The 288,358-nt window shown below is 24.1% G+C and overlaps 45 protein-coding genes across 47 annotated transcripts; 22 read left to right on the forward strand and 23 right to left on the reverse strand.

Moving 5' to 3' along the window:
* The first annotated feature begins 3,990 nt into the window (after positions 1–3,990).
* Positions 3,991–5,087, forward strand: LOC128963995 (lymphocyte antigen 75-like). The gene is made up of 2 exons (XM_054310549.1): positions 3,991–4,045; positions 4,117–5,087. The coding sequence occupies exons 1-2, from the start codon at positions 4,006–4,008 to the stop codon at positions 5,079–5,081; spliced, it is 1,005 nt and encodes a 334-aa protein (XP_054166524.1). The 5' UTR covers positions 3,991–4,005; the 3' UTR covers positions 5,082–5,087.
* Positions 5,088–13,215: 8,128 nt separating this feature from the next.
* LOC128964011 (uncharacterized) lies at positions 13,216–15,813 on the forward strand. Its single transcript, XM_054310569.1, has 4 exons — positions 13,216–14,408; positions 14,651–14,797; positions 14,881–15,463; positions 15,531–15,813. Exons 1-4 carry the CDS (start codon positions 13,295–13,297, stop codon positions 15,811–15,813), a joined length of 2,127 nt encoding a protein of 708 aa, XP_054166544.1. The 5' UTR covers positions 13,216–13,294.
* Positions 15,814–15,987: 174 nt separating this feature from the next.
* LOC128964187 (glutamine synthetase-like) lies at positions 15,988–17,326 on the reverse strand. The gene is made up of 2 exons (XM_054310744.1): positions 16,595–17,326; positions 15,988–16,536 (listed from the first exon to the last, which is right to left on the reverse strand). Exons 1-2 carry the CDS (start codon positions 17,240–17,242, stop codon positions 16,030–16,032), a joined length of 1,155 nt encoding a protein of 384 aa, XP_054166719.1. The 5' UTR covers positions 17,243–17,326; the 3' UTR covers positions 15,988–16,029.
* A 4,125-nt stretch (positions 17,327–21,451) lies between these two features.
* On the reverse strand, positions 21,452–22,650 carry LOC128964012 (glutamine synthetase-like). The gene is made up of 2 exons (XM_054310570.1): positions 22,003–22,650; positions 21,452–21,925 (listed from the first exon to the last, which is right to left on the reverse strand). Exons 1-2 carry the CDS (start codon positions 22,648–22,650, stop codon positions 21,452–21,454), a joined length of 1,122 nt encoding a protein of 373 aa, XP_054166545.1.
* Positions 22,651–23,306: 656 nt separating this feature from the next.
* On the reverse strand, positions 23,307–24,611 carry LOC128964303 (glutamine synthetase-like). Its single transcript, XM_054310887.1, has 2 exons — positions 23,904–24,611; positions 23,307–23,777 (listed from the first exon to the last, which is right to left on the reverse strand). Exons 1-2 carry the CDS (start codon positions 24,558–24,560, stop codon positions 23,307–23,309), a joined length of 1,128 nt encoding a protein of 375 aa, XP_054166862.1. The 5' UTR covers positions 24,561–24,611.
* Positions 24,612–26,652: 2,041 nt separating this feature from the next.
* Positions 26,653–27,832, reverse strand: LOC128964014 (glutamine synthetase-like). Its single transcript, XM_054310571.1, has 2 exons — positions 27,188–27,832; positions 26,653–27,126 (listed from the first exon to the last, which is right to left on the reverse strand). The coding sequence occupies exons 1-2, from the start codon at positions 27,830–27,832 to the stop codon at positions 26,653–26,655; spliced, it is 1,119 nt and encodes a 372-aa protein (XP_054166546.1).
* A 1,850-nt stretch (positions 27,833–29,682) lies between these two features.
* LOC128964290 (uncharacterized) lies at positions 29,683–32,508 on the forward strand. The gene has a single exon (XM_054310871.1). The coding sequence runs from the start codon at positions 29,852–29,854 to the stop codon at positions 32,393–32,395; it is 2,544 nt and encodes an 847-aa protein (XP_054166846.1). The 5' UTR covers positions 29,683–29,851; the 3' UTR covers positions 32,396–32,508.
* Positions 32,509–33,007: 499 nt separating this feature from the next.
* On the forward strand, positions 33,008–34,030 carry LOC128964015 (chymotrypsin-like elastase family member 2A). Its single transcript, XM_054310572.1, has 4 exons — positions 33,008–33,107; positions 33,247–33,374; positions 33,460–33,646; positions 33,714–34,030. Exons 1-4 carry the CDS (start codon positions 33,008–33,010, stop codon positions 34,028–34,030), a joined length of 732 nt encoding a protein of 243 aa, XP_054166547.1.
* A 1,176-nt stretch (positions 34,031–35,206) lies between these two features.
* Positions 35,207–37,242, forward strand: LOC128963967 (putative uncharacterized protein DDB_G0292556). Its single transcript, XM_054310520.1, has 5 exons — positions 35,207–35,322; positions 35,483–35,651; positions 36,209–36,481; positions 36,568–36,810; positions 36,898–37,242. The coding sequence occupies exons 1-5, from the start codon at positions 35,283–35,285 to the stop codon at positions 37,109–37,111; spliced, it is 939 nt and encodes a 312-aa protein (XP_054166495.1). The 5' UTR covers positions 35,207–35,282; the 3' UTR covers positions 37,112–37,242.
* Positions 37,243–38,755: 1,513 nt separating this feature from the next.
* Positions 38,756–39,974, reverse strand: LOC128964427 (ubiquinol-cytochrome c reductase iron-sulfur subunit-like). The gene is made up of 3 exons (XM_054311016.1): positions 39,594–39,974; positions 39,234–39,530; positions 38,756–39,173 (listed from the first exon to the last, which is right to left on the reverse strand). The coding sequence occupies exons 1-3, from the start codon at positions 39,868–39,870 to the stop codon at positions 38,833–38,835; spliced, it is 915 nt and encodes a 304-aa protein (XP_054166991.1). The 5' UTR covers positions 39,871–39,974; the 3' UTR covers positions 38,756–38,832.
* Positions 39,975–44,106: 4,132 nt separating this feature from the next.
* On the forward strand, positions 44,107–46,274 carry LOC128964016 (MFS-type transporter SLC18B1-like). Its single transcript, XM_054310573.1, has 9 exons — positions 44,107–44,238; positions 44,301–44,374; positions 44,440–44,530; positions 44,649–44,717; positions 45,217–45,410; positions 45,518–45,613; positions 45,736–45,810; positions 45,880–45,973; positions 46,269–46,274. The coding sequence occupies exons 1-9, from the start codon at positions 44,107–44,109 to the stop codon at positions 46,272–46,274; spliced, it is 831 nt and encodes a 276-aa protein (XP_054166548.1).
* Positions 46,275–50,442: 4,168 nt separating this feature from the next.
* Positions 50,443–54,705, reverse strand: LOC128964017 (uncharacterized). Its single transcript, XM_054310576.1, has 7 exons — positions 54,698–54,705; positions 54,648–54,655; positions 53,287–54,157; positions 52,248–53,182; positions 50,998–51,608; positions 50,628–50,694; positions 50,443–50,573 (listed from the first exon to the last, which is right to left on the reverse strand). The coding sequence occupies exons 1-7, from the start codon at positions 54,703–54,705 to the stop codon at positions 50,443–50,445; spliced, it is 2,631 nt and encodes an 876-aa protein (XP_054166551.1).
* Positions 54,706–61,110: 6,405 nt separating this feature from the next.
* On the forward strand, positions 61,111–66,920 carry LOC128963975 (uncharacterized). Of its 2 annotated transcripts, none has more exons than XM_054310527.1 (3): positions 61,111–61,608; positions 65,417–65,858; positions 66,616–66,920. In XM_054310527.1, the coding sequence occupies exons 1-3, from the start codon at positions 61,167–61,169 to the stop codon at positions 66,662–66,664; spliced, it is 933 nt and encodes a 310-aa protein (XP_054166502.1). In that variant the 5' UTR covers positions 61,111–61,166; the 3' UTR covers positions 66,665–66,920. The 2 variants fall into 2 exon arrangements, with proteins under 2 accessions (XP_054166502.1, XP_054166503.1); XM_054310528.1 differs by having other exon boundaries at positions 66,622–66,920.
* Positions 66,921–68,460: 1,540 nt separating this feature from the next.
* LOC128964018 (nicotinamidase-like) lies at positions 68,461–69,791 on the reverse strand. The gene is made up of 3 exons (XM_054310577.1): positions 69,787–69,791; positions 68,808–69,532; positions 68,461–68,726 (listed from the first exon to the last, which is right to left on the reverse strand). The coding sequence occupies exons 1-3, from the start codon at positions 69,789–69,791 to the stop codon at positions 68,461–68,463; spliced, it is 996 nt and encodes a 331-aa protein (XP_054166552.1).
* Positions 69,792–71,058: 1,267 nt separating this feature from the next.
* On the forward strand, positions 71,059–80,139 carry LOC128964019 (mitochondrial amidoxime reducing component 2-like). The gene is made up of 5 exons (XM_054310578.1): positions 71,059–71,282; positions 71,352–71,531; positions 71,594–72,040; positions 72,097–72,215; positions 80,059–80,139. Exons 1-5 carry the CDS (start codon positions 71,059–71,061, stop codon positions 80,133–80,135), a joined length of 1,047 nt encoding a protein of 348 aa, XP_054166553.1. The 3' UTR covers positions 80,136–80,139.
* Positions 80,140–82,942: 2,803 nt separating this feature from the next.
* Positions 82,943–84,820, forward strand: LOC128963993 (uncharacterized). The gene is made up of 3 exons (XM_054310547.1): positions 82,943–83,194; positions 84,183–84,458; positions 84,534–84,820. The coding sequence occupies exons 1-3, from the start codon at positions 83,007–83,009 to the stop codon at positions 84,796–84,798; spliced, it is 729 nt and encodes a 242-aa protein (XP_054166522.1). The 5' UTR covers positions 82,943–83,006; the 3' UTR covers positions 84,799–84,820.
* Positions 84,821–88,163: 3,343 nt separating this feature from the next.
* On the forward strand, positions 88,164–89,274 carry LOC128964020 (uncharacterized). The gene is made up of 3 exons (XM_054310579.1): positions 88,164–88,306; positions 88,541–88,816; positions 89,004–89,274. Exons 1-3 carry the CDS (start codon positions 88,164–88,166, stop codon positions 89,272–89,274), a joined length of 690 nt encoding a protein of 229 aa, XP_054166554.1.
* A 7,056-nt stretch (positions 89,275–96,330) lies between these two features.
* Positions 96,331–97,560, forward strand: LOC128964021 (plasma kallikrein-like). Its single transcript, XM_054310580.1, has 5 exons — positions 96,331–96,338; positions 96,434–96,471; positions 96,635–97,248; positions 97,327–97,417; positions 97,487–97,560. Exons 1-5 carry the CDS (start codon positions 96,331–96,333, stop codon positions 97,558–97,560), a joined length of 825 nt encoding a protein of 274 aa, XP_054166555.1.
* Positions 97,561–106,118: 8,558 nt separating this feature from the next.
* Positions 106,119–108,127, reverse strand: LOC128964022 (copine-8-like). The gene is made up of 4 exons (XM_054310581.1): positions 107,770–108,127; positions 107,135–107,640; positions 106,782–107,058; positions 106,119–106,708 (listed from the first exon to the last, which is right to left on the reverse strand). The coding sequence occupies exons 1-4, from the start codon at positions 108,050–108,052 to the stop codon at positions 106,119–106,121; spliced, it is 1,656 nt and encodes a 551-aa protein (XP_054166556.1). The 5' UTR covers positions 108,053–108,127.
* Positions 108,128–119,541: 11,414 nt separating this feature from the next.
* Positions 119,542–120,033, reverse strand: LOC128964166 (venom peptide SjAPI-2-like). The gene is made up of 2 exons (XM_054310724.1): positions 119,906–120,033; positions 119,542–119,841 (listed from the first exon to the last, which is right to left on the reverse strand). Exons 1-2 carry the CDS (start codon positions 119,970–119,972, stop codon positions 119,657–119,659), a joined length of 252 nt encoding a protein of 83 aa, XP_054166699.1. The 5' UTR covers positions 119,973–120,033; the 3' UTR covers positions 119,542–119,656.
* A 247-nt stretch (positions 120,034–120,280) lies between these two features.
* Positions 120,281–120,774, reverse strand: LOC128964004 (venom peptide SjAPI-2-like). The gene is made up of 2 exons (XM_054310561.1): positions 120,675–120,774; positions 120,281–120,591 (listed from the first exon to the last, which is right to left on the reverse strand). Exons 1-2 carry the CDS (start codon positions 120,739–120,741, stop codon positions 120,404–120,406), a joined length of 255 nt encoding a protein of 84 aa, XP_054166536.1. The 5' UTR covers positions 120,742–120,774; the 3' UTR covers positions 120,281–120,403.
* A 507-nt stretch (positions 120,775–121,281) lies between these two features.
* LOC128964172 (cysteine-rich venom protein 6-like) lies at positions 121,282–121,735 on the reverse strand. Its single transcript, XM_054310731.1, has 2 exons — positions 121,669–121,735; positions 121,282–121,561 (listed from the first exon to the last, which is right to left on the reverse strand). Exons 1-2 carry the CDS (start codon positions 121,733–121,735, stop codon positions 121,383–121,385), a joined length of 246 nt encoding a protein of 81 aa, XP_054166706.1. The 3' UTR covers positions 121,282–121,382.
* Positions 121,736–123,038: 1,303 nt separating this feature from the next.
* On the forward strand, positions 123,039–123,596 carry LOC128964077 (defensin BmKDfsin3-like). Its single transcript, XM_054310636.1, has 2 exons — positions 123,039–123,248; positions 123,330–123,596. Exons 1-2 carry the CDS (start codon positions 123,072–123,074, stop codon positions 123,381–123,383), a joined length of 231 nt encoding a protein of 76 aa, XP_054166611.1. The 5' UTR covers positions 123,039–123,071; the 3' UTR covers positions 123,384–123,596.
* Positions 123,597–123,755: 159 nt separating this feature from the next.
* LOC128963991 (uncharacterized) lies at positions 123,756–124,742 on the forward strand. Its single transcript, XM_054310545.1, has 2 exons — positions 123,756–123,888; positions 124,008–124,742. Exons 1-2 carry the CDS (start codon positions 123,798–123,800, stop codon positions 124,547–124,549), a joined length of 633 nt encoding a protein of 210 aa, XP_054166520.1. The 5' UTR covers positions 123,756–123,797; the 3' UTR covers positions 124,550–124,742.
* Positions 124,743–125,114: 372 nt separating this feature from the next.
* LOC128963984 (uncharacterized) lies at positions 125,115–126,300 on the reverse strand. Its single transcript, XM_054310537.1, has 3 exons — positions 126,016–126,300; positions 125,631–125,909; positions 125,115–125,561 (listed from the first exon to the last, which is right to left on the reverse strand). Exons 1-3 carry the CDS (start codon positions 126,213–126,215, stop codon positions 125,303–125,305), a joined length of 738 nt encoding a protein of 245 aa, XP_054166512.1. The 5' UTR covers positions 126,216–126,300; the 3' UTR covers positions 125,115–125,302.
* A 1,791-nt stretch (positions 126,301–128,091) lies between these two features.
* On the reverse strand, positions 128,092–128,507 carry LOC128964173 (cysteine-rich venom protein 6-like). Its single transcript, XM_054310732.1, has 2 exons — positions 128,438–128,507; positions 128,092–128,330 (listed from the first exon to the last, which is right to left on the reverse strand). The coding sequence occupies exons 1-2, from the start codon at positions 128,502–128,504 to the stop codon at positions 128,152–128,154; spliced, it is 246 nt and encodes an 81-aa protein (XP_054166707.1). The 5' UTR covers positions 128,505–128,507; the 3' UTR covers positions 128,092–128,151.
* Positions 128,508–131,736: 3,229 nt separating this feature from the next.
* Positions 131,737–133,743, forward strand: LOC128964023 (beta-1,3-galactosyltransferase 1-like). Its single transcript, XM_054310582.1, has 3 exons — positions 131,737–132,248; positions 132,345–132,717; positions 133,311–133,743. The coding sequence occupies exons 1-3, from the start codon at positions 131,765–131,767 to the stop codon at positions 133,741–133,743; spliced, it is 1,290 nt and encodes a 429-aa protein (XP_054166557.1). The 5' UTR covers positions 131,737–131,764.
* A 293-nt stretch (positions 133,744–134,036) lies between these two features.
* LOC128964025 (adenosine kinase-like) lies at positions 134,037–135,661 on the reverse strand. Its single transcript, XM_054310583.1, has 3 exons — positions 135,627–135,661; positions 134,482–135,175; positions 134,037–134,387 (listed from the first exon to the last, which is right to left on the reverse strand). Exons 1-3 carry the CDS (start codon positions 135,659–135,661, stop codon positions 134,055–134,057), a joined length of 1,062 nt encoding a protein of 353 aa, XP_054166558.1. The 3' UTR covers positions 134,037–134,054.
* Positions 135,662–141,771: 6,110 nt separating this feature from the next.
* LOC128964027 (uncharacterized) lies at positions 141,772–143,152 on the forward strand. Its single transcript, XM_054310585.1, has 4 exons — positions 141,772–141,901; positions 142,161–142,707; positions 142,779–142,938; positions 143,141–143,152. The coding sequence occupies exons 1-4, from the start codon at positions 141,772–141,774 to the stop codon at positions 143,150–143,152; spliced, it is 849 nt and encodes a 282-aa protein (XP_054166560.1).
* Positions 143,153–143,492: 340 nt separating this feature from the next.
* LOC128964028 (uncharacterized) lies at positions 143,493–149,849 on the reverse strand. The gene is made up of 7 exons (XM_054310587.1): positions 149,810–149,849; positions 147,104–147,163; positions 146,439–147,007; positions 145,823–146,367; positions 144,437–145,522; positions 143,830–144,376; positions 143,493–143,754 (listed from the first exon to the last, which is right to left on the reverse strand). Exons 3-7 carry the CDS (start codon positions 146,990–146,992, stop codon positions 143,493–143,495), a joined length of 2,994 nt encoding a protein of 997 aa, XP_054166562.1. The 5' UTR covers positions 146,993–147,007; positions 147,104–147,163; positions 149,810–149,849.
* A 749-nt stretch (positions 149,850–150,598) lies between these two features.
* LOC128964029 (venom carboxylesterase-6-like) lies at positions 150,599–153,689 on the reverse strand. Its single transcript, XM_054310588.1, has 7 exons — positions 153,423–153,689; positions 153,190–153,348; positions 152,933–153,098; positions 152,655–152,840; positions 151,855–152,537; positions 151,097–151,779; positions 150,599–150,626 (listed from the first exon to the last, which is right to left on the reverse strand). The coding sequence occupies exons 1-7, from the start codon at positions 153,675–153,677 to the stop codon at positions 150,599–150,601; spliced, it is 2,160 nt and encodes a 719-aa protein (XP_054166563.1). The 5' UTR covers positions 153,678–153,689.
* Positions 153,690–158,228: 4,539 nt separating this feature from the next.
* Positions 158,229–159,491, reverse strand: LOC128964030 (homeobox protein BarH-like 2). The gene is made up of 2 exons (XM_054310589.1): positions 158,952–159,491; positions 158,229–158,432 (listed from the first exon to the last, which is right to left on the reverse strand). The coding sequence occupies exons 1-2, from the start codon at positions 159,489–159,491 to the stop codon at positions 158,229–158,231; spliced, it is 744 nt and encodes a 247-aa protein (XP_054166564.1).
* Positions 159,492–162,279: 2,788 nt separating this feature from the next.
* LOC128964031 (uncharacterized) lies at positions 162,280–167,698 on the reverse strand. Its single transcript, XM_054310590.1, has 4 exons — positions 167,692–167,698; positions 163,481–164,318; positions 162,798–163,216; positions 162,280–162,680 (listed from the first exon to the last, which is right to left on the reverse strand). Exons 1-4 carry the CDS (start codon positions 167,696–167,698, stop codon positions 162,280–162,282), a joined length of 1,665 nt encoding a protein of 554 aa, XP_054166565.1.
* A 1,032-nt stretch (positions 167,699–168,730) lies between these two features.
* On the reverse strand, positions 168,731–200,125 carry LOC128964291 (alpha-catulin-like). The gene is made up of 9 exons (XM_054310872.1): positions 200,084–200,125; positions 183,984–184,364; positions 175,898–176,017; positions 175,446–175,805; positions 173,373–173,576; positions 173,219–173,305; positions 172,266–173,144; positions 169,962–170,168; positions 168,731–169,027 (listed from the first exon to the last, which is right to left on the reverse strand). The coding sequence occupies exons 1-9, from the start codon at positions 200,102–200,104 to the stop codon at positions 168,884–168,886; spliced, it is 2,403 nt and encodes an 800-aa protein (XP_054166847.1). The 5' UTR covers positions 200,105–200,125; the 3' UTR covers positions 168,731–168,883.
* Positions 200,126–217,223: 17,098 nt separating this feature from the next.
* On the reverse strand, positions 217,224–218,063 carry LOC128964032 (uncharacterized protein DDB_G0281025-like). The gene has a single exon (XM_054310591.1). It carries the CDS (start codon positions 218,061–218,063, stop codon positions 217,224–217,226), a length of 840 nt encoding a protein of 279 aa, XP_054166566.1.
* A 5,414-nt stretch (positions 218,064–223,477) lies between these two features.
* On the forward strand, positions 223,478–236,569 carry LOC128964033 (uncharacterized). Its single transcript, XM_054310592.1, has 5 exons — positions 223,478–223,575; positions 227,913–228,198; positions 234,960–235,079; positions 235,186–235,449; positions 235,967–236,569. The coding sequence occupies exons 1-5, from the start codon at positions 223,478–223,480 to the stop codon at positions 236,567–236,569; spliced, it is 1,371 nt and encodes a 456-aa protein (XP_054166567.1).
* Positions 236,570–250,163: 13,594 nt separating this feature from the next.
* LOC128964034 (procathepsin L-like) lies at positions 250,164–251,289 on the forward strand. Its single transcript, XM_054310593.1, has 3 exons — positions 250,164–250,259; positions 250,323–250,631; positions 250,699–251,289. The coding sequence occupies exons 1-3, from the start codon at positions 250,164–250,166 to the stop codon at positions 251,287–251,289; spliced, it is 996 nt and encodes a 331-aa protein (XP_054166568.1).
* A 1,531-nt stretch (positions 251,290–252,820) lies between these two features.
* Positions 252,821–253,973, reverse strand: LOC128964036 (procathepsin L-like). Its single transcript, XM_054310594.1, has 3 exons — positions 253,875–253,973; positions 253,450–253,810; positions 252,821–253,386 (listed from the first exon to the last, which is right to left on the reverse strand). Exons 1-3 carry the CDS (start codon positions 253,971–253,973, stop codon positions 252,821–252,823), a joined length of 1,026 nt encoding a protein of 341 aa, XP_054166569.1.
* A 3,273-nt stretch (positions 253,974–257,246) lies between these two features.
* Positions 257,247–258,456, forward strand: LOC128963996 (procathepsin L-like). Its single transcript, XM_054310550.1, has 3 exons — positions 257,247–257,349; positions 257,422–257,730; positions 257,803–258,456. Exons 1-3 carry the CDS (start codon positions 257,254–257,256, stop codon positions 258,403–258,405), a joined length of 1,008 nt encoding a protein of 335 aa, XP_054166525.1. The 5' UTR covers positions 257,247–257,253; the 3' UTR covers positions 258,406–258,456.
* A 283-nt stretch (positions 258,457–258,739) lies between these two features.
* LOC128963998 (chymotrypsinogen A-like) lies at positions 258,740–259,895 on the forward strand. 2 transcript variants are annotated; one of them, XM_054310552.1, is made up of 3 exons: positions 258,740–258,760; positions 258,906–259,167; positions 259,318–259,895. In XM_054310552.1, the coding sequence occupies exons 2-3, from the start codon at positions 258,907–258,909 to the stop codon at positions 259,825–259,827; spliced, it is 771 nt and encodes a 256-aa protein (XP_054166527.1). In that variant the 5' UTR covers positions 258,740–258,760; position 258,906; the 3' UTR covers positions 259,828–259,895. The 2 variants fall into 2 exon arrangements, with proteins under 2 accessions (XP_054166527.1, XP_054166526.1); XM_054310551.1 differs by having other exon boundaries at positions 258,749–259,167.
* Positions 259,896–260,137: 242 nt separating this feature from the next.
* Positions 260,138–261,382, reverse strand: LOC128963999 (uncharacterized). Its single transcript, XM_054310553.1, has 7 exons — positions 261,177–261,382; positions 260,984–261,097; positions 260,814–260,924; positions 260,604–260,714; positions 260,432–260,521; positions 260,277–260,351; positions 260,138–260,210 (listed from the first exon to the last, which is right to left on the reverse strand). Exons 1-7 carry the CDS (start codon positions 261,336–261,338, stop codon positions 260,184–260,186), a joined length of 690 nt encoding a protein of 229 aa, XP_054166528.1. The 5' UTR covers positions 261,339–261,382; the 3' UTR covers positions 260,138–260,183.
* Positions 261,383–265,750: 4,368 nt separating this feature from the next.
* LOC128963966 (endophilin-A-like) lies at positions 265,751–267,062 on the forward strand. Its single transcript, XM_054310519.1, has one exon. It carries the CDS (start codon positions 265,764–265,766, stop codon positions 266,976–266,978), a length of 1,215 nt encoding a protein of 404 aa, XP_054166494.1. The 5' UTR covers positions 265,751–265,763; the 3' UTR covers positions 266,979–267,062.
* A 3,496-nt stretch (positions 267,063–270,558) lies between these two features.
* LOC128963978 (endo-1,4-beta-xylanase A-like) lies at positions 270,559–271,668 on the forward strand. Its single transcript, XM_054310533.1, has 2 exons — positions 270,559–270,627; positions 270,709–271,668. The coding sequence occupies exons 1-2, from the start codon at positions 270,581–270,583 to the stop codon at positions 271,655–271,657; spliced, it is 996 nt and encodes a 331-aa protein (XP_054166508.1). The 5' UTR covers positions 270,559–270,580; the 3' UTR covers positions 271,658–271,668.
* Positions 271,669–273,498: 1,830 nt separating this feature from the next.
* On the forward strand, positions 273,499–275,296 carry LOC128964037 (uncharacterized). Its single transcript, XM_054310595.1, has 4 exons — positions 273,499–273,844; positions 273,909–274,490; positions 274,891–275,010; positions 275,217–275,296. Exons 1-4 carry the CDS (start codon positions 273,499–273,501, stop codon positions 275,294–275,296), a joined length of 1,128 nt encoding a protein of 375 aa, XP_054166570.1.
* A 1,541-nt stretch (positions 275,297–276,837) lies between these two features.
* Positions 276,838–278,555, reverse strand: LOC128963957 (lysosomal protective protein-like). The gene is made up of 4 exons (XM_054310508.1): positions 277,932–278,555; positions 277,659–277,848; positions 277,091–277,534; positions 276,838–277,015 (listed from the first exon to the last, which is right to left on the reverse strand). The coding sequence occupies exons 1-4, from the start codon at positions 278,506–278,508 to the stop codon at positions 276,844–276,846; spliced, it is 1,383 nt and encodes a 460-aa protein (XP_054166483.1). The 5' UTR covers positions 278,509–278,555; the 3' UTR covers positions 276,838–276,843.
* Positions 278,556–288,358: the final 9,803 nt, after the last annotated feature.

The following is a 288,358-nucleotide window of genomic DNA, read 5'->3' on the forward strand; positions in this document are numbered from 1 at the left end:
ATTATAAATTTTTTGTAAATATTTAAAATAAAAATATATTACGGTAAGTTAATTTGTTGTTAAAAAAAATATTTTAAGTTTGTTATAATGTTTTAATTGAAAGTTTTGTCATGATTATTATAATTATATGTTAAATTTGATACAATGTAATGATAATAATAGTAATTTAACGAATCATCACTAAACTTTTGTTTTTTCAATTTAGACATTTATTATAATAAATTAATTAATAAATTAATTATATATTCAATACAATTAAGTTATTTAATAATAATTATCAAACTTTTTGGAGATTTCATTAAACATAGCAATAAATCCATATATTGTTTCTGTTATGATYTATATGTCTGATCTGACTCTTGGGTTATATGAATCCATAATTATATTCATCTCTGAGCTCAAGTGTGTGTCAATATTTGACCCATAATTTACTGTAAAACCAGTCTATTAATATAATTGTCTTTATTATTGTTGAATTTTATAATTACATTAAATTAATAAATATTTATAGTCTAATCACATGAATCACTAGATCAGTGATTAAAATTATAAATAAAACAAATATATATTTTTGTTATAATTTATGTAAAAAAATTTGACAAACTTATATTTTACAGTTATATTTGTATAATTATATAAATTCACAAACAATAATGTTTAACTTTTAAACAAAAAAGTTATCATGATTACACTTAATTTTAATGACTGCACTATATGCTACAACAATTAAATAAAATATAATAGTAGAAAAAATAATCAATATAATTGTTGTAAATTTACAAATATACATAAATATTTGTAAATATATATCAATTTATATACAGTATTAAATTTATACAGTATTTACAGATTACATTAGCTACTGAACCCAATGTCATTGTTTTATTATATTTCCTACTAAAATCACTTACACCTATGGATCCGATACTATGTTTATTTGTTGATTTGAATGTTTATAGTTTAGAAAATATAGAAATTATTTTTTTTAATAAGTTTCTTCAATTATATATAAATTATACTATAATTACCAATTATTTCTGATTTTTGGGTAGACTTCTAGAGTCAGTATTACAAAATGTTTCAAATATTTAATTAATATAAATTAAAAATATTAGTTATAGTGTCATACAAATAGATATACAAATAGACCACAACTGTCCTAACAATGTAGTCATAGGTAGGACTTAATCCGTTGGTCTAAACTCATCAAATAATTGGACTTATTTTGACTCCAGTTCTCAAAAAAGCATGTCTTCCTCTATAGATCTCTGAACCTATTATATAAAATTTAAATATTTAGTGGAAAATAATCAGAATATTATAAATGCATTATTTGATAGTCCCTGTCCTCACCAAATATAAACATAATTTCTATTGCATTAGTTTCTAAAATATTTTATATGTATAAGTATTTTTAAAATTTATATTAAATCATATGTAATATAAATGAATATTAAATTATATTTTACAATATACTGTATAATACTGTATGTAGAGTACAATAYTACTAAAAATGATGAAATATTTAAATTAAACTAAGATTACATCTTTTGATTATTTTTTATAATTAAATTATGATTTTTCAAAAAGTGAAATAACACTAGAATTACATGAATTAAATAAATTGAAATCTAATGTTATTTAAAAATCTATTTAATTATAGGAACTGAACCGATCTTTTTTTAACCGATTTTATTTTTTAGCGGTTCCCGAATCCAAACTATTTAGGTTCCGATCTCTAATATACACAATATATCATATATACATCAATTTATATTATTAGATATTACATTATATAATTTGTTAGTTAAATACTTGTTTTATTTAATTTTAAATTAATGTATTATGTATGTACTATGTATTACATATTAAATAGCAATATTTTATATTAACTTTTCAAATAAATTGCAATTATCGGTGTAAACATAATTTGTAAATGTGTTCAAACAATACAATTAACTTATAAAATGATGTCATGTTCTGTCGTTTAATAATTAGTCTACTTTATAATAATAAAATAATAACATTAAAATACAACTTTAAATAAAATTTTAAAATATGACAATAATCATAATTATTTTATTTGTTACATTTGCATCTATTTTTAATAAAGGTTTAATTTAAAAATGCAAATAAAAGATTTAATAATTTTTTAATAAAATAAATACTTGATTTTATTTACTGTAGTTTATGGAAACGTTTTATGTGATAATAACTGGATATCATATGAGAACAAAAAGTGCATAAAAGTGGTCAAAGTTATGACCAGCCATTCCAGTGCTGAAGAGGTGTGCAGTCGATTGGATAGGTCTTCAATGTTATTGACAATACATTCACAAAAGGAAAACGATTTTATACTCAATTTACTGAAACCCTATGAAAGTCAAACAACTATTAGTGTTTGGTTAGGAACGGTATTCAAGGATCAAATTTATCATTGGGTTGATAGCAGTCCATTGAACTTTCAGAATTGGTTTCAGGGATATCCCATTTCTGGAGACATTACTAAACACTGTTCGCTTCTCTTATTATCCAACACTAACGCACCGGGATATTGGATTAATGAAGACTGTAATACAAATAGTCTAATTGTTTGTCAGTACATACCAGAGCATCCGAGTTATGATACTGAAAGTGAGTTACTATTTATTAGCGATAAAATTAAAAAATTGGACAATGATTTGAGTGAAAGGATAAAAATATATGACTTAAAAATCAAAGAAATGTCACTAACAATAAAAGCCGAAATAGATGCCACTCGTGAACTGCTTAAGTATCCGGTGCCCATCGGTTATATCCATATACAATACCCAAACAATGAGGAACCGTCAAAATTGTCCGAACAGTGGTCTAAACTCAAATGGACTGACGTTACTGAAGACTATGGCGGTGTGTTTTTTCGGGTATTGGGTGGCAATTCAGCCGCATTTGAAGAGATACAGGAGTCAAACTCGAGTAGTGTTGACTGGATCCGCACCCGTACTATGAATGGTATTAAATACAGAAATAGTCACAATAGCAAAGACCATATTTTACGAGAAGAGAATTGGATGGCAAGCAATCAACTCGTGAAGGGAGCCTTTGTTACCAATTTTTATCGCACAGACGGTTCCGACCATCCTATCAATACTGCCATTAAATTATGGAAACATACGGCTTAACTATTATTACAATATATTTTTATGTATTATTTTATCAATTATAATAAATTAAAATTTTATTATTTAYATTTTTGTCATTATTTATTAGTTTCATATTATTTTTGTTTGTTTTGAATAATTGGTTATTTTATTTAAATTATTCGGCTATTTATACATCTATCGGTTTATGATTAATAACAATAATTTATTTTATAATCTCTTATATTTCAAGATTTATTTTTATAGTTAACTATGCATTATGTTAATATGATTTTGTAGTAAAGAAAACATTTAAATACTGTATTACATTAAATGCATAAATATTTTTATATAATGATAATAAAGTAAATTAATTCAAAAATTAAAAGAATTTAGAATAACATTTTSAATATGATTGCAATAATTATAGTAATTTTATTTTTATTTTAATTATAGTAAATTATTGCAGAATTGCATAATAATTTTTAACTGATATAACAAAAGCTTTTATTTTTTGTAAATTATTTTTAATGATAAAAATATAAATATATAATAAAAGTTATATTATAAACAACTGTTTAAATTTTGATTTCAATTTTAATAATTAATTTTATGATATTTTTACTAATTGCAATAACCTTTTATTTGTTTAAATGTCTATTAATTAATTGTTGATTTAAATTTACTAGGATATTGTGCAATATCTTTGTTGTTTAATCATATTGTGTATATACTGTACATATACTTTCYAATAAACTGTATTAACTATTTAATTGACTTATATAAATCACATAAAAATAAACTAACTAATAGTAATTAATAAATTWACAAAATATTTATACTAAAAGTTTTATATTAAAAGTTTTAAACTAGCAAAATAAYTATTATGAATTACTTTATATTATTGAGTATTATTATACTAATAGGTTAGTATTGAATAAAAATTAAACGATTAATCTTTTAATCTTTTAATAAAATTATCTTAATATTATGTTAGATCAAAGTCTTACAATTAATGGCGATTGTGGGGATTGGATATCATATCACAACCAAAAATGTTTTAAAGTCATCCCAAAGGTTGGCACATATCAGGAAGCGTTTGACACATGCAGTCATTACGATAGGAGTTCCACATTGATTACAATACACTCGCAAACAGAAAATGATTTTCTATATAATTTGGTCAAACCGTACGCAGCAAACGTGGGAGGGGTGTGGTTGGGCACCATATATAAAAACAATGTGTTTCAGTGGGTCGACCATAAATTAATACATTTCAGTAAGTGGGCCTACGGTAATCCACACGCCAGTACTGCACATCGAGACTGTGCCCAAATGTCATTGATTAACCCGATTGCCGGTAATTGGGTGGACGAGCCATGCAGTCTCAAAGCACTGATTGTCTGCCAACGCTATGTCCAACAGGACTGTCCTAATTATAAACCTGCGATTACGGGACTCCATAACCACTTGGATGTCACTTACGCTAAGATGGAGGCGAACAATAAAAAGTACGATGCTGAAATCAAAATTTTAGTCAATGCTATTAATGAGGAATATCAAGAACTTCAAAAACTTGTCAAACAGTCGGTTCCCATCGGATTCATATATATTCAGTTACCTAAACAGTTGGAACCGACCAAACTGTGGCCTAATGTCAAATGGACGGACATCAGTGCTGAATATGCCGGTCTTTTTTTTAGGGTAGAGGGCGGCAATTCAGCACCGTTTGGGGACATACAGAATGCTAACTACTCGCGCATTGAATATTATCGGACCAGACATTTCATAGGACTTAACTTCAAAAAATTAATTGGACCCATAAATCGTCGCACAGTTGAGGGCAAGTGGTTGACACCCAAAGATTTACCAGAAGCCACATATTTGAGTAATATATATACCAGTAAAGGGGAAAACAGACCCATCAATACTGCCGTTAAAATATGGAAATGTGTTGAATAAAAATTAATGAGGGTAATTTTTTATTTGTTGTAATTTATTATAAAAATAGGTCTATTTACTTAAAAAATAATATTTATATTTATAGAGTATATATATAATAATAATAATTTAGTATTAAAAAATACTTGTATTAATTTATTGCAGTATAAAATTCACGACTCATTTCTGTGAAATAAACATTTATGAAAAATAGAAATTATTTATTTTTTTTGTGTTAAATAAATTCATATTTATTTTTAAAGTATATTATTTATATACTCGTTAATCTCAAATAATAATAATACAATAAAAACAAATTAATATTATTAATGATCAAAATATCACTAAACTCTATCTACCAAAATAATTGAATAAATACTAATATATTACTAAAAATTATTAAWATTAGTTTATTAATTAAAAACTTTATATACTCATAATTTTAAAACAAATATTTAACATTTTATTAGATTAAATAACTAATTACTTAGATATTATTGTTATTCATTAATGATATGTACTATAATAACAAAATAATAGTTGAAATCCTTGACACTGGTCTAACTTAACGATACAAAATGAATGTCACTTTAATTGATAAAATCATTGTTACCGAGTGATAGAAAGTGTTATCTTTAATAAAAAAAATAACAGTAATATACAATAAAAATATATTTTATTTAACATATTATAAGTTATTAATAATAAATATAATCTAATAAATATAAATATATCTCACAACCTATTACTAAAAATAATGAATTGACTATTTATATACTTTTTATTACAAAATTTCACAATTTTTGATAAATTTAACAAAATTGGTCATCTAAAAATTAACTCGCGTGCCATTAATTTTGATATCAATTTTAATTACTGTTACTGTACTGACATTACATTTTTATTATACAATTTTTATAAGTGTTAATAAATTTTATTATATTTATATAAAACATTATAGAGTTTTATTGAGTCAATAATATAAATATAAAAAATTATAATTTTGTTATACAGTATATATGATATTATTAAAACTATAAATATTTTATAAGTGATTAATATGGTTTTGGCCGACTATTTTCGTTACATATGGTGCTACCGTTCCCGACAACCCCTAACCACTGACAGAGGATCTTGTGCTGTGATATCATTGAATCTATCGATATATTTCTTAACATTTGGTATCATTGCAGTCATCGCCGGTATTATAGTACGTGAGGTGTCGGCACCAATCAATGGCTCCGGTAGTGATGATTCATCTGAAAATAGTCAATCGTATAATACGGGTACTATTATACTTATATTAGGCAGTGTCTGTGTTTGGCTTGGATTTATACTACTCGTCACTGCAATCATTAAATTTCAATGCAAACAGCGCTCAAATGCCAGAACCAATACTTTAGACACTGTTATCAGCAATCCTTATGCGGACAGTCAGCTAAATGACGGACAATATATTGATAACTTTGACTGGAATTTAGAAAGACCTCCACCTTATAGTCCAACTTAAATATTATTGATATTATATTAAATAATAATTAGTTTTTTAAAAATAGTTAAATTATATGTAYTTTATATCATTTTCTTAAAATTCATATTAATTAATTTGATGCAATTTTTATAGAAAAGCAAAATAATATTTTATTTCTTTGWTATATTTGTTTTTAATCTATTTAACAGTCAGTAATTTGTTATTTCTAATTAAGCAAAAGTCAATAAGGGTTTATCATATTGTAATGCAAATATTTCATTGAAAACAATATACTGTTACTTAGATAATTGAATTTATTTTTAGTACAAACTTCTAATTAATTAGAGAATATATTTTTAAATATAATAATTAGTAAAATAAATATAGATATATAAMAGCATGAATTTAGATATAACAATTATAATATTTTTTAATTAATAACACATTAATATACTCTATTTAATTTATAAATACMATATATAGAAATATTTATTATATTTGTTATAATATAGTGATTACAATACTTAATATAACAATTTAACTCAATTGATTAATTCAACCAAAGTATTTGACCTAAACTGTAAATATAATTAAATTATTGTAATTTTTTTTATTTATAAAATAATAAATTATTATTATTTATTATTAATATATCTTAATTAAATGATTTATGCATAATAAGCCAGARATAATTAGGTCAAATAATTTAGATAATATTAATTGAATCAAATGAGTAAAAATTTTAACTTAAAACCTTAAAAATTATTTAAACATCTTTTGAAATATGATTTTACAAAAAAAATATTACAAGTTTTATTTTTAAGTTTATAAATTATAATATTACATTTGTGCAAATAGTCTATAATTTATAACTAATTAATATTGTATTAATTAATATTATTAATACTATTTATACAATATTTTATTATTTAACATTAACATTTATTATACATATTTTAAAATAACGATTAACAGAGTAATTAAAATATTTGTGTTTTTATAAACATTAATCCAAAAAACAAATATCTATTATAATCATATATAAATATAATATATTTATAATAGAAATCAATTAAACAATAATACAGTATATTATAGTTTTTACAATATAAAAATATAATAGTATGATAATCAATAAATTTCTGTAAAATACTAATTGTTATTAATTTGATTGACCCATTTTATCATATGATCCAAAATTAATTTTTCAAATTTAGATTTATTTTTTAATTTATTTTCCATACAAACAAAAAATACTAACAAAAATGTTGCACTGATTGTCAATACAACAATTTCATTGACATTCATGTTTACATAACCTGCTATTATAACTAAAAATGATATTACAATTAGACATATAGTAAGACATAACATACAAACTCTAATCTTAAACAATATAATTTTGATTATATTATTGTCAAAATAATACAAACATTGTTTGATATCAAAAAGGTATTCTTTAACTGAAATTATATTAATTGACTTCAATTTGATTGCTTGTATTTCAATGATATTCAAGTATTTGCTGTATAATTCATAGTATGTAACGCTTAATAGTAGATACCAACCGCTGGTATAGAAATAAATGAGTTGTGAGTTATACATAAAGACCACATTTATGTATTGTATATCCAATATATTGTTAAGCAATTGACATCTCGATAATACATAACATCTTAATATATAAATTATAAAATGTATGAATAGATAGACAATCGACACTTTCTTATCAAACGGTTGGTTATATTTAACATAATATTCATTTAATTCATTATTTATATCGACAATTAATTTTGAATTACATTTTATGTAAAAATAAGATATCAGATAAATAATATAATATAATAAACTAATAGAAGTACAAAGGGATTCAATATATTTGTGATTAAAATTATTTAATGTGTTTATTAATTTGATAATCAATCCAATAAATACTGTCAATGATAAGCCAGTTGTCACTTGTTTTATTGTATTATATTTACAATTAATACCGTATATAATGAACAAGTATTCAAACATAATTTGAAATTTTTATTTACTATTAATATATAATTTAAAATATTTAATATAAGTATAATTTGTGTCATTTATTAATATGTTTAAACACTATATTCACATTTGTCTATTAAGTAAGTTAATAAAACTTTAAATAATAGAGTAATTAAATTTTCAATACTAAAATTGTCAAATTTAATAACTATATATAATTATTATTGTTATTTATAGATTATAATATTGATTTTTATTTATTATTTTCATTAAATAAAACTTTAATAAGAATATTAATCATATATTTGGTACACACAATAATTAAGTTTTGTTGATTTATTATACTTAATATAACACACAAACAAATTATAAAAATAATAATAAGTTATAATCTCTAAATCATGTTTAACGTCATATTTATTAAACTAATGTATAAAAATATACAGTTTGTATAAATTTTATAAATATAATTTTTAATTTAAATTTTAACAATTAAAAATTAATTTTATCATAAAAATAAGAGTATATGTATAAAAATATTTTCAATTAACAAAATATATTGAATAAAGAAAATATAACAAAAAGATTTTCTCTTGTGTTCATTGAATTTACTTTCTATAAACCGATTCTACAAAAATCATGTCTAGTACAGTGAACATTTTTGGAATCAACTCGGCATAAAAAATAATAATTCCTTTCAAATACAACGTTTTATAATATTTGTTGTTAAATAGAAATAAATATGATAACGTAGTTTAAGAGTGACCTAATAAGAATACACTATTAATGCTATGCACACACTTAGACCGTAAAGACCTATAATGAATGGAATGATTGTCTAATGCTATGCACACACTTAGACCGTAAAGACCTATAATGAATGAAATGATTGTCAAACTATTTGTATTTTGTTTAATAACATTTGTTGTCATAGTAACACAAAATATATATATAATTCATATTAAAAAGCCCCGAGTCTTCGCTAGATCATAAGGACTGTATTAAGCAATATAGAGGACATAGACTGACCAAATACTATGTCTGATAATATATGTTACAAACTTTAATTTAAACAATCAGACATATACTTTAAATTATATTTAATTAATAAAATTGATAATTTTTAAAAGTTTAAATATTAAATAATTATTAAGTTATATGTATTTATAATTTTATTTAATAAATATATACTTAAAGTTGTATATAGCAATTCTATTTTTGTTAAATAATGTAAATATATGTAACTTTTATACTCACACACACTCACTTGTACACACACACACACACACATATATATATATATATATATATATATATATATATATATATATATATATATATATATATATATATATACTTGTACAATTATTTTTTAAAATTTAAAACTTTTACAGTTTATTCTTTATCATGTTTTTTTATTTTGTAATATAATACTGGTCGGCATTATTATAATATTGTATATGTTATCGTAATTTAATTTTAAAAATCAATATTATTATATTAATATTATATGTATTAATATTATTTGTATTAATATTATTCAATATTAAACATTTTGACTTTAATTGTAATTATAATTTATTATATTTATAAATTTATAAATATTTTTTTTATTGATTTTAATTTTCTTAATATATTTTACAATAATAATGATATCAAATATTTACTGTATAATTAAAAAAATAAATCTACATGTTTTAACGCATAGTAAAACAATATTTATGCAATTACTTTATAAGATTATAAAATATACTAAATTATAAAATAATTAGTTAGTAATTTAAAACTTTATTTACGATATATAATATAATTATAGCAAATTATATATATCAGTATTACAAATGTGCTAAATTTTATTATATAATATCAAATATAACGGTGCTATTTATAAATAAAGTGCTTTTATATTCTATAATATAATATATTATAATATTCAAGATTACAAATATTTGCATTTTTAGTCAAAATTCTTACTTTTTATTTCAAATTATATTTTTTAATGATAAACAATATTATGAAATAGTAAACCAATAAAATATCTCTTATAAAACATTTTTAAATTATTAGTTTAATAGAGATAAGTGTATAGTAAAGATAGAGAGCAAATAAATATTTCTAAAAAAAATTTCATAAAAAATATCTTAAAAATAAATATCTATAGAAACTTTAATTTATTATAATTTTATGGGATTCCTATCGATAACTATTGTATTACTGATACATAATATAACTTACTTTACAAATACACTTTAAACTACTATACAAATGGTATAATTTCTTTAAAAATAAAATTGTTATAATTATGTAAAATTAAAAACACATTAAATAATAAAATTGATTAATTTAATTAATTTGAATATTAAAAAACTACTTAATTACTGTAGTTAATGTTAAAAATTATAATGTAATCTTACAATATAACAAATTTAGAAAAAATAATAATAATAATTGGATTTCCATAAACAACCAGTTGAGAATGCTTTAAAAGCATTTCCATACGAACTCCTTAACTTAAAAAAGAAAAAAAGAAAAAAAAATTTTTTTAGCAGAGCCTAGATTCGATCCAATGTCATCGTGGGACAGACAGACAGACAGACAGACAGACAGACAGACTTTTAGAATGCGTATACGTACTCCTTTCAGGAGTTCGTGAAAAGTTATTTTTGAAACTTTCAAGAGATTATTATTTTTTTGCCAACTCTGAGTAAAGTCATTGTCAAATAATTGCATTTTTAAAAAAGACAAAAAACATAACTTATATAATAAGTATCGATATCTAAAATCCTTATTAATAGTATTACAAGTTAAATAATATACTAAAAAGTGTAGTTAACATGTTTTTACTTTTTTATATAAATAATTATAAAATATAATAAATTATAAACCAGTTTATTTTATTTTAATACATTATTGCAATTTTTATTTCCGAAGTCTAGTTATTATTATAATATTAAAAAATTTGATATTCAATAAAATAACATATTATATAAACAAATTTTAATATCACAATTAAATATAATATAGACATCAAAAATATATGTTTTTTATATATCTCTTTCATTAGAAATATTATTATTGAATTTGATATTTACCGAAGCCATATAATTTTTTTAAAAATATTTTTTACAAAATATAATTTTACAAAAACACTTATTTTTATAAATAAACATATATTTCGACATAAAATCTTTTATTTTCATAAAACTATACTTCTATACAGTTTATACAAATAAATTTATAAAATTCTTTAAAAGCAGTCGAGAATAGTAAAGAAAATATATTTTATTAAATATTTACTAAAATGTCAAAAAAATACAAACTCTAAAAATTAAATTAAAACATTAAAATGTTTTTAAGTCTGAAGTGATTTTGTGTTGATTTAAAATATATTATATCAAACAAATCAAGTTAAACACATATTGTGTTTGTTTTTAGGGCAAATTTTTATTATTAAATTATTAAATATAAACATTTTAAAATAATATAATGATAAAATAAAAATAATGTTTAAAATACTTCATTAAATATCGATTTTGGTGTATAAAAATTATATGAATATTGCGTACAATATATTTTTTCAATATACATCATAAATGTATCATAAATTTATATACACTTTGAATCTATACTATCTCAGACTCTTTGAGGCTTAATATCTCTAAAACTATAATTTGCAAATTAAATGAAATTTGCCTAAAACATGGATAGACTCCCAAATATCATAAAATTTTCAATGCTTTATAATTATTAGTTTTTAAATAATATAAAAATATCAGAAAACTCACAATATATATAAATATATTGTCACTCAAATGGATTCCATTGGACTCGACATTAATTCAACTTAAATTATATTATAATTTCCTTGAATTAATGCCGATTTCAATGGAGTCCACTTGAGTGACAATATGTTGAACACAAAAGTTATTGCTTATAATTAAAATGTGAATTTCAAGTTATTTTTTTATATTATTTAAAAACTAATAATTATAAACAATTGAAAATTTTATGATAAATATTTGGGTAGTCTATTCATGTTTTAGGCAAATTTCATGTAATTTGCAAATTATAGTTTTTCATATATTAAACCTCAAAGAGTCTGATATACAGTAGAATAGATTCCGAGTGTATATATAATTATTTTCAAATATTTGTTAAATAAAATTTAATCAGTAATGTATGATTTTGATTCATATTTTTTTAGTTAATTTTATTAAAAACAAAATCATTTATTCATATAACTAATTTTAAGTTAAAATTTTTAACAAATATATTACTGTACAGTACTTTATATAATAGATAATTATATTAAAATAGACGTATTTTATGTTATATACGGTATATAAAAATAGACGTTTTATTACATGTAATATAATATTTAAATGTTTACGAAATGCTATTTGAATTTGTAGTCATATTTTGCATAATTATTGTTAAATTAATAATTAATAATTAGTTTTTAATAATTTTTAAGTTTAAAATAATTTTTGATTAAATAAATGATTGAAAAAAGTTTTATTCAAATATAAAAACATTTTGTATAAAAGTATATCAATTGTCAACAAAAATAAATATTTTTATTAAATAGTTTTGATTATGTTTTCAAAAATTTTGACAATTTGTTTGTTATTATTAATACTTATAATTAAATTTTAGATTTTATAAAATTAATTGAAAACATTAGTTAATAATAATAATAATGAAAACGTGTTATCATTTGTAACAAAATGGGTAAACAATGTGTTGATTGCCATCAATAATATCGGTGACCGAAATGTCCGTAAATATTGACGACTTTGACATCAGTAGCAAAATCAGCGACGACTTGAAGACACGGATCCAATTGTTTCATGTGTTTGACGACACTATTGGTACAAACATATTGTTTGTGACCTCCGAAGACTCGGTCTATGGGTTCGGGAGCAACGACTCGGGCACATGTGGTCAGGGATATGAAGAGCGACCGGTTTGGGAACCGTTGCCACTGCCAGAGCTCAGCCGACGTGGGATTCGCCAGTTTTTCTGTGGCCAAAACTTTGTGGTGGCGTTGAGTTACGCCGCAGACCATCAAGTGTACAGTTGGGGTCACAACTTTGACGGACAACTCGGTCGCGGATCAGTTGTTGAGGAGTGTCTGAAACCGGCGCGAATTGACTTCTTTACCGATGAAGGTGTCCGCGTAACTCAAATCAGTTGTGGTTTTGAGCACTGTATGGCACTGACCACTACTGGTCACGTGTATGCGTGGGGCGCCAATAGTGATGGACAAGTAGGCGCCGGTGACAGTGATGTACAGATATTTCCGACACCCATACGAATTCGTTTTAAAGATAATGAAACCAAAATCAAAGAGATTTACTCTTTTAAGAAGTCTTCATTTGCTCTGACCATTGATGGACAGGTATATAGTTGGGGAGAAAATGAAGATACTCTTCATTTGGGTCACAAGACTCTCGTTAATATTAATCGCCCGAAACTTATAAAACACTTGATAAACGTACGGTCTATCGGTACTTCCGGTGTCAACACATACTTCCTGACCAATGACGGCGAGCTATACTTTAGTGGTCGATTCAAGAAGGGATTTGTTAAACGGCCAAAACCGATGGAAAACTGTCCGCCGCATCGGTTTATAGCTCTACAGCACTGTTACTCTTATTGTAATCAAGAATCTCTTGTGATGGCACTGACCAGTGATGGTGTCTATAAGATAGTTGTTCCCAATGACATCACCAAAACCAATAGCACTAACCTAAGTTCATACTGTGCTCTCATTCATGATATAACTTATAAGACTGTTCTCATAAATCCTAATTTTAATGCTATTAGAGTAAGCATTGATAATGGTATCAACAATAACAGTGTTGTTAATCACTCATCACATCCACGTAAGACATGGTGTCTTTGGTTTATTTTGTATCTGATTTGGTGTCTCGCTATACATATTTGTTTATATTATTCTTTTGTTTAGATTAACTGCCATTTGTTGATAATAATAACAAAATAATTACCGCAAATATGTTTTCTGAGACAACAAATCAGATCGAAAGTAAACCGATATAATTGTTATGAGACTATTATATTATGTTTACTAAATCAAATATTATTATTATTTTTAATTATATTACAGTAGTGAACAACAATCAAAATGATAGTTACTATAGGAGTAATTTTAAAGAGTTGGTCCGATTAGGTTCGGGTGGTTTCGGCACTGTTTTCTTAGTAAAGAGATTGTTGGATAAAAAAGTATTTGCCATAAAACGGATTGACTTTCAAAGTAGAGTTTACTTTATTAGTTAAATATAATTTTATTGATAAATAATTAATTACAGTATTTTCATTAATTTTTATAATATTTAGACTCGAATAGTGAATCTGCGCCCGAATATCATAACTATACTAAAAATGTGTGCCAAGAGGTGTCTCAATTGTCCAAATTAAGATCACATTGTTTAGTCTATTATTTCAATCAATGGCAAGAAGAGAATTATCTATATATTCAGATGGAATTTGTGAGATATAATCTTCAGAATATTATACAGAAAAAAGGACAGGTATTTGATCGACAATTAGGCCAACCTCTGGAACCCATTGAATATTATATGTGTTGTGAACTGTTCAAAGAGATTGTTGAATGTGTTGAGTATTTGCATAAACTGAAACCCACACCTATTATTCATCGACATCTCAAACCGCAAAACGTATTGATCTCATTTCGACCAATAAACGACAGATTTGTCAAACTATGCGATTTTGGTATGTCATCCGTCCATAAGCTAATGCTATCGAATATGAACAAGGATTGTATGCCTACCGGTTGGGGTCCACTACAATATCAGGCACCGGAACTATTTCAGGACAGTGATTATAATCATAAAATCGATATTTTTAGTTTAGGACTCATTGGTCTCAAACTATTAAATATTGATCTCAATGTGACAATGTATGATATAATTAGTTGTAAATTAATTTTTTTAAATTTTTAATTAAATATATTCAATTATATTCAGAGAAAATATTTACCCCAAAAACAGTGGATATCTGGCCACTCCATTGCATCAATTATACCAATTATTAGCATCAATGACTTCCAGTCCTGTTTGGGATACACGACCCGAATGTAGTGATATATTGAATAAATATAACGAATGGTCACTCTCTAAGTCAACAATAGTTTCTCAAATATTTAGTGGTAATGATTTAAAAGCCAATATAACAAAATTACAATCAAACGACAACTCGTTTTTTTATGATTATTTAAATTATAAATTTATGCCTTATTTAACAACATAGTGATTGTATTATATATTTATACATAATATACTAATAACTTATTTGTTGATAATGTTATTTTGGTGTATATTTTTATTTATCTACAATTTCTCTATCTATTTGAGACTAACAATTATTGATCAAATAATCAATGAAATAAAATAATAATAAACATATCATAAATTTTATATTATTTATATTAATATTATATCAATAACTATATATTAAAATAAAATACTAAACATATCGATAAAGTTTTCCCTCCCATTCTTTGCCGTTGAGACAAACAGTTCGGACCAATGCTTCGGTCACTTGATAGGGATCACAGTTAGACGCGGGTCGCCGGTCCTCGAAATAGCCGCACCCGTCTTGAGCCACTTGTTTAGGTATTCGAGCACTGGCTGACCGATCGGCCACACCGTATCGGAACTCATCTAACTTTGGCGCAAAGTCGGCACCGATAAGTCGTCGCTGATTATCAGCGCCTCCGTGCGGGTCATACTTAGTCATATGTTTGGCGTGAGTTTTACTCAGTTTTTCTAACGCCCTCTCGATCTCTTTGATGCCACCTTCGGCCCGCATAGCGGCCGTACTAAAATTTGTATGAGCGCCGGCACCCAACCAACCGGGCACTGGTTTTGGATCAAACGTTACGCCAATGTGAAGATCTTCAGCCACTCTATACAGTATGAATCGAGACATCATTAAGTCATCACCGATACGTATGCCTTCACACGGACCGACCTATAATTATAAAGAGTTTTATTAATTGTAAAATCAAATGAAAATTTCATTTGTAAACCTGATATTCCCATTGAGAGGGCATTGCTTCGGCATTTTCACCGCTGATTTTAATACCCGCGTAAAGACATGCCCTGAAGTGAGCCTCAATGACATCGCGACCGTAGACATTGTTTGCACCGACTGCTGAATGATAAAGAACTTGATGGTCGTGAATATCTTTTGGATAACCAGTTTTAGGCCAACCCAATGGTCGACCATCTGTACCGTCCAATAGATAAAATTCTTGTTCGATTCCAAACCACGGATATTCATCTTTTGCTTCATTCATGGCTTCATTACAACTATACCTAAAATTGGTTATTAATGGTTTCATTTCATCCGTATATGTTTCACATAAAACAAGTTTATTGTTTCCACGTCTGAACGGGTCGTTATAGAGTCGGACGGGTTTTAAATAGATTTCAGTGGTCGACACGTCGGGTACACCGCTGTTCCAAATGGGCAGTTCAGACGCATCCCGGGGCACAAAGTCTACTACTTTTGTTTTGCCGCACCAATGGCTTTGATAGTTACCATTGCTGTCGGGAACACCCGGATGTTGGAAGACGTATGTTATCTGAACGGCATCTTTGGGCTGTTCGAGGGACAGGTATTTTGCCAAATATGTCTGATTTGACTTCAATGAAGTCGAAACACTTATATTCATACTTTTAAAATAATTAATGAATTTTAATAAAATTAGATTTATTTTTCAGGAAAATAAAAATTAAATTAATCGATAAAATGAACTGTTTTTAGTTCTTTAAGAATTTATATACTTTTTAAAACATATGTCTTATTAGACAGTGATTTATATATCAAATATAATTTATATTTATATTGAGACGGCGTTTAGGAATGAATGAGAGGACGTTAGGTAGTTATGATTGGAACACAAGGTTTAACAATCAAAACTAAATATTAATAATTTAATGAATTAGATATATGGGTACACGTGGTATAAGGTATGGTTTAATAGGTGTATAGTTTATGTGTAGTAGAAGTTCAACATTGATCAGGTAATAGGCAAAAGAGTGAGTGGACAGTAGTGCATGAGCTTATATAGGGATAGAGATAGGAGTGGTCTAATAGGTAATTAAGGTGATTAAGTATGCGGTGAGTAATGGTGTCATCTATGGATTGGTAAAATGTTTTATCACATCCCCGTCGTTGATGTCGACTGGAGGGGTGAAGAGCTTAAAATGAGTGGAATGTGCAGAATGTGTCGGATCGTGTGATCGCAGTCGAGTAGTCCTATTGAATATATCACGACTCAGACGTAAGATCTGCATTTGGAGTGATAGTGAGGACAAAGTATCGGTTAAGACCTTTGTGTTTGTGAAGAATGAATCTGTTATGGGATGACGTGATAGGCCGTCAACGACCTGATTTTGAACTCCATGTCTGTGATGTATTGTATAGCTGTAGATCTAGAGACACATTGACCATCAGAAAAGACAATTATTTGATGTACTATTAATGCTCAGAAGCCATTGTAGAGCCGAATGATATGATTGTATATATATACATATTAACCATCAACGTAAATATGCCATCGTTCCATAGATTCGATGACGGCTAAGCATTCAAGCTCCGAAGCTCTCATAGATGTTAAGTCGAAGGGAGTGGTATGAGACGACTTGCTTATGCCAATCAATGTCTTGTTGAATCAATATTCCGATATCGCCTTTATTCTAATTTTACAAACGTCTGTGTAGATAATGATTGGTCTGTTTTCGCGGTATATGGCTATAACTGGTGTGGATAATGCGTTTTTAGCTATTTAAAAGCGATGTCTAGAATTAAATCCCAAATAAATAGGTTATCTTTTCGGGTTAGTCTAGTGAGTGGTTAGGAACTATTATCGTCAACTTAATCCTCTTCTAGCCTTTTCTAAATTGATGTGTTGTGATGATTGATCGGATACGTGTATAACGATGTTGTCAATGTATGGTATGCCGCCATTGTTTATCATATCTCCAATTACTTGGCGTATAATTGATATGGTACACATGATATAATGTGTTTGAATATATGTATAGTTTATGTGTAGTTGAAGTGTACCATAGATCAGGTAATCGGTAAAAGAGTGGACAGCAGTGTATGAGATTATATTGGGATTGGGATACAAGTATTCAAACAGATAAACGTTTTTAAGTATGCGATGAGTAGTGTTAACATCTATGGATTGGTTATGGGTTTGTCTCAATATAAATTATAATATAATATATAATCTTATTATCAATAATACACAAAATTGAATAGATATTAATTTAGTAGAATATGATCAGTAATTTTATAAAATTTATTAATTATTTAAAAAATATTATTCATACCTTTAAATATTTATGTAATAAAATTATTATTTGTTATTAAACTAATTAATAATAAATATTAAGATATTTATAATTAATTTTCTTCTATTTTTCTTAATTATTAAACAATAAACTAAACTTGGTCATCTCAATGATCGTCATTAATATTTTTTAAATATTAATATTTACTTAAATTGACCTTCGTCATCAATGGTTGCAAAAAATAGGAAATATCAATTAAATGTAAATTTATCAATAAATATGTCAATTAAATAAATTAACATTTTATCTATAATTAAGTAATATATATATATATGTCATGTTTTAAGGACTTTATGTATATAAAAATTCATTTAAAATACTAATTATACACTAAATTTTAAAAATATTAATATAAGCATAAAATCATTTTCAAACAAATCATATAATAAATAGTATAAAAGCAATCGTATAATAAAATTTATTAATTTTTTATTTGTTTGTAAATGATTTTGTGCTTATTTTTATGATTTTGAAAAATATTTTTTATAGTTTTTATGCTCTCAAAGGTTTATTATTAATTGGTCCCTAAAACGTTAATTATACAAAAAATATTAATAATTAATAAATAAAACAAATATAACAACAAAATTTATTAGGGTAGAAAATTTTTTAATAAAAAATTGTCTCAGTACAAATAAAACCAAAACAATAGCAGACGCACCACAAACACATAGATTACACTTAATATATACATACAAAAATACATAATATGTTTTGTATAAACTCCGCCCCTAAGCATTATATCTAATAATATTACGCGAATATAAATAAACTACTGTATGATTGTGACGGCAATTATTGTTTTGGTTTTGCTTGTATTTAAATATAATGAGACAACAAATAATTTTGATAGTAATAGTTTATTTGTAAATGAGTAAGGTATATTATTAACATTAGCATAAAATACGTAATAAAGTTAAATTCAAAAATCTATCATGTAAGCAAAATTGATCATGCTGATCTATATAATCTATAAAATCTTTATAAGTTTGTCAAATTTATTACTTTTAATGTGTCGCGCGATTATTAATAATTTTAATTTATTAAATAAAAAATAAATCAATAAAATATACTGTTTATAAAACACATTAGTCTTTTAAACTAAGATTAACATTGATTTAGATTAAGAAAACTAAAAAATTAATATATTTTCTAAATTTTATAATATTTATAACTCATGTTTAGCTTAATTTCCAATAAGTTTTAAATGTTTATTGAATTTGTCTTTATGTTCATTAAAAGTGATAAGAATTATATATCTTTTAAAATATAAAGATTTATAAGTTATTCCACTTTTTCTATAATTTAATTTTAACACATGGCGCAGCCATTTTGTTTTTAAAAAATTAAACATTAAAATAATAAATGCCATTTTATACAGTATTATTATATTTTATTCAAACATTTTTCAAACAATTAGTAGTTTTTGAAATAATAGGGTATTTTGAATGGAGTAGGTGTTGGGCTAATATAATAATTATCTAATAATTAATTTTAATAAAAAAAAGTAATTACTTTAATTATTATTTAATAAAATAGTAATTACAGTATATACGGGTCGTTATATAAGTGGACTGGTTTTAAAAACAGTTCAATATTTGCTGAATATGGAACACCCTGTGTCCACACCGGTAGTTCTGAGGCATCGTTGGGTACAAAGTTGACAACTCTTGTTTTGCCGCTAAGTTGTGGGTGAAATTGACCACCTGTTCCCTTATTTCCCGGGCGTTCATAGACATAGGTCACCTGAATCTTGTCATTTGGTTGTTTTAATGATAAATATTTGTCAAAAAATGACTTATTTGATGTTAAAGGTGTTGAGTTTGAGAACATAACTAATTATTAATGATTTCAAACAGTTATTTCAAATATTTATTTTATAATATTAAATAATAATACTGTAGTAATTAAATAATTTAAAATAAAGATAACTATTACTGTATTTACACTTTTATATTGATAAATCAAATGTGATAAAACTAAATGTACTTTCTTTAAGGACAATAGTAGTAATTATTTAATCATATCTATAAATAAATTGACAGTTTTTATATCATAATTAGGCATTAAGTGATAAAAATATACTAAAATTGATAAATTATGGATTATATAAATTGATTGAATAGCAATTTTCAACTATAGTATACATGTTTTATTATGTTTGTTCTACAGTAGGATAATTGTATTTAAACAAAAAATAAAAATAAGTTATTTTGAACAATAGTAGTAAATTTAGTATTAATTAATTTGTTTACTTAAAGATAATATATTAAATTAAGACTTAATTTAAATATTATTACATTTTTAATTAATAAATAATATTTTGATTTTGTATATCAATAATATGCAATTGAAAAGTTATTTTAAATGTCAATAAAACCATTTTAATTTTGCATATAATTAGAAATTCAGATCTATCATATTGTAGTACAGTATATTATATTAATTAAATAAAAATATACAAATTATATTATTATTATTATATTAAAAAATTATTATTAAAATAATTGATTAAATAATCATTCATTTAGACAACACGTTCGCACCAACGCTTCTGACACTTGATAAGGATTACAGTTGGCTGCGGGACGTCTGTCCTCAAAATATCCATAACCATCAATGGCCACCTGTTTCGGTATGCGAATACTGGCCGATCTATCGCCAATACCATAAGTGAAACCATCAGATTTTGGCGCATAAAAAGCATCTCTTAGTCGGATCTCATTGTCCCGTCCATCGTAAGGAGCGTATTGTCTCATATGATAATCATGTCTTTTACCCAATCTTTCAATTGCCCGTTCAATATGTTTCAAACCGCCTTTACTTCTCATAGCATCTGTACTAAAGTTCATGTGTCCGCCCGAACCCAACCAACCGGCCACTGGCTTCGGATCAAAAGTTACGCCTACACGTAAATCTTCGGCCACTCTGTAAAGTATATATCGAGACATTATAATGTCATCAGCGATGGTAATACCTTCAGACGGGCCAATCTGATTCATAAATACAGTATTATAATTATTTGAATTTTAAAACAAGTAATAATTTATTAAAATGTCATATTCCTGACCTGATATTCCCATTGAGACAGAGCTCCCTCAGCGTTTTCACCACTAATATTAACGCCTGCATACAGACAGGCTCTGAAATGAGCTTCAACTATATCTCGACCACACACACGATACGGACCAATACCCGAATGATAATTCACTAATGGATCAAATGCTGGCGGAGGGTATCCTCTTACTGGCCAACCTAAAGGTTGACGGATATCCCAACCTTCCAATAAATAGTATTCCTGCTCAAAACCAAACCACGGTCTCTGATAGTTAGCCAACTTCATGGCCTCAACACAACTGTGCCTTTTATTAATGATATGTGGTTTCATATCATCGGATAATATCTCACACAATACAAGTTTATTGTTTCCCCCTCTAAACGGGTCGTTATATAAGTGGACTGGTTTTAAAAACAGTTCAATAGTTGCTGAATATGGAACACCCTGTGTCCACACCGGTAGCTCTGAGGCATCGTTGGGTACAAAGTTGACAACTCTTGTTTTGCCGCTAAGTTGTGGGTGAAATTGACCACCTGTTCCCTTATTTCCCGGGTGTTCATAGACATAGGTCACCTGAATCTTGTCATTTGGTTGTTTTAATGATAAATATTTGTCCAAAAATGACTTATTTGATGTTAAAGGTGTTGAGTTTGAGAACATAACTAATTATTAATGATTTCAAACAGTTATTTCAAATATTTATTTTATAATATTAAATAATAATACTGTAGTAATTAAATAATTTAAAAATAAAGGTAACAATTGTTGTATTTATACTTTTATATTGATAAATCAAATGTGATAAAACTAAATGTACTTTCTTTAAGGACAATATTAGTAATTATTTAATCATATCTATAAATAAATTGACAGTTTTTATAATTAGGCATTAAGTGATAAAAAAATATACTAAAATTGATAAATTATGGATTATATAAATTGATTGAATAGCAATTTTCAACTATATGTATACATGTTTTACAGTAGTATAATTGTATTTAAACAAAAAATAAAAATAAGTTATTTTGAACAATATTAGTAAATTTATTATTTATTAATTTGTTTACTTAAAGATAATATATTAAATTGAAACTTAATTTAAATATTATTACATTTTTAATTAATAAATGATAATTTGATTTTGAATATTAATGAATATTATCTGTCAATTTGCAAATAATTAAAAATTCAGATCTGATATATTGTATATCATATTATTTAAAAGTAAATCAATTTAAAATAAAAATAGTGAATAAAAATAACAACATTATATTATTAGAAATAACTAAAAAATTATTAGTTATATCATTAAATAATCATTCATTTAGACAACACGTTCGCACCAATGCTTCTGACACTTGATAAGGATCACAGTTGGCTGCGGGACGTCTGTCTTCAAAAAATCCGCATCCATTTCGGGCCACAAGTTTCGGTATGCGAACACTGGCAGTTCGGTTGCCCACACCATATGTGAACTCATTGCTTTTGGATGCATACAAACCACCCAAACGTCTATCATTATCCCGTCCCTCGTGTGGATCGTATACTTTAATATGATGTTCGTGTCTTTTACTTAGTTTTATCATCGCTTCTTCAATCTCTTGAATACCGCCCTTACCTCTCATGCCGACTGTACTGAAGTTCATGTGTCCACCCGATCCCAACCAACCGGGCACTGGTTTAGGGTCTAATGTGACTCCAATATATAAATCCTCTGCCACTCTAAACAATATATATCTAGACATCATTACATCATCACCAATACGTATGCCTTCACACGGACCTATCTAATGATATACACAATATAATTGAAATATAATTCATATTATTATTATTATTATTATTAAAGTATTAGAAATTTTATCAGAAATTATATAGTATTTACAATAAATTATATAATTTATAATATTTACCTGATATTCCCATTGACTGGGAACTGCTTCTGGATTTTGACCAGTAATCATAACTCCAGCATAAATACAGGCTCTGATATGAGCTTCATAGACATCTCGACCATAAACTCGGTTAGCGCCGACCCCATCATAATAGAGAACTTCTTTATCGGTAATTGGTTTCGGAAATCCTCCTTTAGGCCAACCCAAAGGTTGATTATCATTTGCATCTAATAACAAGTATTCCTGTTCAAAACCAAACCATGGTTTGTGATCGCGGGCCAACTCCATGGCTTTATTGCAACTGTATCTATGATTTATGACGTGTGGTTCCATCTCATCTGTATATGTCTCACATAATACTAACTTATTATTTCCTCCCTTAAACGGGTCCCGATATAATCGGACGGGTTTTAAATATATCTCTTTTTCCAATGAATCCAAACAACCACTGTTCCAATCGGGCAATTGATTGGCATCGGTGGGTATAAAATCTAGAACTCGGGTTTTGGCACACATTTGCGGCTTATATTTGCCATTACTGGTGTCCAAATGTGCCGGATGTTGATATACATATGTTACCAGTGTTTTATCGATAGGCTGTTCCAGAGACAGGTATTTGACTAAAAAATTTTGATTGGATACAAGTCCTACTTTGCTAATATTGTTTAATGCCATTATAATATTAATATACAAACAAATATTGTGTATTAATTTTTTTTAAAAAATAATCACTTTAACAAATAAAATTGAAATATAAAGTTTTTTAATCCACTTTTTATAGTTTAACAAATTTTCGTAATTTATTATGTATCACATAATTTGCATCACTTTGTTGTATATAAAATTTTATATCATAAATAATATTATAAGATAAAATAAAGCTAAAATTACTTTATTAATTTATATACTGTATATTATTTAAAAACATATGATAGTAATATCAAGGAACATAAGGAACAGTTTTTATCAGTTTAGTCAATATACCAATAGTTGTGCAGTAATTTATATTACAGGCTGGCTCATCAAGAGTTATTTTCAAAATACACCACTTATTTCAAAAACTACTAATTATATTTTATTTTAACAAAAAATATTATAAAATATGATAAATGGGATTACATATTTTTATAAAAAAATTTTTTAAAATGGCCGCCTTTAATTGCAATTAAATGGCAAAGTCAGGTGTAAAAATAGTCGAAATTGTCCTTATTTATTATATTTTGACTATCACGCGACCGCTACATCCAGAACCTGTCGCCATATGATGTGCTATTAGTGACAAAGAAATAATTGGGCCTATATTTTTAAGAGAAATTTGTGATATCAGAGATCTACAGGACTTAAATCATTGTGCAGGACATAGGGTCTGCTGAAGATAAAAAGATTGCTTGATTGTTACTGGTTTAAACAAGATGGTTCACGACCTTACAGAACACAAGATATCTTTGAACAACTTAGAGTGTTTTGGTGATCGGATTATAGGTTTGGATGCGCCGGGTTTTGGTTTCAAAGAAGACTGGCGGTGGAAATGATTTTATCCATATTTACCAGTGATTTCAACACCTGTGATTATTTTTTTGGGTTTATTTTAAGGATACAAGTTTACATATAATACCCTCAATCTATTAATAGAATTCACAAAAATGATTGAAAGTAAAAAATAATCACCATACAGCAATATATGAAATATAAAGTTTTTAACATCCACTTTTTTGTTTAACCGACTTTGCCATTTAATTGCAATAATGGCGGCCATTTTATAAAATTATATCTAATTAAAATATGTAATCCCATTTATCATATTTTATAATTTATTTTGTTAAAATAAAATATAATTAGTAGTTTTTGAAATAAGAACAGTTTGTATTTTGTCAAAATAACTCTTGATGAGCCATTTATGTAGTTAGATATTATCGATACAGTTATTATCAATACATATCATAATAAAACTAAAACAAACTTTTGCACAATTGAACTGACATTGAAAAGTATTTTTTGATAAATAAAAATTATTAATTACGATATATATTTTTAATTTGATAGTACATTATGAAGATATTGCAAACATGAAAGTATCAATTATTTAAAATATATTGTAGTTATAATTTATAAAATGTATAATAATTTTGAATATTCAATATAATTTATACTTTATGAATAATAATATTAAAGTAAGTACGATATTAATACATATTAATAAATACTAATTTTAAAAAACACTGGATGCCAAAATCTAATTTAAATATGACTTAAATATAAATTAATTATTAATAGTAAAAATATACTAAAATACAAAATCATACTATTAGTTTACAATATTAATCAAATAAATAAATTTATAATAAATATAATTTATCGCCCATATTATAGGTGTCAAGTTTTACATTTAGAGTTTATTTTTAAAACAAATTTGTTTTAATTTCTTATTTTATTTTACATTTAAAGTACTGTTATCATAACCATCTATTAGATGCAATCGCATCAATTACTTATTAAATTTTCTTTATTATAGTGATTATATGAATATAAAAATATATTTTTAAATATATAAATGTCTATCAATACAAATAATTCACAACACATTTTTAATATTTAATTACCATAAAGCAATTTTATTTTAATTTATTGTTTATACCGTATAAACTAAATTAAGTTATCTTTATGTATATTAAAAATAATTTATATATAATATTAAATACTATATACAGTAGAAGTTTATTAGAAAATTAAAATTAACTAAAAAATTATTAGTCATATCATTAAATAATCATTCATTTAGACAACACGTTCGGACCAACGCTTCGGTCACTTGATAGGGATCACAGTTAGAAGCGGGACGTCTGTCCTCAATGAATCCACAGCCTGCCTGAGCCACCTGTTTGGGGATTCGCACACTTGTTGATCTGTCGGCCACTCCTGAAGTAAAGTCATCTATTTTTGATGTGAAGGCTGCGCCCTGAAGTCGTCGTTGATTGTCAAGTCCTCCGCGGGGATCGTATACTTTAATATGATGTGCGTGTCTTTTGGACAGTTTATCAACGGCACTATCAATCTGAGTAATGCCACCCTTTGCCCGCATTCCAGCCGTACTGAAGTTCATGTGTCCGCCCGAACCAAACCAACCCGGAACCGGTTTCGGATCAAATGTTATGACAATATTTAACATTTCTGCCACTCTATGCAATATATATCGCGACATCATTACATCATCACCGAGAAGTATGCCTTCAGACGGACCGATCTGTTGATATTATTTTTATAATATAATTATAAAATACAATTAGTTATTATTATTACTAAACCTGATATTCCCATTGAGCCAGTAATCCCTCTGCATTCTCGCCTGTAATGTTAACGCCGGCGTAAAGACAGGCCCTGAAGTGAGCCTCGACTACATCTCGACCGACGACACGGTTGGCACCAATTCCTTGAAAATATATGACATCGAGTTCTGTGGGATGTTTAGGATAACCTCCTTTAGGCCAACCCAAAGGTCGGTTAGTGTTTCCATCCAATAATATGTATTCCTGTTCAAAGCCAAACCACGGTTTGTCATCGCTAGCCATCTTCATGGACTCATTACAACTGTGTCTATGGTTGACCGGGTGTGGTGTCATCTCATCAGTATAGGTCTCACACAACACTAGTTTATTATTACCACCTCTGAATGGATCGCTATATATGCGGACCGGTTTCATATATACTTCTTCTTTGAATGAATACATACTACCGCTGCACCAAACGGGTAAGTCATTGACATTATTGGGTACAAAATCAATAACTTTAGTTTTGGCACATAATTGTGGATAATAGTGACCATCGCTGTCTCGATTACCCGGATATTCATAGACATACGTCACTTGAATCTTGTCTTTTGGCTGATCCAGAGATAAAAATTTAGCTAAAAATGTCTGATTTGATATTAAAGATACACTTTTTGACGACATTTTTTTGGATAATTATTTAATTAATTTAGAGAATATTAAATTAATTTTATAATTAGTAAATTAACTTTTTTGATTTGATTATTAATTTTTGAGATTTATTTAAGTTTTTTTCATCTTTATTTATACATTTATTGTAATTGCAATAAATTTGTGGACTATTTTTAATTTTATATCATTCATTGCAATTATTGCTAAATAATTGTTATAAATGATAAAATTATAGCTCTTATCTATTATATGGTATATTTATATTTACCTAAATATTAATATAATTTAGTGATAATTTCTAAAATTTTTAGATTATAAATTGAGGCATTTTTTAAGTACATTACTGCCAAATACTAATTAGTATATTAATTAACTATAATTAAAAAACTATTATATATTATTATAATATTATTAAATATATATAATATTAATGTTTGTAATAATTATAACAATTCATATTATTAAATAGAATTATGATATTAATTTTTATAATACAAATATATAATGATATTATATTAAATAAAATACTCATAACTGTTAACAAAACTAAGTCAACATTGTTTTATCACTAATCGTAAAATGTTTACAATTTATAAAATTGTGTACAAATTTGGGTTAAATTAAAGCTGAGTTATCGGTGATAAAAATTTTGCTTTTTAACTGAAAACATTTCTTTAAGCCCTAAAATACGGAAACACATAAAACCTACTAAAATAAAATCTCTCATAACATTATATAATTAATTTTAATACAATTAACAAAAATCAATTGCTATAAGCGCGAAAATATTATTAATTTACAATTAAACATATTAATTATAAGTATATTATTGAATGAGATAAATAATCAAAATTATTATATAATTTTTAATCTAAATTTAAAAACTTATTTACAATACATTAATTAAATCAACTTTAAATTGTAATAATTTAATTGATTATTCTAAACTTTTAGTAATATTTTTTTTAATTTTATTATTTATTAGACATTTCAGTATTTTCTGTGTATTTGATAAGCATTTAAAACATTACTATCAGTGCATACAAATATAAAATATTACTTAACTTTTTTTGATAAATGAAAATTTATTGTATTGAAATAATTTTAAACTCAAAATAAATATAAATAAGATATTCTAAATAATTTAATAAATTACTTTAAAATTATATACTTGTTAAAAACCATTAGTAATTTAATACTATTAAATATTAAGATTTTTATAGAGTAAAGTACTGTAATTTATTAATATTTTATTTTAATCTAAAATTTAGATTCTAAACCAAATTTTTAACAATTATTACCTTAATTATAAATTTTACTAAATTTAATTAACTGGATATTTTTGAATAAAAGTAATAATAATAATTTTAATAATTAAAAAACATTAAAATTTTGTATAAAACTAAAAATTAATACTAAATTTTGATTTTATAAAAAAGTTGTTTAATGTGTAAAAATGTTATTATTGAGTATAATTCATATTGTATTTAGTCTTAGAGTTTGTTGTTTTGTAGAAAAAATATTATAGTTTTTTATTCCAAATTCACGGGTTTTTGATACACAAAAAACACATAATTTAAACGTTTAAAAAATAATTTAATTATAAGAATTTGTTTAATAGATTTAATTGCAAGTGATTTGCATTTAAAAAAAAACATATTTAATAATAAATTTACATTTTGTGTTTCTTTACTTTAGGTTCCATAGAGATATAGGATATAATATATGGCATATATTATATGCAAATAAGTTATAGCGAGACAACAATGTTGTACATAAAGTATATCCCATTTTCTAATAATAATTTAATATTCAAAACTTCACGCATCAAACAATTAACTTAAAATTAATTTAACACATTTGGCAAATATTTGAATTCAAATTTAATTTATCTCTCATTTAAATCAGTTCACAAAATTCAGTTAATTTTTTTTAAATCACTTTATTATCAATCATTAAATCAGATCCATTAGTTAGTTTTTAGACCATTGATTAAATCAAAGACATATCAGTAGTATTGATACAGTAGTGATGAATAGCGAGCCCACACAGTTTGTCAATCTTTGCGCTCAGTTATGCAAAGACCCGGTGTTTGCATCACTCGAAAGCCATGAGAAGCGAATCGCTCACATCTTTCAAACGATTAAATCGCTTCAAGAATTCCGCGAAGACATCACCCATAAAGTGGACAATTATGTCAAACTCTGTGACAAAAGTGAGACAAAGTCACAGATGTATCGCACAGAAGGTGACAATCATATGTCAGCCAAGAACTACTATATAGCTATTCAGTGCTATACCAATGCTTTACTATGGGCTCCCTTTCCCACTGAAGGCTCCGACTGTAAAGATTTGCAAAAGGCATACACTGCCAGAGCTCACGCTTTCTGTCGTATTGATGATTACTCCAATGCCCTCTTCGACGCCGAAATGTCTATGTTTTTGGGTTCATCTGTCGATATGACGTGTGTTAAAGGCATTAGTCTGAAGAGTTTGGGCCGTTATGGTGAGGCCATGCAATGCATCGATGGTATACTTGCCTGTAAGGAACAGTTCAAACTCAATGAAAAGCCACAACTCCTCAAAACACTAAAAGAAATGCATACATCTCTAACCAAAGAGCTGGTAGTGTACGGACCTAATTGGCCGCTTCCAGAACAGGAACACATCAGTGACTTTGATCTATGGATGGAACAAAAGATCGCATTGAAGGCAAACAAAGAAAAAGGTCGTCACTTTCTGGCTAAAGAAAAGATACCAAAGGGAGCGGTCGTCATATCAGAGAAGCCACAGAACGCTGTGATATCGGCCCAACACTTAAGATCTGTATGCAGTTGTTGCCAGAAAATGATTGGTTTCCAGTTCTGGCCGTGTGTTTGGTGTAATGAAGTTGTCTTTTGTGACCGAACCTGTCATGACAGAGGTATCAAAGATTCGCATCAATTTGAATGCAAAATGACAGGACTAGTGATCCAGAGTCCACTCTACCAGACATTCCGTGTGGTCACACGTATTGGAGCAGAATATGCCTTCAAAACGGCCACTGATTTCGATCTCCAGAAGTTTGATCTCCAGAAATGGTTGTGTCGTTTCTATGGTCGAGATTGTCATCTTATGTATCGACGTATTAGAGATGAGAAACGACATCACTTCGAGGCATTTCTGTCACTGACAGACAATGACAACAAATACACGACGGAAGACAATGCGAAGCACACACTTATGGCCATTGATTTGGCGCTTCTTATTGAATACAAGAAGGCTTTTGTGGCCGACAACGAACAGACGTTTGTTTCGTTTGTGGCATTTTTGGTAAAAACATTTCGCAGAACATTGACCAACAGTTTCGGGTGGACTGTTAAGGATCCGCAACAATCACAACAAAATCTAGCACTTGGCTCCTGTGTCTCCAATTATTCTTCGTATATCAACCATAGCTGCGACCCCACAATGTTTTGGCAGTTCTTCGGCGATAAGTTAATATTCAGAGCAATCAGAGACGTCGAGCCGGGAGAAGAAATGTCAATCAGTTACGGACCAAATCAATGGATGCCTTTAGAGAAGAGGCAACTCATTCTGAGAAACAATTATCACTTCAGTTGCGGTTGCAATCTATGTCTCAAACAAGTCAAAGGCTATCCGGCACTCAAATGTCTTGAATGTGAAGGACCAGTACTTTATGTGGCAAACATCCACAGACAAGACAGAGACTTATGTCTTCAGTGCGGAACTCTCTATCCCAACATCAGACAAGTACTTCAAAAAGTGGCTTTTGTTAGACTCGAGTTTGAAGAATCACTCAAAATTATAAATAGATTGCAACAAAATGATGGTAAAGAAGAAGCCAAAGATGAAGAGGAAAAAGAAGAAGAAGAAGAGTATGAAGACAATACATACGACAACTCTGTGGAAAATTCAAACAATGAAGACGTTATCGATGAGCACAAAGAAGAAGAATCAAATGAAAAGACTGATACTGAAAGCAATAGCATCTCTGAACTCGAGAGTGAACAACAAGAACAAGAAGTGAACAAAGATTCCAAAGAAAATGATGAAACCAAAGATCCGGAAGAAAAAGAAGCCGAAAGACAAACAATGATTGATTTGCACCTTAAGAGAGCCGAAGAAGCGGTGCAAACGATCATTGATTTGCATTACAATGAAGTTAGTGAACTGATTGGCCTTCAAGTGAGACTCACGAAGCAGTTCATTATTTGTGGTAAATATACCGAAGCCGGCAAACATGTCGACCGTTTCCTCAATGCAATTGATTGGTCCAAATGCGGTCAAAGTTGTCAACATTGGGAGGACTTATTGTTTGTCACAAATGCTTACTACGAATATCTCAAAGACCAGACTGTCGGCCAAAAGCAAGAGTGGAAACAATGCTTTCAGTCGTTTTCAGCACTCAAACAGTCGTACAAAAGTATTAAACAGGAAGACCAAGGATTCCGTTGTATTACCATTGATGGCAAACCTGTTCAGTCGGCTGATGAGGTCAAGCAAGTGATGCGCGAGAAAAAGTCCAACTTTTCGGCGCTCAAAGAGGTCTACAAGAATTTGTTCACTCATTGATACTACTGATTATGTCTTCAAAATTAGTCTCTATTTTCACTGATTTCTGTTAAAATTTTTTTTATTGTTTTTGAATTCATTAAAATTGTTTCATTCATTCATTTATTACTTTACTCACAATATTATATTATGCTTTCATTTGTTGTGTATTTCAAAAGTTTGTAATCAATTGTTTTACCACAAAAAAAATATCAGATAATGAAATATAAAAATGAAAATTATATCAAATGTTTTCAAACACATGTTATTGATTAACATGAACTTAAATTTGGACAAAATATCGACATATTTTACACAATTTAGGTTATATGAGCCCACATTTCATGTAAATAAATTATCAATATTTATATATAATATTTTAAATATAAATAAAAAATATATTTAGAGTTTAGATTTTCATTTTAAGGAAATTACCTGATAGGTAAAATATAAAATGTTATTAATATTGTTAATGATATTTGCAAACGCTTTAAACTTCATCTCAAGTAAATAATTGACTAATTTATAGAAATAAATTAAAAATATTTTAAATTGCTATTGTTTGATATCTATTTAGGTGACAAAAGTTTAAATCAATGTGAAATATCAACTGTCAATTTGGTACCAAAAATAATGGGCGGTCTAACTGTACGGCCACTTGAGTTCCCATGGATGGGCTCACTTCAGGTCAAATATTTTTCATCACATAATTGTGGCGCTACTCTAATCAATGGTATATATAATAAAAACTTTTTTATAGTTTAACACATTTTTTTCAATAAAATTATTACTAAATTTTACTAATAATTTATATATGAAGTGATAACTTACAAAAAAAAAATAGTTTTTAATACTTTATAAATTATTTATAGATGAGTGGGCACTGACTGCAGCACATTGTATGCGAAAATCTATATTTCCATTCACTTGGAAAATCAGATTTGGAGGACATATGCTTAATAAATACGGGGAAATGGACAGGGAGTTTGCCATTAGCAAAGTAATTACTAAAATACTTTGATAATAATATATTTATGATATATAAAATTTATACTCAAGTTATATTTAATATAAATTTTTTAAAGGTATTTATTCATAAGGACTACTCCAACATTACTAAAGTAAATGACATAACATTGTTAAAGTTGAGTACAAAAGTGGATTTTTCAAATAAAGATAAACATTTGAAACCTATTTGTTTGCCCCACAAAAATCTACAAATACCTGACGGCGCTGTATGTTTGGCTGTTGGTTGGGGTAAACGATATAAAAGTAATTTTCAATTAATTAATAACAAAGTATTTTTTATAATTAATATATTTAATGATATATCCCATAGACGAATCAATGTCACCGGTTCTCATGAAAGTATCCAAACAAATGGTTGACCGAAACACATGCATAAAGTCATGGCCAGGCATATCATTTCCTATAACTGACGGACATCTATGTTTTGATGGTATGACCGATGAAAGCGGTGTATGCAATGGTGATTCAGGTGGACCCATACAATGTCAAACAAGTGATGGTAAATGGATTCAATTAGGTGTGGCCTCGTGGACATCAAATCCCTGTGCGCTGAAAGGATATCCGGCTGTATTTACCAAACTATCTCATTATTTTGATTGGATTCAAGATATAATATCAAAAAACTAATGTTTACTACAAAATGTTTCAAATTTAATTCTAAAAAATGCTAAAAACACAAGTTTTACAAAATTATGATAAATAATAAAAACAATTACATTTATAATACTTGAATTACATTTCGAAAAATTTTTCTGCTAAATAATATGAATTATATTCAAACATTACAATCAACAGTATTTTAATATTTTTAAACAAATCTTAACTAATACTAACCTATACTATAAGTATATAAATAATAATAATTTTTAATTTTAATAATTACATTAGATATTAGCTATTTGTTTAATTAAAAAATATTTTGCCAAAGATTGAAATGGGATTCAATCAGTCACTAAAAGAAAAACATGATGTCATATATTAATACTTAATTAATTTTTTAATTTCTACAATATTTCTTAATATAATTCCATACTTTTATGAATTATACTGTATGTTATAAGTTTGGTTATATAGTTATTATAGAAAATCTAGATATTATTTTTATATCGAATTTTTGTGTGTAATAAATACTATTTTACTTTTACTATATAACGGATGTAATTTCAAAATAATATAATAGAGTGACCAAATTGTTTTTGACACAAAAAATGTAAACATTAGTATAACAAATTAGTAAATTATTTATGACAATTTAGCTTAAATATTAAACATATACTGCAGTTTATAAATTTGAGCAATCTTACTTTTTTTTTATTAAGTTATATATTTTTATAAAATATTCAATAAAAAATATATTTAAATTTAATTATTTAAAAATAAATAGATTAAGATATAAGTTTTTATGTATATAACAAACAAATTAGATTTTTGACAATTAAATTAGAATTAAAGTTTTAAAATAAATTTAGTCAACAAAATAGTTTAATAAACATTTTGTAATTAAAAAAATCTATAAATATTTAAACGTGAATTCAGATTTTAAAAGCAAAAAAAAATTATTCGTGTAATTTGTAAATTATATATACTTTAATTTATACAAATGTAGAAAACTTAAAAATAATAAAAAAAAATATTTTACATGATAATTGTAAGTATTTACATTGTACCATAATTTATACAATTTTTTTTTCTTAATTTAACTTACAAACAAATATTATCAATTAGTCATATTAGATATTTTAATAAAATAAATAATTAATTTTCCATTTTTAATTAATTTAATTAACCAAATATCACAATATGTTTTTATCAAGTTTTCATTTATTAGTTTAGTTTGATTGAGTGAACGAGTTATAAGCATAAAGAGTTAAATACTAAGATGTCGTTAAAATTACAATTTATCAGTTTTGGTATACTCTGTAAGTAATAATTGAGATTTAAAAACAAAAATTAAATCTATTTTTAATAATTAGATTTATGATAAGTTTTATTTAAATATAAAAAGTACCGATAATTAAGTTAGATATTAAAAAACAAATATATAAATATTATTTTAATATTAATTTTTTTATATTATAGTGTTGTCGTGTAGTTTGATTGACAAAAGTTTGTGCGATATTTATGACAATGAAGTGTTTGAAGACACTGAGGAAGACATCGACAATACTCTGGCAGATGTAGATCGTATGTCTTTACCGTATAGACGTTATCCGACATCATTTGAAACTTACGATTACGAAATATGCCGGTAATATAACATAAAGTTATGCATATATTATATGTAGGATTCAATCAACCTTTTAGTATTTAAAAGGTGTCTATTTTCCTGATCCCTAGGAATTCATAGGAAATTTATTTCTTTTTTCTATCACCTATTGATCCCTAAACAACACATTTTATTATAATATTTGAAAAACAAATGTTATAATAAATTGTATTTTAAGTGATATTGAGTAATAATATCACTAAATTTAATGAGATAAAATTTATTTTTAAATATATCAATGAAATTGTTTTTAGATATTTTAGTTTTATGCTATTTATTTTTATAATAAAAAATATTTTTCATTCTCCAACGATGAAGGAAGGTTAAAATAAAATATTTTCTTTAAAAACTGGAGGGAAAATTGGAGGGAATTTATTAGGGAACATTCTAAGGGAAGAAAACTGTCCGAACTCTAATTATATGTAACATTTCAATTAAATTAAATTCCTATATATTTACATCTATATTATAAATTCTATATTATATTCTAATCTATATTATATATTGCTATACAATATGTCTTATGTATGTATATATAGAGTGTATTTTTATAAAGAGCTAAAAATATCGAAATATTTTACACAAAAATACGAGAATAATATCCATATGAAAGTAATTGTGGCCAATATGTCAGTGACACGAATGCGAATGCAGGACGAGATCTGCAAAAACAATACACAGCTATACTTGGATTTTCTCAAGACTACCAACAGTTTGCTTCCACAGACAAGTCTTAGAGCCAGAAAAGGATCCGATTTGTTCACAATGATAGCACAGCCTAATTCAAGCTATACATTGGCGCAACTCATTTGGTATATGATATTAGTTTTGAAAAAAATGTTTTATTGTTTCTACAAATATATGAATACTAATAATTTAATAATTATTTCAAATTCAGTTTTTCTAATTATTATTATAAAGAGTTTATCAATTCATACACTGATCCGCGATTTAGAGCCATTGCAGAGCGTACTGTCAAACGAATGTCTGATTCTTGGATACCATATTTGAAGGAAGCCCTCAATGTTAACACCGATGACAACAGTTGTCAATCATTGAAAGTTTCCATCGATTACTCAATCAAACGGCGTCTCTCTAAAGCAATGGCATTGTTTGATGCTTTAGCAAGACTTCTTAATATGTAATTTCAATATAAATTGATTATAATTTATAAACTATTTTCAAATACGGTATATATTATTATAATAATTTTGTTTACTATTAATAGTGAAATCAAAAAGCGCCACTACATCAAACCTTCTTTAAAAGCACACATAAAATTACCCAACAAAACCACCCAAAAACCCACCCAACAGCCCACCCAACCACCCACACAACTACCCACACAACAACCTACACAACAACCTGAACAACAACCAGAACAACAACCAGAACAACAACCTGAACAACAAACTGAACAACAACAACAACAAAGCTCTTAATAACCCCTAATATAAGACACAAACATGAAGGGGACAAAATTTAAGGGGGGTTTAAATGATAATTCATTATTTATAATTAACTATTAATAAAATCTATGTAATGAAATTTAGTTATTAAATAAAACAGCAAATTAAGCAATTAAATGTACTGTAATACTATCTAATTAATTTGCTTATAATCTACTAAAATAAAATTTCAGGTAAATTATTGTTTTTTATATTTTATAGAATAGCATATTTGGTATAAAAATTAAAGTTTTTATTGCACTACCATAATGTCACTTTAAATTTATCGCTATTGTCGAGATTGAATATCATGAAAACTACTTGATAAATGTAGAATATATAATCTAGTTTATATATAATCAATAAATATTTTTTTAAATCAATAATTTAAAAGATATACAGTACTTAAATAAGTAAAAACGTAAAACGTTACCAGTATTAAGGATTGTTTGGTCGTGTGTTTAGTCATTGTTTACTTGAATTTATAAAATTACTTACGGTATATAATTTTTGAATAATTTTAGTAATTGTGTATAAACTAGAGTATATATATATATATATTGTACATTTACAAAAAAAAACGGTATCAAAATTAATTAAAAAAGTAGTTTTTAAGATATTGACTCTCAATCCTCTACCGTATACTTTTGACAATAGTTGTAAAACTATGAATAGCTATGAAAAACAATTTATTGTATAAATTTTGTTAAATTTATAGTAAATAACTATAATTTTTTTTAACTAAATAAGATATTTACCGTTAATTATACTTATAATTACCGTTTTTAACCACATAACTTGCCATATCAATTTTAAAAATTAATTAAAAGTGTCATAAAGGTATGGAACTAATTACCACTAAACCTGCCATACCCTGGCAGATAATGCGATAACTAAAATAACCGAATGGCAGTAAATGTGATAACTGGTATTTACACTACTATAAGTGTTTTAAATATCTAAATTTAGTTATAATTAATTAAATATATGATCAATCAATAAATAAATAAATAATTTAATATTCTAGGATCGATCTATAATTAATAAATGATCGATCAATACTATAAAATTAATAATCAAATATATAATAAATTTAATTCGCATTAATAATGCATAAATAATCGCATTAAATAATGATAAAAAATTATGAGTGGCATGAATTTGACACATAATAAAAACTTATAACATGGCTAGGATTTTGTGCCCCTAAATCTAGCAAATTCCAGGGGAACCAATTACCACGAAACCTGCCACTTATCGCATTACCTTCCATGCCAAATTATGTGCGCAACAACGGTAATACAATTTTACTACAGTATAAGCGACAAATCTGATATTAAAATGAGATAATTTAACTCTAATTTAAACAAATTTCATTATTTAATATATTGATTATTCATATAAATTATAAGTAAACTAACTGTTCAATTATTAATTTGAAAACAAACTTTAATTAAACATTTATTCTAATTTTTTGAATATTTAGTTAGTTTTAGTGCAGTAATTATTAATGATATGGCCATTATTAAAATACCATATATTAAAATGATTTACTAATTATTAATTGTATATTTAGGATAAATCTGAAACCATTTAGTAACTAAAATACTAATAATAAAATTTAGTTTAATTACAACAAAACAAATTAAATTTATTAATAATAATTCACTTAAATATTTAAACTACAGAAGCAATCCTCTAACAGTGATTTGTCTCTAAGCGGGAGCTTTAATGCCTAAAACTAATTTGTTTTCCTCTTCAACAATATGATGGTCGGGTACCTCAAGATTGAGAGGTGCGGGTCCTTTACGTATACGTCCAGATGCATCGTAGTGACTGCCATGACATGGACAGTAATAGCCGCCCCAATTGCCCTGATTGGCAATCGGTACGCATCCTAAATGAGTACAATTGGCCATAACTATTAACCATTTGCCTGATGTGTGAGCGTATGACCGGACTTCATCAGTCTGTGGATCTCTCAATTCTCCGATGTCTTGAGCTCTCTCTCGAGCTACTTCTTCGGCAGTCCTGTGTCTCACAAAAACAGGTTTATCTATGTATTTGATGAACAAATTTAATTACTTGATAACAATTAAGTCATAAATTTGCGTACTGTTCCACTTAATGGTAATATTAGTTCCTTCGGGTATCTTATTTAAATCAACTTCGATAACACCCATGGCTAGAGTGGACGCTGCGGGTGACAAATTGGCCACAATTGTGTGGACAATCTTCTTGGCAGCGATCAGACCGGTCACACCAACGCCAACCTTTACCACATCCAAAGGCAGTCGTCTCTCATCGCGCGACTCTTTGGCCAAACGACTTGGGTCTCGAGTACTGTCTTTGCGGACGTCATCGAAACTCGGGATTTTGATATCGTTGTGATAATAACGAAGTTGTGTCCCGACTTGGAAAAGACAAAAACAAAATCATATTAAGTCATGAAAAAACTGTCATTTATTTTGTATACCTCCGATACCGGTGCCTATTGATAACTGTCGCTTAAACATTGTTTGACTTAATCCATATGACGTATGTGGCCTCGGGAGGGGTTGAGTGGCCAAATCAATGGCTATGTCCTGATAATCGCAGGGTATCAACGATGGTAACGATTCTTCTCGTTCTTCCCATTGGCTCAACAATGGATGCGTTGGTGTCGGCGCTATTGTACGGCCACCGACCGCTTGAGTGACGGCACGCACGGCATTAGACAGACCAACACCACCTCTTGCACTGACCGATAGCATCACTGACCATACAATCGGGTAATTCAATGAACTAATGGTTTGTTTGTTTATAACCTTTAATTGAAATGCCTTTCAATGCTATAGATATTCAATGTATTAAAATTACTATTAGATTACAGTATGGACTCAATTAATAATTACTTAATTAATTACTTAAGATATATACAATTTTAAACCAATTTTCATTTGTGATAAATTTTTATTAATAATTTAACTAAATGTTTAATTTTATTATTTTATTTTCATTAATAATTTAAAAAATAACCAAAACGTTAATATAATTAAGTTTTAGTGAAAGTTATATATAAATGACATCACAATCACTAWTAGTGAAAATTATTGTAGACGTTCACAAATAATACATAACTGTTTTTTCCTACAAACTATAATCATATAACTGTACAGTACATCATATAAATTACTGTTACGTTTAATGCTATAAATTCGATACTTTCGATACTACAGTGCTATCGATGTATAGTTTGTTTTTGCAAAAACCAATTAACTGTATTCAATAAAAACGTTTGATTATAGCTATTAACATATGTTAACAATTATATACAGATAACAGGTATTATAAATACAATAATATTTAAACCAATAGTAATAGTGATAAAAGTTTTAGCGCTTATATTAAACACTATTTCAGTGATATTTTATTTAGTATTAATTAATTAAAAATAGTTGCAATTAATTTATTTACAATAAATAAATTATTATTCAATAATTTAGATTATTATTCAATAATTTAGATTATTATTCAATAATTTAGATTATTATTCAATAATTTAGATTATTATTCAATAATTTATATTTAATTATATTTAATAACTTTATTACCAATAAGTGTATGTAATATACATTTACATTGATATTAATTATTAGCGCCAATAATAACATATAGTTTTTAAATATAATGTACTTTAAGAGTGAATTCAAAACTATAGTATTGTTTATACGAATCAATTGTTTTGTAAACATATTGTCAGTAATTAAATGAATGATTGGATTCAATGATTTGATGATCACATCGATGGCTAACTACAAGAATTACAGCAACGACTCATTTGATCGTTTCGGTGATGACTTGTGTCAAGTATTGATCAATTATCTGCCATTCAGAGAGCGGTTCCGATTTGAATGTATTTGCAAACAATGGAAACGATTATTATTTACGACAATCACTGACATAGAGTTTGATAAACAACTCGATGAACGACTCGTACGGCTCAAGAGGTCACTAATTGTGGCCAAAGTAAAGACTATGATCGACAAGTGTAAGAATATGACCGGCGCTGTCATCACTCACACCAGTCCTGTCATGAATAAAGCCATTGAAGTGATGATTATAAATAGCAATCAATTGAATACATTGGTATTGAATGAATGGTCACAATCACCGATCAATGAAACACTTGTCAATCAATTACTTGAAAAGTTTGGCAAACAATTGACACGACTATCGATAAACACAACTCTGAAGAATAATGTTTGTGTGCTTAAGAATCTCAAACTGTGTCCAAATTTGATAACAATTTCATTACTCAGTTGTGATATTAATAATTGGTTTAAACAGAAGAAATTGTTGGACAATACTGTCAATGGTTTGGTAGTTAATAAACTCCAGTCACTGGTGTTTATGTTAAACAATCAAACAGACAATCGAGTATTACTGCAAATTATTGACAACTCTCGCAATAGTCTCAAGAAGATTACCATCAGATTTGACAGCTGGTACTTCTTCGAGTACTTCGGTAGTCACGGCAATACTTATGACAGTCTAATTGCATCGCTATCACAAATATCGGGACTAATTGATTTGGATTTAACGTATGAAATGATTAAAATAGTTATCGACCAACAAGTGGTAACCGAAAATCAAAGTCGACTCATTGAACCATTAAAACAAATTGGTCTCAATTGTCACCAATTGAAACATATTGGAATAAGTTATGATTCAATTGAAGATCAAAGAAACCTATTGAAAGTAATCAATGATTACTTTACACACATTAAACGTTTGACTATTCATACATATTATGCCGAAGAAGTTATTGTATTAAACATTGAATGTCTTAACAAATGTTTACAATTAACTCATTTAACTATCTTTTCCAATGGAAAACATAATTTCATTGCTATCACTACCGATGATATCAATCAAATGCATAAAGTGTTGCCTAATATACACACTTTGAATCTCATTTATGACTCCATCTATTCAGACAGTGTCCGCGATTTTCGTAATAATACAACTGTTTCTGTTATTAAAGTTAATGGCTATGAATTTTGGGCCAAAGATATTACCGGTGGACCAGACATTGATATTGATGACACAGATGACGATCAATGGGAGACAACAGATGATGAGGAGTACGATTGAAATAAGACATAAAAATTGATATTAATTTATCATTTATTGTTTATTTTTTGCAATTCATCTTTTAATTTATCAATGCTTATAAAATATGTCTCATTTTTTAAATGTTTTCATATCTACATCTATATGTATTACCAGTAATGTATAAATAATAAATAATTGTATTTAATTATCTATTTATGCAATTATATGAAAATTATTAAAATTTACAAGTTGTCTAATAATATATTTAAATATATTATTTTTTAATTATTTATTTAAGTTAACTGTTTTTACTTTATAATTAGTACATCATATTTACATAATATGATCTGTAAAAACAAAAGTTATTTATATATGAATAGTTAAATTTTTTGAATATTTTTCATAATTTAAACACACATTAGTTTCACTGTCAACCTGTTAGCTGTCCATCATTTGGATAATAAAACTTATTTAAACAATTTTTTGATTATAATAAAATATTAATTTTTAAAAAATATACAGTATATATACCAATTACTTTTGTATTTAAAAATAAGTAAAATATAAAGTTAGGAAAATTGGTATAAAATGTATAATTTTAAATATTCATATGACAAGTAAATACTGTATATAATAATGTAGTATAAATGACTATAAAACAACAGAAAACCAATGAAATTGATATAGCATTGCCAGAAACAAACTTTGATGGCATAAATTACCTCTTATACACTCATATTATAACCAAAATATTAATTTTATATAATCATTAGTCTATGAGTAATATTAAGCGCAAACTAATCATTGATAAAATAAGTTAGTATTCATGAGTTATATTTATTTTATATTATATATAATTATTTCTATTTTCATTCCTTTCAAAATTTTTAAAGATAACTGTCGGCCATTTTGACTGTATTAACGACAACATAAGATACCACTTCTTAAAACAATCCTATTTTAAATTTGAAATCTTTATATGAATTCGTTGACAAAATTTTTTAAGTTTGCACTTTTTTAATACTTTGGCCGCCATTTTGTTCATATTCCTGAAGAGATATTTGATTTTTGATGTCATCCTATAATTTACGTTATTTTCGATTTTCTAACCGAATCTGAAGTCAGAATTTCGAAATTTGCAAAAAAACACACGACAGACATATATATATATATATAAATACATTCCAGAAAACAAACTATTTTCAAAGTTTGTTTGAATATATACTGTACACTATATACACAATGTATATAATGATCAACTTTTGAATAGTTATTTTATCAACAAAAAAAATCTTATTATATTGTATTATATAATACATAACTACTGTGTACTTATAAAATCAATAATTTGATTAATTTTGAAAATAGCTTTACTTTTAGTTATACATTGTCCTCAATAGTGTTGATAACAGTTAACGAGTTAGTACTCGAAACTAATTATAACAATAGTCCTGTCAATAGTTATTCAATGAACTATTGCTGTTATGTTTAGTATAAGAACATCACATAAAATGTTAAATTTATTATTAAATTAATATTATTTTATGCAAACACTTTGAATTGTGATATTAATTGAAAAAAAAGTAAAATCTCATTTAAATATTACAAACATGTCATCAAATACATGCAAAAGTGAATCAAATTTAACGACAACTATTGATACAAATTTGTTGAATTGCATAAAAGTCGACACTAATGATGATAGTAATAGTAAAAATAAAAGCACAAAATTTTTTAAATGTTTTCACACATTTACCGGATCGGAGTATATAATTATAGGACTGTTATGTTTCGGAAATTTTTGTGTCGGCAGTGCTTTCTCATTGTTGGCTCCTTTCTTCCCGTCCCATGTATGCCATTATTTATGATTTATATTATATAAAATAAAATCAATGATTAGACTTTTATCTGATGTGTTTTGTTTTCAGGCCAAACAAATGGGAGCCAATGAGGCCTGGATTGGTATAATTATAGCAGAATATCAAATTTCATTGTTTTTGGGATCAATTATATTTGGAAAATTGGTAATATTATTTTATAATATAATTATTAATTATAATTTATAATAACTATTTTAAAAAAATAGATTCCTCCTTTAACTCCCAAATTTATGATAAGTTTAGGCTTATTAGTGGCCGGTATTTGCAGCACACTGTTTGGGTTTGTTTTGATAATTAAATTAAAAAATTTAAATTATATATATAATATTATTGATAAAAATAAAGTACTCTTCAATGGTCTCCGACGGGCACAACATTTGTGGCGTTGGCGATGACAAGTCGTACGATTGAGGGCTTAGGTGTGGCCTCTTTTTTCGTCAGTTGTTGGACTATAATTTGCTTACATTTTCCAAATCATATATCAAAACTGTTTGTAAGTATATTTATAAATCTTTATTTTTGAAAACAATATTTGATAACAAGTCTATTAAAAGGCTACAACTGAAATGTTTTACGGCATCGGTATGATATTTGGACCGGCAATCGGTGGACTACTCAATCAAGTATGTTGTCTATTAAATTGTTAATAATTAATATAATATTATTAAAACTAACTCCTTTATATACACTGGTATGTCATAAATAGTTTGGTAATAACTATAGCATTGGATTTTGTTTGCCATTCATTACCATCGGATCTCTAATAATCTTTTCCTCATTTCTTATGTTTTTACTTTTACCCTCAAAATGTAATTATTTAAAACAATTGTAAATTTTATAAATTATTTTTCTTATGAATTTTTCTCTTATAATTATTAATCCATAGCTCAATCCCAATCAATTGAGAGGACAAGTACTTTAGGAGTTTTGAGCAAATTTGATATTACATTGAATATAATAATAACTATTAACTGTTTTTTATCTATTGGTTTTAATGAGGCAACACTTGAATTGCATATTGAATCGGTATTTTGAAGTTTTACTTTAAATTGACTTTTCTTATAATTTTAATTAATCTTAAATTATTTTATCAATTTAAAAAATAATGAAAACTAATAATAGATCCAGAAGCTATCCCCATCACTAACAGGTGCCATATTTATCATAATGGGTTTAGTTTATGCTGTATTCAGTCAAGTTTGGGCCTATATTGTAGAGAAAGTGTCAAACTGTCATCCAATATGTATAATAGGCTGTCTGTTATCAATGACTGCATTCATAATTGCCGGTCCATTGCCTTTCTTTCCCATTGAATCGTTAGTAAAAAAATCAATTATTTAATTATTAGTTTGATTAAATAATTTGTCCTGGTATAATGCTTTAAAACTTTTATAGTTAATTTATTAATAATTTTTTATTGCAGTCAATTATGGATGCCTATTGTTGCACAAATATTTTTAGGACTGGGAACAGGAGCACAGTGTGTCGGCAGTTTTACTCAGGGAGTACGACAAACAATGTATGTATAAAATTATTACCGTAAGTAATAGACAAATGTCTTCTACTACTGTAATATATAATTGTATACATACTGTACTACTAATAATTTTATCTTATATTATGTATAATTTAATTTTTTAGGAAAAACGGTTATCCGGATAATGTATCGACATTTGCTGTGATTTCTTCAATTTATTCATCAGCAATAGCTTTAGGGTATATACAGTAAACATTTAAGTTTGAATTTATTTTAATTGTTATCTTATTTATTAAATATTTTAATAGATCTGCTATTGGACCTGAAATTGGTGGCAGTCTATTGGGTGCTATGGGTTATCGGTGGTCAACAGTACCGATTGTGGGCTTACAGATAGTTATCGTATGTTTTTACTACTCTAACAATTATAAAAACAAACTAATTTTTAAATTTTATTATTTTTTAGATCTTAATTATCATAGCATATGATTTGTATGTTTACATTAAAAAATAATTGTCTCTAATATGTATTATATGTGTAGTATATGTAAAATATTAATTATATATAACTTATTTATTTAGGATACAAATTGATTTTAAATGTTTATAATTAAGACTTTTTTTAATAGTTACAAATAAAATATATAGTTTAATTGTTATATCTTTTTTATTAAATTATATCATATTTTAATAATAGGATTAATTTTGTGATAATGATTGTTGGATAAATCAATAAAGTACCGGTATATTATCATTTACTGTATAGTCTATATTATAAGTGCAAATACTTTAGTTTAATAGCTATAATAATAATATAAACAATGTATACCATGAATACAATAACTTTTATATGTAATATTAAAATTATTTTTTATATACTTTTATAGAATTTACAATAAAAATATTCAATAGTATTGAGTGACTCATAGCGTACCTAATTAGAGGTATTAATACAAGACTATTATGCAAATATAAGTACAGTAATTGTATTAAACAATTAAAATATAATCAATTACAGCCATAATTTGTCCAAAAGTTTTCTTTAACTTTAGTTAAATATAAATTTCTAAACATATGGACAATTAAAAATAACATTGCAAAATTTTTACTATTAACTTAATACTTTTATTTTTTATTAATAATTATTATAAAAATAAACTGCATTAAAGTTTTACCGGTATTTAGTATTTAGATAACTTTTATTAAAAATAGAAAAATAAAAAATATGTTAAATAATAATATATCTATAAATTATAAATTATTAGATTTTTATGCATTAAGTTTTAGTTTAATTACAATAATAAAATTTAAAAAAGGAAACTATAATGATTAAGTTAAAAAATTAAATCGTGAAAATTATAATAATAAATGCATAAACTTTATAATAAAATTATGATTGTTTAATTGGAAGCTATTTTTATTTTATTAACTTCAAAAAGTTAGTAATACAACATTTCCACAAAAAAAGATACCAACCAATAAATATTTTACAAATTTTTATTAATTTAAGATATCATTTATACATTAATAGATATGATATAAATCAAGATTTCTTTCATTAACATTGTATTTACATATACTTTATTTAAGTCTCATTTGTGAATAATTAATTACTATTTTTTTAAATGAGACGATTTATATTCATTACAAGTTTTGCACAATTTCGACAAATAAATAAACATTATAATAAAATTAGCATATAAATTATCATGATAATTTTATTAACTTTACACTGAAATAAACTACAGGTATTGTTATTATATGCAAAAAGGATTCACATTTTAGTTTTTTAAAAAGATTTTATTTTTATCATTTATAAGACATGTGAAAATCAGTTAAATTTATGAAATCGTTGTAAACATTTACTTGATTATAGTACCGGTGCTCATCTCATGGTTGGTTTTTGACGTCGTTTGAGTGACATATTTAGTGGTTGTGCCCAATCACCACAACTTTGCGATGACATATCCAATATATTATTGTTATTGAAGTCCATTTGTTGTTTCATTGAATCTGTAATTTTTAATCTCATAAGTGAAATGTTGTTTTAAAAAAATCAATATATATTCAGATAGATATCCAATTTCTCTTTTTTCACTATAGTTTACTAATACATTTAGATATATGTATTACATTAATCATTAATGTAATAGTGTTTGTAATTAACTAATTTTAATGATTTTAAAGTGAATTAAGTAGACTAATGATTAAATAATAATTGTTGTGTTGTCTATAACATTAAGGTAAATGATTACATTGTTTGAGATTATGATCGTTGGTTTGCATGCGATCCGACATATAATAAGATCTGTGTTGAACCATAGGTGGTCTCTCAGGCAGTGTAATTGAGGGACGGGTGCTTTGAATGTTAGCCAGTGGTAAATGAGTGTTTAATTGTGAATCCGTCCAATTTTGAGACCCGTGTGAATCAGTATGAGATGATTGAACACCTGATATAAGAGTAGTCCCGGATTTCTTATAACTTTGCAATTGTTTTAATATCAATGACTTCAACTGCAAGACTTCCCGATGTCTTTCATTATTGTCTTTATTATCTATCAATTTTGGTGAGTCATTATAAAAATGTATTTAAATTTTAATATAGTTTTTAGTTGATTTATAATAATATTTATATTGTATTATATCTATAACTATACTAAATTATTACTTAATAAACTTAATACCTTTCAATTGGTGGACATTTAACTGATTTTCCTCAAGAGTACCGTTAGTTTGAAGATGTTGTCCATCAATGAGTTGATTGTGTTGACAGTTGATGTAACTCTTGAGTATAATATTTTGGTCTTTCATAAGTTTGATGTCGTTCTCCAGTTTGCGTATATAGTTAGCACTTGAATGTAGGACTGCGGCCTTACTTTGTTTTTCGTGTATAGATTGCGATCGCATTATTTGACGCAAACAATAAAATCCGTTATTAATTGATTGCATGCGTCGTCTTTCATTAGAGTTGGCCACTTCACGGCGGGCCCGCAACTCAATAGTTAACTGTTTCTTTGGTCGACCCATGCGTTTGGTGACCGATCTCTGTACTGTTGGATCACCGGTCTCATAGGCACTCATTGCGGGCTAAATATAAATGATTTTATTTATTATCTTTGAATTCAAACTTATAACTTATAAAATTGATATCATTTTTCTATTAGTAAACTTTAATACTGCATAACTGATATATTTTTTTTACTTAACATTTAGTTAATACAAACCTATTTTCTTTTTAAGAAAATTATCTTTAAAATTAAGTTTACTATAATTTTTATATGTTATGACTAATTCTGTGAAATAATATTTTGCACAAATAAAAGTTTATCCAATTAAGACATATAATTTAGATAATAATATAAGTATTATATATGCAAACAAATTATTTAAAATATTAGGTAAAAATAACAAATTAAATGTTAATTTTAATTTAAAAGCCACACAATTTATGCATAAAAAGCGTTAACTAAAATACAATTAGCATTGATATGTCAGCCAATTGTGTTTCAGTATTTGTCAAAATCATGTGTTTGTGTTTTTCAATTGTTTTAATTTTATACTTATATTTTCCTTATAAAAATTTCTGTAATTTATATGACAAAATTTAGATTCAATATTATAAGATTAATAATAAATCAAATATGCAATATTCGATATTTTAAATTTTATTATTTAATAATTTTACAAAAGTATTAATAGTTTTAAAAAATATCATACACACATCATTTAGCAAAATTTTATTTTATACCAATAAAATTAAAAAATATAATTATAAATATAATTAATAATTAACTGTATATTATATATTATGTATCTGTTATTTTTTTAAAATGTAGATGATTTTAGATGTAGATGTACTAATTAGATTAATAAATAAAAGAGAAATTGTAAAAAATGTATTTAAATACTGTATTAGTTTATACTATATAATTAAAAATGCTATTAACTGTATTTAATATAGTAAACATAGTAAACAAAATTATCTCATATATTTATAATTATTTTTTATAAAAAAAATTAATTTGATTATATGTTTATAATTATAATTTCTTGAAAATCCATTATCCACACAAAAATCTCACTCTCATATTATATCTTTTAAACTTTTAAAAAATAAAAATGATATTTTTATTATCTAATATGCGAAATATAGTTAACTTAGTTTTTTTGTGACTATTTTAAAAGCGCCGACGAAATTAAATGACAATAATAATAATAAAATAAAAATTAATAATCTAACTTAACGTGGGTTTAGTTATGCTTACAAAGATTAGTCATTAAATAAGGACAGGTAGCTTTTTGAAATAGTGTGTTTGCAGAAAAATTGTTGTGTATATTACTAAATAATATAATAAATTATGTTTAAAATGTGTAATAAAAATGAAGTCAATTGAGACAAATGTGTTGGTCTTCTGCTGAGGAAATGTTATTTATCAACAATTTCTCACACATTTTGCTCTCTCTCTCTCTCTCTCTCTCTCTCAAATCACTCACTTTTTTAGACACAATTACTCAGTGACTCCTATTATAAACTCATAAATATTATTTTGAAGGGAAAAAACAGCTCGTTTTTCTCTCTCTCTCTCTCTCTCTGCCTGAAAATCCACCTTTTATTTTCGCAAGCGACTCAAAATACTCTATTTTTCGAGTCATCTTCATCTTCAGACACAAATATCTTTGCTTCCCGTGACAGTATTGGCCCGTAATAATCATAGTCACTTCATCAACTTTTACTATCTTAGTGGTGGTATTATCTCTGAATTTCTCTTATTGACATTTTTCCAACCTATCCCCCTTTTGCTCTCCACTTAGAAGATGGGGTACAAAACCACAAAATTGCTTCTGTACCTTTAATTGGTCAGCACATATTCTTATATTTTGCCCCGAATGCCTGATTTGTACTTTTTACTTGGATCAGCTCTTATTATGTCTTCGACAATCGCTGCATTTTTATTCTCCGAAACAGGCCGTTCCTCAATAGGGTTGTTTTCAAGTGACTCACCTTTTGAATTCACGTATCAATTTGGTGATTGTACTAAAACTTAAATAATAATACTGTGTTGATGCGCTTCAATCACTTCCAACTCTTTAGTCTTCAATTGATAATAAATGATGGCCCGAATCTGGTTCGCTTTCAAATCATTTTGACTGTTAACTCTGACACCACTTATTTAAATGACTATAACTTCAAATGTATACAAATAAGAGATATTTTTATTCATATAATACCTTTATATGGCGCGAAGAGTATAATGCTTCTTAATGCTTAGTGATAATAATTAATAATATAATATAATATGCATATCTAATACAATTTGTACACTAAACCTATATTATATTGTATACAAGCAATGTTTAATATAATACTGTAATACATTATAATGCTGAATATAATAATTTTATTTAATTTCAAAATAATCAATTACAGCGTTTTCTCCTTTATCTGGACTTCCCTTAACAATAATATGATCTCCAGTTTTAATGTGAACATTAGATACCGTAATCCTAGTACTTGTATCACCAGATGGCTTATTAGCGGGCAGAGTGTCATTAGCTAACCATTGTTTTATAAGAGTGTCGCCGATATAAAGACTAAATTGAGATATACCATCACTTTCATCATAATATTGTACTGTTATCTCATAAGCACCGGTATGACCAGTCCATTTAGTTTGAGCACTACATTGTTTATTAGTTATTTTGCACTCAACCGCCAACCCTTGTGATGCTGTTTCCCAGGGATCAACTTTACGGTGTGTATAACCAATCAATTGCATACTTTCGGCTTCAATACGTCCGCTGTAATGACCGACTCTATTGTGTATATCATTAATATTTGAAGTGTTTTTAAACCACTGACATATAGAGTCTCTCCAAACAATTGAGTGTCCGCTTTGATAAAACAATTGGTGTTCAATATCTTGATATCTTTGTTCATCAATAAGTCCTTTAAGTTGTACCCAATTTTTATGAAACTGTTGTACTGTTTCGGCTCCGGCATAATGACTGTCATAAAAGTATTGTATAACTGTTTTGCCTAAGTATATACAAAATATTATATTATTATTATTAAACTTGTATTATAAGTGATATACAGTTAACTGATTTTAATTTCAGACACGTATACCTAAACATCAGTGCTATTATATTGTAAATTATAGTACTGTATAAACAAGCATACAGTATATTAAGTTAATTATGTAATAACTATAGGTTCAGTCTATTAACATTTTAGATAAGCATATATTACTGTAAGTAATAAAATATTATGATTTCTATATTTCAGATGTAAACTTAATTAATTAAAAAATTATTATAATTGACTCATTTGAAAGATATTAATGTATTTTTATAAGTTTCTAAAGAATTATAGGACAATCCTTGTAATGTTTATAACCTATTATTTTTATATTTACATCTTTTTGTTACATTAGATAAATAATCGACTTATTGTAAAATACAATATTTGAAAGTTAAAGAAACTTAATAAATAAATAACTTGGTACTTTTTTACAACCAATAATACACACAATTTTATATTTTAATACATGTATATTATTGAATTAAATTTTAAGTTATACTTTAACAATTGATTTATATATTAAATATTAATAGAATAGTATATAATATTCTGTTTTTAATTTATTAAATTAAAAATAATATAATTTATATTTACCTGAATGTAAAATATGTGTATAATTGATATGATGCATAAATAATACTAGATTATCGGGACAGGTGTTTAGATTTTCATACATTTTTGACACTTCATAGTTATACTGTCCAATAAAACCGGTGCCATATTTGCCTTTAAGTCCGGCAACAGTGCGGTCAATACCGATACCATACTGATCCGGTCTATGCCATTGTCCAAATCCATCGTTTTCCGAAGCCATTACATGGGGTCCATACTTACTAGTATGGATCTCAGTCATACTGCCGGCACCCAGAGGTCCGGAATAGTTTTCAAAAGCTTCGTGTGATTTCAATTGTATGTCCATAACAACATCCACTACTTTTTTGTTGTGTCCAAATGTAAGTCGTGTCCACTCGTCAGCAATTATCGCATCAGTCAAGTTTGAATCCCAACCTAACCGTCCTAAAGCATAAACATTGGCCATTGATAAATGATTGCCCATCCATGTAGTGGACAGGCCTACATTTACAACACCGACAAGTCCTCCATACGGTCTTTTAAAGAGATTTCCAGATGAGAGCTCTTTAACGGGTGATGTTTTATTATCCACACGAAGATCAAAGTCGAGCACCCATTTCCAAAGTGGTGCCAAATATACGGTATGTCTTTGTTGTCCTGTATATTCCTGTGTGACCTCCACTTCCAGCATAATATTGGTCTTTTTGAGTGCACCTAATAATGGACTTACGGCTTCACGTATCTGAAAATCTAACGGCCCAAATTTAATTTGAATGATAACATTGTCATCGAACTGTCCATCAAATTTAGCAAAGTTTTCATACGCTGCCTTAGCCCTGTCCACAGTTAGGTCAGTCCAATTCAATGGATACTTGTATACAAAACCTCTATAGCATAGTATACCGTTATGTGGTTTTAATGCATTTGCTAATGTATTTGCTGCCTGTGCTATAGTCCTACAGTAGAAGTTATAAAGTAGACAATAGTAAGTCTTATATTACTAAATCCTGAAATATATACTGTAGTAGTATTGTTAATATTGTTTTAAACATTATCAAACCTATTATATCTTGCAGGACCAGCCCGTCCCTCAGCATCGGCTTTTAATACATATCCGCCCAAATTAGGCACATGGCTGGCTATTTCACTGGTTTTAGTGGACCAAAATTTTTTAACACGACTATCCAATGGATCATAGGTGTCGAGGCCGCCGACGCTTTTGGGACTGGAAAAATCAATAGATATCAATACTTTAATTGCCCATCTATTGAATACTTGTGCCAAACGTTGCAATTGTGGCATAAATTCGCTTTTAATCATCCTTATGCTGGGATTAACATTATTAACGGCACACCCGTTTATCCCTACAGAAGCCAATAGTCTAGCGTAGGTCTCAGCTCGGCTTAAGTTGGCCACTACGTTATCGTTAGCAAAAAATATGGATTTACCGGCAAATCCCCTCTCAATAGTACCGTCCAAATTGTCCCATTCATTGGTGTATCTCAACCGGGAATCAGGGTTTTGGGTCTCATTTAAGCCATCTATAGGTCGGTGTAAAGATATCCTACGAAGCAAAGCAAACGTTCCGTACAGTACACCAGCATCTGATGGACTGGTAATCACTAAATGTCTTGTCTTATTAATTGTAAGCTCATGTAGATGATAACCATCCAATAGTAGACCACTGGAAACTGGTATTACATGTTTGTTAGTCTCATTAGTAGTCGTCAATATTATAGAGCTATCGCCGGTAATATTAGTCTTATGTTTCAATTGTACGGCTAATAAACCATTCAAACCACGAGTCAACTCTTCGACACTCGATGTGATCACTGGACTATCGGAAAGTGTGACCACTGTGTCGGGTAGGTTAGCGTAAAGATGCCGTTTACTTTGAGGCACTGATGGGTAACGAAGCCAAGCATCATATCCTGTTTCACACAACACACTTGTATAGGATATTAGAAAAACTAATATTATATATCTATTTACTTTATTATACATTTTTAAAAACAAAATACAATATATTTGAATAGCAATGATAATAATTATTATTATATGTCAAATTCTCTATTATTTAGTAAATTAATTATTACTAATCTAATAATTTTAAAAAACAAGCTATTTATATATTTTAGATTTGATACATTTATGATATTTTTTATATTGAATAGTTAAGTGGAAATTTATGTCCTATTTGTTAGACATATGTCATATATCTCATCAAACTTATTATTGATAAATACTTAATATAAAATCATTTTTGAGTACATTTAAATAATATGTTACTTATATCCCGTACATACGTATCGCAAAAATCAAGATATTACTATCTTTAATCTTAAATAATTTTTTAAATTGTTAATCAAAATAAAACATTTTAACAAACATTTAAGTCTTTTGATAATTACTGTTAATTACTCCAAATACTGTAGATTTTAGATAACATGAGATAATAGCAGTTATAATACTTGTACATCAAGAAAGTAAATGTGTTGAAAATTAATTAGTTAATTGTTTTTAATTACAGTAAATAAAATAAGTGAATTACTGTAGTTTTTAAATATTATTATTAATAAATTACTCTTAATCTTTATGAGCTAGCTCGTTTTTAATTCTTAAATTTTATAATAAATAATATAAAAACAAAAATAGATGTATTAATAACTTTTAGATGTAAGGTACTAGTATTAGTATTATATGTATTAGTATTATATGTATTAGTATTATATGTATTAGTATTATATGTATTAGTATTATATGTATTAGTATTATATGTATTAGTAACTTTAATTAATAAACTATAATAACATAAAATTAAAGCTTATAGTAGTTATTTATACTATTAAATTATTTAAAAATAACTAATTTTTAACAAAAAATATCAAAAATATAAATTAACATAAGTATGAAATCAAGTTTTCAATCACGGCAGTACTATTGTTTTTCTACAAATTTATTAATTAAAAAAATAAAAACGTGCTAGCTAATTTATCTTTACAGATAATAAATTTATATTGAGTAACAATAAATTAGATAAATTATTGTAAAAACTAATTATCTAATAATAAAAGATTTGACATATTTATTGATAAAAAAAATACCGGTAAGACATTTTTTATAGCTAGAAGTGTGAAATTATCAATATTTTTAGTTATCAATCGTATATTAATTAAATTATTATAAGTATTACATTATCTATAGAGTATATACTGTACATACTGTAATATATAACAAATTATTTATTAAAACTATATTATATACAGTGTATATAATATAGTTTTAATAAATAATTATATATATATATATATTTTAATCATATATTTACCGGTACTGTACAGTAAATTATATTGGGATACGAGAGTTAGTAAACAAATAATCTAATGTTTAAGTGTGAATAACTACAGTATTATCAAATGGTTTATAATTATATTAAATTTTAAAATACTGTAAATAACTTTATTTTTTTATCATTTGTTCATTTAATAAACAAATTACACATATATTTACAAAAACATTTATTTGTGTAATTAATTAATAACTATTTCTATTACAAACTATTAACAACTTTATATATAACTATATATTACTAAACCAATGGCAAGACTAATGTCACTACACTTTAGTCTTGTTTTGATCGGTTGTCGGGTCGGGTAGTCTCGGGTCAAACAGTCCCTCATCTCTGTAAGCAATATAAAGTATATACAGTCCGAGTGTTATCCAAAAGCCTCGCTATTATCGTAATAGTAATATAATAGTTAATAATAGTTAATAATAGTTATCATAAATTAATATAAAACTTTGAAACCTTCATCGCTTTATTGCCGGACGAATAGTCTGCCTGATAGTCGTCGGGCTTTCCCATCGGTACGAAACGTCGCGGATCATTGCTGGCCATAAATGTGGCCTAAAATATCACTCAATTAGCAAAATAATATATAAAATCATATTAACAACTAATATATGACTCACCCGTTGGCCAATGACCGGCCAAAACAATTTCGGTAAATTGCGGCCAACATTTGTACGGATTATCGACAACATGACCTCTCAGTTGACCACAAACTTGAAGTTTACYCACTGTTTTGAAAATAACTAAATATATGATTGTATTAAATATATGTTTAATACTTGTTATCAATAAATATATTATAAATTATAATACTTACGACTTTTATGACAATAGTAATCAAATTATATTAAAAAACAATAATTCAATTATTGATATTTTGGAGACAATGTTTGTAAACTGTATAATAAATAAATAAATTTTTACATTTAATCTAAAATGGACATGCTCAAATGTTATAAATGTCATGACAACCCATAATAGTTTTGTATAAAAGCGCAAAAATTAAAATATCTAAAAATCTATTGTATATTAAAATATAATATATTTAACTAAATAAATAAATTATAATAAATTTATAATTGACTATAATTCATAAGATTTTTTAAAAATTTGTTTAATTGTATAAATAATGTTTTATTAAAATTTTATCTATATTTTTTTGTAACTTTATATGTACATATATTAATTTATCTGTATAATAAATTATATAATATTTACAAAAATAATGTTATAAAATAATAAAAAAGACAATTTTTTATGATTTAATAAATCATTTATTTAATAATTTTAAAAAATTAATTATATTTAGTTATAATAACATTATAATTTTATATAATATAGATTTTATATTAAATATATTACATTTAATTAATAAAATTTTATAATTAGTAACAAATTTGATGATAAAATATATGAAACCAATGAGACAAATATGATATGTAATAAATAAATAACTGATTAAACAATAGTTTGATTTGATTGTAGATGTCATTGATTTCTATTATGTGATTTAGATTGATGATTGAACCAGGTCCATTTATGAGGAATGGGTCGATTAAATCCATATGCTTTAGCCCAATGCGGTGCACGTTTGCGACCAAAATGCGAGCCCCACTGACCATTGACTGACACAAACATTGACAGCACGGTTAGCAATGTTAGGATAATAACAGAAACTTTGAAAATTTTCATTATTTTAATGATAACTTAATTAATAAAAATATAACAATTTATAGAGCAGTTTGCTTTTCAAATGATAACTATTCGTATTATTGAATACTGTTTTGAAATAAATGGTCAGCACTTTCCTTATATAGGGCTTTCCTAGAGAGGGCTTCCTTATAAAGAAGGTTCTGATTATTTAAAGATAACCACTGTTTCAATACCTGACGAAATGTATGTCATGTGACTTCTCCAATGGTCAGTTCGTACTGGAAAATCCCAGTGCTCTCTACAATGAATACAATCTACTGTACAGTATCTATGTTTGTATGTCTGTCTAATAATAGATAAGCCCTTCGACATAGTTTTACCTGAAGGGTCACCTAATGTATACACTTTTCCGGTCAAAACTAACTCCAACTCAACAACACTTATTACATTTCATCATATATTTCAATATTGCCTGTTTATGTACCTTATATACAGTATACAGTACTACAAGTTATAAATAACACAATGACAGTATAGCTCCAGGTGTGTTATACAGTATAACTTATACTATTGTCTATGTCTATGTGGCTATATCTGGTTAAAACTGGACCCAACTGTCCCTTTTAGCAAAATTATGTGTTACACTATAAGTCTGGATCTTTAAACAAAACTGAAAGAAAGTGTTAACAAAATTGTTATTCACAGACAATATTGTAGTTATTTTTACAAATAATTATTTCATTTATTCAAATATTAACGTAAACTAATTTATTATTACACTATTAATTATTTTAAATTTTAATGTACAGTATATTAATAAAACTAATAATTTCTAACTTAATATATCAAAAGCTGAGTGTATTGTTTGTGACAAAACATAAATGTTAATGAATTATTTTATTAATCAAACAGTTATACCTGTATATCAATATATGAATTATTTGATAAAAATTTGTAACTTTATCTTAATACATGTATTATTATTTTGTTTAATTTACAGTATTATAATATTATAAAGTATATAATTTTCATTAAACTGTACTTATTTGTTATACAGTCGTTATAACAGTTATAACATGTATATAGTGATTGCAAATTTGGTTAATCCATTAACCATTAAAAATTGTTTTGTGTTAAAATTTATTTATAATTGTATAGAAAAGTGTGGGATTTGAAAGTACTATAATATTACATTCAATTTGTTTTATGTTTCACCATATTTTTCACATACCGTATAAAAAATAGATTAAATTTAGTAATAAATTTATTTTTTATATTTTATTCTTTAATATACAGTATAATAACATACATATATACATAACATTATAACACAATTTCTATAATAATTTAATTTTTGTTTTGTCATAAACCAGACGTTATATTATATTTTAACTCATTTTTATTGATTTCATATTAACGATTCATTTATTTTTTATATGAAATAAAATAATGAAACAAATTATGTTAATTGCTATTAGCAATAACTCTTAAATTTAATCATATTTGCCAATAATTTGCATTATTTATATTGAAATAAGTACTTAATATTTTGTAATTAACTAAATTAATACATTTTTATTATAATAAAGAATATTCTAACAAATATATAAAATTTATGTCAAGTGTTTATATGAGTAATAATGTAAATAAACTATTTTTAATAAGTATTTATTGCATTGAGCTATCAATTCAAATATTCTCTAATTTTTTTATATAGTTATTAAAACTATATTTATGTTACTTTTTATTTATATCTTTGATATATCTTTAAAATTATATTTCCGTTACATTCTATTCTTGAATTAATTTTAAAATATATTATATGTTTTTCAATAAGTTATAAGTATTTAACAGTATTTATAGAATAATATTTATTTGAATAACTTGTCACCACTGGCATTGACATGACAACCAATTTATATGACTCTCTCTCTCTCTCTCTCTCTCTCTCTCTCTCTCTCTCTCTCTCTCTCTCTCTCCTAATTATACCTGTATTTACAATTTTAATATATTGACTACAACAAATAGTTCATATTAAAATAAATAGTAAAAATAATTAAATGAAAATTATATTATTAATAGTTAAATTAGTAAATTTTATTAAATTAAATTTTAGTAAAGTTAAAAAAAATTATAAAAACAAATAAAAATGACCTAATTTGTTTAAAATCTTATTAAGTTTTAAATACTGTGTACACTATTTGCTATTAGTGCCATAAACAACAATATTGTATGTATTAAATTACAATTACTTTTGAAAATATAATGTGTAGAAAATAATTTATTTTTTTTCATTCAGTACTGTAAAGACTGTTAGTTATGTTGTTATGAATTTATATTTATGTTAATAATTATGTATTATGTTTATGATCTGTTGGTTTTTTGTGAGTGAAGACTAAAAAATTTTATCTCAAATTCATATCATATGGTTTAACATATAGTACTCTCTGTTTTTTCATACAAATGTGACGCCAACTACTTCTTTAACTCCGTTAGCCATAGCACAGGGAGTGAGTGCTGTTATGTCATACCAGATAAACGACTGTGCAATGGATTGAAGTACACACACATGCAAGTAATGATAATATGAATTTACAGTACGGATAGTGAGAGGGACTGTTAGATGTGTAGTTAGAGGAATGGGAGAAAGTTGATGTTGTCTTTGATGTTGTGGTTTACAATACATTAATACATTTAAACCAATGTTTTTTACACTAATAAAACACAACATAATGTCTATGTGTTATATACATTAGAATTGCAATAAAAATTATTTTTCTAATGTATGTCTATAATGTCATTGATGTTATATATAATTAATATAAATGAAATAGTGATAAGAGTTAAAAAAGTGAAAATTGAGGCCAAATATGTGTTCACTTGACTATTGACTTTCATCACTACTCTTAACAAAAATTATTACAAATAAGAGTAGAGACAACACATCACACAAATCGCTATTCACTATTCATTTCGTCAGTAATTTATTTGATCTTTTCATCCGATATATTATATATAAACAAAAGTAAAAATTAGTGATATTTAATATAAAAGAGTTTTTTATGTTTTAACTATTTTCTTGAAATTATTAATATTTATTAAACGATATTTTTACGGTGCCATATAATTTATATATACTGTATAATATAAACTACAGTATACTATTTAAACTATAACTTAAATATATATATATATATAATTGTCTGTCTCTTTTATGTATCGTATAAATCGATATAAATAAACATTCAAAGTGTGAGAACTTTTAATTTTTTATTTCAAATAAATATGTTGTTATTTTTTATCATTAAATATACATTTTCATGAATCAATGATAAAACTCTTTTCACTGATAAATGCAATTTATTAAACAAATAAAACTTTTTTATTATCATTATTTTGTGGACCAATGAATTAAAAATTAATAATAATAATATATGGTATGAAATAACAATAATAATAATGTATATTGTTTTCCAATCATATTGTCAATCAACAATAAAACAATTAATGTATTTAATAAAAATTATTACAACCAATTTATTTTAATAATTAATAAATTTTATTTATAAATTTTTAAACCGATATTCATACAGTGCTAAAAACTGCCAAATAATATTCAATTAAAATAATAGATAAGTATTTTAATTATAAAGAAGTGATAAATTTTGTTTTTTTATTAATGTATTTAAATGAACCATAAAGTTTAAAAAATTTTGTTGCAGTACTCAAACAAAAGTTATTTTTGTAAATAAAAAAAATCACATTAATTATTAAGTTAATTAAGATTTTTTCAATATTTTTGCCAAAAATATGCGATAGAAAAATTAGACAATTTATTCAACAATTTTTCGGTGAAATATTTTTGGGAAATGCGTGTAATTATAAAAACAAATAACTTATTTGATAAACAATTTCTATGGAAAAGAAGATATATAATGKTTGAGATGTTGGTGTTGTTGGCATTTATACTTATCCAACACCAGAGCACTGGTATGTTAATTCATATGAATGAAGTTCACCAGAAAGTGTTTAGCAACGCCAACATAACTGTGACGTGCAGTACGGAGGCGACCAACGCCACGGGTAATCTTACCCTTAGTGTGAGGGCCCGTATGTTTCTACTGCTATTGCAAATACCCCGCGGCGGACAAACCCATCAGATTCAGGGTGTACTTCATTGCGATCCCAAACGGACCAAATGTGAGAGTGAGTTCAACATTGCCGTCGACTGTATTACAGATCGCATCGAAATCAAACAACCAGTGGACACACTGGAGACGGCCTGTCAACTCAATGATGATGTCATATGTTCTAATCAATGGCTTAGTGAGCACCGGGAGGACTGTGTGGCACTCGGCAAAATCACTATCATTAAAGGTAATGCCCTTATTTGGCTTAAGTGCTTATAAATGTTAAGTTTTGTATATTGTATATGTATATGTTTTAAATTGGGTGTCTTGCATAAACATTACATAACTGTGCTGACATCAGCTGCTAGCCCTATGATTAGCCGGGTGTCCTAAAATAAGCATTTCAATTAGCTTTTATTTATACATTATTTGTTGAATATGCAAAATATTTATCAGATTAGCACAAGTATCAGATTATTGGATAAGTTTTTGTTTATTTGAAATATGTTTATTATATATCATAACATAACACAGTGTTTTGTACTGTATATACAATACTGTATGGTATTTCTATAAATTTCACTGTAATTTATAGATGTATAATTTATATATACAGCATCTTTAAATATATTATATATACAGTATGTATTTAAAACAATGAATTTTCATTGAATATTTAGGAAATTACTTCAATAATTCAATTGTAAACAAAAAAATAAAGTTAAGTTCAACGTATTATCAAACGACACTATTTTTTAAAACTTTAAAAAACAAATGAAATGTCTATATTTATCATAACATTTGAACAAATAGTCTGCATTTTAAAAAATATTTGTCTTTTTCTATAAAAGTGATTAATTGTTGAATAATTAAGTGGAGCTTAAAATTCCTCAAACACTTCACTATTTTAGTCTCTCTCTCTCTCTCTCTCTCTCTCTCTCTCTCTCTCTCTCTCTCTCTCTCCTTCTCTATCTGTTTGTCTGTCTGTCTCTCTCACTATAATCAATGAAAATATTTGTATTTCAAACTCTTTAATAAAAATAATAGACAAAATTTATATATTAATATTTATATATGTATTTTACTTTTTTGTTGTTAAAACAATAAATAAAATTTTATTAAACTTATATTATTTAGTATTAATAAATACTTAAATAAGTCTTAAAATTGAATACAAAACCATTGATTGTTGAATAAAGTAGTAATACTGTAGAAGTGTTTTAACTATTTTACATTATATTGAAAATGTCAGTTCATATGAATATAAAATCATAATTTATTTAAAAATACATAAATATTTTGAATGTATTTTCAAGTGATTTGGAAACTTAAGGACTCCGGAAATATAATGATTTATCAATATATGGACTTAGAGTTAATTGTGTTTATTATTTATTATTATCTTTATTATTAATTTAAATGTGATTTTGTAGCTATAAACATAAAAATTATAATTTTTATGTTTATATTTTTTTATAAATATTTAAACTATAATTTAATGTAAATGATGTTGATACAATAAATTTATCTATACATATACTGTATATATTTGATCAAAATTCAAATATTAATATAAAACATTTAATTGTTATTTTTAAAACTGTTATCTTAATAATCTAAATAAATTTTATTTAATGTTTACACAAACTGATATAGAATATATCAAATATAAAATTTATTAATCAGTATTACACATTTACAAACAATTTAAATATATAATAATTTATTTTAAAAAACAGTTTTTTAGTCTCTATATTATTAACAATAGTTACTACACTATTATTATCGTTATTTGATGTTTCAAATATGGAAATACAAAAAAAAATTATACAAAATAAAAATTCAATGTAAAACATTTCGTGAAATAAAATTTTATATGAATTGTAATGCAATACTCCCACAGATTTGGGACAGACATGTCAGTCAAATCAGAGTTTTTTTCTTACATAAGATGTTATCCTTAAAAATCCTATTGTTTTATAATAGAAGAGTTCAACAAAAAAAATTAGTTATCCTTTTAATAGATGTGTTATGTTTAGGGTTTTGCAAATAACAACAAAACAATCGCCCAAAAAAAACCTGATTTATAGCTTATTTTATTTTATTTATTTAGCATTACTTTCTATTATTGGCACTAAATTGGCATTTATTTACTATATTAAATAATGTATTTTAGTTGATTTTAATGATGATAATTATGCTCAATTAATAAAATATGCAAAAAACTGTTTTATTTTTTGTACTTTAAAATTATATTTAATTTTTTGTTTGTTTTTTTATAAATTTGTATTTTGACTACAATTTATGATCTGTTATTTTGAAAGTACAGTAAAAGCAATATTCATATTTGGTATAAAATAGTTATAAATTTGTTAATATAATAATTAAAATACATATTTGATAACTTAACCCAATTTTTAGTAAAACTAAATTTTATTTCAATGTTTCCTCAAATAAAGTTTAACCCAAAATAACATTCTTTGTAAATAACATTTGATATGATATTTAATATTTGATAAAAACATAATTTGTATTAAACTGATTAAAGTTTAGTATTTTAAAATTGCAATTTGTAATATATTTTTAAAAATATTATTTAGTTATTTGATATATTGAATAGAATGATATTATTAAAAAAACAATAATGTTTACCTTAATTAACCAAATAAAGTAATTTTGAAATTTAATTATTGTATAATGTTATCAACAAAATAACTTAGCTTGTTAAATTTAACACTTTTGTTGTACTGTATAATAGAGTGTATATAAATTTGTTTGCCAAATAACATAAACACTATTTATACAATATTATATTAATTGTACTGTATATTGTAATTAGTAAAAATGTGTTATATTTGTAGTAATGCCAGTTATTATCATAATATTAATACATACATACATACTGTATATACTGTAAATAAATCATAAATTGCTAACACATTTGTGTTATTGATTTAAGACTCAGATTAGACCAAAAATATATGGCAACCAAAATGTTTTTGTTATTTTTAAGTTATGTAACAAAATGTGTACAGTAATTATGCTAGATTTATTATTATAAGATTTATTAATTATATCTATAGATCTATAGATATTATAGATTATTAATTTTCTAGACTGATATATTTTACAAAAAAAATATTTATTATAATAGTAATAACTATTATGAATAGTTTAGTTATTATATTTTGAGTATTATATTTAAGTTGTTTAATTTTAACATAAACTTACATATATCTTATAAATAACAATAACAACAACAAAAACAATTAAATCTTCAATTAATATTCAATGTTAAATAAATTTAAAAAATTAATAAATAGTTTTGTTTTTTTTGTGTACAATATTGTCACAATATGTAATACTGTAAATTTATAGCATTACATTATGAAAAATATTGATATGGATGTCAAAAATTATTTATTTAATAAACTCATAAAATGGTAAATTAATTGTTAAAGTGATATTTTGTTTGACTTGACTTTTACATTAATATTGTATTAATACCGGTTTATATTTAGTAAAACTTTATAAAAACAGTCTAATATAAATAATTATAATAGGTATATAATGAAAATATGTTTTTCAGCAAAATAATTTAAATTTTATTACTGAAAGCTTTTATACATAATTGAAATTTTAACAAAAATTATACCTAATTTATAACAAATAAAAAAAAAATATTGTGTGACATAAAATTAGATTTGTTTGACTTTATTTTGAAGTCATTATTAGCTAAAACCTTATATTTTTGCAGATGAACTGAGAAAATGACATAAATTTCCTGAACGATGCCATAAATGCCATAAATGAGAGAATATTCTGTGTGTTTGTCTATACTTCCTGTTTGTGTGCTTTTAAAACACATATTAAATGTTTGTTTGAGTGCAATATATTCTTTGCTATTTATGTGCCATAAATTCCATATATTTTTGTTATTTGTTTGTATAATAATAAAATGGGTTAAACTTTTTTATTTTTATAGTAATAAATTTTATTTTAGATATTAGTTTTATTAGTTTTAAAACACATCATTTAAAATTTATTCAAATTAGGTCCAAAACTAGACGAGCCGTGCGTTCACCGCAACCAATCGGGTGACACACTGTTACCGTGCGGTGAGAATCAACAATGCAATACAATGTATGGTCGGTGTGAATGTCAACCGGAATTTGTGCCCCAAAAAGGAAAGTGTGAGCCCATGTATGTCGACGATGAAGATAAAAGAGCACAACAATTGGTCACTGATTTGTCGGGTCGGCCGGTGACCATCAGTTACGGTGCAGCACATAAACCCAATGCTATGAGACCAGTAACAACAACTGCCAGTGTTTTGAGACCATTACCAACTACTAGTGATGTGGACAGAGATGGTGCGGTTGAGCCAACACAGACCAAAACAGCCGACACTAAAAACACATCCAAAGCATTGGTTATATTTTTATTAGTTGTTGCTATACTTCTGTGTATTGCTTTAGCTGTTGTTGTCATCTGGAGGTATATTAATCATATACATCGATCATTTAGTTTATCAAGCTAAAATTATCAAATTATCAAATTAATTAATAATCATAATTAATTATTTACATAATTATTTAATACTCTTTCAATTTTCCAAATGAGAATAATAATAATACAATATTAATTATATTATATTTACTCATTTACTATACAATTCATATACAAAATAAAAATATATTTATTTGAATTTATTAATACAATTCTGATAATAAAGTTAATACATTTATTAAATGTATAAATAAAAAAGTGTGAATTTTGCATTTATAGATAATCCATAACAATGACTAGTTTGAAAAACAGGTATAGAATCAATAGTTGTTGTATCTTGGTGTTTTTTAATTAATTTTAACTAGATTACTATTAACAGTTAATTGATTTAGAGTAAATATAAATGTGTCACATTGAATTAATTAATCTAATGTCAATAAATTACAATTTTTATAGTATTTATGTTTATTATTAGCAATAATTGAAGTATTATACTATATATTATATGTGACACAAATTATATTTACTGAAATAGTTGTTATTTTACTAATAATGAATTTGAATGTTTCAAGATACAACTAACACATTTTAGTCACTAACACAAAAATAACTAAATAATTACTATTTTTTAATAATTTTGTTTTTAATTTTATTCATAATATTAAAAATTTATTAACAATTATACAGTTTATTAGTATATTTTTAATTATTATTTAAGAATTTGATATAAATTTTTATTTTTAAGTTACAGCCGTAATAGAAATCGTGAAGCGGTTCCGACAAACTCATCATAAGATATAATAACTGTGTCATCAATTATGAGTGTATTGTCACTAAAATATTATTGAGGTTAACAATGATGGACAGGGATGTCATTAAAAATGACAAACAAATATAATAACAACAAAAATGACAACAAAGATGACAACAACACTCTAACTAATAGATGCGATAAATGACTGAAAAGAGATGATGTGATGAATGAAGACATAATCCAATCAATAGTTTATATAAATAATACAAAACATAACTATAATATATAAGAGACACGAATAGCATACGATTATATAAATTAATTACTGACTCTAAATACATATATATTTTTAATTGAATTTATTGTTATTTATTTTATTAATATTTATTTTCACTGATTGTTACATTCAATTGAATTGAAATCTGTCTTTTGTTTTGTTTTTTGTGAACACAATTTACATTATTATATGTTTTGAAGTGAAGCCAAAAAAAATGATGCAGTTTTACGCTGACTTTAGATGCTATTTGTATTATTAGTGCTTATCTATCACTATATTATAAAGTTTATTATATATTTAAAAAATAATTATTAAAATATATGTCAATTATTTCTTTTATTTATATAAATTAATAAATATATTATATTTAATTAAATAAAAGCCTTAAAGTCAATAAGTAATTTTTTAATATTTATAAAATTGACTTGAATTTTTGAAGCCATAAATATAATAATTAATTAATTTATTAAAATGATTAAATATACTATTTTAGAAACTAATTATTTATTAAAATCATTTACAAGCTAATATATGTCAAATAAAAAAATATATCATATATTTTATAAATATAAATATTTATAAACAAATAAATTAACTTGGTTAATTATAAACTCTTTTAAATGTAATTAATATTATAAAAAATAAAGATTATATTTTGATTATTATCTTAAAAACTATATATATTTAGTACAGATAAGTTTTATAAAAGTATAAAACAAAATGTTTATCTATATAATAAAGATATTAGACTTAATATAAAGTATTTTTTTAGAAACAAAGTAAAAATTAATTATTATAATATTTATAATTGGATACAATTTACTTATTAAAATGACATGAAAATGTATTAAAATAAATTGGTTATAACAAGGTTTAATTAAAAATATTTCAAAATACATATATAATAGATATGATTTAATTATAAAAATACATATTTACATATTTATTATTAATAATAACTAAACACATAATTATCATTAATTCTCATCAACTCTAATATTATTTCACTTTTGACTCAACCATCTAAAGCTAGCAATGAGTTTGGGTTATAAATGTTTAGTCAATAAAATTAAACTATTTTTATTCATTTCTTATATAAGATTACATAAGAGTAATCTTAGTTTAAAAATATACAATTACCTAAAATTAGGTACATTTAATAATATTTTACAATCACTAATGTATTATATCATAATATTATTTTAATTGTACTTTATTTAGATTTTAAAATATCAATATAATAATTGCAATAATTATAAAGACATCAGTTTTGACTTTTTTTTAATGCTATGTATAGTATGATAACAATAAAGAATAATAACATTTAGATAATTAGTTCATATTTTGATATTTTAATCACAAGTTTTTATTAATAATAAACTAAATATAATTTGTTAAGTTTACTCTATATTGTTATACTTTAGATAATAAATGACTGTATTATAAATAACATAATTATCACTACATTTTTGGATTAATGTGAGCCAAACTAATAAACTTTATTATATTTAGTACTTTTTTTGTTGTATATTAATAAAAATAAGATAAATCTATTAAAATTATTTAAACACTTTTTCGGCTAACTTATAGCTCATCTCAGGTTTTCTGTCGGTGGCGTCGACTATATCTGACACCTGATAGGACTGAACCAAATTTGCATATTTTGTAATTAAAGTTTGTTTCATAGCATCGATTGTATTATTGTCTTTGCCTTTAATACAGTCTTCAATGAGAACCGTTCGGTAATTTTTTTCAAGTCCATCCAATGCTGTATAACCCACACAATAATCATACAATACTCCCGTTAAATAGATATCTGTGATATCTAAGTAAAACATTGATAAACATTAATATATAATATTATAATAAATAATTTTATGAATTTCTATTTATTAATATTATTTACTTCTATTTTGAAGATCATTATGTAGTGATGTTTGCTTTCTCGATGACTTATTGTGGCCATTATCGGCAAATGCTGAATAGCTATCGATATCAGGATCGGTACCTTTTGGTATAGTAAAGTTATTTTTAGTTTTAATAAGTTGACCATATAAGTCAGCACCGGTAGTATTTTGAACGCAGTGTTTGTACCACAAATGTTGCTTAATATCGGGATATTTTTCATAAACTACTTGATCGCCATACTTGAGCTCTTCTGGTGACTTACCGGGAGGAATGGTATACTTAATAGGTCTATGAATACTACGATTGTGTACACTCTCGACAAATGAGCAATGATTTGCCGGATGCCAGTCATAGGTATAGACTACGACATCAAACAAGACGTTTTGGATCAATTGGTTGATGACTTCCACCACTTGATATGCCTCCGGGTTATGCATTGTTCCGTTGATATCCACAAAATCATTTTGCATGTCTACTATAATTAATGCTGTTTTTGGTTTTAATATGACCTGTATCCATTTATCCCATATAAAATTAAATCTTGTTTTATCAACATAATCTTGTTTTGTTAACTTTAATAGTGAAGTAATTAATGATTCAATTTTATCATTTTTATAACTTGTTTTTGTTTTCACTGAATAAAACAATGATGGAAATAGTTGTCGAAATTCATCCAATGATAATTTACCATCATGGTCAATTGTGTCCAAATAGTCAAACAATCTATCACGTTGATTATTGTCAATATGATCTAGATCAAAATCAAATAATTCAAGTTTACATAATGTAGAATCTATTGAATAATTTATAATTATTGTAAATATGATCACACAAACAATGTATTTCATTTTTGTTGTTTTATTTTAATATTATTTAATYTCGAATTTATAATTAATTATAATTGAATTACAAATAAAAAACAATACTCTAATGACTTTAATATTAAAAATGCACTATTTTTTATAGCATTTGATTACTCCATTGGGTTTACAGTTATCTTTATTGTAAATGTTATAATATTATGATTATAATAGTTTATTTTAACAGTATTATAATCTAATTTACTAAAAAGATTTGTGTAACAAATATTACAAAAATAATACTGGAATTATTGATAAAGGATAAGTGTAAAAATTTATTAACTAATTAATTGATACGATATGTCGTAAAAGTATTTTCTCAAAACTATTGTCATATCATTAGTATTATAGTATTACAAATATCATGCTATAATAATATATCATATTTACTTATCATAATGTAAACAACTGTTAAAAAAATTTCTGTAAATATTGCATAGAATTTTTCGAATTGTACCAGTATAATTTATTATATATTGTTTATTTTAAACATTTTTGTATAAAATTATCAATCAATCAACTGGTTATATGTTTATATAATAATAGCAATTGAAAATAAATGGAGGAAAAAACAAATAGAAAAACAATTGAAACGTGTCTTAAATTAATATTATCTCTAAAATATTACAATATCTTCAATGAAATAAGCAAAATATAAGTTTACATTTTTGTACAATTTTTTGAAACTTTTCTACATTGTAGAGTCTACAATGTAGACCAATATACTGTATACTTATTTAGTAAAACTCAAAAATGACAAAATATACATAAAGTAGACTAACAAGTAGTCAATCTTATTAAAAATTGACTCATTATAGCAACAATAGTATCATTTATACAACATTTAACTGATCAGAAACTTTTTTCTAACGGATAAGTTTGAATCGGATATTTTTAATAAGTTTTTATTGTGTAATAAATTTAATAGACTCATTGATTAATAAATTAATTTTAATATTTTATAAAATATTTTCAATATTTATGTGAGTTATAAATATGCTAAAATAAACTACATAATACTGTTGTAAATAATATTTTTAAATAACACTTAAATTCAAAACATATTTAAAACGTTATATAATATATTTAGTTTATTTTTATTAATTAATGGGTTCATTATATAGATTGATGGAAAATAACTTAAAAGTTGCCTTCAAATAAATATTTATTACGTGAGATATTTATAAAATGATACATAAAAATAATCGCACACTAAATGTTTGTCATACAATATAAACGCTTTAATCAAGAAATTAATTTTGTAAATATTTCTATTAATTGCATAATAATTTAATGTCGAGTTATAACATATAACATAGAATTTATTGTTTTTATAACTTTCAATAATAAGTTATTAAATATTTTTATAACATTGTAATAATAATAATAATGTTAAATTCACAGCAGATATCATTGCCAATATTTGTGGGAATATCATTATTGACCACAACATCGTTATTATATTATTTATATGTAAAAAATCAGAAAAAATTTGTTAATGTCTGCAAAATAAACAAATTGTTTATATATCCGATTAAAGCAGCAAAAGGTGTTGAAGTCGATCACTTGGAGGTCACTAAATATGGTGTCAAATATAAAGAGCTTAGAGACAGGTCTGTCTGTTTTGAAATAGTTTTGAAAAATAAAAGCTAACATTATTATTGTAATTATTATTATTACAGATCGTGGATATTGTTAGACAAAAATAACTATTATCTTCAGCTAAAAGATGAGCCGAGATTAGCACTGACCCAATGCAGTATTGAGGGCCAAGAGTTATGGGTGAATGCACCCAATATGCCGACACTTAAACTTAGATATATTAAACATCTTAATAAAGATCATCAATTAGTAATGTTTAAGTAAGTTAATGATTATAAAGTTATTATTTTATTAATAAATATAATATCTTAAACATTATAAGAATGTATAACCAAGAGATGAAAGGTATTAATTGCGGTCCAGAAGTCAACCAATGGTTTGAATTATATTTTGGTAGACCCGGAGTACGTCTCATACAACATCACCCGGACTTAAACTATCGCACCAGTAATTCACATAAACGGAGTACAGAGGATCACAAATATCCGGTTATTTTTCAAAACAAATCAACATTACATTTGGTTAATGAGCGCTCAATTGACGATTTGAATACTTATATATCAACCGGTGCTGAGTCTCTTAAACAAGAAAATTTTAGACCAAATATTTTGATTAGTTATCCGGAGGCCTGGGCTGAGGATCAGTGGAAATGGATGCAAATTAACAGGGCTTTATTTAAGCGATATTTATTATGCAATCGATGCCCCAATATTACCGTCAATCAGGACACCGGAGTCAAAGATATGGAAAGTTTGATTGCTTTGAATAAGTCTGTATACAATTGATTAAAACAATTAAAACATTACTTAAAATGACTTTTAATAGGTTTAGACCTCCAACCGGTATCAACAAGAAGAAGGGTTGTGGACCTAATTTTGGTGTCATTTTTGGTTACATAAGCAGTGGTATCATTCATGTAGGAAACGATGTCGATGTGATGTATGGTAAGTATGAAATAGTTTAATAAAAAGTTAATAAAATACACAAATACTAAGATAAACGTTAATTTAATAAGTTTATAATGTATATGAAATAATTACATTATTATATCATTTTTGAAAATAAATAATTTTATTGTTAATGTTTTTAATATCAATATTAACATTAGATAAACCTTAATATGTACTTTACATCTATAATTAAGATAAAAAATAATTTTTAATAATTTTATTTGATTTTTATAACATAAATAGTTTAGTAGAAAATAATGTGAAATGAAAAAAAATTATGTAAACTAAGATTTTTAGAAGAAAAGACAAATGTTAATATATATATATATATATATATTATAATAATAAAAATAATTTAATAAATAAATTGTTTAAAAATACAAATTAATAATTTATTAATTTATATATGTAAAATAAATGATGGGTTGCAGTCGTTTTATAAGTTTTTTAAAAGTTATTTATTTAAAAAAACAAATTAATGTATAAGTTTTACACAAGTTTTATAAAAAGTAAGTTTAAAGTATTTATGTGCTGATCCAGTGATGATTTGACTTGAGTTGTATTATTGAAGGGCACACACTATCTTATTTAATGTCAATTTGTAACAATATTATTGCTGGATGTCTTGGGATCCGTTTGAGGTGATGTGGAGTTGGCTCCAGATGTGTGGCACATATGTGATGTGTTATGTTTGGCTCTCAGTCACTGAATGGCGGGTAAAGTGGAACACCAGCTTATATATGAACTAATGGTAATAAATGTTTTAATTGTGTTTAAGCGGTGTTCCCGGTCAAGGATTTTAATATAACTTTGTATGTGTATTAATGTTTGTATATATAATTGGCAACTAAAGTCAAATCTATGAGTTGACAATAGTTCAAAAGTTATTATCTAAAATGTTTTTAATTAACACATAGTGTTAAATATAAGGGAAAGTGGTTCCCATACTATGCATAGAGAGTATTGTCGGTGTATAACAAATACAGTAGATATTATGTGTATGTATATGTGTACTTACATGTTTAACATAAAGTTAAAGTAAGTGCTATAAAATATTAAATGTAATAAAAGGGTTGAATATTAATTGAAATAGATATTGAGTTTGTATTAGTTTTATTGTTTGCAAAATAAATGTATATCTAAATATAAAATATCAAATATATACTAAAACGAAATAATAATAAAATAAATGCATAAAATAAAAATATATTTTACATCCCCCCGTTTTAAAAACAATCGTTGGAGGGGTTTACAAGTCTTAATTTAGATATATGAAATGTGTCATTTAGTTTACCTTTTTTATCACATTCAACAATGTATGAGATATCAGATAATTTTTTAACCACTTTGAATGGACCAATCATTATAGGATCTAATTTTTTACGGGTTACGTCATTTTTATATTCAACATATACTAAATCACCTGATGATAAGGTTTGAGGTATATGCCGTTTATCATAATAAATTTTGTTCATATTATGGCTTTTAGTAGAATTATTTAATGCTTCTCTGCGAGCTATGTCTATACTAATATCAGATCCATAATAAGCGGATTCAAAGGGTTTTACACCATTAAGTAGATAATTAGGTGTGTGTTGTGTAACATCATGTATTGTGTTATTATATTCATTTGTACATTGCTCTAATAATTTAGGCCAACATATGTTATGATTATTATCATTAATTTTACATCTTAAGCGTGTACTTAGTGTTTGATTGACGCGTTCACACAATCCGTTAGATTGTGGACAGTTAACAGTAGTAAACATAATTTTAATTTTATTGTCATCTAAATAGTGTACAAATTCATTTGATTTTATGCCCGTGTATCTATCGGCTAATATTAGTTTAGGTTTGTTTGTTTGTGATACAAATTTAATTAGATTTATGAAGTCTTTAGCTGTTTGTGTTTTGGACGCTAAAGTCCACATAAATCTAGTTAAGTGATCAATGGCTACATGGATATATTGCTTTTTTGAATTATATCCACTGAAACCACCGATAGTGTCAATTGATATTATATCGAACGGTTCATTTGCTGGGCCTATTTGAGATAAAGCGCCTAATTTTTTTATTTTAGTTAATTTGCATGTTTTGCAAATTTTACAATTGTCAATATATTGTTTAATTGTTTGTGTCATATTATTAAATGTGTAAGCGCTTGAAAGCATTGCAATTGTCTTTTTCGTACCAATATGCCCAAACCTTTTATGTGATATTTCTATTAATTTAGGTACTAATGATTCGGGTATGAATATTTTAGTCATATCTGATTTTCTTTTTATTAACAAATCATTTTGCTTAAAGCATTTGTTAGGGATATCTAATTGTTTACTTTGATGATCTATTATTTCATCTAATTTTAAAAGATTAACATATTTAATAATAGGATCTGTTTCTGTTCCTTCCAATACAGGATTTCGACTCAATAGATCGGCTTCTTTATTACTTTTGCCTGGAATATAGTTAATGTCATGATTATATTGATTTAGTCTTATTGACCAATTAAATAAACGCGTTTTAGGATTTTTAATTGATTTAAGCCATCGTAAGGGGTGATGGTCTGAATAGATTGTAATTTTTTTCCCGAACACATAATGATGCCAATAGTCTAAAGATTGCACTATGGCTAGTGTTTCGAGTTCGGGTATATCATAATTTCATTGATATGATAATAATTTTCGAGAAAAATATGCAATCGGATGGGCTATGCCATCGCTTTGGACCTGTTTGAGGACCGCACCAATACCTATTTTTGAGGCATCGACATAGATAATAACATCTATGTTTGGATTATAAATCGAGAGAATAGGTTTAGATATGAGATATTTTTTTATTTCATTGAATGCTTGTTTGCATTTGTCATCCCATTTAAATGCTACATTTTATGTAATAATCCATATAATGGTTCAAGTATTTTATATGCGCGAGGAATAAATTTATAGTAAAAATTGATTTTACCTAAAAACTCTTGTACTTGCTTCACAGTAACAGGGACTGGAAACTTATCGATAGATATGAGATTATCATTAATAGGAGTGTATTTATTTTTTGTAATTATATGTCCTAAATAGGCTATTTGCTTTTTTGCAAACTCACATTTTGTCAATTTTAATTTAATATTTTCAGACATTAGCGCATTGAGAGTTAATTTTATATGATTCATGTGTTTCTCTAATGTGTCTGAATAGATGATTATGTCATCTAAGTAATTAGTTGCAAATAGAGTTAGATTATGCTTTTTAAGTATATTTGAGATTATTCGCTGAAATATCATAGGCGCATTGCGCAATCCGAAAGGCATGACTAACCATTCATAATGATCATTGGTTGTGACAAAAGCAGTTTTAGAAATGTCTTTAGTGGCCACTTTGACATTCCAGAAACCACTTGTGATGTCTAACCTAGTGAAGTATTCACTGTCATGTAATTTATCTATAATATCATTGAATAAAGGAAATGGGTAGTTTTCAGGAACTACTACTTGATTGAGTTTGCGATAATCAATACATAATCTAGTTTTACCTTCACCTTTTTTATTTGCGAGGGTTATTGGGAATGAGTATGGAGATATACTCTTCCGTATGAGATTACGTTTTAGTAACTCATGTATTTGGGTATCAATTAATTTTTGATCAGAGGGTGAACACCGATATGGCCTTAAATTAATGGGCACATTATTTGTTAATTGGATGGTGCAGTACTCTGTGTTAATTGATCCGACATCATATCTGTCCCTTGAGAAGATATGTGTATATTCATTTAATACATTTTGTATTTTTTGTTCATTAGACTTATCTAATTGATTAGGACTATTAGTTATAAGTACATTATTTTTATTGCATTTAGTTGTGTAATTTGTTATAACCTCGTCATCATATGTTTTATTATTTTTTATAATTGTTTGATATATTTTGAAATTGTGATTCATTTTAAGTTTGAATTGTTTTATAAGATCTAAACCTATTAAAAGGTCTTGATTGCAATTTTTAATTACATATAAATAGCATAAATGAGATAACTCACCGATAGTAATTTTAGTTTTTATGAGACCTAAACAAGAGTTTACTGTAGTTAAAGTTTGAAATTGATCGGTGACCGGGAAAACAGTTAATTTTAATTTTAAAGCTAAATTATAGTTAATTATAGAGATGTTAGCTCCCGGGTCATAGATAGATGAGAGAATTTGATTATTAATAATTATATAAAGTTTAATTAATGGATAGGGCTTAGGTCTCGATATTAGTTTAAATCAATATTTCTAATATCATTTTCTGTGTTTGATACCGTTTCGATATTGTTAACAGTTTTAGGAACTGTTGTGATTGATTGAGGATTAGTTTTAGTTTGATTTGCTTTATTGTTAAAGCAATCTCTTATCCAGTGATACCTGTTATTGAATCCTAGTTTAGCGCATATAGCACAAGGAAACTTTGGTAATATTTTGGATTTTTGATTAATTTTATTTGGTTTAGAACCAAATTTGTTTGGCATATACGGCTTTTGGACATTTGCATTGCTTTTAACAAAGTTATGCGAGCGCTTGAAATTGTTTTCGGCGGTTTGAGCTATAGTGTAAAACTCAGCGAAAGTTTTAGGTTTTACAGCAGTAAACGCATTAATTAGTTGTGGGTGTAAATGATGTATCATTACAGGTATTATTTGTGTTTCATTTAACTTAGCAGCAATACCGAACCGTCTTTTGGTCTCAAAGTAGTCTTTGATACCGACTTTAACATCATACTTATGGTCAATGAAATCTACAATGGGTTCAACGGTTGTCAAACCAAATCTATTGCTTAGTTTGGCTTTAATACTAGAATAACTATCGCTATCATAATTTTCGATGTACCAGTTTAAGGCATCATCTTCTAAAAAATTACCTAACATTACGGCTCTTTGTTTGTCTGACCATTTGTTAAAGTCTGAGATCATATCAAATCTCTTGAGCCAATTATCAATTGTTATTTTATCATTAAGACCCTTATAAATTTGTATCTTTGGCTTACTACTTTTGCTGTGGATGTCGGTGTCCTCCTTTTCGGTATCAGTTGACTCGGAGTCGCTGACAACTTGAAGATTGGGTTGAGTTGGTGTGATGTTAATATTAGTTGAATTGGTTGGGAGTGTTGGTTCGATTTCGGTTGTTTCGCTGTCCTGATCTACGGCACGTCTACGTGTTGCCCGTAGTGGTCTCCGAGTTTGAACTCGTCGAGTTGCTGAACTCTTTGCCATTGAAGTAATGTTGAGTTTTCGAAAAAGTTAATCACAAATGTTATTTTGTTGGCACTTTTGATGAGATTTGTTGCAGTTGCACTAATCCTGCCGACTTGTAAAATAAATGATGGGTTGCAGTCGTTTTATAAATTTTTTAAAAGTTATTTATTTAAAAAAACAAATTAATGTATAAGTTTTACACAAGTTTTATAAAAAGTAAGTTTAAAGTATTTATGTGCTGATCCAGTGATGATTTGACTTGAGTTGTATTATTGAAGGGCACACACTATCTTATTTAATGTCAATTTGTAACAATATTATTGCTGGATGTCTTGGGATCCGTTTGAGGTGATGTGGAGTTGGCTCCAGATGTGTGGCACATATGTGATGTGTTATGTTTGGCTCTCAGTCACTGAATGGCGGGTAAAGTGGAACACCAGCTTATATATGAACTAATGGTAATAAATGTTTTAATTGTGTTTAAGCGGTGTTCCCGGTCAAGGATTTTAATATAACTTTGTATGTGTATTAATGTTTGTATATATAATTGGCAACTAAAGTCAAATCTATGAGTTGACAATAGTTCAAAAGTTATTATCTAAAATGTTTTTAATTAACACATAGTGTTGAATATAAGGGAAAGTGGTTCCCATACTATGCATAGAGAGTATTGTCGGTGTATAACAAATACAGTAGATATTATGTGTATGTATATGTGTACTTACATGTTTAACATAAAGTTAAAGTAAGTGCTATAAAATATTAAATGTAATAAAAGGGTTGAATATTAATTGAAATAGATATTGAGTTTGTATTAGTTTTATTGTTTGCAAAATAAATGTATATCTAAATATAAAATATCAAATATATACTAAAACGAAATAATAATAAAATAAATGCATAAAATAAAAATATATTTTACATATACATATTAATAAGTATTGATTAAAATTTATACAATTTATAAGTTTTACTGATGTATATTAAATATTAATTTTTTTAAACTTTTAAATAATAAAATAAAAGGTTATATTCTTATCATGAAAAATGTAAAAATTAGTTTTTATTTAATATAAGTATTAAAAACAGGTTTTAAATATTAATAATAACAAAAAACAGTCACATTTATTAAAAAAATTATTAGCTATTAAAATAATCGATTTAATACATACAGTAATTTTTAAATCAAATAATTTTTACATAAAGTTTTTACATAAATGTACAAATATAATAATTATTATAAAATATTCTTTATATTAGTTATTTTTTTAATAATTACTAAAACTAATTGTAAAAAATAATAATAAAGACAATGAATGTGAAACTAAGTTCCGAACCGTTGACAGACTTATCGGTGATTTGTTTTTATTTGGTTCGCATAACCGTCTCTTTCATATAAATAATTGACAAATAAGAGTGTTTTACAAGTAAACGATTTGTAATAATTAATTAAAATCCGATTAAAATGTTTTATTATTTTTAATAACATATGATTTTAAAGTGAAACGCCAAACATATTGCAGACAATAATCCGACAGTTTATCGGTCAATGTTTTGATCAATTGGCCAAACGTTTGTCAAATCTAGTGTTATATTCAGTGAATAAAACCAATGGTAATACATGTAAATCGCGACGAAAATCCGTTTAATTAATATCATATGGTATTTGTGGTAATTCTGGCAAAAAGGGAACCGACAGGTGTTGGGAACAATAGTTGGATGGTGTGAATGGTATTAAACTCCTAAATAATCTTAAATTGATTTTTTCAATGAGTTGCTGGTATTATAAAATAATTATAATTAATTTGTTTTTAGTATAATTATAAGTATAAGTGAGAAATTGTTTTCAAGAGTTTTATGAAAGAGTTGGTACACAAAGATGTTCCGAAAGTTCTATCAATGGATTGTTAGAGTTTTTTGACGGCTATATCACTGAAACTTTGGGATTTATGTGTACAGACCAGAGGTTGGCCAACACTGGTATATATTGGTGTGATTTACTGTGTGGAGCTATTGTATTATTATAAACAACAAATAAAATAACTACACAGCGAAAAAAATTAAACAATGAAATAAAATTCAATTATAATATTAAATGAATTAAAAATATTAATTTATATTTAAAAATACAAATAGTTATGAATAATGTCTAACTAAATATAAAATAAACCATTAATAAAAACATAAATAATTAAAATTAAAAAAAAAGTTATCATAATTGTCATGATTGTCGTCATTTATAAGATTACATGAGTCATCAGTAATGTGAGAAACAGGATCTATAAATATATAAATTAGATAAATAAATATATTTATTAAATATAATGTAATTACCTATTATAATAATTATATTGTTTGCAGTTTAAATATATTTAATTGTTATAAAATAAAATATTTTATTAGTTTTATTTACTTAAAATGTGACTAACTTAATTTATTAATTTGTTTAATTAAATTATCATTATTTTTAATTAAATTTTTAATTAACTATTAACTTTTTAATTAACTTTTTAATTAATAATTGTGTTTTTTATTTCAACTTATTTAAATGATTTTATTTTTGTTGTCATTGTTTTTTCACTGTGTAGTTTTTTTATTCATTATTTATTAAATACAATAGCTTCAGACAATAAGTCGCGCCAATATATACCAGTTATCGCCAACGTTTGGTACAGACTATACACCAGACAGCGATAAATACGATAAAATGTTACCAAAATTACCTAAAGTTAAGTCAAGTGTTAGAATTGGATCTCCAGTTTCGTTAATGATTACCATTTATAATAAATTATCGACAGATCATGTATTACCTAAATAAACAATAAATTTAAATAAATTTATTTATTTATTATAAAACATTGTTTGAGCATTTTATGTTACTTTTGAGATAATTTATTAAAAATAAAAAAATAATAAAGCAATAAAAAGTTTAAACATAAATTTATTTTAATATTAAAAATTTTAGACAATTTAGAAAAGTATTTAATGATACAAACAATTGTTTCGATAGATTGACTGTAAAATAAAGTGTTATAAATGATTCAATCTCTCAATTCAATGTATTTGTCATTATTTGAACAATTATTAAAATAGATTTATATTATAGTATCTTTTAAATAAAATTATAATATAATTAACAAATAAAAACTGATAAAAATATGATTATGTAATACAAATTAGTCGGTATTAATATTTTAACATATGCTTATTAATTAATTTTACTATAATATATAATTATTTTAGCTAATTTAAATTTATATATTCAAGTCAAATAACTAAAATAATTATATATTATAATATCTTTTATATTGTAATTTTTTCTTACTATTTTGTTGTAAAAACAAAATATTTTGCTGTATTAATAAATTAAAAGATATTAAAATTTAATTATTAAACATAAAATTTCTGTCAAACATTAAAAATAAAATAAACAAATACACAATTTACAATTAAAATACAAAATTTTAAATTATAATAATAAAATTGATGGGTTAGAGCTCCACAGATGCCACCCAAAATATTAATTCCTGGGAATTTATATAAAACGGGGAATTTACGTAATTTAAGTGACATGGTCAAAATAATAGACAATAAAAATTTAAATATTTAAAAAATAACTTTTATTTTAAGTTTGACATATAATTGGGTAGATTAATATTTGTGTAGCATATAAATGGGTTTATTAGTAAATATTTCAGTATTTTAATGAAAGATTATATAAATGGATAACGTGTTGTGTATTACAACTAGATATAGTATGTGGTAAATAAATAATTTTTAAATTAAATATTTTATTTTGGCGATACTATCTAACACTATTAACTGGTTTTTTATTAAAAAAAAATCCTCTACAGTAGGAATTAAAATCAAACAACAATTAAAAATAATTGTTACACAATAATGACGTAAATACTGTAAATATATTTCTATATACTGTAAAGTAATAATTTTACTTAAATATCAATTAGTAAATTACACGAATCTTAACAAAACTACAATTTAATTGATATAAAATCATATGATATTATAAAAATAATTACATATTAGTTAATAACATTAGTAATTTTTGAAATTTTTTTAATGAATTTGACATTGAAATTATCTTTAAAATTAACATTTTTATTAAATATTTATGAGCAACTTATATATATCATAAACACAAATGAATTAATATATTGATAGGAATATGAATAATAGTAGTATTTTTTAAAAAATTATACATTGAAATCAATACAAATATAATTTTAAACTGAGCCAAACTATATAATATTATTTATTGTTAAAAGGCTTAATTGGTAATAAATAAAACCAAACTAAAACTTTATATAAATAATAAATTTCTACATTCTATATCTATTAATATTTATATCAATAATATTTTAAATTTTTTTTTCTTATATTACAATTAAATTGTATACCATTTCAATATAACAGCACTAGAATCTAGATTTGAAAAAAACAATATTTATGCTTACTTTTTATGGTTGAAAACACTTATTTATGCACTTTATGTATACTTTATGTATAAGTACTTTATATAAACACTTATATTAAAAAAAATAAAAGATAAAAACCGAACCGAAAGCCACATAATCGACAACAAATCCAAAACCTATTATAAAAATTATATTTAGTAATTTCATAATATTAGTTAAAAATTTATTTATAAGTATTTGTTTAAAAGTTATTATGAATTAAAGTTTGATATCAACTGTTATATAACTATTTTAACAATTATTTTTATAAATATTTCAAATAATATGATAAAATAAATAAAAATATCAACTTATTTATTAAGTGTTATACTTAATTAAAATAATAAAGTTTATAATACAATATACAGATATTAAAATTTGTGTTTATTATATAAACTTTATATAATAAACACAAATTATTAATATTTGTATATTGTATTGGCATTTATCATTGCTTATTTTTATTAATATACATCAATTATTGATTTTTAAATAATTAAGTTAAAAGAAAAAATAATTTTTTATATTAGTTAATAACTATAAAGTCAGTATACAATTAAATATTTATATATATGTACATGTACATTATTAACATGATTTTAATTTATAAATTTGATACTGATGCTCTAATACTATAGAGTAGTACAGTATCTTAATTATACTAAATTATAGTTATAGTTGTATAATAATTTTATTATGGAAAAATACTTTTATATGACGATCAATGTCATTGAGGATAACCGCCTAACTTTGATAGTAAATAACATAGAGTTGAGTCTGGATCATTTTAATCTAACAATTCACTTATATTATAATTAAATACATATTAAACTTAACTAAACTAATAATATATTTCAGACAAATTATGCTAAATATTACGTTGAGCTTAATTTCAAATTCAAGGTTATAAAAATAGTCAAAACTTAGCAATAAGAAAAAAACATAATTATGATATAAATATTGAAGTAATATTAACTATTTTCAAATATTGTTATTTTAATACTTTTTAATAAAATCTTTATTAAAATAGTTTATAGGTTTACGATAGAAAGTAAAATTTTGGTTTAGTTATCAAAATATTTTATTTGCAAAAATGTTGACCAACTATATTATATTACTTAATTGTGTATTATATTTATCGGTGAATAAAGCAGTGTCACAAAAGTATGATTGCAAACGGGGTCGGGATATATCAGACATTGCCACCAAAGATATGTTTTTATTTGCCGCCGAAAATCGCAAATTTCCTATCAATGCACAAGAAATGAAACAATTTTGCAAGTACAGGGTGGTTTTTCCCTTAGTCCTTTTAAAAACATATCAATAACTTTAAAACTACTAAATATATTTTATTCAAATAAAAATTAATATAAAATTGAGTAAATGGAGCTTTTAAATTTTAATGAATTAAATTTTCAAAATGGCCGCCACTAATTGCAATTAAATGACGAATCCGGCCTTCAAAATTAGCAGCAACTCTTTGAAGCATATCCATTGGAATCGCCCTTTTTTCGCGTTCAATGTTTTGTTTAAGTTGATCAATGGTTTCTGGTTGAGAAACTTAAACCCTATCTTTCAAATATCCCAAAAAAAAGTAATCACATGGGTTGAGATCAGGTGAATATGATGGCCAATCAATGCCGCCTCCTGTTTTTTTGGCGCATCAAAACTAATGATATGCACTCCAAAACATTCTTTAAGAGTATTGAACACATCCTGTGTTCTGTGCTGTCTTGCTCCGTCAAGTTAAAACCAATGATTGTTTGCCAAACGTTTTCTTGGTATAGTAGCGCTGAACGTTTCAGTGATTTGTGTCTTGTAAACTTCTAATGTTACACTTTAAGTTAGAAATATTGACGCAATAACTTCTTCGTCTTTGATAGCACACCAAACACTGACTCTTTTTGGATCAAGTTGCCGAGCAATCGTCAAAAATGTTTTTTTTGTGCCAAAATGTTGCATATTTTGTAATGCGTGCCGACGCCATTTTTAAACTGTTTTGATTTTCAAAACAACAATAACTAAAACTCCAACTACCCCTAACCCCATCTATGTAAAAATAAATTTACAAATATTTATAGTTTTTAATTTAGCAGGGTAATTTCAAAAGGACTAAGGGAAAAACCGCCCTGTAATTTGATATTTTAAAATATTTAATAAAACTATTTTGGTTTTATTTGTGATTATTGTTTAATTGTTAATATATAATAAAAATTGATAAAATGATGGATTAGTTACTAATTAAATGATAATAATAATTGTTTTGCAGAGAATCTCCTGAACTCGATATAAAAGTTAAGACATTTAATGACAATTGTCTGAAAGGAATTACAAAACAAATATCAAATTTATACGTTTATTCTGTAAACAAGTTTGCGTCCGGAGTCTGCAAATCCAAGCGCCGGACCATTGAATTTCTGTCAATAGGTCAGTGCGGGAATGCGGCCAATAAAAGCAATAAAAAATGTTGGGATAACTGGTTGTTTACTACGGATTCTATCGGAGATATTAAAGATGATAAGCTAAAGATACCCTTAAGTTGCTGGTATTTTACATTATATTATATCAATTTTCATTATATCATCAAATTATTTATTTATATTTATTTATTTATTAATAGTTTAGTGGCGCGGATGAGGTCGTGTTTGGAACAGTCGTTTGAAAAGAAACCAAAACAATGCAAAAAACAACACATAGAGGTATTGGATAACATGTTTAACACATTTTTAGTCGATTCTATGGCTATGCTTTGCGGTGACTATACAGAGGATGGAGACAAATGTGATAAAATTGTTAACAAAATACCTAATCGACCGTTTGATCCAAAAAAGAAATTGTCGCCAATAATCATTATGACTAAAATATTGTCTTCATTTCCAGAATAATGATTAAATAATAATTAAATTATATTTAAATAAGTGATATTTTTTTTAATTAAAAACAATAATTTTAATTGATGTACTATTCAATACTATATATATATATATGTGTGTATATTATAATTTATACTTCTATTTTATAAATAAATATTTTTGTAATTTAAATTATCAATATATATATATAAACTAATAATACTTTTTTTGTACAATTACTGTATTGAGAATCAAAAAAAATATGAAAATCAAAAACCATCTATAAATTCATGACTTAAAAAATTATAATTTATAGACTAAGTCTATAAAACTTTATTAATCTCTATCACTTGACTTTACATGTTTTCAAACATATTTTCATTCATATTTAAAAAATAAATAAATTATAATTCTAATTGATTACAAAATTAAATAAAAAATTATAAATTTTTGTTTTATTACATTATTAATGTTTATTCTTAATTTGAGTCAATTATATTAAATATTCTAATTAAAAATATATAACTTTGGGTAAAATTATTGACAATAAAAAAATAATCAAAAATAATATAACAAATATTTTATAGATAAAATACATAATTTTAAAATAAAATAAAATTTTATTCATTTTTATTTGATTTAAAACTTTGATTTTTTTATATTAAGTGTAAAGAGAGGTAAGCAAATGTTTATTTGTGTTTTATAATATTTTTCAACATTAATATAAACTATGTAAAATATTGATTTTAAAAAAGTATCATGATAAATGTTTCTGTTAACAAATGTATTAGACTTTCTTTTATTAAAAAAAATATTATTTGACATTTAATAAAAATGTTTAGATTCATATTGCTTAATTAGACAATGGTAATGTCGAGGACAATTTAGTAATCGTCAATTTTAACGGGATTTTCTTGTATTTATAAAAGTAATACAAAAGTTTGTTTAAACTAAACAATATTTTACTGAAAATCCTAATATACACAGTATTACACACAGTCTACCAAATATGATATTAAAATAACAATTATTATACATTCATAAAATATATTAATTTTTATATTTAATTTTTTAAAATTGTTTTTTGTTACATCTAATTTGTATGATTATTAATTTTAATAATTGATTAATTTTTTAATTAGTTGTATTAAACAATTGTCAAACTATTTAACATATAACTAACTTTTAATAATAACATAAATAAAAATTAATTAAATTAAAAACTGGTATATTTTATTTATTACAAGTGTTATATTCTATCAATTATATATCAATATTACCTGTATATTGATAATCTGATTATAGTTTAAAATATTTATTTAGTCATTAATGTATTTGTTAATTAAAAGAAACATTTTGTTAGTGAATTTTCTATTTTACTTTTTCTACTAATAAAATGTATGGATAACAGGGTTGGAAAATACAAGGTTTTGAATTTTGGATTTGTACAGTATAATACAGTATAATACAATGTAATGCATGTATTATACATTTATAAATACTAATATATATTATGCTAAAATAATTTAAAATAAAAAAAATAGAAAATTAATAAAAAAAATTAATATTAAATCTATATTTATTATAAAACATTATTTACTTTGCTTTTACCACTAACTGGTATTAAATCTTGTTTGTAAGCATACATTGTATTATACTGTATAATACGATTTGTATTAAACAACATTATGTCTCTGCCAACACTGATTGATAAGTTTTGTTAGAGTCTATAAAGTTGTATACTGTAACTCTCTTAAAAGCTATCATGATAGATTTTTGAATTCAACTTGATTACGTATTTTATGATAATGTAAATTATATACCTTACTCATTTATAAATAAACTATTACTATCAAAATTATTTTTTACCCTATTATATTAATTAATTGTTTTTGTCAATATAGTTAATATTATGCATTGTATGTTTAACTATTATTTTTCATTGATATATATTGATATATAACATGTTTAATATATTTGTTTTTATAAAATTTTTTATTCCCTAATAAATTATGTTATGTTATATTTGTTTTATTAATTTAGTTTTAATATTTTTTGTATAATTAACGTTCAGGGACCGATTAATAATAAACCTATGAGAGAGTCTATGGTATAGTATAAACTATAACTTATAGTTTAAAACAAATATCAATGTCATTAAATAATATCAATAAAAAATATTTTTGGGTCCTTTTTAATAGTGAGATAAAAACGTGTCGCACAATAATATTGATTATAAATATATTTACTTAAATGTTGTTTTAACATTCATATAAACCGGTCATGGGCATATAATGCATATATTTAAATATTATTATAGTATTAATATAAATATAAATATACATTAATAATTTTATTGATAGTTGTCAATATTAATTTTTTAATAATATATTTTTTTATCAATTAAATATAAAAAGTTATTAATGTTATTACAATTTAATTTTATTGTTTTAAAATTTAATTGTATTTTATAAAGTAAGCATATTACATTTTTAGATAAATAAACAACTAACAATTTTTAAATGTCAGGGACAACTATGTGGAACACATGCAATCTTATTTTTATATTAAATAATAATAATATTAATATTAATAATAATTAAATAACACTTCTGGTGTTATTATTTTTGTTGATTTAATATTAAGATTTTATTTTTAATTTTTTTTTTAATACAATATAAACATATAGTATTAATATGACATTTGAGTCTCACAACAAAACAACAAAATATTAATTAATACAAACATTTGATATCCCACTGGATATATAAAATGTGTGATAAAACAAACAAACGGTTTCTTTTCAAAAAATTATCGTTAAATTACTATTGTATTAAATAAATTTTAAATTACATGATGTCTTAAACTTATAAATTGGTTTAATTATTATGTAATATATAAATTTAATAGTTTTATTAACAATGTAAATAATTAATTTGATAAATTTAAATTAAAATCACTTTTTTGTCACCGATTTTTTCAAATATTTAAAAACCTGTTACTAAATATTTTAATGGGTTTTTGCTTATATTTTGAAATAATCTTAAGTAATCTTAACATTTTAATAAATTAAATGTGTATATTTATAAATAACTTTTTAAAAGTGAAAGTAAAAGCTTTTTAAGTGTTGATAAACTTTTTTATTGTGAAAAATATATAAAAAAATTATTTATATATATTTTTTTTAATTTTACAAAAATATTTTTGATAATATTCTATATTTAGTTGTCTTTGTCTAAATAAATCCTATTTATTTCGTTAATAAGTTTAGTATTTTTCTATATTTTATTTATTTGCTATTTTCAAATAGATTTCATATTTATGATAGAAAAATGAAATCATTATTAAATTTCTTAAGCAAAATGTTTTTAAGTTTTATAATTTTAATAACAATAAGTATGCAATTGATATCATGTCAAACATCACCGGAGTGTCAAAGAGAGGCCAAGAAAATAGACATAATTATTGAAGACATGTATTTGTTTGGTTCGGCTCAACGCCTGTTCCCCACAAGTAATCGCGAGATGAAGACATTTTGCAAGTATAACACCAATTGTTTATTCAAAATATATTAATATATTTTCTTGAATTTAAAATATTTTTAAAAAATTATTTACAAACAATTGATTACAATTTAAATATTTTTAAGTCTTATTTTATATTATTTTATTAATATATACTAATAAAAGTATATAATCTTATTAAAGCATTAATAATAAATGACATTTAAATTTTGATTTTATATTATTTCTAAGTTATAATTGTTTAAATACAGAGATAATGTTGAATATCACAATCAAGTCAAGAATTATTCGGACAAATGTTTGGCAACTCTAAGCAAACGATTGATTAGTTTAATGATGTATTCAATATCGCGAAACAATGTTAACACTTGTAAATCAAAGCGCCGGTCGCAGGAATTTTTCAGTAATGGTAAGTGTGGTAATACAGCTCAGACAGACAATAGGAAGTGCTGGCATCGGTGGTTACATGAATTGGATGGCATCAAGACTATGAATGACTACAAACTCAAAATACCGCTGTCGTGTTGGTTAGAGAGACACTTTATATTACAAACTTTACATTTATTACTTATTATTAAAGATCTTTAACTATATTATTAAGTATATAAACAAATATTACTAATTTAATTATGAATATACAATACAGTTAAAGCAAAAATTTTAATATTTAGTTAACATTTGATTAAATTTATATAATTTTTATTGAATTTATAGCACTTTTTACAAAATGAGATCATGTTTTCAGCGGACATACGAACAAAAGCAAAAGGATTGCTCCAAGAAGTCAGCGGACAGTCTCGAGAAACTGCTCGACGTTTACGCCACCGAAACCCTGTCCTTCTTGTGTGGCGACTATAGWGATGATAGCGATAAATGTGACAAAATTGTGCCACAAATACCTAAGACTACGACAAGTGATAAAACTAATTCACCGATAACTATATTAATCAATATATTAAACAGTATACCTGACGGCGCTTATTAGGTGCCGACACAACAACAGCATTATATAGAGTTTATACTATAGTATAGACCCATTACTCTCAATGTTATCTTGTTTTTTAATCATTATTTTTGTTTATGTATAGCATTTTTTTGTATACTCAAAAATATGTGTTTATTATTAATTATTTACAAAAAAATATAAACTTGATTTTTAATAAATAATTTAACAAAAAATGGTAACTTAAAGATAAATTGAAACTCATTAATAAAATAAATTTTCTAATGTATTGATTACAGTATTACAATAAATGTATGTAAGTTTTAAAAGTCATTTATAAATAAAAAATATATATACAATTTACTAAAATAATTAAACTTCAAATTGTAGTGTTTATACATATAATTTTAATATTATATAAATCCATTAAATATGAATAATTATCAATAATTACTGACATAAATAATCAGAGATTCATTTTAATAAAAAATATTTTGTTTAGAAAAACTTAAGTAAAAATGCATCATTTAGTATAAACAATAAAAAACTATTTTGTCTCTAATCTTACTCTTAACAAACATTTTTATTAAATTATACACAATCTATTGTATTATAAAATATATGTTGAAAACAGGTTTTACTTAAAGACAAAATTCAATAGTAAATCAGTAAAAAGTAAATATTTCTAATAATTCGTAACATTAAAAAATTTAAATAGTTTAAAAATTATTTTATATTAAAAAATACTTTTTTTAATAAATTAAATTGTTTATAATGATATATTACAATCAAATGTTATGCAAAAAACTATTTAATTATTAATAACAACATTATATTTCACTTAAATAGAATATTTAATGTGTAAAAGAGTTTTTTTATAAAATAACTATTTATTGTATTAATTAAATCATTGTGAAAATAATCACTTTACGCACATTTGAGATTAAAAAATTATTTTAAAAATGCCAAACAATTAGTATATATTTTAGTGAATACAACAGTTATGTATAGACTCTATGGTTAGGGTTCACCTAACAAATGACAGTGCAATAGGATTTTGATGTTTATGGGACTATGAGTTTCTTAAATATATATATATATTAAAAGTTGATGAATGACTTATATCAATAGTATTTTGTATAGTAGTATCCTTTTTCAAAATGTAATTTACAATTATTATAATAAAAGACATTATTAATAAAACACAAAACACATGAAAATGTAAATTATTTTCACTGAGTATCTCATCAGAGAATGACTTATGAAAGAAATTTATTCATGAAAGTGCAATATATATATATATATATAAAGTAATAAATATAAGTTTTTAAAAACTTTTGAATTATTAATAATTTAAAGTTATATATAAAATTTTTCAATATATTTAACAATAATTTATATAAAATATTTGAAGTATTATAATAATTATGTTTAAATTATTAATTATTGTAATAACAAGTGAATTGTTTCGGTATATCAATGGTCAATGGGTTCCATATATAACTAATCCCAATAATGTTGCCCCATATCCTGCACATCCATTAACTGATGACTTAGTTTTGCCATCAAATAGACAATCAAATAATATGCCGATTATTGTTTTGTTAAAATCAAGACAATCCAAAGATCTAACCACAGAAGATATCGGTTCCGTCGATACAATGCCCGAGAAGTTGTTGGATCAGTCGATGCACGTCAACGAATGGGTTGCAGTACAAGACGTTAAAGAAAGTCCAATTATTTCTTCATCTTTACATTTGCCAGTAATGGACAGTATATACGAACCGTTGCCAGAGGCCAGTCAAGAGTCTGAGGTGTCAATCAAAGGGAGATCAAGTAGTGAAAAGATTCAATGGCCAAACCTTAAGGACAAGGGGTCGGTAACTGCGGAACAATTAGCCTCTATTAGACACCTTTTGCCAAAGTTTGCGGCGCTTACTGATGCCAAAGGACAGGATGTAAAACAATTAATCAAAAACAATGCAATGAATGGACTGAATATTGAGGAAACTTTGAAAAAATTTGCTGGAAATCTGACAGATCTCGAGTATAGAAAACCATCGGTAATGTCATCAACTCCTACTACCAGTGCTTCTGATAATAATAATAATAATAACAATAATAATAATAATAATAATAATAATAGTGATGAAAGCAAAGATGGCAATAATGGAGACGAAACAACAGATGAAGAAGATAACGAATCCGTAAGAAATCTAATTTCTATTAAATTAGTGTAAAAAATGCTCAATAAGTCTTTAAATATAAATATATAATTTTCTTAATTTTTGCTTAAATTTTATATATAATACATGTATTTACCAAAAATTATATAAAATCTATATTTAAAATATTTAAATTAAAATTGATATAATATATATTATAAATTATATATTAAAGGCCGACAATAAAGCTAATATCAGCAGTGATGTCAAGTCAGACACCAGTGATACCGATATTAATGAATATCAAAATTCTGAACAAAGAGAAGGAGATTATCGACAAAATTATCAAAATATTGAAAAATCAGATCCAATAGTAAGTGATAGAAAACAGATTAAAATCCCCATTACTTCTGGTGAAACACATAAGGGGTTTCAACCGATTAAATTGACGCCACATAAGGGATGGCTTCCGATTAAAAATAAATTAAATCCCAAACGTAAATCTCAAACAAATACTAGCAAACCATCCAAAAAGCATTTATATTTTAGTGAGAAAGTTAAGAGATATCCCGGTGCTGATGATGGTATCTATCCATTTGATATAAGTGACACACAGTCTATGTTTGGTATGCCTCAGACGTATCCCAGTATACATAACAGTGAACTTTTAGGTGCCTTTAAAAGTCGGCCGTTTGGGTCACGAAATTATCCACAAATGTTTGGTCCTTCGAGACACAGTATGAGACATATTATGCCCTATCAAATGTCCGGTCGTTTTTCACCGTTCAACGAACCGGACTTTTCATCGACACTGTTATCGCTAGATATGAACGGAAACGAGAATAAACCAACACATGTAGATCCGGTCAAAGCTGGACTCGAAGTGGTAGCTACTGTTGCTGGTGTTGCTGGTGCTGGTATTGGTGGTGGTAATGATGGTAAGGTAACCGATGCTCAAAAAGAAAGAATAGCAACAACTGAGAAAAAGAGTGACGAAGAGAAACATATGGGTGACGACAATGAAGCAAAAGTACCAATTCATGGATTTAATGGCGGAGACGAACAGTTAGGTATTAGTTCAAAGGCATAGTTGTAAACAAATATTTCAATAATTTAAATTAATATTTTGATAATTAGGAAATCCTATTACATGTTGTGATATATTAAATGGTGGTCAACAACCTCATGGGTTTGGCCACAATCAGATGGGGTTCGGCCATAATCAGGTCATTCATGAAGAAGTCATTCATGTGCCCGAATCACACGCCATGGCTATCGGTGATCATAAAGAGCACACTCCGCCGTTTATGGGTCACGGCTGTCATTCGGAACTGGGCGGTCACTATCCGTTTCATTGGTCACCCCCTCTATATAGACCCCGTCCCGTATATAAACCAAAATTATTTTATAAACCATTATTTTTTGGATAAAATGTGTACACATAACATATCAAACATATGACACATCTATTACTGTATGATAATTGAATAGTCAAATAACGGTTGGGTTATATATAAAAAGCTAACTATTTCTAAATTGGATTTTTCATTAATATAGAAAATTTACTCAAAAATTAAATATATATATAAAATTACACTTAATATTATAGTTTTACAAACCTGCTGATACTAATTGGTTTTTTATCTGAATAATGTTTTATGAATTACTTTATTAGGGTCATACATATTATATATTAGTAATATAATTTTTTTAGTTTAATCTAAATTATTGTCATAATTAATTTATAATGTTACTAATGAGTTTAAATTAATTTAATTAAGTATTTGTATAACATTATGCTATTTACATTATTATTATTATTATTACTATAACATTAATTTTATGCTCAATTTATCTAGATTAAATATAAAAATAAGTTTGAGGTTATTTAAATATTTTTATTAGATTAAAAACAAATATCGCTAACTTTTACTATAAATCATTGTTGACATTAGTCTATAAGATTATTAGAAAAAATATAAATATAAACACAAAAATTTTACATATTCTAATGTAATTTAAATCATTATTAGTATTATTATTATTATACAAAATATTACAGCAATTAAAGTTAAAAGCAAATCAATGTCAAAAAAAATCGAAAGGTATCTAAAATTTTTATCACTAGAAAAACATTTAAAAACAAATGGCTATATTTTTATGTTTGTAAAGTACTCACAAAGTTTGCATTAAAACTAATGTTCATAAATAATATTTTCTGGCTATCAATTTGCCTAAATATTTACAATATTTTTTCTCGTTTTAAAATCGCATAAAAATAAGTTTCAGATTTTTTTRTTCGCTATAAAAGTTTATTGACTGTTATACAAGTGGTGTATATTTACGGCACTCAAAAATTGTTAAAAATTAGGTCTAAAAAAAGTTTTTTTTTATTTTAAATCATTTTATATGTTTCATGTAATTATTTAATAAAACCTTTTAACTAAATAATACTTTTACATCCAAAATTTGTTGTTAACGATTGCACATATAATTGATAGCCAACTAACTGTGAATTTAAATTAACTATTACTCAAAGTTTTTCTAATCGTTTGGTTGCAATGAGCTCATCGATTAAGAGCCTAATAGTCGGGCAACTGGTGCTCATCGCACAGGTCTACACTTTCCTGAGTCCCGAGCAATCGATTCAGACGTGTTTTACAAGTGGTAACAGACCTGCCGTTTGTGTTGACCAGAGTCTGTGCCGCGTTTCTAACAATCAAAATATTTACACTCAATCCAACTGTTCCGAAATCAATCAGGTATGCTGTCCGGTGGCCAATGAGGACGAGCACACGGATGCGTTTATAGTGCCGCGTTGGGATTGGGCTGAATGGTTGGCCAATTGGACGAATCCAAACCCAAAGCCAAGTACACAAAAACCGGTCGTACATTTACCACCGTATCCATCGGGAGCTATGCCTAGTCAGGTGGGCGTAGGTCAAGGCAACAATGCTACAACTGGTGCGCCACCATCTACAGATAGTTCCAGTGCTGGACAGACCCCATCAACGGGACCAACTAGTAATTAAATAATTAAGTATAAAAATACATATTTGTAGTCAATTTTGCACTTGTATTTAGGTTGTGGTGTTCGACACAATGTTAATATTAAGGACATTGAAGATCTCGATAAATTAGGTTATATTGTGGGTGGAAATGTGGCTCCGGCTAACTCATGGCCGTGGATGGGAGCCGTCTACTCAAACGGCAGGTTTATATGTGGTGCCGCTGTCATTGATCAGCGATACGTATTGTGTGCCGCGCATTGCGTATCACATAGCGGGCGTATAACGCGTGCTGAAAACATACAGGTGCAGATCGGTGCACATGACCGTCGAGGTAGTGGTCAGTACTTTAAAGTCGAGAAGATAATAGTGCATTCAGGTTATAATGAACGTATTATGCAAAACGATATTTCCATGTTTAAATTGGCTAACCCTATATCATACAACAAAAATATGGGACCGGTATGTCTACCGCCCACTCCCAACAGCTGTCCGGATAGTACAAAAATGATGGCTCATTTGGCAGGTTGGGGGACAATGTCAGCGGGAGGTATGACCAGTAATGAGTTAAGAGAAGTGTCTGTCCCCACCATTCCGATGAAAGATTGCCAGCGGGCATATGACTCAAATATGGTTACCAGTAAACAGATATGTGCCGGATATCTAGGACAGGGAGGCAAAGATACTTGTCAGGTTGATTTTACATTTAATTAAAAATATTAAGTAATAAGAAATATTAATAAATTATAATATATTATAATTAGGGCGATTCTGGTGGACCAATGGTTGTTAGACTTGATAACAAAGCAAATCAATATTTCCAGTGCGGTATTGTTTCGTGGGGTCGGGGATGTGCTGAGGCCAGTATGTATCGGATATATTTATTAAAGTAATTAAAGTAATTTTGATTTTTTTTGATTAAATTATTTTCAGAATATCCCGGTGTCTATACAAGAGTATCTGAATATCTTGAATGGATTAAAGCTAATAAAGTGTGATTTAATAACATAAATAAAATCAATAGATAGTCTATAAAAATATTATTTGAAATTTAGGGTTTATTGTTTTTTTTTTGTTTTAATAAAATTATTATTAAAACTTTTATATGAGCATTTGTTTATAATATGTAATTTTTATATTTGGTAAATATTTATCTACACTGCATAATAACTGATAAAATTATACTAACAAATTATTAATAAATATTATATTTTTAATATCATATATTTGTTTGAAATTTTTAAAACTATCAAAATCACAGATCCGTTACTATTTAATAATTATGAATAAATGAGTTAAAGTTGAAATCAAATAAAACAATATATTGAATAATAGCTGTTAAGCCGAAATAAGCCCACAAACTTTATATTCAATTATATTATTAAATCAAAATTACATAAAAAATATTTAAATACTCGTGTAATTTTTATTATCAATTATAATTAAAAAACTATTTATGATATTATTTTATATTATCTATTATTATTTTTTTAATGGTCTCATTATCTAAAGCGATAAGATAGTTGCCTAACACTATTGTTATTACTAACATTAAAATGCTCCGGATCTATGATCAAAATTCAATGTGAAACTATATATAGTTATCTAATAAATAAAATCAATTATTTTTCAAAATAAACAAAAAATTTTATAAATTAAAATATACAAAATATACTGTATTATTTTTATATTATAATTTTAGTTAATTTATTATAAAAAAAACAATAATTGTAAATTATGAAAATATGTTTATAGCTAATTAAAAAATAAGATTATTAACACAATGTGTTGAAATTGTGAAATCAGCTGACGTGTTATATATTAAAATAATTTGTCTGGATTAAATTATCACATAAATACTACTTTTGTTTTTCATCAAAATATTATAACCCAGATAGCTTTTACTAAAAGTTATTATCGGTATAATGTATTTGTATTGTCTGTTATACACTTAATTATGAAATTTTTTTTAAAAACTTTTCATTTAGTTTTATTATATGTTAGTTATATTATATGTATTCTAAAAAGTGATGATTCAGCTGATAATGATTATCGATTGCCTAGTGGTTAGTATTAAACTATAAATTTATATATTTTATATTATTAATACATTTACAATTAAAATTATTTTATGTTTCAAAATAAACTAATATGGACAGAGTGTTAATATGGGATTAAATAGTTTAAATAAATAAATATTTTTTAATTTTTTTGTACTGTACACTACAGATTGTGGTAGAAATAGTGTCAAACGTATAGTTGGTGGTAATGAGTCTAAACCACATACCTGGCCGTGGACTGTGGCTGTATATGTGCGCAACGTTAGGGCTAAAGCCGATGACGACGTGTCGTTTATATGCGGCGCTTCAATCATTCATCAGCGGTATGTATTGTGTGCGGCCCATTGTGTTAAGTCATTTGGTGTGATCACACCGGCCGATCAGTACAAACTGCTGTTGGGTGCACACGACCGGACTAACAGTGGCCAGTGGTATAATGTATCTAAAATTATTGTACATCGCAAATACAATGAAACAACCATGCAGTACGACATTGCATTGTTTAAATTGAAGGAACCGATCAATTTTATAGCATCCAATCATACAATGGCACCGTTATGTTTGGCCGATGACAGCATGAATACTGAAACATTTAAAAATGATCTCTCAGTTTGCGTTGGTTGGGGTGCGACACTACCAATGGGTGATATAAGCAATAAACTGATGCAAGTGTCGATTCCCATTGCATCCAAAAGGGAGTGCATTAAAGCTTATGATAAGGAAAGTATAACCGATATGAATGTATGCGCCGGTTATAAGGAGGGAAAAAAGGACTCATGTCAGGTATGAATCGACTAATTTATAACATTAAATAATATATTATATCATTATATATATTAATCAATGACTTTTGATAAATAGGGTGATTCCGGTGGTCCTCTAATGATAAGACGAAAGAACCATTGGTTACAAATTGGTATTGTTTCGTGGGGTCGGGGATGTGCTGATAAAGGTATGTATAAGTTGGATATAATTGACTTTTTTAAAATTAAATTTAATAAATTGTAAAATCACTCATCAGATGCCTATGGAGTATATACACGCGTTTCAAGTCATAGAAAATGGGTTCAAAATATGATCGCAAAAGAAAAGTAGATTAATAGACAAACAAATCCATATAAATTTTTTTAGTGATATTTAGTATTATTTATTATGTTTAAGAAATTACTTTAATAATTTAAGTAAATATTTAAAATTTTTATTCAATTGATTAAATTATTATTATAATGTAATTTATTTATTTTAAAAATGAACTTTATTTTTTTATTAATCTATAATATATTGATAAATCAATAACTAAATAAATACAGTATGTTTATAGCAAAATAATATTTATCTTTTATAATAAATTATAAATATCACACATTTTAATATATTATTAGGCAAAAAACTGCAATTTAAAAATATTTATATAATTATATTGGATTAAAATATTTAGCAGTAAACCTAAAGAGTTTAACATTAGCATTTTACAACATACCGTGTATACTAGTATATGTATGAGTTTAGTTTTATTTTTAAAAAATTAATCTAGTTTAAATTTAATATTTTTCTTATTAATATTTCAAAATTTTAGACAACTATAGTTAATATTACGGACTGTGTTGTAAAATAATAAAAAGTAAAATAACAATTATATTTATAAGTTTACATCTATACATAAAATTAATAACCAATAATATAAATATATTTAAAAATAATTTAATGTTTAAAATAAATTACAATTAAATAATAATTTAATATTTATTACTAAACCATTATTGGCTCACATTGTGTGTGTTTGGTATAAATATATTTATTTAAATAAATCAAATATGAATAAAACGACATTAATATCGCGTTAAAACCGGAGTATATGTAATACAAACTGAGTGGTAGATCAAAGCCATACAAAGTCATTGACAAAAGCAAACCAAACGCCATACCAATGGATATACCGATGTTTTTTCGGAGACTTTCCTTAATAACGGCGTATAAGATATACCCCGAAAATATTAAAATGACTGTAAATAATATGATATATTTTGACACTAATTAGGAAAAAACATTTAAATGATATATAAATTTATTAATTTTAGTATTATTATTAAATTAACAAATTCCATACACTTTTGTTGGTTATTATTATCAAAATATGAAATTAATCCAAATATAAATCTTGCCGACGATAACAACAAATTAATGACAATTAATCCAATTATCAGATATTTAATTGCAATAATTAAATGGTTAATTATAAGTCTGTTTTTTGATATTTCAGATTCTGTGGTCATACACTAAACTTTTTTGCTTTTCAACATAATATATATATACATATTTTTAACATACAGTAAAATATAAATATTTTATTGACAATACTGTAATGGCAAACAAAATTCACTATTTTTTCCCACAAAATAGTCGACTTTCTGGCGACACTTTAGACACTTTATATTAGGGCTGCCAAATGAAAATTGACAAAAAAGAGTATTATAGTACAATAGATTATAGAAGTATCTAATGAGTGTATATTAGATTTTTTAATTTGTAAAAATCAATAAGTTATTAATGTTTAACAAGAAATACTAATTATTTTATTTCAAATTACTATTATCTAAATAATAATTATTATATAATTAATTAATAAATATTAAGTATTATTATTACTATTAATTGATATTTGAAAAAATTAACACTACTAACTTAATATTGCATTATTCACTTTTAATAAATTATTTTTAAAAAATTGAAGTACAAATGTATTGTACTCCTTGACCACTAAGAAGTACTGTCACACATTTATCTCAAAAGAGTACAAATACTGCCGGTATGAGTACATTTGGCAACTCTACTTTATATTGATGTTTACAAACTATGCGTTAATATTTAGGATGCTGTGATGCGGTTATAGACCGACTCAATGATTGCAATCCAATCTATCGATTTTGTAATGTAATGATGCAAATGTTGTATTCAAGACAAAAATTTTATTATAATTGTAAATATAAATTATATTAAAAAACAATAAATAAAATAATAATATATATCAAAAATTTTCAAGTTTAAAAAAATAAATTTGTTTGATATTTAATATACCGATATATTTTTAAAGAAATAGTTTACATTTATTATAAATAGACAATAAATAAGCTCATTAAGTAAATAGCATAATATTTTTAAATACAGTATATAATTATATATTAAAAAAATATTATGCTATTTAAGTTAACTTTAATTTTAAGTTTATTATACTATAAACTATAATTTATATGTTTATTAGACATGTATTTACAGTACTTCACATTTGTATATATTATGTTTATTTAGTTATTTTAATATTTTACAATTACATTTAATATTTCATTTTATACTGTACATATATTATATGGTAATACAGGCTGTATTAAAATTATACTAAATAATTATTACTAATATTCATATTAACTATTTTATAATATTATTTAAAGTAGTTATAAAAAATAATTGTAATAAACTATGTGTATAATGAAAGATAATGTAAGATTAACACCAAAATTAAGGACTATATCAGCGGCCACTCAGTTATACAGAATTGGCTTATGTTTGAATAACCCAACCGTCACTTATAAGCGGAACTGGACATCACATCCTATAACAAGACATTTAATATTTTCGTATATTTTAATCATTAATGTAATACTTATAGTAAATAATAAACAATATGATATTTTAATTACACTGTTTGGTGATTTTACCGCATATTTTATACAATTTGAGCTCATCCTAAAATTAGGACTAATAATTGGCTCAATATATTGCATTGCCATTCAATATACATATTTTTATAAACACCTCTCTGGTATTGAACCCACATTTATGAAAGTATTTGATATGTTATCCGGTTTAAAAACACCTCATAATCTTGGCTTATCATATACTCCACAATTAATGAAGTTTATTAAATTAACAAATTATTTATTTAAAATTTCTAATATTTTTCACAAAATGATTAGTCCAATATTTGGTTTGATAACATTAATAACATTTAATTATCATTATAATATTTATTTATCTGGTATAATAGTTTTTATAAACACAATTATATATAGTTTATTTAGTTATCACATTTTTGGTACAATTATCTGGACAATGGTCTACTTTTACTTATTATGCTATTATCTTAAAATCAAGATTAAAGCACTCATTTGTGCCGTCAATACTAATAAAATACTTCATTTTTTGATAAAAATTAATCTAATAGTTAATGAAATTTTTGATTACAATATAACTTATTGGTCCTATTATTTAATGTTTGTTTGGTTTACATTTGCTTTATTAATTGTATTAGCTGTCTATTTGTTAATATTTATAAAAGTACCCTGGATCATTTATATGCTTTTGGGCTATCAATGTATTTCATTAATAACAATATTTTCAACTCTTCTATACTCTGCATCGTCTGTTAATTATAAATCAAATAAATTACATAAAACTTTATATAAATTAAACATAAATGTAAAATAATATTTCCATATGTTATTTATATAGTTTAAAGATTATATTGCATAGCTTTAAATAATCAATTAATAAGATAATGATGTAATATTTTCAATGTCTTAATATAATAATAATTTATGAATTTATGAAAACTTTAATAAACTATTTTACTTTAATTAATATTTTGATTGTCATTGTGTTGAAGGTTGACTTATATGTCTTTACTAAGGTTAACAAAATATTAATTATTATTTAAAGTATTTTTAGCAAACAATATAATTTACTGTATTATTATAATATTCATTTTTTTGAATTATTATACTAATAAATATTACATAACATTCAATAAAATAAATTTAAAAAAATAATTTATAAATATCATGCATTATTGATTTACTATATATTTTTGTAAATATTTTTATTTTAAAATAAAAAATTGCAAATTATTGCTTGCTTACATATACTAATTATTGCACATTTGTGTATATGAATTTTGACATATAATTAAAATTATATTTCTTAATAATTATCATTACTGACAAATTATACAAAATATTTAAAATTATATTATAAAAAACAATACAAATATCAGTATATATTTTTTATACATAATTGATGTGATCCATAGATATATATTATTTTATATATAACTTATTATTGTATCAATGATTATATATAATAATGGTTAATATTAAGTGGTGTTATAATATACAAAAAATACCAAAAATTTACACTAAAACACAAACTATTACTTTGTATATAAATATTTGATTTTTAAAATCTCAGTTTAAATCTACTAATTTCTTCCTCATTAATAGTATCTGCGGTTACGTCCACATGAAATACTCGGTTCTCAAATATATCATTCATATCTTCGTTGTCATCGATTGTCAGCTGATCCTCGTTATCATCCATTGCTACTGAATTTGCATCAAAATGACTGTCAGGTCGTGTATTAGACTTTTTATCATAAATAAGAAAACAATAATAATATTGAATAACGATTTCAATGAAACTAGTGATACGTGAATGACGTTCGGCTTTGAGGACAAACATCGATACAATCAAACATATGGTTGATATGATTGCCACACAAATGTTGAACCGAACAAACTCTTTATAAGCGGAATAAATAAAAAATACAAATATTATGAAAGCTATGGAACAGCAGATTATTATGACATTGGGTTCTGTAATCAAATGAAAATTTAATTAATTATTTATAAAAAAAATAAAAACTAAAAGTTTTTTTTTATAATAATTTATTATAATTACCTAATTTATTATCGACAATATTTTGTTCATAAATATTGGTTATTTTATTTTTAATGTCAAGTTTCAAATAGATACTAACAATTATCAAAATAATTTGAACACATGAGTCATAAAAGTAAAATGCAATTATCAAATATTTAATCAAATAAAATATCACATTATTAATACTACAATTACTATAGTGGACAATATTATTGTCATACATATCATATGTTAGTAAAAAATATATTGTTTTTATCTATTTATTTATTATTTTTATTTAGTCTAATCAATCAACAATTGATATCGACCTTGAAATTCTATGTGCCATTTTTGGCATTACTGTATTTCACTATATGTTTGTACCGTATAAGTAGATATTATACAGTAAAACTACTTGTTGTGTGCTTGCGCAATTTAATAATTTTTTTGGTCAGTTATTTTTAAGCAAATAGTATTCATCTATAATATAGATGCTATAATACTGAATATATTTATTGATTTGAATAATATATTCAGCAGTAATAAGCTATTAGGCACTATAAATATAATATTTAATATATAGCATAATTTATTAGTTAAACTTTAAAAATAAAAAAATACATAATTTATAATTAATTTCAAATCTTACTCATTTTATTATCACATTTTAAAATTTAAAAAAATAGTAATTATAATATATTATTTTATCATATTACACTTTAGTTTCAAACAAAATTTATCAAATATATTAATATTAATAATATTACAATAAAATATATTGCACATTAAAAGTTTAGGATAATTGATTGTACTAGGTTGAAAAAGAATTAAATTTTTTTATTGCCAGATATTTTATTTATATTTAAATCTATATCACATAAAATATTATTTTTTATTCACAATAACTTTAATTATTTTGTAAAAATTAGTTCTTATAATATAAAAGTTATTGTATTTTATATTTATTACATTTTAAAACATTAATAGTTTATATATAGTAATTAAAATAGTTAATTGAAGAATCTTAGTAATTTTTATCTAAAATCATAATATTTTAATAACAAGTTTTTTTTGTATTTTAACAATTAATAATTTTTTATATGTATTATTGTCATAATTAAAATTTTTCAAAATTCACCCATAAATAAACAAAAGTATTATTAAAATAATTGTGTTAATTATAAAAATAAGTTTATTTAAAAATATGTACCGTAATATGTATAGTAAATTAGCTTTATATTGATTAGAAAACATATTATCATAAAAATAAATATATTGTATTTTTAAAAATACTGATTTACACATTAATTAAAATTATTTAATTTTTGATAAAATTTTAATTGATTGTCTGTACTGTTAAAGACTTTTACACATTAAATAAGTAATCGCTTGAATCGATGGCAATAGTCATCCGTTTTTTATTTAATTGTTGAATCCTCTGATTTTTATCGATCAAAAACGCATAAAATGTGGCCAATAGTGCCATAAATATCATTGTTATCTTTGTGTCGATAGTAGTTTGAGACACCTTTTCCGATGACAACACTGTTATGATGGCTAACATTATGAGAAAAGTGGAAACGGCTATACATTGTCGGAGACATTCCCAGTAAGTCACATATATTATGTAACTCATCATAATTGTCAACAATATACCCAATACTATCTGAAATACAACAGCTAAAAGTAAAAATACAAATATAATTTATATTAATAAAAAATACTTTAATATTTTTAATTAATAACAATTAATATATCATACAATTGCGTTCATCGATTCCATCATAAGAGTGGGAAAAATCTTTGACACTTTCGCGAAATATCTGAGTATTTTTGTCGACATTTCCATAGTTAATAAAACCCATTGTAATGAACATTACTGACCACAACCAGTCAAAAGCATACAATACTATTAGCAGATATTTAATAATTATAAAACCAAACTTTCTATTGTTATCCATAAAAATTTATTTATTAGTTGTTTTACAATGACATTGATTAATTTAATAAAAATATAATAATAATTCCGAAAATAATTAAAAACTACATTTTTATGAATCAATAGATACAAATATTTTTTGTTGTTTACTATATTATTATTATAAGAATAATTGACAGAATCTCTCAGTAGATTCTGCGCTAAACATATATCTGTTTATAACAGTATATAAATATTGTATATATTAATAGCAAGAATATTATTGTTACATTAAGTACGTTAAAATAGTAAATTATATATATATATATATATTTATATTATGTTTAAAGTTTAAACATTTCACACAATAAATGCTATATTTAGCAAAATAATCTTTTTTAAAAAAATAATATGTAAAAATTCTTTTAAAAATTGTATATAAAGCAGACAATGGCATAAAGTAATGTAATATTATTATATAAATATTATAAGATTTTAATAAACAGAGTATCCATAAAATTACAGATCATTATTTAGACTATTATTGAACTGTCTGTTAACAGTTATATTTAATTTGATAGCATAAACATAAAACATGGCTAATGCTGTACGGAATACTAGACGTATAATTGAATCAATTTTAAATTCAATAATAGATAAATTGACCAAGTACAATAGTATATAAACCATTGATAACAATGTTTGTCCGATCAAAGCAATTAAATTATGCCGAAAATTACGTGTATATGCAACACATATAAAATATAGTATCAAGGTCAAGTATAGTATTGCCAGTATGTATGTTGGGATAATACCTGAAAAAAATGTTAGTCGTATTATTAATTTTATCAATTAATATGTTAATCATTCATATACTGTATACAATATACTATAATATAGAAAACATAAACTTAATAATTTACCTAGATTATTAAATACAGTATCTATTTGTTTATTGATATTATCAAAAGTATCATCATCATTTATACTGTAAAATTGATCATGGTCATTTTGAGTAGAGTTGTTTGTTAATTCATAATATCTCTTATATGAATACAGTATATCAACTAACGATGAAAGCCAATCAAAAACATACAAAAATATTAATTGACATTTAATTACAAGAAAACAACAATTGTTTGTTAATAACATTTTGATAAAAATATTATTATTTTTAAAAAATTTCAAACATTTTTATAATTTATTTTTGTAATTTAAATTAATTTGTTTGATCAGTTTACTAAAAATAACAGTCAAATTGTCATTTTTCTAGACGTATAATACGTATTATATTTACTTAATACTTAAATACTGCAAATGAGTTACATTTATATAGTTTATAATAATATTTATATAATAAAACTAAATTTTTTTTGCTATTTTCGGGTCGCAGTGTGTTATTGAAGTCAACTTATTTTATTGCACTGACAGATATACAATGTTATTGCATTGAAAATCATAAATATTGTATTTAATGAATTAAAAAAACAAAACTATACACTAAATAAACAAATAAAAAAATTATGTATTAAAATCAAGTTCACAAATTATATTGTAATTATAATATAAAATATATATTTTTTAAAACTTAAGTAAATTAACTTCGCATTTATTAATATATAAAAAACTAACTAAAAAATTATAGTTATGTATATAATTTGTTAATACTAGATATAATACAAACATTATAATTAATTAAAATTAATTATTTAATTAAAATTAATTATTTAATTAAAAATTATATTTATTAAGTAAATTACGTCATTTAATAAAGTTTCACTGATTAATTTTTAAAAAATTTTGTTTAATTGAAAGTTTAAAATTCAGTAAATAATTAATTATTTTGAAATTAGCGTACAATAAAAATTGAAATCAATAGTGTATATCATATACAATACTTATTTTGCATAAATAATTACATTATTTTATCATTGCTTAGAGTAGTAAATGGATAAAATATTTTACAAAAATTTAATCACAATTATAATTACAGTCAATCAGTTTGATCGCACAAAACACGATATATTATCAAATGATATAACAATTATTGATCATTATTTGTCCGATTAGGTCGGAAACCTTTACTTTTCATATAACCGGTCAACTGTTCGGGTATTTCATAGAGCACTTCACGCGCCAGATCTGCCTTAGACCTGATCGAAGGACCCGATCGGGTGAGAAACCGATTGATTGGCACAAACTGTACGATATCTCTTTCGGCGTAACGGCCGTCCACATTGACCCGTACGTCGTCACCATCTAACTCGTCCATAGCGTCAAAGTCGGCATTACCGACTCCGATAATAATAATGGACAGCGGCAACGATGCGGCCGCTATTATTGCCGATTTGGTTGCATGTATATCGCTGATGATGCCGTCGGTGATTATCAATAGTACGAAATAGTTGTGTCCCGATTGATACTGACGGGCAATGGCAGCCGTGTTGTTGATGACGGGCGCAAAATTAGTTGGTCCGTACAAAGTGACCGCCGATAGTGTTGTCCGATAGTGTCGGAGTATCTCATCGATTCCCGAACAGTACGGTTGTGTGAGATTTCCGTTGATCGGGAATTGATGAGAAACTGTGTTAATCGGCGGGATTTTAGCACCAAAACCATAGGCAGGATATACACCTGTTCTTGAAATTAAAAATAGTGTTAATTATTATTTTTTAAAATATTAAAGTTTGACTATTTTAATGCAAACCATTTCTATTATAAACAGCAATAATATCTCCGACAGCTTTTAATGCCATTTCATAGCAATTGGGTTTTCCGTGAATGTCAAAGTAATGCAATGAATTGGGATCCCGTGGGTCACCGTTAGAAGCTGTGAAGTCTACGGCCACTGCAAAGTGCAGTTGAGTACCACTACGGATATAGTCGAGGAAAGAGTACTCTTCTTCCACTGCAATACTGGTTAATACAATGCGACCCGAATTACGATAGGAACTGGACTTTTGTGATCTTTTCCTATTGATTACCTGATCGGTGTAACAGATAATATAAATAATTTAAATTGAATTCAATTATAATTGAAAAATAATTTAAAATAATTACATCATATACGTTATTTGGTCCAGGTCCTTTTACTATATTAGACAGTGATGTAAAGCAATCGCCAATCAACTTATGTTGACCACTGAACCGATCGTCAAACACCTGTATCCGAATGGCCCGATCATAGTCACCATTACATAGAGTTCTGGACTTTAAAACAATTGGTTGCCATTCCTTATTATTTCTAAAATTTTTATGCAAACACTCTGTTTTATGTACGACTGTCCACGTGCTGTCTTCATTGGCCCGACTAAACACCAAAAACGGGTCGAGTCGTGACCAAAATCTGGTTCTCTTTAGACTACTCGCCCGATACGACATACGGATTAAGTGTTTGCATTCGGCTACCTCTTCGACCAACAAAACTATTTGACCGCAATTTTTGCGACCCTTTACACCAGTTAACGGTGCGATCAGTTGTCTGCCCTGATGTGCCACTATCTCAGCCAATGTGGTCTCGTATTGACCTAAAAAGTCATTTTTTGTGTCGTAAATCTCTAAACTACCTAATAATAAATCATTTTATTTAATAATAATAAATTTATGTTTTATATATTTATAATTTTTTATATTTTTTATAAGTATAAACTTTAAAATTGCAATTATTTTATTAAACAATTTTGCAAAAATCATACCTATTTTAATTTTTGGATCGATATCCCAGACCTCAAATTTTAATCGTTGAACGCATTCAAAACTGTAGGACAGTTGAAATCTTTTGACAAAATCTGGATTCAGATTGTCGGCAATCATCTCTGTGCGACCCAATTCATAATACCTTTCCTGCCAGTCGTTCCGTATAAATACAATTACTTGTGGATCTGATTTGCTTAGTATATCTGCGTTGATTAAATTACGACAAGCGATGGATAACTCAACGAGCGATGTTGGCATCTCGGCCTGACCTACCATTCCCATTGGTGACGGTGCAGATGGATATGTATATGTTGTTGATGTTGAGTCGGGTAGTATTGGATAATGAGCTGGTGTTGACTTTGATGTCGAAGATTGTGATATAGGAGATGAAAAGGGTTTTATGTCACTACTTTCACACATTTAAATGATTTTTATAATATAAAAATAACAAATTTATTGAGACATTAATGAAAAAGTGTATAATTTTTATTATTTTTTAAATAGCATTTTTTATTAGATTTGTTTCGATATAGCGACTGATATTTAGAGATATTTTTATGATAATTATTTTGTTTTGCAATAACAATAAATTTTTGTTTAACAAATGCATAATTTTGATGATAAAAATAGCTATATTTTTAGCACTGTGTATATGTGTATAGATAATATATCACATAAAGTTCAAAGGTCAAGTAATTTTGGTAGCAATATTACATTTTAGATTTATAAAAATTGTTTCTTAATCTATGAATAATACACTAATTATAATGCATTGTTTAAGACAACCAGTTTAATGTAATTAAATTTTTTATTTATCAATATTTATATAATATTTATACAATAATACAGAATATTCTTGCTTTAAATGAAGCTCTCCTTCATGTTTAGTATAAAGTGTTTATTGTAATGTAATATAAAGAGTTGTATTATTATTATTATATTTAAGAATATTTGGATTCTGCTCCGGGATTCTGGATGTAAGTGCTGTTGTCGCTATGGTAACTAACATTGTAGTACTTTATGTATAGTTATTTGAGAAATTCAGTTTGAGCTTTAGATAATAAATAATTATAATATCAAAATGTAATATAAAACTATCAATAATTACAAAATTTTATTTTAAAAATACATTTTTTATGTTTTTGTTTCTTAATCAGCAAATTTCAGTTTATATTATATTTTATTGCCATTCATTTTCTGACTCTCATTGTGTCATTAATTTTGTGGCTAAAGTTTGGTTTTTATTAATTGATAAATATTACAAATATGTTATACAAAAATTAAATTCATTTTAACTTAAAGATTTAAATTTAAATATTTTAAATAGTAATAAATAAACATAATAACTAATTTATCAGATAAACTGTATGTCAGTAAATTTGTTTGGTATATGTACTGTATTTGTTTGATTTAATTAATTAATTAATATTATGTTAACACTACAACATTACAACTTACAAGTTAGCGTTATGTTTTACACTGTATAAAGTTTTATACAGTTTATATAAATAGCACAAAATATTAAAATTATTGATAACAAACTAAAACTGGTATATTTTATTGTTTTTGAATAACTGTATAATATATTAATAATATAATATCATTTTATGTATACTTGAAGCAATATTAATAATATGAATTTTATAAGATAAATGTTGTTTATTTTTATAAAATAAATAAATTTTAGCCACAGCAACATTATTGATTATTTTAAGAAACAATTTTATTATATAGTAAGAACTTATTTAAATATTTACACTTTATATACATTTAATTATAATAATGTTTTTGAATGAATTAATTATTATTAATAAATAGCAGAAATTTATCTAAATTCGATATTTTTCATAGAAGTTAACCCAAATTTATATTAAATTGATTCTATAAAATTAAATTTAATATATAAAAATTGTTGCTTTTAAAAAATGAAACTAAATAATATGCCTATTACTAAATTAACAAATGTAAACATAAGTTTGAATAGAGTTTGGTTTAAAGTAGTTATAGTGTATTATCGTTTATTTGGCATAACCTTTGGTGGCGTAGAAATAACAGACTATTGTATTACACGAAACAGTTTTTGGCATATTATGGGTTATGTATTTTTTGCAATACATGTCATACTTAACATTATAGCTGTAATATTGGTATATCACCATGATACAGTTAGACAATTGAAACAGTCGGGTCATAATTTAGCTTATTATTCATTTTTGTTGTTTACATCATTGATATCAATACATGTGTTACAAAATTTGTGGTTTATTCAGAAACATGGCTATCAAATGATTATCAGCGAACAGTTTTATCATATGAAAGGTTTGTATGTATTAAATAAAATATTATCACTTTGTCAGTACGTATTACAGTATATTTATTAATTTTTAATAACAGTATATGTTTTACATATTAAATAATATATATTCAAATTCTAAATGTTACTAAATTTTAGATAAATTTTACAATAACTCCATCAGATTTATATGGTTAGTGCATAGTATTAGTCCAATTATTTGGTCTGTCTATGAGATATATTTAATGCCCGGTATAACTATTGTGGGATTATTTTCAGTCATAATTAATATTATGTTACGAATGCCGCACTTTTGGGTCACACATTTCATGTCAACCCTCATTGTATACAATGTTGGGTCAAAATTAAAAGAGTTGAGGCGTCTGTTGAAAAAGGACTGTAAGGCCAGCACTTTATATTATGTGCGCAAATGTTTTGTTAATAGTAGACAATTGATTTCAAAATTTGATAGACGACTATCCTTGGTATATATATATATATAATAATAATAATAATATAAATATGACTTATATTTTTTGTAAATTATTTTATTTTAATTTAATTTATAATAAGATTCATATAACGACAACATTTTTTGGAATGATATCAGTTATGTTGGAAATCTATATACTATTTAAACGATACGATTATCCAGAATTGAATTACTTTAAGAGTATATTCATTGTGTTTATGATTCAGACGCTCATCCTATTGCACGTCAATTGTTTTATCAATGGCTATCTGTTTGATGAATCTGACAAACTGTTAGCTATTATGGATTCAGTCGATCTAACAAATGGTAGTCAACTTAGAGATCAGGATTTTGTGGAAACACTGACTTTTTTGTGTATGAGTCGCAATAAAATTAGGTGTGGGTTCACTATAGGAGGTTTTATGCCATTGAAAAAGTCTACATTGTTATCGGTAATTGTTTTAGTTTAAAATTATTTCTAAAATCTAAAACATATTATTTGTTTTGTAAAAACTTATTTATCAGATTTATGGATTTATATTAACATATTCAGTAATATTGTTTCAAACCGGTGCTATTGATCAAACTGATGGTAACCAACACTAGTGAAAACACAACAAATGTTTTAAATAAATTACATTAAAACAAATATTTTTATTAATACATTCGAGAATATAGAATAATAATTATTATTATTAAACTCTATAGTATATAAATTTATTTACATTTTATTTTCATTAATATTGTATATTTTATATTTAAAGGTATATATTATTTTATATTAATTGACAATATATACAGTAAATATTGTATGTTTATTTTGTTTCTATCACATAAATATAGTAAATAGTGAATAAAAATTAAATGTTTTAACAAATAGACTTTTATTAATCTAAAGTATATTTTATTATTGAAAATTACTATTAAAATGTCAAACATGATTGAGTCAAATAAGCCATTGTTGTATTATTCAAAATTTAAATGTATTGTTTGGTTTTATCGGTTATATTTAGGTATAACATTTGGTGGTGTTACCATAACTGACCATGGTCAAATCAAATATAGCAAATTGTGGAACATCTATGGCTATTGTTATGCCGTTTTCCATACAGTTGACCATTCAATTTCTTTTTATTTTGCATACCTGTTCATACAAAATAGTGAAATTGTCAAAAACTCATTTGTTTACAATACATTAACAGTGTGTTATGTGGTCACTACTGTACAGGTAATACATAATATCTGGTATTTACAATTCAATGGTTTTTCTATATTCAATATTATCCATAAATATAGAATCAAAGGTATCTATTGATAGATAATTAAATTAATTTTTTGCAAAAAGTTTTTATTTCATAATTATTTAAATAATATTTAGATAAAACTATTTTAAAAATTGGTTTCTGTTTATGGATGATGGATCACTTTATGTCATTGATAGCTATGTCATATTTGATATATTGTCTTAATGATTGGTCATTTTTAAACATTACGGTGGTAATCATTGAGACTATGTTTAAAGTGCCGATTATTTGGGTATACTTTTTGTTGCAATGGGTGATAATTGGATCAGTAGCCATACGTATAAGCGAGTGGCGACAACAATTAGTAAAAGATACCAGTGCTCAGACCATATCTAAGATCCGATTTTATTATGTTAAGACTAGAAGTCTAATTGAAGACATTGATAATAGGGCTAAATGGGTAATGATTTAGTTTTTTTTTAATTATTCAAAATAATAATTTCCTAATAAAAAATTCAAATTTTTAACCCCAGAATCAAATGATGTTAACATTATCAGCAATGCTATTTTCAATGAGTTTGCTTTATATACTATTTTTTAGTGCAGTAGTAGCCAATAATAAATTTATCCAGGCTATATTTATTTATTTTATGGCAAACTCGTTGATACAATTGACTGGCAATTGTTTAATTAGTAACTGGACTTATGATGAATCCGATAAATTGCTTAAAGTTATGGATAGTATAGACTTTAGTCAATCACAACATGAGAGTCACGACAACAGATATAAAGAGGTTATGATGTTTATGGCTCTTCGGTCCGAACATAGGATAGGCTTTACTATCGGTGGACTCATGGCTTTGAATAAAACAACTTTATTATCCGTATTATTCAATATTTAAATTTTATTTTTTAATATTTCATATAAACTAATTGTTATTTTAAAATTATATTCAATAGATTTATGGATTCATATTAACATATTTTGTAATATTGTTGCAAATCGTAAAACAGTAATATAAAAGCATTAATACAAAACAATTAATGTCTGCAAAACTAATTTTTTGATTTATTGATTTTATGATATAATTTTTAGCCTATAAATTCATATAAATATGTAAAACATTTGCCAAAAGTTTTACTGTATTAACTTTTTTTTGGCGCACCAATGAATTAAAACTTATTTTATTAAAAAAATAATCATTTTATTTAATTATTAAATTTTGATACAATAGTAGTTTAATAGTTGCAGTCATGAAGTACAGGCATATCAAGGCATGAAATGAATGATCAGTGATATGACTTATATAGAGATTTAAACAAAGGGTTGATATCTGCAGGTATTTGAAGAATAATAAATATATTAAAATTCCTATTTATGTCAAGTATGCAAAAAATATTGAATTTAAGTTATTTGTAATAATTTGTTAACTAAATTATTACTTTGTATGAATTGTTTCTAAATTTAAATTAACTTAAGTATAAAACATTTATACTTTACAAATATAATATACATTAATACTATTAAGTTAATATACTTAATAGACCAACCTATTGTGCTTAAGTGTCAATAACGATAGTATTAATAAAGTTAGCTAAAAGAAAAAATATACTTTAAGCTTTTCAAAAAAGATATTTTAAACATTTTATAAACATTGATAAAAAAATTACATAAGAAATATAACATTCAAATAGACTCCATTTGTATTGCCATTGATTTAAATAAATTAGTATTATATTAAAGTATTATAAAATCAATAGTAATACCAATGGAATACATAATGAGTGGCAAAATTATGAAGAGATAAAATAGTATTTTTTATTAAATATTTTTATTTGTTTTCATATAATTTTTTCATATAATAATTATTTGTCACTAATTTTCTTTAGTTTATTATAAAAGAGTTTATTTTTTGTTTTATAGAATTTTGATAATATATAAAATGACACAATTATTGAGATATTAATCTACAGAAACTATAAGAAAATAAGAGTATATGAAAAGTACTGGTATTTAAAATATTGTTTTATTTTTATAAATTATGATAATTTACTTTTATTTCATTTTTCTTTTTATATTTATTAATACAATATACTGTATATAACATAACATGTATTAAAATAATGTAAAAAATAAAATTATTTATAGTACAAAATTATTATTTATATTATGTAATATTAATCAAAATGTTGAGTAAGATTTTTATTAATAAACTGAAATATTATTCAAATATTTATTATTAAAAATAAAAAGATAAAATTCAATACTAAAAAGACATTATCTTAATACAATTTATATATATTGAAAATGAATATTTAAATACTAAATAATAATGAATAATAGAAGTTATAAATAAGTTTGTAGTTTTAATAATTTGCATTTAACTATAGTTTATTTTGATAAAACAAGTATTTAATTTTTAAATTTAGATTACAATTATTAATATAATTAAAAATATAATTAAAAATGCCGTTAACTAATGATTTAAAAACTAAATCAGATAAAAATAAATTAAACTTTAGAAAAATGATTGTTAATAGAAGAAAACAATTTTATTTCCGTTTAAAATTAATGCTTTATTATTACCGAGTTTTGGGTATAACTTTTGGTGGACTTGTGATAACTGATAGAGGAGTCAAATACAGTAAATTTTGGGATAAATTTGGATACTTCTGTACTATTTGTCACTCTATTGGCAATTGTTTAACAATTTATTTCCATACAAATTATGGACGGGTTAATACAGTTATTGATTACCCATTTATCTATTATTCAATGATAATTACATATATTCTGTCAGCTATTCAAATATTTTTGAATATTTTTGTCATTCAATTTCAAGGTTTCAAGATTTTCAAAAATCTTTATAAATATGAAGTCAAAAGTATGATATAATATAAAGATAAGATTTTATAAATTAATAATAATAAAAATATATTAAGGTACCAGGATACAAATAACATGTATGATTGTTATAAGCCTACACGCGATATTACCACAAATTATGTTTATTTACGAAGTTTATACAATGAATCCGCGAACATCTTACCGCATATATCTGGCGTTTTTGGACACTGCCCTAAAAGTACCGATGCTATGGATCTATCTGTTCATGACGTGGGCGATAGTTCTGTCAGTTTGGTCTAAACTAAAAGAGTGGACAACTCGTCTGCAAACAAATAAAAAATGGCAAAACATACTGGAAATACGTAAACGTTATGTTGAAACCAGAAATTTAATGGAAGAATACGATAAGATATTCAAATGGGTTATTCAATTAATTTATAATATATTAAATGATTTTTAAAAATATGCAAATTATTAAAATTATATATTTTATTTAAAATGTTATTATACTATAGAATCAAATATTCAATACACTATCAGCGATGCTATTTGTAATGTTAGAAATTTATATACTATTTGTAAGCAATAATAATGAAGATCTAATGCAAATCCGATGGTTATTATTGGTTTCAATGTCACAATCATTGATTCAATTGATTGCAAACTGTATTGTCAACGGCTGGACATATGAGGAATCGGAGCGTTTGCTTAAAACTGTCGACACTATAGATCTGTCCGTTTCTAAGACCGACGACAAAGATTTCAAAGAGACTGTTCTGTTTGTGTCACTTAATAGGGACTCAAAGATTGGATTCACTGTCGGAGGTCTCATACCATTGAAACCGTCAACCCTTTTGTCGGTCTGTAAAAATATTTGTTGATTTTTTTTAACGAAGTTTACAATTTTGTTGTTATAAATACATTTAGTTGATTGGATTAATATATTTATTAATTAATTAATAATTAGATATTTGGTTTAATTTTATCATATGGTATTATATTATTTCAAATGAATGGCACTAATGGGACAAATAAAAAATACTAATTTAATTTAATCGATTTAATTTTTATTTTGTTATTCTAAAAATATTATAAATTGTATTTATTTAAATGATCGCAAAATCAATAAAACATAATACAAATTATTGTATATACAGTACAGTAATTTACAAACACATACTGTATATGATATTGATTTTTCTATTATCTAATAATTATAGATATTATGTTAATTATGATAAATCCTTTATGTCAAATAAAAAATTTGTATAAGATAACAATTTATAAAAATCAATAAAATACAATATATTATTTAGTTAATATTCAATATAAATCATTTAAATAATAAGATAGTTGTTTAGAATAAAACATTATATTTATTATATTGATATTATGCATAATATGATGTAATAATAAAATCTATATTGAAAATAATATTTAATAGAATAAATAATGAATTGATTTTTTTATAAAACATTGTATGATAATAGTACTACTAATAATAATCTAATATATTTTAATTTAATAATTATTAAGTATTTTTATATTATAAATATTTTATAAAGAAAAAAATAATTCTTAATTTGTCAGTTCAATAGTTAAAGTGCCCTCAAATTGTTATTTGAAAAAATATTCAAAATCTTTAAATCAATGTATAAAAATTATTTGTTGTTAGTTACCAAATGTTATATAAATGTTGTTTTTAATACAACAATATTTTCTAAAATTATATTCTTATACTGTACTTGATATTTATACAATATAAACATTATTTTTCTTAATAAATTATATATTTTGTAAACAAAAATATTTTTATAATATCATAATATAAAGTGCTTTTTGTAAATATTTAAAAGTAAAATATAAAATTAACTACTAATAAAAACATATTATGAAAAAACAATAAAACATTTTAAATTTATAAATAATAATTTTTGTTATACTATTATAGACTATAACTTATAGATAGATATGATAAATAAAATTCAATTATAGAGCTCTTGATTGCATTAATATGACTGAATAGGTTAGAATAAAACTGTAAATCTGTTAAATAAATAAAAAATTTTATTAATTTATTTTTATATTGTTTATTATAAATTTTGAAAAATATTATTAAATATCTGTTAATTTAATTATGTTATATACAAAGTTATCATTATAACACTTAATTGGCATCACTGTCATAGAATAAGGCGTGGTTCACATATTACTTTCGCACTTTTCAAGAAATCTAGACCCCCTCCCTCCCCTATGTTCGCAATTGTTCGCATGTAGTCATTTAAAAAAATTACGTTCGCTTATCCCTAATCGCTACCCCCCCCCCACCACCACAAGAAATAAGATATTATCTAAATGCGAACGTTCTTAAAGTCTCTACCCCCTCCCCCTCGTTCGCAAAAGTTCGCTTTGGCTAACCCCCCTCCCCTCAAGTGCGAACGTAATATGTGAACAACTCCTAATAACTGATTTGAGATTTTGATATTTTATAAAAAAACTAAATTAATTACTGATAATAATGTTGTTTTCCTTAATGGCATAAACCCTCCAATAGTGAAGCCATAATAGAGGTCACGACTCATACATTTAAATAACAGGATTTCATTGAACTCATTGACCGTAGGGTTAGACGTTTGTCGTTGAAAATCAATTGAGTCCAACACTGATAACAAACGATCGTTTTCATCGTAAACCAAACCATTTATAATACAATTGACGTTTAATTTGATCAAAGCGTCGATCATAAAGAAAACGGTAGACATCTTGAGGTCGACAATATCCCGGTTATTGATATCAATTGTTTGAATATAAATCGCAAACATTGCAAATATCATTGTCGACAATGTTGTAAATAATTGTATCTAAATCAGCAAAAATTTATATTAGTGTTATAAATTTAAAACAATTAATAAAATGCATAAAATAATAAAATATTTACCAAATTTAGTTGATTATCAACTTTTATAATAGTATTTCTAGTGTCCACATAAGCCAATCTAACAAAACGTATGGTACGACCACACATATCCCGTTGCAATTGTTGGCGCCACGAAAACAGTTGATTTTTAATATGTATAGACAGCAACATAAGCATCATTGGTTGTAACCATAATACTGTTCCCGTTAACGTATTGGCACAAATCACTAATAATACTTCTTTTATTGTTAGGTTCACTCCATATAGTGATGCAAATATCATAACAATACAACCCATGACTTGAGTCGTCCAAAATGCGTATATAAATACCAATTGTTTTGTCTCTAATTAATTTTAGAAAAATAGATAAAAATTAATAAATAAATTTTTATAAGATTTGTAAATAAACTGATAAAATAATATAACATTTACCTGTTATTTTAAAACTAATCAAACGCCTAATAAACTCTAGACCATGATATTGATAGTACACCACATTTAATGTAACAATAATTATGACCACAATATAAATAGTAAGACATGAGTAAAATAGGAAGAGTCGTCCCATATCTTTGAGTGCTTGAAATTTTTCGGTTGTCATCATTGTGTAGGTTTGATACGACACTATTGCTATATGGATACCGACACCAAAATAACCAAATAGATTCAGTGATCTATTATATCTAATACGGGTGCCATCAATACCGGCGCCACCAAATGTTACACCAAATAATCGATAGTACCAAATTAAAAAATAAGTTTGCCATGATAATTTGTCAATATTATTATTATTATTGTTATAATTATCAGAATTACAAATTTTAGGAAACTTAAAATTTGTAAAAATGTTATTTTTGTTTTGCATTTTTTGTTGTTAAAAATTTGCAAATAATAAAGTTATTATTTAAAGTATTGTAACATTTTATACTAAATTTAATATTTATACAATTTTGACAAATAATTACATAATTGTTATGTCTTTTGTATTATTATTTTATTTTTTATATTTTGTTTGTTCGATATTTTTACTAAATATTTTATACTCAAAATAAAAATGAGACATGTCAAACAAAGTTTTATAGCAAACAAATTTGCATAAATAAAATATTAGCAATTATATAAATTATATATGTTATACTAGTAGTTTTTGAAATACATATAAATTTTTATAAATGTTAAAAAATTGTAATAAATGTTTAATACATGTTGTAGAGTGTTAACAATTATTTTAATATATTAACAATTGCAAAATTAAATACAATTAACATAAGAATATCATAATTTTTACATTTAATACCACAAAACAATTTATTTAATCAAAATTGTATATTAAGTAAGTTTTTAGATCTAATTTTCTTATTTTCATATTTATGGCATTCATAATATTTAACACATTTATTGATGTTATCGTTTAGCTTAATATATGGTCGCTTACATTGACAGCCAGGTTGACAGTCTAGAGTGCACGGTCTCAGTGAGCGCTTGTAGTTTTGACAGGTTATGGGACAGGAAAGACCACATTTGTTATAACGAGCTCCACGTCCACAGTCAGTCCGCTGCCATAACTCTGACAAAACAATTAATAATAAATTATTTAATTTAAATATAAATTTAAATAAATTTACCCTGACCAATACACAGAGTTGTCAAATGCAAAATAAATATTGATAAGAAAATATTTAAAAAATTCATTTTTAACATTTTTATAATTGAAATACTAATATAATGTTTTAATATTTCAAGATTATTAAATTGACATACAGTAAAAAAATATATAAAAAATAAAATAGGAAGGATATGAAATAGTGATTGAATTATATTTTAGTTAATAATAAGTGCAGTAATGTTAAAACTTGATATATTAATATTAGTCTAATTACTATCTTTTTATTTATTATTAAATAAGTTATATTAATTTAGACAGATTTGTCAAAAGTCAAAAGCTAAACAAAAATTATAATCATTTATTGAAATATATTTTATTAAAAACAAGTATTTGTTCAAATCGATACATATGATTAGCAAATTAAAGTAACAAATTAAAATTACAGAAAAAATAAAAACACATTTATTATATATGAGTTTTAATTTTTCAAAATCATTGTCCAAACATTAATGTCGCGGACATTGTCGGGGACGCACACAACGATTGCTTCGGGAGTTTAGTTTGACATAACCGGCATTACAGGCACAACCGCGCACGCATTGTAGGGTACAGGCACGTGGTGGATTGCGATGGTTTTGGCACGTGCTCTCACATGCACTGCCGCAAGTCACAAATTTACCATTCTCACATCCTATAATAAATATCATTTTAAATATTAATATTATATTTATTTGAAAATATTTTAATAACTTTACTTTGAGCCAATACGGCATTGAATGTCAAAATTGTGACAACAATTAAAACAGTTATAAAGTATTTCATTGTAACTAAAAAGAAATAGTTTTGTGTTTTAATATTAATAATATTATTAAACAATTAGCATATCTTAATAAAATATTAATATTATACAGTTAGCTTTTATATACTTATGAATTTTTAAAAATCTTCAATCATAATTTGTTTCCTGTCATTTGTAAAAATATTAACATAATTATCAGGAAAATTAAATTTTACTTCAACTAAAATCGTATGTTTAGGAAATAAAATAAAAAATAAATATAATATTTATTAATATTTATTAATATAGTAAATAAAAACTTAGATAATTACAATATTTTCATATAATTTATTCAAATTTATTTAAATATTTGTTGAAATTTGTAAAATTAATTAAAAAAATGTTATTTTTTATTAATATTAAATTTTCAATTTTCCAAAAGCAAAGTCTATGTACCGGTTGGGGTCATATCATATCAATTTCTTGTAGTACACTGTTGCCTACGTACGCAACGGTTGCTCCGGGAGTTTAGTTTTACATAACCTGGATTACAGGTACAGCCGCGTACGCACTGTTCGGTACAGAATCGGGGCGGACGGCGATAGTTTTGACAAGTGGTCTCACACGCACTGCCACACGTCACATATCGACCATTAGGACATCCTATAATAAATCAGTAATTTTTTTATAAATGATTTAGTTATCATATTATTATCAAATATAAGTAATCTTGTATTATATTATACTTTGAGCCATAATTGCATTAAACGATATAATTGTTACGATAAGTATAACAATAGTTATGGATTTCATTTTTGTTAGAATATAAAAAACTTAATTAAGAAATATATATATATAACTAATAAAGCATTTAATTAAAATGAATTCATTGGAAATTTAAACCTAAATATATACTGATTAATCTAAAAAAATCTTCAATGTCATTTTTATATCTTATATCCTGACAAATATTTTTGTAAATTATAAAAATTATTTAGGAAAACAATTTTGTCAAAATTCAAATTTTATTTTCAGGATATATTGTGTTTGTAGATTATTTTATTTATTTAATATTATAAAAAATTAATATAAAAATAAATACATATTTGAGAACTTTTTTATAAATTTAAAAATTTAGCTATTATTCATTTACACTATAATAAAAAATATATTGTATAGACTTAACAATAGAAATTAATTTAATTATCAATATCCTATTTTTAAAATATTTTAAGCTAAATTTACACTTATTTATTTTTTTATTCAAAGCATAAATATTTTATACAATAAAATCAAATAAAAATTATTTTATTAAATTAACAATATAATTTATTTACAGTATATTGTTTACATATTATCGATTATAAAAACTTTATTTAATAACATTACTACTCATATGATTAATATATTTAATAAATATACAAACAATAATTAAATGTCAATATTTAGACTCATTATCCTCTCCTAAAGCATTGTGAAGGCGAAACACATTCACGACTGCGACTGTTTCGTCTGATTAGATCCCGGGCACAGATACAGCCGGGTATACATTGTCGGGTACAGACAGGGTTGGGATTTTCACACGATGGCTGACAGTGCGCCTGACATGCAGAGTATCGACCCGTACGACATCCTTAGAAATTTATTTTAGTAATTATAAGTTTATTAATTAAATTATTATAGATATTATAAATATTGTCAATTGTTTTTACTATTTGTTAATACAATAAAATAACTCACTTTGAGCGCTAATGTTGGCAATAACAACAACAACAGTGATTATAACTAATAAAGTCTTCATTATCATAAAAATTAATTATATTTAATAATTTTAAAATAAATAGTAAACAAAATTTTTTAAATAACAAGTATTTATATAAGAGAATAAAAAATAAGATTCCTGTAAAATACATCCTTTCAGTTAATATTTTGTTGTTTTGTATTTAGGAAATAAATTTGTCTCAAAAATATTTCAAAATATTTTATTAAAATTAATTATAAAAAAAAATTATTTAAATTTAGATTAGTAATTTATTGTTATAAGTATTATTAAAATAATTTTACAAACAAATTTGATGTAAAATTATGTAATAACTTATTAAATTAATCTAAAATTATTGTAAAACAATAAAACTTTGTTACAGAGGAAGATATTATTTTTATTTTGTTATTTTTAATAAAAAATTGATTTCGTAATAAATCATAATTATATAATAGAATCAGTTATTAAAACAGTATTTAAATTTAATTTATGGTATAATTTATATTTATGTTTATTGTAAAAATGTCATATAAATATATATGTACAAATTTTATCACGTACAATGTTGTAATTATTATTATACTAATGATTTATAAAATATGCTAAAATTGATAAATTAAAATAATAATAATAATTTAAAAAATCAACTGTTTATAAAAATATCTAAAATAAAATTTTATAAAAATGCATTTAAATAAATCAATATTATTTTATATATTATTTATTAATTGACATTTTGTGTTAATTTCAAAATCTGTTGCAATCATTGCAGTTATCAGAGATCGGGTTTATTTGTAATGTTTCGATAGTCAGAAATTTAACTTTTGTTTTATGTTTAAATTAAATTAATTTTGAATTACATAATTTAGCTATAGTTTAGAGACGTATTCTGTAATAGTAATGCATTTTGATATAAATGTTACGTATGATTTAGTTTTTATTATATTAATTATTGTTTTCACACAATATATCATACTATTAAAGATGTTGTTTAATATATCATATAATACAATATGTATAATATTGAAGATCCTATTTACTGTTTAATATCTATATATTTCTGCTTAAAATTTTATATAAATATACAAAAATTTCCTAATTAATTGTAAACTACAGTAATATATAGTTTAAATGCATGATATTTGATAAATTGTTTGTGTTAATGAATACATAAATAAAAATATACTGTAAAATGTTAATTAAATAAACAAAATAAACAATATTTAAAAAATAATTTCTAAATACAGGACTTTGATAAAGGATATGAAAATCATTTTTTATGATAAATAAAAAAATCTTTTAATTCAAAAAACAGTATAAAAGCAATCATCTATTAATAATTAATAAAAAATTGTTATAACTTATTAATATCAATAACAATATGTCATACAATAAAATTTATACAATAATTGTAGTGTTTGTTGTATTGGCTTTGATGTGGCAGTCGGTGACCATCAATGCCGATGAGGGGCTGATTCGGGCAAAACGTGGTTTTGGATGTCGGGGACCGTTTGGTAGCAATCGGTATGAATGTAACCGTCACTGTAAAAGCAATCGGGTCAGTAGTGATAAATATWTTTTGAAAATAAATTTTGTTTTATTAATCATTTATCTTTTTTTCAATGTTTCAAATTATTAGTTTCGTGGCGGTTATTGCGATAGCGCTGGCTTTAGATGCAAATGTTATGGTTAAAGGATTTTATTATCAAATGTTTTCCAACTAAATATGAATATAATATATTAATTATGTGTTGCGATATAATTTAGTTGACTTAATATTTATAAACATAATTATGATATATCTGAAATTTAAGTAATTAATTTTTAAATATTTTCTAAATTAACACGTTTTTAAATATATTTTTTAAATTAGACACTAAAAAATGTAAACATAATAAATAAAAATTTAAACTTAAACAAAATGTGTTTTGCAATTGTTCCTATTTTATATACTAAAGCATATATATTTTAAATTATGAGTACTATTATATTAATTTATTTACACAATATTTAAATTTACATTTTATATAAATAGTACGATTTTTTTAATTAATAATTTATATAAAAAATATTTTGATTTTGTCTTTATGTTTCATTTTTTCTGATTATGGTTACAATAAATTATTCAATGTTTTTATTAATTTTTACTATAATTTCATTGAGTTTTGATCAGTTTAATTGTAATGGAGGTTTAGTTGGTAAGAGTAACAAACTATATAGATATTATTATATTATAATTTGATATTAATGTATGAAAATAATATATATTTACATAATATTTAATATAATTTTATTATTAAAATTTATCTATTTTTAGATTTAAATATTGGTAACGAAAGAAACACAAAAATAGTTAAATGCGATTTTGTGGACGTCTTTCAATTCTTGACCGTTAACTTTGTTGAAGTAAAAAATGTAATCAACAAAAATACATGCGATTTGAAACCAGTTTTAAACAAAATTGATTACTTCGAGAAAGAATACAAGAATCTGGACAACAAATTAGACAAACTGTTAGACATTGTCAACAATATAGACAAAAAGGTTCATCAATGCTGTGGTAGTGGTAGTCATCATATATGTAAAGAAGCGAAAGAAATCATCGAAGCCTTTACCAAACAACTGAAGAAAGTCAATGATCGCGATATAAAAAAATTAGTTGAATTTATTACCCGTTATGTGACTGCACTGGCATGTAGTCAACGATTCCCACACCAAGAATATTGCGGTGCCTGGAAGTGGCTCTTTGAATACATATGCAAACAATCAGTCTTTTGCGGCGGATGTTCAGAAAAACAACGTCTCATCGATGCCATCAACCAAAAGGCCAAATGTCCAGAGTTTTCGTGTCGTTCATAACAAGTCTGATATTTCATTAACTATAAGATTAACAGTATTTTATCGGAAATCAGACCCAATATTCCGGTTTTATGGACTTCAGAAATAATATACTATTTTTTTATTTTCTAATTTAACAAATTTATTATCAAAAAATTATTTTTGTGAGTTTGTAAATATTTTATTATATTAAATACATAAATAAAATGATCTAAGCAGCAAAAAATCTTGACTTTTATTATAATTAATATTAAAATAAAATTAATTATAAACATTTGTGTATATTGGTATAGCATATTATAATAATAGCATCAATAACATGAATGAATTAAATTTAAACAATTAATTAGTTAATATTGCATATAATTATAATATAAATATATTACTGTACATTATCTGTACATATATAATAATGTATCTAAAAACATATAGTAATATTATAACTTTATTATTTCATGAAAAGTTATAAATAACTATTTAAAATATAAATAATATTTTATGTTAGGTTTATTTATTAATAAAGATAATTATTTATTGATTCAATATATTTATTAATAATTTTTTATTATATAAGTTTTTGTGTCTTTAATAAACAAAACATTTTATGTAAAAAAGTAAACGTGATATTTATTATTTTAATATACAGTACCACTAAACTCTAATGCATTACCACCCCACCCCCAATAATTATTTTATTGCACTTTTATCAGAAATTATATTATAATAACAATTTTTATTTGATAATAAGCTAATTTGAAAATAATGTATTATTGCTTAAAGAGAGTCAAACACTTCAAACACATATAAAAGAGGTGTTTTGTGTATACGTTTGGGTCTAGTGTTTGACACCTCCTTTTCATAGGACTGACATTTAGTTAGGTCGTCCTGATATCGACTGCATATGAGGTTCATTGAGTCGACACTAGCTTTTTTGGTGTGAACATCAATACCATTGATGGCATCATCACTGCAGACATTGGATCCCATGGCTTCAAATGCTTTTCGATTGCAATTAATCCAAGCATAATAAGAGCTAAAAATTAAAATACAATAAATTTTAAAATAAAAATCATTTAAATTCAATTTATATATGATTTCATACCAGCAAATGATAGGTATCCTAATTTTATTGTTTTTAACTTTTTTTGTATTAGCCATAGTTATTATCATTTTATCCCAACATTTAATAGTTGCCGGTTTAGCCTTATTGCCACACTTTGCCCATTCAATCCACTGATCCTTTTTCTTACCATTTTTAGCACAATAGTCTTTATTGACTTTATCAAAGTTATAGGAAGCCAAAGACATAAGTGTTTGTGAGGTACCCTTCAGACAGTTGTCGCCAAATTTTTTGGCAAAATCTGTACTCTCTTTAGCTTTTCTAACAATAAATGAGTATAATTTTAATAAAAACTGTAATATTAATTGATATAATGCTATAATAATATAAAAATGAAATATTATTATCAACAAAAATGTTGACTTACCTGCAGTATGTTTTTAACTCATTCTTAGACTCCGGTAGTCGGAGTTCCTCCAAACCGAACTGTCCGAACACATTACTCGAATGTCTATCAAAATCATTTTCATTACAATTCTGGTCATCTTTGGACTGCTTTTTAACACGTTGTCCAACAACTGACACAATCATACAAAACAATAGCAATAATATATTATATAATTTCATTATTTCAAATCTATATTAACTAAATTATTAATAATAATTATTAAGTTTTGAAATGTTGTTTAATCAACAAAAACTTTCTTTTATATAATACTCAAAATCTAGAAAACTTATACAGTATTTAAGTGCATACACTATATTAATAATAGAAAATGTGTCCTTGATAAGCTGAATGACCAATTGGAAAATATCTAGTTTATTATTTGTTGTTCATTAAGTTCATTTTAAAAACTATTTTTTTAAATTATAAAATAACCTGTTATTATAAATAAAGTTATGAATTATGTATTTTAAATATTCAAGCTTATATTTTATTGATTAATTTCCTAATTTTTTGATATACAGTAGTAAAGAATAAGACATAAAAGATAAACATAAAAAATATTTTTTTAATAAAATAGATATCTTTAAATAAAAGTAAAAACTGTAGTTATATTGTATATTGAAATATGTATAATAATATGAGGGTTGCAAAAGGTTTTCAATCTCAGGGGGGTAGAGGAGGGGTAAAATGATATAAAGCTGGAAAAATTTTGGGGAGAGTATAGGATGGGGTGAATAAATTTTACTGCATTTTAAAACTACAATTTTTACTAATCTTTAGAAAATTCCCTATAAATTCTCTTAAAAAAATATTCCCAGCTTAATTCCTATATATTCCTATATTTTCAAATAATAATTTTTACAAAAGTTTAGAAAATAATGAATAGTTTTGAATAAAACTATAAAAAAGCTAAAAACAAATTTATTAATTATGTTTTTAACTTTTATAATTATAATAGGCAATTAGGTTTAAAAAAATAAAATTATTAGTAAAATAAATAATAATAAACTAATAAAAAAAGTTAAAAAGAATTATTAATATATTTATAGATAAATAATTTGAGAATAAATCTTTATGTAGTATTTCATATTATACCTTAACTAAAAAATTTTATTATAAAGTTTGAAAAATACATATATCAAATTGTCTATTGAGTGTTATAAGCAAATATTATTACTAAACATTATAATGACATTTATGCTGAAAATATGAGATTTCAACTATTTTATAAAAATATATTTTGTTTTAGCAGATTATAAAAAGAAAATAAAACATTTGCTTTATTTTCGGGAAAAATTGAAGAAAATTTATTACGGATTTATCTTTCTTAGAAAATGCCTAAACACTATATATGTAATATTTATTTATTATAATAATTTTTATTATTTTAAAAGCATATTTTGCGTTAATTTATAAATAATCTATTATTTTATATGTTAAAATGTACAATTTTTTTTAATTATTTTGTTATATATAAGATTAATTTAAATAAATCTACAGTATATTATATTTTTCAGTATTTTACTAGGTTTAAATTATTTATATTATATAAGCTACATAAGCTATTTATATTAAAACTCACTTGGCAATTAATTTTTGTATATTTGTTGGGGGTCTCATTTTTTGCTTTGGTCAAGGAAGGGGGGGTAAACCTAAAAATCTTGATATCAGGGGGTAAGATGACTTTACCACCTTTTAGCAACAATAAATAATAAATATAATTTTAATTTATACACATAAATTATTTATAAAACCATTAAAATTAGGTGCAAAATTTAAATTCTTTATATTGAATAAATTATATGTAAAATTGTTGATATTATGATAACAATAAAAAAAATCATAAATACATTATCTTTTTATTGATTGGGAACAAAGCTTTTGAATATTTGCAATATTTTGGAATTTTGTCTAAATATATACTGATTAATGTTAAACAATTTTCAATGTCTTTTTTATATCTTATATATTGACAAATATTTTTGTATATTATAAAAATTATTTGGAAAAACGCTTTTGTCTTAAACCAAATTTTATTTAATAACATTATTACAGATATAATTATTATATTTAATAAATATACAAACAATAATTAAATGTCAATATTTAGACCTATTATCCTCTCCTAAAGCATTGTGAAGGCGAAACACATTCACGACTGCGACTGTTTCGTCTGATTAGATCCCGGGCACAGATACAGCCGGGTATACATTGTCGGGTACAGACAGGGTTGGGATTTTCACACGATGGCTGACAGTGCGCCTGACATGCAGAGTATCGACCCGTACGACATCCTTAGAAATTTATTTTAGTAATTATAAGTTTATTAATTAAATTATTATACATATTATAAATATTGTCAATTGTTTTTACAATTTGTTAATACAATAAAATAACTCACTTTGAGCGCTAATGTTGGCAATAACAACAACAACAGTGATTATAACTAACAAAGTCTTCATTATCATAAAAATTAATTATATTTAATAATTTTAAAATAAATAGTAAACAAATATTTTTAAATAACAAGTATTTATATAAGAGAATAAAAAATAAGATTCCTGTAAAATACATCCTTTCAGTTAATATTTTGTTGTTTTGTATTTAGGAAATAAATATTTCAGAATATTTTATTAAAATTAATTACAAAAAAAATTATTGTTAAAATTTAGATTAACTATTGTATAATTAAAGTACTGCTACAGATAAATTTAATGTAAAATTATGTAATAACTTATTAAATTAATCTAAAATTATTGTAAAACAATAAACCTTTGTTACAGAGGAAGCTTTTATTTTCTTTTTGTGATTTTTAATAAAAGAAAATAATTTGTAATAAATCATAATTATATAATCAGTGATTAAAACAATATTTTATTTTAATTTATAATATAATTTATATTTATTGTAAAAATATAATATTAATTTATATATATAAATTATATCACGTACAATGTTGTAATTAATATTAAGATAAAAATTTATTAATAAAATATAAATCTTTAAGTAAAAGACAAAGCTGTAATCATAAATTGAAATATGAATAGTAATATCAGGGTTGCGAAAGATTTTCCCTATAAATTCCCCACATATTCCTTTTAAAAATATTCCCAACTTAATTTCTTAATACTTTCTTAAAAAATAATATTAATTTTTACAAAAGTAGGGGTAAAACCTAAAAATCTCAATCTCATGATAGGGTACCCCCTACCCCTATCGTAACCTTGAATAATATATATATAATTATAACTTTAATTACATACAGATTGTTTATAAAACCATAAATTTAAGTGCATAATTTTTATTCTTTATATTGAATAAATTATATCTATTAATAAAATGGTTTATATTATGATACTATTTTGATAATAATAAAAAATCAGAAATACTTTTTTTTTGGTGCTTTTTGTTGATTGGTTGACAAAGCATTTGATAGTTTGCAATGACTTTGGAATTTTGCACCTATATTTGAATGCTCCAGGGTTAATTTGGATTTATTTATATAGGATAGTTTTATTAATAGGTACAAATATGGTAGTGACCTCAAAGTACTTAAAGCAAAATCAAATAAAAAAAACATTTTCAAAGTATATAAATAGTTTACATACCATTACATATATATTATACGGTAAATATTATGTACATTTAAATTATACATTTACTGTGAAAAAATTTTCTACATTCAAAAAAAGATAATTTGTTAAATACATAAAAATCAATATTATTTATTCAAATAAATTAAGAATTTATAGTATGAAACTTGTAATGTATTATATAATGTAATATTGATCAATAGGTTATAACTGTAATAATAAGAAAAATTTTCTAAAATGTTTATGTTTTGGTTAATAAAAATTAATTAAAGTTTTAATTTATTAATTTAGTTAGTTATAATAGTATATTATAAAATAATTATATTTAAATACCAGTTTAAGTTGTATTACTATAACTATACCTGTATAAATTGTTATAATATTTTTTTAGTTATTTCTTAATAATTGTCAATTATTTTACTTTTTTGTCAATATAAATGATTTCTATAAAATTTTTGTTTAAATACAAAATGTAGAAAATTTTAATTAATAATTATTTATTATTTATTAACAATAATATATTTTAAATCTGATTTTAAAAAACGTAAATTAATGTTGATTGATAAAAAATGTGATTTTTTACAAAATATCGAAAAACTAAAAAACTGAAATTAAAATATTAATATATTTTTCAAATAAATATAAATATTTGATTAAAATTACTTTATATAATAAATTATAATTCAGCATCATAGTTTATTTAAAATTTAATAAAAATTATTTTTTTTCTGATTTTAAAGGTAATGTTTACCTATTATCATTATAATAGTTATTAAAAGTCATTGTTATTAAAATTTGTATATTTTATTAATTTTTAAAATTATTTTTTAATTATGATTAGTATTTATTAATACAGTTTATTTTTTATTGGTTTTGGTAATCCTATTTTGTCTAATTCAACGCATATCAATACATTTGTAAATTGTCACAAAAATAGTACCTTATATGCCATCTATTGTATACAAATATAACATTAGCTAAAATATAATCTTTTTATTATTATAAGATTAAATATCATTTTTAGATTTTTCAGATTTTAATATCAATATATAAAAGTAATAATACTTATATACTGTATATAAGTTATACAAAGAAAGATTAAAAAGCATGATATTATTATAATTTATATATTAATTTATTAAATTTAATAAATAATACATTTTTGATATAAATAAAATAAACATAATTTATTATTTGAAATATTAATTATTTTTTATCAATTTAAATATTAATTATTAAAAAATATTGAATAAAAAATAATGAAAACATATTTGATATAATAATAAATAAAATTAAATATAAATGTTGTATTAGTAATGAAATAGGAGTCAAATGTTTTTACTTTACTTTCAAATTACTAGTGAATATATAATACTTTTAATAATCAATACTATTTAAGTGACATATTATCCATATTATTAAATATTAAAATTGTCAACAAATGTTAATTTATCATATGTTCACATTTGATATCTAAAACCAAATATTAACAATAAAAAAAAATTATATCATTATTAAACAAAATTCATTTATAAAGTATAACTTTATATACACATTATATCCTTCATCTCTATCACGCAATTGTTTGTTATTTAATATAATAATAATATTGTGTTAAAAAAATATATTGATCTCATTATACTGTATTATAGAAATAGTTAATAATATTATTATCAATATACAGTATAATACTGTATTTTGTGCATAAAATGATTAAATAATAAATAAATAATTTGTTATTTATTGAATTTCCTTTATATTACTATAGAAACATTTATAGTATTATTAAATATTGTATAATAATGTTAGTAACTAAAAAATTTTATAAACTTTTTTGAAAACTGTCAAAAAATATGTGTTCAAATTTTTTTTTGTAAAATAAAATTATTAAACAAAATAATTTAATAAAAACAGTAATAATCATTAATATATACATTGATTAACACAATAGACAACAACAGCTGTCCATTAAATGTGTTTAAATAATTGAATAAAATTTCAATTAAAAGCATTTGAATGTTAATATAAATATTATGTTTAGTATTAACAATACAATCAAATTAAAGTCATTATTGTTTTTTACAATATTATTATTATTGGTTTTATTGATTTATATCACTGAATATGTCTTATTGATGGTTAATATGTATGATCACAGGTATGAGATAAATGAGCGCACGTTTATCAATACGCACAGTGAGCTCGAGCTAACTAAACTCAAGCCAATCCTCACAACCCGGAGCTGTCAGTGTCGACATCCGGTCGCTATATTCATACACTCGGCGGCAGAAACTAGTGGTGAATATTATGACAAACGGCAGACATTGAGGCACACGTGGGTCGAAACGGCCAAACAAGAAGGCATTTGTGTATACTTTGTAATGGGATTGAATCGCGTGACACGTGTTAACCACCAATTGGTTACCGAAGCCAATCAACATAAAGATATTCTTCAGTTTGCATTCATTGACCACTACTTTAATGGCACTCTTAAGACCATAGCATTGATCCGATGGGCAAACAAATGGTGCCAAACGTCGCGATATATATTGAAAGCGGACGACGACTCTGTCATTAATGTTAAACTATTATTAAATAATTTGTTTCAATTTAAAAAAGGTATTCAAACTTATAAGCAATTAATTTATATTAATATTATTATTAATAATAATAAGTTATATTACTTGAATTAATTGCTATTTATGCTAATAACAGGTATTAGTGGCCACTTACTGGTCAAAGCCGGTGTCAATCGCGACCCAAAACATAGACATTATCTACCGGTTGAGTACATGAAAGAAGACTTTTATCCCAATTATACAACCGGTAGCTGTTATTTGATGTACGACTGCACCGTTACATTGGAACAACTGATTGACAGCTATACCGGTCCTATACTAGATCACGAAGACCTCTTCATTACTGGTATTATAGCGCACACCTATGATATCAACCGATACCACAATCAACTGATCCATTGGACCGATCAATGTTCAGATGTGTGTCTTTATTATGGATATCCTGTAGTGTTTGAGTGCTCCGACACCCAAATCAATGACTGGTGGATACATATTAAGACAAAATCAATGTATGATTGCTATACATTTGGATCAATCGTTAACATTATCGGTCTATTTGTTATTGTTATGATAATTGCTGTTATATTTTATTTTATTTTTTACATAAGATTGCATGTATTTCGACGCAACAAATATTGCATAAAATATTAGATAATATTTAGATAATAGATATAAATACAAGAAATACCAATCATTTGTCAATATTTTATTATTACGGTACTATAAATACTATAATAATTCATTTTGTTATTTTGTAAAAATAACTATTTCATTAAATGTAAATTTTTAAATATTTAATCAATACAAAGAAAACAAATATATAATATGTTAATATCTTTTTAGATGTTTAGTTTGTTTTTTACTAAATTTATTATTTAAGTAAATTTTCTAACAAATATTATGTTTGTTACTAATTAATATATTATTAATTTTGAGATAAATCTCGTGGATTTTGTTATTTTGAGATTTTAATTGTAATTTGTTTTATACGTTAAGTTATTATATTGACGATAATTTATTTGATAAAAATGTTAGCAAAAAATGTAATATTTTTTATATCACTGTTAATGATTATCACTGGCATTACTGTTACAAATCAAAGCTATAATTCAAACAATACTGATATTACAACTAATATTCCGATTAATAGTACAAATAATACAACTGTTGTTACAACCGATTCATTGATAACAACAACTCTCACCGATATTGCAAACAACACAACAATCAAATGCCAGAATTCACACGATTTGTATTTTTGGTTATCAATTGGTGGTAATGTTGTCTCATTTTTCTGTATCATTTGGATATTGTGTTGTTTCCTCTATTATAAATGTCTGTCCAATAGTAAAGATGGCATCAATACTGATACCCAAAGTTACAATACTCACGACAAAAGCAAAACAAAAAATAGTTATTATGGCAGTAAAAGTAGCGAAATCCGATCGGAGACCAACTCATTGGTAAAAGAGAGGGAAATGAAGGAAAATGGTCGCAAACTTAAGGTGAAAGTCGGCGGAACTGTTGATATTTGACGGCATAAACAGTGGATAATATAAATCAGTTGTTTAAGTTGTTGTCATTTATTAAATTACAATTAATTTATAACATTTATTATAATTACAATACATTTTTATGTAGTCATCATTTGATGTTTTGCTGTTTGTAATTTTACAATTTTTAATATATTGTTTTTAATTATAATTATATAAACTTGATTTAAAATTTAATTGGCAAACATTAAAACTTAAATATACTATTTTAACTTAATTACATTCCCTAATTTACGTATATCTTATTAATCTGCTTTAATTTATTAAATTTAAATTATAAAAATATATATAAGTTAACAATTAAAACGCATATCTCTTGGAAATTGACAACCAATCTGTTGAATGACCTGTTGTGCCGCATAAATGCCACTTTTGACACATACATCTATCTGTTTGTTTTGAACCAATTGAGTGAAAAATCCGCCTACGAAAGCATCGCCCGCTCCTATTGTATCTATTATTTTGCTTTCATCCAATACCGGTACCGGAAACTCAATGACATGAGTGCAGTCGGTTTTGGCCACTAAAACACAGCGATTTCCCTGTGTATAGATCACTGTGCGACCATCACTGCGATTTGATGGCATATTTGCAGTCAATTTAGCAATTTCTGACACATTTGTCGTCTAAAATTATTTTTTTAATAAAATTTAAATAAAGAATATATAATTAATAATATGTTAAATATGATTAGTATATATGATAAATAGGTTGACAAACCTGCCATCCATTGAGATGAGCAAATGCTTGTGCTTCAGCTTCATTACCAAAGAGAATATCGACATAAGGAAAGACATCTAATAATGATTTGGGAACCATTTGGCTTACATATGGTGCAGACAGGTTTAGACAAAATAACTTTCCCGTGTGATTGTTAGCGTGTTTGGCCAAATGCGTAACCGATTCCGGATCAATAGCTAAATGATAACCTGAAGTATAAAAAACTTTAGCCATTTCTATATATTGATAATTGTTTAATAAGTGATCAATTCGTATGTTTTGAGAGGCACCCAGATATGCAATCAATGATCGACATTTGCCCGCATCACTAATCAAACAAGCACTGGTCCCGGTTCCAGTAGTTTTGTCCAACAAGCTTATAAAATTAACCCCCTGTTCACTAATTTTTGCAGATAATACACGTCCAAAATGGTCGTCACCGATAGCACCCATAAATGTCATGCATTTAGGCTTATTTAGCATCCATTGAACCGTTCGTAGGCTATTTTGTACTGATCCTCCCGCTATGTATTGACACCGGTATTTTGAAGTCAACTCTTCATATAACTGTCGGTGCAATTCATTGGCTCGGATACTATCGTCGGGTTTTAGTTGATATTTTTCAAGAAACTTGTTGTCAACATCAGCTATGATGTCGAGCAATGGGTGACCCAAACCTAATAAAACCCCTTCACTAAAGTATTTTTGTAAAAATATTTATACAATAATAAAAAATAATGTTTTTAATTACTTACTACAAATTATTTTGCATTTTTATACTTATAATAATAAAATATGAATTTATTTTTAATTGCCAACATTAAGATTGGATTAAATAATTAAATATTTTTATATAGCAATAAAATAATATTTTTCATAATTATAATTATTATACTGTAAAAGTTAATTTGTTGTTTAGCAGCAATTTATTTGATAATACAAAGTAATGTATCAAATAATTTTTTTCAAATTTATCTTAAATTTATATAACATATAAGATAAGTCAAAATGATAATTGTTTATTTTAGATAAAAACATAGTATATGAATATTTCAAATTTAAGTCAATAAATCTATTTAAAATAACTTTCACTGAAATTAGATATGTTTCAAAGTTATTAATTTTTCATTATAACCTTTTATTACAAAGAGTCAAACACATCCATAAGCGCGGAAAACATAGTCTTAAACTAGTTTTAGGAACTTTTTTCGATATTATCCCTGATTTTATTGCATTTATAGTTGTCGTCATAATCAGGATTCATGAACATAAACAGATTCAACGGATCTAATGAACTGCGACTTATCGGTGCATTGAAGCCATCGTTATCATTGGTCAAACATACCGGTGCTCCCACTTTGTTCAATTCAAATACAGTACAGTCATTCAAAAAATGAACTAATTTTTTTATAAAAAAAATATTTATTAATTGTAAATATTAATTAATAATACAAACCAACAAACAGTTAGTATCTTAGTTGACCATACATTCATTTGCTTGATATTACTCATAACATTAGTTAAATTAGTCCAGCATTTGATTGTTTCCGGTTTGACTTTATTATCCTCCTTTTCTGGACATTTGTGGTCACTATATCCAAACTGTCCGATCATTGACCGCAAAGTCTCTAATTGACTTTAGTATAACAAATAAACCAAAAATATATGACTGAAACTAATCTATATTAGTATAAATAGTATTTATTAAATACAGTATTAATATTTTAAAGTATTAGCTACTTTAAATTAAATTTATATAATTTGTAAAAAATTATAAAGTTTAATTAACTTTTTATAAATCTGTATAATTAAAAGGCTCAGTCAATGTAAAACTAAACTTTGATTCATTTATTTAATATTGTTTATATAATAGAAATATTTTTTGTATACTATTTAAAATATAATATATTTGTCTACATTTATAGAAAATGTTTATAACTTTATTAATGACATGACTTTTTTATTGTCTAAAAAATTGACAAACTCTTGTTTTTGTTAAGATTTTTGCAGTTTTAAAAACCAGTAGAAAATATAACAAATTGTGAATTGACATTAAGATAAATTTATCTAATCTATATAAAGCATTTCATAATTATTCAATTTATGGTTTTTCCTAAAAAATGTAGTTATGTTTTGATTGTAATTAGGGGTCAATTTATATTAAAATCAAAACTTGTTATTACTTTTCATTTTTCATTAATAGCTTAATAACTCCAAACGCTTACATAAAAGAATATGAATTGCATTTCATTTATTAATATTTTATCGCAAATCTATTAATATTACAAAATATGTAATTTTCAGTAATTAATTATTTATAATAAATTATTAAATCAGTTTATTATTTTAAAAATTTCAAATTAAATTTTAATTATTATGTTTAATAACAAGTTTGTATTATTTGCAAACTTTATTATTTCAGCACTTTATGTAAACATTTAATAATTCATTTGTGAAATTTTTATGTGAGAGTAAAAATTTAAATTAATTCAAGGATAATACTATAAGAAATATAGTATTATAATATAACTTATAAGTATAAAGTAACAATAATTATTTATATAGGTATATAAAACTATAATAATGTATTATTAGCAATAATAAGCTGATTAATGTATAATTGGTTGAATGCAAAAAACTATTTATTACTATAATTTCTAACTTATGTTTAAATATAATTGTTGAATTATGATTAATCTAAAAATAGTCTAGACTTTAAATTTGAAGTATTCAATTTAATTTATTAAAAAATAATTAATTTATACAATAATTTATCAGTAATATTATATTAAATAAACCAATTTGTATGCTAATTATGCTAATAGTTTGGTTCAAATTAAAGTTTATTGAGTTTTTATACTGTTTTAGCTCATTCTATAACACATTAAAACATAAATAATAATAGTCTATCAAAAAAACTGATTTTCAATTCTATGAATTTTATATAATTTGATAATAAATTATTACAATAATTCATAGAAATTGTTTAAAATTACTTATTAAACGATGTCATTTCATGTCATGTATAGTATATTATTATAATACTGTACATATTAATATTATAATTGATAAGAATTTTAATATATAATATATTTTAGTAAATATAAATTTGTTTATCAATTATTAAAACATGCATTAAGTATATGACATTTATATACAATATTTACACCTATTATTACAAAGGTACAAAAAAGATATGAAGGTATAAAGGTTTAGGTGATAAATGTAGAGATGGGCAAATAGAAAGTTTCTAATAAATTTCACTGAGAAAGTTTCTAGAAAGTTTCTCAGGAATAAATTTCTATAGAAATTTAACTTTTTTGTTATACTATGGGATCCCCATATCTATAGATATTATAATTCTATAAATATATTAATGAGACATAATACTGTATATATAATATTATACTATATAATGTAGATTACTGTATAATACTATATTATACAAATGGGATATCTCTATAAATAATTATAATTATTTAATAATAATCAGTTTTGTAAAATTTTATTCACCATTTTATTATATCATAGTTTAATATAATTAAATAAATAAATTTTTTACTTTAATTAATAATTAAAATACTAATACTAATATTTAAATATTACTTATAAAAACAATGTTAAAGATAACAAATATCGACAAAACAAAATTAACCATGGGGTAATTAACAATAAATAGAAATTTCTTTTAGAAACTTTCTAGAAATTTCTCTATTATTTTATAAATTTCTCTTTTTTGCCAACACTAGATAAATGTCTAAATTATTTGATTATCACATAATAATAGTGATAGTTGTCTAACCAAAACTATTTGTCATTAAAAATAGTTAAAATTATTTCACAATATATATATATTGCACAACACACTTAGATTTTCATAAGTTATTATTATATATTATTAGTAATAATATCTATTTTTCTAATATGAATATATTTGTATTAATATTTGGTTTGTACAATAATCTACAAATAATTTACAATTAATAAATTTTAAGTAAGTATTAAATTATGGCTAATAATAATATGATTGGTATTAGAAGTGATGAAAATCAATTGGATTTATTTGAAATATTACAAAAACAAGATATATCATCCGTTACAACAATGTATAAAATTAAATCAAATGATGATGGGCATTTAGCTATTATTAAAAAGATGGCACTTACAGGTTTTAATTAATATCAGTTATTTATTTATTATATTCATTAAGTTTCTAATCTAATAATTAAAATTATATTTGTTTTTTAAGTATAATACTTTTGACAGATATTTAGATTTTTAAAAAATATTATATATTTTTAGATCAAACAAATCTAAATGAGGCACAAATTATATGGCGATTACAGGATTCAAAGTATGTGATCAACTGTGAAGATATGTTTTACATTTGTGAGGACACACTTTGCCTACAGTTTACATACTATGAACAGACTCTTGAAGATATTATTATTTTATTCAATGATGTCTTTAAGATGACTAAATCATACATTATATCACCACTTAATTACATGATATCATATGAAATATTGTATGACCTTGTTTATGCTATTAATAATATAAATAAGTCTAGTATAATACTCCGGTGCATTACACCAGAGAGTATCTATTTATGTTTAAATAATAGTCGTAATTGTTTTAAAATTGGCAACTTAAGTATGGCAATTAAAATTGATCCAGGTCAACCTAACCCAAAATTTTCAATAAATGAAAATAATTTGACTTTAAATCAAATCAAATATATGGCACCAGAACTGTATCACCAATTAAATTATGACCAACGGGTCGATTGTTACAGTTTGGCCACAATTGCCGAATATTTAATTAATTTGGATGTCTGTTCAAGTGCTAGGTTTGTACAACTAATAAATAATATTTTATTAATACTATTATTTTTAATATACAGGTAAATTTATATTGTAGTATAATGTTATCTTATTTAATAAAAATTTATTACATATATTGTTATGCATTTACATGCTTTTATAAAAACAAATTATTAATTTGTTAAATTATATTAAAATAATGTAAGTTTGACTTACTTTGACAACATTTATAGTAAAGATTATCTGATGTTTATTTGTGGTCACTATTGTTTCGGTAGTCACTTAAGTAAATAATTGTTACTATTAAGTGTTGTCAAAGTAAGTTAAACTTACAATCTTTTAATATAATTAGTGACTTACATGAACTTTGAAAATCTTAATAAATTAATAAATAATATTATGTTTTAAATAAAGAAAACGTTTGGTATTTGAAGACAATACTATTCCAGACGTTATATTAAAATCAATGTATAAATTACTACTTAAAATGCAAACATTTCCCGATTGTTCGTCACGTCTATCACTGGATGAAGTAATTCAATCTAAACATCAATTGTCGATAAAATCATACCTTAATATAAACACTAATACTATTTGCGATTTTGTTGCCAAAAATCATAAAGTTATTGACAACACATTTATAAAGTTTTATTTAACTAACAGATTTGGGTTTAAATTATAAAAATTGTTAATATTATTAACTAAAATAACTAATTATTTCTTAAAAATAGTTTATTATACTAATATACGGTACATTAATATACAAATAAAAATTTACAAAAATAAATAATGTACATTAATTATTAATTAATTTTATTATTTTAATATATTTTATGTTTAATTGGTATTAAAATATTTTTATTTTTAAATAATTTTAATTTAAATATTATGAGTCATTATTAATGACTAATACTGTATTTGAACAAGCTAATTAATAAAAGCTTGCTCTAAAAAATAGTCATTACAATCAATCAATTGATAAATTAGAAATTGCTTATAAACATATATTTAATCTTATTTAACAATACATATCGATATATTAATATTTTGTAATTTTACAATAAAAAAGTATCTGTAAGTTTATAAATTGCATACAATAAGACAATAATAATAGTAAATAATTTATTCATTTTTAATATACACTATAAGTTTAATTATATGATTTTTATTTATATATATAAATTTAATTAATAAATCATTATCAAATACACAAAAAAAACATCAAACGGTTAATCTTGTAAATCACTAATAATACTTAATGTAACATAATATAAGATTACTAATATTGTATGTAAAATATATATATATATTACATTATTAAATTTGCTTTAAGGATGTTTATAATTAATAAATATTGTAAACTAATACACGGATCTTCATTTACAGTATTTAATAACGTATATAATTAATTTGCTATCAATAATATAGCAATAATTAAATAATAATTTGTTATAAATAGCAACAAATGTTATTTGTTTGTAAAACAAAAGAATAACAACAATTTATTTATAAATAATAATTAGTTTTAAAATTTAAAAAATTAATATTACAATAGTATAGTATACTAATTAATGTGAAATATCTTAAAACTAAATTCTGTAAATTGCATATTAAATAATAACTTTGCTATAAATTAAAATATAATTTCTTAAACTTATTTTAACCAAATTTTAAAAAATCTTATGTCTTAAACAATGATGTAAACATTAATGTTATTATAAATTATTTCAGTATTTTATTGCAAAATTTGTTATACATTTATCTAAAAGTAAAGGACAAACATATTACTGTATAACATTTGATAGGTTTATGTTGTTTTATGAGATAAACTTTTATAAAAATTATATCCAAAAATAGTAAATAAACAAATTTTTTGTTGGTTTAAATAATAAATATAGACTAAAAATACATATTGTTAAACAAATATGATATAATAAATAATTAATATATTATCTAATAGGTACTTTTTATAATTACCTATTATTGTTATCATAATATAAAAATTTACATTATTTATTTATATTTTTATACAGTATAATGTAATTATAATATGTGTAAAGACAACTTAAATTACTAAATAAAAAATTTAAAATATAAGACATAATAATTTTCTTTCATAAACATGAAATACGGTAAAAATCAGTAATATGTTATCATAAGAATAATAACAATAATAATAATAATAGAAAAATAAGACATCATTTCTTCAAAAATATGTAATATTATTTAAAATTAGTACAGTATTACAGTGTTTATAGTATTCTTCAACATTGAAGTATACAGTAGTTTCTATGTTACCGATTACCTATAGAAAAAAAAGATAATATTAATAACTCAGTCATACTGTATACTACTACTAATGTATAAATATTGCCGGTATTATCACAAACATTTGCATTACATTATTAGAAATTTTACAAATATTTTTGAATTCAAATGATTATATTTAATTTATATATTCAAACAAATGGACAATAACTATGAGGAACACCATGTGAATGGACAGCAGACCCATACCAACAATGCCCAGTGTTGGTGTCATACCATTACCAGTTGGTATCAAGTTATCAATAATTATGAAATTAGTACGACTAGAAGTATGCTAAATGTTAAAGATATAAACACAAATGAATTATTTACTATTAAAAAAATTAGATTATTAGGTAAGTTATATAAAGTATTTATTTTGTTAGAATTAATCTGTTTACTAAAAAAATAAAATAAACTAATTTTTCTCAATAAGACTATCAAATTTTTTTGTTTTTTAATTTTATATTAATTTTGTATACAGTATAAATATCTGTAAAATATTGATATATATTAATATACTGTATATATGTATATATATATATATAGATAACGGCACCCGTATTTCGGCATTACGTGATATAATGATATTACGCGATCAACTCAATCAATACAATCATCCAAATATAGCTGAATTTATCTCATATCACGAGGAGTGTAATCCCGACCGTCTATACCTACACATGCCATCATCGGTCTATACGTTGCGTCAATTCATACATTTAAAAGATCAGGTATTCAATCGACAGACTAGAGATAACATATGTTCTGTCGATTACTTCTTATCGTTCAAATTATATGAAGAACTACTACAAGGACTGAGTTTTTTGCACAACAAAAACCTTATTATAAGAAATATAAGACCAGAAAATATATTGGTTGGTATCAACAATGGCGACCGTTTTTTGAAGATTACCAGTTTTGGACAGTCGGTTATGACTGCCGAAGCTTTGAGACCAATTGATGATTGGTCCGATATTGATGTCATTTATGTAGCACCGGAGGTATTGACCGGACGTCAGTTTGACCAGAGGGCAGATATTTATAGTTTGGCAACTATTAGTCAAATAGATTTCTTTAATATTGATTTTTATGAGTAATATTTAGTATTTATATATAAAGTTTTACATTATAATATTATATAACATATTTTATTCAATTGAATAGACAACAAATATCGTTTACCAGTCCACTAATTGATCGCAATATAATCGATGAACTGTTCAATAGTTTGATGCTTTGTCTAACATTTCCCGATTGGGATTTGCGGCCATCGGCTGATCAAATGATTGCATATCTCAATGAATTTGAATTAAACAATCAACAGGTTATCGATGATATCTTTACACAAAATTTATTAAATAATGAAAATCAACTTGATGATAATTTAAAATTAATTTACTTTATTATTTGCAGAAAATTACATTTATAACATATAATTTATATTTATATTTCTATTTATTTGAATTAATAATATATGTTATATTATTTTAATTGATTCAGTCTTTTGTTTAATACTAAAATTTTAGTTTTTACTTTAATAATGTTCTCTATTAGTAAACACTTTAAACAAATAACAATTTTGAAAAATAACTGTATAATTTGTAATAATAATTTTGTAAATATGTACCGGTATAATATAACTATAATCTAATTAAATATAAATATGCATAATATCCTATTACATATTCTGATAATACACATGTATATATAATTAAAAATATAAATATATATAATTAACAATAATTTTATTCTAGTTTAAAATAATTAACAATATTTAAATTTAACACAAAATACTAATACTAATAATAATAATATGATAATATTAACAAAATTAACATTTAGCAACAAAAAAAAAAGTTTAAACATTTGAATAAATTATTAATCTATACAAAGTCGCGATTTAAGTAATTTATAAAATAATTGATTTTTAAAGCTTTTAGTCGCAGAAACATATTTATAAAAGTCACTGTCATTTATAATAACATTGTGATCGATGGCAATCATATCTAATGTATTGATAATATCTTTACAATTGGGTCTTTTCCACCACTTGGGACTGGTTTGCATTGACCGCAACAATTGAATCATTGATTTATAGCTCTCACTAATTGATGAGTTAGTATCCATAATATTTGAATCACTATTTTAAATACAATAACATGAATATAATAATATAATAATATTAGTAAATAAGTTTAAAATATATTTTACTTACTTTATATATGTAACTTCAAATAGTTCATCGCCAATAATAGCCATACTATAGATATCAGCATTAATACCGTATTTTCTTCCCTTTAGTACCTCAAGAGCGGTATATCTGTATTGACTTTTAAAGTCATCGCTATTATTAATTTTAATGCCAAATGTGTCCAACTTTTCAAATCCAAATTCCGATACTTTAATAAATTTATTATCACTACTATTATTATCGGTAAAAATATTGGTTGTCTTTAGGTTTCGGTGAATCACTGGAGGCTTATGTGAATGCAAGTAATCCATGGCTACGACTATCTCACGAAACAACTCAAACGTTATGAAGTACTCCAACGGACACATAGTTTGGCCGAATCGACGCCCGAATACCAGTGCTTTCATTATTGTAATGTCAAGTAATGTGTTGTCATAAAAATGTTGTCTTATATATAGAAATTTGTCTTTTTCTATTGAATATTTAACTATCGGTGCCAGATTATCATGTTTGACCATGGACATTTTATTTAACTCCTCATCCAAATTGGCTAATTTCTGTTGATTTAAACCTATAATATATTAAAATTAATTAATATTTTCGATTCTATATTAAAAGTTATTTAAGCTACCTGGGCACTTGAACTTTTTTAGCACAAATAATTTATTTGTTTCTCTATCCTGACACTTAAATGTTGGTCCATATGTACCGGTGCCCAAAAGCATAAGTCGCTCATAGTTTTTCATGTGTATGGCTTTGTAGGTAATACCATAATTGTCGGCCAGGTAATTTCTATAGGAATTTGGACCAACCATTTCAAGAGGCACTTCCATTGGCTTTATCTCATGGACGCCCTCATCAAATCGGGCCACAATCATGTTGTCATTTGTCGGTTCAATTTCAGTATACTGAGCATTACTGGGCAATTGGATGGTAGTATGGGATGTACTCAAATTGAAATTGCATACAATTTGTCCGTAGACATTGATTTCACCAAAATTAGTTAATACAAAACTGTTGCGACCATTGCATATGATTGTCTTTACATTACTCATCAATATACTATTGTATCCCTTCTCATATTCGCACCCGTAGTGACCCAACTGTCCAAAATCATTTTTTCCCCAACTGTATACTGATGTCCTAATTGTCAGTATCATTGAATGATAGTCACCGCACGACACAGATTTGATACGTATGTAAATAGCTATCCTATGAGGTATGGATACAATACGTTGACTGAACTGATCCCCCAGACCTATCTGTCCCCATTCATTTGAACCCCAGGCGTATACTTCGCCATTATCAGTGAGGGCTAGTGTATGATCGGCTCCACAACTTATTTGCACAATATTTAGTTGACTGAAAAATGTATTTTTGACTGGACTCAATTGGTCAGTCTCATGTCCCAATCCCAATTGACCCAGATGATTTTTGCCCCATACAAATATTTCATGTTGATCGTTTTTGGCTAACATAAATCCCTGTCCTCTATAAAACTTGTTGATATTGTGTCTTGATAACTCTTTAATAATTTTGGGCTCACCAATAGCACCCGTGTCACCCACACCAAGTATGCCGTTATAGTTAGCACCTAACCCATAGGCAATGTCGTTATTGTCAATATATAAACAATTTTTACCACTATTGTTGTCTTCAAATATATAAAAGTCTTTAATGTTTTGTTTTAAATGTTGTGGAAATAGTGATAAATAATCTAAAATAAAATAAAATAAAAACAAATGATTAAAGTAAGATTGTGTTTGTTGTAATATATAGATAAAATATACAAAAATAAATATAAAAAATGTGTATCATAAATTATTATATTGTAATTTTAAAAATATTTAAATAAAAAGTGTTTATCAAAATTTAACACTCATTAGAATATATTATATAGAATTTCATATAATTAATAACTAAAAGGAAATTTATTGTTAATATTATTCTACTATTATTACTGTATTATCTATTAATAATTAAATTTTAATAATAAATAAATTAGTAATGGACATACCTAATTGTGTTATATCAAATGGTCCACATCTATTTTGCTCATTATTATTATTGTTATTATTATTTGTAGTATTTGTTAGACTAATTGTTCTGTTAGTTATCTGAAATTTTTGTGCAAAATATTGATCAAAATTGATAAAATTAGTCTCAAAAAATGTGAACTCATTTTTCATTATCTGATAAACGCAACCGTTTGGCGTTTTAGCGAAACACCAATTATATGGATTTAAAGAGAATATATCAATAAATTTCTCATCGGTTTCAATAACTGTCAGTTTGTTAATATTATTAACATTTCCATTCAAATATTTTTGCCCACAATAATAAATATTGCCATCATTGACTAAATAATATGTACTATTTTTGCAACAAACAATTTTATGGACATAAATATCATCAGATAGTTTAACGTGTTTAGGTTTATTGCAATTATCATAATCGCCAGTTCCCAGTTGACCGCAGTTGTTATCACCCCAAACATATATATGCTGATCGACTGTCATTGCAATTGAATGGTTGTCTCCACATGCTATTGATTTGACGGGACTGTAAAATATAAAAGTATAAAACAATTATGAATGTCTATAGATTTTATCATTTTGAATATTATCATTTACTTGATAAAATCAATGTCAAGTTTGATTGGTGCATCTATAATTGTTTTATTATTAGGTCCAGTACCACACTGGCCCATATTGTTAGCACCCCATGCATACACATCTCCCTGTGCTGTTAAAGCCATAACATGTCTGCGACCGCAAATCATTGTTACAATATCTTTGCCACTCATATACTCAATACGAGTTGGCCTGAAATAGTTATCTGTATAGCTCTTATAACCTAAGCCTAACTGTCCACTGTCGTTGATACCCCAACCATAGTATTCGTGTTCAATGGTTCGGCCAAACATAAAATCAGAACCTCTAAAAAATTCATTTATCTTTACTCCGCTGATCTCCTTTACATGTGTGGGATATTCAACTTCCTGTCGATGTCCGAGACCCAGACAGGCATAATAGTTGGTACCAAATGCATAGCACTGATCATCTTTAGTGATAAACATGTAGTTTTTGCCCATATAATCGTCAAACACGTAAAATAGTTGTAACACATAATTACGTGATTTAACAAATTGTTTGATTCTTGAAAACTTGTCCAAAACATTAGTCATTTTTGAAAATTGGATCTAGTTACAATTCAATATTAAAATAAATAACCAAGTTAACTTTATGGATAGAGACACCATAATATCTCAGATTATACTTATTAAGTATTTATATACCTGTTTAAAGTTCAATCTTCAATGAACGGTATATTCACCAAATAAGGAGTGAGGGTTGGCCTATATATTCAATAATATAAATTCAATATATTATTTGCAACTTAAACAATAACTTAATATTTTAATTAATATATTTAACTAGAATTATAAGCTAAATATACTAAACAACATTAATTTCAACGCAATGCTAGTTTATTTACATAAAATACATATTTATTATAGTATTTTTATAATTAAATACATAATTTTTAGGTACTTTAAGAGCAATTTAAGGACTATTTAATCCTATATGTATTTATCAGGGTTAAGCAAGGTTTTGGATCTTAGGGGATATAGGGTGGGGTAAAATGGAAAATTATCATAAAATCTTGGGGGTATAGGTGAGGTGTACCTTTGTATTTCATTTTTAGACGGCAATTTTTTTCAAAATTTAAAAAATGAAAATTCTGCACTTAAATTGTAAAATTTGTAAGATTGCCATATCCTAACCCCCTTTGCTTAACCCTGATATATGCTTAAAATAAATACTAGTTTTTTATTAGCGTTGTTTTAGATTAAAAATATTTCATTTAATGTAAATGTAGTGTTTTGTTATCAATTAGAACCTTATATTTTATTAATATGTATTGCATTTATAAATGATAAAGAATCAGATTTTATCGTTTATAAAATAAATAACTAAACAAACACATTATAATTGATATAATATGCGAATTACTGTAAAATATGATTTATTATATTATATATATATATATATATATATTAGCAATTATTTAGTATAAATAAATAAATAAAATATTTAATGCTAATTTTTTACTTTATTGTATTAATATATTTATTATATTCTAAAAATTATTAATAACAATTATATTAACAATTAATAGTAACAAAAAAATATCTATTAATTTAATTCTAATCGCTTTATTTATTGTGGTATACATTAATAATACTATCTATTGTATTATGCTATTATAATGTTAATAATGAAAGATAATTATTATTTTTTTAAATGCACGTATACAGCAATAAAAATATTACTATATTTATTATTTATTGTGATTTTTTAAAAATAATGATTAAATTTATACAGTATATATTTACTTATTATTATTTTTTGTTATTATTATATTAAAAAATCATTTGATTTAAAAATATTATTTTTCAAATAATAAAAATCTACTAAATAATACTTTAGTAAATAATTTATTTTATTTTAATATCTTGTATTTTAAATGTAACACTTAAAGATTAGTATATTATATAACAATTATGCAATTAATAATAAGTGTAAATTTCTTATTTATTATTCAATGGTAACCGGACTTTGTTTGACTTGCATTTGTAACCTTCAACTCATTATGTTAATTAAACGACAAAAATAACTATAATAAAAATAATTGTTTAGTAGTAAAAATAAACAAAACGATCTAGGTTAATTTAATTAATTAGGAATTTGATAGTATAATGTAAATAAATTTATTGTATTTTTTAATTAATATAAAATACACAGAATTATATTAAATGTATAAAAAAAATATATTATTTGTATAGAATATAATGTGAATTAAGAATATATGTTATACTAATGTTGTGATTATCTTTATTTTATATATACGACTATTTCAAGGTATTGTCAATTAAGCAAATAATAAAACTATTGAAATGCAACGTGAAATTGATAAAATAATGTAAATCAACATTTTATAACGTATTATACGTTACGTATATAATATCATATACAGTATAAATTTTTTAATTATAAATATTAATGTATAACATGTTTATATTAATAAATATAGTATTTATGTCTTAGTAACTGTTTTAATGGCAATTTAAGTGTAGGTTTATTTTTATTAATTATATAATATTATTTGTCTAAACTCAGTTTACTTGATTAGCAAACTTGAAATTATATTAATATATTAATAGTTAATAATTATTATATCAGTATTTAATTAAAAAACAACATCTAAGTAGCATATTTGAATATTTTAAGCAAATATAAAATATTTATTTATTATTATTTAAACCATTTTCAATTTATACTATTAATAGGGCTATATATTGTTTATATTATAGTAAACTTACAATTATTGACAAAATATATGAACACATACTCTGGTGACTAACCGGAGGGTTAATTCATGTGATGGGAGAGACATTTGTTTATTTGTTTTAAATATTATAAATTAAATAATATTAATATATATATCTTTAATCAGACAATCATAAACCAGAGAGTCTTAAATAGCGGCGATGCTATTAATTACAATTATGTGGTCAACAATACGTTGAATTTAAAAGTGACCAAGGGCAATGTTGTAAATAATTTTAAAGTAAATAAGATTGTAACTGGTCATTTTTAATTAATTGCATGATTGGGTAGATAATTGCTGTCGACTCTAATTTTTACAATTTTTAAACAGTCGACTGTATACTATATGGCCAATCATAAAATTAATAAAGACTCAAGTATTGCTATCAGAGTGTTAACAGACTGTTGGATATTATATAATATATACATCAGAATAATTGGTCATAAATGTTGTCAATTGTAAGTTTAGACACAAATTTTAATAAATAATATTATTATATTCACTATTTATTAAATTACAATTTGCTTTATATAATAATTTTTTTGTATATTAATTATAGTATAATACTATTACTTAAATCATTAATTAAAACATAAGGATTGAAACTTACTATTGTATTATAATTTGATTGTCATTTAATCAAATTTAATTAAATCAAAAAATATATCACACACTATAAATAATTTATTTTATTTTATTGATTCATAATTAATGAATTAAATTGTGAAATCAATGTTGAAATTAATTACTAAACAATAGAGAATAAAATATTTGTCTACAATATGTTATTATAACTTAAATCTCTTGGATATTATCTCATCTATTGTTACAATAATAACAACTGTAACTTTATTTTATAATTTAGTTTTATAAATATACAATTTTATGCCATCTAGATTTAATTGAAATTAATAAATTACATTTTAATTGTTGTTTTATTATACAATATATTCAATTCATTAATATGTATAGCAATAAAATATTTTCTGGATTGGATGAAATGAAATGCAAATATTTATTATATTGTGTTATAAATATTACAAAAATATTATAAAAATTGTTTAAAACAACACAATATATAATAATATTTATAAATTAGTTTCTTATACAATACATAACGTAATTTGAAAACTAATTTAATTTTAATTTGTAAATAATCTTTATTTGTACTGAACAATAGTAAAAAAATTTAAATCCCTGATTACATTACATACATATTTAAATTTATAAAACTGTAAAACATTGAAATATAAATATTTATTAGTTTATTTAAATTAAATTATTATATTTGAATTAATACTATATGACATTATGCTATAAAGTTGTAACAACTATTAATAATTTCAAATATTCAAATTTCAAATTTTAATTTCATTTCATTTAAAAATCCAATTTGTTTTTATAATCTCTCATTTTCGGAATAATCTCTAAAAAATAGAAACATTTATTAGATTATAATAATATAAAATAATAATTAAGTATATATTTATTTATTTAAATTATAGAAAATAGCTACATAGTATATTAATAAATATTGAGTAATAAAAATTATTAATAAATAAACACAAATATTATTACTTTTTATGATAAACATTATACAGTATTATTATTATTATTATTATTGTAAATCTTTTATTTTGTTATATAAAATTTAAAATATTGAGAAAATTGCATTAAATATACACAATGTAAACCATACAAAAACTTATAGTAATAGAAATAATATATTATAGTTCTCATAATTATAGACGTATATGAGTTGACACAATTATACAGTATATGAGAAACGTTATTCAAAATAAGATTATTTATAGTCGTGTTAATAATGTTATGCCATAAAAATAAATAATAATTAAAAGATATATCAATAAGTTATTGAAATTATGGAAAACATTACGTTGTATTAAACCTTTCCTCCATTTCCTTATCATTTCGGCGCAAAAGTTTCAATTCATTGGTCTTTCGTCTCTTGAAACACAGTACAGCTGCCAGTGCTATGATTATGACTAATAAAAGCACAATAAAGCCGAACAGTGACCACGTGGCCGCCCGATAACCCTTAAACTCAGAGTATGGGAAAGGACTGGGATATACTTTGGTCTTATCCTGCAATTTATAGATAAATCCATTGAAAAAGTCTGCCTGTTGTGTACGATAACCCTCTAACGGGTTGCGCGCCTCCTTAAATGTAGGCATAATACCAGCCCTTTGAAAAATGAGTAAATAACTTGGTGTTTGTGGTGTATACTGACGCCAATTGAATACTGTAGAGCTGCCATATCCGGTGGGTATTGTATTGAGTTTGGAAAGTGTGACAAACAGTCCGGTATACCATTTGGTCAGTTGAGCATCCTGGACAGGATTGTCACGTGAATACTCGTTAGGTAAAACATAAAATGTGTCGTCCATATGGGTAACACCATAGGCGGGACGGGATATTGGTGTAGCTTTGATTTGCATGGGTCCGAATGATTTGCTGCCCTCGTACTCAAACGCAAATAGCCAGACTTTACCGCCCATTGCTGAGTGCAGTCGGGCCACATAGTCGGTGGGTGCCAGGTATAGAAAATCACCCAGCATCTATAATATATAAAGTAATATAATTTACATTTAATATAAAGAAAGTTGATTATTAGTGTTATATCGATTACTAACTTCAGATAATATTTTATCATTTTGAAACTCCATTGTCCCCCCTTGATATTGTGTATTCACATTAGACATGGATCCCTGATAGGGGGCCGGGTTTCGGTTGTTTGGTAGTACACCGTATGATAATCGGTTGTTCATTCCCGGAGCGAGATTACCCATTGGATCGGGATTTAGGGCTACATTCACACGACTTTGATTGCGTGCAAAATATTGGTAATATATTGCCGACGCTATAATGTCTTCCGAAGCCCATTCCTTAAGGAAAGGCCTAATGAGAAATGCTATTTTCTCTTCATTAGTCTGTCTATTATCTACTCTTGCTTTTTGTAGGTAAAATTCTAACGTTCCCTCATCTTTAGTGAAACCCAAAACATAAGGACAGGGTTTAAACAGACTATTTTGATACAGATTTAGTGGCCAGTCTTTCAATATGGCTGACGATGACACGTTACGATCGACCACTGGTCGAAACCAATACGGTTCGTAATTGCGGTCCATATCCCTGTCCCTGGATTTGCCCATCAGTGCACTCCAGTCCTGATTGCGGAGACAGTCCAACAGTTTATCGGTTCGTATGTCACATCCAAAAAAGCTACCGAAGTTCATGGCCTGATCTTTAGGATTATCTTTAAAAGCCCACGGAGTGAATACCGTTCCACCGATCGAAACGGCAGATTGAAAAAAGGCTATACATGAATAACATTTACATTAATCAATAAGTAAAAAATATTTTATAAAAGTAATATTTAATAATTGATGAAAATATGTGTACAATATATTGAAAATTTTGTATAATAACTTACGCCACGCCTCCTGATTGAGGACATGCATAGAGACGGAAATGGCACCGGCATCGTGACCCATAATTGTCACATTGTTTGAGTTACCATTGAATGAACCAATGTTTTCACTAATCCATCGCAACGCCTGTAACTGATCTCTAATGCCGTTATTTCCGGGAATATTGATGTCATCGGCGGAAATGAAACCTATAATTAATAGTTTGTAAAGTAAATAAAGAGTGAATCAATTTTATGAATTAATAAAACGACAAATTTTTCAATGACAACAAACCACACACCTAATGGTCCCAACCGGTAGTTAACAGTAATAATGATAATACCATTGCCATCACTAAGTGAACTCTCTAAGAGCTGGTCCGGCTTAAAGAAGTCTTTGCCACCGTATTTAAACTCTCCGCCGTGAAAATAGACGAGTACTGGCAACTGAACTGTAAACTGATTGGACTATTCAAACAAAATTATTTTTGTAATAATATTTAGTAAAGACTTTCTTATTATATAAATAATATGTTATCTGAGACAACACAACACATACATAGATCGGGGCATAAATGTTAAGTTGTAGACAATCCTCGGACTCGAGTATAGTCTCGGATAACGTATATTCAAACCGTTGTTCCACTTGCGGACACATTACCCGATTTCCCGTACAATCTTTGATATCCGGTGACCACGAATCAGGGTTTCGAGGAGGCTATAAATATTGTATAATTTGTTGTTATTTTGTTTTTATTAATATTATAAAACTCATTAATTATTATTCCTTACATTAAACCTATCGTAACCGGTTGGCGGCCGTGAATAGGGTATACCAATGAAAGCAATAACTTGTTTATTAAATCCCGTTCCTGTGGCCGGCAATGTGTATGGCTTTCCTCTGACCTGACCGTACAATGTCTGAGCAATTGGATTATTGTAGTCAAAGTTAACACATTCATAGATTGCCGCAAAAAATGTCACAATAATAGCCGTATGGATCACAAGTTTTGAAAACTTTATCCAACAGTTCATTTTGTTAAACATTTTAACAATTAATAACAATTATTAATATTTTAAAATTATTATAATAATGTTATTTGATTAAACTTATTATTAATTTTTGTTTAACACATTATTTTATAAAAATATCAAGAAATATTTTTTATATTTAACAAATTTATCAAGTTAACTGTAAAGATGCAGGTCAATTACTAACTTATTAAATAGCGATTATATTATAATTTATAATAAATAGTTGCAATTTGTTTTGTGTAGAAACACGCGTAATATAAAAGTTGATATAAAACAATACTAAAACTAATTACTATTACTAATAATAATAATATTATTATTCGATTAATGTTAACTAACAAAATAAAACACAGATTAATAATAAATTACCAGAAATAAAATGATTAATATAAATAATTGTCAAACGTTTATGTTATTTATCGCTCCGGAAGTTCACATAACAATTAAGTAAATAGTGATATAATACTGTATTTATTTGTAAATAAACTATTTTTATGATTATTATAAAAATTTTTATAAAAATATAGTCAATCAATTAATAACAATGTTATTTTTTCAATATTTTTAAATACGAATAATAAATTATATATATATTATCAATATTATTAATTGGGTTAATGTCTAAAAAAAGACAACAATAATAACTATATTTAGTTCAATTTATTTATCAATAATTATATAAAACTATTAGTTTTATTGTAAGCAATAATGAAATGCTTACATAAGAAGATAATTTTATTTATTTATGTTTTTAAAAATTAATATAAAATTATTATTATTTAAAACTTATAAATAAAAAAATGAAAATTATAAGTATTTCTTTAATAGCAAACTATAAATTATTGTAAATAACAATAACTTAGAAATAAAGCGGTGTTTGTCTACACAAATGATTATTACTATTGATATAATTATTTTATTGTTATTATTATTATTATTTGTGTTAAAGAATGTGTTGAATGCATAATATAATAATAATATGTGAATAATATGAGTGAACTTATTATGAAAAACACCAAAAGAGACGGCATTTGATAGGACTGGTTGTCCGGCCAACACATTCACTATATTAAAGTGATTTGTAGTTACAGTTCCGGTGCCGTCATAATAGCGGCTCTTCTTTTATATGTTTGATAAGTTTATAACAATAATTGTGATAATAAATTGTTATGATTTTTTAAAATGAAATATTTTATAAAGAAAATTATTTAAGTTATAAAAGTTAATACAACTAATTTAGATTTGTTTTATTTTACACAATGTTTTATTATTTATTTTGATTATGCAATGTAAATAATTTTTATTATTATTAAATTTTTGTAATTTATTTTTACATAAATATAAAATTTTTTACAATATTACAATTATAATAAAATAATACAATAATATTAAACAAAATCAAGTTTCGTGATATATAGTCATATATCAAAATAGAAAATAGATGTATTTTATAAATATTTCAATATATTAAACTATTATCAATGAATAATTTTAAAAATGCTATTAATTGATGTTAAATTTTTATGTTTCAAAAGTCATTGAAATACTCTAATAATACTGTACTAACACATTGATATAAATTTGCAATTAATGTTTTTTTTGTTATTTTGTTTAATTTGGATTATTAAAATCGCTATAATAATAATGAGTTGAATATAAGATTATGAGATAAGAGATTTAGCATTTCTTACTAATAATCACAAACCAAAACAGTATAATAAAAGATTAAGAAATTTTTGTTATACCGTGAAACTAATTTATTTCATTTTGTAGTTAAATATAATTATAAGTCAAAACAAAGCATAATTTATTTTTTTTTTAAAACGATAACCTCCAATGTTTTTAATAAATATATTATTTTAAACAATATACAGCAATATGTTTATTCAAACAAATTAATCATATTGTTCAACAAAAAGTGATTGTCTTTTTAATATCTAATTTAAACCAATTGTCTATTAGTTATTTATATATTAAAATTTTCTATATTTTTGTTTATTAATTAATAATTTACTCTATAGCATATAAATTTATTAAAATTTTAAAATGATACCAATTATGTGGTATTTTCCCATTAGTCAAACCTATGTCTAACTGTGTTTATTGTATTTACCTATCTGTTTGTCTATTAAAATATATTTAACTTACATGGCCAAGGTTAATTTATATAATCATTATTTTTAAAATAATTTGTTATGTGATGTACAATATTAGGTGCGACCCCAGTGTTAACATCTTTCTAAGTACACCACCACTAGAGTACTGTTTAGGTACTGTATATATATATAAGAAAAAAATACATAAAATATTACCAAACATTTAATATTATAATTTTAAAATTTATGCTTTGCTTGAAAATCATAATAATATGAAATTTTTAGTAAGATTCAGAAATAATTTTTTTTAATATTACTATTTGATTCATTATATTTAAAATGTTTATATAAAATATTTTCAGATAATATTTGTATTTTTATATACTATTGCTAATACTTACGCTTCGTGGGGAGGCTATGGTGGGGTTGGAGGTGGTAGTGGATCGTGGACTGGATATGGACGAAGATCCGGATGGATTAATAACTTGGATTGGGACGGACGGTCAGGATATAGAAGAGGATGGGATTGTAATCATGGTTTGGGATATGGTTGGGGCAATTATGCTAGAGGTTTAAGTGGCTCTTTGGGAGGCCAGGGAAGTAGATTGGATAATAATTGGAATTATAAAAGACAGCCTGGTTGGGACAGTTATGGTTATGGTTTTGGTGATTGGGGTAATGGTCAACGAGTTTACAACAAATGGTGAAAATGTATTTTATTATTAATAAGTTTTGTTTTCTCCTTATATAAAGTTATATTAGATAAACATATATTATTTTATACAAACTATTATATCTACTTATATTTACAGAACTTAATTCTGTACTTTAAAAATAATTAATTTTTTACATTTTCTTTTCTATATATATAAAATTAATATAAAACTTAATTTTTAAATCATTGTTGTATTTTGTTAACATTATATTGACTATAAATAAAAACTTTTCAATTTACTACTGAATAAAAAAATTATTACAAATAAATATAACTGATTTCATTGTTAAGATAATAAGTTTGTATAATATATTAATCATAAGCAATAAAAATTTATATGATATAAAAACCTAAAAACTAATTTGACTGTAATAGTATAAACAGCTTATACTATATAAAAAAAATCAATATTTGAGATAACAAAAAGTGCTTATTTGTTACAAATTAGCATTTTATGTATATTATTATCTATTCAATAGACTCTCACTTATTATATACATATATATTTAACAATATATAAGTAATATGCACTGTTCACTAATTTTCACTATGAATTTCACTATATATATACAGTATATATATATATATATATAATAATAATTCATTTTTGTGTCCCAAGAAAATAAGCGATTACTTCCACAACATTTACGCTTTAAAAATGTTCACTCATTTGTATCAAAAGGGTTTTTCATATATTATTTAATATATTAATTATGCATTTTTTGCTATTTTATATTAAATTTAATATTATTAAAGATAAAATCGACACTTTTGAAAAACTATATGAATGAATATTGAGCTTCAAATCTATAGTCAATACTTTATTTTCACTTGAATTATGCTTATCTTTTGTAAAAATGTTATAGTAATACATGTACTGTATTGTAGACATAAAGATATTTTTTAGCGATGGAAAGGGAGTATTGCATACAATTTCTCTTTTCTGTGCGTTATTTAACTATTAAAGTGTTGCCACAAAACATGATAGAAATCACAGACTTTTATTGCCTATTCTCGAGCCATGAATACATATATACACACAGTATGTATAGTAAGTGTGGTTTGCTCTCAATTACCACTTCATCGATCACACCACTAGTGGGTAATATGGGTTGTCATCTTTAAGCACCCGTCAACTCTCTTTCTCTGCAAATATAGGGGAAACTATAACAATGAAAAGCGGGTAACAACTCTCATGACTGTATTGTGTTATCGGGTTAGCCATGAATTGCTATTCAATATCATTATGTAAGGTATGATTGCTTTACATAATAAAACACAACATTTGAAAATTTTTGTTTGCAATGTTATAAACGATGTTACATTTCAATGAACAGATATGTTTAACACAATAAATATCTTATTGAAAGCAAAATAAATAACATTTTAGTAACTTAAAAATAAAATTTAAAATAGCCACAATAATATATATTAAAATGCTTATTAATGTAAATTTATTTTAAATAAAGTTTTTATTTTTAAGTACAATTCAAATCATTAACACATTGTATTAAATATGTTTTTAAGGCCTAAGAGAGTAATAATACTAATACTAATAATGAATTATGATTTAACTGTTAATCATTGTAATAAAAATTTAAAATTCTAGACCTAATCACACGAGACATACATTTATAGGAACTTTAGTTTCAAAGGGCTTACCAATGAATGTATGAAATTTATTGATAGTATTCATCATCCATGGATAGCCCTATCATATTGAGCACAGGGAATATGTTTAGCGTTAAGCTATTATTGTAAGTGCTGTGCGCTGAGTGCGGCGGCCAGTGTGGCCTCCAAGCGCTGACTTTGCACCAAAGCCAGGGTAGGGTCGGCAGCGGCGGCGGCGCTCACTATCAGTGCCGTTGTGTCCAATACACCAAAAGAGGGAATGGAGTTCTTTTTGGGTCTTCCTTTAGGTTTAGTCGGCGGTACTGTACATCCAGTTAACATTACCTAACAAATTGATAGTTTTATTTATAGTTTTCTTATTTTTTTATTTATATCATAAAATATACAAAATAATTTTTAAACATCAAATAAACCATTGAAACTTAAATTTCAAACTATTTAATCAATTCTTATATTCATTATTTATACTTTTTAATTATTAATCAGTTTAATAAAAATTAAAAAATTAATTATTAAACTACTTATACTGTATATTAAATATTAAATACAATTATTATATCAGTATCAATAAATGATTTCATACAATTTATATACATTAACGTGAAAAATATATAAATACAAGTATTATACTGTACTAAGCTATTGAAATTTAAACTTCAAATATGCAATATAAAAAGTCTATCTATATATTTTATATTCAAATAAATCAACTTTTAATTAATTAAATTCATTAACAAAATATTAATAACGTATAAATAATTTTGTTATTTTAATTACAGATTGAAGTAATTTTATATTAAAACTTTTAATAATATGATATTATAAATGAAAAGAAATGAAAACCTGTTTTTTCCATTTCATGCGTCTATTTTGATACCAAGTTTTGACCTGTAGTTGTGTGAGTCCCAGTGCTCGGGCTAATTCAGCCCTGTCCGGTGTTGACAAGTATTTCTGTGAATCAAACCTGCGCTCCAAACCCATGAGCTGTAGTTCAGTAAACACCGTACGATTTCGACGGGCTTTACGACCGCTGACTGTTACCAATGGATGACTACTTCCACCGTTTGACGAGTGCTCACTTAGTGGACAATCACCGTCCAGTTGATGTTGACCAGTAGCTGATGCCACGGCCGCATAGTATAGACCATAGAGAGGGTGCTCCCGGGCCAGTATCGATGTTCCTATATGTTTGTTTAAAGCTTCCAGTTGTGTGAAAGCATGTGACATACCTGTGCTCCACTCGTTTATAGCGGTACTCTGAGTGGTCGGCCACAGGTGTTGCTGTTGTTGACTGTCATCTTCATTGACAACAAGTGGACAATCGTGTGGACACTGACCGACGAGTATATCTCGTATGAGAAAAGATTTCTTTTTGCGAAACATTAGTTAATTTTTTAGTATTTTTTAACTTTATTGCCGAAACATCCAAAATGACATCACTTTATGAAAGAATTTATGCAAATGAAGTGTCAGATTGAGAGATGTGCCGCAAGAGCACTGGTAGCTTATAATAGACTCACAAATTGAAAGTTTGTGGTAAAAGTGAGAGCCATCAATGACTCTTACAAAATATCCATTATATTGGATGACATTATTTTGCAATACTTATATACTATAATAAAAGCTCAAAAAATTTTAAAATCAATAGTCCGGGGAATGGGCTATAGATTGTATGATTTTACTCAGAAATATTTCAATAATACATATTTATACATATTTTATAGTTGTTATATGTTTATATTAATTTAATATTATTTATAAAGTTTTAGCCTATAAAACTGATTTTAATATATAATATAATTTGTTTGTTTTAAATTATTTTTTTTAAAAAAAAGTTTGTTATTAGAAACAAATCACTGTTAATGTGAATTAAACAACAAAATAGTATAAATAAAAAGTATTATTTAAATAACCAATTATAATTAATTAAATATAATAAATAAATATTTAATTTTTAAGATGTGTCTGTCCCTTATCTCTAAGTTATATTATGAATATCTGGTCAGCACTGGTAGTAGTTATATAATGTTGTTCAACAAATCAATAGTCATTTGTGTGAATCAGTGTGTTTTCATTGTACTAATCGATTACCAATCAATTGTTGGGAACTGATATATACATTGAAATATTAATACTAAACTAATAATAGCAGAGAGAGTGTCAAATAGTAAGTCATAATTGATGTCTTCTTAATAACAAATTTTAATGACTATCGACATTATCTTTGATTTAATTTTTAAACTTATTTATAAATAATTTAATTAAAAATATGTATAAATGTAGAAAAATGTTTTATTTAAATTAATTAACATTTATTTTACATTTTTAAAATTTATTTCACAATTTTTTAATATTAAAAAATTTAATATTTATAAATACTTTTGTTATTATATAAAAGAAAATTGAAGTTTTGTGTTATTTTTCAACAATCGTTTGACATTTTTTTAGACGATTACTATAAGCAACACTTTTATTGTAAATATTGTTATTTTGTTACATTATGATCATCAAAGTTAATGTATCAAAAAAACTAATATAAGATTTTTATAAATATGTCAATAGATTTATTCTATTATTATAATACAAATCAATATTTTAAAGAAAATTCTTTTTATTTATTATGGGATATAACTTACTGTACATTATGTTTCTATACAAATATACATTGATATGCTATTTATATTTTGATTATCACCTCAATTGATATTATATACACTCTTTTGTATGTTTAACAACATAACTACATTGATAATCATGTATTATAAAATTTATGTCATTTTATAACATTCATCAATATATCCATTGCTATTATATTTATTATTTATTGTGTCTATAGTATTGTAAGGCAATACTTATTTAAAGTTTTCAAATATTTTTTATAACATTTTAGAATTAAATAAATTTATAACTGTATTACTGAAATAAAATTCAATTATAAAATAATTTATGCGTATAATACTTAATTATTATAATTAAACAAGTTAGTTTATAAATTATTAGTAATATTATAATTACAATCTATATTATATCCTATATTTTATGATGAATATATAAAAGTACTTAAGTATAATATTTATTTATTTGTTGTAAAAAGTCATTTATAGATATTTATGTAATGTATTATATAATAGGCCCCTCCTTTATAATTAAAAATTGCAAATAAAATTCAAACAAAATAGGTGTCCACGCGCTGGTGCATGTGTTAGACAATCCCTACCTCTATATAAATATAAAATATAATTTGAGATTTAAAATCAATAATTTTGATTAAAAACTATCTAATCCAACGACAAGTAGTTAACACTTCTAGACACAAAAAACTTATTAATTTAAGTCATTTTTCATTTTAACAATAATGCAAATATAAATTTGTAAAGTGTGTGTTTGTGCATAATTTTTATCTCTAAAATATTTAACAAAATATATTAGTATATTTTGTTAGATAAGTATAATATATTATTTTTATTAAGAATAATATATGATATATAATTTTGACGTATAGAGAGAAAAAGGTTTTTATCTCAATTTGATCACAAATAGTAAAGTCATTTGTAGTTTTCATTGGATGAGAGCACACAATGAATGAAACTTTAAATGAATTTAAACCAAAAAATGTTTGCTTTGAATATATTACTACAAATTTACTTAAAATGCGTAAAAAATGATAACTGTTATGACATTATTTATATTAAATGTAAATTATATATCAATAAGTATTTTATGCATTTTAATGTTATATTAGACCAAAAATTACTTTTGGCTTATCATTGAATAGTTAAAAAAAAGTTTATAATATTGACTTTCAATACTAAAAGTAATATTAATATAAATTATTACACAGCCTTTGATAGCTTTTTCTATTGAGAGTAAATTTTATTATATAAATGTAAAAATATAGTTATTACATTTAATTAGCTTTTATTTAAAAATAATTATTAAAATAAATAAATAAAAATATTATGTAGATTCAATATTATAATAAATAATTAATTTAATTATAAAAAATAATTTATTCTTAATTATTTTTGTAAATTAGTTTCTATTTAATAAATAATGTATTAAATAGATAATTATTTTAATAATATTAAGTATTGTATTTAAAAAATGTATGAATAAATGAATTAAATTGATTTTAAAAAAAGATAATATACAGACTGTATATAAAACAGTATTATAATTGGATAACAACTCTAACCAAAAGATTACCCGACGATAGCAAGTCCTGAGCCCGCGATAAGCGACTAAACGGGATATGACTGATGTGACCACACGGAGGGTTCCTTTCAATTGGTTTTTGAAATGAGTGTCGACTGCATTGACTTTTCTCGGGAATGACCACCTGTTTAAACTCCTGGTGTTTGATTGTACTGTCAGTAAAGTTGTTATTGTTGGTGATATTGTCAACAAAACTATTATCACGCGATTGTCGTACAAATGATAACTCAAATGTTTTATTAAAAGGCCAGTCGAGTATCGAGTCGTACTGACCCTCAATTAGGGCCAACTCAAGTCCAATTGCAAAGTCATTATTTGCCGTACGATTAATTGTCAATAATATTTGGCACAAATAACCTAATAATTAATTTTAAAATCAATTTAATAATATAAACTTACAAAAATATTTGAATAATATAAGAGTATTAATCTGAAAAATATTGCAATTTAATAAAAGCTAATAATTGAAAGTACCTTGTCCATTTGTGTAAAACTCTTCACTGGCCAATGTTTTGGATTTATCTTTAATCAGATCATACTTATCTAATTTACCACTAATGGCAGGTATGAGCCAATTATATTCGGCCACCAGTTTGTCATCCCTGATGACCATTGATGTCTGTTTGCGTTCAGAAAATGARCTCAATTTKGTTAGGAAACCGATTTTCAACGAATTATTTACAACAAAGTTATAATGAGTTAGTGTTAATAATTCCATCGATTGGACGGTTAGAAAACAAAACTCGGGATAACTGGCCGGTTGAAAGAACGGATCGGTACCGCACTCGCTGGTCGACGGGTGCATCGACACCGAGTAATCACGTTTCCAGTAACCGGGACTCTGGTCGACAATTGATAGCTCAAACTTATATGGAAAGGGCCACTGGAGATACCTTTAATAAAAATAACTATTTAATAAATATTGATAATTGCAATAAAACAATACAAATATAAATAATAATACATTTGAATCAATTATATCCTGATTTTATAGTTTATAAATTTGTATATTAATTTGTTTTAATATTTTTTAATTTGAAGTATAAAAAATACCTTATATATATTTTACTTAAGTTATTATATTATTATTAGGATACCATTAATGTACAATTGTATTAATACAATATTTTAACAAAATAAAATTTAAATGATCTAACCTATCATAATCTCCCTGTGCTAACGCCAATGATAATGCAAATGCATTTCGTTTGGGTAAAAGTGTCAAAAATATTTGTATTAGATATCCGTTTTTATAGGTATAAAATGGTTCACTCGTGAGTACAGCAATTTTCTGATCTGTCAAAGACTGGTTCTGTATTGACATATAATCATTGATAGTCCACTCATAATAGGAGACCAGTTGATTATATTTCATTGATAGCTCAGCCGTTTTATATGCCGTTCCGTATTCAGACATATAGATAGTAAGTTTAACCCAAAGGGCGCCATCTATTATATATTCATCACTTTTATCTTCCAACACGTTTAGCGCTATATGTCGTCTATTGCCGCACCCGTCGGGGTTCGGGTTGTAGTCTTGATCGGCTGATGGCCGTAAAAATGCTGATCTCAATCTACACGAGTCTGTATTGGGAATTACTGCAAACGGTTGTCCATCGCTTAGTTTCAAGTAGTCTATAGTTGTACTGCCGATACCATTGCTGTTGCGACCGGGAGTCTCAGTTGCGTTGGACTTATGATTAACAATAGTTAAGACAGTCTTCAATTTATATGGCCATTCAATCTCCGAATCATATAAACCGGTGACCAGTCTAAAGAAAGTGCCGACATATCCCAAATTATCTGAATAAGTAGTATTAGGTGTGAGAATTATCTGTAATCGATATCCCGGTTCAGATATATAGAATCTAGAGGACAGCGCCAGTTCCTGTTCAGTGGTTACTATTTGCCAGAACTCAGGTATTTTCCAAACAAACTCAACATATTTGCCGTTATTTTGATCGATACTTTCAATTTGTTCAACTGTGCCATAATCTATACATTCATTATACCAGTATTATTGTTAATAACATTATTGTTAATTATCAATATATATATATTTCATTTTAAACAATACAAAAATATTTATATTTATTAATTATAATTATTATTTATAATAATTTATTTCAAATATTAAATTAATCTTAATATATAATTTAAATATAATTTAGTTTTTATATAGTAATTAATATAAATATTTTTACCTAATTTAATGATATCGGATATATTAAATAACTGATCGTCGCACTCAATATARGGCAAACAAATAATTAATGCAATAAAATACACTATTAATTGTAACTCAATTCCCATTATAATAGAAAGTTTGTTATTATTATTTTAGTTGTTATACTATTTGTCAACACTTTAATAGAAATTGTATTATAAAACTTGTTAAACGTATAATGAAAACACAAGTTAAGAGTAATGTTTCAAATAATAGTAATGTATTGTATTTACGCGTATTATATATATTTAAACAAAATATAAAAACTTGGTGTCAAAGTGATAGCTAAAAAACAAACTATTTTATTGAATACTTTCAAAGAAGACAACAATACATATAGAAAATTGAACACAAAAACTATTAAATGACTTTTTTTAGACTTTTGAGGGAAGGGTAGGTTAGGTTAGAAAAAATGAGAAAGAAATAAGAAAGGACTGGGAGTTCAACTCGTTATTTATACGGATGGCTAAGCATATTGTCTGTGCGCCCGAATAAACAGTCTGTTTCTTCGTCTGAGAAAAAGCGAAGAATAGAGAAAAAAGAGAGAAAGAGAGAGAGAGAGAGAGAGAGAGAGAGAGAGAGAGAGAGAGAGCTAAAGGAAATAAAGAGCAGTGAACTTATAGGTAAAAGTCATATCATTTTCTTGTATTATTTATTTAACTTTGACTTTCACTACTTGTTTGCTGCAATTGATGTCATTGTCATTGTTTTATTTCTTAAAACTATTATAATATTTATTTTGTAGATAAAAACCAAAACAAAAATATAATAGACAGTACTGTAGTATATAATAATTTATTTATAATTATAATATAATACTTTGATTTATAGTAATTTACAATATCTAAAATTATTAAATGTAGTAGTAATGTGAATGTATTTGATTTGAATTAAAATGTCATCAAATATATTTGCATTTTAATATAATTTATGTAAATAGTATATTATTGCATAAACTGTAAATATTGTGCATAAAACGATAATCAAAATAAAATATGTTTTGATAAATATTTTTATCAATATTATGATTATCATAAAGATTGCTACTCTCTCTCTCTCTCTCTCTCTCTCTCTCTCTCTCTCTCTCTCACACACACACACACATACACATACACATACACATACACATACACATACACATACACATACACATACACATACACATACACATACACATACACATACACATACACATACACATACACATACACATACACATACACATACACATACACATACACATACACATACACATACACATACACATACACATACACATACACATACACATACACATACACATACACATACACATACACATACACATACACATACACATACACATACACATACACATACACATACAGTGTATATTTTAATAGTTTAATAATAATTAGTTATTTCATTTTATTAAATTGATGAAATAGTTTTTTTAATCTTAAATTATTTAATAATAAAGATATTAATTTGATTAAAAAATTAGATTTTTGTAAAAATTGCAGAAAAAACATAAGAAAATATCACTTTATGGTTAACTGATTTTTATTCAAAACTTGTAAAATACAATAAATTAAAAATTCTAATATAAAAATTTTGTTTCTATTGTAACGGCAGCTAAAGTTATTAACAAAAATGCATATTGTGTTTATTTAAATATAACTTTTTAATTTTTATATTAAACTTTAAAAATTTATTGTATTTTTTCTATGTATTATTATTTTGTAAAAAATCTGTTATCATAAAAATGATATATTCTTATAATTTATTCTAATAAGTTTGATAAATAAAATGCTTTTTCTAAATTTAATACTTTAAAATATATTTGTAAAAAAAGTTTACTGAAAAACATTTTAAAATCTATATAAAACATATATACAATATATATAAATACAAGATCATTGAGTATTCAAATATGTGTTGGACTCCAATTAAAACACAATGAAATTTAATTGAGTTAATACCACAAAAAAAATAATAAGTTATATAAGTTAGGTTATAATAATATAGATTATGAAAATAGATTAAAAATTTTAGGTTTAAACACATTAGATAATGAAAGTAAAATAAAAAATATTAAAACATGTTTTTAAAATCAAATCCATGTCATATTCATTGGTTTAATATATTAAGTTTCTATAAAACATCACGTAATGATATAAAAATTAAAATTAACTTTAAACGCATTGTATTAATAGATGAAAAAAATTTGTTATATAAATTATTCTTATATAAATCTCATCGTTTAATACTAAATAAAATTATTATTATTAATATTATTATAAATTATTATTTTGTTAAAATAGCTTTTATAAATAATATTTAAAATAAATATACAAAAAGCATTCATGATTTATTAAATGTAATTTTTATTATTTTTTTTTATTATTATTAATAAATATATATATTTATAAACATTTATAATTCATTAATTATTATATTGTTTTTTTGTTGTAAATTGTGTGACTAAAATTATTATAATTTAATAATAATTAGATAAAATTATAAATATAGTGGTATAATATATTAATAAATATTTGTTATTAATTAAAACAATATAATAAACTTTTTGTAAAATAAACAAATTTATAATAATATCATATGATGATCATTGTAAAATATAAAACATTGAGGACAAGTAAATATATTTTTAAAATTAGTTTAAATAACAAATTTTTTTATCTTGCATTTGTATATAAATTAAGGCTTTATTATAGTATTTATTTTATTCATGGATTATAATGTTATGATGTCAAGACAATAATAAAATTGTTATTTATCTATTATTGTATTTTATACGTTTATTAGTATATATTATATTTTTTTGTTTAATTTTAAATTTAATTAATATTATTATAATTATTAATTTTATATATATCAATATTTTAAAAATAATAATAATGATAATATGTAATAACATTTGATTAAAAACAATTAAAAATTGGCCGTAAGATTACTGTAGTTTATAGTTAACTATATTATATTAATTAATATATTAACAATAAATTAATTTTTTAGATTTAATTACTATCTAATTTAATACTAATAATTTTATAATAATAGTAATTATATAATAATATTAATTTTTTCATAATTCTAATCTAATTATTATATAATATATGGCGTTAAAATTTGAAGACAAACTTAACATAAGTGTACTTTCTATTTACTTATTATTAATAATTAATATTATTAGTTATTTACAAATTACAAACACTTTGCTTTACTTGTCATGACATATATAATATTAATATAAATATATGATAGTATTTATAAATAAATTTATCTTTTTTATAATAAACTTTTATTGAGTGTTACCATTGTTATTATATATAATAATTTTATATTTGAATATTATTTTGGTAACACAATTATTTTAAACATATTATGTTAAATATTTTGAACAATTATCAGTTTCATTTTAATAAATAGTTTGATATTTACATTTTGAGAGTAAAAACGACAAATTAAAGAAATTATAAAAACTGTTTTGATTAAACATCAAAATTGATAGTTTAATCTGGGTCAAAATCCATACTTCCCGGTGCTGTATGAGCCGTACAATATTTATATTGCTAAATTTTAATATTTAAAAATTAATTAAATATTAAATTAATCAAAATAATGTTTGATAATTTTTTTTAATACTAAACTAAAGAATGTAAAGAAAATAGAGAAAATAAAGTTATAATGTTTATTATAACTTTAAAATTTTTTAATCTGAGTATTATATCTAAATACTGTAATAAAAAATTAACATTCAAACAGTAAATTTTGTTAAAACTCTAAATTAATGAATCGTGAATTTGAAAAATGCTTTAAAATTAATACTAATTTATATTCAGGTTTTATATCGTACGGTACAAAAGCATCGGATGTTTTGCTTTGAAAACTATTCAGAGATGTTATTTGAATAATTGATTGAAAAATCACGAGATTATAGGTAAGAGCCGATCACTTGAAATCTTTTGTGTCAAATAATAATAATAATAATACTATTATATAATAATATATTGTGTCTACTCTTTAACTCTTTAATTGTTTGTATACTATGGTACTCAACAAAAAGCATATCTATATAAATGCATCCAATTATTAAAGTATTGTAAAAAAAACTCTTTCATTAACTGATTACACAAATTAAAATGTATTAAACAAATTAACTGAAGAGGAAATGGATTTTTTGTTAGTTTTGAATAATTAGACACAAAAGCTGGTCGTCTGATCACTTAATCTCGTCTGGACTTTGACCCTAAAAGAGTAAAAAAGAAACGCGTGTTCGTCGCGCGTCTCCTTCACTCTGTGGTCTGAGAGCCCGTCGGCCCGCACCGAACTGTCAAATGTCCGGATCGCCCGATAGTCCGCCTCCTTTGATACCCATTCCGCCGCTGCTATCGTAGAACATCTCGGCCTCCGATCKCATCGACGGCGACAGTGTCCGCGCACGTGTCCTCAGAGCACCTTGCATGTCCAAATTGTACTAGGTCAGTCACAYAAACATAATTATGTTAATTAATATTACAATTGATCCAGTTCATAGATTAACAAATTATAGTTAATATAGGAGTTAATCAATAATATTATAATAAACACTACAAGTATTAATATACTAATATTATTTATAATTAATCAATAGTAACAACCAATTATAATATTTTGTTAGATTGTCATGGGCAATTATTAAATGGTCACTAAATTACCATGTTGGAATTAATTAGGATTTTACATTAGTACTAATACTGAAATTTTATCTAATATATCAGTTTGTTTTTTGTTGTTTAAGCATGGTCAAACTCTCACCAATAAATCAAAATGTGATCTTTAATGGTTAACTTCCATTAAATGAGATATCCATCAATTTTAAATAGCTTTCCTATTGAACGTAAATGATCCACAAAATTGTTATTTATTTTTAATTTATTTCTTAAATCATTTTTTATTTTTTATCATCAAAAAAATCAATTTCTTTTAAATATTATTTTATTAATACAGTATATTTAAAAAATTATTTATACTGTTTTATAATATTTAAATACTTTTTGTAAWTCTTTTTTATTTTAAAATATTAAATATAAAGTTATAATAAATAATTTCACATATTATTCGATAGTAATCTTAAAACTAAGATTGTTTAATTATTAATAATTATTTTCTTAATTACTAAAAAAAATATTTTTATTATTTTCTTACAACTGTATATACTGTACAGTATACAGTATATATCATAAATTGTATATTATATTATGGAGCTATTTAAATATTATACATTTTTATTATCAAATTAAGTTTAAAATTAAAAAAAAATATGTTTAGATTTTTGTACAATCATGTTTTATATTACAAACAAAATATATTATAAATACATATTAAATATGTAAAAATTTAATTATTTTGACTAATTGATTGTGTGTTACCTGATTGGCACAATTGGCACAGTTTTTGGCAACTAAATTAATAACGGACATCAAGTTTTTGGTCTCTTGGATCACATTATCTACTTTAGTAAAAGTGGCCGCTTTGCCGACCGTAACGTTTTTGACGGCAAACTGCAATTGTTGGACAAATGTCGGCACTTTGTCCACATTATCCAACAGTTCCTTCTTTGGCGGACCCGATGGCACCTAAAAATAATATTATTATCATTATTATAAATTTATATATTATGTATGTTATATTTAATATCGATTTAATGTGTATATCATATATTTTTTAGTATATTTAATATTAATTTATATATCATTATTTTACTTATTATTTTTTGTTATTTGAATGTAAAAACAGTTAATTAATATGTTTAAACTAATAAAGTGCTTTTTTGCTAATATATGTTATATAACATTAAAACATTAGATTTACTAACAAATTTGAATTTGTACTGYAATTACTAATTATATTTACGACTTAATAATAGCTATTAATTTTCTATTTATTAATCATCTGTTTAAATAACTTTATTTAATGTCAAGTAAAATGTCAAAAAAATATTATGTTTGTGTCACTCAATAAAATTAAATATGACATTCAAATTATACAACAACATACTGTATACTGTATAATGCATTCACACGTTTTGTGTCATATAATGTTTGTCTAATAATATATAATATTGAATTTGATATATAGTTTATAGTGAAAGATAAACTAAAAATAAATTTTGATAAGAATTAAAGTTTTATACATAAAATCTGGTGATTTGTTTTGACACATATTTAAATGACATGTTTTAATGCAACAGCACTATACTGTATATATACTGTACTTGAAATATAATTAAAACATATATTTTTATAAATTATATTAATATTAATATAAATTATATATTTTACATAATTTTTTATTTACTTTTACTTACTTATATGACATTATTAATTAAATGCTTATATTACTTAATGCGGTACTTTATGTATAATATAATAAACAATTTAATAAATTTTTTTAGTTTTTATATATTTAGRAATTTTTATACAAATAACTTATAATAATTCATAATATACAGTATACAGTATATACTGTATATATATATATATATATATAYATAAGTATATAAACTTTGTTAAAGTAATAACAGACATATTATATAATAATAGATTATATTTGATATTAGAAATCTTATTGAATCTCTATTTACGACAATATAATATCATAAGACTTCAAACCTAACATACAATTACATGTGTTTATAACGATAACAACTGGCATTTCATACAAATATTATGATATGACATAAAATAGACACTTGAATATCACTATATGCTTACATGTGATGGGATCACCACAATGTCTAACACTTAAATGAGATAAAAAATGTTAGAAATATATATTACTAAACATAAAAATAATATCGCAATTATCATCACTTTCGTATCACATAATATATGTGGTTTATCTATCATTCAAAACATAACAATAGTAATATTACTGTGTAATGTATATTATAACTTTACATAGTATATAAAATTATTAGTGAAAATGATTTTTTAAAAATTATATAATAATTATATATTTAATTAGTATTATTGTTGTTATGCTTAGATTATGTGATAAAACAACATTTTATTTCTATTATTAGCTCACATATAATTGTTAAACTTTCTGACGATTATGTACTCTAATGTCTATATTTTATGTGTCATTTAGTAAATGCAATTTCATAATATAGCAAAAATAGATTATAAGTAAATGTAAATACTAGATGTTTAGTTTAACACTTAGTAAAATCTATAATATTAGATAAACGTACTTTAATAAAAATAATATTAATATAAATGTTTTAATATTAATAATTTTAATATTAGTGATTCTAAAATAACATTTAATATTAGTTGCAAAGACAATAGATAATAATTAATATACCGGTATTAATATTTTAATAAAATATGAAATATAAAATTACTAATTATCTAAAAATTATATGTATAAAAATATACTCTACTATGATATGTATATCAATAGTTAAAATTGTTATACTTATTTAAAAGTGATATAAAGTGTTAATTAAAAATAATATTAAATAAAAATATAACTTTTTCATATATATTTATATTTTTGTGAAAGTATTTTAAATATGTTTTATTTGTAAATTAACATAAATATACAAATATAATATTTCAGTGTATAAACAACTAGTGAAACCAAAATGCTTATTAAATAAATATTTTTTTAAATATGTCAGCAAATAAAATAAGAGTCAGAAAATTGAGGATAAAAGTGATGATTACCTGATAAGAGAAATGTCTGACAATTTTGTATAGTTTATTGCCCTCATCAGCGAAGAACTCTGCCTGAGTGAAGAGGTCTTGTGTTGTCTTGAGTTCACCCTCTCCTCTGGTGAACTGAAGCATAGATGTGGCCATCGTTGACATAGATTTTACTTTACGTGCGATATCATTATCATCTTCAGCGTTGGATGCCTTGCCCTCAACATCTGTTCCCATATCGGTATCACTTGACTGTCCTTTTCCTTTGCTTTCTTCGTCCGAATATCGCGACGACATATTGCCGGCAGCATTAGGATTGGGCATAACTTTGCTCATCGATGGACTCCCGGTGTTCATTGGGTTTGTCATCTGACTGGCGCCGAACGGCTGTGTCGACCGCATTGTCGACGTGGAGGTTCCGGCGGCTGCTGTACTCAATGGCAAAGTACCGGTCGGATATCGTTGTTGCGGCAAATATACTGAATTCTCCAGTTGTGGACACCCGCGAACGTGTTCAGACACTTCGCGGGCTAACTGAGTCAAATCACCGCACAATAGGTGCCAAACATCGGCAAAGACGTCTAAATTTTCTTTGGCTATCTTACTGTTCGGATGTACAGCTAGTGTATGACAGGCAGCTATCAGTTGCTGTCCGTGTACTTCCAGCGACATCTCCAAGTGTTTGGACTTAATCTGTGTTGTGTCGGTGGGCGACGTGTGATGGAGTAGTCGACACACCTCCTGAACCCGTTCACAGTATTCGTTGAATTGTTCGCACAATTCGTCGAGCCGTTCCTGATCGCTGGCCAGAGCTGTGTTACGCAATCGGCCGACCATATCTTGATGGTGGGCCTCCAGTTTGAGAAGCTCGTCRATTTGGTCTAAGGCAGTGTCTTGTAGCTATAGAAACAATAGGTTCAATGGTTAACATAGTCTAATCGCTTATATAGGGMGTCATATAATAAAACCTATACCTCATTCTTGAGGTCAATACTAGCTCTAAGTGTTTGTGTTATGGAAGCTTCAAAGTCTTCGCTCGGAGACTGTGATGATGACTGTTCCTAAAGGATATTCATTTCAATTATTAATGACTCTTAACTAATGGATAGACTTATTTTGATGGCATACCAGGCAAAGCGCATTCCTGAGCAATGAGTTGAGCTCGAGTCGGGCCCGATCACAGAGTAAGAGTATCCTCTCCCGGCGCTCGTGACTGGTGTACGCCGAGTCCGTAAAGTCCTGCGTCCTCTCGACCACTGCAGCTAAGGCACAGTTAAGCCGATCCCTAATGTGTTGGCCAACAAACGTCATGCGACACATCTCTATTAAATCCTATATTAAAATATTTTTTATAGATTTATTGAATAATTTTATAATTTAGATTTAATTAAATCATTAATACAATGTCTTATTTAATTGAATTATGATTAATAAAATGATTTATAAATTTGTTTTATAATTTTAAGAAATTTAATTTAAGTCAAAGAACAAAAAAAATTAAACTATAACATATAATGTTGGTTTTACAGTAAAATCTATATAAATTAAATAATTAAAAAAAGTATTTTATTAAATAAATCTAATTATTTTTAAATAAATACAGTAAGACATATAAAATGAATACTTGTAACTACATTATTATTTTTTCATTAATTTATAGTATCTGTGATTTGTATTGACACAAACATTAAGCTATTGTGTCGATTGGTATCAAAAAAGCTTTTTCCAAATCAATGACTTGTGATTCATGTGTCCATTAGTATTGTTCATCAAATTCCCCGATGTTTTCAACCCATACTATCTTATTGTTACGAGAGTTAGGACTAAAACAAACATCACTGTTAAGGCAAATACATTGGCATCGCATGTAAGACAATGTGAAAAGACAACATTACTTACTAGACTGACTTACAATACAGATTTTACCTGTATTATTATTATTATTATTATTATTATTATTATTATTATTATTATTATTATTATTATTATTATTATTATTATATATATATTATATATATTATTATTATATGTGGTTATACAGGCAACATAAAAGAGGTTGGCCTTTATATAGTACAGTATATACAGATTTACAAAAATTTATATTACAGATAACTTTTTTGTTAATATAAATTTATTTACAAAATTTACATTAGACTTGGTTATAATCCATATCATGGTTATAATATTATAAATTTAACAAATATCTATAATATAAAATAATCAAACAATTTTTRTTTTTTAGCTATTTGCTTGATTATAATTATAATAACTTGTAATATAATACATACAAAAAAAGTTATTTATTCAATAAAATGTTATTTAAATTTAGGAAATTTATGTGATTATAGAGACCTATAGGTCAATACAGTACTGTGTAAAACATTGTGAACTACAAGAATTTGATATTATATATACAGTACATGAATGACAATAAATTTATGGGTCAGTCTATTACCTACCGTTCCTCTCATTCATTCAAATAGATTGGTTTAGATTAAATGATAGTTCAGTATTAGATCCACACAAATATACATAGAAAAAGTCAATTTTGTGCTGAACTCTAATCTTTATTTTGATTGCCTATCGATTATTTGTTTTGTTGTTAGTTTTTTTTTGAAAAGAAATATTTATTGTAATCTTATGTATAATATTATGACTCAAATCGGATAATTAAGAGATGAGTAATATAACAAACGTTAAGCAAACAAATGAATATCTTTATGTAAACATTTGTATTTTATTATATTATATATCATATAATATTTGCTAATATTTATAAGATATGTCAAACAGTTTGACTGGTTTACTAAAATTAGAAAATTATATAACATAAATTTGTTCACGTTTTATCATATAATTAGCTATATTTGTTTAGCAAAAATAACTTTTTATGTTTACAGTATTTCAATAACATACGTATAGATAAATAAATATATTGTATGTTATAAATCGATTTAAAATTTACATAAAATAAATTTTTAAACATATACTATATTTTGTAAATTGTAAATATTGCTAAATTACAATATAGTATTTATTTTTTTATTGTTTTTATTATTTACTTAAAATAATAAAAGTTAATTAAGTGCTATATTATCATATGGTTATTAATTATTTATTTAAATTATTTGTTAAAAGTATTTACTTTAATTACTTTTAATATATTTAAACAATTATTTTATATAATAATAGTTAACTTACATGCAGTCGTCTGACAGCGTTATAAGCGGTAATACATTCATCCCATTCCTCTAGTTTCCACTCTGGTGTCTGGTATCTGGTCTCATATCTGGACACATGACGGCCAGTGCGTCGCATATTAGTTTCATATGTGGCCGCACTGGCAGCCAATTGGGGAATCACACCATCTTTGACTACCATATGAATTAAGTCCATCGCCCGACGCATCTGCAAGAAAACAGTGTCCCGATTATCACGAGCCGTATCGCAATCGGGATGTCTGAGACAACACTTGGATGACGTCAACAGCATCATCGTTGAGCGCTCCAGTATCTGTCGGGCACAACTCATTTGAGCCCTACGGCGCTCATCTTTCAAATCCTATTTTCAAATATATTTACATTGCAAATGGTTTAGTTAGATAACTGAATAAATAATAGTAATAATAATAATAATATTGCGAAATGGCATACATTTTGTCGATCACCGGTGAGATGCGCCAACTCAACCATTTCAGTACCAAATTGTGAAAACGCTTTAACAAATTCAGTAAAATTGGCCACATTTTCCAACCGATTTAAACTAATTGACACCTGKATTATAATCAGTTTAATAAATATAATATATATATACATAAATTTATAAATAGATAATAATTCATTGGTTATAAATAATATTTTTTATAGCATATGCTAAACGTGTTTAAAATATTATTAATACATAACTTTGAAAATATCATTCATTTTTTCAATCTTTTTGAATAAAAAAATCTAATGATATGTCAAATATTGTGAGAAATGTCTGTCAGTCAACTCTCTCTCTCTCTCTTTCTCTCTCTCTCTCTCTCATTCACCCACTCTTAACCACAAAAATATATTTTTAGATTACTATAGTTAATATAAATTTTAAAATGACATGTAAAAACTTAATCTACAAAAATATTTCTTAAAATATTTTGTATAATGATTGATAACAAATAGAGATATATTCTATACATTAAATAATAAGATTGTATAACATTTTAATTCAAAAAAGTAAGTTAAACACATTAAAGTACATTAGCAATATAAGTTATACAGTAGAAAAAGTAAATAAATATAATTTTTAATATAAAACATAATATACTATAGTATATATATATATATATATATATAGTAAAATGTACTTATGAATTATGATTTTTTTTAAATTTCTAGTAATAATTACTAATTAATTATTATTTGTTTGTTAAATACAAATGTATTGTGTTGCCTGAAAAACATCAAATTTTTAAAATATAAATTGCTTATAAATATTATAAATCTTTATACTCTTATTTTATAATTATTTTAAAAATTTTTACTTTTTCCTTTATATAATTAATAAATTAATAATTTGATTGACTATATCAAATAGTATTTAATGTAGATAATAATTTATATTAAAAATATATTTATAATATGTAGTAATATATTAAAGCCTAATAAAAATCTGAATTATATTGATTTATCTGTACTATAAACCTTGTTTCATAATAACTGACACTAAATTTACTTAACTAAAGTAAACTACAATATAATAGCAAAATTAATAATTATAATAGATTTTAAATAATATATTCAAATAGTATATTATGTAAGAATCTGTTCCCGTTTTTTTCTTTAAATTATTTCTATGATTACCACTTTTAATCGGGATTTAGTTACCCGATAGTAAATTTTTTAGAATTCTGGACAAAAATTATCTTAAATGTCTTGGTTATTAACCATGGTAATTTTTTATGATGTTGCTCCTTTCTAACCAAAGATAAAGGTTAGACAAACATATTGGATGCACCACAAAGAACTGGATGGTCAATATCAATGATATTTAAGATAATTTCGGTACAAACTTCCGGAGTCGTAAATTATGTTACCGAAATATCGATTATAATAGTGAATTAGAGAGACCAAACGGACTAATTTAATATTAAACTACAACTTATTTTAATCTTTATATATTATATTTTAATTAAATAATAATTATTTTTCGATAAATTTAATTATAACTCAATTTAATTCAATTTAAATTAGTGTCAGTTTTTATGAAACGATGTTTAGATAGTACTCTAAACTCATTTTGTAGACATTTCATTAATACTCATAAATATTATATGTATATATCATTGATGGGTTTCAATGCTTTATTTTTATAATACTTAAACATATAATGGTGTAAATATATTGTTGACAATTGATTGAACACTATTTATCAAAATCGATGACAATATAAGAAACTATTTTGGTTGTGAAAATAAAAATGCAATGACTTAACCATTCAATGAGCGCTTCAATTGATAAATTGATTGACATTTTTATCACTCATCGCACTGTATGTCTATACTATTTGTTGGACACTCCCTATGATAGCATTTATACATAAATATATCAATATTTAGTAAGAAGGAAAAAAGTTTGATTCAAGTCAATAACTATTTATTATTAATATAACTTTACTATTTATGTGTCGCATAAAATATGATAATATATTGTAGTAATAGTTATAATATAAAAGAAATAGTACCAATTTTGATATCACCTAATAATATGTGTGACCATCATTACTATCTTTTTTTATTTTTATCATCAGATAATGGATCAGATTTTTTCGTTTAAACAACATTAAGCCACTGTTTTCTCATGAAATGTAGCCATCATTTACAATATGTTTATGTCAATAGGTATTACAGTTAGATGTGTAAAAACTAATTTTCTATATCATATAAAGTATATATAGGGTCAACCATTTTGCAAGATATTACTGCTAGTATTAGATTCAAATATAAGTTATTTTTGTAGAAGATGTGCACAAATAATATGCCAATACATAATAAATGATATAAAATAAATAATGATAAATATAACTATAAAATTTAAAGTGTATATAAATATAAGAAAAACTGGGATAAAATATTCATTTTTTATCTGAAATTATTTTACAAACAACAAAAAATATTATAAATTTAGACTTTCAAGCCTTAAGCAACAGAGTTAGCGGTTAGTGACAAACATTGAGTACACCATTAGAGACCATAGCGATAGACAACTGGCTTAAGGGTTGGCATATAAATAAAAATTGGTCGTCAAAATGGCTATAAATTTATGGCGAAAGTGTATGTGTAGTAAAATAAATTGAAAACTATTTTACTTATATGTAGTGAAAATATCGGAAAAGATTATATTCAGTGAAAACTATAAAGTTTTTTTGGTCTAAAAAAGTTTTGTATTCATGAGAGACTATCACTGGTAATAAACTTATATAAATGTGTACCGACACACAATCACATATATATATTTGATGTATTAATACATTGATATTTTAAAAGTATTGATGTATAGTTTTTTAAAAATAAGAATGGGAATTGAATTTAATAAAGTTTTTTTTTATATTTTGATATACAGTAAAAATTTTGCACAAAAAAATTATTGTTGAAACTAAAGTGAAGTAAATATAAATGGATTTGAAATTAAATTTTCATATGTTTTAGGCTTTCAAATTCATGCATTAGCACCAAAAAAATTAACTCAAAATTTTGAAGATAAGTTGATAAAAAAAATATTTATAAGTGAAATATATATATCTATTGGAAAAAGTATGCATTTATATTCATTAGAAAAACAATGTTTATTATTAATATTTGAAATTTAAAAAATATATATAAATTAAGTCTACCAAATAATTAAAGAAATTTATTTTAAATTTAAATTATATATATGCAGTGAACAGATGAAAAATATTATAATTAATAAGATTATCAATCTTTTTCATTATTACAAGTAATTTAATCATTTTTTCACAAAATATAAATAAATATAAATTACATCAGTATTTATAGCAGTAATAATCGCTTTATAGACATCGTGACTGAATTAATGGCAASCCTTGTGGTCACATTTGCATTGAAATTACATAATTATTACACACTTAATATTATAATCATTGCAAACATTTGTCGACACAATAAAAACATAACGACACCCACCCGTGTTGATGACTGTGCAAACAAACATACGGTTATTACACAGTAGAATAGTTATCAAACGGCAATCTTATCCACAATTTTATACAATTTGTATGTCATTTGTTTAAAATACAGTATTGTGTCACTTTTAAGACACATGAAAATACTAAACTCAACAATAAACAGTGTGTGTATGTGTGTGTGTAATCAGTATCACCAGTAATATGCTGTTTGTAAACACCACTAATCATTTTGACGGCTCATTATTTGCAGATTAAGTGGGATTTAATAAGTCAGTCAAGTTTTTTCATGAACTAAGAGAAAAAAATAGTTATCAATGTAAGTGTAGGGAATGGGCTTATATGTGTTAGTGGCATAGTTTAACAAATATTAGGTAATATAGATTTATATACAGATATATATAAATTCAATATAAATATAGATTAAATTTAGTTTTCTTTGCGATTTATAGTGAATGTCTCTGAAAAAAACGATTGAATTGTGAATTCAAGCAAAGAATTTTTATAGCTGTGTCTGTCGTCTCTCTCTCTCTCTCTCTCTCTCTCTCTCTCTCTCTCTATTGTCGGTGTCTCTCTCGGTGTCTGTCTATCTGTATGTCTCTGTGCTTCACATTTAGTATATGAAGAAAACGCCATTTTATTACATTGATTTATAAATATAATAAAAAATGAGTATAAAATGAGACATTTATTCAATTGCGAGAAAAGGAAAAAAGAGAGAAATCTATACAACATTTGTTGGGACCGACTATGAAACCAATGGCTCGAATAAGAATGTATTGCCTTTTGAAAGGAAAGTTAGTCTAAGAATACAACACTAAGAATACATTATTTTCTTCAATTGAAAGCACAGTTGTGTTTCTCGTAGGTCTGACTTTTTTTTGCGTAAATGCACAGTGCGTTTATGGGTTGATTAGCTAAAGAGAAACTGGGAAGCAATCATTACTAGTGTTTTACTGATAAAAAAAATAATGAGAAATAAAAAACACAATTCTCTGTATCTATAAATTGCTATTATTGAGTAAAAACTTTGAAAACGAAATAAACTGAATGTATGAGTGAGTGAGTGAGTGAGTAACTGAGTGAATGAGAGAGTGACTTAGTAGGAGAAAGCCATTGAATAAACTATAGTAGGAAACGTCGGGTTGAGTTCAAAACCTAACCGACACTAACTACAGATATTCAGTGTTTTTTGAGGCAATTTTTTATAAAACAAAATCGATTGATTCAATGTTTCGATTTTATCAATATTTTTTTGTGCATTAAAAGAGATCAACAAAATTGATTGTTTGCTTGCATTACATATTTGTTGGAAGAAAACTATGTATATCAACAACAATAGCAAAACAGATAATAACATCAAATAAGTTATATATATATTTTTGATTATGAAAATTACATATTTGTTATGAGATTGAATAAAAATTCTAACTTATATAAAAATATAATGTATATAAATTAGAAAATATAATATTCAACAATGAAAAAATCATATAAATTATGCAAAAATTTTTATTATTATTTAATATCCAACAATAAATATGATATAAAAGTTCTACATATAATCTACATAACGGTCATTCATTATCGGCTACCATACATATCAATAAAATGTTAGACAACTTAAAGTAAAACCATTAAATGAAGTGTACGTCAATAGGTTTAGATTGATATGAAAAACAACCCCTAAATAACAACAAAAACTGTAGATTTCTTTTTTGTTTGAAAATAAATCAAACGATTCTTTACAACGAATTATATACCAGACTATTGAATGTTCAAAAAATTATAGATATAAATCGGAAATATTCACATATTATTTATACATGTATTAATATATATATATATATATATATTATATAATTTATATCATCACTTTACGAGTCATCTAATGCTTATTTTATTTAGTATAGTATTATAAGTTGAATGGGTATGAGATGCTAAAGCAATAGTTACATCAGTAATAATGAGTTAGAGAGTATAGTATAGTATAGTACAGTATATCCATAAATTTATATCAATATAGCAATATTATAGTATAGAATGTGTGCATTCATGATATGGTTACATAACATTAGCGACACCAACAGTAACAACAAAAATAATGTTAGATTTATTTTATCAATAAGAGTGAGATATAAAATATTGCCTCAAATATCATAACTCAGATGCTTTAGGAGAGTTGAAATCCCATAAGAAATTGAAAATACATTTGCATTTAATATTATGCTATATTTCTTATACAATATATTATATAATATAGACTTTATATGTCTGTAATTTTAATGCATTTTCAGTTTTCAGAGATCAATAACAAAAACTATTCAGTATTATTATGTAAACCATTGGACACACACATACATGTATTATATGCTTGTTTTATAGTAAAGTTATATTTAATGTAAACTATTCATTTACTTTATGTATGYATTATAGTATACTTACAGTACTGTATATCTGATATAATATTATAAATAATAAAAGGGAATATTGTATTGCACTTGGATTATGCCATTTGGATTTAACAATAATAATAATAAAAATTATATATAGTAAATGTTAATATACTTATAGAAAAGCAGCTCACAGATCCCGGAGCAAAATAAAAACTACTAGTCCTCAGTTTATGCTTTCTCAAATAAGGAGTCATATTACTTATATATATATATATATATAATTGTAGGTCATTTGTTTATATATAAAATGTGTATGTGTTTAGGACTTAAGAGCCTATAGTTAAGTTGCATAAAAAGCGTTACATAACACACACACACACACACACACACACACACACATAACACACACACACACACACACACACACACACACATACATACATACATACATACATACATACATACATACATACATACATACATACATACATACATACATACATACATACATACATACATACATACATACATACATACATACATACATACATACATACATACATACATACATACATACATACATACATACATACATACATACATACATACATACATACATACATACATACATACATACATACATACATACATACATACATACATACAATCACTACGTTTACTGTGGACATAAATAAATCAAATTACAACTTTTGTGTTTCACGTAGTGTTCAATACACAGTGTATAATATTTATAAGGAAAGTGCTGATCAAAGCATAATTGGCCAATAGATTGATAGAAAATACAACTATATATTCAATACAATAAGCTTATACAGTAGATATATAATAAAAGTTGCTTGTTCAACATACTAAAACAACAATAATAATAATAATGATAAGAGTACAGTATTGTATCAATTTTAATAATGTTAATATTGCTTACATTACTAATCAATAGTGTTTATATTTTATATATTAAATAATATGTCAATCATAATAGTAATTTTTAGACTAAATAATGTTTTAACTTAAAATTAGATAAAATAACATATTTTATCAGTTTGTATAAGTCTTAATACACAAATTATTACATAGATTTATAATTAATATAATAATAATATTATTATTATGGATTAGTCMATTAAGATAATTAAATTATATGGTTATTATTATTTGATAGACAATATTTTTTGTCATTTGATGACCATTTTTATAGTTATAATCGTCTAAAAATAGAAGAAGTGGTAGATATATACTGTATATATATGTCAAAGACAGTCGATTTTATATTAGTTAGAATTGTCTAATAAATAATGAGATTTATTTAGTTGACATTTAAGCACTACTCGACATTTGAAAAAGAGCTCAATTATTGTGTGTATGTGTTTAGATAATAGTAGTGATTGACTCCCAGTCTATGTGTATGTATCTACTAATTTAGATAACTTATTGTATTAGACAATAGCTTTTATATCTGTTTGAGTAATAATGTATTATTGAATGTATTTTATTTTTAATAATATAATTATCATTTTAAAGTTACATTATTTTTATATCAGTAGTACTGATTCAATACTATCTAAAGATGATAATTAAATTTTATAATTTTGTTTGTACTGTATCTAAATCATTAAAATTATATTTCATATATTATATTTTAAAAATGCTTTAAATTCAATTACAAATTATTTGACTTATTAAGTATTTTTAATTTCAAAAATAACATTAATAATTTTTTAAAACAATATACGATATTAATTTGATTATGTCTAGAAGATTATGTCTATATAAAAATAATTAATTGCAAAAATAACTTGATCATATTAATATACACTATATACTATAAATGACATTATCATATAATTAGTATAAATGAATAAATGTGAGCTGGATCATTTTAATTGCATTATAGATGGTAACCGGTTTCACAAATTGCTATTTTATCCATTTCTAAACTAATGCTTTCTCTTTCACTTTCATGACAATTGAATTTGATATCCGTCTGCAGACACACACACACACACACACACACACACACACWCACACACACACTAACCCACACCGCAATATACACTAATAGTTAAGACATTAGTGTCAGCTTAAAGCAAATCAGTTTAAGCAAAAACATTAGTATAAAACATAAGACAACTATTTTAGTACTGACCCTATCTTTAGTTGAAATCAATTGTTTGACGACAACGGTGTCGGCAATCAACAGAACTCGTGTGACGGACGATAGCAGAGCCCGGGCGGCCCTAACCATACATGACTTATCGGAATATGAGCGCATCTGACCGGCGGCCGACGGGTCGATCTCATGTGTGGCCGATTCGCATAACTGCTCAATGAGAGTGCCGGCCGCTCGGGCGTCCTTACAAGCGTCGCACATCTCGGCTCGAATCTCCGGGTTGTCATCGGCAATGGCTTCGCCGACGGCAACAAACCGCTCAACCGATAGGTTGACCGATTGGCCGACGCGTACGATAGCTTTGAGCTGTTTCTCCGTTTTAATTGGTTTTTCCCGAGCATTGACTAAAGTAGTGATCTGTAAATAAATATAACATTTWTATATTAATACATTAAACTTCACATATTAAATAGCATTTTAAAACTATTTATATATTAGAAATTATTTTATTAACATAATTCAAAGTTTTATCGATTATTTTTATTTTCCGTAAACTACTATATTAACATATAAATAAATTATTAAATGCTTTATTTTTATTAAATATATATAAAAGCAATTTCTTAAATCAAAGAGATTTACTCTTTTATCTTATTTGTTTTGTGGAGAAAGAAAGAGAGAGAGAMAGAGAGAGAGAGAGAGAGAGAGAGAGAGAGAGAGAGAGAGAGAGAGAGAGATTAATCATTAAATAAATAGTTTAAATAGAGATTTCGAAATGTAATTTGGGTACAAAATTTTTCTAAAATATTTGTATTTACAGTATAATAGTATATATATATATAGTTATAATAATAATGATAATAATAAAACATTAATCTTCGAGTCTTTAAAAAGTTGAATTCGTTCAATCATATATAGCATTTATACTTTATATATAATTTATATACGATATGTATATACTGTACAACTATTATATTACTATTTTTAAAAACTAAACATTTGCTTTATAATATATTTCTATTTAATAATACATAATACTCTAGATATATAAAACATCACTTCACAAGAATAAGCATTAAATAGGATTTAAAATCGATTCATAAATTAAATTGCATTTCAAATGAAATTCCCGATTTCTTTTGTGTCCAAACTTTTATATCATTATTGTCTTCTAATTTTTTTTATAGATAATACAAAAAAAGTATTATATAATAAAAAAAATTTCAATGCAATGTTATATCTATCATATGATAGTATATAAAAAAATATATGAACTATATGTATGAAATGTTATTAGATAAAACTATAGTGAAAAAACTGTTTTCGTAGAGCTAACAAAATAACAACTTTTTAGATATAACCCATAAATTTTTCCGGTAAATTATATTTATCTATATTTTATCATATAATGGTCTAAAAAAACTTATATGTGTTTCTAGTTTCACACGTTTATTGCATTAAAGTTAATTTTTATGTGTGTGCATTTTTATTTATTTCTTCAAATATATAATATTTTTAAACTATATAATACAGTATATAATAAATATCGATATATAGAGAATATTCTAAATTTTACAATTATATTAAAGTGCCTTAAATTTTTGTGACCAAATATATATATAGTATACCGTATATATATATATTAATACGGTATATACAAATATATTTAATACTATAGTTTAGATATACAGTATATATTATATATAAATACTTTCATACATTTATATCTGAATGAATGTGAGTATCTGAATATATTATTATAAATATGTTATATATTGTGTACATAACATAATCACTTTTTTTGTTTTAACACATTATGCCGTCCATTGTTTGAACAATCAATATTTTTACATATCTTAAATGAAAAAAGTCATATATTGTACAAATATATATATAATAATTTTTTTTATGTTTTAGATTATTTTTTATTTTATGAAATAAAGTATTTATAAAGCTGTAATATAATAGTACTAATGTTAGGAAATGCTATTTAAGTAAATTACTTTTCAAAAAGTTGTAAAACATATAACAAAATGATTAATATACAAACATTTTTTCTTTTGTAGATTATTAACATTTTGTTTTTTCTCATTAATTTGTTACTTTGATAATATTGCATTATATAAAATATTACCTAAACACAAAAATAAATATATTCTAAAATATATAAATATATAATCTAAAAAATTGTAATTTTATAATTAATAATATTTATTTGTTGCATTTAAACCGCTTAAAGTATAATGCATAAAACACGCATACACACACACAGAGAGAGAGAGAGAGAGAGAGAGAGAGAGAGAGAGAGAGAGAGAGAGAGAGAGAGAGTTATACGTAATATGTATTACATATAAATTGCACATAAATATACATGTTTGTATGTTTGACATTTATAAAATTATATATAATCTGGGTCAAGTGAAATTTAAATCAAATTTTTCAAATATTTTATAAGCCGATATAATTCATTAATAGATATGATATATTGTCTAAGGATTTGTTGTTATTTTGCTTTAAAATTTGAAAAGTTATATAATGATACCAATAAAAAATAAAAACATCTTAAAAATATTATTAGTATTTTTTATTTGTTTATACCGTATGTATGTCTTTCTTGGCATTAATAAAATATTTATTATTAACATAAATTTTATATATGAGATTATGAGAAAATATTTAATATTTTATTCATTCATATATTTATTGTTAGTAATAAATGAATACTAAATTTTGGTGACAAACAATTTCATTAATTTTAAGTATATTTTCTTGTGTTTTACTTTTTGTTATAACTATAAAATATTTTAACAATATACATTTTGTTTTTTACTACATCTATATATATATATATATATATAAAATTATATATATATATATATAGGTATCATTTTTATAACTATACTTGTAAAAAATATATTTATATATCACATTATAGCATAGATATATAATAATAAATGACAACTTGATTTTAATCTATTATTTATATTATATAATAATAGTCTGTATTGCACAATATATATATTGATACGGTATATATACAGTCAAAGACAAGTCTAAGTTAACCACTTTTGAATTAAATATCTCTTAAACAAATTATCGCATTATCATAAATATTTTTCTAGTAATATCAATAATATTCATTGGTAAATCAATCAGATTGATTAAATTATAAATTAAAAATAAAATTGTATTAAATAAAATACTAAAATTGCTATATGTCTAGTGAAAAAAATATTATTTTTAAAATAAATATTTTGACTGTGATTTTATGAAAAATAAAGAATATAAATAATAATATTATAATTATTTATTTTTTGTAGTTATATGAATTTAAATCTTGTTATTAAATTTATAAAAATTTAAGACATTCAGTCTGAAAACAGAAATACAAATAGACTTCAGTAATAAACTACTGAAACTTTTTTTATTTAAAAAACACATTTGTATTATCATTGAAACATTTAAACTTTTCTTTGATTTAAAATAGTCTAACTTTTATTTCTATACGTTTTTATTATCAGACATTATCTTTATTTTTATTTTAATTATTAGTTATATATATATAATTTTATCAATTGTATCACTAATCATAAAATTCAATATTTGGTTAAAATGATATTTAATCTTAAGGTAAAGTTAGTATTGTTTCTGTCTGTATATTATAGTCAAAGATTAATCTTGAAAAATATTAGTTTATTTTAGGCAAACACTTGGAAAGAGAGAGACAAAGATAGAGATAAGTTATGAAAGAGTGAGTTGAATAAAGTGAGAGAAAGAGTCGACAAAAAGTAGGCCATATCTCTTGAGAGGACATCATCTGACACTGTCATCAAATTTGTTGTTCAATGAGTTAAGCCATGATTATCATTGCTATCAGACACAGACATATTTTTATTAAAGATAACATTCCCCGCAATTCTATTATTTATATATATATATAGACTGTTCTCTATTTTTCTTATATATTTTTACATATATTATATTAAAAATTATGATATTCTTAGAATATTTTAAAATAATAATATTTAATACATTTAGATGAGTGCTATTTATCAATAATTAAAGTCTAAATAATATAAGAATAAACATTGAAATATTCAATGATAATTATAATAATGTATATACAGTATAGTATAGTATATAAAATAATATATATAATAGATATTATTGTATACTGTGGTTATAAATATATTTATAATCTCAATTCATATATTATTTATAACATTTCAAAATTCATACATGAATTGCACATCAAATAAAATGAAAACAATTTTTTGAGAGGCTTTCAAAATCAGATATTAATTTGTTTGTGTATGCAATGGGTTTGTCTCCTAAAACCATATATTAATATCTAATAATAATAATTCATAAATATATTTATCTCTATATCTATGCATTAACTCTGCATTTATAACAGGGCGGCGTATCATTTGAATAATATTTTTGATAATAACCTCTAAATGCAAAAATAAATAGTTATTAATAATTAATAGGAGTTAGCTATTGGCAAAAAATTAGTTTAGAAAAAATGAAAATTCATCATTAATACCAATTAAATTTAATGTAATATTTTTAATATTATCAATAAATATAAATGAAATACTAAATAGTATAAATTAATGAATTTATATTATATTTTTTATCATAAAGATTTTAATTTAAGTTAATTATTTGCTTAATAGTGAACTTAGAAAGCATTTGCAACACTACTGTTAAATATAATTATTGGTTTTCAATTTAACTAAAAATCAATAATTTATATTTTCATATCACATTAGCTAATATTGTATTACTATGTTATTAGCAAAATGTAATAACAAAAAAATAGAAATTATTGAAAATTATTAAAGTTATTACACAAACATTATGCCAACAATTATTACATTAATATTCATGTATATGTAGTATATTAATGTTATATAATTTATTTATAGAGGAAACGTAGTGCACATTATTTCTATCATTTGTATAGTTCATCGATTTATAATTACACCAATATTTTAATTTGTAATAAATGCTTTAAAATATTATGTATTTGTCAATTATTGATAATGATAATTCTTATAAAATTTATGTACAATATAATTATGTATTTAAATTAAAATAGACTATCAGTAATGTTTTTTAAATATTATTAAAATAATAATGTAATTCTTAAATATATAATTTAACTTTATTAAACTTAGTAAATATACTAAATTATAGTTTATAATAACAAAAAAATAAGTTATCTTTTATTATTTATTTAGATATCAGTACATATTTTTTCTATAATAAACAATGTCAATAAAAATATGAAAATTACTTATTTTGTTCATAAAATTTTATATATGTAATCATAAGTATATCTTAGTTTACTGTATTGTATATCGATTGCTACTTTTATATATAGTTTATTAGTCAATGCAGTATATACTGTACAATGTTTATACTGTAGTAATCCTGTATCTTATATTATACAGTATTATTCATTATTATTTTAATAATACAAAGTAATATTATAATATACAGTATATATATTATAGAGAATATATCGGTCGTTSAATAAGTACAGATTGTACAGAATGTACAGTAGATTATATAATAAATTTTAACAAATTTACAAAATCTTTTTTTAAATTAATAAATGATAAAATTTACAGATGAAAAAAATATTATCATTATTTTTTTGAATATTTTTTTTTGTTTAACAATATAGGAGTGGTTCGGATATATCGTCTAAAATGTCTATTTTAATCTCAATTTTCTTTAATTAACAATTTCTTTATTTAAAAATACCCAGTGTTAAAAATTAAAGTATAGTCATGTTTATTAATTAGAGTATTTTTTAAAAATTTTGTCAGTTTTTATAGAAACAAATCTTATGAAAGCATTAGGTAATAAAACTATTTAAAAAATTTGTATTTATTAATAATTAATAAATCCAATTAGTATATTAATTATACATTTAAGATATGGAAATATTTTTATATACAAAAATGTATTTTATTTAAGAGAATATTGTCTTTTATTTAGTTACACAAAACTATGTATTTATTGAACGACATATAATTATCATTAAGAAAGTTATATAATAAAACAAATTCTTACAAATATTAAATATATTAATTAAAAAATTAAAGAATTTAAATAATAAAAGTGCTAACAATAATATAAATTATTTTATTTAAGTTTTATTGTATTAATAAATAAAATTACTTACAACTTTAATAATAAATATAATTTGAAAAATTAATGATACCAACAATGTAAATGTTAATATATCCATAAATATATATAGATATAAATTTTTTAAGACATGTTATACAAAACGTGTTATAATAAGTTATATATATACTTAAATTATTTAAAAATAGTTGCAACAAAAACTTATTCAAAACTTATTTAACATTTCATACAATATGATGCAATAATTTAGCACAAAAATATGTGCTAAAATGGTTTAAATAACTGTACAGTAAATGCTAATATTTAGCTAAAAATATACATATATATAAATAACTGATAACTTTGGTGGCGTTTTAACTAAAATGAGAAATTCATGTTTCATATTATGTTATTTTGAATGCATTGAAAAACAGTGTTATTATATTGATATCAATTTATAGGCCCCAATATATACATAAATATATAAAAACATGGGGTTATCAATCATTATTCACGTCTACACACAATTTAGTATAGGGTTTGCGAGAATCGATATGTAATTTTAAAATAATAACATTCATATGACGTGAATATGAAATTAGAGTATAAATACTATTATATCAGATATTATATTAATATCGGATTTTYTCTATGAAAAAATATATATTCAATTTGAAGCTTCAATGGTTTGAAACAAATTATCATTATTTTAGTAATAATTACTAAAATAMAATAAATTAGATATAAAGTAATAATTTAATTTATTATATTTAGATATTAATAGTATTCATTCATATATCAAAATGAAGGTTAATATTTAATAAAAATCCTAAAACTAATAATAACTAATAAAAATATAAATGTAATAACATTTTAGTGTAAATATTTCATTAGTAATTATATTATGATTTAATTAAATATTCTAAATAATAATAGTTATAAAACTAAGTTATTTTTAATTTAAATAATAGATATAATTATGTTTAATGTAAWTTAAAAATATATTTCACAAATAAATTAAAATGTGTTGAAAWTTATAATAAAATTGACATAACTTTCTCTCTTTCTGTGTACACACACACACACACACACACACACACACACACACACACACACCTAAATATCTAAAAACCTAAAAATGGTAATATATTAGACAATCCTCAATAGATTTGCCTAATTCACGACACAATTATTAATGTGCTTTTTTTAAAAAAAAGTTTAAATTTTATATTATAATCAATAAGCGTTGCATCCATTCCCCAAATGTCAGACTTAGAGTTCATGTGCTTTATTTCCGGATACAAACCGAGAGATATGTTACTAAAAATAGATTTTTGAACTTTCAAAGTGACGGTTATTTTTGTAGGCCATTCAACACTCTTAATGTGCGCGACTCTGTGTGGTTGTTACACAAACACAMACACAMACACAWACACACACACACAYACACACACACACACACACACACACACACACACACACACACACACACACACACACACACACACACACACACACACACACACACACACACATACACACATACACACAACACACACACAAACATACATACATACATACATACATACATACATACACTGTACATAAAACTGAAAATAAATGTTAATAAAATAAAAGACATTACAAAACATAAATGTCATAAAATCTGTGTCACAATACTTAATAGATATAACAGAATGATACAGAATATTCTGTATAATATAAATAAATACAATCAACACTCGGTGTTCACAAATATTATTTATAATAAACACACACAACATTTCAGACAATATGACACATAAAACACATACATTTTGCTCAAAATTCATTCATTTGATATAAATGGTCATCAGTTTTGTCTACCATTTTAACTACCAATCTCTCTCTCTCTCTCTCTCTCTCTCTCTTTCTYTCTTTCTCATCAATTGAGTATCAAAAAGCTGTTTCTATATTATTATATGTTGTTTTGATAAGACTCTCGAAAAAGACTATCAGAAGAACACTGACCGATGATTATAACATTTATTATATAATCCTATTATTAATGATATAAATTTCTTTTTAATATAGAAAAACACATTAAAATAATAAATTTGTTGTCTAATGTATAAACATATAGTTCTTATTAGTCAAATTACTTGTAAAAAATTGTATTAGTTATATAAATTGAAGTAATTGTATCGATATATTTTGCCTACATTTCCACTAAATTTAATATTACCAATCATTATCCTATGTGTATAATATATATATATATATATATATATATATATATATATATATTGTGATATCCATTTATTTCTCAAGTAAATAATAATAGTGGCAAAAATAAAAACAACAAAACGTAACATAAATTATTAATAGTTGTAATCGTGCTCTGAATTAATGTAAACATTGTATAAATAATAAATAGAAAATTTCTTTTTTTTGAATAATTTTTAAATCTTTATTATAGTAATTTGTGTTATAAATAAGTGTAAATCAATTTACTTTATAATACTTATTTGTACTGTATATATTTCAATAGTTGTTATTTTATCAACAAATCTAAAATTAGTATTAAAAATAATAAAGTGTAAATCAAACAACTATTCTTTAAGTGAAAAATCAAATTATACTTAATTGCCTACAATTGTACTGTAATTTTATTATTAACTTTATTATCAGTTTATTTTATATATTAAGCTATATACCATATAATAAATTAAAATTAAATTAATATAATAATTTTTTTCAAGTTTTTAATAAAATTACAAAAAAAAATATTTTATTTAGTGCAGAATTTATATCTTATTAAATTATAATATAAAAATTAATTGTTTTTATGTTTTGTGTGTAATAGTTAATACAGTACTTTGATGTTTACTTTAAAATTGGTAGCAATTTGAAGAAAAATATAAAATTTTGGGTTTTCTTATCTTCAGTATAATAAATAATATATCGTAGTATTACATACAGGATATACTTTGCTTTATCTACTAATTAAAAATATATAAAAACAAAAATAATTATTGTTTTGTAAAAAACACTAAATAATTATTAAGATAACAATTATTAAAATAATAATAAATTGCACACATTTACTGTTATTAATTCATATATTATTGTTATAATGTCTTTATTGTAATTAAATATTATAGAATAATTAAGTAATAGTAAAATTATATTTATTATATCTATTTTTAAAGAATAATTCTTAAATTTTTTTATTAGTTTTATTTGAAATATTACTAATTATTTCATTTTTTATTATAATAAATTTTAGCTCATTATTATCTTATTTTTATATTTAGAAATAATATTATAATTATTAAATGATTATAATTTATACCATATTAAATTCAAGGAACTATTTTGTATTAATATATTAATAATAATGATTTATTTTAAAAGTTATTACAGATATTTATTTAGCAAAACAAAAATTATTATATATGTATTATATATAGTGTTTGCAAAAAGAGAAATTTATAAAATAATAGAGAAATTTCTAGAAAGTTTCTAAAAGAAATTTCTATTAATGTTTAATTACCCCATGGTTAATTTTGTTTTCTCGATATTTGTTATCTTTAACATTGTTTTTATAAGTAATATTTAAATATTAGTATTAGTATTTTAATTATTAATTAAAGTAAAAAATTTATTTATTTAATTATATTAAACTATGATTTTAAATTTTACAAAACTGATTATTATTAAATAATTATAATTATTTATATAGATATCCCATTTGTATAATATAGTATTATACAGTAATCTACATTATATAGTATAATATTATATGTATAGTAGTGTATCATTAATATATTTATAGTTTTATAATATCTATAGATATGGGGATCCCATAGTATAACAAAAAAGTTAAATTTCTATAGAAATTTATTCCTGAGAAACGTTCTAGAAACTTTCTCAGGGAAATTTATTAAAATCTTTCTATTTGCCCATCTCTAATTATATATATAAATCATATATATATTATTGTAAATATAATGAATTAATCATTTTTTAGATATGAATATCATTTACTCATCTATAAAAAAATTAAATTAAAAAATGTTTAACAATATTTAAAAAAACTCAGATCTTGTTTTATTTTTCTTTTCATATACTGTATTGTAGAGTATATTTGGTATAAATAAAACACTTGAGTTTAAAATACTGTATAATTCTTTATATGTATTGTATATGACATGTATTGACACGCAAGTGATTGTATGTATGTATGTATGTATGTATGTATGTATGTATGTATGTATGTATGTATGTATGTATGTATGTATGTATGTATGTATGTATGTATGTATGTATGTATGTATGTATGTATGTATGTATGTATGTATGTATGTATGTATGTATGTATGTATGTATGTATGTATGTATGTATGTATGTATGTATGTATGTATGTATGTATGTATGTATGTATGTATGTATGTATGTATGTATGTATGTATGTATGTATGTATGTATGTATGTATGTATGTATGTATGTATGTATGTATGTATGTATGTATGTATGTATGTATGTATGTATGTGTGTGTGTGTGTGTGTGTGTGTGTGTGTGTGTGTGTGTGTGTGTGTGTGTGTGTGTGTGTGTGTGTGTGTGTGTGTGTGTGTGTGTGTGTGTGTATCTGAAATGAAAGCAAACAATTTTTTGAAATATATATATCCAAAAAATATTTTCGAGTCTTATTTTCAATAGGAACTTAACAAAAAAAATATGATTGTATATTAAAATTGAATGCATAGTTTATTTTTAGTGAATTGTTAAACCTTATCTAAAAGAGATAGACAYAAATTTTGTGCTTATTTTTCACTATCAAATACTGTTTTATGTTATATAAGTTATATTTATAAAGTATTCGTGTGTTTTATATACAGTATTATATAATTCATAATACAATCGATAACAAGTGTAGAAACATAAACATATAATATGAAGTGTAAATTGAAAAATGATTATTATATATATACTGAATATAAGAAAAAATCTAAACATTATAGTTGTAAAAACATTTTGTACAAATACACACACACACACTCACTCACTCACTCACTCACTTACTCACTCACTCACTYACTCACTCACTCACTCACTTCTACACAATTTCATTATATAGACCGCAAAGTGAAACATAATATAAATTACTCAACACATACACAGTAATACATAACAATATTATTTGATAAAATTAATGAAATTCTGGAAAGAAAAATAAAAGTCTATTCTATAATAATTCCGAGAAATTCTTGTCATAATTTCCTTTTTGGAAAATAAAGTTTCACATAATATCTTGGATTCAATTTTTTTATATTTCATTTAATTAGTATCTCTTGTTTTGTTTCAATTTTACTCAATAGAAAATTTAATGATTTTATACTTTGCTATGAATTCATACAAAATAAGGAGAGTCTCTAATTTCTAGAGTTTGTCAATAATGTCAATATATTTGCCAAATATTATAGTATTGAAATCTTGCTGTTGTTAGGTGTCAATAATATTTAAATAATAAATACAAATACTTATATTTATCTACTATTTTTTTACCTGTAAACCTAAATATATCTCAAATATTTGATATTACAAAAACATTATTGTTATTACAAAAATTATAGATATTTAATTTTAGTTAAAACATCAGTTAATTATTAAAAATTAATATTAACAATATATTTATTAAACTACAAATAATTATTAAATTAGTGTATAGTTGTTTTTMTAAAATCAATTATCTGTTCAAATAAATAAAATTAATTTGTAATTTTGATATTATAAATTTAAAATGCAATATGATATATTATATTAGTGCCATTAAACTCTTAAATTAATATAATGATATAAATAAAATAAAAAGCCATAAATAAAATTGCAATATAAAACAAATTGCTAAAAGATAGATAAACATTTATTTGTTATTTTTGTTTGAATTGCAAATGTATAATATGTTTAGTTTAAATATTAGAAATAACTAAAATATAGACAATAGAGCTCAGGTTAGTTTAGTTTAGTAATAGTTTCGAYAAACTATAGCAAAATGAAATATATTTCTAGATAATAATTATAAAATGTTATATAAATTTAGACATTAGTATATTTTATTTTATATTATAGTATATTATAATGAAATATTTTTTTATTTATATTTTAATTGTATCTAGAACTTAGATTGCAACAAAATTTTAATATAAACTTATACTCTATATCTATAAGTATAAAATTATTTAGTAATATAATAATTTATATATTTTATAGTTTAAAACTAATTTAAAAAACAATTTATTTACAACAGATATTTATTGCAAAACAATACATAATTTTGGACACAAAACTGTTTATTAATACCTATGAGTTGACACTACAGCAAACTAAAGGTAATCAATGCGGCAAAGATTTGGCCAAATAAACCGATACATTAGTTGACCGCTTAAAATCCCAAATTACATAAAGTTATATTCATTTTATATTATAAAATCATTTAATTAATAAATCAACAAAAATTCATAGTATATATGTTATCATATAATATAATTTTTCATTAATACATACTTAATGAAGTTTTTTTTCTATTTTTGAATATACTGTACATACCGTATATAATATGTATAAATTAAAATCTATATAAGTTATACATTTATGCAAATTTAATCTTATATAAGAACAATATCATTAAAATATAACAATTCAGCAATTATAACAACAAAATTCGTAATAAAAATAATGTATAATTTATATTAATTTATTTTTCTGTGTTTCATAAATAAAAATAATTAATATGAAATTTATTGCATCAAATAAAATTTTTATATGTTACTTTCTATAAYTATATATTTAATTAAATTTGACCAATAATTTATAAATACACAATTTTAATATAAAATTTCAACTAAAATATATTTTAAAAATTGTATATTAAAATGTGATAAAAAAACAATTTTAAGCTTATTTAACTTCAATTAATTGTATATAGAGATGGGCAAATAGAAAGTTTCTAATAAATTTCCGTGAGAAAGTTTCTAGAAAATTTCTCAGGAATAAATTTCTACAGAAATTTAACTTTATTGTTATACTATGGGATCCCCATATCTTTAGCTATTATAATATTATAAATATATTAATGAGACATAATACTGTATATATAATATTATACTATTATACAAATGGGATCCCTATATAAATAATTATTATTATTTAATAATAATCAGTTTTGTAAAATTTTATTGACCTTTTTATTATAGTATAGTTTAGTATAATTAAATAAATATATTTTTTACTTTAATTAGTAATTTAAATACTAATACTAATATTTAATTATTACTTTTAAAAACAATGTTACAAGATAACAAATATAGAGAAAACAAAATTAACATGGGGATCCCATAGATAGAAATTTCTTTTAGAAACTTTCTAGAAATTTCTCTATTATTTTATAAATTTCTCTTTTTTGCCAACACTAATTGTATAGCTACTGTATTATCATTGAAAAATAAGTCAATAATTAAGGACTAAAAATATATAATTTTTATTTTTTTATGAATAATAATAATACTTAAATGAAAAATTAATGAAAAATTAAATCATGTGTTAACTCTAATGATGAGATAAAACGGTATGAAAAAGACAAAAGAGATGAGAGAAAGACAATGGGATGTCCTTTCCAGCCCTCAATACATTCAAAACATTTACAAATCAATGATCCCATAACTATCTCTCTCTCTCTCTCTCTCTCTCTCTCTCTCTCTCTCTCTCTCTCACTCACTCACTCACTCACTCACTCACTCACTCACTCACTCACTCACTCACTCACTCACTCACTCATTCACTCTCGTACTCTTGCACTCACTTATTCACTGACATTGTCTTTAATATCTTTTTATTTTAAGTGATAAACGATTTATAGTTTCTCGTTGGGGAAGGAATGGGAGGAAAAGATTAATACTTAAGAGAACATGAAGTTTGTGTTAATATCATAATAGCTATTATTCTCATTTGGCTTTTCAAYAGTGTCGACAACACTTTAAATACGACCCACACTTAAGCGCTGATATTATTTACTAAATTAAAAACCCGATGCCTTCACATACCAGTGCAATATCACTGGTTATGTCATTCTTTAAATAGTTTATCCAAACAATATTAGAAATAAATAATTAAATTTTTACAATTATTATTTCATTTGCAATTGTTTTAAATCATATAACTAAACAATTTTATATGTCATTTATAATATAAATTAAATTATATATTATAAAATAAACCAATAATCTAATGTCTATTAGTGTGTTCTCTAAGTGTGATATGTTTTGAAAACTTAGTTAGATTTGACGTTTAGATTTATTATAATTTAATTATAAATATTAAATGYATTATAAAAACAAAAATGTTAATTTATTAATTAAACTGTTAACATAATTTAAAAATACACTTTTATTTGTATTGTAAAAATAATTGAAATTTCTATCAATGATATAATTAAATATAACAAAAAAGTTGTTTTCACTATAAAATTTATCTATATTTTATACACTATATATCTTTATATTTACACAATTTATATAAATCATGCATTAAATGATAGACCAGAAGCTTCAAATAGAAGTGCTTTTAATATAATAATAATAAATTAGCATAAATTACATATATTTATAGTATTTAATATTTTAATTGATTAAATATATATTTCATAAAATAATACTGTATATATCATATATATATACTGTAAATCTATCATATTATAACAAATATTAAATCATTTTTATGTTATTATCCAACCACTACTAAACAAATATAGTAAAATAAGTTGACATTAAAGCTATCAATAAATCATTTTATTTTTTTTTACTTTTATACTAATATTATTATTAACTCAAACTTTCAGTCAAAGTATAGTTTAGTCAAATGGAAATAAATATTAAGAAAATTTATTAATAATAAAATTGTGTTATATTTTCTATATTTTTAAAGATAATTTATTGGCAAATGTTTATATATATATATATATGTGTGTGTGTGTGTGTGTTTGGTGTATAATAAAACCCGATTTTGTTTTGGCAGACATTTAATAAAAAATTGATTTATGTGTCATAATATTTAATTATAAGAAACCAGACGTTTAARTAAAAATATATTTATACTAAATTTGCGTTTATTTTTTGTGGATATTCTATATTATAATGAAAAAATTATTATTATTATTACTATTATTACTATTATTAAATAAATGCAGTTTTTGTGTAAATTTTTTTTGTAACCATAAATGACACCCAAATTTCACAGTTGATTATTATCTCATACATCAAATAAGACAAACAAAAAACTCATCATTTGATTTAATCAGATATAACACATATAAACACAAAAACAAAACAAATAATGATATAATTGAATAAAATAATTTGACATTATTAACATAGAATTAAGTTATATAAATATGAATTATATTCATAAATAGATAAATAAAATAATATCAAAAAAATTATTACATAACATGTATATCTATGATGACATAATGACACATACATTAAAAAAAATTGTCGTAATCAAGTTTCCCTATCAATAATTATTTGAGAAAATATAAACAAAATAAATAAAGTTTAGAATATTATAATAAATAATAAATAATGACATAATGTGTATAAATAAATTGCCAAACTTTTAAATATATAATACTTTTACATTTCCAAAGATTTTGAATTATTTTTTGAAAATAAAACTACATTTTACACTAATATAGTCATAAATTAAATGGTTTTATTTAAAATGCAATGCATGTAGTGTAACATTAAGAGCAACTTTCAAGTTGCTATCAAATGCCATATATTTAAACGTAAATTTTATTTTATATTATAATATAGTACTCTATTGATACAGTACATGCCATATAAAAATTAGTATATAAATTGCTTATATAGTATACATTAATATTTAAGATAAGATTGAAATTTAAAATTTAAAATTAAAGTCTTATCAAATTTGTTTGAAATACTTACTCTATTTCTTCGACGTTGCATTTGTTAAACGATTTTATTATCAAACTTTTATTATTTTATTTTTTTAGCAAAATATTATATACAGAAATTATTACATATACCATATATATCATAAATGACATAAACTTTTATTGCAGTTAAATTGTTGGCAAATTTGTGTGCTTTTAAAATAATGTCCATTGTATTATTATTATTATTATTATTACTTATAATATTATTAGCATTATTATCATTGTTATCGTCAGTAAAATTGTTACAAAAAAAAGTTAATTTCAATTTCAAGTCACTTGTAGTTTATTGTCGGGCAATAAATTTAATTTGTTTTCTTTCGTTCACAGATTCAAATTAAATGATACACTTTTGCGTTAAATAATATAAATAATAATAATAATCATTATCATCATAATAACAGTTTTATTTATATTAGTTTATTATGTTAATTGTTTAAAMATTATATTGCAATATATTTTCTTGTAACTTTGCGTATAGTATATACTGTATATATCAACCACTTAAAATAAATGCCAAATGATTGTTTTTTAATTTTTGAAACACTATTATAAATGCTTAATTATTTTATAATAATTTTATTTAAAAAATATTTTTGGTTTAACTATATAATTTTATTATAATTAATGATATATAACTACTAAATAAATAATATTCTTAATAAAGTTAATAATAATAAATTTATTTATTGTCTTATTTTAGTGACAATTAATATTCTATTAAATAATTTGCTATAAATAAAAAGTTTTCTATAATTGAGCTTGTTTATTGTTTAAAAATTATTCTTAAATTATATATATATGTGTTTATATATTTAAAATTGTTATTTAATAATATTGTAGACTTTCAAAAATTGATTGTAATTATGATTAATTAGACTTTTTATAAAAACACAAAAATCTATTATAACAAAAATATAAACAATTCGTGATGACCTCGATGTTAATGATATTGATGGCAATGGTATGGTATGGTGTAGTGATATTAACGGTAAGTACTATTGGTTTATATACTGTATATATATATATTTTTTATTTATCTGATTAATGCTATGGTTTTATATCTATGGTGATCATTGGATATGTGTTTAACAGCTGTATTCCACTATTATTTTTAAGACAATATTTTCAATGTGTATGTRTGTGTGTGTGTGTGTGTGTGTGTGTGTGTGTGTGTGTGTGTGGCTTATAGAGTGACTTAATATTGGGAACAATAACCAGTACTACTAAATTACTAATAATAATAATAATAAAACTTATAAGTTAGTAGTAGTAGTAATATATTTGTTGATTAAAATGGTGTTTCTCATTAATACATTTGATGATTATAATAATAGCAATACGTTATTGTTATATTTGAGTAGATACTAATAAGTTATTTCATTGAACAATGTATAACTGATTAATTATATTATTATTTGTAGTAGTAATTGTAGTATTAGCAATAATAATATCAGATGACATTAATTTTAACAATTTATTATGAAATTCAAAATAAACATTTGTTAGAAGAATTTGCATAACTTTTATTAATAATAATAATAATATTGTTGTTGTTGTTATTAATAGCAATATATTTATTATTGATGCGTTAATAGTAATGATGAGTCTATAGTAACGGTTGTTAGTGTTTATTATTAGTAGTAGTAGTGAATAAAAATATTTAGAATAATAATAATAATAGCAATTGTAATAACAATAAATGCTACGACAATTGTAGTAATATTTGTTATAAAAATAATAATAATTAAATATTTTTGGCAATAAATTATAAATATTATGTTTTGTATTGTTCACAAAGTCATTAGTAGTGATAGTAGTAGTGGTGGTCTCCGTCGGCATAATTGAATAAAATTTTTGTCTCTCATTTGTTTTATAGTATATATATTACAATACAATGTTTTCATTACATACTAGTATTGAGAAGGACTGGTTGGTAATAAATTGAGAAAAATATTCATTATCTACATGTGCTCCACTATATACTTGTACTGTACATACAGTGTATATATATATAAATATATGCACATAAAAAACACAATATTAAGTCATAGTTATTATTACAGAGAATATTCTGTATAATAAAATACAGAATATATACAGAATTTTTGTTTCTCACATAATTATCGCTGAATTTTTAAATGCATTTTTTATTAATAGCTTGCAATAATAATTATTATTTTAATAATAAAAAATAATAAAGTTAATGATGATAAATAATATGTATAATTTTCTTAGTAATGTTTATTGTCACATTTTTCTCTATAAATATACAAATAAATTCATAAATACATGATTAGCAAATTAAGCTTAACTTTATGTATGAAAAATAATGTTATTATTTTTAGTATTATGTATAAAAACAATAAAATAGTTATTTTATATAATCTCTAAAACTAAAATCTTATTTTTTAATTTTTTAAAAATTTAGTCAATAAAAAATAAATAAAAATATTACTAATTGATGCARCAGTATAATAGTTAACGACGAAAATAATAATTAAATAAACAAATTTTTAAATAATAATTTAATTTAAATAACAATTATTCATAATTATAATAATTTAGATAAAATGATTTAATACACACATAAATATATTGTTTTGTCTCCTGTAGATTACAAAATATGGTCAGTTAGACTCGGCTTATGTATGTCGATATATATTTTACAAAATATATGTATAGACTAAGTCACATATATATGATATATAATGTAAACACAAATAAATAAATATATATATTATATATTTTACGCAATCACCGATTTGGACAAATGAAAACACCAAACACAAGATACGACAGCATTTTGCCAGAGAAGCACTGGTAGTGTTCAATAGATTTGGTATGACTGAGCGCGAGAGGGAAAGCACTGTTAGGTTTATACAGTTAGGAGGCAAACGACGAAACGCGCCAACGAAAAGAAAATAGTCTCTCTCTCTCTCTCTCTCTCTCTCTCTCTCTCTCTTTCGATGACTCTCTCATTCATTTATAGAATATTCTGTGTAATACTCTCTTGAATATAACATATGAAATCAATGGCTCCCAATACCAGTTTTCTCTCTCCCTTTCAATGTTGTTGTATATGCTCTACTCTATAGAGTCAGTGCTCATGTGCTGTATGTGCCGTATGTGTCGATCGAAGACTAGCTATAACTGTAAGGTATGTGTACTTCAATGCCGGGCTTACAGTTCCCCTCTCTATCCCTTACATTGCTATCCCCTAAATTTTTGTTGTATAATATATACTGTATATATAGTATGTGCGCGTTTGACTGTCTATTACTTTTGATATAATATTATACAGTTTGTTATATAATGCAGTTGTGTGAGTGAAAGAGCAGTCAATTTTATGTTATAATATAAACACACGTTTAATACAATATAGAAATAAAGAGAAAATTTACAGAATTTTATATACAGAATATATTTAACACATAGTTCACTATAATTACCGTTCATTTTATATTAAAAATTTAATTCATTTATTAATATAATAAACAAATATTTTTTWAATAGTTTTTTATGTTATGTAAAAATACTATAATATATTTACTATACAGTAAACTTACGTATTTTAAAGCAAAAATCGTTATTAAAGTAATTTTAAAAAACAATTTATATAGAATATTAAAAAACAAGCAATTTTTAGATATCTTAAAATAATATAAAGTATATATACTATATTATACCATTTTTTGGTTTATTATATTTTTCACGCATTTAATTGCAACATAGTATTTACACACAAAAAGTCTTAATGTACAYTATAATAAAAAAATAAAAGCATTGATATATTGATTTATGCATTTATCTGGTAGACAGTCATCATTTTTTTCCAGTGAAACATATAACTCATTAGATATTATAGAGAAAATTTAACTGTTTTTGTATTTCATAGAAATTTTTTTATATGTATTTTTGAATTGTTCACACATTTTGCATTTATTTCTATTATCTCTCCACATATTCTATAGTATTCTATAGAGAATTTAATGCAAATTTACTTTTTTGTGTTATTTATTTATTTATACATATAATGGCTTTACCAGTGATTATAACATTGAATTACTTTAAATAATGTTTACTATACGTTTTGTTTTATAAACATTTTTTTGTAACAATATAAATATATTTAAATCTTAACATAAGTTTTTAAGTAATTTTTTAAGTAATAGAAAATATAATARAAAAWTTTAATTTAATATTTATATTATTATATATATTGTATACAATATGAATAATAAGTTAATCATAGTTTAATGATTTGACTATTAAATTGAATAAAAAATATTTAACAACAATTAAATGATAATAGTTGATAATATATTGTATTATAGCTTAAACTTATACAGTTATATTAAATAAATAAAATCATTTAATTATATTATTTACTTTAGGCAGTAATTAAAGTAAATATATATATATATATATATATATATTAATATTATAAATATCAACAAAATACTTTAAATAAATTTGCTAAATATAAATTATAATAAAATAATTGTTGCCAACAGATTTTCATAACATTTATCATAAATGAGTTAAATTAAAAATAAAAATTTATTAGATACAATACAATGTGTATAATTTACTGTTATTAACAATACATACATATATTATATAACCCAAAGTATTGGACACACCGGGGATTACTGACTGCTAATTAACGTTTGGGATAATTAATGAATAGCTTTTTGACACTAGTTTTACAAAATATGTTGCTTTCATAGAATTCCTTCATTCAAACTATTTTCCCAAAATTGTTTAATTTTTATATTCCCAGAAAAATTAAAAGAAAAATTATTTTCAAATACTGACACCTATTGAGCACTGAAYATGTTTAACACATATAATTCAGATAATTTAAAAATACTAAAAATAAAATAAAATATTAATTAGATAAGAAACTTTTTCTAATAAGATAATTTTTATACAATATAAAGTTAACAAAAAAAAATATACAGTATATCTATAAGTTATACAAATTAATAAAACTTAACTKTAATTTTTAATAAAATCTCTCAATTAATTTTTTTTGTGGTTTAGATAACAATGTTTTTAATGGAATAATAATATATTTATCTAAAAAATTGAATTGAAATATAATTATTAAATATACAGAAACTTCATTATATGATAGAGTTAGCCCAACTCAACATATAGTGTACTAATGCTGAAAACAATAAATTTAATTACTATTTATTAGATTTGAATGCATAGAACTTTAATTAGACTTTCCTTTTGATTATTTTATTAAAAACCTTTTTGACCACTAAATGAGTTATATATATATATATATATATATATATTAAAATTAACATCAGTCTAAATAATTAGACTACTTTGATTAAATTCAATTGTTTATTTTTGTATAATTAATTTATTTTATGCAATATATTATTTAATTTAAATTTATAATGTATTATAAATATTAGTATACATATTTATATCCATAATATATAATTAAAACTTAAGTTAATGTATAACCAGATTAATAAAATATATTGTGTTAACAGCTGGCGCTCAACACAACATCATAAGCGGCAGCATTGCATTATTTCAACGACTCTACCGTTTCCGCAACAGTAGTAGTCGTTTAGCTTTCACAGCGTTTAGTCGCATATTTTATATTAAATAAAATCGTTTACTTTCATATAAAAACGTGTACTTATTTCGTATACTTTACCGAACCCGAATTATTGGCCGCCATTTCAACTTCCACTCATCTCAATTGGCGCAGTCGACTGAGATACTTACCTCGCGGATATCGAAAGTAAATCGACTTCGACGACCTACTCACCGACACTTTTGAATTCAAAAAACAACGGTTTTTGTCGCCTTAACGGCTCTCATCGATTCAACGGTTTTTCGTTAATAAAGCGTTTTAAAGAAACGATACGAAGACAACGATGTCTCAACAATTACGTAGTGGCCGAACACTACCGCCGTTCAGTAACGACCTGAATGTAACGATGCGAACGGACTCAACCCGATTTCCGAAGACACGAATGAAGACTTGTCGTCAATCGCTTCAGACTTGGAAGCATTGACGCGCGATATGACTAACAACCCGACACATGATGGCTTAGCACAACGTCTGGCAACGCTGACCAGAGCTGCTCAAGTGGCCGCCGCCGCACGAAATGTGATTAACAATCGCAATATGGCATCGAGTTTATCGACTACTAACGTACAGCGATTGGACTCCGATGCCGATACCTCAACAACACGACCGCATAGTACCGTAAAACACGCATCTAAGTTATGTGAACCATTTATAGGCGGTTCCTCCGTAACTCCTATCGACGAATGGCTCGATGGCTTCACCGCTTTGACATACGATTATAACGACTACGAGAGGCTGCTTGCGCTCGCCAAACACTTGACCGGCGATGCCTTCAGTTGGTATTGTCGTGAAGTCGCCCGAAAACTTCCAAACCTGGCCTGGGCCGAGTGCCGATCTCTTATGATTGCGCGTTTTGGTCGTATGGTTGGTCACGGTCTTGTCGAAGCCTCCGACCGAAAACTCAAAGCTAATGAGAGCGTACTCACGTATTATCAAGAAATGCGCCGCCTTCTGGACGAAGCGCGCGCATCCGACGAACAACAGATAGGTCTACTCACGAAGGGTATGCCCGACTACTACAGGCCGCTGATTGCCTGTCAACGACCGACAACGCCTCAAGAATGGCTACAAATAGCGCTTCTCGTCGAAGAGACACGAAAAAGAAATAAAAGTTTTAACGTTAACGCTATCGACGACGAAGACGGCCAACCCAAACGTAATCGTTGGAAAAAGCGACAGAATGGTAACAAGGATAGGCCACCGACTCCATGTCCACGATGCCGACGACACGGCAATACCGAATATCACTGGATGCGCGTCTGTCCGAGAACAGAACCGAAAAATCCCGATCCAGTCGTAAACGCTGTCTCGCATACTAAACGATATCGAGACATACGAATAAATGACAAACCCGTAAGAGCTTTCATCGATAATGGCGCCGACATTACTATCTTATCGAAGGATGTCGCAAAACAAATGAAACTCCGACCGGACGCGCGACATAAGACCAAAGTAGGTACCATCGCCGGCGATATATACACTCGGTGTCGTCAACGTTAAGATTCAAATGGACGGACACATCGAATACGTAACGATTCACGTAATGGACATCGCTTACGATGTTCTCGTTGGACTCGACATCGCAGAAATGAAGACAACTGTGCGCCTGCGAAGTCAACGACATATGTCGAATAAACCGAAAGTCGCACATATGACAGTCAAAAAAGTCGGTATTGTCACCGAAAATAATCGCATTAATCGTAAAGACAATCGTAAGTATGACATACCGCCGACTCCTTGTCCTCGATGTCTTCGACACGGTTTCACCGAATATCATTGGAAACGTCAATGTCGACGACAGGAGCCGATCAAATCGCGTAACAAATCGTTTGGGTGTTCCGGCAGTAGTCCGCGAATACCACAGATTGGTTTGTTTACCGTTAAGCGTGATATCACAAATTACAGCGAAAAGAAACGTCCACTAATACCACCACCGATGACACCGATTGGACGCATAACTCATGAAAAACAACGACGGTTTGATGATAAACAGGATCGTAATCACCGAAACACATCACCGATTGATGTACGTGATCGCATTACCCGAAGGTCGCAAAATTCGGACAATATACGCAGTTTCGCGGCCGGGGAGTGTGTTAACAGCTGGCGCTCAACACAACATCATAAGCGGCAGCATTGCATTATTTCAACGACTCTACCGTTTCCGCAACAGTAGTAGTCGTTTAGCTTTCACAGCGTTTAGTCGCATATTTTATATTAAATAAAATCGTTTACTTTCATATAAAAACGTGTACTTATTTCGTATACTTTACCGAACCCGAATTATTGGCCGCCATTTCAACTTCCACTCATCTCAATATATATATATTATTTATGCAATGAATACTGATAATAATAATTATAAAATCAATAAGTTTTAAAAAAATAAAATATTAAACTTAAATAATGCTATTGATATATTAAATAATAAATTGACTTTTAAAAATTAAATATATTATTAAATAAATATTATTACTAAAATACTGTTATTAATCATTTCGTAAAATTCATTATTTGACATAAAATAGCAAAAATGAAATAAGTTTTCTAATAAAAATAAAAATTAAATCAACATTTTTTTAAACAAATGTAAACATATGTTAAAAATAAAATTAAAATGTAATAAACTAAATGTTTGAAATTAGCATAAAATATTAAACAAATGAAATAAAAAATTGTGATGACATCATATAATGAATAATATTTATACATAAAATTTTTACAATTCTTCTACAATCAAATATATTGCATATTAAATATTTAATTAAATAACTCAGTCATATATTTATAATGTTTTGATATATTAAACAACCAAATTTGTCTCAAATGTAATTATATTATAATATATACCATATGTTAGATGTATCGCAAAAATACATTATATAATTGTGATTGGAGTAGACATATATTACAAAATATATATATAAGGGATCAAAATGTTATTTCCTTAAGCAGATGACACTCCTATTGTTAAATTATTTTCATTGTTTGCATGTATTATTAGTATTACTGACATTTTATTGTACAGATATGTATAGATATGTATAGATATGTAATGTATAACTATAATATATGTATAAATACAGGATATTATATATTAAAGTCAATTAAATAATGTCTATTTTAATAAATTTTATGTTTAGGATTAACTATTGATAACAATTTCTAAAAATAAATACTTTACACATAAAAAACAAAATATATTATTTATACTAATTATAAAATTAAAATAATAAATGAGAGGATCGTACAGTTTAATTAGGTTTTGAAGATCAATATTTTTATGTATAGTTTATAAATATTTAAACATATATTAAATATAATAAAATAAACAGATATTAAAAAGTTTATTATAATATACTTGAATATTATATAAAAATTTAACATAACATTTTAGTAGTTGTCTTGTGATGACATTTTTAAAAAATTAAAAATACATTCAAAAAATGCTCAATTTATAGCTAATCGACTTAATATTATGTCACATAAATTATATTATTAAATGATTTACTTACAATTTTCATCAATTAATTTACTTAAACTATTATAATATACGGTATATAAAAAACAAAATACTTTTGAAAACAAGTCTTATGAAAATAATATTCATTAGAAAAATTTAGAAAACATAAGTTGTATATTAATTAATTTGTTTTTATTAGAGTTCACTAATTAATTTTTTATTAATAGAATTTTATATAAAGTATAATAAAAGTAAAATATATCAATAGATAATTATAAGTATTAATCAATTTTAATTAATAATTATAAGTATTCATTATTTTTAATTGCATTCTTTTAGCTTAATTTAAATGATTGTAAAACAAATAAATATTTTACATTACATTAAAATAATTTATAGAAACAATATAAATACATTATTGCAGACATTTTAAGGATAAAATATGTTTTACATTAGAGCTTAAATGACTCAAACCTAATCTGTTTAACCAAATACTAAGTTTTTTCAAAACAATAAATTTATTTATGCTAATATTGTCATTTCATATATCATAATATATATATAATATATATATATTATCTAATATTATAGTATAATGTATATTAGTATGCCGTCAGTAATATAGAACTTTTTTTTAATAAATTATTTGAAGATTATTTTTAGTTTTATATCTAAAAGTAGTATTATTTTATTTAAATATATATGCTTTTTATGTTTTGGTTAAACTAACAAAAATGCAATTCCTTACGGCTATAACATAATGTATTTACTTTACATCATTTTAAACAATATATAAAATTATTACTAATTTTAAATATCAAAAGTAAAATATTTCAAGTTTATTAAAAATGTAAAAACAATGATATCATATACAATACTAATTTTCAAAAGTGTACATTAGAGTAGTATAGTATATTAAATTTTAGATAAATTAATCTCAAATGAGATATTTAAAATAAAACATTATATACAAGTTGTAGTAATAATATCATATTATTTGTATTTATATCGCTAACATCAAAATCCTTGTTAATATTAAAGTAGAAATTATTATTTCTTTAATTATAATAATAATATTCTCTTATWATACATAAAATATAATTATATTGAAATTTTTAATAATATCCTTTTTATGTGTAAATATATTAAAAAAATAATAAAATAATAAAATAAACCATTTGACATTTAACTTTAATTAGAAATCTTAATTTATATAATAACTATTTCTCTAAGCGTTTCTTAAAAAATCGTATAAATAAAAATTCAAGTCCAMAAAACAATATTTAAATTAAATTCACACAAAATATAACTAAAATAATAATAATAATATATTGAAATAAAATAAACGATAATACAGTAATTGAAAAGCAAATAAATGATAAAAAAATAAGCGATTCTTAATAAATGAATGAATTGTTGTGTCGGAAGAGATTGTATTCTCATTAAAGGCATACAAATGTAAGTTATTGTAGATCTCTCTCTCTCTCTCCCCATCTCTCTATCTCTTTCTTTCACTCACTCACTCACTCACTCACTCACTCACTCACTCACTCACTCACTCACTCACTCACTCACTCACTCACTCACTCACTCACTCACTCACTCACTCACTCACTCACTCACTCACTCACTCACTCACTCACTCACTCACTCACTCACTCACTCACTCACTCACTCACTCACTCACTCACTCACTCACTCACTCACTCACTCACTCACTCACTCACTCACTCACTCACTCACTCACTCACTCACTCACTCACTCACTCACTCACTCACTCACTCACTCACTCACTCACTCACTCACTCACTCACTCACTCACTCACTCACTCACTATTTTATTGAAAGTGTGAGTCTACTATACATTTTCTTCAATAGTCTATTTTAAGCATACAATTAGTGTTGGCAAAAGAAAAATTGAAAAATAATAGAGAAATGTTTATAAAGTTTCTAAAAGAAATTTCTGTTTATGAGATCTACTKTCTATTAATTTAGTTCTCTTGACATTATTATATTAATAGTTATAYTGTAATACATTATGATTACAAGTAATAATTAAATATTACTGTTATTAGTATTTTAATTAATAATTAAAGTAAACAGTTTATCTTTTTTAATTATATTAAACTAAAAATTTAATTAAATCATTAATAAGATTTTACAAAACTATAATTCTATTATTATAATTATGTTATATATAGGGATCCCATTTGTATAATATATATGTATTGTTTCATTAATAATATTACATTAGCTATAGATATGGGAATCCAATATTACAATAATAAAGCAAAATTTCTATAGAAATTTACTATAAATTTTCTCTTTGTCTATCTATACATACAATGCATTATAACATTAAGAATCAGTTGAGAAATCAAATCTAAACGTTAAATCATATAAAATGCAGTTATTATTCGGTCGACTATTTCTTAACAATTTATATATAAAATTTGTGTGAGAATTGAGTTATAATAGAAAAAATAGTTGAATTTAATATCTAATCAATACTTTTTCATGACATTAATTTCATTTGCAATTGAATTAATCTCAAATAATTCACATCTATACAAGTCATATACAGTGTTTTATTACTTTGATTAATACAGTTAAGAAAAGTTCATTTAGAAATTTAATTAAAATTTTATTTTTAAGATTCATTTTAAAAAATGAAATTACTTTTTTTTATTTAATTCATAAAACTAGATAATTAAGTAGAAGTTAAAATATTTATCCATTAATATTATACGATAAATATAATAATATATTATGYTTAATATGTAATTTTTCTAATATTTGAAAAACTTATATGATATTGTATTTCAAAACTTCGTTTCAATATAAATATCATTTAAATTTATATTAAAGTAAAAATGTATTTTTATATATATAATATATTAATATATGAAATTTAAAACCTTGATTTTAAATTAATTTTTAGTTTAAAAATTTATAATATAATTTATTTTTAATTTTCAAATATGTAAACAATTTTTATGTTTTTAAGTCTTTTTTCAAATTTACAGTTTAGGCATAAAATTTCAGTTTTGTATAAACAGTTTGAGTAAAACATGTGTAAACTATTTGTTAATATAAAATTTTATATTAAAAATTTTTAAATTATTATTTGCATGAATTCACAAACAAAAGATTATTTAATGAGAAAATATTAAAACAATTTTATATTTGACACAACAAACTACATAATATGTGTAAAAATTAGATACATTGACATATTCAACAAAAATAACAAAATGATATAATTAATTATGTTTATGTATTATGTAAAAATAAATTATAAAAATTATTCATTTATTGTACTTCAATAATGCATATCATATTACATTAAATATYAAATAAATTAAATCCTTTATTATTATATTTTTAAAAATGTAAAATTATATAATTATATAAAAATATATAATTATTATATATAMAAATATATAATTCTATAAAAATATAAAATTSTATAAAAAAATTWTTATATAAATATTAGAATGTATTAATTGTAATTATTTATTAATAAAAAATATATTTAATGTGTAACTAAATTAAAACAATTTCAATAGTTTTAATATAATATTAAATAGCATAWAATATAATATATATAATATATAATATATTTTATTAGTATTTATACACAAAATTGTTTCTTCTGTTAAAATAATTTTGAAAATATTGTTACAATTATGCCATCTGTTAGACAATATTTAAAATGTTATAATAATTTTTTTATTTTATTATAATGTTTTACATAAAAATTAAAAATTAATGTATTTTAATATTAATATTAATATTTTTTATTTTATAATTTTTTATGCTATTTTTAAAAATAAATATAAATAAATCTTATTAAGYTATCAATTTCATTTGTGAATTACTTATTTTATTGTAATATAAAACTCTAATTTTAAAGTAAAAATTAATAAATATTTAAAGTTGTTTATAAATTTATGTATTAATATATTTTGATTAATTATTAATGTTAATTATAATTTTTATTAACTTGTTAACATTTAATTATTATTTTTAAAATTTTAATTAAGTCATAATCAACATAAGATAAATTTATAATTATCAATTCAATTTAAAAATTAAATGTATTTTAACATTTTTAATAATTTATATATTAGTAACTTACTGTATATATTTTTACTACAAACTWTTCCTAAATTTAATAAAAAAATAAATTGATTGATATTAGATTACAAAATTTATATACAAAAAATCAAATATTTCTTAAATTTTTTAGTAATATTATACATCGCCCACACATTTAAATAAATTAGTAATTCAAATAATAAATAATGAAATTTTACCTAATTTTATCAAATTATTGCAAAACATTTAAAAACATAAATCAAATTATTTAAAGTTTTAAAACATTTATTAAAAATCATCACGTTTATATAATTAAATATACATATACTGTATATTGAATTTACTAAAACAAATATAAAATTATCTTATAACAAAAAAATCGCTTGATAATTCAATCAAAATCAATAAACAAGATAATTGTATAATAATTAATATTAAATATAATAATCAAAATAAATAAATATATAACTATTAAGTTTTTTCCTAAATATATCATTTAATTWTGTGATATTATTCTTATTAATTATAAATATTTACTGTATTAGTATATTATAAACATTAAAATGCATGTATGCTTAGTTAGTTGAGTATAAAAACGTAATAATTTATAAAAATATTATAATTATTAATGGTTTATATAATTTATAATTATTATCAATCAAATTATACTTAAATTAGTGCAGAATTAAATTAAATAGTTTTATTATATTTTTGATTACATAATAATAATTAAATTATAGAACATATTTTATTACTTATTTTTGGCATTAATTATATTTATATTTTTCAAAAGTTAATTCAGAAAAGATCTTTTGGACAAATAATTATAATTATTGGTATTGATTAAGCTTTAAATAAATTATAATAATTTTTCCAACAAATAATTCATATAAACAAAAATCATATGAATTTATTCTAATAAGAAGTCAAATATTGTTTTTTTTATTTATTTTCTTTTATAATAAATGCAAATATTTATTAAATAAGATAAATAAAATGCATAATAATTAAATCAATATTATTCATTTTAATTTAAAAATAATAAAAATTTACTGAATTAAAATTTTATTTAGTATTAMTAGATTTATACTTATAATTTATTTTATTTATTGATATTTACTTTTATATAATATATGATGAAAAAACCAAAATTTAAAAAATAATAATAATCTGTTCATTTTGTATAAATCTATTTCAATAATATATACAATTTGTTTCAATATATATTTTTGAAAATTAATTTTTAAAAAATTGATAGTAAGTTAGTGAGTCAGTTAAAGAGAGAAAGAGAGAGAGAGAGAGAGAGATATGAAAGAGATTAATGGATCTATTGTTTAAATATATAGTTTGTCTAAATTCATTGATTCACTCATTTCATGCTTTACTTATTCTCTAAGACTTTAATAATGATTATTATATCCGACTTTTTCTTCARTAATGATATAACTCTATGGATCTGACACTCAATGATATCATCACTTTATTTCATGACATAAATTATATTTTAAATATGATTTTATGACTCCTTTAATGTACTCAAAATAGTTTTTTTATTTAATTTGAAAATATAGTATAAATATTTTTTTAAATAATAGTATAATATATTTTCTTATATCTTCTGTAATTATTTAATTATAATAACAGTTTAAATGACACATTACAGTAGTATTTAAATAAAGCATCAAATAATTAAATAATTTAGTTTAAATTTTAAGCTATTAATATTCATTAAACATTTCATTAATAATAAATTTTTATCAATTAACTTAAATTAGAAATAATCAAATAATTAATTTTAATTATTATAACTAACCAGTTGAGAATGCTAGAAAGCATTTCCACACGAATTCCTAATCATAATTAAAAATTAAATTCAGTATGATAAAATAAAATCAACTATAGTTATGTAGGGTATCAAACGATTTAGTATGACAAAATAAACAACTATAGTCATGTGGGGTATCAAATGATTCAGTATTACAAAATAAACTACTATTTTCCTAAAAAATAAACTTAAAAACGAAAAAAATAAAAAATCATTAAAAAAAATTCAAAAAAAAAAATTCAAAAAAAATTCAAAATTTTTTTAATTAATTTTTGGACACCATTTTCTTCAATTTCCTAAAAAATAAACTTAAATATAGAAAAAAAACAAAAAAAATTCAAAAAAAATTTGTAGCGGATAGTGGATTCGAACCTATGTCCTCGTGGGACAGACAGACCGACAGACAGACAGACTTATAGAATGCATATACGTATTCCTTTCAGGAATTCGTGAAAATGATATATATATTCTGTAATGTTATAATTTTATAAATTTTATTTCTAATCATAATTATTAATCATAAGTCAATTTTTCAAATATATTTGTCAATTATGAATTATATTTAGATTTATAATACAGTTTATAACATCTTATAAAATATATTATTATTGTTTTAATAAAATTATACAATTATTATACAATAGTTTCAATATAAATGCTGTATTTATCTAACAATTTGACATAGCTTATTATTGCTATTGTAAAAATAATAGTGTATATTATGATATTTAACAAGTTCATATAATAAACCTAAACAGTCAGCAATTTGATATCATATAATACTTAATGTGATGTGAATACAGCATTACATTAAGTTAAACAACAAAAAACACAATATGTCTTACATTATCGATAAGTCTATTGTGTATTTTAGACACGTTGTGGGAAACCAATTGGTGGTCTAAAAATATTATAGACTCAACAAAAATTTGACGCAAATTTTAAGTTTTACACAAAATATATCACTGATTAAATATATTGTATCTCTATTTATATTAATTAGCAAAAAAATAAATGTTTAGTGCATACAACCAATAAAATTACAAAATAGCAATTACTATATACTGTATTATATACTACTGTTTATAAATTATATAATATACTGTACTGTATATTCAAATAAGTATATGATATAACAATGTTTAGCTTAAGTTTTGTGTATATTTTATATAAAATCCAATGCAAACAATTACTAGCAATAGATTTATTTAATCAGCGTTTCCATGGATTTTGAGAATTGTATAGCTTTTAAATGGCTTAAGTCATCCAACAAAACAATTATAGTAGAGATTAAAATTTGATTACTAAATCTTTATGAATAATTAACATTGATTAATTTTGTTTCAAAAATTATATTTTCAATTTATAAAAATCAAATATTTGCTAATCCAGATTATATAAATAATTTTATGCATTGATATTGACAATATACTATTAATATAATATAAACTATATATGATATACTCTATATTAATAGTAATAAATGTTTGAAAAATATTTGCAAAATAGTTCAATATTTTACTTTATTGTATATAACAGAATCTATCCAACAAATAAATATATAATTTTAAAATCATTTTTACAGATTACTATTATTGCTCAAGTTTTTTCTATACTCTAGTTATAACTTAATTTTTATTTTTAAAAAATAAAATGTTATATGTAATATGATATTTATTTTTATTGTCTATATGTTAGTTTTGATATATTTCATATAACATTTAAATATAAMTTACTATTGTATTTATTACAAAATTCTGTATTTAATATGTGTTTTTATTTTGAATAGTTTTTTTTAATTATTTTTTACAATACTGTAAATAATAAATTTATGATTATTCTTGTTTTGAAACAATTTTATTTTTCAAACTTGTTTTTCCCATAGAATAATAAAAATTATTTATATTGTAAATTATAGTTTAATAAATCAGTCGTATATATTATTTTTGATGACACTAATGGTAATTGTTGTCTATTAAAATGAAATGAGACGACTATTACTAAACTGTTAGATTATACTCTTTATAAGTACTGTATTAATAAAAATACATAAACACAGTTAAGGTAAGTGCTATCCAACTGAGTAGTAGTAGTAGTAGTAATAAGCCATAAGTCATACCTGATTGACGAGCGGTATGAGTGTTGCTTCTACTGACTTCACCTTAATATCAAGCAATAGATCAGTCAATGTAATCGACGGTAATGTCAGCTGATTGTTGGCACCAAATGACGAATATTTAGCGATTGGGAACCGAGAGCTCAGTGTCCACAATGGCAATGGACTGATTGATTTCGGCTGAGAAGTACTACTATTTGTAATAGTAGTGGTTGTAGTAGTATTAGTAGTAGTAATAGTAGTGTCACTTCCCGGTGCACTGTTTTTGGTGGCCTTTTGTCGACCCACACCGGGTTGTAATGAACTATAAGTCACAGTTGTTTGTTGAGCACCTGGCGATACTGTCGATGAAATGTTAGTCAACAATTTTTTAGTTTCGTTGTTATGATTAACGTTTGTCGATGTTTTTGGTAAGTTAACTATATTAGGAGTAATGTCGGAGCTTATAGAGGTTATTGTAGATTCCGGCGCCGTACTTATATTAACTGCACTTGTATTTGTTTTATTTACAGCTAACTGTCCCTCTTTAGGCTTAATAGAGCTGATCGCACAGTTCGTTAGCACTGATGTCAAACATTGTTCAACTAATGGCTTAATACCAGATACAGAATATTCTTGATGTTTGTCCGAAGAAGCACTGGTAGCTAACACTATGGGTTCTCGTTGTTGTTGTTGTTGTTTTTCTGTTACTGTTTGACTGTTATTACATTTGTTAGCTTTTGAATTAATATCAAAATTATTATTAATGTTTTGCTTAGTAGTTACTGAAATATCTTTGATATATGGGTTGTTAATGTTTTCAATAGTAATAGTATTGCCGTCACTATTATTTGCCATTTAGCGCAATAATGTTTGTTATAAAATAAAATAATAGTTTTCTCAAACATTAAATGATTTTCACTTCAATTAATGGCGTGAAATGAAAAATTCATTTTAGTTATAAGTTTTATGTATTGTTTTTTTTGTGTTGAGTTTACTATTAAGTAATATATTTACTTTAATTACATAACAACAAAATACACCAATGAAAACATTTTATTTATTAAATGAGAAATAATATATCTAATAATATTAATATAATGTATGTTTATTTATTTAATTTTGTAATTATGTATTATTGACTTTAAATTTATGTAAATATAGAATAAATAAATAGATATATATATATATATATCAATATTATGTGATAAAATATTATTCTTATTTATATTAAATGTCAATATTTTGTATCAAAATTTTATTTTTATATATTATTTATAAATTTTCAATTTATATTAAATATTGTGTTACATAAATTCAATATATTACTAATAGTAGTACAAGTARTAAATAACGTATTTTTTAAACGATTTTTTAGGAGATTTATGAAARYAAATGTCATTTATTTTCAGAGAATATTACTAAATATATTATAAAATTTAGATCGAATTTTTATATATGTTTTTTATAAWAATGATATTGTATTTAGTTTTAAAACAACAAACATTTGTAATTATTTTTGTTTAAACGATAAAAAAAKATTTGTAATAAACTATTTCAATGTATTATTATTATTATCACTTTAGTTCATCAATTGTTATGGTATAACATTTTAACGTTTTATAACAATTTTAAAAAATATTAATTAACATTTATCTATTGATTAATATTCTAATATTATATTTTGTAGATTTCATTATATATTTGCTTGAAATAGTCATAAATTAAACTATATATTATAATAACTGTTGTTTCAAATATATCGTATAATATAATATTTTCCAATTATTCCATTGATTTATATTTGTATTAATAATTTCCTTAAAAATAGAAATATAAAATATTAATATACATATTGAGTAATAAATTTTATTTTAATAYTACTAAAATARTTTAAGTATAATTATTTTTAAAGATATTTTACATGAATACATGAAAATTTGTATTATAAAATAAAATAATATAATAAGATCATATTTATTTATAATATTATTTTTMTMTAAGATTTAAAGTTATTTCAAACAAATATTAATAGATTATACAGTATATTATTAAATAAATATTTGAAATTATAAGAAAATGTTAAGAAATCTAATGTTATTAAAGTTATTAAATTATTATTTATTATAGAAATCATTTAAAATTAAGTCAATAGTTAGTAGATTATAACTASTTTTTTGAGATTAGTTAGTCTAAAAATTTTATAAAAATTATTTAAGTGAAAAACTATTTGTGTCATAATAAAAAAATGTTTTAAATCAAACATTACAACAAAACATTATCAATTTTATTGGTATTATTAACACACTATAAATACAAGAATATATTATGAAAATTAATACCGCTTTTAAAAAAACGGAAATTTAATTTAATAAATATTTATATAAACGACAATAACTTATAAAATAAAATATTTATTATATATTTTATTTTAGTATTAAATTTCAATTATGTTTAAGATTGTTTTCTCTATATTTTATCAAAGAATTTACACATAAAACATAATATTATATCTCTATTATCGGTCGCACTCATAAGATCTAAACTCATTTGACACAAACTTATTTTACCCAAATCACTTGACCCAAACTTATATGACCCAAATCATTTGACCCAAATTTATATGACCCAAATCATTTGACCCAAACTTATTTGACCCAAATCACTTGACCCAAATCATTTGACACAAATCATTTGACCCAACTCATTTGACCCAAATCACTTGATCTAAATCATTTAACCCAAACTTATTTGACCCAAATATTTATTATTTTATTTTTTCAAACTATAATTATATATAAATAATATACAACTTAATAATTTTATCTAATTAATTATATAAATAAAATAATAATCTATTTAATCTATAAAATAATTTAAAACTTAATAATATTTATTTATTACATATTTATTTATTTTTAAATAAAAAAAACCAGAAATATTCCAAATTATTAAGTTTGTATTATTTATATATAATTATATAGTTTGAATAATAATATAATAAATATTTGGGTTAAATAAGTTTGGGTCAAATGATTTGGGTAAAGTGATTTGGGTCAAATGAGTTGGGTCAAATGAGTTGGGTCAAGTGATTTGGGTCAAGTGATTTGGGTCAAATAAGTTTGGGTCAAATGAGTTGGGTCAAATGAGTTTGAGTCAAATGAGTTGGGTCAAGTAAGCTTGGGTCAAATGAGTTTAGATCTTATGAACTAGACCCCTCTATTATTACTAAAGATAAAAAAGTTAGGAATTCATATATGTCAAAATTTATTATCTAATCTAGATATACAAAATATACAGTATATTTATTATATATAAAAATTAAAAAACCAACTAGAATTATTTTATTTTAAATATATAAATTTATATTATTTATAAAACTAATTTACTTTATTTTTAGAAAATGTATTGATTGTATTATAAATATACAATGGGTCTGTTAAATATTTCTTGAATAACTATTATATTATTATACAAATAATATTAATGGGAAGTTTAATTTATTTGTCAATTTTTTGTAAAAGATATAATTTAACATTAAATAAAATACAAAATATTTTCAATAATATAAACTAAAATTTGTCAACTCTAATCATTACTTTTTCTTATTGTGTTATATTTTTAAAAATATTTTTGTTGTCAGTGTTTTATAAGATAGTCCACAAAAAATAAATATAAAACCTTTTATAATATTATTGGTATTATTTATTTTATATATATATTTTTGGATTGATTTTATATATAAAAAATAAAATAATAAAAATTTATAAGTTTAACTTTATGTAATGTTTATCTTATATGTCATATACACACAAAAATCATTAAAGCGTCAAAATATTTTCAAAGACATTATTTATGACAATTACAAACATATGAACTATAAAGTGTTAAATGTTTTTATTTTTGTTTATGATATATTTGCTAATTAATAGTTTACAATAAATTACTATTTATAAACTCTATAAACTGTGTTAATACTACTACATTAATTTAAAATTGTTAACAAACAAAAAATAATTTGTATATAATATAGCTATAAATATTATTATACAAATAGTTTATGCTATAATTTAATTTTCTGTTTTTTAAATTTATTTTATGCATAGCTTTGAAAAGACAAAGAATATTCTTATTTTTATTTTTCGACAAATACTAAATTTTATTACATTTATATATCTTTTATATTGCCATATATATAGCTGACGTTGAGTTAAATTAGAGACACAGGACTGTCATTGAAGTCGTAATTATATATAAATATGCATTTCGTTTGACTACTCATTCATTATCATATAAAACACTTGCCGTCATTGAGTCGGTCCTAAAAATAATTTAAATAAATATACGACTCACGTATTTAAAAAAAAWATTATTATTATTAAAACTATATAAATATATTTGTTATGCTATAATGTTTATAATAACCATAATAATAATATTAATATTATTAATCAAAATTCAAATTTTTACTGCATTTGCGTCAATTATAATCCTTTTTGGTTTAATTGACTAATCTTTTGACATAATTTTTAATAATTAATTATATTATTTATTATTGTTTTTAATATATTTGAAGCGCTATGCATATTGTAAAATGAATTTATCAGATAATTCTTAAATACAATACATTAAATAAATACTAAAATTAATGAATATTTATTTATTTATATTAATATATTAACTAAAATATTGCAATATTTATTATCGCAAAATAACACACCATTTATTAATTTTATAATAATAAGATTTTATATTATAAATTAGAATTATTGAATTTATTAATAACTTTTTTAGATAAAGCATTTTTTTGTATAGTTAATACATTATTTATACAATAAACAATAAATATTAATTAGTATATATTTAATTCAAATATATTAATAAAAATAATAATTTAAAAACTTGTATAAAAATTAAACATATATTTGATTTTTAATTTTTATATATTATTTTTATATATTTTTGATTCATACAAAACATATTATTATCGTTTTTTATGTATTAAATTTGTGTTTTTATAAAAAAAAGATCATTATTGTATTTATTGGTTTTTATTATATGTTTTTAAATAATTGTAAATTATAAACATTATAACAACTGCATTAAATTATGATGAAAACCACAATAATAATATTAAGTAATAATAACAATAAAAATAATTATTATATTAGTTTTACTGTATGTTATAATAAAACAGTATTTATACTAAATATATATATAAATTTATGATTATTATAGTTGATTATTATAACATAATATATTATATTATGCTAGAACCGTAATTTTTAAGATAAATGTGTATTAGACATTTAAATATTTTAATAACTTATATTGTTTAATGTCTTTAATAAAAAATAATATATAAACATTAGTCCTTTATATTTTTTAATAACATTATTAAACGTAAACTCAATTTTATAATTTTTTTGTTGTTATACTGAATATTACAGTATAAATATATAGAATATTCTTGTGGTAGAAACACATAAGGAATAAATATTTTATATATCAATACCCATCACAACAACACAATACAGTATATATATATAATACTATGTACTGTATAATACATATTATAAACAGGAATATATGATATTTCAGGCAAAGRATTCAAATAATATTTTTCCAATCAAACAATCATTGATATATATATATATATATTATTGATGATATGATATATAGAATTGATGGTATCAAATATATATATATATATGATGTAATATATAAATATATTATACTTTATTTATATATTTGACATGCATTTTTGAAAATCTAATGACTTTACATATATAATATTAATATTTTATATATTTAAATATACAAATGATATAAGAATATTCTAGAAATTCTACTAAATATACATAAATCTATTATTGCAATTCTTGATAATATTAAATATATAAACATTAATGAAAAATATAATATATTATAATAATATGTCTATTAATTTATAATATCTAATGCATAATAAAAAATTATTTACCCATAAATCATTTATTGGAATATTTGACATATTTTTTTATGACAATAACGTTAAAAGTTGATATTAAAAAAGATGATGAATTTAAAGTCACATTTTAATAATATAACAAATAAATAATAATATTATTATTATTATATATATTGTTGACATCAGAATATTTTTCAATATAATTTGTTCCCACTCTTACAATATAAAACATAAGTCAATAACTAATGATTGAATTGTAAGCAATGTTAACATCAATGTTGTTATTAATACAGCTGTCTGTCTCTGACTCTGTAGTTGTGTTATGATTGCAATCAACGGTCCAAATAACAAGAGATTGGATCTATGTTTATATGAGAGTCATATGAAAACAGAGATCATATTAGATGAGTGTGAAAGAGAGTGAGGAGAGAGAGAGAGAGAGAGAGAGAGAGAGAGAGAGAGCACTGATACTAAAGAGTAAGACAATGTGAGAGTATTTAGAGTATGTTTTCAGTAGTAGTTGTATTGTAAATGAGATATAGCTATTGCACAACAATTTTTCAACGAGACATACCTTCATAGTGTATACCAATAATACAAACACACATCTCATCGGTATTGTCGGTATGGTATGAGATGTATGTATTGAAAGTACAGTTGGAGTGAAAAAACGAGAGCGCCGTTAGTTTTAGTCAAAAATACATGTTGTGTACATTTGTACGTAAATTTTCGGCGCACAGGCTCTCTCTCTCTCCCTCTCTCAGTATTACTGCCAGTCGGCTCACAATCACAATCTTCTTGTGCTAACATAGCTCTCTCTCTCTCTCTCTCTCTCTCTCTCTCTCTCTCTCTCTCTCTCTCTCACTCACTCACTCACTCACTCACTCACTCACTCACTCACTCACACTCACTCACTCACAAACTCACTCACAAACTCACTCACAAACTCACTCACAAACTCACTCACAAACTCACTCACACTCACTACTGTACTACCAATACATTCATACAGTAAATACTATACGATAACACTGTATATACATTTCAAACTTAAACTTATATCTTCACTCTAAGCATTTATCAATGTTTGTTACTGTTATATAGAGTACAATATTTATTTGTGTATTTTATATTATATATTAACTATATATTATTTAACTGCATAAATATTTTTGCATTTATAAATTACTATACTTTAAGTAATATATAATATATTACAAAAAATTTTCATAAGTTATAAATGTAAATTAAACTATTGATAGCACTGTATGTAAAATATAAAATACAAATATATTTTTGTTAAGTTATTTATTTTATTAATATAAGCTATACTGTAAGTCAATTATATTTATAATTAGAAATATTTATTTTTATACCTGTTGGTATTTTTTATAAATAATGATAAATGTTACACAATTGCATTTTACTATATATTTGATAAAGCAAATTTATATTAATATGAAAATATTATATTTTAAGTTTTAATATGTTTATTATATTAAAAATTTAATATCAAAGACAATAAATATTAATATTTTAGTTAATACCACATCACATACAAACACTTATTATACATACATTTATTATTTAATTGAAAATAATTTTTGAATATATAAAATTTGAATTTTGTGCTTAAAAATTAATGCAATATTGTGGTGCATATAATTAATTGGATTTTTTTGAAACATTGATGTCAAAGTCTTTATTATATATATTATTTAATAAAAAGCTTTTATCTTTAAAAGTATGCTTTTATTTTTTGCGTCAAAAATAAAAAACAGAATTTACATTATTTTACAAATCTGTAAAATTATATCCCTTAAAAATAATTTTAAAATACACAAAATCTAGAAATATACAAAATTTTAAATGATATATATTATATTTTCAAAATAAAGTAATATATTTTATTATAAAAATATAATATAAAAACAAAAAGTATATAAATATGTAATAACATTTCCGTTTACATGCAAAATAATTGACAAAATAAAACAAATGTTTGATAAATTGGCAAAATTTTATGTTTTTGTTGTATCAAACTACTATATGTTAATTAAATAGTATTATCTAAAATTATCTATAAAAATATAATCAAGCTAAAATAGATGAAAATATGATATACGGTAAGCAATATAAATGACATGTTTTTTATAATTATCTATTGCTTCACTGATTCTCTCACATTACAACCTAAAAATAAATAGTTATTTTAATTTCAATGATATACATATTGTTTTATTGATTACATTAAAAATAATGTCAACGATATACAGTATATAATAGTATGAGAGAGCATTACTGTATGAAATAGTTATATATTATGATATTATGATAATATTATTTACTATATACTGTAGTATAACTTTATACACTATACTGTATTTCAAGCATTATATATTGTATAAAATAAAAACAAAATAAGCCGACCCGCTATAAAATTACTGCCGCTGCCATAACAACCGTCACCAATGAACATACCATTCCTCATACATAGCCATACCAAACGAATTTTTAAGCTAAAAGTGCTAAAACATATCATGCAGTGAATGGCATAGAATATTACAGTATATTCCATACTGAAGAGTACGGGTGTGTGAGTGAGTGGGGAGTCGTTTCAAGTGATAGAGAGTGGACTCACTTTAAGCATCGGTAGGTTATGTTATTTTATGACAACAATAAATAAATGACTGAATTGTGGCTCACGAGGAGTTTGTGTTGTTATGTTGGGAGAGGACCTGTATTTATGTATACTATAAGTGCCGTCAATGAGTACACAGAATAACTATCTAATCGTAAATACTATTTATCAATAATATTCTTGCTTTCTCTCTCTCTCTCTCTCTCTCTCCTTTCATTGACCCGCTTTCACTGTCTTATCCATTAATAGTTACTCATCTCCTCTGCCAATGTTTGTGAGTCATACTGACACTACAATCGACATGAGCTATCATCGACATGAGCTGTGAATTGTGATAACCACACATTTCTCAAGTACTCATATTATTATTATTGTTGTTCATATAAGTATAGATCTATTGCAAACTGTCTTTAAAGTTAAATGACAATACAGTCAGCAAAATAAAAAATCAAATGTTTTTATTATTAGATTACTGCTATTTGTGAATATTAATGTTATACGAAAAGTATAGTTATTTAAATAAAACCAATTGTTTAATATAAAAAATTGTTTATCTTATATTTATAAGTACAGTAAGTGTTTGTTTAAATTATTTTATAAATATATTACATAACACATAATACAGTGAATTTTGTATAAATTGTGTTTAATATAAAATCTAAATATATATTTATATAGTTTATTCATAATATGTGTACATACAGTATATTACTCTACATTTACTTAACATAAGCCGGAACTTCCCTATTATGCCAAAAATCAATTGAACCAAAATGTCATCATTTTTTCACTCATTCAACAAAAATAAATGATTGACTATACATATACTGTTTGTGTTGTACAGTAATGTTAGAAAGTGGTTTAAAATGTAAGTAATGTTATTTTATTTTTAACTCAAAATATACCTTTATTTTAATATTTATTTTTGATATTTATTGCATTGAATAGTAAAAACAAATTGTATCACACAACTTATGATATTTAAATAATTATTTATACAGTATATATATATATATATATATATTATACCGGTATACTATATTTTGATGTATCATATAAAATAGTGACTGTTAACTAAAATAATAAATATTTTCTTGTGGTAATATAATATTTTTTAATCATCAATAAACATCAAACTTTAAAGTTATTTTGCTATAATCTACTTCAACCAAAAGCAATTAAATTATGATATGTGTGTATATTATTGAAAACTTTCATTTATAAATAGATAATAACAATAAATTTGTTATGAAATATCCGCAACTGTTTTGTTTGATTGAATACATCTTATATAATATTATATACTTATATAATAGTAATATCATAAAAGCAATTCATTCAGTCGTATAAATCTGATTCACAAAAAGGTTGTAACATATTATTACTTCGTCTTTCAACAGAATAAATGAAATTTTTGCCACATTTTTGCTGAATATGTGAAATAGATATATAATATTATATTATATTATAAATTATATTTAATGCAAGATATGATTTGTTAGATATATCCCTACAATATGTGATTTATTAATCTCTAAAAATCTCTAAATGATAGTAATGTTTTATTCCCCAAAAAATGCTTTTAAATAAAAGAAAATAGCTGATTAAATTTTATAATATTTATATTGCTATAATTATTATTATTAAAAACGAAAACAATTATTTACATTATTATTTTAGCATAAATAAGTAATTAATAATGATACAGTTAATCAAAATTATTTTATATATTTATTACAACTTTTTATTAATTTTTAAATTAATTAATTATATATACAATATATATGTATTTTTGTATAAACAATCTATAAAATATCAATATATTAAAAATAAAATAAAAATATAGCTTAAGTATTTGATAGTTTTATTTTATTATATTATCATTTTTAGTTAACAATAAATAAATTTTAATTATTAAAATCATTATATATTTTTTTAATTTATTCACAGTTGTCAAGATAAATATTTAAATTAAATTGATTAGCATAAACAGTTTCATCATATCAAATAATTTTTAAAAAAAATTATTCAAAAATTTTAATTTACTTTTTACAATAAATAAAATTATGAATTCAAATCAAAGAATAAATCATAATTTTAAAACAATAAACGATAGCATCAGTGATGACAAACAACAGACACAACAAACCCAACTCCAGCGTCTGTATCAACAAAACGCCAGTCGTTTATCCCATAATCAGCACCATATGCATCACCAGCACCATCACCACCATCATCATCATCACTGTGCCATTCATAGTAAAACCAGACACATGTCACTGACATCAACGACAAGAGCAGCACAGGTACTACAATACCAACAACATAACAGTTTAAATATCAAAAAGAAATTTGTTTTATTGGACTCCAATCTATTGATCAGTCAATACACAAACAAGCAGGTACGTTTTAACATTAATTTTTTTATTTTAATTATTATTGTTTTTTCATTTGTTAAATACACAAAATAAAATTATAAGATGTTGATAAATTTATATTTTGCATTTTATTCAAGATAAATATTACTTAACTAATTAAATAATAATTATTATAATAATCTAAGGGTTTCCATATACAGTACAATATATTATAATTGTATAATAAGTACCGGTATATTATTAATAATACAAAAAYACTGACTGTTTACACTTTCTCTAATACTATGATATGTTGTGTTAATACAAAGTTTATTGAACTTAATTGACATAATAATAATAATATTTTATTATACACGGTATAACATGTTTAGTAATTTATTTTTTGTTTTGTTTTCTAAACACACACAGGAAAATGTCATATCAATTATAAGTGTTTTTAATAAACATTTTTAATATTATTATTAATGTTTTTATTTATATTTTCTATAAAATTATAATATTAATAAATTATTAATATATATATAATTTGCAGTATATGTAGCCCAGTAAGATTTTATAATATGCATTCAACATGTTTTGACATAAAATAATAATCAATATGTGATCAATCAAATGTCAATATACTTTATGTGTAWATTAAATATACAATATTATCTAAAACTTAACTAAATTTTAAAATTAATATATTAATATTAATTTAAAATTTTGATATTTAAAATTGTGTTGTTATACTAAATGTGTCCTAATTTTTAGGGTCATATAAATATATAAATAATTATATATAAATATTAAGTGAAAAAACAGGTATTATAATCTTATGATTGATCTGTTACTTCATAGCATAACAATTACTAACATAAAATTTATATTACATGAGATAAGCTAATTAAAAGTAATATAAAAAATATAAAAGTATACTAATGTTATATTTATTTGATAGCCATATATAGTTAGAATTTCTAAATTTTAATTAAATTTAAATCAATTAAATAACTAAAAAATAAAAGTAACTTTTTATCAACTTTTAATAAAACAAATTATTTAAAATTAAAATTGTATAGTTGACGATTTAATAACAATTCATAGATATATAATTTTTTAATTGTGAAAATAAATATCAACCTTATAAATTATAATCTATTATTGTTAGAAAATAAATTAATATATTRCTAATTTTGTGATAACTTATTTTCACAATAACTTATTAAATGAAAATATRATAATAAAAAAATATTTTTAAAAAACTTGGATTTTCCTTTGTTAATCTATCAATCAATAATAAACTTATTAACACTAATAACGTATTAGTCATAAATTATTATATAATCTTTGGTCGTAATCAGTAAATTTTAATTGAGTTTTTTCCAATAATATTGCAATACTTATGTATGACTAAATATGTTTATATTTTTATGGTAATTAACTAGATTTTGCTATTATATACAATTTATTGATATTTTTAAAACTATGTTTTATTTTAAAATTATCTATTTTTAGAAATCAAATATTGTTTTTTATAAGCCCTGAAATTTTTTGTTTATATTWTATAAAAGTACAGTATATATATGTATAGTAAATATACAGTAATATATACAGTAATATATACAGAATTAATATCGTTTACTATTAGGATCTATGAGAAAGCGCTCATAAAAATTGTATAATAAAAACAAATTTTTTATTTAACTAAAAAACAAATATGTTTTTTACATTTTCTCTCGCATTACACCATAAAATCTAATCAATTGCTTTATTAAGTACTGTTACGTACGTAATACTACAATATATAACATACAGTTACAAGTTGTATGTGTGGGATAGGTATCAGCTATCAGTGCCCTACATGTCAAGCGATTTGTGATTTTTCATTTGCTATTTAATATATTAGTAATTTTTAAACTATAGTATTGCAATAATCCATTTCTAATACATTAAATATATTTAAATGTCTCTTTCATTATCTACAGTGAACTTCAAGTACACTAACAAAATAGTTGAAACATTTTCATTATAAGTTTATCTTAAATAGTGTTGCCTTAGCTTAAACAAGCCATACAACAAACTTATGTATAAATGCATAGAAGTTATAGTTAATATGCAGTGATATTTTATATTGTATATAAAGTATAATGATTAGTGATTGTTGCTTTGATAACAATTATTTGAAGTCCGGTGCAAATTGTTGTATAGTTGATTGTTATTTATTATTATTAATATTATTATTATTATTACTTAGTTGACTGTGCATAACAACCCATAATATATTTAATAAACAACTTTTTTTTAATAAACTATATCAATGACGGCAACATCAACAACATTGCCAAACATGATGTGTATATAATTTAATTACCACTCATTTGATTTTTTTATAGTTAAATAGTTAAAACATGTAAAATAAAATAATTATTTAAGATTTGATTACGCTGTGAATTAGATTGAAAGCAATAACAAAAAATTATTGACAGTAAAACTTAAAAAGCAATTTTCAAATATCAATACTACGGTATATAATTTTGTTACAAAAAAACTCATATAAGAAACTTTTTGTTATAAGACATAATTTTATTTGTATTTTTATTATATATTATATTTGTTGTTAATTTGTGTCTAATAATAACTTATATTGTAAATTTATTTTATATTGAAAAAAGTAATTACTTTATTTTTTTGTTTGATAGTTGTGTTTTCATTACAAAAATTATATATATTTTTGTGATCAACAAATTGTCAAAACACAGTGTGTGTTCTCAATTCAATACATTTTTTTATTGATAATCTCAGCATTTATTATATAAAATGTCAAACAAGTCAACGACAAAGTGTAGTAATAATAGTCACAACAAATACAATACTAATAATAAAAAAGAGTATAAAATTATCTCATCGTTCAAAAGTTATATAACAAAAATAAATGAGGTATTTATAAATCAATCAATAATTTTTTGTTTACATTCGTTTATTTAGTTATGATTTTCAATAAGTTGACTATAATTAGACATTGAATTATTTGTTTTAACTTCAAATATAGTTTATATGAATTATTTAACAGCAAATATTGAGTATAGATATAATATCTAAGATATTTTTCCTATAAATGACATATTATTTTTTAGATGACATACAAACTGCTCCAAACTTTATGTCATTTTAATTAAAATAGCTATTTGTTGGGTATAGATATATGATATAGCTTTGACATTTGATATTTTATATAAAGGTATTTAATATATTTATAATTGTAATTAAATATATCGTGTGGTAATTAACCTACTGTACAATTATTGAGTCTAGTTTGTTTAACAAAATATAATTGTTTTTATAATTAATTTATTTTAAATATTATAAAATTAATAATTAAGTGTATTTCAATTTTATATTACATGTATAATTTAGTCAACATATTACTATGAAAATCATTTGAAAATTTTCTTGACTTTAGATATTTATATAATATTTTTAAAAAAATAAAATTGTATTTATAGTCATTGAATACAATTATCAAGAGTACAAGTATATTAATTATCAATTAATTCGTATTGTTATAGAAAAATATTATAATTATTGATTATAATTATTGAATAATTAATAAATTAGCAATTTATCTAATCAGCAATTTGTTCAAATATACATTAATTACATGAAATGCCAAACTATTGTTTTAACTAGACTTCAATAAATATTTAATATATTATACAAGATTTATAGTTAGGTATCCGGGATATGTAGTCTTATTGTTAACGTAATGATTGTAATATTTACATAAATACTATTGTTATTATTATAACAAAAAAACATGATTAATTTGTTATTAATTATTTTGTATATAATTGTTATATTAATCTTTAACTGCAACATTTGTGGTAAAAATAATATTTATATACTGAATAATAGTTTATAAATTTATATTTTTATCTACTTAACATGTACAGTATATTTTTAAAAAAAAAATAAATACAATACTCTTATAATAATATGTATAGATATGTCAATTACTTTAATATAATATTTATTATTGTTAAAACATTTTATAACATTATTTAAGATAATTATATTTATTTTATTACTATTGTTTTATACTGTATTACAACAAACAATGAATATTATTTTGGTTTAGTCTTATGTAAAATGTCAATGCAATCATAACTAAGCATAAAAATAATGTCATTCACTACATATCTATGCTATAATATCAATATATAAATACTAAACAATAATAATATTGAAATTTCAAAAAATTATTTAGTTTATTCAATATAATGATTGCATTATTTTTAATAKTGTCCACAATAATAGAGTTGAATCTAATAGATTTTTGTTGTATTTTGAAATARTTTTATTAAAATAATAAAGCTGTCTATAATTTAATAATTATGTATAACATCATTAACCATCAACATAATAGTCTATTAGATATTATTAAATTTTATAATTAATATGATTAATGTGTCTGTGATTCAAATTAAATTTTTCAAAAATTAATTTTTTAAAACATAATATAATTTATTAATCAAATTAGTTAATTTATATATTCATTCAATAAAAATAAAAATAGTTAATGGATTTATTTACTATTATTATAGTGTATAACTAGTTATGTGGTATTTTTATATACAGATATAATTATAGTTAGTGTTAACCACACATTGATGGGTACCGATTGACTTTTAATATGCAACCAATAACTGTAAGTATAACCTATATATAACTTATTTGTGAATCATTTAATTTGATCGGCAATTAAGTATGCTTTTAATGACATTGCAAACGGCTAAAAGTTAATGATATAAAATATAATTGAAGTCATTAATAATTGTTGAGCAAAACTACTATACAAATCAAACAATCGATTTATGTATTATAATTATGCTATATATTCAATAGAAAAAATCATGTCATTAATGTGTAGTTTCTTATCTCAGTTTATTTTATATAAAAGATTATATATTTTTTTGGTTAATATTTTACTTGACTATCAAATGAGTAATTCATTGCCAGTAAATAAGTTATATACAGTATATAAGAAAGATAATACCTCTGATAATATAAATGTGTTGTTTTTATAAATTAATAGGAAATATATTTAATGCAAAACTGTTATATATATCTATATCACAGTTATATATTAATAAATTAGTGTTTGTGTTTAAATATTAATCTATGACTATTATATAATTATGTATATAATTGGATGAAAATTATTTTTATCATGAATTTTATTTGTGCCATTATTTTTGAAGGTCTTATGTATTAAATAATATAATGAGTTTATTATAATAATAATAATTTAATAATAGTAATAATAATGTTATTCATGGCTATTAATTCACAAATACTTTATTAAATTTTTAATGATTATTAATTGAATTGTACTGTATTTATGCCACTATTTTTTGGCACTCATTAAAAGTTTTTTTTCAAAAATGACAAATTTATCGATAGTTGAGATCTAGTTTGATAAAATCAATCACTTATTTTTTAAAAGACAATATAATTACAATAAATATAAAAACCTTAAAAATATATTTATTAGTAGTCAATATTACATACATATTTTAAGTACTAATAATTTATTTCCTTTATTGAGGAGCTCTTAAAGATTTTATTTCAATGTACTCTATTTAAAGAGCAATAAATACTAAAATTAAAAAATAAGATTTTAATAACTTTAAACAGTATGTCATGTTTTATGTTTTACAGTATTTTTATGCTATGCACCCGTTAGTGTAGTTTATTTATAAAAATCTATGTCTTAAAAAACAATTCAATAAAAATGAAATATAATTTTTTAAGTTACTTATATTTTATGACTTACTGTATATACGATAGCTTAACTGTATATCTTATATCAAATAAACGATTCGTTTAATATTTTTATTTTTAAAAAAAGTGTAACACTTTTTTAAGACTATTTTTTTATACTTATATTAAGTACTGATTCGTTGATGAGTTGTGTCTCCTATTTATAATTGTTTCATAAATAGCATGAGAGAGGGATATTATAATAACTAGTTTGTGTGTGTGTGTGTTACTAATATTATTGTTTTATAAAAATATGTGTACAGGTATATGAAGTTTTTAAATATTTAATAAGCGTGCTGTACTCTCTTTATTTTAATATTCTATGATTATTAGAGCAAAAATATAATTATATACACAAATAATAATAATAATAATAATAATAATAATAATAATAATAATAATATAGTGTTTTGTATTTTTTAAATGAATTATAACTATGCCTTAAATACAGTATTATATACTGTATGTACAGTATATGTATGTTTGGCAAACTTCAATGCTAACGGCAAACTGCAATATAGTTTGTGTCAAATATTTTTTTGGTTAAGAGATTACGATTATCATTGATTGCTTGTATTGTTGTGTTGTCTGCAAAAAATTGTTTGTGTCATCACTGGTAGTGAAGAGCAAGTCATAGAAAAAAATAGTTAAAATGATTTTTTAGTGATTTTTTGCATTTGATTTTTTATATTTCTGTTTATATATATATATACATATATAATACATTTTTGTGACATATCAATGACTAAACAATTGGTTTTTTATATAACATCATATTTAAAGTGATGTCATTCATATAACTAATTTTAAAAAATACTATAAACTCATTTTATGTTTATTATTTTTTTAAATAAAGACATATTAGAAAACTATTGTATTCTATATATAAAAACAATTTTAAATATTATTGAGTGATATTATAAAAGACAATGTCTTTTACGCGTTCATTAAAATATGTATCAAAAAGTTTGCTTTCATTACAGCAATCAGTGTTGGATTCCGTAAAGTCTGACCGTATTATTAATACCGAACCCGAAGAAGACAGAAGGCGGAGGACTATTATCATTGAGAAAAAGGGACAGTCGTTTGGATTTACTTTACAGGTTATACTAAAAATATTGATTTTATAATTAACAATAACTTAATATTATGGTTTTATTTGTATAATATTAATAATAATAATGTTTATTATATGTACTTATACTGTAGACTTATGGTATAAAACACAAACGAGAGGGTGAGGTTGAACTGTTGACATACGTGGATCACGTGGAGTACGGGGGTCCGGCATTTAAGGGTGGTATGCGTGCCGGCGATGTCATACTGTCCATCAATGGTAAAGATATGGAAAGGGCTGATCACAAGACACTCGTTAAATATATCAGTTCCTGTGAGAAGACTATGAGAATTGTAGTATTGTTTGAGGACTGTGTCCGCAAAGTTGAACTTCATATCAAATATCTTAAGCTTAAGGTTTTAATATTTTATAATTTTTTTAATTTTTAAAATACATTATCTAAGTTAGTAATTTATTTTTTAAATTATTTTTTTAGTTGAATAAATAAAAAGTCATAATTTTTAGGTCAACTTATAAAATATTTTTTTACATAACATAAATATAATAGATAATAGATTTAGACTTTATTCAAATAATTTACATATAAATACTGTTTTTATAATTTATGACATTTTATAATATTTTTATACAATATAAAGATTAGTTAAGATTTATCTCTACACAGATGTAAAATAGTGATAATAATTATATGTTGAGATACTGTATTAAAATATAATTTTGAGTACTTTTTAATGGTTTACTTTTAAAAATTTAGAAAATAATGTATAAATGTTATTAAAATTATATTATAACATTAAAGTGATATTTTTTGAATTTTTAAATTTCTATAAAACTTATTCAAACTTATTTTATTATTTTTGATTAATTATTTCAATTTATATAATATAATAAAATTTATGTTTAATTTTACAGCACTTATTGCAATACAAGATGAGTGAATACGAGCTGTTGTGCCAAAGGGAAAGACAGTTATTATTGAACGCATCGATAATCACGAGCACTGGTGTCGGCAATCATGGGTGTCGTCAATCATCAACAATAATGTCAAACAAATTAACAAATAGTACTCAAATAGGATCACATAATTCTGGTCATTCGTGTCCGCAAATAGTCAATAATAACATTAATCACAATCACATAATAAATGAGAATAGAATTAATGCCATCACTAGACACGACTGTCCACTGAAAACAGGTGGTTGTATACCACAACAGCCTAAATGCAAATCACTGGATCTGCTGGAGGACGCAATCAACTGTAATGACATACATCTCGAACCTACAGATGATGATGAAGAAGATGATGGACAACACCGGATGCGAGAAGAGGTTGACAGACCTATTGATGACACTATGGCTACTCTTCCGCGAACTAAAAAGTATGGCTCATGTGTTGGCTCGAAATCTCTTCCCGTTTCTCAGTCTAATAGTACGGACTGTATATTAGGCAATGATATTAATGATAGTACAAACCGATCGCTGGCTGAAGATAAAGATTTTGTAACAAAATTGTAAAAATAAATTATTAGAAATTAAATTAATTGTTTTATGTAAATATTGTTTTTATATTAGGAACAAATTTGTAAATTTTTTAGCAAAAAATATCAATAATAAAATAATCATTTTATTTATTTTTTATAAAAATTTAATTTATTAAAAGTATTTTCACAATTTTTATGACGCATTTTAAGAATATTTGAAAATCAAATTGTTTTTTATTGGATTATATGTTTTATATCATTAAGAAAACAATCAAATAAAATTATTTACCACTTTTTATATTAAAAATCTAAGTGGATACTTTTACAATATTAACTTAAATATAATAGCAATAAATAATTTATTCTATAATATTCAGGTTAATCTACATATAATGTGCTAAAATTGAAAATATTGTAAAAATACATTATATTAATTGAATAATATTTTTTTTATGTAATATTACATATAAATACAATAACAATAATTTATTTTAATATTATTGATATATTCTATATTATAAATTAAATTCAATGGTTATTTGATTTTTAAATTGTTATGAATTCAATGAATGTTGAAATTCAATGTAATAATAGGATAACAATTTAATTGATAACTTCATAAATAGGTTATCCATAAATAAAAACTTATGGATATTGATAATGAAAAATTAAATCTTCTATTTTATAATAGATTTAAAAATCAGATAAAATTTTCACAGGAGTATCGCAAAAATATTTGGTATTTTTGTAATCATCTAAATTTAACTTCTCCTAAATTTCATATAGAGCTTGATACTATATTAGCTGATACTGATAAAGTAAGTTTTTCAAACAAATTATATATTATAATTTATAATTTATAATTTATTATTTGTTATTAATTATTAATTATCATATATATATATATATATATATATATATTATAATTTAGATTTTTCGTATTTATGGCTTTTACGATGCAATAGTTGAATATATAAAATGCAAATACAAGGCAGCCGTCAAATTTGTTACATATTATCAAGATTTTTATGAAGTACTGTATAATAAATGCTATTACGATGACTATAAAATATTAGTTATTAATTTAAATAATTATTTAAACAAAACGATTATTTTAATTATTAGCAAAACTCTTTAATTTTGGATACAATGGTCATTGAAAATGAAGATATGGATTACGCGGGATATTTAATACCGTTTGACGACACATATCAGGTCGAGATATTGACGGGTCTTAGAGTAGTCAAAGAAACCAAATATTTTGCATTTGTTTTCCTTTTTGATTCATTTGTGAGTAAATCAAAATAATTAATAAAAATTATTTTTAATATTTAGATATATATATATTTATTAATTTTTTTAAATTTATTTAGTTTTGGATCGCAATTCTTATATCACTTATTACGAGTTCGCTATTAATTAATTTATTGAATCCATCGCATTATAGTATATACCGATCGGTAACTGATTTATACCGTATGTTAACCGCACAGTCATCTAATAGCCCACAATTGTGGCAAAAATTGAAAAATAGTAAAATTTTTAAATCATTTGCTTATTATCTTATCTTTCAATTACTAATGTATATATGGTTTCAAATGAGTAGTGTTATTATAAAAGAGGCTTCAAATGTATTGCTAGAGTCATATATGCCAACAAAAGCTGTTCCCATAATTAACTCATTGGAAGATATTGTTAATAATAAAAATATAGAAATTATAAATTCAAATTTATTGACAAAAATTAGAAATGAAACCACATCTCAATTGTGGGATCTTTTAGTGTCAAGAATTAAAGATAAATCACAAAACAGTGACAGACATGTCATTAAATTGACAAATAAAATCATTAGTTCAATAGGAAAGGGAGAGTTAGTTATATTGGATGATTCAATGAATAACAATCAACAATTAATTATGTATCGCAATAATAGACTGTGTTTGGGTCGACACAAATACGGACAAACTTATCAAACAATTTTCATTAACAAATTTGTCAGCAAATCTAAGCGTATCGCTAAAGAGTACGTTATTTAATAAAATCTAATTTTTAATATAAAATACTAAACTTTTATTGATTTAAATTTTAAATATATTATTAATTTTTAATTTAAAATTATAAATAATTTTCGATTCAAACATTTAGTATTAGACGATGTGTCGATACAGGACTTACAAAATATCAGAAAACACTTGAAGATATAAAAATAAGATTAATAACTGAAAAATTTATTAAAAAAAAGTCAACAAAAACAATGATAGACGAAGAAGAAGACGACTTTCAGCTCAATATGGATGACCTGACACACGGACTCTTCCTATTGATTGCCATTGGATTCATATTAGCTTTAATAGCGTTTGCAATGGAGTTAATCTGTTTTTGTTTGCATACAATTAATATCAACAATAATTTAAGTGTTAATATGACTAATAGTAATCAATTAAATGAACATGTACATTTATGTATTAATTATAATGACAGACGCCATAACTATACACGAAAATTAATAAAAGCATATTTTTATGAATACAATCATAAAACTTATCAAAAAACTAATAATTTATAATTAAGTTAAGTATTTGAAAAAAGTGTAAAATTAAGTATTTGTTATTAAGTTGATTATATTAGATCATATTATAAGTTATATAATTAATATTATTCAGTAACTAGAAATTGAATGAAATTAAAATTTTTGTAATAACATTAGTATTAAATTTAAATAAAAATAATTAATTATTATATGTGTAAATTATTTATTGAGTTATACTTAATTATTTTTTTAGACTCATCTATACATTAAAAACTAATTGTGATTTTTAATAATCATTTTATTTAAATTTGAGATACAATTTGTTATAGTTGTGAAGCACATGCATATCTGTCATGCAATGTAATGGTCAGTAGCAGTGATTCAGTCACTTATATAGAGGTTTAAGTCAAATGGTTGACCCATAAATAGGTCGACAGATATTTTAAGAGTAATAAACTCATAGAAATTGAAATATTTGAGTTTTGTCTAAAAAAATATATAGATTTATATAAAACTAGCTGAAAATACCATACATTCTGTCCACTGGTATAATTCAATTCAAATATTATTATTTATTAATTAATTATAAATGTATTACTATTTAAAGCATTTATTGTTTTATGCATTATGATGTCCAATATATACAGTTTGCAAGTTTAGATTGTATGCAAATGCATACACTGTAAGTACCAGGGTTGGAAAAATACAAGGTTTTCAATTTTGGCTATTTAAAATACAGTAAAATACAATGTACTGGATGTATTTTACAATAATAGAAAAATTACATTAACAATGATAAAATATTTATATTTTAATTAAAATTATTATTATTATATAATTTCAATATCGTTATTAGAATCGTTGTTTTCTAAAACTATTAAAATTAATATTAATTATTTTATTAATACATTTCAATACCAGAATTAAATTGAATAGCTAATTTCAAATTTTTTCAATATAAAAAAACACAAACGTGTTTGTTTGTGAATTTTAATATTTTTGTTACTAGGTGGCGCTAAATTTTTTTTGTAAGCCAAAATTGTCATGTAATTTACATTGTATTATACTGTATAATACGCTTTGTATTATACACTTTGTCTCTGCCAACACTGGTAAGTACTGCATTACGACTACACTACTATACCTATTCACCAATTGATCCCAGGCCTCAGTTTTTGGTTTTATAATTACAGTATTGTACTGTAATGTACTGTATATGCTGTACTGTATTATGTATTTTAAGGGATTGGTATGCGAAGCTATTAATTAGAGTTCATTGATTGGTTAGCATTAGGGATAAAAAAAAGTATATTTAATTGTTAAAGAAATTATTGCTAAGTTTTTTAATAAAATATTCTTATTTTTAAGTAATTTTCAACTATAAGAAAAATTATTAATAAAGTATATTATTAAAAATTACATATTTTAATTAATAAATTATATACAGTATATATAATAAAATGATAAAAATTAAATATGTGTTTCAACATAATATAATATTATTATTGCAAATTATTTTGTCATTTTATTTTATATTATTTAAATTACGATATAATAAATTTCATATTTGTATTCTTCTAATATTTTATTCAGTTATCACTAATATATAATAATCAGAAAATTCCTATAATTTATGCTTTATATAAAATATTGTCAAATATAAAAATATATAAACAATCAAACTAATTGTCTTTTATTATTTTATTTTATTAGTATTCATACATAACTTAATATATTGCTTTCACATTATAAAACTGAATATATTAAACTGAATAAATTGAAATTATAAATATAATATAAATAGAAATACAATTTGATTTGTTGTTTATTGAAATTTTCTAATAATTTTGAAATATTTTAACATAAGTATAGTAAACTGAAAATATGGCCGATGAAGATGAAAAGATAAGTTTATTATTTTTCAAAACTTACAAAAATATAATTAAATTTTCACAACGATATCGCAAAAATATTTGGTATTTTTGTGATGGTCTAAACATTACAATTCCCAAAATGAGAATAGAAATTGACACTGTGTTGGCTGATACCGATAAAGTATGTTATTATTAATATATCTATTTATTAATTAAATTTAGTATTTATTTTGATTTAAATTATTTGATTTAAAAATATTTACTCTTCAATAATAATGTGATGAAGACATTTCGTATATATGGCTTATATAATACACTCGTTGAACATATCAAATGTAAATTTAGAGCAGCCGTCAAATTTGTCACACATTATATTGATTTTTATGAGGTTTGAAACAATATCTGTAAACGTTATTTTATATAATTATAATTTAATAATTTTTTTTTTTTAAAATTATTGTTAGCAAAGTTCACTTATTTTAGATCCAATGGTTATTGGATATGAGGATAGTTTAAATATGAATGGCGAAGAAATTTCTGATTTGGGATATTTGATACCATTTGATGAGACATATCAGGTGGAGATACTAACAGCTCTTCATGTCGTCAAAGAAGATAAATACCTTTCATTTGTCTTACTATTTGATAAATATGTTTGTTTATAATTAAACTATTTATAATTATTATGATTATTATTATTTTATTTTAATTAATTGTATAATTTTTAAATATAAATAGTTTTGGATTGCAATACTAATATCATTGATATCAAGTATGACAATAATTAATATGATGAGTGAATCACGTTATAGTATGTACCGATCAGTAACTGATTTATACCGTATGTTAACCGCACAGTCATCTAATAGCACACAATTGTGGCAAAGATTACGAAATAGTAAAATATATAAACAATTTGGTTATTATATAACCATTCAATTACTATTATATATATGGTTTCAAATGAGTAGTATTATTATAAAAGAAACATCAAATGTATTGCTGGAGTCATATATGCCTAAAAAGGCTGTCCCTATAATCAACTCATTGGAAGATATTGTTAATAATAAAAAAGTTTCTGTTAATGGGACTGAATTGTTAAATACAATTAAAGAGGAATTAACATCAAAATTGTGGCAACAATTAGAGTTGAGAATCGATATTAAAAATACAAGTATTCAAAGACACGTCAATTATTTGTCTAAACACGAAATAAATAAATTGAGACAGGGTAGTTTAGCTATATTAGACAGTTCAATTAATCACCATGAAACATTGCTTATGTATCGCAATCGTAAGCTAACAGTTGGTCGACACAAATACGGCATAACTTATAAAATATTTTATATTCATAAGTGGGTTGAATGGTCGAAATCAATTGCAAAAGTGTATGAACAGTAAAATATTTTTTTTTAAAAATATAATTTAAAAAGTTTAGAAATAAACAAAAATTAATTTCTTAATATTAAATAAAATATATATTTAATCTAAATATTTAAATTTATAATTTTAGTATAAGAAGATGCATTGAAACGGGACATCATAAATATTTGGCAACAATTGAAGACATTAAAACACAATTAAAAGGCACTATTTTCACTAAACATCAAAATACTACTCATAATAATAATAATAATAATAATAAGGGAAAGAAAAATAAATGGAAAGAAAATAAGAAATCAAATCGAAATAAACAGAATCTTGAAGAGGGAGAGGACTTACAGCTTAAGTTGGATGACCTGACACACGGACTCTTCCTATTGATGGCCATTGGATTTATGGGTGCAATCATAGTGTTTGTAATAGAGTTTATATATTTTTGTTTGTTTGTATATTATATTAAACATAAGGCCCTTACGATAAAATTGTCTCATAATTATCAGTTAAATAAAGGAATTTATGTTAATTATAGTAATCATAATAGACGTAAAACTAAAATTAATTATTTTATAAATTATGAACATTTTTCTAATCATTATCATTTTTATTATTAATTTTTTAGTTTAAGTAAACTATTTTATGAATAATATTTATGAATATCTGAATTTAATTTTTAAATATTTTATATTTAACCGCTTAATTGTAAAATTAAATGCTTAATACTTAATGGGATCAAGTTATATTGTACATATAAATTATTAAATTAATATTACTTTTTAATACATTAATTAATTTTCATGTATTAAAAAGTAATAAGATATAAATAACTAAATTGTATTAAACTATTAAATTAAATATTGTATATGTATACTTTGTACATGTACAGTAAATGTATAATAATATACTGTAGTAATATACAGTACAGTATGCATACTATGCATTACTAATATAAACAATTTTGTATTTAAATAAAATAAAATAATAAAGTATATAAATTTTAAATAATTTATTATTATGCACTTTGTAGTTGTTTTCACACATATTAAATAATTTAAGTAAAAAACTTACTTTAAATTGAAAACACTTAATATCACAAAAAACTAGTGAATTGGTGTACGATATCGATATCGTTTCGGTGGCTAACAGCACATCATCATCAGCACTAATGCACTGTCTTATAGTCATTGAGACCAACAGTGCTGTAAGCAATACGAGAGGTTCGGACGGGGAGTGACACCCGAGATGTGTGGAAATTGTTTATATAATTTGTATTTTTTAATATTGAAATTTTATAATTCAAACAATTATAACATAAATAAAATTAAATTAGCAGTAATAACTATACCCATATAGCCCTATAGGGCTAGTTTCTGTAAAGTATAATTGTATGGTTATTATGTGGTTATTACTGTGGGTATAGTTATTACTGCTAATTTAATTTTATTTATGTTATAATTGTTTGAATTATAAAATTTCAATATTAAAAAATACAAATTATATAAACAATTTCCACACATCTCGGGTGTCACTCCCCGTCCGAACCTATCGTATTGCTTACAGCACTGTTGGTCTCAATGACTATAAGACAGTGCATTAGTGCTGATGATGGTGTGCTGTTAGCCACCGAAACCATATCGATATCGTACACCAATTCACTAGTTTTTTGTGATATTAAGTGTTTTCAATTTAAAGTAAGTTTTTTACTTAAATTATTTTAAATAATTATTTTTTAAGACATAGTATAGTTTCTAAAATATAAGTTATTGTTTGAAAAGTTATGAATTTTTAATTTAAAATTGGTTTTCATTGCTAATAATTATTGTTGCAATAAGACATTTCTTATTATTTGTATTTATTATTTGCTATTATTTTAATTGATTGATATTTTCTATTTATATTATATTATATGATATGATATTGTTTTGTTAATATTGTTTTGACAAAACCAATAAAAATTAATTAAATTTTCCATTTAATTCTTGTTATTGATAATGAATAATAAGTTTCAATTACATTATTTAAATGTATTTATGACGTGTTAAGTGAATAAATTTTTTGCTAAATACTAAAAATAAATATACCGTTGCATTAGTTTGTAATAAAAATTAAATCAAAAATAAGAAATGAATATTAATTATGATCGTGGTCAAATTGAACATTCATTTTTTAAAAAATATAATAATACAATTAATTTTTCACGTACATATACTAAAGTAAAACCATGGAAATGTCCTAGTATCAATAGTCTAAATATTAGTGGATATTTACTTATTGACACCACTGCTGTCGATTTTAGAGATGTATATAAATATAAATTTTTATTTATTTTTATATTATAATTAAAATTAAGTATTTTGATAATAATTATAATGTCATTATAGAAATTTCGTTTATATGGTGTTAATAAAGCAATCATTGATTATATTATGTGCAAATTATTTATTCAAGTTAATTTTGTAGTCAATTATGAGGATTATTATAAAGTAATTTTTACAATTTTATGTAATGTTTTTGAATAACATATTATGTTTACTCTTTCTAGCAAGGTACATTTATATTAGATCCAATACCGATAAATGTAGAAGATATAAATGTACATGGACATTTAATACCGTTTGCCCAAACATATTTAGTAGAAATATTAACCGGTTTACATAATGTCAAAGATGATACATATTTTGCGTTTATTTATTTGTTTGACATTTATGTGAGATTTACAATTAAAATTTATACTATTATTTTTTTAATTTAAAAAGTATTTTTTTTATATATATTTAATAGTTTTGGATTTCATTATTAATAGCTATTGTAATAAATATGTATTTACTAAATAAAATTAGTGAATTCAATATAAGCAGATTTCGTGCCATTACTGATATATATCGTATGTTAACCACACAGTCATCCGATAGCAACAATTTATGGCAGAGATTACGCAATTGTAATCAATTTAAGTTTTATGCAAACTATTTATTACTTCAATCACTGTTGTATTTATGGCTTATTATTAGTACAATTATATCAAAAAGTGCTTCGAGTGTATTATTACAGACATATATGCCTACAAAAGCCATACCTATTATTAACTCATTGGAAGATATCGTCAAAAACAAAGATTTGGTGATCGATGGCTCAGAAATGTTAGATTTAGTGAAAAACGAAACGTCGGCCGAAATTTGGGATACATTGAGCACAAGGATAGCTAAGAACCGGTCATCTGATAACAGACACGTCGATGAACTGACACCTAATGTCTTAACACAACTAATTACTGGTCAAAGGATACAATTGGATAGTAGTAATGATAATCACGAAAAACTTGTTATGTTTCCTAATTTCAAACTAGCGATTGGCCGACAAAAATATTTGCCAACTTATATGACTTATTTTATTAGCAAACAAATTCCTATCGCTCACAAAATAATTAAACTGTTATTAAACTAATTATTAATTATTTAAATAACTTAATATTTATTTAATAATTTTTATTATTTATTTGTTATTAGTGTTAAACGAATCATTGAGTCGGGAATACATACAAGACATTCAAGTATTGATGATATGAAAACTGGTTTTAGGGGTCGAATTAATTTTGAAAAAATAAAAGTTTGGAAAAATTTAGATAAATTGAGTCAAACTCTTAATAAGAAAACCAATGAATTTCAATTGAGTTTCAATGATTTAATACACGGATTATTTTTGTTGGCAATAATTGGTTATATCTTTTCTATAAAAACATTTTTAATTGAACTTGTTTATTTTTACAGTTTTACTAATATATTTTTAAAAATAACTGTATTGAATTTTAATTCACTTAAAATACTTATAAAAAATCACAAAATGTATAAACATTTATTTATTAGTAAATAAATTCATTTAAAAATTATTACGATTATTGGTTTTTATTAATGTTGATAAAAAGAGAAATTTCTAAAAAATTATCTATGAAATCTCATTTTAATTTTGTTTTTCTCAAATAATGTTATGTAATGTATGTAATGTAAATGTATATTATAATTTTTAATAATAACTAAATATTAAATAATATTAAAAATAACATAAATATTTAATTAGTAAAAAAATAATAAAATTACAAATGTTGTGTAAAAAGTATTTTTAATTACTATTGTTATTAATTGCTAAAAATAAATAAATAAATTGAATAAATATAAAAATGCAAAATTTCCAGAGACTTATATACACTTAATTGCAAATAATGCGGTTTAACTTAAATGTTTGTATTTTAATATTTAAAAATTTCTTTATATGTGTTTTTTATTATTATTTTTGAAACTTTATTAAATAATATTTTTTTATTCTAATTTTCACGAATTCCTGAAAGGAATACGTATATGCATTCTATAAGTCGGTCTGTCTGTCTGTCTGTCTGTCTGTCTGTCTGTCTGTCTGTCTGTCTGTCTGTCTGTCTGTCTGTCTGTCTGTCTGTCTGTCTGTCTGTCTGTCTGTCTGTCTGTCTGTCTGTCCCACGAGGACATAGGTTCGAAACCACTATCCGCTACAATTTTTTTTTGTTTTTTTTCTTATTTAAGTTTATTTTTTAGGAAATTGAAGAAAATGGTGTCCAAAAATTAATTAAAAAAATTTTGAATTTTTTTTGAATTTTTTTTTGAATTTTTTTTGATTTTTTTTTGAATTTTTTTGAATATTGATTTTTTATTTTTTTCGTTTTTAAGTTTATTTTTTAGGAAAATAATAGTTTATTTTGTAATACTGAATCATTTGATACCCCACATGACTATAGTTGTTTATTTTGTCATACTAAATCGTTTGATACTCTACATAACTATAGTTGATTTTATTTTATCATACTGAATTTAATTTTTAATTATGATTAGGAATTCGTGTGGAAATGCTTTCTAGCATTCTCAACTGGTTTTTTTTGATTTTGTTTGTTTTTGTAATCAATGTTATAGATATATACTGTATATATAACTTAAAATAGATTTACTATAATTTATTATATCAATAAAATGAAAATTTATGTAAAAACATTGCACTACTTGTGTTAAAATTATTTTTAGGAATATGCTATATTATAGTTTACTATAGTATAATATATATAATATAGTATAATACAAATTGCATTGTATTATACAATATATAAAAGTATAAAATACATACAATATTACATGTTATTTATATTATTAGTTTTTTTTAATATAAATTTAATCAAATAGTAAATTAATTACACTTTTAAAGCATTGTTAACCTTGCAAATTATCTTATAATTAAATAGTATTAAACATATAAGAAACTTCAAATTAAGATTTATCATAAAATGATAATTAATAATTTGTAAAGTATAAAATAATTAGCATTAATTATACATCTATAACATAATATTAGCAATGTATATAAAAAATTAGTAACTAAATTAAGTGAAAAAATCATTATAATTTACAATCAAGCATTACTATTCTTAATTATTTTTAATTATTGTAAATTAAAATAATTGTAAATTTATAATTGATATTGATTGATAATTATTAAAATTTTGAAATTTTATAGCTAATAATATTTATAAAATATAATTATTGTAATTAATATGTAATTTATTTTTCATGACATTTTAAGATATAATTATCTAAATATAAATAGTAACGAAAAGTTTTTTAATTAATTATTTGAAATCGTTATTCTCATAACAGAAAAAATAAAATAATTAATAAGTGATAGTATAATGTTTTTTTCTATTACACGTATATATAACTTAGTAAATGAAATATTTCAATATTATAAAATTATTAAACTAAATACATACTGTATATTTAACAAAATTAACAATAAGCCATAGTTAGCTATAATAATTTTTATACAATAAAACTATTTTAAAACATTTGTTTTATTTATTGTTTTTAATAAATTATTTGTAAACCTTTTGTTTTATTGCAAACTTCATCATATGTTTGGTAACAAAACATAACAATAGATAGTGAAACACATTTAAGACAAACCAAAAATCTATAAATAGTCAAAACATTTTACAACAATATTTTAGTCAATTTTTTATTTTGTATGTAAAATATAATGTCTCACAAAAAATTATTATCGTTTAGTTTGTTAATTGTTTGTCATTTTTTGCCAAATGCCTGGACCTATGGGGGACACGGGGGACACATATGGAGTGAAATGAATGGCGCGCCCGGCAGTCCGGGAGGCCCAGGAGGTCCCGGTGGTCCAGGAGGTCCTGGTGGACCAGGCGGACCTGGAGGACCGGGTGGACCAGGTGGTCCTGGAGGACCAGGAGGGCCTGGTGGTCCAGGAGGACCGGGAGGTCCTGGAGGACCAGGCGGACCAAATAACACTTGTGTAACACCTGGATTCTGTCAGGGATCAACTGACACATGTATCTGCCCGTGCAAAGATCAATGTGCCGCTCTCAGCAAAGATCCCTTCGGAGGAGACAATGGAAACGCATGTCCTACGTGTCCAACATTACCGGGTGGTCCCGTTCCCCCATCCCCTTCCGGCAATATGACTATTCCTGGAAAGTGTGTTATGCAGGTTATGCAGGCGGCTCTTATGTTTAAAGACGTCGGTTCCATTTTGGGCGCTATCCTTCAAACCTTACTCTCTGAGCTAACTATGCCTATCCTTTCAAATGTCCTCTTTGGCGTCAACAACGTTCCCGGAGCAGTCCTTCCCCTAACAAACACCCTGTGCTATATCTTGGGTCTCGTACTGCTGTTACTGCAAAATCTTAGACTGTTAGGACTATTGGGACCGGGAGGACTACTCGGAAATTTATTAGGAGGCATAACGGGTTGAGTTATGTTTGAACACAACATATTTTGTTTCATTTATATAAATTATTTACAATTTACACACAAATAGTAGCAAAACTTAAGTACATTATTTTACTGCAAAACTGTATATAATATTAAAATTTTTTGTTCAAATTAATAAAAGTATTTATTTATTTTGGGTATTACAATGAAATTATTTATATTATTAAGTTTTAGTAATGTTATCGTGTATTCAATTTCAATATAATTCTGAATAAATAATTTTAAAAAATATTATTTTCAAGTTATCTATAGTTTTATAATTTACTATTATTTTATTGAATTAAATCTAGTTTATAGACATAAATTTGTTTTCTTTTATAGAGATATTAGTTTAATTTAATTATATTATAGTATATTTTATTTATTTTTTGTTAATTATTAATTAAAATTATTTTTTTATTTATAATGTTAGACAATATTTGTTAATTAATATAATTGTTGAATTAAAAAATTTAATATATTCTCATTTTAATAAAATTTTATTAACTATATAAAAATGATTAAATTTATGAATACAATGTGTACTACACATGATATTGTTTATTTAGTATTTTGTATTTTATCAATACTACTGTAGTGTCTGAGACTTATTAATATCATTTATTAAAAATATTTACTTAAATAAGTTTTTGAACAATTTACTGTTAGATTTATCATTTTATGTTATCATTCACATGTTATATTATAAAACAATTTGAGCCTGGTTACACCAACACTTAAATGTGAGAAAGTAGAAATTAGTTATTTATAGAGCAAAAAAAAATAATTATTTGACCATGGCATTTTCAAGATTAGTTACTAAAATTATATGCTTTTCTACGAACATTAAAAAATCAATGCTAAGTTATATAGATAATTAAAGTCAACATGATCAAATCATTAATTAGTTAAATGCAAAATATACTGATCTATATTTTAAGTGATACTTCAAATATTATTATTGATATTAATCACAAATTAGATGACAGGTATATAAAGATTCAGTAATTAAGTGACAAAAATCAATCAAAAATCAAATCTTTTTGTTGTCAAACAATGTTTGCTATAGTATTAGCATTTCTACTGATCAGTGGTGCCATTGCTGTACCGGTGCCTCAGCAAGAGATTGAGAGTCAATGGAAACTATTTAAGGTAGAGATATATGAAAAGTAATATTATTTAATTTGTTTAAATACCTGTCCCTTATTCTTATAGCAACAATTCAGAAGTGGTTCAGATCTATACACTACAGAAGAGGATGAAGCCTACAGACGTACCATCTTTGAGGACACCTATCGACAAATAGTACGGCACAACAATGAGGCCGATCAGGGTTTGCATACATATTGGATGGGTATTAATCAGTTCTCAGATCTAACAACTAAAGAATGGGAGAGACAATGGCTCAGTTCAATCATCACATCCAATGTGTCCTCTGAATCAATTGAGTTTAACGGAGACCTACCTTCTAGTGTTGACTGGAGAAACAAAGGATTGGTGGCTCCTATCAAAAATCAAGGACAGGTATATATATATATATATTAATTTCTAATAAGTAAAAAATATTAATTATATAATTTCTTGGAAATAGTGTGGCAGTTGTTGGGCATTTGCTGCCGTCGCAGCAGTTGAGGGACAGTACGCTAAAAAACACGGACACATTCAGACTTTGTCGGAACAAAACATTGTTGACTGCAATCATCAGACAGATTGTCAACGCGGCGGCAACTCTGAGATGGCCTACAATACCATCACCCGAGAAGGTGGTATCGAAAGCGAACAGGACTATCCGTACACCAGTGGCCGCACCCAACGGGTGGGCACCTGTCGATTTCAAAGAGCTCTAAGCAAAGCAAATATTCAACGATTCAGCTCAACATCGGGCGAGACAGGTATACAACAGGCTGTAGCCAATGTTGGACCCATTACTGTATATATTGACGCTTCGGGCAACGGTTTCCGGAACTACCGATCCGGTGTGTATAGCGGTCCCTGTAGTTCAACTCAATTGAATCATGCGGTGACAGCAATCGGTTACGGCACTGAAGGCAGTCAACCCTATTATATCATACGTAACTCGTGGGACACCACTTGGGGTGATCGAGGATACGTCAAGATATATCGCGGCAGAAACACGTGTGGCGTAGCCACTGAGGGTACCTGGCCTTTAGGTGTCAACTAAATTACATACATTGTTAGTCATACTATTGTTAATAATTAATTGTTGTTATTATATTTGTTAAAATGTTTGTTTGTAATATTAAAGTGTTTTTCTTAACATTTATTCTAATAATAAAAGTAAATTTTTATGTTATTATAATTTAATTTCAATAATTTTTTTAAATATTTCATATAGTTTTAAGCAAAATATTAATAAAAAACTATTAATAGTATCTATTAATTATTAGTTTTATTTAATAGTATTAAATATTTAATAATATGCAGTTTGTTTATTAAAGTTATAATTGTACTGTAGATATACAGTAAATAAACTTCATTAATAATTATGTTATAGTACCTGTATATCAGGGTTGTTAAAGGCTATCGATTTCAGGAGGGGGTGTATAGGGTGGGGTAAAATGGCAAAAAACTCTAAAAAGTTTGGGGGTATAGGGGGGGGTGAAAATTTTTTATTGCATTTTTAAACGACAATTTTTGTCAAATTTAAGTAAATTCCCATTAAATTCTCAATAAATTAACTAATAAAAATAGTCCCAGCTTAATTTCTCAATACTCGAAATGTTTTATAAAATTAATATTTATTTTTACAAAAATTTTAAAAAATAAAAATTGCATAAATATATATATCGATATATATATATATATATATAACTCTTTAATTATAATATTTAATTATATTATATATAAAAAACAATTAAGTTTTTATTGTTTTGTTATATATATATTACGATATTATTTAGTGTAAATAATATTAAATAGATGTAATTAAGTATTTTTATCTATTTATTTTGTATACATAAGTTATTAATTTATATTAAAACTAATTTAATATTTAGTTATTTGTTTAATATAAAATTTTACGTAGATTATAAAAATTTTCGGCGCCGAACATTGGTAGGGGGACCCATAACTTTTTGACTTCACGTCAGGGAGGGGGTAAGATCCAAAAATTCTCAATCTCAGGGGGTAATAAATCTTACCCTACTCCCTTTAGCAACCCTGCTGTATATGTAATAAACATACTTTATCGTATTTAATTTAATTTTTAAAATTTTTTATGTATGAAAAGTATTTATATTTAAATATAAATAGTGTATTGTATACTGTATTTTATTTTAACAATAGTTATATACTTTATTTTGAAATAAAGCATATTTATCCACATTATATTATACTTTATATTATATTTTATTCAATTAATACAGTATACTGTACTTTACTATAATAAGTGATAATTTATTTTATTTTGATTGATGGCACACCTGTTTTATTTATTTTAAATTTGATAAATAGTTGAATACATAAAAATAATATATAAACATATTAAATATTTCTTTATATATTAATTTTTTAAATATTTTTGATAAAAATATATATTGTAAATTGTTATTACTAATTAATTGACTAAAGTAAAATTATTATTATTTTATATAATATCAGATACAATTGGAATATAAATTAATTTAATTTAATTAATTATAATTAAATGATAAATATATACAAATTAATATACATTTAGTTACAAAACTAATTTAGTTGACACCGGTTGGGTAGAGAGCATAAGAGGCGACACCGCATTGGTTATCATTATTTCTGGCCATTTTCATGTAACCTCCGTCTCCATAGACCGTTCCCCACGAGTTTTTAATCAGCCAATAGTCCTGTCCGTCTTCATTGCCGTAGCCGACAGTAACCACTCCGTGATTCAATTCACTACCGCACTCACCGGAGTCGTCAACAAATACACCGTCCAAATAAAACCTGAATCCCGACGCCGAGGCATCGATACCGATGGTCACCGGACCGACTGTTGCAACTGCTTCCTGAAGGGCCGATTCGTCGCCTTCTGTGACGTTGACATAACCAGTGATTGAAGCGCCAGAATATTTCTGTCTATAATTGCAACGACCGACCCGTGCATAGTATGGATAGGAAGACTCGGTGTCGACACCGCCCTCTTTCATCACAAACTCCATAACCAAATGCATGAAACCACCGCTTTCGCAACTATCCATCTCATCCGAGATGGGAGGTATGCAATCAATAATGTTTTGCGGCGACAATCGCACCAGTCGTCCAGTTTTGATAGCATGTTGGCCTACAGTTCGGGTAATAAGATATAAAGTAATCTGTGGTTTCATTTAATATATATTTAGCTTACTTTCAATAGAGTCGATACTACTGAATGCAAAACATGAACCGCACTGTCCCTGATCTTTAACAGCCGTTACGACACCTTTTTCACTCCAGTTCACCGATTCGGGCAAATCCTTAACATTAACTTTACTTTCGACTGATTTTCGGTATTCATTTTTCTTCAATGGTATTGCTTTCATATTCAAATAACGCCGATACTCATCGTCGGTCAGGTCGGCAAACTTGTTGAGAGCCAACCGATATTTATGTTGACCACTGGCCGCTTCGGCATTATGTTTCAAAATCATGCGATAGTTTGTCTCAAATATCTGACGGCGTATCGCCTCTTCATTTGTGTCATAAAATTCAATTGATTTAAAGTTTCTCTAAATAAGTTACAGTAATGTCAATAATTATTCAATTTTTTTATCTAAAACATTGTGTATTTACTTTGTATTGTTGCCATTGCTGTTCAATTTGGTCATCGGTAAGCATTGGCATACAGTTAACCGCTGCTAATAATGTCAATAAAGTTATTTTAATTAACATTTTTGATATTAAAAAACTTATCAAATATATCTTATTTATATTTATTTATCAAACTAAACAAATAAATAAATAAATATTCAACTTAAATCTAATTCAAATATTTGCTATTTATATCTAATTTTATGCTTAACTTTGTCAATATTATAACTATTGTGAAATTAAGCAATAGTTCAATTGGCATAAAGTAATAATAAAAATATTTTATTGTCAATGATTATCAATTAATGATAATACAATGCGTGGACCAAACATTGCGTAAAACAAATATATAAATAATATATACCTAAAAATTGTTTTAATTGTCATAAGACATAAATCAGTCACTGAAAACATGATTTTTTAAATAGTTTTAACACTTTTATGAATTTTTGCTTAATATAATGTAAAGATTCATAATTTTAGATTATTATTTACGAATATTTTTAATCAATTAATTGCAAAATATACTTATTAATAGACATTATTGTGATATCACGTAATATCAGGTAATATTATAAACTATAGCAAACTATACAGTTTATGATTAGGATTTGTTTAGCTTAACTGTGATAAGACTGTCATTTTAAAAAATAATTTAGATATTTAATATTATATCAAAAATAAAATAGTATTTCATGTCATTTTATACTTAAAAATTATATAAATTAAATACAGGTTTATACTTATTCATATAGACTTAAAGTACAATACTTAAGGCATATCTATTGTGTTAGGTTTATGCAAAAGTGTTAATTATATTACTATTATTAATATTTTATGGTCGAAATGTTAAAATTTAATATAGAGATGTTTTTAATTAGTTTAATAAATTTATTTTTAAAATTAGCATAAAATTATTATTATAAAAGTTAATATGTTTAGTTTTAAAATTGTAAACATTATCATAAAATTATAAACATTTAATAGAATTAAAAATAAATTTTAAACTCAAAACTAAAAAAAAGTTTTAATAAAATCTATTGTATTAATGTTTTGCTAGTAATGTCAACAACTAATACTGTATATAAAAAATAATACCATTTAATAAATAATGTAAATCAAGCAAAAAAGTCTTAAACAGGTGATAGAGTCGATGCTATTAATTTCAAATATCTGGTCAACAATACGTTTGACTTAAAAGTGACCAAGGGCAATGTTGTTGATAATTTTAAACTATAAAAGATTGTAATTGATTATTTTTTAATTAATTTTATCATTGGCCAGATATAGCAGTTGACTATTTTTAACAGTCGACTGTTTATTATCTGGCCAATCATATTAAATAAATTAAAAAATAACCAATTACAATCTTGTTCATTTTAAAATTATCAACAACATTGCCCTTGGTCACTTTTAAATCAAACGTATTGTTGACCACATAATTGAAATTAATATCATCGTCGCTATCATTGCCGTCGCAGCTGTTTAAGACTCTCTCTCTCTCTCTCTCTCTCTCTCTCTCTCTCTCTCTCTCTCTCTCTTTCTCTAAATCAAGTATTTACCAGCAAATCACTGATAACCAGATATTCAATTAATAAACATTTTTAATAATAATTTTTTAAAATCAACTTTAATTAAATTAATTGTAAAAATTTTAATTTGATAATTAATAATATCAGAATAAATATAATTTAAAAAATAATATTATAAATATAAATTTTATTATTTAAAATAATAATTAAGAATTATATAAAATCTTATTAATATTTATATTTCATAAAATATATTCAATTTTAAAATCATAAGATTACTAAATAGGATATAAGTATATTATTTTAATATTATTTAAATCTATGATAATATAAGACAAAAGATGATACAAATACTGTATAATTACTACAGTTAGTCATTAAAGTAAAACATAAATCGACATAAACTGTATAAATTCAACAGACATTGAAATCAATGGTCATAATGTTATAAAATATATTTACATAAAAACTAGTATTATTATATACAGTATTTTCTTTAAATAAAATATTTTAGACCAAACAAGTATTACTCAATAAGGAAAAATACCGGCGCTCTGTCAATATAACTACCGATTCATTGTTAGGCATAATATTAGACTTAAGAAATCTGTATTTAGGTGTCAATCAATTAGCCAATTGGACTCAAGAGGAATATCGACAATAATACTGTATTCAATATTATAACTTTTAAAATCAAACCAAATTCTACATTAAAAAACTTTACTAAAAATGAATTACTGACTCAAACACGCGATAACTCATATTAAAAATATAAAAGATGTAATCATTTTATTTAATTAAAATTTGTTAATTTACACATAAAATTAGATATTTTATGAACATTTTCAGATATTATCTATGTATTAATAATCTAATTCAATATTACTTTTTTGACAATTAAATAATGTATTTATTTGTTATTAATTTATAAACTGCAATAACTGTTGGACATTTAGTACTATATTTAATGCTATATATTTTTATTATTAAGATATAATTGAAAATATGCAGTTAAAAATGTATTAATAAACAATATATTATTAATAAAGATTGAAGATTAAAATAAATCATCTGGTTTAATTATTATTAATTAAAGTTAATATTTTACATTTTAACTGTATGATACAAAAAAAATAATTAATTAAAAAATATAATTTATGGATATTAATTGTATGTTTAATTTAATTACTCATATCATATTTGGCGGTAAATTTCTATTTATTTATTATTAAACATTTAGCGATAAATTGTGTCATCTATTTCAAGAATAAACAAATAATTTTATTTATTTAAGCAGTTTTTAATTGATAACAATATATCTAAAAATAATTTCATTGCTAATAATGAACACACATTAACTAAGTAATCAATTATGAAATATATCGAAAAAAGTTTATTAACTTTAACTCATTTGTCTACAGTATATGATGTCAATTATCTCAGCGATATTAATGTTTACATTAATATTATTTTATTAATTTTTATACAGTTTTATTATGTATTAAAAAATATTACATAAAGTCATGTGTTATTTGTTGTCCTTAAAAATTTAGACTTTATATGTATTAATTTAATATCCGAAATACTTTATCATATGTTTATTATTAATATGTTTGACAATGAAATTTTAATTAGATATTTATTAAGATAGTTAATTGCTTTGTTCACAAATTAGTATATATAAGTTGATTGAAAATTTGACATAGCTAACATTTCATAAAAAGAGTAATTATTATTAATTATTATAAAATATAACAATTAATTATACATTTGATTGTATTAAAGATATTTATACATAACTTTTTTGTAAACTAAAAGAGTTTTTAAAAATGCAACAAATAATTGCATTGATTGTATTGATTGGCACTGTTATAGCCAGTAATATAACACCTGAAGAAATTGATATTCAATTTAAAGAATTTAAAGTATAGTTTTAATTATTATTTTGATTAAATTGATTATTATTTATTGTATTAAAACTGTTTTATTATTTGAAGACTACATTCAACCGAAACTATTCAACCGCTGAGGAAGAGGGCAAACGTCGTGCAGTATTTGAGTTCAATTATAATCGTATATTAGATCACAACTCTGCCGCCGACGGAGGTCTTCATTCGTTTAGATTGGGTGTCAACCAGTTTGCAGACCTGACTAACGATGAGTTCAAAAAACAAATGAATGGTTTCCGTCGTAAGAAGCGAACACTCGGGACACTCAGCTATAAGGCCGACACCAAACAAGTATTGCCAGAAACTGTTGATTGGCGTACCAAAGGTGTGGTGACGCCTATTAAAAATCAGGAACAGGTATTTAATGTTTTAATATTACATCAATTTGCAAAAATTTCTACAAAATTTTAATTTTTTACTGATTCATAGTGTGGTTCTTGTTGGGCATTTTCGGCTGTGGCCAGTATTGAAGGACAGCACGCGTTGAGCACTAAAAAATTGGTCTCACTTTCGGAACAAAATCTAGTCGACTGTTCATCAGCTGAGGGCAACCAGGGTTGCAATGGCGGGCTTATGGATCAGGCGTTTGAATATGTTATCAAAAATAAAGGTATTGACACCGAAAAATCCTATCCCTATGACGGTATCGATGAAAAGTGTCACTTCAAACGCAAATCGGTCGGCGCAACCGTTACTGGTTTTAAGGATATCCAGTCGGGCAGTGAAGCTTCACTACTGTCAGCAGTGGCTAATGTGGGACCCATTTCTGTGGCCATCGATGCCTCGTCCTTTGAATTTCAGTTGTATAAATCAGGTGTCTATTATGATACCGAGTGCGGTAACCAACAGGAAAACCTCGATCATGGCGTCACTGCTGTCGGATATGGAGTACAGGACGGCAAAGATTATTGGTTAGTAAAGAACTCGTGGGACACGACATGGGGTCAAAAGGGGTATATATTTATGTCGAGAAATAAGGATAATCAGTGCGGCATCGCTACCGACGCTAGTTTTCCTACTGGAGTCAAATAAACTGATGTTTAGTTTACATCTATTTATGTCAAGTTTATTAAACATTAAAAGCAATATATTACTACAATTATAACTGAATCGTTATATTATTGCATATATTTTTTTAAATAAATTAAAATCTTGTTAATATTATTAATATTTATATGTTAATGTTAAAATATTATTAATTGTAAAACTTGTCATAATATTGTTAATAATAAAATAAATTAAATTTCTTTTATTAAATAATTGTAAATGAATTTTTTATATAATTAATTTTACTTTATTTTTATATAATCAGTTTGTTGTGAAATTCAATCTTATATATTAAATTTGATTATACATTAAAAAAATGTCAACCAAATGGCGTACACATGTAATTATTTAAATAATTCATATAACATGTTAATCATAAATAAACTATTAATTATTATATGTATAATTACAACAACTTGCACCGTACTATTAATTAATGGTGATGTCAAATGTGGTGTTCCCGTCAAATCACGTATTCACGGAAGAATGCGAATACTTAACGGTGTGAACGCCAAACAGGGTCAGTACCCGTGGGTCGTACACATATCCATCAAAAGTAAAGATAAATCGGGTTATATTGAGCACGACTTATGTGGCGGAACCCTAATTAATAACAAATGGGTTCTCACGGCTGCCCATTGTTTTATGTCATCTATGAAGGGACAGCTCAAACAAATCAAAATGACTTTAGGAGAGTGGGACACAACCATTATGTCTGATAATAAAATCAAAACTTACGGCGCAAAGGTGTGCATCAGTTTTACAAATAAATTGTCCCCAATTTACTAGCTTTTACTTATGATTTTGATAATATAGTATATTTCCCGGCACCTAACCTTATATTATTATTATTATTATAATTTATATACACAACTATACAATAGTATATTTGCTCAGGTAGTAATTCATGAAGATTTTAGTGACCAAACCTATGAAGATGACATAGCATTGATTAAAATGAACACTACGTTAGACTTTGAGCGCAAACACAAACAGTTTCGACCGATATGTATGCCTAAATCAAACCGATATTCCATAACAAATCGTATGTGTGAAGTGATCGGTTGGGGTAACACTAAACAGGGCGACGAAAAAGATCCCAAATTTGCTGATAAACTACAGATGGCTAAAGTGCGCATTCATAAGGGAAAAGACTGCCAGAAGGCATGGAGTAACTCTGCCGGCGGCTTCTCCGCATCCAAACATCTCTGTGCCGGCGATGATGTCTATACCTTTTGTTCGGGCGATTCCGGCGGACCACTCATGTGTAAGACTTCTAAAGGACGGTATATACAGTACGGATTGGTGTCGTATGGCGTACAAGAAATGTGTGGATCTAAAGAACCGGGAGTTTACACACGTGTATCACATTATAAGGATTGGATCGAAGAAAAGATTAATAGTTAATAAAAAAAATCAATTTGTTTTTGTGTTTTATGTAATTATTATTATTATTGTTATTATTGTTATTATTATTATTATGAATTAATGATCAATTATAGCGGATAAGTTTTTTTTATTATTATAAGCAACGAAAGTATTTGTATTACATAATTTAATATTTAATTTAAAACATCATTTAATAATTATAAATTTTTTATTTTTAAAAATATTGTAGATTAATCATTGATTGCGGCAAAATTGTTAAAGTTTTTAGTAATAGTTTTTTATAAAAGTGCAAAAACTATGGTTTTTGAATATTTAAAAAATTTTAAAACAGTTTATAAATGTGAAAATTGCAAAATTTTTGTTTCAACTTAATTTTATATTTTAATATCGTCGAGACATTCCTATGAAAAATATTCAAATATTTAATTAAATTATAAGAAAAAAATAAATTATTTACTAAAACATACAATATATTGATTCCATTTATTATTTTGATCATGTTCAGTCCATTTTAATGATACTTGATTATAACAATTTAGTACCTAAACAATTAATATGTTAACAAAATGGTATAATAACTTAATAAGTTTAATACAAAATTAATGATTAATATTTTTATTACTTGTATATTGCCATAGAAATCACAAGTGGACGGCTTGTTATCAATTTTGAGTTTAGCGGCAGATCGACAATCATTCAATACTTTTAATAACTAAATCATTTGATTGAAAAAAAAAACTTAAATCAACTTTTATTTGATGAAAGTATAATCATATATTTAAATTAAATTGTACCTCGGTAGAATTTTGGTTGCATTTTTCAATAGCATTGATATGATTTTGGTTTAGTTTCATATCACATAAATGTTCAAAACCATACACTGAGACAGCTTTCATAACACACCACTTATGGTTTTTTTATTTCATAAGATATTAATACATGAAATGTAAAGTATATTTATATATAAATAGTATAAAAAAAATAATTTAATTAAATATATTTACCTCAAAATCATTTTCTACGGCATCAATGGCATCAAAATCTTCGTCGACATTATTGGCCATAAATTTTTTGCCATAAATTTTACCGGTTTTATTGAACATACAGTCCATTACCTAAAATATAAAAACACTTAAGTTATTGAAATTATAGTATTTATATTTATATAAAATACTTTAAAGTCCTGTTCATTTTGAGTATAGGTGCATATCATTGGTTTATCATTTGGTAACTTATAGTTTGCATTATTTATCACTTCTTTCAAACAAATTTCTAACAATTGCTTTCTCTAAATATTTTTGAAAAAATATATAAATAGATATAATTTGTTTAAAACAATTTATCTTAACTTAAATAACAATTATAACCTCTGGTCTCATAAGTTTATCGCAATTAATTAGTGCTTGTGTTTGCTGTTGAGTGGCATTTTGACCGCAAGTTTTGCGACCCGTGACTGTCCAGGAGTATATACTCACACTATTGACAGCGTATATCAAACCGGATAATAATATCAATAATATTATTTTCATTATTTTCAATAATTATTTTTTACTATTATTAACACTGATCTCGTTTCGTCGATAACTAAATAATATATTAAAATATAAAATAATGTATAAAGTATTATAAATAAAATATTTTATTGTGTTTTTTTAAATAAATAAATAAAGTATATTATGTTTAATCAAGAGGTGTTATAATTACGCTTTTACAATCAATTCAATGAGTATTAATCATTAATTTGTTTGTAAAACCAAAAAAATATGAGTTAAAACTGTAATACTTTTGAATAGTTTTTATTATTAAAAATTTATTTACATTATATTTTTTATATAGATTTAAATTGTAAAAATTCAATCAATATTTTCATAGTTAATTATACTTGAAATTTTTAACAAATATACATTTATTAAATACTGTATAAATATTTATTTAGAAAAAGTGCAAGAATAATTTAAAAATCTAGTAATAATACAAAACTACAATAGTGTATATCAAAACGATACATCTACATTATTTAATCAATTAAAATATACTATAATATTATAATATAATAATTATTAATAAATATTATTATAATAAAATATCATTATTCACAAAACTTACATTAAATTTGATATAAAATTATTGGCTAAATATTTTTTTTATTAAATGTTATTACAGGTGTTTAAAAATCTTGACAAACAAAATATAACAATAAATAGCTTATATTGAATATTATTTTTATTTAATATATTAATATAATTTTAATAATAATATACAAATTGTTGTGAAATAAAGACATATAATTAAGTAGTGAAACTACAACAATTAATTTTTATTTATAAAGTAATATTACATGTATAAATCAATAATATTCATCACAATAATTAACATTCAAGTAAAAATAGTTATTTATGTTATTGATTAATTTACATATATATTAATTAATTATATGTTATAATAATTATTATTTATTAATTAATTCGTTTTATAATATTTTAATATAATTATTCAATATTCGTATAATACAAGTTCTAATTAAATAATATAAAATATTAGAAATTTATAAAATATAAAAAATTATATTTAAAATAATTTTAGTTAAATGATAGAAATATTAAATTATCATAATCATAAGTCATTTAACTAATTTCTAGATGAGTAAAACATATTTATCACTTTTAAAACAATGCCATAATTATAATTATGGTGAAACACAATTAGGTGATCCAACAAGTAATTTATCATTTATTGTATTTGGATTTAGTAAAGTATGTACAGTATTGACAATTTAGTTAATATTTGTAATTTTTTTAATTAATTGATTATTTTATTAAATTAATAATTTAGTCAATTTGTTTGTTTGAAAATGAAATACTGAGTGCATTAACTATTGGTTCATTCAATAAGTTTAATGTTACGCTTAGGATATTAAAACCACAAATAAACACTCAAACATATATGGAAAATAATCAAGTAAAATATTTTTATAATTAATAAATGTTAATATTTTAAAATTATTATTTTTATATTATAAATTATTATTGATTTATATAATAAGGAAGTGGATCTGGCACTGACCCCATGGGGAATGGACAAAAATTTTATGACATTCGCAAATGGACAATGGTTTAAGCAAGAGTACAATATGGTTATTCTCAGTGCACTTAATTATAATGGCAATGAGTTAATGACCATGCTTAATGTTTTCTCATTAACAACATGGATGCTAATATTATTATCAATACTGTTTGTTTCAATTATACAATATATTTCATTCAAATTTTATGTTGATAAAAGTATATATCAATAATAATTATAAATCTATTTAAAAACATTTAATTAGTTTTATTATTCAAATTTAGATTACCAAGTATACTTATTAAATATTATTTTTGAAACTTTAAGTAATTTATTAAATCAATACAAATCAAATCATTTGCCTGAAATAATGTATATTATTTGGTCGCTTTCGGCACTAATATTGTCCACATTTTTCTGTAATGTTATTCTCTCATCAATTGTTAAAATAGATTTTAAAAACATTAATTCATTGGAAGAGTTAGTATATAATACCGATTCAAAAGCGATTGTAATAAATCAATCAAACATTTATTGGGAGTATAAAAATCATTTTGAATACAATACTTATCTTTATAAATATCTATATATTTTATGGAAAACAAATCGAGTTGTGTTTGTAGACGATGAACACATTGATAAAAGTCAATTGAAAGTAATTTTCTAATAAATATTAAAATATTTTAATTTATAATTATTTTTATAAATTATTCTTTTAATTTAGAAAATTTTACAAAAAGTTTCCGACAGAGAACTGGTATATTTGAGAGACGAGTCAACACTTTGGGAACGTATGACAACTAATCAAGAGTTGGGACTATCACTGAGTGAACGAAAATATTTTTCAAATCTATTGGGACATCCCGTTAATAAAGCGTACACTAAATCCAGACAAATTGTTTTAAAAATGTATAAATTATCATAAAATTTATAAAGTATTGCTATTATATCTTAAATTAATAATAATTTTGAGCATAGGATCAAAATTATGGTCGAATCGGGCATTAATGTAAATTGTCAGCTTAGGTATAGTATTTCAACAAAAATGGACGGTGCTAAAAAATTGAGACACCAGTTAAAGTATAGCAACAAATATACAGAAAGATATTTAAGGTTTTATCAAATTAATCAAAATGGACAGGGTGATCAAATTATTGAACTCAAATTTATTGCAAATTTATTCATTGGACTAATCATTAGTTGTGCCATAAATTTATTTATATTGACACTTGAGCTTGCTTATTTTTATTTAGACGTGGTTCACATATTATGTTCGCACTTTTAAGAAATCTAGACCCCCTTCTTCCCCCATGTTCGCAATTGTTCGCATGTAATCATTTAAAAAAATTACGTTCGCATGTTCCTAAGCGCTACTCCCCCCTCACCCACAAGAAATAAAATATCTAAATGCGAACGTTCTTAAAGTCTCTACCCCTCCCCTACCCCTCGTTCTCAAAAGTTCGCTTTACCCCCCCTCCCCTCAAGTGCGAACGTAATATGTGAACCACGCCTTATCAAAATAAAACTTTTCTAAATAATAGTATTAATAAATAATATTATTGTTATATTAATAAAATGTAACAAATATCATTGTTATCATAGAAGTTAAACATTATTGTTTTAAACATTAAAAATTTATATAATTAATAGTACTGGTAAATTATTTTATGCATTATTGTGTAATTTTTAGATTTTTTCACATTAATAAAATAATTTTACTAAATAATCATAAAATACTATTTTAGATATGAGTTATTTTGTGTATAATATTGATATGGTTTCGATGACTAACAGCCTCACAGACACTTTCATCAACACTAATGCACTTTCTTATAGTCATTGATATCAACAGTGATGTAAACGATGCGAAAGATTTTGGACGAGAATAAGGATACCCGAGATTTGTGGGAAAATTGTTTTTTTATTATGTAATTCAAAAAATAAATAACTGTATGATATTTCAAATATTGTATTTATAACTATTTAATTTACCAGTAATATTATTTTTTTATTACTATATAAGCTTATAAAGTAACGGACATTGAAACTTAATATTGTGTAATTTTGTTTTAATAATTTAAAACATTTATTATATTTAAACATCTATTGGATAGACGTTTCTACAATACTATAACATTCAACTATTATTATATTTTCAGTTTTTATATTAATAAAAATTGCAATTTAAAATGACATGAATTTTTTTTATTATCAATAATTTAAGTTTAAGTTGTTGACATTGCAAAAATTCATTATAAAACTACCTTTATAGTAAAATAAGCACATGTATGTAGTATACTATGTAAAATATTTAGTACCTATATTAATGTATACTATTTACTGCTTATAGATTAATAACTACCTGTGCATTACTGGTAAGTTTAGTTTGTATACATGATTTTTATTACCTGAAAGGTTACTATTGGATATTATCTGTTAAACTTTAGGTATTAACAAATATTTTAATCAATTTATTTATTTACAATATACTATTGTAATATCACAGATACTTATAGATAAATATTAAAATGTCTTTTATTGTTACTGGGGATTGAAAATTCACAAAAAAATCAATATTATATTTATTAAAAATAATTAATTCGTTAATTTATTTTATGTCATTCTATTGTTTTGTGTTAATACATAATTTTATTATTAATTAAATATTATATAATATTTGAAATATAAAGGTATATAATATAAAAATATTTATTATATGAAAGTATTTTTAATGTTTAAAATTAAATAATCTGTAAAATTGCGTTAAATATATAAAATAAAATTATACTATAAAAATATATATATATAATATACTTTTGTTTGACAATTATAACAAATAATTAACAATACAATACTTAATTTACTACCAGTGGTGACAATTGTGAACAATTATGTCTTTGTCGGGCCTAAAGAAACAGTACAATAAAGCCAATCAGTTTGTGAGCGAACGTATCGGCGGAGCGGAGGCCACAAAATCTAGCGATTATTTTGTTGAGTTGGAAAAGAAAACAGATATCACTCAACACGTGGTCCATGAAATGCTCGACAAAACCCGAGACGTGTTATATCCGAATCCCGCATTGAGAGCCCGAGTGGCGGTCAATACAAAATTAATGGGTAACAAAAATGACCGATATGTGCACCCGGAGCTTGAGTTGGCTGACAGTATGTACCGATACGGAAAACAGTTCGATAATGATAATACTTTCGGTCAAAGTTTAGTCGATATGGGAGAGACACTCAAAAAGTTGACTGACATTAAGTACAGTTTTGAAGATCAAATAAAAGACAAGTTTTTGGATCCATTAATGCGTTTGCAATCAAATGAACTGAAACAATGTCAGTCTCATCGCAAAAAACTTGAGTCCAGACGTTTAGACTATGATTGTCACAAACGAAAGAAACAAAAGGGCGGAAATGTTTCGGAGTTGGATCTGAAACTATCAGAAGACAAGTATAACGAGTCATATGAGTTGGCATCCATGGCAATGGAGAACCTGATGGCACTCGAAATGGATCAATTGATACACATGACTGCTCTGTCTGAGGCACTCTATGATTATCATATCAAGTGTGCAGATGTATTGAAAAATGTTGTCAATCACTTGAACAGTAAGTCTACGCCATCCACACCATTGCAAACACCTATTTATTCAAAACCCAATACATATCCCGATCTGTGGCCAACAACTGCTCAAAAATCACAGACATTGCCAAAGACAACTTATTGTCCAAAACCGACAACTTATTCTCAGAAACCAACTGATCCTCCAATGAATACAGTAAACCAATACAGAGGTGTTGTTGAGTCAGTTAAGTTCATCAATAAACAAAACAATGTAGTGATGGGCGCTTCCAAACCATCCATAAGAAATAAACCGATTTTGCCGACGACAGCAAAACCAATGTTTGTGCCAAAGAAACCCAAGTGTCGAGCGTTGTATGACTTTGACGCACAAAATGCCGATGAATTGACTTTAAGAACAGGAGATATCATTGAACTGAACAAACGAGTCGACGATAACTGGTTTGAGGGCACACTTAACGGTCGCACCGGACTATTCCCTACCAATTATGTCGATGTCTTAATTCCTCTCAATCAGTGATAAGCAATGCATAGGATTTTTACTCAATTACTTATTCAATATATTAATTGTTGAAGTTTTCAAAGTTACATCAAAATGACAAAACTTTAAATTAAAGTTAATTTATGCCAATTTTTAAATTCTAGTATTAATTTTGCAAAATTTCTCAATAATTAGATATCATATGAAATTATTTTAAATATATTATTATCAAAAACAAGATCTTATGATATATTTTAAGATCTAACATTAATAATTAGTTTTATATAATTAATTTTAATAATAATGTTTAATATATTTTATATATATAAATATTATGCAATTTTGAAATAACTTAATTATAATTTTCAAATTAAACAATCAATATAAAAATTAATTTTCTAATCTATTGTGAAACAATTATAAAAAAATAAAATAACAATTATAATTTTATCTGTAATTTATTTATTTAGAAAGTCAACAAATGCACAACTTTTAAATGTTTTAAAATTTAAACTGAAATCATAACAATAGCAATAATAGCCATTAATGTGGTCTCAAATGATACACAAAATTGATTCAATCTATAACTTGTCTAATATTCACAACCGTGTGATAAATAATTCAAATGTTTTGATGACTAATTAAGATAACATCATATTTTTAAACAATACATCTATAAATTATTAATTCAACATGGTCATTCATTATAAAATAATGTACATTTTAATGCTTTATAATATGAACAAATTCATATTAGTTAAGTAATTTTTAAAAATATATTATTTATATAACTAATACTATTAATACTATATATTTATTTAAAACAGTATCCTTAAAAACATGTCTTTTTAAACTTTTTATTTTTGAATGTAATATAGTATTTATTAAATATTTAATAAACAATAGTTTGACACTAGAGTCTTAATATACTGTAGCAAAAAATACTCTATAATTAGTAGTGACTTTAGATATATGTGACTAAAATTAGTGTTTTATTGAATGAAATATTTTCTTAAAATAGTCAAAATATGTGGTTATAATTACTTTAAAGTCAAAATATGTTATTATATTTAATAAAAATTTAAAAATTGTGTTACAATTAATGATAAATTAATATTTTATTTTTTCTTATTAATACTTAAATACATAAATTAAAATTATATAATTTTTAAACTCTTTGTATAAATTAAAATCAATACAAATAAATCTTTAAATCTTATTGTCTTTTAGTAAACATTAGAAATTAGTAGAATTTTAGAAAACATATAAATATTATGTTACAGTATTTGTCTAAAATTATCAAATATTAATAATGTATAATACATTGCATAAACATAAAATGCTTGTTATTTATTTTAAAATATTGAAAACAATAATACATATCAAGCATTAAGTTTGAGTGAAAATTTTGACGTCATAGTATTGTTTGAATTCAAAATAATAATATACTGTATATATATACAGGGGTCCTCAAAAATTTTTCTCCAAAATTAGATAAACTTAATATAAATACATCAGGGTTAAGCAAGGTTTTGGATTTTAGGGGGGGGTAGACCGGGGTAAAATTTACAAAATTCTCAAAAAATCTTGGGGGGGGGGGGTATTGGGTGGGGTAAGATTTTTATTGCATTTTTAAACGGCAATTTTTTCAAAAATCCAAAATCAAGGGGGGGGGGTCTAGAGAAAATTCCCTAAAAATTCCTTAAGTTCCCGAATATTCCCATGTAAATTCAATAAAATTCCCACAAGTTCCCGTATAAATTCCCGGGAAAATAGGTAAAATTTCCAAAAATATAAAAAAAAACTTAAAAAACTTAAAAATTAACAAAAATTTAAATTTTAATAAAAAATAAATATTTTTTAAAAAATTTTTTTTAAATTAATAAAAACTTAAATTTTAACAAAAAAAAATAAAATAATGTATTTAAGATTTAAAAATAGTTGATAAAAGCATTAATGATACACTATGAGTTATTTTTAGTATTTTAATAATTTTTAACTTTTAACATAATTAATTTTTTAAACAATACTTAATGTTTATAGTTTGTTATATATTTTTATTTTTATACAAATACTGACTGAATACTACTTATTTAACTCAAATTTCGTTAAAGTTTAATTATATTAAGTACAAAATTGAAAATATTTTTAAATTTTTTATTTAAAATTTAAAAATTATTAATAAAAACATAAGTATTTATTGTTTTATTAACTTCTTAAACTTATATTTAAATTGTAATATGATTACTCTTTTCAACAAATAGGTAATTTTTAATTTTTTAGTTTATTTTAATTAAAATAATGTTATTTTTTTGAAGACTTTTAACGTTATTTTAACTATTTTTAATCAATAATTAGATTTTTATAAATATTAAAATTACCCTTACCCTTACCCCCCCCTACCCCCCCCCCTTACTTAACCCTGAAATACATATATTTTATTTATTGTAAAAATTTTATATAAATAAATAAATAAAAGTGTTATAAATATTTTAATTATTAATCGTGTTAAAAAAATAACAATATATCATAAATAAAATACATAATATTTTAAAACGAAAAATAATTAAACGCATCATTATCATTATTAATTTCCTCAGTTTCTTCAATATTGTCATCAAGTTTAGCTTTTTTGTTTTTATCTAAAAAAATTAAAATTGTTAAGATCAGTAAAAAATAAAATAAAATAAAATTACCAAAATTTCTATCAATTTCTGCGTTTGTATGTAATAAAGCAAATTGTTGAGCTATATTTAATGCATCAAAATCTTTTAAAAATGAACCGTCGATTTTAATTTATAAAATTTTTACATAAAAATAAAATATATGTATTTATATTAAATTTATCTAATTTTGGAGATAATTTTTTGAGGACCCCTGTATATATATATATATATTATTATTTTGATTTCAAACAATACTATATGACGTCAAAATTTTCACTCAAACTTAATGCTTGATACATATACTAGAATAACATAAGAAAAATGTATTTTAACTATTATTTTCCATTATATTATAGTTATATGCAAAATATGTGCTTATATTTGATAATATGTGATTACCTTTAAAAATATGTTATATGTGTTTATGTGACTAAAACTTTTGCCATAATAATCAGTTTACAATCAATTGCTTATATATCTAATTATTTTGTTAATATCTTTAATCACTTATTAGTAATTATTAATTAGTTAAAAAATAGCTAATAGTGAAAATACATTACAAAATAGTAAATTTACGTAAAAATGTACTTATTGTATATTTTAAGAAATAATTTTTTTATTAGTTTTGATTTTACGATCAATTAGTTCATTTTTATTGATTATTTTTAATAAATAAATTAGTAAATAGTATTTATCATACATTTTAATATATTATTTGTATGTTTTAGTAAATTATTATTTGGTACAACATATCTAAAACTTTAATAATTATTTATAACTTACAGTACATATATATACGAGTAATAAGTTTATATGTTCCTCACAATCAATAATAAATAAGATATTGATTAATATATCTTTTATTTTCAAACACTTGTAATATCTATTATTTTATGTATTTGTTAATAAAAAAATGTATATAAATAGTGTAACAAATGAATTAATTTATTATTTTATATCATTTACTTTGCAAAAATGTCTTTATTTAAAACATCAATTGTTTTGGTTTCACTATTATTTGTGTAATTAATTTTATATTTATTTATTTATTATTTATATTAATTATTAATTAAATAAAACAAAACTATTTAATGTATTTTTAGGTGCATAGAAGCGCACTTACGTGATAAGGCTAAACAAAAATATATTGGGACAGCACTGGCAGCACATGCACTGTCCGATCCAGAGTACAATCAGATGGCGGGCGCAGAGTTTAATAGTGCGTCGCCTGAAAATGAGATGAAATGGGCGGCACTGGAGACCAGTCGCGGACACTATAACTTTGGTGACGCCGACAAACTTGTCGCTTACGCACAACAACACGACATGAAAATGCGTGGACACACCTTCTTATGGCACCGGAGGATACCGGCCTATGCAGAGGCACTTCATGGAAATAAAGCAGAACTCGAGAAAGTAGTCAAAGAGCACATCACAAAAGTTGCCACACATTTCAAGGGTAAGATATATGCCTGGGATGTGGTTAATGAAGTGCTCAACGAAGACGGATCGGGCAATAAGTTGAGGAAAGGCCTATTTTTGGATACATTGGGTCCGAGCTATGTTGAGGAGGCTTTCCGTACGGCACACGCAGCTGATCCAAACGCCAAACTCTATATCAATGATTACGGTATTGAAGGCAAAAACAAAAAGAGTGATGCCTTGTATGAGTTGGTAAAAGAGTGGAAAGCAAAAGGTGTGCCCATACATGGTGTGGGAGTTCAGGCCCACTTCAGAGAGGGTGGCGTTGCCTCCACATTACACGAAAATTTGAAACGATTTGCTGATTTAGGCTTAGATGTAGCCATAACTGAGCTGAATATAAGATATAAGCTACCAGGGTCGGCAGATAAAAAGGCTAAACAAGCACAAGACTATGAAAAGGCATTCTCCGCCTGTAAAACCATTCCTCGATGTGTTGGCGTTACGGTCTGGGGATTCACTGATAAATACTCAAATATATTTGATAAAGGCTATGGGGAACAGGAGCTCTGGGATCAACATTATAAACCTAAGAGTGCTGTGAATGCGGTTGAAAAAGAACTCATATAAAAAATAGATGACTTGAAATCAAATATATGATTTTATATAAAAACTATTTTGTAAATTTTTATTAAATAATAAAATTTTATTGTAATTGTTTATATTTGAAAACTTATTTTATTAAAAAATTATAGATATTAATTTTATGTTTAGTTAACAAAAATGTTTTAAAGATTTCAAATACATTAAATAATATAATCTATTGTTTATTTTATTGAAGAAAATTCATAATTACTATTTATTAAATTTACTATAAAAAGATTATAATTATAAATATAGAAAAACTGTATATTTTATTATTAATTTTAAAAATTGAATTAAATGTGTTATTTTACTCGCATTTTAAATAGTAACATGTAATTTAACTTATTTTTAAAGTATTAAAATTATTATTAAATAAAATATTATTAAAAATACTGTGTGACATTATTTTAAAACTTTAAGTTAAAGTTAAACATAATAATTTATTATAAATTTTAAATTGTCAATTATTAGCAATTGTTATTTAATAACTAAACACTGTACAATTAATGTATAATTATAGTACTATACCTAAAATATTATAAAAAAAAACTATTAATAAACTCTAAATTTATATTTAATTATATTTAATATCTAATTTATATTTAATAAACTCTAAAGTACTGTACAAGGTTAAATTTTATTATATGTAACATAATAAATATTTAATTATAAATCACTAAATCAAAAATAAATTATAGAATTATATTATGTAACAAATAATATTTTTTTACACTTAATTAATTTAAAAAATAAAAATAATACATTTCTAATTGTAACTAAATATTAAGTAGCATTTAAAAAATGTATTACTTTTAAATTACTTTTTATTTGTTTATACTAAATTATTACTTAAATGAATTGTATATAATATAATAAATACGTACTATATATTATATGGGGCATCAGTTTATAACTTTTTAATATTTGTTTTATTATAAATTATTGATTTGTGTAATATATAAAAATGATTTTTAAACTTTTGATTTAGTTCACTGTGCATACAATTATAAATGCAATAACATGACTGAACACATAACTATTATTAAATAAAACTAATTGTTAAAACTAAAATACAACAAAATCATAACATAAAAACAGATGTTTTATTTGAAAACATATTATTTAATAGAAAGTATATAAAATTTATTTATCGCAATGAAATATTAAAATTCTTAATACTAATGATACAAAATTAATTAAAATTGTAATTTTATGACAATACTAAAATATTTTATTATATTTTGTAAAATTTAATAATGTGTGTTAATATCAGTTTAAGTCGTCAATTATATATCAACTAATTTATTACAATCATGTTAATAAAATTGTCAAAATTAGATTTTTATTTATATTGTTATACTGGAATATTATTATTCGAGCATGCTGCATTTGTAAGTATAAATATATTTTTATTAATTTACATAATTATGAAATGTATCATTTGTTTATATTATTAATAATTTTTTTTATTATTGTATATATTTCTAAAAAAATAAACAAAACAATTAAATATTAAATAAATTTATTTTATTTATTATATTAAGGCATTGGGTATATCAATACTCGGACCTACTTATGTTGACCTAACATATGTGTTAAACACTTCCATACAAAACATTTCGCAAATTGCAATATTCTTATGCATTGGAAATATTTTGGGCACTTTATGTAAAAATATAAAAATAATTATTTAATTATTCATTTTTTAGTTTATCTTAATTGTTATTTATTTGTAATATATAATTATTGATAATTTTGTATAATTAGGTGGATTACTATTTACAATATGCAATCGACAATTAATTGTCATATTATTTATGTTGGTAATGGCAGCTAGTACAATTATTATACCATTGACAACACAGTTATGGCAAATATATACCTGTGCATTCATATTTGGTTTGGGGACTGGTGTGTGGTTAGCTGCCTATTACACCTGGATAATTGAGATATGGCAGTCCAGATCGGGTCCATTAGTGTTTTTATCACAACTTATGTATGGAATTGGTTTTGTTTTTGGACCCATTTTAGACAAACCATTTTTGACGGGAGATATCAATGACAGGAGAAATGAGACACAAATGGACAGATCAATAGTTATGATAGACATAGAGAAGCGCAAATCAAAACTAATGGTACCATTTATAGTCAGTGGAGGACTACAAGCACTTTGTATAAATAACATATAAATAGTACAGTAATTTTTAATGTAATTGTTATTTATATTATCTAACAGTTCCTCTATTATTGATAATAATGTTTATCATAAAACCTTACGAAAAACCAAAGCAAGAGATCATTGAAAGTACTGCTAATAGTAATACTAATAATAATGGATCGGTTATTAAGCCAATGGATGGCAAAAAGTGGACCAAATATGCGACAATAATATTGATGACAATTAGTTTATCATCTCTAAACACATTAGAAATTGTATATTTTGGTTTGGGACCCACCTATTTTCAATATGTACCAGCAGGACTGGGAGCACCTACAGCTGCGGCTATCGTATCTGTGATGACAGCCTGTTATACTATTGGACAGGCCTTTAATTTTTTCATAACAATGACTGTTAAACCTATTTATATCATATCATATCATTATGTCATAGCATTTATAGTAATAATTTGTCTTATATTTGTTCAAAACTCTGAGATAGGGTTATGGATAATGAGTGCAGCCATAGGACTGGCTATTTCAGCTCTATTTCCGGGACACATGACTTTCTTTGAGAAATATATTAATATAACCGATAAAGTATCGACTTTTATGTGGTGTATCTGTGGTGTTATCAATACAATCGCAGCCCTTATATTCAGTAGTTWTATCGAAACATTTCACAATGTTTTCATTGTTATTGAAATATCAGTACTTATTATATCATTAATATCATTAGTTATGTTTATTGTAATGAAAAGGTATATATTAACATTTTCATACAAATGTAATAAAAATAATAAATCATAATTAAAATTTGATTTAACTAAATATTTTTTTTTAAATTTATTTTCAATTATCATGTATATAAAATTTAAATTCATTTTTTATACTAATTGTTTAAAAATAATTATTGATAGCAACGCCAATGATAGTAATGAAAGTTCAATAAAAACAAAACTTTTGGGATATTGTTCAATGAAATAACCGATCAATAGAGTCGGTACTGTATTTAAAATAGATGTCGTACACCATAAAAATGTTGATATCTTGTTTGTCAGCTTTAGGTGTTTCTGTATATAAGCCATATGACCGGGAAATAGAGCCGATACACCAAATCCAAGAGTTATACCTAATATCCAAATACAAGTCGTCGAGTTTTGAACCAATAGTAGGAACAGGTATGAGACAAATGCAATAATATAGTGATAGCCGACAATTGTTTTGGTTTTTAGTTTCATTCCGACAAAAAAATTGATGGCATGTCCTGCAGTATAACAGGCTATCATTGTAGACACCAGTGCAGCAGCTGATGGTGCGCTGAATCGGGCAGGTATGAGCTGATAATATGTGGGTCCAAACACAAACAATATCAACTCCATTGTAGTCAATGAGGACAAACAAATTGTCATTAATAAAACTAATGATGCTTTCAATAACACATTCCTATTGTCATCACTTCTTTGATTAGGTTTAACTGCATTTTGATTATAACTTTGCTTTGAATAATGTTTAATAAAATACATTATTAACAGTAGAATTGGGCCTAAAAAATGTATGTAAGAATATTTTAGATATCAATTGTAATCAATGTTTATATACTGTATATACATATATAATGACTAATACTAACAAATGGTTTCAACACAACCCGTTATGAGGAACGGTGTTATGAGTTTAGAGCGTCTTTCGCTAATAGTAATCGCTTGAACAGTCACATTRCCAACACTCGTGTCACCCGTCAGATAGGGTTTGTCTATTAGCGGACCCAACGAGAAGCCCAATCCGAGCATCAACTGTGCGCAGAACAGTACCGGCGCCGACCTGTTTCTCCAGATCTCAAGTATCCATACAAATACAGATACAAACCATACACCGGCAGCCATACCGAACACTAGTGATAAGCAATAGGTCTGCCATAGATGTCTAGTCAATGGTATCAATGTCACAGATATGGCGCCCAATAATAACAATAAACTAATTACTAATTGTCTATTTAGATGTTTGAATGTTAAGCCAGCTATTAAGTATAGTAATATACAAGATAATCATAAAAATAATAAATTAATAATATATAATAACTACATTAAAATACCAAGTGTTCCCAAAAATTGGCCAATTGCTATAAAAATGGAACAGTATGATATATTTTGTATGGATGTTTCAAGTATATAGGTTAGGTCAACATAAGCAGGTCCTATTGTAGAAGTTCCCAATGGCTATTATTTAACAATTAAAAAATTATTTTATATATAAATAAATAATATTTAAAATTACATTACCGTAGCTAAATGACCAATTAGCAATATTGCTGTATAAAAATATAAATCAATATTCATTTTAAAAATTAGATTATGTGAACATTATTTACAAAATTTATATTTTCACTAATTTTTATGTTTTTATTTATTCAATTTTTGTCAAACAAGAAGGTCTGGTATATTTAACTTCAATTGAGATAATTTATTATATATTATATAATTTTTATTAAAGCATTTGAAGTAATATACTGTATGTTTAATTTTGTGCATTAATTAGAAAAACCTTGTAAGTTAACATCACAATTATATTACAGTATTAATTTAATATAATATATTATAATAATATTATACATATATTAAATTATTCACAAATATTTATATAGTTATGAAATATTTAATTCTAATTATTTAACCAATAGTATACCATTTATACAATTTATAATTTAGTATAGAGTATTAAATTTAAATAAAATAAAAGATGTTATGTTCAACAAATGATAAATACTTTATAACAGTTTAATTTTACTCATCATTTGATATAAATTTTAAAGTTATTATAAAATATTTGTTAAATTTGTTACGTTATATATTCATCATAAAGTTATTAKGATAGCAGTAGTTTTCAATAAATGCTCCATAATATCAATATTGTAATTATTAAAAAATAATTAAATTAATCACAATACAGTAAATGAAATTTAATAATATTTATTTAATTATTAATAAAAATAGTAATCATATAACAGTACAGTATTAAAGTTTTGTATTTCCAATCAATGATTTCAATAATTGAAGTCCAGCTTCCGGTTGATCGTATGGCACCATATGTCCGGCACCCCTGACTAACACAAAACTGAATCCTTTTTCGTAGTGCTGTACAAAACCACCGATCACTCCATCAGGCTGTCCATCAACAGTCCATCGACTAATAAATATAATATCATATAATTTATAATAAAATACATCTTTAAATATTAATTAATATCTATTTTACTAATACCGATATTTTTCTGTTTGAGTAAAACCCAATTTGTCGGCAAATCGTTGGTCACCAATAAAGTCGCAGACAGTATCGAAGTCACCGTTATATATAATAAACTTTCCGATCTTATATTTGTTGATCAGATCCAATGTGTTTTGTTCCTGTGTGGCCGTGTGTACCCTTTCATAAGGACCACCACAACCTTCCCATCGACGACTGTTTTCTCGCACATGTATTGCCTTTCGCACAGATTCAGTGTTCAGATATAGTGAGTGTCCGTAATGATAGCAATTGGCTTTGTTATCATTATTATTAAAGTCAACCTTAAAACCTATCCTATCGTAAGCTTGTTTATAATATTTATTGAACAGCTGCTGATAACTGAGATCTGGCGCACAGTTATCATAGATATTATATGGATTGGGTGTACTCACACTTGATTGTCGTACTGAAGCACATTTGCTAATGAATTTTAATTGTAAAACAATTAATGATATGTGTATTGAGATTAAGTATAACTTAATGATAATATAATAATGTATATATATATATATATATATAGTATATTATTAATAGAGTATAATACCTATGATTTGCGGGTTGACTAAAATCGCACTGATGTTCAATAACACCAGCTTTACATTCACAACAATTTTCAGTTAGTTTTTCGTACGTATCTGTTGTRAGTAAGCCATGACCTAAAGCAAAGTCATAACGGGATTGTCCAAAGTTGTCAAACTTATCCTCGTGTATATAACCGTTACCAATAGCCAACCCTTAAAATAACATAATTATTTTTATAACAAAAAACAATTATGAAAATATCATAATAATAATTAAAAAAAACTTTGAAAAATACCTTTTAAATTAATTGTTGAATTGTGTTCATAGATTTGTTTGGCTAACATCGGAATGTAAACTCCGGCATAACTTTCGCCGGTTATATAAAACTGGTTTTTCTTCAAATGCGGATATTTTAGAAAAAAGCTTTCGAGAGCTAAATAGTTATTAAGAGCTGTAGTCTCGTCATTATTATGAGGTTCGGCCACATTGTCTTCATAGCTAAATCCCGTACCGGCAGGTGATTCCATCCATAGTATGTTTGCCACTGAATTCCAGGCAAAGTCGTGTTTCTGTAATGTCTTTCCATCTGAGTTCACCCGAAACGGACCGTTTTCGGTAAACATAGCAAACAGAGAACTACATCCGGGACCGCCAGTCAACCATAAAACTACCGGTGCATTTGCCGCATCTTTTTCACTCTCGACAAACCAATAGAAATGATGTCTGCCTTTCGATGCATTTAAATAACCCGAATATTGTTTGAATTTTGTTGGCTCCGGTAGKCCGGGTAAGGATTTAATTTCATCGTCATTGGCCGCAATCGCCARCAATGACTTTAAATAAATTAGAGACAATACATATAACACTTTCATTATTGTTGTAATCARTTTTTGACTAAATCATTGTCAATATTTAAAGCTTTTATGTGGTTTTTATTTGATACTTATTGCAAATAAATAAGAAATTTAATGGGAATATAACATAATGTTTCAATACTATTTGATTTATAAATTCTTTAATAAATATATCAGTTTTTATTTTTTTAAAATGTATTTATATTTAAAGTTAAATATTTGATTAAAAAATGCTGTTATCTAGTTGTGCCACATTAATAAATATATACTCTTTTATACACATTATTATACAGTATATAATATTAAAGGTCATGTAGTATATGCTGATAATAAATTAATATTATATCCATTTAATAAAATGTATAATAAGGTAAAACTATTTATTTTATTAATTATAATACAGTAAAAAGATATGAAAAATGATGAAACAGAGAAAATAAGAAATAGCAAGTTTTAGTATCAAAATTAAATATTTTATTAAATATGTTATTTCTATAATGCTTAAGATAAATTAAAATTTAATAGTGAGAAAAAATTATTTTATTATTTTTTAATAATATAGTATATTATTTTCAAAAAAAACTTGAAAAGTTTTGTTTACTGAAATCTATAATGGCTTTTTGAGTCTGTCTGTCTGTAGCATTTTTTTTGCGAATTTTGAAATTCTGATTTCAGATTCGGTTAGAGGACTACTAATAATGCATTGAAAAGTTGCATCAAAATTTTGATATCTCTTCGGGAACATAAAAAAAATGGCGGGCAAAATTAAGAAATTTTTAAGAAATTATTTTAGGTATAGATTTGTATAAAGCATCAAAAACAAGCATAAGAAATATGCATTAAAATTTTGATATCTCTTCGGGAACAGAAAAAATGGCGGATTTGAGAAATATTTTCATGAAATTACCTTTATTTTTACTGTTTTAGATACAATTGTTGACTTATATAATAAACTGAGCATATTGTATAAAAATATTGCGTCAACATTAATATTGAGTCAACATTAATATTGCATCAATATTTAATAAATATAAATAAAGTGAAAATATTATTTAACGTCTCAGTTCTAGTAGAGCCATCGAATAGACAACATGTAAGTAAATTAATAATTAAATTATATATTTAAATTATATTTATAATTATTTAATAAAATTTATTTTTATTTTCTGTTTGTTATTTTAATAACTACGTCAACAATAATATTGCGTCATTATTTAATATTGTGACAACATTATTATTGCGTCAACATTTAATATTGCGTCACTAATAAATATTGCGTCATTATTTAATATTGCGTCATTATTTAATATTGAATCAACATTTAATATTGCGTCATTATTTAATATTGCGTCACTATTTAATATTGCGTCATTATTTAATATTGCATCACTATTTAATATTGCGTCATTATTTAATATTGCATCAACATTTAATATTGCGTGATTATTTAATATTGCGTCATTATTTAATATTGCGTCAACATTTAATATTGCGTCACTATTTAATATTGCGTCATTATTTAATATTCATCACTATTTAATATTGCGTCATTATTTAATATTGCATCAACATTTAATATTGCGTCATTATTTAATATTGCGTCATTATTTAATATTGAATCAACATTATTGCGTCACTATACAATATTGCGTCAACATTTAATATTGCATCAACATTTAATATTGCGTTACATTTAATATTGCATCACTATTTAATATTGAGTCAACATTATTATTCGTCACTATTTAATATTGCGTCAATATTTAATATTGCGTCACTATTTAATATTGCGTCATTATTTAATATTGAAGCAACATTATTATTGTGTCACTATTTAATATTGCGTCCACATTTAATATTGCGTCAACATTTAATATTGCGTCACTAATAAATATTGCGTCATTATTTAATATTGCGTCATTATTTAATATTGAATCAACATTTAATATTGCGTCATTATTTAATATTGCGTCACTATTTAATATTGCGTCATTATTTAATATTGCATCACTATTTAATATTGCGTCATTATTTAATATTGCATCAACATTTAATATTGCGTCATTATTTAATATTCATCACTATTTAATATTGCGTCATTATTTAATATTGCATCAACATTTAATATTGCGTCATTATTTAATATTGCGTCATTATTTAATATTGAATCAACATTATTGCGTCACTATACAATATTGCGTCAACATTTAATATTGCATCAACATTTAATATTGCGTTACATTTAATATTGCATCAAAATTTAATATTGAGTCAACATTATTATTCGTCACTATTTAATATTGCGTCAATATTTAATATTGCGTCACTATTTAATATTGCGTCATTATTTAATATTGAAGCAACATTATTATTGTGTCACTATTTAATATTGTGTCCACATTTAATATTGCGTCAACATTTAATATTGCGTCAACATTTAATATTGCGTCATTATTTAATATTGAATCAACATTATTGCGTCACTATACAATATTGCGTCAACATTTAATATTGCATCAACATTTAATATTGCGTTACATTTAATATTGCATCAAAATTTAATATTGAGTCAACATTATTATTCGTCACTATTTAATATTGCGTCAATATTTAATATTGCGTCACTATTTAATATTGCGTCATTATTTAATATTGAAGCAACATTATTATTGTGTCACTATTTAATATTGCGTCCACATTTAATATTGCGTCAACATTTAATATTGCGTCAACATTTAATATTGCGTCATTATTTAATATTGCGTCATTATTTAATATTGCGTCAACATTTAATATTGCTTCAACATTTAATATTGCGTAATTATTTAATATTTTGTCAACATTTAATATTGCGTCAACATTTAATATTGTGTCAACATTTAATATTGTGTCAACATTTAATATTGCGTCAACATTTAATATTGTGTCAACATTTAATATTGTGTCAACATTTAATATTGTGTCAACATTTAATATTGCGTCAACATTTAATATTATAAATAAAGAGAAATTATTATTTCAAGTCTCTTGTCAAGTCAATTACTGAGCATATTGTATAAAAATATTGCGTCAACATTAATATTGAGTCAACATTAATATTGCATCAATATTTAATAAATATAAATAAAGTGAAAATATTATTTAACGTCTCAGTTCTAGTAGAGCCATCGAATAGACAACATGTAAGTAAATTAATAATTAAATTATATATTTAAATTATATTTATAATTATTTAATAAAATTTATTTTTATTTTCTGTTTGTTATTTTAATAACTACGTCAACAATAATATTGCGTCATTATTTAATATTGTGACAACATTATTATTGCGTCAACATTTAATATTGCGTCACTAATAAATATTGCGTCATTATTTAATATTGCGTCATTATTTAATATTGAATCAACATTTAATATTGCGTCATTATTTAATATTGCGTCACTATTTAATATTGCGTCATTATTTAATATTGCATCACTATTTAATATTGCGTCATTATTTAATATTGCATCAACATTTAATATTGCGTGATTATTTAATATTGCGTCATTATTTAATATTGCGTCAACATTTAATATTGCGTCACTATTTAATATTGCGTCATTATTTAATATTCATCACTATTTAATATTGCGTCATTATTTAATATTGCATCAACATTTAATATTGCGTCATTATTTAATATTGCGTCATTATTTAATATTGAATCAACATTATTGCGTCACTATACAATATTGCGTCAACATTTAATATTGCATCAACATTTAATATTGCGTTACATTTAATATTGCATCACTATTTAATATTGAGTCAACATTATTATTCGTCACTATTTAATATTGCGTCAATATTTAATATTGCGTCACTATTTAATATTGCGTCATTATTTAATATTGAAGCAACATTATTATTGTGTCACTATTTAATATTGCGTCCACATTTAATATTGCGTCAACATTTAATATTGCGTCAACATTTAATATTGCGTCATTATTTAATATTGCGTCATTATTTAATATTGCGTCAACATTTAATATTGCGTCAACATTTAATATTGCGTAATTATTTAATATTTTGTCAACATTTAATATTGCGTCAACATTTAATATTGTGTCAACATTTAATATTGTGTCAACATTTAATATTGCGTCAACATTTAATATTGTGTCAACATTTAATATTGTGTCAACATTTAATATTGTGTCAACATTTAATATTGCGTCATTATTTAATATTCATCACTATTTAATATTGCGTCATTATTTAATATTGCATCAACATTTAATATTGCGTCATTATTTAATATTGCGTCATTATTTAATATTGAATCAACATTATTGCGTCACTATACAATATTGCGTCAACATTTAATATTGCATCAACATTTAATATTGCGTTACATTTAATATTGCATCAAAATTTAATATTGAGTCAACATTATTATTCGTCACTATTTAATATTGCGTCAATATTTAATATTGCGTCACTATTTAATATTGCGTCATTATTTAATATTGAAGCAACATTATTATTGTGTCACTATTTAATATTGCGTCCACATTTAATATTGCGTCAACATTTAATATTGCGTCAACATTTAATATTGCGTCATTATTTAATATTGAATCAACATTATTGCGTCACTATACAATATTGCGTCAACATTTAATATTGCATCAACATTTAATATTGCGTTACATTTAATATTGCATCAAAATTTAATATTGAGTCAACATTATTATTCGTCACTATTTAATATTGCGTCAATATTTAATATTGCGTCACTATTTAATATTGCGTCATTATTTAATATTGAAGCAACATTATTATTGTGTCACTATTTAATATTGCGTCCACATTTAATATTGCGTCAACATTTAATATTGCGTCAACATTTAATATTGCGTCATTATTTAATATTGCGTCATTATTTAATATTGCGTCAACATTTAATATTGCTTCAACATTTAATATTGCGTAATTATTTAATATTTTGTCAACATTTAATATTGCGTCAACATTTAATATTGTGTCAACATTTAATATTGTGTCAACATTTAATATTGCGTCAACATTTAATATTGTGTCAACATTTAATATTGTGTCAACATTTAATATTGTGTCAACATTTAATATTGCGTCAACATTTAATATTATAAATAAAGAGAAATTATTATTTCAAGTCTCATTTCGAGTTGAGCCGTCAAAGAGACATCATGTAAGTCTTACTTATTTTATTATTACACTTAATAATTAATATTATATTTAAAATAATTATTAAAAATTACTATTATTTGTTATTTCATTAAACTGATAATAGTGTCAACATTAATATTGCGTCAACATTAATATTGCGTCAACATTAATATTGCGTCAACATTAATATTGCGTCAACATTAATATTGCGTCATTATTTAATATTGCGTCACTATTTAATATTGCGTCATTATTTAATATTGCATCACTATTTAATATTGCGTCATTATTTAATATTGCATCAACATTTAATATTGCGTCATTATTTAATATTGCGTCATTATTTAATATTGCGTCAACATTTAATATTGCGTCACTATTTAATATTGCGTCATTATTTAATATTCATCACTATTTAATATTGCGTCATTATTTAATATTGCATCAACATTTAATATTGCGTCATTATTTAATATTGCGTCATTATTTAATATTGAATCAACATTATTGCGTCACTATACAATATTGCGTCAACATTTAATATTGCATCAACATTTAATATTGCGTTACATTTAATATTGCATCACTATTTAATATTGAGTCAACATTATTATTCGTCACTATTTAATATTGCGTCAATATTTAATATTGCGTCACTATTTAATATTGCGTCATTATTTAATATTGAAGCAACATTATTATTGTGTCACTATTTAATATTGCGTCCACATTTAATATTGCGTCAACATTTAATATTGCGTCAACATTTAATATTGCGTCATTATTTAATATTGCGTCATTATTTAATATTGCGTCAACATTTAATATTGCTTCAACATTTAATATTGCGTAATTATTTAATATTTTGTCAACATTTAATATTGCGTCAACATTTAATATTGTGTCAACATTTAATATTGTGTCAACATTTAATATTGCGTCAACATTTAATATTGTGTCAACATTTAATATTGTGTCAACATTTAATATTGTGTCAACATTTAATATTGCGTCAACATTTAATATTATAAATAAAGAGAAATTATTATTTCAAGTCTCATTTCGAGTTGAGCCGTCAAAGAGACAACATGTAAGTCTTACTTATTTTATTATTACACTTAATAATTAATATTATATTTAAAATAATTATTAAAAATTACTATTATTTGTTATTTCATTAAACTGATAATAGTGTCAACATTAATATTGCGTCAACATTAATATTGCGTCAACATTAATATTGCGTCAACATTAATATTGCGTCAACATTAATATTGCGTCTACATTAATATTGCGTCTACATTAATATTGGATCATTGTTTAATATTGCATCAACATTCAATATTATTATAAATAAAGTGAAATTATTATTTCAAGTCTCATTTCGAGTTGAGCCGTCAAAGAGACAACATGTAAGTCTTAATTATTTTATTATTACACTTAATAATTAATATTATATTTAAAATAATTATTAAAAATTAATTTTATTTATTTCATTAAACTAATAATTGCGTCAACATTAATATTGCGTCAACATTAATATTGCGTCAACATTAATATTGCGTCTACATTAATATTGCGTCTACATTAATATTGGATCATTGTTTAATATTGCATCAACATTCAATATTATTATAAATAAAGTGAAATTATTATTTCAAGTCTCATTTCGAGTTGAGCCGTCAAAGAGACAACATGTAAGTCTTACTTATTTTATTATTACACTTAATAATTAATATTATATTTAAAATAATTATTAAAAATTACTATTATTTGTTATTTCATTAAACTGATAATAGTGTCAACATTAATATTGCGTCAACATTAATATTGGATTATTGTTTAATATTGCATCAACAATAAATATTATAAATAAAGTGAAATTATTATTTCAAGTTTCAGTTCGAGTTGAGCCGTCAAAGAGAAAACATGTAAGTCATTTATCTAATAATTTTGTATAATAAAAAAGCTTATTTTATTATTAGTGTTAATAATTAATATTATATTTAAAATAATTATTATCTGCTATTTGTTTATTAATTATTGCGCAAATAATAATATTGCGTCACTAATTTATAGTGGGTTTACATTAATATTGCGTCAACATTAATATTACGTCTCTATTTAATGTTGCGTCAATATTAATATTAACATTTAATATTATCTATAGTTATTTTGACATTTTCTTATACATAATATATTTATTTTATATTAAAATATTTAAAGTTAATTACAAATAAATATTTTAAGATTCAAAATCATGTCTGATTATGAAAACGAAGATTACTTAGATTCGAAAAAGCGAAAAAATCTGCTGATAGACAGAGAATAGCTGATAAAAGACTTAAAGATAAAGAATCACGTGATCGTGAAAAAGAAGCCGACAAACAAAGAAAAGCTGATAAACGTCTCAAAGATAAAGAATCACGTGATCGTGAAAAAGAAGCCGAGAAACATAGAAAAGCTGAAAAACGTTTCAAAGATAAAGAATTTCGTGATCGTGAAAAAGTAGCCGACAAACATAGAAAAGCTGATAAACGACTTCAAAATAAAAAGACACGTGATCTTGAAAAAGAAGTCAAAAAACTAATTAAAGTAAAAAATCAAAATAATTCTAATTTTAAGAAATTTGAAGATGCAAAGCTATTAGGTCCTACTGAAATCTGTTCGTGTTGTGGATGTTTATGGTTTATCACACAAATTCGTTCTTTCAACATAGTTAACTTCACAAAATTGAATGACAATGAGAAAGCACAAATCGATTTCTTTAATTTAAAAGAAAATTGTCATTTTTGCAATACATGTTATCAAGATATATTAAAGTCTAAAATTCCTCGATTATCTTTATCTCATGGACTGATGTTTCCAGAAATACCAGAATGTCTTAATAGTCTCAATGATTTAGAAGAAAGAATGGTGTCCGCAAGAATAATATTTGAAACAATATTACATTTACCAAAAGGTGGACAGTATAAAATGAAAGGAAATGTAGTTAACGTTCCAGTAGATCCAAATGCAATGCTTCCATTATTACCAAGAATTGACGATGAATTGCACATTATAAGAGTACAATTAAAAAGACGTATTAATGATCCACCTCGATTGGATAACAAAGACTTGTATAAAACTGTTAGACCACACGAATTAAAGCAAGCACTTAATTTTTTAATTAAACAAAGTGCCTATATAAATGCTGGTGTTAAACTAAAACATGACTTGTATAAACGATTTCCCAAAGAGTTTTCTCAAATAAATGAATCAGAAGAAGATAAACTAACTAATAATATTATTAATGATGACGATGATATTGTTGGATGTTTAGATACACTTTTGGATAGTGATGATCCACAAGTTGGAGTAGCATATGCTCCTGGTGAAGGAAAAAAGCCTTTAAATATTTTGATTGACATTAATGCTGCATCGTTGGCTTTTCCTAAGCTTTTTGCTGGCCAAGAGCGTCCGTTAATTACTAAAACTATGAAATTTTCAGTAGCAGATTACGCAAAATCAGAATTAAGAAGACATGATCGCCGTTGTGCTGAAAATATTCCTTATCTTTTTTTTACATTTAAACGAAAGCAATGGAATGAGGCTATAAGTGCTACAAATATTTTTAAAAGAAAAATAAAAGGACAAGCGGAATGGTCAGTTAATGATGCGTTGGACAGCACAAAAGTTAATAAAGCTATTGCATCAGACAAGGCATTTAAAAGCATGTCCAAACTTAGGACAAGTCCTTCTTATTGGGAACAAAAGCGTGACGAAACCATAGCAATGATAAGGCAACTTGGATTGCCAACTTTATTTTTCACTTTATCAGCAGCCGAATCATCTTGGGATGAACTACTTGTAATTTTAAGTAAAGTTTTAAATAATATGTCAATAACATTAGAAGAAGCAAATAATCTTCAAAGAGACGAAAAGTTATCATTAATAAGACGTGATCCTGTGACGTCAAGCAGATATTTTGAACACAGATATCGAAATTTTTTCAATCTAATTATAAAACCTGGAGTAGCATTTGGAAATAAACGTGTTATCGAAAGTTATTATAGAGTTGAATTTCAACATAGAGGTTCGCCGCATATACACGGTCTTCTTTGGCTATCTGATGCACCAAAATATGACAAAAATAATGATAAAAGCAATGATGATGTTATTAATTTTATTGATGAAATCACATCAACATCTACAACAGCTTATTACGAAACGGATGATGAAGAAGATACACAATGCGTTGATGAGGATACAACAAATCTCATTAATACGGTGCAAATACATCGACATAAAGATAATTGTCTTAAAGTAAAGAACACGTGTCGTTATCGATTTCCTATGCCGCCAATGGATGAAACAAAAATATTAAAACCATTGGATGAAAATGTTTTAGATAAAGACCAAAAAAAACATAAAGACAACTGTAGTTCTATTCAAAAATTAATACAATCATTTGATGAAAAAGAAAACAAAAATATAATTAACTATATGTCTTTTGACGATTTTCTTAAAATGACCAAATTGTCATATACCGATTACATTGATGCCATCAGATCTTCAATCAAACGCGAAGAAATATTTTTAAAACGTTTACCTAATGCAGTCAATATCAACGCATATAATCAAATTTGGCTTAAATTATGGAGGGCTAATATAGATCCATATGCTTGTGTT

This window comes from Oppia nitens, unplaced genomic scaffold (assembly GCF_028296485.1).
Source record: "Oppia nitens isolate AA-2021 unplaced genomic scaffold, nextdenovo-longstitch-racon4-pilon3 scaffold8_pilon_pilon_pilon, whole genome shotgun sequence".
Taxonomy (NCBI): domain Eukaryota; kingdom Metazoa; phylum Arthropoda; class Arachnida; order Sarcoptiformes; family Oppiidae; genus Oppia; species Oppia nitens.

Coding starts and splice junctions, on each gene's coding strand:
- LOC128963995 (XM_054310549.1), top strand. CDS start 4,006: ATGAATTACTTTATATTATTGAGTATTATTATACTAATAG. Junction 4,046..4,116: donor GAGTATTATTATACTAATAG/GTTAGTATTGAA, acceptor ATATTATGTTAG/ATCAAAGTCTTACAATTAAT.
- LOC128964011 (XM_054310569.1), top strand. CDS start 13,295: ATGTCCGTAAATATTGACGACTTTGACATCAGTAGCAAAATCAGCGAC. Junction 14,798..14,880: donor AAAACGGATTGACTTTCAAA/GTAGAGTTTACT, acceptor TATAATATTTAG/ACTCGAATAGTGAATCTGCG. Junction 15,464..15,530: donor ATTGATCTCAATGTGACAAT/GTATGATATAAT, acceptor AATTATATTCAG/AGAAAATATTTACCCCAAAA.
- LOC128964187 (XM_054310744.1), bottom strand. CDS start 17,242: ATGAATATAAGTGTTTCGACTTCATTGAAGTCAAATCAGACATATTTG. Junction 16,537..16,594: donor CCTCTCAATGGGAATATCAG/GTTTACAAATGA, acceptor TTATAATTATAG/GTCGGTCCGTGTGAAGGCAT.
- LOC128964012 (XM_054310570.1), bottom strand. CDS start 22,650: ATGTTCTCAAACTCAACACCTTTAACATCAAATAAGTCATTTTTGGAC. Junction 21,926..22,002: donor TGTCTCAATGGGAATATCAG/GTCAGGAATATG, acceptor TTTATGAATCAG/ATTGGCCCGTCTGAAGGTAT.
- LOC128964303 (XM_054310887.1), bottom strand. CDS start 24,560: ATGGCATTAAACAATATTAGCAAAGTAGGACTTGTATCCAATCAAAAT. Junction 23,778..23,903: donor CCAGTCAATGGGAATATCAG/GTAAATATTATA, acceptor GTATATCATTAG/ATAGGTCCGTGTGAAGGCAT.
- LOC128964014 (XM_054310571.1), bottom strand. CDS start 27,832: ATGTCGTCAAAAAGTGTATCTTTAATATCAAATCAGACATTTTTAGCT. Junction 27,127..27,187: donor TGGCTCAATGGGAATATCAG/GTTTAGTAATAA, acceptor TAATATCAACAG/ATCGGTCCGTCTGAAGGCAT.
- LOC128964290 (XM_054310871.1), top strand. CDS start 29,852: ATGAATAGCGAGCCCACACAGTTTGTCAATCTTTGCGCTCAGTTATGC.
- LOC128964015 (XM_054310572.1), top strand. CDS start 33,008: ATGGGCGGTCTAACTGTACGGCCACTTGAGTTCCCATGGATGGGCTCA. Junction 33,108..33,246: donor TGGCGCTACTCTAATCAATG/GTATATATAATA, acceptor AATTATTTATAG/ATGAGTGGGCACTGACTGCA. Junction 33,375..33,459: donor GGGAGTTTGCCATTAGCAAA/GTAATTACTAAA, acceptor AATTTTTTAAAG/GTATTTATTCATAAGGACTA.
- LOC128963967 (XM_054310520.1), top strand. CDS start 35,283: ATGTCGTTAAAATTACAATTTATCAGTTTTGGTATACTCT. Junction 35,652..36,208: donor TACGATTACGAAATATGCCG/GTAATATAACAT, acceptor ATGTATATATAG/AGTGTATTTTTATAAAGAGC. Junction 36,482..36,567: donor ACATTGGCGCAACTCATTTG/GTATATGATATT, acceptor TTTCAAATTCAG/TTTTTCTAATTATTATTATA.
- LOC128964427 (XM_054311016.1), bottom strand. CDS start 39,870: ATGCTATCGGTCAGTGCAAGAGGTGGTGTTGGTCTGTCTAATGCCGTG. Junction 39,531..39,593: donor AATAGGCACCGGTATCGGAG/GTATACAAAATA, acceptor GTCTTTTCCAAG/TCGGGACACAACTTCGTTAT. Junction 39,174..39,233: donor TATTACCATTAAGTGGAACA/GTACGCAAATTT, acceptor TCAAATACATAG/ATAAACCTGTTTTTGTGAGA.
- LOC128964016 (XM_054310573.1), top strand. CDS start 44,107: ATGATTAGACTTTTATCTGATGTGTTTTGTTTTCAGGCCAAACAAATG. Junction 44,239..44,300: donor CAATTATATTTGGAAAATTG/GTAATATTATTT, acceptor TTAAAAAAATAG/ATTCCTCCTTTAACTCCCAA. Junction 45,811..45,879: donor TCATCAGCAATAGCTTTAGG/GTATATACAGTA, acceptor ATATTTTAATAG/ATCTGCTATTGGACCTGAAA.
- LOC128964017 (XM_054310576.1), bottom strand. Junction 51,609..52,247: donor TACACATATTTTACATTCAG/GTAAATATAAAT, acceptor GTATATACTTAG/GCAAAACAGTTATACAATAC. Junction 50,695..50,997: donor CAGATAAAGGAGAAAACGCT/GTAATTGATTAT, acceptor AAAGCGAACCAG/ATTCGGGCCATCATTTATTA.
- LOC128964018 (XM_054310577.1), bottom strand. Junction 68,727..68,807: donor TAATGATCTTCAAAATAGAA/GTAAATAATATT, acceptor TGTTTTACTTAG/ATATCACAGATATCTATTTA.
- LOC128964019 (XM_054310578.1), top strand. CDS start 71,059: ATGTTAAATTCACAGCAGATATCATTGCCAATATTTGTGGGAATATCA. Junction 72,041..72,096: donor AGTTTGATTGCTTTGAATAA/GTCTGTATACAA, acceptor GACTTTTAATAG/GTTTAGACCTCCAACCGGTA. Junction 72,216..80,058: donor CGATGTCGATGTGATGTATG/GTAAGTATGAAA, acceptor TAAATACAATAG/CTTCAGACAATAAGTCGCGC.
- LOC128963993 (XM_054310547.1), top strand. CDS start 83,007: ATGTTGACCAACTATATTATATTACTTAATTGTGTATTATATTTATCG. Junction 83,195..84,182: donor GAAATGAAACAATTTTGCAA/GTACAGGGTGGT, acceptor ATTGTTTTGCAG/AGAATCTCCTGAACTCGATA. Junction 84,459..84,533: donor AAGATACCCTTAAGTTGCTG/GTATTTTACATT, acceptor ATTTATTAATAG/TTTAGTGGCGCGGATGAGGT.
- LOC128964021 (XM_054310580.1), top strand. Junction 96,472..96,634: donor TGATTATCGATTGCCTAGTG/GTTAGTATTAAA, acceptor TGTACACTACAG/ATTGTGGTAGAAATAGTGTC. Junction 97,249..97,326: donor GAAAAAAGGACTCATGTCAG/GTATGAATCGAC, acceptor TTTGATAAATAG/GGTGATTCCGGTGGTCCTCT.
- LOC128964022 (XM_054310581.1), bottom strand. CDS start 108,052: ATGGGAATGGTAGGTCAGGCCGAGATGCCAACATCGCTCGTTGAGTTA. Junction 107,641..107,769: donor CGATCCAAAAATTAAAATAG/GTATGATTTTTG, acceptor ATTTATTATTAG/GTAGTTTAGAGATTTACGAC. Junction 107,059..107,134: donor GACCAAATAACGTATATGAT/GTAATTATTTTA, acceptor TACACCGATCAG/GTAATCAATAGGAAAAGATC.
- LOC128964166 (XM_054310724.1), bottom strand. CDS start 119,972: ATGAAATACTTTATAACTGTTTTAATTGTTGTCACAATTTTGACATTC. Junction 119,842..119,905: donor CAATGCCGTATTGGCTCAAA/GTAAAGTTATTA, acceptor TATTTATTATAG/GATGTGAGAATGGTAAATTT.
- LOC128964004 (XM_054310561.1), bottom strand. CDS start 120,741: ATGAAATCCATAACTATTGTTATACTTATCGTAACAATTATATCGTTT. Junction 120,592..120,674: donor TAATGCAATTATGGCTCAAA/GTATAATATAAT, acceptor GATTTATTATAG/GATGTCCTAATGGTCGATAT.
- LOC128964172 (XM_054310731.1), bottom strand. CDS start 121,735: ATGATAATGAAGACTTTATTAGTTATAATCACTGTTGTTGTTGTTATT. Junction 121,562..121,668: donor TGCCAACATTAGCGCTCAAA/GTGAGTTATTTT, acceptor TAAATTTCTAAG/GATGTCGTACGGGTCGATAC.
- LOC128964077 (XM_054310636.1), top strand. CDS start 123,072: ATGTCATACAATAAAATTTATACAATAATTGTAGTGTTTGTTGTATTG. Junction 123,249..123,329: donor GTCACTGTAAAAGCAATCGG/GTCAGTAGTGAT, acceptor TCAAATTATTAG/TTTCGTGGCGGTTATTGCGA.
- LOC128963991 (XM_054310545.1), top strand. CDS start 123,798: ATGGTTACAATAAATTATTCAATGTTTTTATTAATTTTTACTATAATT. Junction 123,889..124,007: donor TTGTAATGGAGGTTTAGTTG/GTAAGAGTAACA, acceptor ATCTATTTTTAG/ATTTAAATATTGGTAACGAA.
- LOC128963984 (XM_054310537.1), bottom strand. CDS start 126,215: ATGAAATTATATAATATATTATTGCTATTGTTTTGTATGATTGTGTCA. Junction 125,910..126,015: donor GAGTTAAAAACATACTGCAG/GTAAGTCAACAT, acceptor ATTTATTGTTAG/AAAAGCTAAAGAGAGTACAG. Junction 125,562..125,630: donor AGGATACCTATCATTTGCTG/GTATGAAATCAT, acceptor TTTAATTTTTAG/CTCTTATTATGCTTGGATTA.
- LOC128964173 (XM_054310732.1), bottom strand. CDS start 128,504: ATGATAATGAAGACTTTGTTAGTTATAATCACTGTTGTTGTTGTTATT. Junction 128,331..128,437: donor TGCCAACATTAGCGCTCAAA/GTGAGTTATTTT, acceptor TAAATTTCTAAG/GATGTCGTACGGGTCGATAC.
- LOC128964023 (XM_054310582.1), top strand. CDS start 131,765: ATGGTTAATATGTATGATCACAGGTATGAGATAAATGAGCGCACGTTT. Junction 132,249..132,344: donor TTTGTTTCAATTTAAAAAAG/GTATTCAAACTT, acceptor TGCTAATAACAG/GTATTAGTGGCCACTTACTG. Junction 132,718..133,310: donor CATATTAAGACAAAATCAAT/GTATGATTGCTA, acceptor TACAAATCAAAG/CTATAATTCAAACAATACTG.
- LOC128964025 (XM_054310583.1), bottom strand. CDS start 135,661: ATGTTTTCCGCGCTTATGGATGTGTTTGACTCTTT. Junction 135,176..135,626: donor ATGGATGTGTTTGACTCTTT/GTAATAAAAGGT, acceptor AAAATACTTTAG/TGAAGGGGTTTTATTAGGTT. Junction 134,388..134,481: donor CTCATCTCAATGGATGGCAG/GTTTGTCAACCT, acceptor AAATAATTTTAG/ACGACAAATGTGTCAGAAAT.
- LOC128964027 (XM_054310585.1), top strand. CDS start 141,772: ATGGACAATAACTATGAGGAACACCATGTGAATGGACAGCAGACCCAT. Junction 141,902..142,160: donor TGAAATTAGTACGACTAGAA/GTATGCTAAATG, acceptor ATATATATATAG/ATAACGGCACCCGTATTTCG. Junction 142,708..142,778: donor TTTAATATTGATTTTTATGA/GTAATATTTAGT, acceptor TCAATTGAATAG/ACAACAAATATCGTTTACCA.
- LOC128964028 (XM_054310587.1), bottom strand. CDS start 146,992: ATGACTAATGTTTTGGACAAGTTTTCAAGAATCAAACAATTTGTTAAA. Junction 146,368..146,438: donor CTTGACATTGATTTTATCAA/GTAAATGATAAT, acceptor TATATTTTACAG/TCCCGTCAAATCAATAGCAT. Junction 145,523..145,822: donor ATTTGATATAACACAATTAG/GTATGTCCATTA, acceptor ATTTTATTTTAG/ATTATTTATCACTATTTCCA.
- LOC128964029 (XM_054310588.1), bottom strand. CDS start 153,677: ATGTTTAACAAAATGAACTGTTGGATAAAGTTTTCAAAACTTGTGATC. Junction 153,349..153,422: donor CCGGTTACGATAGGTTTAAT/GTAAGGAATAAT, acceptor CAATATTTATAG/CCTCCTCGAAACCCTGATTC. Junction 151,780..151,854: donor ATGATAAAATATTATCTGAA/GTTAGTAATCGA, acceptor TATATATTATAG/ATGCTGGGTGATTTTCTATA.
- LOC128964030 (XM_054310589.1), bottom strand. CDS start 159,491: ATGTTTCGCAAAAAGAAATCTTTTCTCATACGAGATATACTCGTCGGT. Junction 158,433..158,951: donor GCATGAAATGGAAAAAACAG/GTTTTCATTTCT, acceptor TCAATTTGTTAG/GTAATGTTAACTGGATGTAC.
- LOC128964032 (XM_054310591.1), bottom strand. CDS start 218,063: ATGGCAAATAATAGTGACGGCAATACTATTACTATTGAAAACATTAAC.
- LOC128964033 (XM_054310592.1), top strand. CDS start 223,478: ATGATTGCAATCAACGGTCCAAATAACAAGAGATTGGATCTATGTTTA. Junction 228,199..234,959: donor GTCAATACACAAACAAGCAG/GTACGTTTTAAC, acceptor CTTTCATTACAG/CAATCAGTGTTGGATTCCGT. Junction 235,080..235,185: donor CGTTTGGATTTACTTTACAG/GTTATACTAAAA, acceptor CTTATACTGTAG/ACTTATGGTATAAAACACAA.
- LOC128964034 (XM_054310593.1), top strand. CDS start 250,164: ATGTTTGCTATAGTATTAGCATTTCTACTGATCAGTGGTGCCATTGCT. Junction 250,260..250,322: donor GTCAATGGAAACTATTTAAG/GTAGAGATATAT, acceptor TTATTCTTATAG/CAACAATTCAGAAGTGGTTC. Junction 250,632..250,698: donor CTATCAAAAATCAAGGACAG/GTATATATATAT, acceptor TCTTGGAAATAG/TGTGGCAGTTGTTGGGCATT.
- LOC128964036 (XM_054310594.1), bottom strand. CDS start 253,973: ATGTTAATTAAAATAACTTTATTGACATTATTAGCAGCGGTTAACTGT. Junction 253,811..253,874: donor AGCAATGGCAACAATACAAA/GTAAATACACAA, acceptor TAACTTATTTAG/AGAAACTTTAAATCAATTGA. Junction 253,387..253,449: donor TAGTATCGACTCTATTGAAA/GTAAGCTAAATA, acceptor CCCGAACTGTAG/GCCAACATGCTATCAAAACT.
- LOC128963996 (XM_054310550.1), top strand. CDS start 257,254: ATGCAACAAATAATTGCATTGATTGTATTGATTGGCACTGTTATAGCC. Junction 257,350..257,421: donor TTCAATTTAAAGAATTTAAA/GTATAGTTTTAA, acceptor TATTATTTGAAG/ACTACATTCAACCGAAACTA. Junction 257,731..257,802: donor CTATTAAAAATCAGGAACAG/GTATTTAATGTT, acceptor ACTGATTCATAG/TGTGGTTCTTGTTGGGCATT.
- LOC128963998 (XM_054310551.1), top strand. CDS start 258,787: ATGTTAATCATAAATAAACTATTAATTATTATATGTATAATTACAACA. Junction 259,168..259,317: donor TCAAAACTTACGGCGCAAAG/GTGTGCATCAGT, acceptor ATATTTGCTCAG/GTAGTAATTCATGAAGATTT.
- LOC128963999 (XM_054310553.1), bottom strand. CDS start 261,338: ATGAAAATAATATTATTGATATTATTATCCGGTTTGATATACGCTGTC. Junction 261,098..261,176: donor ATAAACTTATGAGACCAGAG/GTTATAATTGTT, acceptor AAAAATATTTAG/AGAAAGCAATTGTTAGAAAT. Junction 260,925..260,983: donor AAAATGAACAGGACTTTAAA/GTATTTTATATA, acceptor TTTATATTTTAG/GTAATGGACTGTATGTTCAA.
- LOC128963966 (XM_054310519.1), top strand. CDS start 265,764: ATGTCTTTGTCGGGCCTAAAGAAACAGTACAATAAAGCCAATCAGTTT.
- LOC128963978 (XM_054310533.1), top strand. CDS start 270,581: ATGTCTTTATTTAAAACATCAATTGTTTTGGTTTCACTATTATTTGT. Junction 270,628..270,708: donor TTGGTTTCACTATTATTTGT/GTAATTAATTTT, acceptor ATGTATTTTTAG/GTGCATAGAAGCGCACTTAC.
- LOC128964037 (XM_054310595.1), top strand. CDS start 273,499: ATGGCAGCTAGTACAATTATTATACCATTGACAACACAGTTATGGCAA. Junction 273,845..273,908: donor TGGAGGACTACAAGCACTTT/GTATAAATAACA, acceptor ATTATCTAACAG/TTCCTCTATTATTGATAATA. Junction 275,011..275,216: donor TGAACCAATAGTAGGAACAG/GTATGAGACAAA, acceptor ACTCCATTGTAG/TCAATGAGGACAAACAAATT.